The 270,748-nt window shown below is 41.8% G+C and overlaps 6 protein-coding genes across 11 annotated transcripts; 2 read left to right on the top strand and 4 right to left on the bottom strand.

The window, feature by feature from the left end:
- Positions 1-15,836: 15,836 nt before the first annotated feature.
- On the bottom strand, positions 15,837-75,301 carry vps16 (VPS16 core subunit of CORVET and HOPS complexes). The gene is made up of 24 exons (XM_080198466.1): positions 75,161-75,301; positions 70,564-70,649; positions 70,338-70,435; positions 66,067-66,195; positions 64,528-64,672; positions 63,150-63,265; positions 61,685-61,807; positions 58,008-58,063; positions 55,822-55,911; positions 53,781-53,875; positions 50,959-51,035; positions 49,476-49,607; positions 47,433-47,560; positions 45,928-45,963; positions 45,497-45,605; positions 43,651-43,785; positions 33,633-33,741; positions 28,820-28,917; positions 27,527-27,634; positions 24,124-24,201; positions 22,207-22,376; positions 19,404-19,500; positions 19,202-19,305; positions 15,837-17,105 (listed from the first exon to the last, which is right to left on the bottom strand). The coding sequence occupies exons 1-24, from the start codon at positions 75,208-75,210 to the stop codon at positions 16,961-16,963; spliced, it is 2,514 nt and encodes an 837-aa protein (XP_080054592.1). The 5' UTR covers positions 75,211-75,301; the 3' UTR covers positions 15,837-16,960.
- Positions 75,302-88,450: 13,149 nt separating this feature from the next.
- On the bottom strand, positions 88,451-127,488 carry LOC145349861 (cyclin-dependent kinase 2-like). 2 transcript variants are annotated; one of them, XM_080198464.1, is made up of 7 exons: positions 127,195-127,488; positions 117,382-117,459; positions 115,284-115,404; positions 97,134-97,304; positions 96,172-96,273; positions 91,665-91,868; positions 88,451-89,303 (listed from the first exon to the last, which is right to left on the bottom strand). In XM_080198464.1, exons 1-7 carry the CDS (start codon positions 127,470-127,472, stop codon positions 89,199-89,201), a joined length of 1,059 nt encoding a protein of 352 aa, XP_080054590.1. In that variant the 5' UTR covers positions 127,473-127,488; the 3' UTR covers positions 88,451-89,198. The 2 variants fall into 2 exon arrangements, with proteins under 2 accessions (XP_080054590.1, XP_080054591.1); XM_080198465.1 differs by lacking the exon at positions 117,382-117,459.
- A 17-nt stretch (positions 127,489-127,505) lies between these two features.
- On the top strand, positions 127,506-187,238 carry tbccd1 (TBCC domain containing 1). 4 transcript variants are annotated; one of them, XM_080198462.1, is made up of 7 exons: positions 127,506-127,615; positions 170,347-170,684; positions 175,113-175,262; positions 177,915-178,281; positions 181,547-181,733; positions 182,559-183,056; positions 184,905-187,238. In XM_080198462.1, the coding sequence occupies exons 2-7, from the start codon at positions 170,349-170,351 to the stop codon at positions 185,032-185,034; spliced, it is 1,668 nt and encodes a 555-aa protein (XP_080054588.1). In that variant the 5' UTR covers positions 127,506-127,615; positions 170,347-170,348; the 3' UTR covers positions 185,035-187,238. The 4 variants fall into 4 exon arrangements, with proteins under 4 accessions (XP_080054588.1, XP_080054587.1, XP_080054586.1 ...); XM_080198461.1 differs by lacking the exon at positions 127,506-127,615 and adding an exon at positions 139,464-139,543; XM_080198460.1 differs by lacking the exon at positions 127,506-127,615 and adding an exon at positions 154,785-154,900.
- dnajb11 (DnaJ heat shock protein family (Hsp40) member B11) lies at positions 133,598-154,799 on the bottom strand. The gene is made up of 10 exons (XM_080198463.1): positions 154,634-154,799; positions 154,194-154,350; positions 151,111-151,208; positions 149,717-149,849; positions 141,401-141,543; positions 140,870-140,952; positions 139,440-139,497; positions 136,703-136,814; positions 136,295-136,454; positions 133,598-133,895 (listed from the first exon to the last, which is right to left on the bottom strand). The coding sequence occupies exons 1-10, from the start codon at positions 154,696-154,698 to the stop codon at positions 133,831-133,833; spliced, it is 1,074 nt and encodes a 357-aa protein (XP_080054589.1). The 5' UTR covers positions 154,699-154,799; the 3' UTR covers positions 133,598-133,830.
- A 2,193-nt stretch (positions 187,239-189,431) lies between the features above and the next one.
- On the top strand, positions 189,432-198,914 carry LOC145349648 (gamma-crystallin S-like). The gene is made up of 3 exons (XM_080198168.1): positions 189,432-189,440; positions 195,944-196,186; positions 198,543-198,914. The coding sequence occupies exons 1-3, from the start codon at positions 189,432-189,434 to the stop codon at positions 198,813-198,815; spliced, it is 525 nt and encodes a 174-aa protein (XP_080054294.1). The 3' UTR covers positions 198,816-198,914.
- Positions 198,915-203,520: 4,606 nt separating this feature from the next.
- On the bottom strand, positions 203,521-240,720 carry lcmt2 (leucine carboxyl methyltransferase 2). Of its 2 annotated transcripts, none has more exons than XM_080198457.1 (14): positions 240,650-240,720; positions 235,844-235,968; positions 230,223-230,304; positions 229,424-229,613; positions 228,840-229,002; positions 225,549-225,738; positions 223,405-223,512; positions 222,821-222,908; positions 219,513-219,773; positions 218,385-218,609; positions 217,528-217,625; positions 206,699-206,886; positions 205,723-205,858; positions 203,521-205,145 (listed from the first exon to the last, which is right to left on the bottom strand). In XM_080198457.1, the coding sequence occupies exons 1-14, from the start codon at positions 240,698-240,700 to the stop codon at positions 204,987-204,989; spliced, it is 2,064 nt and encodes a 687-aa protein (XP_080054583.1). In that variant the 5' UTR covers positions 240,701-240,720; the 3' UTR covers positions 203,521-204,986. The 2 variants fall into 2 exon arrangements, with proteins under 2 accessions (XP_080054583.1, XP_080054584.1); XM_080198458.1 differs by having other exon boundaries at positions 228,840-228,996.
- Positions 240,721-270,748: the final 30,028 nt, after the last annotated feature.

The following is a 270,748-nucleotide window of genomic DNA, read 5'->3' as shown; positions in this document are numbered from 1 at the left end:
CCAAAAAGAGATGCACAAAAGTCATTTCCCCAACACAGATCTGGTCAGGGTGGATCATCAACTCCAGAGCAGACTTGACCTGATTGGCAATGGCATTGGACAGAATTTTAAAATACAATGGATGCCATTCATAATGGGCTAACCTCCATAGCACCACACTAGTGGCCTCTGCAGTCGCCATCCAGTAAAGTAGTGGTTACTTGTGACAATAGTGCTCTCATGGGCAGCATGGTGGCACAGTGATTAGCACTGTTGCCTCACAGCACCAGGAACCTGGGTTTGATTCCTGGCTTGGGTCACTGTCTGTGTGGAGCTGCACATTCTCTCCATGTGTCTGTGTGGGTTTCCTTCTGGTGCTCTGGTTTCCTCCCACAGTTCAAAGATATGCAGATTAGGTTGATTGGCCATGCTAAATTGACCCCAGTGTCGGGGGATTAGCGGGATAAATATGTGGGGTGATGGGAAAAGGGCCTGGGTAGGATTGTGGTCAATGCAGACAGTGGGCCGAATGGTCTCTTTCTGCAATGTAGAGATTCTATGATTCTACGATTCTTCTGTGACTCATCACAGAAGTATCCTGCTGAGGTCCACCATGTCTGTACTGGCTCTCCAGATGAGCATTGAAATGATTAGTGCCATTCTCCGGCCTTTTCTCCGTAATCCTGCGCATTGTCTTTCTTTAAATTTTATTTTATTGATTTTCACAAAAAGATAGGAACAAAGAAACAAGTACATCTACAAAAATATTTCTCAGTGGATCCTATTACAGCCAGGAATGCAGATGTTGATCACAGGGCTGCCTGAAAATCACCATCCCAGGAGTGATCTTCAAGTCTGCCAGGGCTAGAAGGGAGCAGTCCAGTCACAACACCCCCATCCCAGCGGAGGGGGGTGTGGGGGGGGGGGGGGGGGGGGGCGAGGTCAACCCCTCGCCCACAGTCCAAGCTCACCCAACCCTCAGGACCCTTGAGGAATCTTTCCTCTGCAGCCTGGTACATGTAGAGGGGGCAAATGTCCGTAACCTACCTCTTTGAGCTCCCTTGGGGCTCAAGGTGTCAGGTCATGGTCAGTGCCACGGGGCAGTGCACTGTTGGCACTACCAAGATGCTTGGCCTGAAGGGAGGATGTGGGGGGTCCCAGGGGGACATGGGGCTGTGGGGAGTCCAAGGGAGAAGGGAGGCTGAGTGGGGGAGCGAGGGGACTGAGGGAAAGAGGGGATGGGAGCTGTGGGGGCGGGGGGGGTTCATATCACCCTTATGTCTCGTGGTTGGGGGGGGGGGGGGGGATGCCCCTCTTAGGTGAGTGGATGGCGGTTCCCCTGATAGTGCGGGGCAGCATCTCATTTTTTGTGGGGAGGGGGATCAGCAAATGAGCGGTCCTGGTCTTGAAACTTCAGGGCTGGCTGGCAGTTTACCCGCTACGCACAAATTAGCATGTATCCTTTTGGATCCATACCTGGATTTGCTTGGTGAATACTGGCAGAGTGTCCATGAAGTTCAGAGTCATGATGACTCCATCCATCTTCAGAGGAGAAGACAGGCTGGTGGGTAATGGCAGGCAACACAAGGTATCCACTTTGGCTGTCTCCCTGGATGATGTTTTAAGGTTTATTCATAGGCCCTAATAGCAGTGCGCAGTATTGGATTCAGTATTGGATGGGAGGAATCACCTTGTCCTCCTTGAAGAAGCCCAACAGAGGTTTGTGATCGGTTATATGGTGAAATGCTGACTGTAGATGTACTGGTGGAACCTCTTCCATTGTGAACACCATGGCCAAACCATCTTTGATCTGGGAATACTTCCTGTCTGCAGTTGCCAGGTTTTGTGATGTGTACGCGATTGGACACTCTGTCCCATCCTCCCAGTGAAATAATACACAGGTTACAATGAGTGGTCTCGGAGGTCGTAATGGGCTGGTATATTTGTTGACAGTAATTATTGTTTGACATTTGTAAAAACTCTCTCTTTTGGCATTTGCCACAACTATTTCTGATTTCTGTGGGGTTATGCTACAACTTCAGGACCTTGGTGAGACCGCATTTGGAATATTGTGTGCAGTTCTGGTCACCTCACTATAAGAAGGATGTGGAAGCATTGGAGAGAGTGCAGAGGAGATTTACAGGATGCTGCCTGGTTTGGTGGGTAGGTCATATGAGGAAAGGTTGAGGGAGCTGGGGCTTTTCTCTTTAGAACGGAGGAGAATGAGAGGCGACTTAATAAAGGTTTATAAGATGATAAGGGGGATAGATAGAGTGGACATTCAGAGACTGTTTCCTCGGGTGGACGTGGCTGTTACTAGGGGGCATAACTGTAAGATTCATGGTGGGAGATAGAGGAGGGATGTCCGAGGTAGGTTCTTTACTCAGAGAGTGGTTGGGGTGTGGAATGGACTGCCCGCTGTGATAGTGGAGTCGGACACTTTAGGAACTTTCAAGCAGTTATTGGATTAGCACATGGAGCACACCAGAATGATAAGAAGTGGGATAGCTTGATCTTAGTTTCAGACAAAGCTCGGCACAACATCGAGGGCTGAAGGGCCTGTACTGTTCTATGTTAACTTAGCGTATAAATCTTTGATTCGGGGTATGCAGTATCTGTTGAGTTTAGAGATCTAATTGACTGTTAGTTTATAATCTCCACAAAGGCAAATTGATTTGTTGGGCTTAAGAACAGGGACTACAGGCACAGCCCATTCTGCAAGTTGCACAGGCCTTATATGTAAACTTTCAAGGCACCCGAGTTCAGTTTCCACCTTCTCCAGCATGGAGTAAGGGACGGGTCTTGCTCTGAAATACCTAACTTTAGCATCAGGATCAACAAAGATCTTGGTCTTGCCCCTTTTGTTTTTCCCAGGCCCTCTTAGAAAACTCCAGGGTATCAACTAATAACTTTGTACAGTCCCACCCATGCCTAGACTGATGATTTCCAATCAGTTCAGCCGAATCTGCTGGAGCCGATCTATTCCCATGAGGCTTGGTCTGTGCCCCCCTCGCCTCCCTGTATAACAATGTGTGGGAGATGAGCTGATTGCTGCCTGTAAGTTACTGGGACCATTGTGGTGCCTTTTATTTGTAGGTGGTCAGTCTGGCCTTTGTATCTTCCAATCCTAGGAGTTGGATGTTAGATTGAAGGCACGTCTCTGTTTCTTCTCCGACAACAGAGACCGCAGCTTCCATGTTCACCTTCATCTTCAAGAGATGACCATTCATCAATAATTCTACTACTATTGGAGCCACATCTGTGGTGATGATATGATTTATGTCTCTGGAGAGGGGGATACCTACATGGTATGCTCAGGTACTTGCTTTGGCTTTTTCACTAGGCAGCACACGTTTTGCCTGTTCCTGAAACTTTGCCTTGGCTATGTCCTTTGGTAGTGGTTGCTATAATCCATCTTTCTGAAATACGTTCCCTCATACTGTTGTGGTCATGCTTCACAATATACAGAGCTAATTTTAGGTATTTTGGTTATGCTTCAAGTAGGTAAAGGAAATGTTTGACACAACTTCTGGGGTTTAAGGAAACCGCTATATTCTTAGAGAATTTAGCTTAACATCTTGAGCCTTCTAAAGTATTTATTTTGGGAAGTCTAAGGAGGTCAGAGCCCTGCTGCTGATATTCTATAATGGAACCGTTGCTTTGATTTGCTCCTGCTTGTGATAACACAAAGCAAGTAAGAACATTGGGGAATTTCTGATTGGGTGATGTAGAGAAAACAAATGTGATGTTTCTCCCACCGTTTCTCTTTAATACACTAATATATTGTTATTGGCTCCCACAAAAACTAACTTAAGCACTCAGGTAATAAGTTTCTTAAAAATATGCCCAAGAATTTAAAACATGCAGGTGGGAAATAAATTAAATGATAAGGTAGGTCTGCCGTGATAGCTGCAGTTAAGATGACGACTGGTTCCCCTGCACTTTTAACAACCCAAAACTCTGAGCGAGATTCTAGTCACTGAGCACAACAAATCCCAATGAAGTTTGGCTCTGGAGCTGAAAAATCAGTCAGAAGAGTTGTTGGGTCCTATTTGATCTTCCCTCGACATTTGTTTAGCTGTCGATTCTCATGCCAATGTCCTTAACGACATTGAGACGGCCCTTTCAGAATCTGTACGCTGGAATCCAGGCTGACTGCGGTGAACAAGGAGAGCGTCTCATTGGCGACATAAGGAATAACCTTAGTGGCTGGCGAGGATCCGGGTTGTGCTGCCTGAGAGTGAAGTGGAGGCAGGTTCAACTGAGGCTTTCAAGAGGGAATTGAATCATTATCTGGAAAGGAAAGACTGTGCAGGGCTGTTGCAGGAAGGTATGGAGGTGGCATTAGACGCTTCACTGGAGAGCTAGCACGTACACAACAGACTGAACTCCTGTGCTGTAACAATTCTGTGATTTCTCTGCAAGGCTGCTAAAGTAGGACGAAACTTCAAAAGGTTTAGAACCTGATTATTCAGTTGATTTCACTGTGCAAACCAATCTTGAAATGTTACTGTAATATAGTCTAAGGGTAATTAACGTGAAATTCATGCCTATTTATATTATTGTAGAAGTTCGCAACTGTGGAATAATACATTGGTGAACTTGTGACTTTATTTTCTGTTTGCTGTACAGACCAATAAGGTGGAAGGGTTGAATTGCTTAACCTGAATGGTTAAAGAAGCACACCATCTGTCATATCAGGAGACTTGCAGGAACCTCTCAACTTCTATGTTTTACTGTTATGGATTTTTGTTGCTCGTCTTTCGAAGCAAAGATGACCATATTCATCATCAGAGGTGTTTCTAAGGCACGCAGCGGACTGCTATGGAAGATCTGTGCCCAGAAAGATCTGCTCCAAATAGGATAGGGCACCACAAACAATTCATTTTTGGGTGAGTTGCTGCCTTTGGAATTCCTCTGCTTGTGATTTCTCTCTGCTTCTGATATGCATTTGCTTTTGAATAAAATTGCACCAATTTTTGTTTGGTTGCATTAGGTACTGAGATCCTGAGCAAGCTTCTCCCAGGAATCAAAGTCAATATCAAAATTCTTAAGTGAAGCCTGCAGAGTGTCCTTGTGACGATACTGTGCCTTTAAGAAATGTATTTTAATCATATTTCTCTGCAGAATATTTTAGCAATCCCTAGGATTTTGTCTGCACCGCGTTGTCTGTAGCCTGTGTCCTTAATTGTTACTGAAGCAGTATAATTGACATCATGTTTGTTTTGATCTGAACTAATGCAGTGTTCTGTGGTTTTAATGTTCCCTTGGGATTGCAGAGTCGAGTTTGATTGGGGGTGACTGACAGGGCATGTCTTATGATTGGGGGCAGCTATGCTTCACAGAGAAGTCCAGTTTTAGTTTTGTTTTTTCTGAAACTGCTTGGAGCTGAGAGAAACAGCAGTGTTTCCTCCCTCTCTGGAGTTGGAGTGTTGCTGTCTAAATGTTGTCCAGATGCTGCTTTTGAATTAAGGGAGAGCAGTCGCTCTCTTTACTCCTCTCTGAAATCTGGAGACTGGAAGCTGCCAAAGACTAGGTTTAAAATCCTATGTCTTTGTGTTCAGTAAAAAAAATCTTAGAAATGCACAATGATACTTGACAAGATGCACTCAGTCAAATATCACAGTACTGTGGTGCTATAATGCTCTAACGAATAAAACATGGTGAGCATAATGTGTGAGGTGATGAATCCCCAGTTAGCAAATAAATGTAAATAAATGTTCTGTTACTTGAGAGAATTTGGGTTCAAAGTTTGGCTCAACATAGTGCACCAGATCTATTATCACTGTTAAATATTTGTGTTGAGTTGATCGCATCCCAAAAAATGTTATGTGGGGCTACTTCTGATAATGAAAACTGATATAGTATTTAAATGTCTTCACTTGCACCTTAAGGAGCGTTGAAGTCGCCAGTTTGTGCATTTACTTGAGTTATAATATGAAAAATATCACCACTTGTAAATATCGCTACTTGTATAAAAGCTAACCATAGCTGTGCATCAAGGTAACCACTGCAATCGTTCATGATGCCTTTACAGCATATGATCCTGAAATTGTTGGACTTCCTCTTTGTATATTGGGCAATGATTTGGAGCAAAACCGATGCTTCTTGAATGTGATTGTGCTCATTGTTAATTCTGACCACATTCATGGTAGGATCTTGTAATGGAGGGCAGCAAAATATATCTTGTTCAAGGCCTTTTCATTTTGCTATCAATTTTAAATAAGAGAGCTACCTGTATGAACTGTCTGTAAATTGAATTACCTGGAAAATAATCTTTCGTTGAAAGTGTAGATCGAAAAAGCTCTAGCTCTCAGATACCACATATATTGCAGAAATAAAAGACCAAATATACTCAGTACCTTGGGCAGATTAGACTGGCGAGAGCAGTTCTTGCCCATTGTGCCCACAATCTATCCTGTGTCTAGATCTGTCAGTTATATAGTTAAGTGGGCGGCACGGTAGCACAGCGGGTTAGCACTGCTGCTTCACAGCTCCAGGGTCCTGGGTTCAATTCCTGGCTCGGGTCACTGTCTGTGTGGAGTTGGCATGTTCTCCTTGTGTCTGCATGGGTTTCCTCCGGGTGCTCCGGTTTCCTCCCACAGTCCAAAGATGTGCGGATTAGGTTGATTGGCCGTGCTAAGAAATTGCCCCTTAGTGTCCAGGGATGCGTAGGTTAGAGGGATTAATGGATATAATGTGTAGGGACATGGGGGTAGGGCCTGGGTGGGATTGTGTTCGGTGCAGACTCAATGGGCCGAAGGGCCTCTTTCTGCACTATAGGGTTCTATGATTCTACTTCTCTGAGGTTTTATTTAAAACTACTGGCTTGGATTTCTGCCCACTTCTAAAAAGTTGGCAATCCAGCATCACATGAGCATACTTGTATTTGTGCTCACTAACTCTGAAGATGGGTGAATGTCTGTGGGACATTGTTTTAATTTGGAACAGTTAGCTGTTAAAAGTTATACTGTGCCATGTTGAATTCTTGTAATTGGTAAAAGTTGTGTGTATTCTTTTTGTTATATTCTAACTGTGCTCTTAAATAAATTTTTGTTCAATAAAAGCTTCCTAGTGGGTCACTTGAAACATTCTTGGGGTGAAATATCTTACGCTCACAAATGCCAAAACAAATGTAAAACTTAGGCTTTAGGCTAACTTCAAAAAATACCTTGGAGTTTCTGGCCTGGATCTTAACAATTTCTTTGACTTTCATGAGATTGCACCCCAGACTCAAGCTCTGCATGGAAGAACAAAAATGTCCAGAACAGTTGTGGTTCTGCTGTGGCACTGTGTTTCAGAGAGAACTGGAGCCACAGGAAGGTAAGAATCATTCTGCATCTTAAGGGAAAGCGGAAGAGAAAGATCCTAATGTGGCTTGGCTCCTGCAAGCGTTCAACTAGCTGCCAAAGATAATCCAAGACAGACTAAAACAGGCACTGTTTGTTTTTATTCTTGGGATGTGTGCATCACTGGCAAGATCAGCATTTATTACTTATACCTAATTAGTCTTCACAATGTTGCATCTCTTGTTCTTTGGCAGACAGCTAAGATCGAGAATGATTTGTTTCCACTCCGCAATGAGTTCAATCTCCAAAAACTCGATTATTGGTTTTAATTTTCCAATAGAAAAATTCCACTCTTTGTTCAATACCCTTTTGTATTGTGACAACACAGCTTTAGTGGAAATCAACCTTTTTTCTACATCCATTCATTCACCATAGATTTATTTATCTAAAATCAACTTTCAATAGGGCCGGAGGCTGAATTTAGTTCAGTTTTAGAATTAGTTCAAGTGCAAAAAAAGAGCAGAGCAAAACAATGTTTTAAATTTTATTGAACAATTAAATATTCCTAAAAATAGCATCAAAAAGCAAAAAAAGGGGAAAGTTGAATCACCAATTTAGCAGCAAAATCGCAGCCAATGGCAATGGAATCACCAAGTAGCCAGAATTTCCTTCAGATGTGCTTCACCTGAACAACTGCTCTCCGTTTGACACAGGGAAATTTCCAATAAGTGCCTCCCTTTCCAAATGTGCCTGCACTATTGCTCAGTGCTACATGGATTTCACTCTAGGATGAGATGGGGTTACCACCCAAAAGGGGGATGCCTCCATTCTCAGGTATTTCTGCAGGGAGCTGACCAAAATGAGTAGAATACAGCCGAGCCTCTTGGAATGAAGGGCTCTAGCAGAGGGTCAAAATTGACGGTCCTTTCGAGAGTGGCTCTAAAGGCCATGGTGGCTGAATTACCGGTTGTACTTAATTTTGGGATACTTGATGAAGTACTGCTACTCAACTCCTGCAGTAAATACTGCTCTTAATGGTCTGAAGAATGATGTTGGTGAACTCAAGGCCTTCAAATAAGTGATTGAGGTGCCAGCTGCAGCTTGGTGTCCTGGGTAAACTGCAAAGGCGCGAGAGAACACCAGCAAATTACATCAAGTGTTTGGTACCCTGGACACACTAGCAATCTGAGAAGGGGTATGGTAAGAGGAAGAGAGATTGTGACGAACAGTAATGTCCATATGAAATTGTTAGGATAATTTGATCTAAAATAAAAAGCACATTCAGAAGGAAAAAGACAGGCAGTACTGCTGCTTTGTAATGGGGAAAATGGCAGTGATTCATACAGCCATGATATATATGGATGAGTATGTGACCAATGCATTGGTTTTTTTTATTCTCACAGAAGAGCAAATAAAACACTTAAAAACATATGATGCTTTTGATGACTCAATCAAACTCCCCCGTGTAATTATTAGAAATATATCCTCAACAAGATCAGACAACATATTTGAATGAGTGCCCATTTGCTAAAATATTCTTTGCAGCAACTTACAAGCATTGCCATAGCAACCATAACCAAGTAACTACAATTTCACAGAGAGCCTTATGGAATCATAGATTAGTTATACCACAGGAGGCAGCCAATGTGTCTGTGCCAGCTTTCTGGAAGAGCAGTTCTGCGAGTCCCAACCGCCCCCTACCCCTGCACCCTTTCTCCATAGCTGTGCTTTTTTTTCTCTTTAGGTATTCAATTTTGTTTTGAAAACCATGTTTGTATCTACCTTCAACACATTCCTAAGCACTGCAGTCCAGATCCTAACTCCCCACGTCGCCATTGCTTCTTCGGCCAATCATTTTAAATTGGTCTTCACTGATTCTTGATCCTTCCACCAATAGGAACATGACGTTTCTCCCTATCTGCTCATTCCAGACCCCTCATGATTTAGAATACCTCAATCAAATCTCCTCTCAAACGTTTCTTCACCAAGGGGAAAAATCCCAGCTTCTCCAGTCTAGCCACATAACTGAAGTCCCTCACCCCTGAAACAATCCTCGTAAATCTTTCATGTGCCTCACATCCTTCCTAAAGTGTGATGCCTAGAATTGGACACAATACTCCGCAAGTAGCTAAAGCAACATTATACGTTCATCTTAACTTCCCAGCCTTTGTATTCAATGCTTCTCTTCATAGAATCCAGAACCCTTATGACATTCTAACCACTTTCTCCTGCCCTGCCACCTTCCTTTTCTTGGGGTAGGAAAGTCAGGTTCTCCTTTGCTGCCTTTTAATTAATCCGACCGCAGGTAAAAAGTCATCAAGAAAGAATGCCTATGAATAAAATTGTTTTGAAATTACTACCTAGTCTCTTACAGCCATTGTAGTCAGTTTAATGAAGGAGTTCTGTGCTGTAGAAAATGACTCCTGAAGAGGACAGTTAGTTAGCACCAGAAACCCATTCTAAGGGTATTTAATAATAAATATTATTCATTATAAATAATAAGGACAAAATAAGCAGTATCGAATTAGGGGCCGTACATTTATATGCTGCCTCGATATTTAATTCCCTTGCAGTCAGTGGATCAATCAGATACTGTCCATTTTGTATCACCATCCATGATGAATTTTTAACTTTATATATTTGATTAGGGCCTATAGGGACTGCAGCAGTTCAAGAAGGCAGCTCATCACCACAGTCCCCAGAATAATTAGGAATGGGCTACAAATGCTGGCTTAGCAGTGATGCCCACATCCTGTAAATTAAATTAAAGAAAGGACATGGCAGGGTGACACTGGCTAATAAAAATACAGATCTGGTAAATATTCAACTCTAATTCTACCTCGGAGGATAATCCAGCCCTTAGAATGAGACAAGCCATGTGATTTTCATGGATACAGAGAAACAATTTCTTTTCGTTATACACTCTGTGCAACACCTCGATGGTGAGCATGTTGGCTTGGGAAGATTTGGACCGCTGTTCTTGCCACCAGATCTAGAAGATTTTGCAAAGGCAGTGGTACTTCTCCAGTACATGGAGAACCTACCAAAAGACTAGCTAATAGAAAATACTTAGAACATAGAACACTACAGCATAAACAGGCCCTTCGGCCCACAGTTTGCACCGATCACATCTATACCTACCAAGCCACAGAACTATCTGTAACTCCCAATCCCATTAGATCCCATATACTCATCCAGAAGTCTTTTAAAAGACCCCAGCGAGTTCGCCTCTACCACCACCAACGGCAGCCGATTCCACTCACTCATCACCCTCTGAGTGAAAAACTTACCTCTAACATCTCCTCTGTACTTGCTTCCCAGCACCTTAAACCTGTGTTCTCTCGTAGCGACCATTTCAGCCCTGGGAAATAGCCTCCAAGAATCCACCCTATCTATTCCTGTCAACATTTTATAAACCTCTATCAGGTTGCCTCTCAACCTTCCTCTCTCCAGGGAGAAGAGACCTAGCTCCCTCAACCTATGTTCATAAGGCATGCCTCTTTGAGACACAATATTTGTCTCACCTCAAAACTGGAAAGATGGAGTGATATTTTGCATATTTCTGGTCCTTTTGAAGTTCTTAATTTTTAAAATCAGTATTTTCTATTGTTTTATGCATCCATTTTTTAAAGAAAATGTTGACATCCTTTATAAGCAACAAATGACCTCATTATAGACAAATACTGAACCGACTGAAAAGAAATATTCTCTCCAGTTCTGTCTTCTACCTACAGGGAAATGCTTTTCAATTAAATATTGAAATTGTTATCATGGATTTTCAGAACTTCTCAACAATGTGAACATCCTTGTGTGATTGCGTATCAATGATTCGCGAGGTGCTTTGATATCACAAAAAAAAACCCATTTCTTATTGTTTTTGGAACAGTAAAACAAAATGCAATTTATACAAGGCTTTTAATTACCCCAAAACATAGCAAAACATTTTATAGTTAATGAAGCAGTTTTGAAGTCTTGTCATTGTTGTAGGAAGCTTTATAAACAGTTCAGTATCTTAATTTAACAAAAAGCAAATTGTGTAATTACAAAACTTCCTTGAATGCCAAAATTGTAATGATTTAATTAGCATTAACATCTGCAAACAATGCATGAGCGCTTTAAAATTGATACCATGAGCTTGCTTTATCAGGAAATAGTACACAAACTTCAAGAGGAATCTTTAATGATGTTTATCACGGGCTTTTAAAAGTACAAAAAAAAGACACATATATATGGATTCATCATTTCACTCAAACTGAGTTTAAGATTATCCTTTTCCATTAACCAAATCCATTAAATTCCTGCATCTGATCTCTAAACTGAAGTACAATTGTGTGGATGCTGGATGAGGATTTGGCTGGGCTCAGCTCTGATGTTTTCTGGGCTCGTAAGCCATTGCCACATAAACAGTTGTCACTTGGACAAGAACCAGTGAACAGTTGCTACCCGTGGAATTTTACATTAACAACCAAACCATCAGAGAAGGGAAACAACGGTATGGATAAAGATGGTGAATTGCCTAAAGGATTCTGAAAACTCTGTTTGCAATAGAAACATCCTGTTTGACACCAAGATCAGCCTTTGATCCATATCCTACGAAGATGCCAACTTCCATCTCTTCAAAATCACCTGTCTTTTTCACTTCCAGATCCTTCTCAAACCAATCCTTTTAGACATCCTCCACCTTTCAAAAACCTCTGTTCCATTGCCTGTATTATCTTCTACATCAAGTCCCACATATCCATTACCCTGGTCTTCCTAGCCTCCATTGCTCAAAATTTAAAGTGTCCATCCTCATGTTTAAATCTCTTCATGCCCCCTCAGTCCCCCCATCTCAGCAGTCTTCTCCAGTACCACAACTGTCAGAAATTGGCCTCTTGTAAATCAACCAGTTACTTCATTCCACCATTGAGTTGGAATTCGTAGAAACATAGAAAATGGGAGCAGAGGTAGGCCATTCTGCCTATCAAGCCTGCTTCACCATTCAACACTGTATCAGCATCATACTCCTGCATTCTCCCTCTATCCCTTGGCACCTTTAGTGTCTAGAAATCTATTTCTTGAAATATATATATATTTCTATCTTTAGTTTGATTTTAATCTATCAGATTTCCATGCCATTTGTTTTATTATTCTCTCCATCATTTTGTTTCCTTATTAAGGAAAAAGAGACTATTGAGCACATTAAAAAGGCCTCAGGTGTGACATTGACCTCGCTGCATTCTTGCCAATTTGTATTTCCAGGAATTTGTGGTGCAAAAATAATGCAAGCTGAAGAATGAGGTAATAATTTTAGTCATATTGCTCGCAGAGATATGTGTCATTTCAGTAATTTCTGGGACTGTATGTACTCAAAATGAACAGTTTATAAATCAACATCTTCAACTGCTATTCCAATATTATTTCCAGATTTACTTACAAAGCTGGGTTGATGAACAGTATGCCACTCGAGGAATGATATGATGTGTACATGTAATGTTACAGTTCATTGCATTATGTAATTTACTGCACTAGTTTAGTTTATTAGTGCCACAAATAGGCTTATATTAATACTGTAGTGAAGGTACTATGAAAATCCCCTAGTCTCCGCATTCCGGCGCCTGTTTGGGTACACTGACCAACATGTCTTTCGAACTGAGAGAGGAAATCGGATCACCTGGAGGAAACTCACGCAGATGCGGGGAGAACGTGCAGAGTCCTGACAGTGGCACAAACCAGGAATTGAACCCAGGTCCCTGGCAATGTGAGGCAGCAGTGCTAACCACTGTGCCACTCAATTTATGAATATACATTAAGTCAATGGGCTATATAAGCATTAACATTATACCATATATATAAATGAATGATTAGGCAACAGTTTCAATCCCTACACATCACAGAGGACATCTGTCAATTGAACCCAATGAGAAGCACTTTTATTTCCCCTGAAACTACACCAAACATTTTTGGAAACCCTAGAATCAGGTTTTACAGTTTATGGACAAAAAGAAAGTAGTTCACGTACATCTAATTATTTATCCTATTTCTGAGCTTGTAGCGTAACAACTTCCACTAATACTGCTGTGGGAGTTGCTGAATGAATATAGCATTCACTCAGGAGTTTCAGTGAAAGTTTTACATTCATTCTGTCCTTTGCTGCTACCAGTTTTACAATGTGATGACTGCAGGAAAAAAAAAGGGATCGTGCATAGATGCAAAGGGCATGGCTGAAGTCCCGAATGAGTAATTTGCATCTGTCATTATCAGGGATGGTGCTGCCCTCAACTTCATACGAAACAATTGAGAAGGACTAAGAAGTGATACGGAGGATTAAAAGACTGGCTGTGTATTGAAAATGGATACATTACATGGAACAGATAGGATGCATCCAAGGAGATTTAGGGAATAAGGATAGAAATCCCAGAGGTATTGGCCGTAATCTTTTAGTTCTCAGATGCAAGGCTGCAGTGGTGGGGGTGCCTGGTGTCTGGAGAATAACAAATCTTACACTTTTTTGGAACAAGGTTACAACACCAACTTATATTTGTATAGCATCTTTAACAAAATGAAACATCCCAAGTGTTGGGAGAAATTCAAACAGTCACGTATTTAAGTCACTAAAAATACTAGCAATAAATGAAATGACCTCAGATCAGACTCTCAGTCTAACACAGGAACTGTCTACATGAAAATGATATGAACACAGTAAGAGATTTAAAGTAGTATGAGATTTGAACAAATATTTCTGATTTAAACATATATTGGTGTTTTAAAATGTATTTTTGAAAGTACCTGCACTTTAGCCAAAGGCAGGCTGCTACAAGGGTTGATGGGATGAAACCTTAGCAGACAGAACCACATTCTTTAGAACAATGAAACCACAGAATGTGCATAGTGTTATCAGCAAAAGTTACAAACAGTTTGGTTCCCAAAACCAAACTTTATGAATAGGATATTCACAGTTCTTCTCAGACGTGAGAATCTTACCTGTCTGGTTTAGCCATCGACATGAATGAGAATTGGGGAGAACAGTAACTTTGACCTTTGTAGCTAAGCGTCTGGGGTTGCTAAGCTACAAGGGTAAGAAGCATCTGGATTCTATGGACCAATGAATTCCCATGATGTCAGAGCGTAGAATGCAATTGGCTAAGATATATGACAATTGTTAACAGTGATTGATTTGTATTAGTGATGATTGGTTCATAATTACTGGAGAGGCAGAAGGGGCAAACTTGAAAAATGTATGATTGTTTTGATGGATGTATTGTAACCTCAGAGTGGTATTGGAATGCTCAAGGCCTTTTCTTTTAGTAAGGTATTGGACTGCCCAATGCTCATTCTCCCATCAATCATTGGTCAAATAAAGATACATCTTTAACCGGATGTTGGCTTTGTGAGTCTGTATTAGCTTAGTCTCTGAAAAGAACCCGCAACACCAAGACATTTCAACAAAGCATTATAAAATTAAATTTAACATTCAAACACACAAGAAATATTAGGTCAGATGACTGAAAGCTTTGCTAAAGAGGCCAAAGGAATTCAAAAGAACCACACTATGCAGGTGTGTCTGTTTATTGGCATGCACATACTCAGAGGGCTTGAGGTTCGAGAGGGACTGGAGTTCCTGACTTCCAAAGCTAAGATAGGGTTTCTTAAGGTTTATCAGCAAAGTTGAGGTCCATGAAATGAAAGAGACAATGGCAGCATGGATACAAAATGGGCTGAGTGACAGGGACAAAGAATGGCTGTTTTTCTGACTGAAGGAAGATATACAATGGTGTTGCCTAGGGGTCAGTACTAGGACCACTACTTTTCTTGATTATATTAATGACTAAGACTTGAATGAATAGAACACAATTTCAAAATTTGCAGACGTTACAAAACTTGCAATTATTTGCTCAGGGAGGCAGATAATGCTGGGCTTCAAGGGACATAAGTTGGTGGAGAGGGTGAACGTGTGACATGTGAATTGATGTGATTTGGTGGGAAGTACGGGGAGAGACGAAATAAACTAAAGGATACAATTCAAGGGGTTGCAGAGACCTGTGAGTATATGTGCACACATTATTGAAGGTGTCAGAAGTGTTTGAGAAATGGGTTATAAATATAAACAAAGTGTAAAAGCAAGGAAGTTATGATGAACCTTTTTAATAGATCAACTGGAGTAGCATGCCCAATTCCACATTTTAGGAAGTTTACAAAGGCTTTATAGAGGGTGTGAGAAAAGATTTACCAGAATGTTTCTAGGTACGAAGAACTATTTTTATAAGGATAGACTGGAGAAGCTGGTGTTGTTCTCCTTGGAGAAAGTTGAGAGGAGATTTGATGGATCACATTGAGCCCAGACAAAGAGGAACTATTTGTTTTGATGGGATTATATACTGCATTTGTTGGATAAAAGAACGTAAAGTGAGAGTACATGGGGTTGGGTGAAAATAATGCAGGCTTATTGATTAGCTGTTAGCTCTCCAGAGATTTGATCTAGTTGAAATAGAAGCCCACAAAGCAATGAATGACGTCACAAACTATACATTACTAAACTCTTAAAGTTACAGCGCAGTGCAGATGTAAGATGACAAAAGAACCAAAAGAGACAATAAAAAAACATTTTATTTCAAACAAAGCAAGTGGTTAGAATCTAGAATTTACTGTCTGAGAACCAAGTGGTGTGGCTTTACAAAGGGAACTGAATAAGCACCTGAAGATTTTTTTAAAAATGTAGTTATGGAGAACAGGAAGGGGAGTGGGACTAGCTGAATTGCTCTTGCAGTGGCCCAATGCAAGCTCGACAGTCTGAATTACTTCTGTACAGTAACCAGTTTATGGCAATAATATATCCATTATGCTGCAGTTCAAGATAACAATGTTTTTCAATTGTCAACTTGTGCCAACTCACATTTACCAATAAATATAGTGACGGTGAAACAAAAAAATTTATTCAACTGGTTCCTTCAAAATTATAGCAAAATACAGAAACATTTATATGACAGATGTTTATAACTGCAGTATTCTTCTGTTTCTACAGCTACATATTAACACAAATCGGCATCACTGATAATTAAGCTATTAACTAGTGTTACAATTCTAGGTTATGCTTTACAAGCAAAATATCCTTGGTTCAGAGGCCTCTAATCAATTTGAATAAGCAAAGAAACTATTTCAGGGATGTGTCAAATGTTATCTCCAAATAAAAGCAATGTACAATGCAGAAAATAATAATGCAGAGATGTGTTTTCTCTTTCCAGTTAAGCTTTTCAATTCTGAACTTGCTTCTCCTGATTTTGCAAAAATAAAATTGTAATGATCTTCAGCATAGTTTCAATCTATTACTATATCTTAAATCCACTTGAAGTCATTTGTGTCTTGTTTTAAAGCAGAATAACATACATTTAATCTCACTCATACTTCACTGATCTTTTGGTTAATGGAGTAACTCAGTTTGAAGTAGTTTACATATCTGTGCAGACCCTGAAACTTTAAATGTCAGACTTAAAAGCATTATTTCACCGTACAAGAGAAATCTGAAACATGTACATAATCAGCAATTCCAAGTTGACACAGTTGTTAAACTGAAGTACTTCAACTTTTTTAGGTTGCGTTCACTTGCCATTTTACTGGATAATCCTGTGAGCATTAGGCAATGAACATATCTTCAAACTTTAAAAAAAAACAGACAACAGCTTTTGATCAAATTTCAAACCCATCTTTGAAAAGTATCATTTCTTTAAAATCTGAGCTCTGGCTCGGTTAATTTTTTCTATGATTAACTGATCTGTGGCTGGTGTACACTTTGAAAGAATAGTGTTCAACTCGCTTTCATTCTTGCGTTCTGTTGCAGCTTCCACAGCTTGTTCTAGATCTCTGCATCAAAGAAGTAGAACAAAGGTAAAATAGATTACAACTGCACCGGGAACACAATTCAGATTTTAACACAATCAAACAAAATCCTATCACTTTAAAGGATAAACACAAGTGCTAGAAATCTAAAAAGCATGGCAGACCGATCAGTTATTGCAAGATAGATTAATATTTTCTGTACCTTCAATAGATCTCTGGTCATGTCATCACTTAAAACATATGTTCTGATAAAGTCCATTTTGAAATTTCAGATGGGGAATATGTATGTCTAGATTGTATTAAAAAATGTTCTAGCTATGTGCACTTCCTATCTACAAAGTTTGATTTTTGGCTGTCACATTTTTTGCGTCACTGTTTACCATCAGAAAGTCCAACATCTCCATTTGTGAGTTCTGCCTTTTTAATATATCACTCTGTGACAAAGGCTGAAACAGTCTACAGGTTGTGGTATTAGCTTAGCGACCCAGAAGAGGGGTACAAATCCCACTCTGGCAGATTGGGAAACAAATTCAATGATTTTGGTAATTTGTGGGCCGTTTTCAGATAAAATGACCACAAAAGTTGCTAGGTTGTTTCAAAAATTCAACTGGTTTTCTATTGAACTTCAGGCAAAAGAACCTCTTAGCCTCATTTGGTGTGTACTGCATTATACAATTGACCTTTCATATTCTCCAGGAAAACAGAAATGAGCAATAAGTCACAGCCTAAATCTTCCAGTCAGCAGCAATGCTGCGTGTGTTGCTGCTGCTCACCATGATTGGTCAGACCCAACTCTACTGCTTATTTCTCCCCGGATTTTGCAGTCTCGGCTGACACAAAAATAGGCACGAAGTGTCTAACTCCAGTGAGAGGGGTAGTGTTGGGGAAAGGAGAGGAGACCCTTTTTACAGCAGTAGCTGATTAATGTTAGTAAGTATTTAAAGGTCCAGTGTTTTAATGAATTTGTGTGAATGGCTGAAGTCAGTGGGTGGTGAGTGGGTGGATGATCGAGCGGATTGCCAACTAGGTGGGTCAGTTGGATGGGGGGGGAGCGGTGGGTTGAGTTGAGTGTAGATTGTTAAGTCGGGTTTTTTTTAAAGAAACATTCTTAATGTTTTAATTCATACCTTTAAATTTCTGTTGATCAAAAGGGACAAAGAATTAAAATTTAGCAATATAAATCTCAAAAACATGATCAAATTTATCAACTGAGTTCATTTTTTGTGCCATCTAAAACTTTATTAAATTTTTAATTTGATAACCTTAGCCAATTCTAAAAACTAAACTTGCATTGATATTTTAAGGCACAGCTAAGTAAGATTATAGCTGCTATAAGTTAATACTGATTTCTTCACTGAGCATGTGCAGTGCAGTTAATGTCTTAGTATGCATCAGTATTGTTCAGTTAACTACTGATGGGATATTTTTCGTTAGCAGCTGGCAACACCTACTTAAATATTCAAAATAATTTAGAGAGAAAACGGCAAGTTTCAGAACCTTTAGAATTATTGAGTCTTACAGCATCGAAGGGTGCCATTAACCACATCACTCTTGTGTTGACATTTAAAATAACCAATCCCCTGCAACTTCTCCACAGCCTTTCAAATCTTTTGCTCTCATGTTTATTCATGTTTAATTTATATTAAAATTCTTTATTTTAAAAGTGGACCAAAGGAAAACTGAAATTGCTGATTACATACTTATGGATTTTGCTTTATGTCTATAAACTTCATAAGGTGCATTAAACTGAAAAGTGGGAGAGAAAAATAGCTAGAGACAGTTAGAGAGAGAGACAGTCAGACTGACAGCGATGGAAAGGAATAGAAATAGAAATAAATGGGTTCCAGCTATGCAGAGAAACCTCAGTCTTCGGAAGGAAAGGAAAAGAGGAATTAAAACATACATCTCCAAACAGATAGGAATATCTTTAGTGTACAAACATTACTGATCCTAGGCCCATTAATTTTGGACTATGTACTGAAGCAGCTTGGTGTCAGATCAGAAAGGAACTATTATAAGGTTACGAAGATGACATACAGTTGCAGAAAAGCAGAAGGGATCAGCAAGAGCTCCAATAGCTTTATAAGCCTCTAGATTGCAGTACATTTATTTGTACTTACCCAACCATTATATATCCTTTCACTTTCTGCTCTGGACTGACCTTTGCTACATATTTCTTAGCTTCATACTTGTTATGATGCTTTACGCAGATTTCAACAAAAGGCTATTAAATGAAATAAAAGCAACATTTCAAAGAACAATTTTGGTAACAATTAGTATAAGAAAACACCATGCAGTGTTCAAGATTCACAGAACACATACCATATAGCCTATTGGGGATTTCTTGCTTTTAGAAAATTTTTCAAGTTCTTCCCAGTCTTCTTTCTTTGCCAGTGCATCAATCTTCAGCCACCAAAACCTAAATGTCACAAAAGCAAGCGGTGTTGAAATATCTACAGTCTGAGCATCCAAGATAAAACAATCACTTTTAAGCATGTTGTTCATTTCAGAGCTGCAAGTCTCATGGCATCTCCTCATTGCAAATCACTCTGCCCTTTCCTGTTTAACAGAATCAAAATCCATCATCACCAAGCATTAGAGGCACAAAAATTAATCAGAAATGATTTTCTATCAAAACAGCTAGACCAAAAACCAGCATTACTTAGCCTGTATCCATTCTTAACCCATTTCTGTTTCTATTCCTTTCCATCTCTGTCTGTCTGTCGCTCTCTCTCTCTCTCACGCTATCTCAGTATTATTTCTCAAAACCAGTTAAAAGTACAAACCATTTTCCCTATTTCTGCATTGATTTAAAATATTTGCCACTTTTTATCCTCAAAAGTTTTTTTTGTCTATTGTCTCTCCTGGATTATCAAACATCTGTATCATTCTATTTAACGCTGAATCATCAGGTATGGTTTGCTGAAATTACACTTTAAAATAGAATTATGAAGTGATTTACTACAGCATAATGTAACAAAAGTAAAGGACACAGGTCTGATCCTCATTGAACTATATACTCCAGCGTTTTGGAATGAAAGGGACTGGTTTGAGAATGCACCAGATAGAATTCTGGCTTCTCTTCACAAGGTAAGGGGAAACCATAAAACTGTGTTGGTGTGTGCCTTCCAGGCTACAGTTATCAAGCTGATTTCTGAGAACCACTATTATGTAGATACTTGAGCTTCCCCTGGGGTGCTGAATGTAGCCACCCGCCCATCCTCATTTTAGACATGAGTACGTTATGCCTTGTTGAATAAACTCTAACTGGGTCTTTAAACTAAGTCATAATTATTGATGAATAATTTCTTTGTGCCCAGAAAAATTAATTTTACATTTATTGAATGTCAAATTTGTCCATTACAAGAAACCCCATAGATTTTAAAAATAATAATTAATTAATTTTTGATATTTGCATCTCTCAATTTTTATTTTATTTTCTGTAAAATGATTAAACTGTGAAAGATAATCAGGATCCTTTCTGGTTTGTGGTCTGAAAGAAGTCTTCAATATAATTGGCTGCTTACCCTGATTGTTGTAGGACGCTACAGACCCACCATCATTGATGCTAGAATCAAACTGATGTCAGGAAAGTGAGAGGCAACATGGTTTTGTAAAGGGCAGGTTGTGTCTCAAGAACTTGATCGAGTTTTTTGAGCAAGTGACGAAGATGATTGATGAGGGTAGGGTAATGGATGTTGTCTACATGGACTTCAGTAAGGCCTTTGACAAGGTCCCTCACAGCGCACTGGTGCAGAAGGTGAAATTGCAGGGGATCAGAGGTGAGCTGGCAAGTTGGATATAAAACTGGCTCGGTCAAAGAAGACAGAGGGTAGCAGTGGAAGGGTGCGTTTCTGAATGGTGGGCTGTGACAAGTGGTGTTCCTCAGGGATCAGTGCTGGGACCTTTGCTCTTTGTAATATATGTATATATAAATGATTTGGAGGAAAATGTAACTGGATTGATTAGTAAGTTTGCGGACAACACAAAAGTTGGTGGATTTGCAGATGGCGATGAGGACCATCAGAGGATGCAGCAGGATATAGATCAGTTGGAGACGTGGGCAGAGAGATGGCAGATGGAGTTTAATCCGGACAAATGTAAGGTAATGCATTTTGGAAGATCTAATACAGATGGGAAATATACAGTAAATGGCAAAACCCTTAAGGGTATTGATAGGCAAAGGGATCTGGGTGTACAGGTACACTAATCACTGAAACTGGCAATGCAGGTGGAGAAGGTAGTCAAGAAAGTTTGAGTTTAAAAATTGGCAAGGCATGTTGACGCTTTATAGAACCTTAGTGAGGCCACACTTGGAATATGGTGTTCAGTTCTGGTCACCACACTACCAGAAGGATGTGAAGGCTTTGGAGAGGGTACAGAAAAGATTTACCAGGATGTTGCCTGGTATGGAGGGCATTAGCTATGAGGAGAGGTTGGAGAAATTTGGTCTGTTCTCACTGGAGCAATGGAGATTGAGGGGAGACCTGATAGATACAAGATTATGAGAGGCATGGACAGAGTGGATAGTCAGAAGCTTTTTCCCCAGGATGAAAGAGTCAATTACTAGGGAGCGTAGGCTTAAAGTGCGAGGGGCAAGTTTTAAAAGAGATGTACTGTTGGGGGAGGTATGGAAGCAGCTACGGTAGTGACTTGATAAGTACATGAATGAGATGGGAATAGATGGACATGGTCCCCAGAAGCATAGGGAGTTTTAGTTAAGTCAGGCAGCATGGTTGGTGCAGTCTTGGAGGGCAAAAGGGCCTGTTCCTGTGCTGTAATTTTCTTTGTTCCTTGAAAGGTACAATCCGTGCCACGAAAATCACCAATGGCGAGCACTGTCATTTCACTACAACCACATAATCTGGGTCATTAACTCTGTTTCTCTCTCCACAGATGCTGCAATGACCTATTGAGTAATTCCTGCATTTTCTGTTTATATTTCAGATTTCCAAAATCATGCAGCATTTATTAGTTGACACTTGTTGGTCTGAACTGCTGGCTATACTTCTGGCATGTTTTTACTTAAAATCACCAAAGTGGATTTGACTTAATAGCAACACAAACTGCTACAGAGATCTTAACGAATGATTTGAATGGGAACTCACAAAGGTTTTAATCATACCTTTTGTCAGGAATTTTGAAGTCTTTGTAAAGTTGCTCAGCTTGTTTGTGTTTGCTTTCCAGTAACAACGTAGAAACAGTTTGATGTAAGGGTAAATCTAGATATGTTTTACCAGATTCTTTCTGTAAGCGAATCTGATATCGCATCAGTTTTATTTGTTCTTCTGTGATCTAGAATTTGATAGAGAAAACAGGTTGAATACACAACAGGCTTGCTATTTGTAATTTCTTACAACATGGAGACTTCCTCTGCATATGAATTCTGTAAAATCTTTTGTCTTTCCAATATCCATGCCTCCTTTTCTGAAGGCTTTAACCTCAGCTCGGATACTGGTCTGTGCAAATCTCAGATTTCTCCTCCACGTAGTCATTTTTAGAACAGGAACATAAGCATTCAACTACAGAGCATATCACACACAAGCAGAACACATGCCCACACAGACATGCACTTCTCTAGTGCAGGTGATAGTAAGTTTTTTTCCTTTAATCTCTTAAAATTATGTCACTGTGTAACTCAATCTGTGAAACGTCAAAGAACGTGTGCATAGGAATTGTGCACAACGTACAATAAAGTTTAGGATAGATTATGGAGAACTTCTCCTAACTTTGGGACTTAGATGGCCGTAGGTACAGCCATCAATACTGGGATGTGGATTAATGGGGTTGCATATAAAATCAGAATCAGAAAGATTTCATGGAGAGGATCATACATCTGGAGGAGGTTACAGAGATATGGAGGAACAAAGTCACAAAGTGATTGAGTATGAGAGAAAGAAAGGGAAGATATTTAACCATAAAATCATGAAGTTAATTTCAGTGAATGCTTAGGTTCCATTTCCTAATGATCGTCAGGGTGAAAGTCCTTAGAAAGTTGCTCTATGTCATATTGTGTCAGTACAATAATTCTGAGCATTGAAGCACTGACTTGTCCCATAAGCAACTCCAGACTTAGACTGGATTATCTGGTGCTTTTATTTGTGAGCTAGAGAGGAAAAGAAAGAAAACAAGAACAGGCAAATCATCGCGGCCTTGTGGCTGATTGAAAAATAAATATCCTTCACACCCCTAAAGGGAATTAAAAATGTTATGATTTGTAAAAATTGTGCAAAAAAAGTACAGGGGATCAATAGCACTGTTGGAGTAAAATCAAAATTAAAGGATATAAGATGGTTACCTGGGAAAAGACATTAAGATGTGCTGACTTGGGCACAGACATTGCACAACAAAGAGTTAAAACCTGTTAGTGTCTAAATTACTGCAGGAAATAGATTAGACCTTGAGGCACCTTAGCTTGAGATAAAGCAGAACCAAAACAATGAGTTTCAGTAACGAGACCAGTCATTGATGGGTGGCATAAATGCATAAATGTGTCTGCTCTATGTATAATGATATGCTAACTGCCAATGTCCATACTTGTCTGCTCTATGCTTAACGATGTGCTAACAGCTAATGTCCGTACTTATACATTATTTGAAAATGTATAAAAGATGCTCAACTGCCATTTTAAAGTTGAGAAGGTGACTGCGTGCACTGTGGAGTGCCCAGCACTTCTCCCAAAGCTTTGTCCGATAAACTGCGTGTTGAATCTTTAGATCTGACTCCGAGTGGTGATTTTCCCACAACAGCACAGAATGCAGTGCAGGTTTGGGTTTGAATCCAGTGGTGACTTTTTACAGCAAAGCTTGACAAATTGACAGCATTGAGTGTGATAGCTAAAATGCACAAATAGCACCAAAATGGATATAGAAAACAAAGAACAATAACGAGTCTTTTCTTCATGTAGTTTATAACATTACACAACAGAAAATTTATTAAAATTTTCAGCGGTGCAATTTTTTTTGGAGCTTTTCAAACTACACACCAACAGAGAGAAAAAAAGACTGGGGTACTTATATTTGTTTACCATTTCTATACATACCTTGGCAGCAAATTCATTCTTTGCTTTATTATATTCATCCACAGCACTCTGCAATGCAGCCACTCGCCCTTCAATTGTCTGATAAATACAAAAAGACCATTTAAAAATTGACAAAAAGACTACAATTTAAAAACTGAAAAAAATAACCAATGACAGGAAAGGGGACACGATGACAAGAATTCAAAAACTAGGAAAATCACAAGTAAAAGTAGTAATCTGCTGCAAACCTGACATAGAACGGTTTACCTTTATCACATGGTCAGTAATTTGATGCCGTGACCTGTAAATTTGCACAGAGCTCAGATACCTGTCTGAATGCTGATTTCTGAGCAATAGGATACGCTTTGCTCAAGACTGCTATGCAACAAGTTTCAAATAAGCACACTTTGCCAGCTGTCAGTTGTTATCAATTACACCTCTGGAGAAGCGACAACGGCAATGAATACAAGTAATGGGACAAAATCAAAACTGGAACTCTCTTTTACAGAACTTTAGGTTGATGGGATAAATGCAAAATAAAAAGGATGTGCTCAGCAATCTCTTTGTTCTGCGTCAAAGGAGTCACTGAAATTGACATAAAATTAACCAGCTTCATTTTTATTTTCAGGTTTACTATTCTTTGTGTACTGAAACTAACAACTTCCTTTCATTGTCATTGCCAAACTATTTACTCTCCTGCATCCCCAATTTCAAGCTACATTATGGATTTTGCTCCTCAGATTTCAAAGTTTACATTATAAATTATACATGGGCTACTGATTAAATACATATTGGTCATTGCATTAAACCAATCATTATCGTAAAATAATTCAGCATTGAAATATAGGGATATCGCAATAAGACCCAGGAAAAATCCAGCCCACTTAATTCAAATTATCTTCACATTAAAGATGAAACTTTACTGACATTGTTTGATTCAAGTTATGAATGCTTAACTTTTTAAAAAAGTGTTAACAAAAATAATATCCAGCCTGTCAAACACAATGCTTTGATTCACATCACCAGCTGCTCTTCCAGCAGGTGTTTAGACATGAAACAAAATTCATAAACCTTGCTAGGGCCTTCTCAATGGGAACCTATTAGATTTACATGTAGCTCTCTGTCTCAAACTTTAATCCTGACCTGCCTGAGAAATCCAGAGCACTATAGGTCCTGGTTATGGAGGACAGCAAAGAGCCCTAGCAACATTGAAGTCAATGGAAATCAGGAAGAAAACTCTCCATGGTTTGAGTCATATTTAGCACAAAGGTAGATGGGTGCCAATCATCACGATTGCATTCAGATACCCGAGGCTACAATGCTTACACTGAGACAAGGCTAGTGCGACTTGACATCAAGCCAGCATTTGACCGGGTGTGGCATCAAGAAGTTCTAGCAAAACTGGAGTCAATGGAAATTGGGGACACACACACACACACTCGCCACTGGTTCAAGTCATAGCTAGCCCTGAAAAGATGTAGTTGTTGGAGGTCAATCATCTTGGCCCCAGGACATTACTGCAGGAGTTCCTCAGAGTAGTATCGAAGGCTCAACCATCTTTCAGCTGCTTCTTAAATAACATTCCCTCCAATGTAAAGTCAGAAGTTGGGTGGCAGTTGATGATTGCACAATGTTCAACATCATTTACAATTCCTCAGATAATGGAAGAGTTCATATCTGCATTCAGAAGACCTGGACAATATTCAGATTTGAGCTGATAAGTGGCAAGTAGCAATTATGTCATGCAATTGCCAAGCAGTGACAATCTCCACCCAGAGAATTTAAGCAGCTTCCCTTGATGTTAAATGCCTTTACCTTCACTGAATCTCCCACCATTAATATGCTGGGAGTTACCATTGATCAGAAACTGAACCAGAGCAGTTATACAAATGCTGTGACTACAAAATGGGCCAGAAACTAGGAATTCTGTGGCAATAATTCATATCCTGATTCTCCAAAGCCTGTCCCAATATCTAAAGGCACAAATCAGGAAAGTGATGGAATACCTTCCAATTGCCTGGAGAAATACAGCTTCAACAACACTCAAGAAACTCCACACCATCCAGGATAAAGCAGTCGTTTGATTGAAAACCACCTTAAATATTCACATCCTTTGAAATTGGCACACAGTTGCAACAAATACCAGCTTCGAGATGCAGTGTAGCAACTCGCCAAATCTCCAACAGCACTTTCCAAGCATGCAAGCCATACTAAATAGAAGTACAAAGGGAGCAGACACCAGTTTCAAGTTCCACTTGAGCCTGACTTGGAAATATATCGTCGTTCCTTCACTGTCGCTGGGTCAATAACCTGAACTCACTTCATAGCTTCCTGTCTCTGTACCACATGGACCACTGCAGTTCAAGAAGGTGGCTCAACACCATCTTCTCAAGGGCAATAAGGGGTGAATATTGACCTTTCCAGCAGCACTCAATTCTGAAAGACAGCAAGAGCAACATACGTACTCCCACTAAGTCAATAGCCCAATGAAAGATGTTACTCTTTTTGTGGCAAGTCTTTTACATGATTACTCTCTTCACCTAGCTGTGGTGGTTTACTAGGTATTGGAGCACATGAAGGGGTGCTCACTCCTGAGAAGCTGACTAACCCTGGCATGCAAAAGCCATATTATGCAATCAGCCCTGCCATCTTTCAGCACCCATCAACGAACAGGTTCTTGGATCCACGTTCTGGTGTAAGATTTCCACCATGTCTTTACTGGAGAAAAACATCCCAAAATTCTTCAGGTATGATTAGGCAAAAAAAGTGCACGTTGAATCAACAGAATTCTTTCCCACTATGCCCTAGACAGTGAGTGGCCTAACCATCAGAGCCCTAATGCCTCGACTCAATGCCCATATTTCTGCTTGCTAATGTTTCTAACTTAGCCATTCCTGAGTTCTAATGAAACTGCTTCTCAATAATTACAGTTGTGATCAAAAGAGAGTTAAATAGAAGAACAGGAGAGAGAAAAAAAGAGGAACTGATAGAAATTAATGCAGATATAGACAAGAAGTATTGAAGAGAAAAAGATAAACTGAGGAGTGAAAAGATTTGGGTGGGAGCAGAAAGGACTGTCTACTGTCAATTCAGATTTTACAGTATAAATAGAATTATTCAATAATTTCAGTTAATTAATTTTGAATAAAAAGTGATCTACAAGTCCACACATGAATTTAATGCTGCAGACTATTCATCAATTGCATCGCAAGACACTGACTTGTTAACATTGGACAGACCTGATCTAGTGAATCTGACCTCTAGTTTGACAGTCTTAGCACAACCTTGACAGAACTATCATTCCATGCTGCATAAAAGCAATTAGTGATTGCAATGACTGCCTCTATTGTCATGAAGAAAATAAAATTTCAGAATTTCAAAAAGGTTATAGTGGATCCCAGTGGAAACAGTATTCAACGCTTACCGTTTCATTCGAGTAACTGGAACGCACATAGAAGTTCCCAAGCTCCTGGTGATTATCATCCTGGTTGAAAAGATCTTTGAGTGTCTCCGGTTCCTGGTGCTTACAGAACTGTGGGCAAACATTCATTGGGTCAAAGACAAAAACATCTGTTTCCTTTTGAGTACAAAACATTGAATACTCTTATTACATGAATTAACAAAACACATTGAACAGACAAGACAACATGGGAGTTACAGGACTTTTGTTAAAACCACAATGATGGTAAATGGCCATAAACATTTACAGTTTAAGACAAAAATGTCAAGTCAAAAGCTACACTATCAGTACAACATTTGGTATTTTCCATAAGTCTTCAAAAATGAATAAAAAGCAAAGTTAAGACAAATGAAGTCTGTCTTAAAGATGGAGATGCTTTCCTGACTTGTAACAGCGTGATTTTATTTCAATTCCATTCATCAGCAAATGCCACTCATAAGCACCTTAGAGCGAGTTGTGAAAAAGCAGTTTGTACTGTAATGTACAGCTGGGCTGAGTCCACCTGAACCAGTTTCACATAACACTGTGACAGCAGTCAGAGATTTACCTTCTATCACTCTGGGTTGGATTTGATTAATAGAGCAAAAGATACAGGTAGGATAATAATTATAACTTTTTTATTAAATATTACTTTAGTTGAGGAAATTGTCACAAAAGTTTGAATTCATAAACATGTTTTTGTTTATTTCACTATCCTTGATCTACCATTTTTTCTTTACTTCTCTCTCCCTTATCCCCTGCACTTGTCTTCTGCCCCCACTGTTGCAAGAATCAAATCTTCTGAATTGTAACTAATACAATGTGACCAAATTACATCTTCTAAGTGCCTTTCTTAGCAATACTGAATATCAGTACAATGGGGTATTCATCAAAATGATGTACTTGTAGAAGTGCATAAAGTTGTTTAGTGAAATCTTTCTTTAGCGTTCCCACATTTCACAGAATCTAGATTCCCTACAGTGCAGAAGGAAGCCACTTGCACCAACAACAAACCTATCCAGGCCCTATCTGTAACCCCACATATTTACACTGCTAGTCCCCCTGAAACGGAGGGGCAATTTAGCAGGGCCGATTAACCTAACCCACATATCTTTGGACTGTGGGAGGAAACCAGAACACTTGGAGGAAACTCACACAGACAAGGGATGTGCAAACTCCACACAGACAGTCACCTGAAGCTGGAAGTGAACCTTGGTCTCTAGTGCTGAGGCAGCAGTGCTAACCACTGTGCCACCTGTGAGTGACTATAATCCATACCTGACGATAAAGACTCAGTGCAACTGGTTGATTCTGGAGCGTCATAAAGAAATCTCCTCTGTTCATCTCATTCTTTAGATAGGTCACAACAGTATACACTGAGACAGAGGGAAAAAACGTTAAAACAGGTGAGAAATCAACCTTACATTGCATTGTTTTAAATGCACTAACACTCCTGACAATAGTATTCAACTTAGTTTAGCAGCTAACTCCCACTTTTTAAATTTTCTCATTGGATGTAGGGGTCACTGGTAAGGCCAGCACTTATCACCCAACACTGGAATTTCAGGGGACGGTTAAGAGTCAAGCACATTGTGATGGGTCTAGAGTCACTTGTAGGCCAGACCAGGTAAGACTAACAGAATTCCTTCCCTAAAATAAGAGGGAAGGAGATATGTCACCCTTATTTGGTCTGGCCTACATGTGGCTCCAGATCCACAACAATGTAGCTGACTCTCTCAAATTCCCTAGGGGATGGGCAATTAATGCTGGCCAGCCACTGATGTCCATATCCCATGAACAATTAAAAAATAAACATTAGTGAACTGACTGTTTATGATAATAGTCATCTGAAATCATTGCTGAAACTTTCAATTTCTGATTTTATCAATTGAATTTAAACTCCACTAATCCTACCACAATGGAATTTGAACCCGTATCTCCACAACATTAGCCGGGTCACCGGATTGGTAGTTTAATGACATTAACACTACACCATTATCTCTTCTCTGTATCATGAATCATTTAATTTAGTTGCCTAAAATAGACCTAGTGAAATTAAATAATTCAATTTGCATAAACCTTACAACTAACAGAAGCAGGAATTTGTATTACTACATGTGCATCTAAATCTCGTCCCAACTACTAAAGACATTCAGCGGCATCTTCAGAAACAATATCAAATTTACAGTTGACAATATTTCCTTTTCCCAGAGATCAGAATTTGCTCTATATGCATTTGTGAAAGATTTGCAGCAAGGAAGTGGACTCACCCATCTATTTCAATAAAAACTGAATCTGGGTGCTCTGGAAACACATCAGGGTGAAATGATTCTTGTATCAGTAGCAACTGGGTCTCATCGCACAACTTGAATATTGTACATAAGAACTGACAGACTGATGAATAGTTCACTTTCAGAAGCAATGGCTTTTCAAAAAAAAAGCCAGCTTCCAGTGACATCACAACCTCAAAAGCTCGAGTAGCAAAGGCAATAGTTTAAAATATGCTCCACAAAAGAACACAAAGACAATAAAGATTCAATTTTTTTCCATGGAAAACATACAAGAAACAGCTAACCATTCCGAAACACAATGACAAAGTGTATGCAGCTCCACTAGACTGTGTAAAGTCTCCTCAGCTTGCCCCCTTTGCAAATTAGCAGCCTAAGCTCAGCTCTTCCAGTTTCTTGCAAAGCAAAAATATGAGGAGGAATTCACTGGCAAGGGTGCAAGTTGAAGCATTAATCCCATTCACTGACCTGCCCATTGCAACCTTTCCCTGTAATCCTGCGCTGGCTTAAAGTGGAGGCACCCACTTATAGTGGTTAGTACTTGTACCAAAATATGCTCATTTCAGGATCCTGTCAGCAGCTCTTACCTTCTAAACGGTACTACTAACCTGCTGTCCCAAAGAAATCCACAGAGTCCGTCTTTCAACCAACTCTTGTATACAACCTTGCAGACCATTAGTAATGGCTAACAGAAGCCCAGAAACATTCAACTCTAAGCTGCATATTATGGCGTCTCATAACATTGCAAAACATGCTAAGGTGCTCAACAAGAGAGATATCTATGAGAACTTTTTTGACATTTAGACACAGAAGGAGATATTAGGAGATGGCCAAAAGCTTGGTCCATGAAGTTTAAAGTAGCAACTTAAAGAGGAGAGATCCAGGGAGGAAATTGCAGGGCTCTGAGTCAAAGCAGCTGAAAGCACAATTGCCAATAGTGAATAGTGGAGGGATAAAATAGAGGTTATGCAAAAGATCAGAATTGGAGAAGCTTGGAGATGTCTGAAGCTTTGCATGCTGGAAGATGTTACAGATGTAGGGAAGAGATGATATAACGGACAGATTTGAAAGCAATGATGAGGACTTTGGAATTGAGAGTGTCGAATCAGGAAGCAGCGTAAATCAGCTAGCTACCTACAAAAGAAAAATTGATGAACAAGGTTTGAAGCAAGTTAACATAAGCGCAGAGTTTATGAAGGATGGATGGTGGGAGACTGTCCAGCAGAGCACTGGAATGGTAAGTCTTGCACTAACAGAGGCATGGATGGGGGGGACCAAAGATAATCACATTATGCTCCTCCCCCACCTCCCCAGCTCAAATGACATCTTTCCAAGAACAAATATTACACCCCCCAACAGGAGCTACTCAAGTAACACTAAAATAAATGTTGTCTACAAGACCCAACTGCACACATAAAACTTCAATGGGAGCCATCTTCACAGGACTGTAGCTCAACAAGTTCAAACAAACCAAATCTACCTTCCATACCATTTTTATTTTCAGATCAGAAGACAATACAAAACTCCCTACAATTTATGTTCAATAATTTGCCAATCAGTGCAGAAAATAAAGAAAATATAGAAGTGAACATTCTAAACACTACCTCCAATATAACACGAAAGCGTCAGCTCTGGTTAAGACAACTATGTAGCACTCCTCATCTGGTCCCTCTGAAAAATGAATGCTTAATTACTGCACCAAAAGGGATTCTCTGCTCCACATGTTCTAGATCTGTTCTCACATTCAGCCTTTCTGGAAAACCACCCACAAAGCCAAAAATAGAATACAGACCTGCAGATGTAACCCATACACATTAGATTTTCCCATAAAGAAAGCCCCAACCCCGCCTTCCCCTCCCCATTGTAAAGAAGACTAGTGTACATCATTACTACGCTAAAGCACCTGCCACTGTGAGGCAGCAATAGTCTCCACACAAAGAAGATTTCAGAAATCTGTGGATATAACTTGTTCAGGAAGGGTGATGTACTCCTTCTACATCTATGACTGTGTGGCCAAATTCCCCTCCAACTCGATTTTCAAGTTTGCTGACACCACTGCCGTAGTAGGTTGGATCTCAAACAAGACGAGACACTACAGGAATGAGGTAGAGAATCTGGTGAACTGGTGCGGCAACAATAATCTCTGCCTCAATGTCAATAAAACAATGGAGATTGTCATGGACTTCAGGAAGCGTAGAGAAGAACATGTCCCTGTCTACATCAGCAGGGACGAAGTAGAATGGGTTGAGGGCTTCAAGTTTTTAGGTGTCCAGATCACCAACAACCTGTCCTGGTTCCCCCCATGCCGACACTATTAAGAGAGCCCGCCAACACCTCTACTTTCTCAGAAGACTAAGGAAATTTGACATATCAGCTATGACTCTCACCAACTTTTACAGATACACCACAAAAATCACTCTTTCTGGTTATATCCCAACTTGGTATGGGCTCTTGCTCTGTCCAGGACTGCAAGAAACTACAAAAGGTTGTGAATGTAGTCTAATCCATCACGCAAACCAGCCTCCCATCCATTGACTCTGTCTACATTTCCTGCTGCCCTGGCAAAGCAGCCAGCATAATTAAGGACTCCACACACCCTGGACATTCTCTCTTCTACCTTCTTCCATTGGGAAAAAGATACAAAAAGTCTGAGGTCATGTACCAACTGACTCAAGAACAGCTTCTTCCCTGCTGCCATCAGACTTTTGAATGGACCTACTTTGCATTAAGTTGATTGATCTCTACAACCTAGCTATGACTGTAACACTACATTCTGCATTCTCTTGTTTCCTTCTCTATGAACAGTATGCTTTGTATAGCACACAAGAAACAATGCCTTTCACTGTATACTAATATATGTGAATAATAAATCAAAAATCAAATTAAAATGTTCAGATTTAGTTCAAAAATAGTCAAACAATCTGGAAGCCATTGATAGGAACCCACAATGAAGGTTCCTGTGCAAAGACACAGAATATTCACCAAGAAAGTAAAAGTGGACCCAGAAAATAGTCATTAGCCCAACTCCATGATATTTTCAAGGTCTTTGCCATTTCCTGGGCTAACCAAACTTCACTGAACATTGTTAAATAATCCTGATTAATTCCCTGTAAGACTCACACACTGGAACACAGCATCAAATATGTTCATCATATTCTGACTCCCAACTTTATATATCTCCTAAAGTGTGTAATATAAAGTTAGAGTTAAGTTAAAGTTTATTTATTAGTCACAAGTAGGCTTAGATTCACACTGTAATGAAGTTACTGTGAAAATTCTCTAGTCACCACATCCCGGTGCCTGTTTGGGTACAGCGAAGGAGAATTTACCATAGCAAATCCACCTAACCTGCACGTCTTTGGACTGTGGGAGGAAACCGGAGCAACCCAGAGGAAACCCACACAGACACAGGGAGAATGTACAAACTCCACACAGACAGTGACCCAAGCCAATAATCGAACCTGGGTAATATAGTCTCAGATAAAAACTGACCAACAACCAGGCCTCAATCTCCTCAACCTGTTTGCCAATTAGGCACAACAAACTGCTTTTTTTCTCCCCCAACCTCTAATCCTCAAAATAATATTGTCCATGAATGTTAACCTTCCAATGCTTTTCAAATAACACTTTTTTCACCAGGAGGATTAAAAGCCAATCACTTCCTACACACTGCAAGTTACAAGATTGATTAGGAATGGCCCCAGGGATGAAAAATTCAAGAGGAAAAGTGACCCAATATAATCATTGCTTTCAGCTAAAAGTAGAGGCTGTTACGTTATACCTTTATTGTAATGCTTAGTTACCTAAATCAGTGTCTCCACTCTCTATCGCTTTAAGTAGTGCCAACTGACTCCTTTTCATCTTCAACAGCAAGGGCACCTGCTCACCAGATCTTGGTTCATACTCTAAAAGCTAGAACAAAAGAGAAGTTATATATCCTATCAAAATCAATCTTCTTCAGTGATTCTCTCAGTGCAGCTCGACAACAAATAAATATAAAAGTAACAAAACTGCACTTGGCAAAAATGTAGAAATACATCTATAATTTATCTTACATTGGGCTGAGATACACTGTCAAAATCATGGGAAGCCTAATAGTCCTGACCGTTATTGATGTGTAAATGGCACAGCAACTTTAGGAGAGATGACGTGTGGTTGGTTAGACATGAAAATCAGATGCTGTTGTCCGATCTACTGCACACTGCTCCAGTTAGTTGTTTAAAAAAATTGCTTTTTCTCCCCAAAATATACTTTATTCATAAAATTTATAACGGTACATTACAAAAGACTGACTTGAAAAATTATAGAAAGTGCAATAAAATTCAATTAGTCTCCAAACAGCATGTTCCACTCTATGGTACCTCAATACAATTGTAATACTTTTGACATTTACAATATGTATTCCATATCAGGTGAACAGCTTGAAGGCAAAATGTTTCCAGTTGAAGATTACAAGAGTGTCATTCAGCTTGTCCAAAAATGGCATTTTGCTGCTTGACTCACCTTTCAAATTCATCGAGCAACATGAAGTTCCTATATTTGCATGGTGCATACACCACTTTTCTAGTCAAAGTACCCTTCTTAAAAGATTATGTTTTGATTACTGTCAATCTCTTTGCCACAAAATATTTACTTTTATACCAACTCCTTCAGCTTTTAATTGTATTCAATTTTTTAAAAAAACTTTTCTTTATTTTTAATCCAATCTTTCTGATATTTTACTTTCTTTAAGATTAAGTTCTTTTTAAAATTTATTTATTAGTGTCACAAGCAGCCCTACATTAACACTGCAATGAAGTTGCACACACGCCAGCGCCTGTTCAGGTACAGTGAGGGAGAATTTAGCATGGTCAATGCACCTGACTAGCACATCTTTCAGCCTATGGGAGGAAACCGGAGCACCCGGAAGAAACATGGGGAAGACATGCAAAGTCCACGCAGACAGTCACCTAAGCCGGAAATTTAACCCAGGTCCCTGGCGCTGTGAGGCAGCAGTGCTAACCACTGATCTGACTTGCATTTCCTCACTCTGATTAGACACTACTCAATAACAATTCTTCAATCTGATTGGTTACGAAGGAGTTACACAATTGCTTGCTCTATTCACGAGTCCCAGCTGCTCAATAAAAGCAGACCAGGTCACTTAGACCTACTACTCACAATTTCTCAAGCAAAAGATTGTGAAAATTCAAACCAGCAGTGACAAATCTAACAAATGGTGGATGCTGTTCATTCACCAGCAACAGAAACTCGGGCCCAATAAAAATCTTAATTTTTCCATGCACTTTCTGTTTGTGCCACTTGACTTCCTACTCCCATATGCGCCACATTCTTTGTCAAACCTCCCCTTGCTTTGATTTCCTGCTTTGAGCTTATAATATATTTTTCTGAGATCATACAGATTATGCAATCACAATTGGCCCTGCACCAGCTTTGCGTTGGCTATACCACGTCAGCTGGTAATTCCAGTTTTTGCAAAACTTCATATTTCCTATTTTAAAAGTTAACATTTGTTACTTGCACATTGAAAATCACTTTATATTTAAATATTTTCACTAATTTAATTGACCTGTTCTCAGATCCAGATACAGCTGGTTGGCTAAATGTCCCTCCTCCCCACCTGCTTATTATCGTTATATTTGTCCTCCCAGTCAACAAATTGCAAGTTGCAGTAACTGGCCTGCTTATTCAGTGCTTACCTGGAGCCTCCAGCCATCACCTAAACACAGTCAGTCAGTCACTCAGGACCCAAGTTATTTCTCTACATTGAGCTCTGACACTCACCCACAAGCCACTAGCCACCCTATCCTCTCTCAACTTGCACTGTCCACAATGGGAGGAATTATTGTGTAATCATGGGACTTGTATCATCACTGAGTTTTTGGTACCATCTTGGCTGACATCACAAATAGTTTGATAAGTAGTTTCAGAATCAATAAAATTGCTACCTCTATGAGACATTCTATGAGCCACTTCCTCATCCTCTGCCCACCGTTTAGTGTATGTTTGTTTTATTCCTTCATGTGTTGTGGGTTGCTAGCAAGGTCTGCATTTGTTGCCCATCTCTAATTGCCTTTGAGGTGGTAGGGAGCTGTCTTCTTGAACTGTCTGATGAAGGGGCAGTGCTGTGAAAGCTTGTGCCACCAAATAAACTTATTGGACTTTAACTTGGTGTTGTGAGACTTGTTACTGTTCTTGAACTGTTGCAGTCTGTGTGGTGTAGGTACACCCACAATGTTGCTGCAAAAAGAGCTCCAGGATTTTGATCCTGTGACACTGACGGAACAGTGATATAATTCCAAGTCAGGATGGTGCGTGACATAGAGGGCAACTTGTAGCTGATAGAGTTTCCATGCCTCTGCTTCCCTAGTCCCTCTAAGTTGCGATGGTCACGGGTTGAAAGATGCTGTCAAAGGAGGTTTGGTGAGTTATTGAAGTGCAATTTGTATACAATATACACTGCTGTCATTATGTGGTAGAGAGAATGAATAGTTAAGTTGGTGACAATCAAACGAGCTACTTTGTCCTGGATGGACAAGCTTCTCGAATATTGTTGGAGTTGCACTAATGCAGACAGTAGGCGAGAATTTCATCACACTCTTGACTTGTGCCTTGTAGATGGTGGACAGGCTTTGGGAAACCAAAGGAGAGTTATTTGCCACAGAATTGTTACAATGCAGAAGACAGCCATTCAGTCCACCATGCAAACACCAGCTCTCTGAATGAGCATTATAACTTTGTGCCATCCTCCAGCCTTTCCCCATACCTTATTTCTATTCAAATGTCCTCTTGAATGCCTCAATTGAACCTGCCTCCACTACACTTCCAGGCAGTACATTCCAGACCCTGAACCACTTAATGTGAGAGAAAACCTTTTCTCACATCACGTTTGCTGCTTTTGCAAATCACCTCATGCTTCTCCATATTGAACTTCATCTGTCGCCTATCTGCCCATTCCAACAACTTAACTATGTCCTTTTGAATTCTACATTTTACTCCTCATTTACAATACTTCTACCTTATGTACCATCCACAAATTTTAAAATTGTTCCTTACATATCAAGATCTAGATCGTCAGGAAAAAGGGCCCCATCAAGGATAGCATCAGGGTGGTAGCGAGGGATGATATTGGAGCCAAGGAGCAGAAGGTGGAATCGTTGTGGGTAGAGATTAGGAACAGCAAAGGGAGGAAGATGCTGGTGGGTGTCGTCTATAGGCCCCCCAATAATGATCTGGAGGTGGGGCGGGCTGTTAACGCGCAAATAAGTGCAGCGTGCAGGAATGGGACGGCCGTAGTTATGGGGGATTTCAATCTGCATATTGATTGGTCGACCCATGTTGGACGCGGTGGGCTCGAGGAGGAGTTCTTGGAATGCCGCCGGGATAGTTTCCTGGAACAGTGTGTGTTGGAGCCGACGAGGGAGCGAGCTATCTTGGATCTGGTGCTATGTAATGAGGCAGGTAGAATTAGGGAACTTGCAGTGAAGGATCCTCTTGGGGACAGTGATCATTGTATGGTGGAGTTTCTGGTGCAGATGGAGGAGCAGAAAGTGGGTTCCCGGACACGTGTCCTTTGTTTGAACAGAGGGGAGTACGGTAGGATGAGAGAAGAATTGGCGAATGTGGACTGGGGGAGCGCGTTGGAAGGTAGGTCTGCTGAGGAGCAGTGGAGGATCTTGAAGGAGATCTTTCTTGGTGCTCAGCGGAAATTTATTCCGATGGTCAAAAAGGACCGTAGGAGGAGAGGTAATAAGCCATGGATAACGAAGGAGGTGAAGGAAAGTGTTAAATTAAAAGCGGAGGCGTTTAGAGTAGCTAAGAGTAGTGGGCGAGAAGAGGATTGGGAGAGGTTTAAATGTCAACAAAGATTGACAAAGAAGTTGATAAAGAAGGGTAGGAGAAACTATGAAGCTGGGCTAGCGCTTAATATAAAAAAGGATAGCAAGAGTTTTTATAAATATATAAAAAGGAGGAGGCTGGCTAGGGTGAACGTTGGTCCCTTAGAGGATGAGAAGGGGGACTTAGTGGTAGGGGATGGGGATATGGCGGAGGTCTTGAATAACTTTTTTGTTTCGGTCTTCACGGAGGAGGACGTGAATAATTTGCCGGATGTTAGAGATGGAAAGGTGGGAGGACTGGAGGGTCTTGATGACATTACTGTTACTAGAGAGGTGGTGCTCGACGGACTGGAGGGGCTGATTGTGGACAAGTCCCCAGGACCGGATGGAATGCATCCAAGGGTTCTGAAAGAAATGGCGGAGGTGATAGTGGATGCCTTGGTGGTTATTTTCCAGACGTCGCTGGATTCCGGGGAAGTGCCGGAAGATTGGAAAACGGCTAATGTTACGCCGTTGTTTAAGAAGGGTGCCAGGCAAAAGGCGGGGAATTATAGGCCTGTTAGTTTAACGTCTGTTGTAGGTAAAATGTTAGAATCCGTCATCAAGGAGGAAATATCGAGGCATCTTGAGGGGAACTGCTTGATAGGGCAGACGCAACACGGTTTCATTAAAGGGAAGTCGTGTCTGACAAATTTACTGGAGTTCTATGAGGATGTGTCTAGGGCGGTGGATAGAGGAGAGCCGGTGGATGTGGTCTTTCTGGATTTTCAGAAGGCGTTTGACAAGGTACCTCACAAGAGGTTATTACAGAAGGTCAGGGGGCATGGAGTTGGGGGTAGGGTGTTAGCGTGGATAGAGGACTGGTTGTCAAATAGGAGGCAGAAAGTGGGGGTCAATGGGTGCTATTCGGATTGGCAGATGGTGACTAGTGGAGTGCCCCAGGGGTCGGTGCTGGGGCCTCAGCTTTTTACCATTTATATAGATGATCTGGAGGAGGGAACCAAGTGTAGGGTGTCGAAATTTGCTGATGACACCAAAATTGGTGGAAAGGCAAATTGTGCGGAGGGTGGGGGGAGTCTACAGAAGGATCTAGATAGGCTGGGCGAATGGGCCAGGAAATGGCAAATGGAATTTAATGTTGGCAAGTGCGAGGTGGTCCACTTTGGTAGGAATAATGGTAGGAAGGATTATTACTTACGTGGAGAAAAACTGCAGCAGGCGACGGTGCAGAGGGACCTCGGGGTCCTTGTGCATGAGTCGCAAAAACCCAGCTTGCAGGTGGTCAGGAAGGCGAATGGGATGCTGGCCTTCATCGCGAGGGGGATTGAATATAAAAGTAGGGAGGTCTCGCTGCGGCTATATAGGGCATTGGTGAGGCCGCAGCTGGAGTAGTGTGTGCAGTTTTGGGCACCGTACTTACGCAAGGATATTTTAGCCTTGGAGGGAGTGCAGAGGAGGTCTACTAGGCTGATGCCGGAGTTGAGGGGGTTGAGCTATGAAGAGAGGCTGAATAGATTAGGCTTGTACTCGTTAGAGTTTAGAAGAATGAGGGGAGATCTCATTGAGACGTATAAGATGATGAATGGGATGGATAGGATAGAGGTGGAGAGACTCTTCCCGCTCAGAAAGGATAGTAGGACTAGGGGGCATAGCCTCAAGATAAAGGGGGGGGGCGGTTTAGAACGGAGTTGAGGAGGAACTTCTTCACTCAAAGGGTGGTGAATCTCTGGAATTCTCTGCCCATTGAAGTGGTGGAGGCTGCCTCGCTAAATATTTTTAAGACGCGGGTTGGTGGGTTTTTGATGAGAGGGGGGATTAAGGGTTATGGGGAGAGGGCGGGAAAGTGGAACTGAGCCATGACAGATCAGCCATGATCTTATTGAATGGCGGGGCAGGCTCGAAGGGCTAGTTGGCCTACTCCTGCTCCTATTTCTTATGTTCACCAACTCCTGGGGAATTCCACTACAAGTGTTTCTCCATCCAGCCTTTGATCTCTGTAGCCCCTAGAGCAAAATCTAATTTCTTCTTGAAAGCACACAACATTTTGGCTTCAACTACCTTTTGTAGTAGTGAATTCTACACATTCACCACTCTCTGGGTGAAAAAAATTTCTCCTCAACCCAGTCCCTTTCCTCAAACTGTAATCCCCAGTTCTGGACCCCCCCCCCCACCATCGAGATCCCTTCTCACTCTTCTAAACTCCAACGGATATAATCCAAATCGACTTAGTCTCTCCTCACATGACAGACCTGCCATCCTAGGAATCACCCTGGTCAACCTTTGCTGTACTCCTGAAAGCAAGGACATCCTACCTCAGATAAAGACACCAAAACTACACACATTTCAGGTGTGGCCTCACCAATGCCTAATACAACTGCAGCAAAACATCTCTATTTCTATACTCAAACCCTCTCACTCTGAAGGCCAACATACCATTTTCCTTCGTTACTGCCTGCTATACCTACACGCTTACTTTCAGCAACTGATGCACAAGGACACCAAGTTCTTACTGAGTAGCACCTCTCTCAATTTTCACCCATTCAAATAATAACCTGTCTTCCTATTATTATTACCAAAGTGGACAACCTCACATTTATCCACATCATACTGCATCTGCCATGCATATGCTCACTCACTCAGCCAGTTCAAATCATGCTGAAGCATCTCTGCAGCCTCCTCACAGCTCACCCTCCCACCCAATGTTGTATCATCTGCAAACTTGGAGACAATACTTTTAGTTCCCTCTTCCAAATCATTAATATTACTTATTAATATTAATTATTAATATTAATCATTACTGTGTGCAGTTTTGGGCGCCGCACCTGCGCAAAGATATTTTGGCCTTGGAGGGAGTGCAGAGGAGGTTTACTAGGCTGATACCGGAGTTGAGGGGGTTGAGCTATGAGGAGAGGCTGAATAAACTGGGCTTGTACTCGTTGGAGTTTAGAAGAATGAGGGGAGATCTCATTGAGACGTATAAGATGATGAATGGGATGGATAGGATAGAGGTGGAAAGACTCTTCCTGCTCAAAAAAGACAGTAGGACTAGGGGGCACAGCCTCAAGATAAAGAGGGGGCGGTTTAGAACGGAGTTGAGGAGGATCTTCTTCACTCAAAGGGTGGTGAATCTCTGGAATTCTCTGCCCGTTGAAGTGGTGGAGGCTGCCTCGCTAAATATTTTTAAGACGCGGGTTGATGGGTTTTTGATAGGAGAGGGGATTAAGGGTTATGGGGAGAGGGCGGGAAAGTGGAACTGAGCCACGACAGATCAGCCATGATCTTATTGAATGGCGGGGCAGGCTCGAAGGGCTGGATGGCCTACTCCTGCTCCTATTTCTTATGTTCTTAATATACAATGTGAACAGTTGGGGTCCTAGCACAGATCCCTGTGGTACCCCACTAGTCACTGCCCGCCAATTGGAAAAAGATTCACTTACTCCAATTCTTTGCTTCCTGTCTGCTAACCTGCTTTCTAACCATCTCAAGACACTACCCGCAATCCCACTTGCTTTAACTTTACATAGCAGTCTGTTATGTGAGACCTTATCAAAAGCCTCCTGAAAATCTAAATAGATTACACCCACTGATTCTCCTTGGTCAACTCCTTAGTTACATCCTCAAATAACTTGTATAGATTCATCAAGTATGATTTCCCTTTTGTAAATCCATGCTGACTTTGTCTGATTATACCACTGTTTTCCAAATGCCGAGTTATGAAATCCTTGATAATAGACTCTAGCAACTTCCCCAGTACTGACATTAGGCTCACTGGTCTATAGTTCCTTGTTTTCTCTTTCTGAACAGCAAGTTACATTAGCTACCTCCAATCTGTAGGAACCAGTCTAGAGACCAAAGAAGTTTGGAAAATGACCCCCAATGGATCTCCTGACTCCAGAGCCATTTTCTTAAGTACTTTGGGATGAAGGTTATCAGGCCCTGGAGTTTCATCCATCTTCAATCCCATCAACTTCTCAAAAAACATTTCTCTCCTAATACTGATTTCCTTCAGCTCCTCACTAAAACTTGTTTCCCTCAGAACTGCTGGTATATTATTCATGTCTTTCTCCATAAAGTGGCGATGCCGACGTTGGACTAGATAAGCACAGTAAGAAGTCTCACAACACCAGGTTAAAGTCCAAGAGGTTCATTTGGCAGCACAAGCTTTCAGAGTCTCAAGCTCCTTCATCAGGTGAGTGAGGACTTGTGTTCACAAATGGGGCATATAAAGACGCAAACACGAAGTTTGACTCTGAAAGCTAGTGCTACCAAATAAACCTGTTGGACTTTAACTTGGAGTTGTGAGACTTCTTACTTTCTTCATGAAGACAGAAGCAAAGTACAAATTTAATTCCTCAGCCATTTCTTTGTTCCCCATTATGAATTCTCCTGTTGCTGACTCTTAGGGGCCTACATTTGTCTTTGTCAATCATCTTCTCTTTACATAACTATAGAAATTTTTGCAGTCAGTTTTTATGTTCCTTGTTAGCTTACTTTCATTGTCTATTTTCCCCTTCTTAATCAATCTCTTGGTTCTCCTTTGCTGAATTTCAGGTCTATCGCTTTTTCTTGCCAGTTTGTATGCTTCTTCTTTGAATCTAATACTATCTCCGAGTTCCCTTCTAAGCTATGGTTTGGCCACGGTTCTCTTACCTCTCTAGATCCAAACAGGAATAAACAACATTGATGTTCACCTATTAGTTCCTAAAATGCCTGCCATTGCCTCTCCACTGTCCTTCCTTTCAGTAATGTTTCCCAGTCCATCATAACCAATTCATGTCTCATACCATCATAGTTACCTTTATTGAGATTCAGAATCAACTACTTCACTATCCACCTTAACAAAGAACTCTATCATATTATGGTCATTCATCCCCAAGAATTCGCTCACAACGAGATTGCCACCTATTCCTTTCTCATTGCTTATTACATTCCTTTGCCATTTCCATGATTCAACAGATTGTTTTTACTCCTGTAATTTCAGCTTCAAAAGAAAATACAAAGTTGTACAAGAGAACTAAGGAACACTGGAGTGGGAATAGTCCATTTAGCTCCTCAAATCTGTTCCACCATTCAATGAGATCGTGACTGATGGACAACCAAACATCATACAGACTTTTGTCCCAAATCCTTTAATTCCTGTGGATAACAAAAATCCATAAATTTCAAATTTAGAATTTACAACTAATCTAGTATCAATTGTAATTTGAAAAATAGAGTTCCACATGTTGCATAATCTCACTTTTGACAAAATCTGGCACTAACTTTTCATCATGACCCTCAGGCCTAGACCTCCCAAGCAGCAGAAACAGTTCCTTTCTCTCTATCCACCCCATCTGTTCCCCTTAATATTCTGAATACTTCAATTAAATCACCCCCTTAACCATTTAAATTTCAGGGGATACATTCCTAATTTGTGTAATCTTTTCTCACAATTTAACCTTTGGGGGTCTTGGCATTACTCTAGTAAATATAAACTGTCTTCCTTCCAAGACCAATACATCCTTCTTAAAGTGTGATGTCCAGAACTAAAATTTTGCAGAATTCCTCATTACAAAGTACTATTATAAAATATATTGTGTTCAGCTAATAATGTTATATTCCCTACAACATTGGCGGTGAGAGACCGGGAGGCGGGGAGAGGTGTTGAGAGCCATTCTCAATGTTTTTCAGCCTTCACTACATCACGGTCTGAGAACGGTGGTGAGCAGTCAATTGTGAAAGTAATATTTCCTCTTACTGTTAATTACTACTAATTGCTGTTAATTGACACTTTGCTTTTTATTTCTCTTTACTGTTACCTTTTTAGTGATTTAATAAACCTTCTGAATTCACCATTTAAAGTATTCTTCCTTGCCACATGGTTATGTCTCTTGAAACTGGTGTGATTTATGGTGGGGGTGGGGATGGTTATTGCAAACAAGTGAACCCCATAAATTTGCGTTCAGATAAAATCAAAAATCTTATACAGTATCAGTTTATTTACCTTTATTGCTAGCTCTGTTCTACCACATTCATAAGCCTTGGCAGCAATTTCGGAATAGGAAATGCCGGGAGTGTCCCCAAGCTTGTTGTTGATTGCACGAGCAATACTGTCATCAGGCTCTTCCTTCTGCTGGACCTGTGGGTCACAGGAGATGGTAATCGTTTGGGGAAGAGTGAAGATAATACAGATTCCTGCCAATTATTTGCTCATTGAAAGACAGGGCAAGGAGATTAATAAAATTTTTTACAAATGTTGTATTTTCATGGCTGCGAAATATCTACTAAATAATTAAAACAAATGGTTTTGAACATTAGCACTGTGACAAATTAAAAATACAAACATGAAAATACTGGAAACACTCAGCAGGTCAGCACTTGTAGAGAGATAAAAAGAGTGACCTTTCATAAGAATATCACAGAATCAAACATTGGGTAGAATTTTATCTGTGGCGTGCCATTCCTGATGGAACAGGAAGAGGTAGTGCTTCCACTCTCTTGCTGGTTCCCAGGGGATTACAATTAAAAGTTAAAGTGCCAGCGGCATGCATTGGAGTCAAGTGCAATCACACAGCAGAGAAAACCCGCCATCAGCTCACAATGGAGTTGGTATATGCAGACTATAAAGGAGCCACCTGGACAAATAGGAAGGCCACAACTTTCCTGCCCAATTCCACTGCAATTAGCATAAGGTGCATTCAGAGCACAAAGACAAGTGTTTTTCAAATTTAAATTTCACTTGTAAATATTTCACACTACACTGGCTTCACTTCATTCACATGTGCGTCAAGATTTGTCGGGACTAGCTTAGTCAGAGAGATAAGTGCACTGGCACATCTCATGACTGGCACACCAGTGAGTTAGGGACATTTCTTTATTGTGGAAGAAGTGATGATGTGTTTTTGTGTTCACACTTTATTGGATGTTCATGTTAGTGTCCAAGTGTACGCACCACACGGTGGGATGTGGCTGAACTTGCAGGCTCAGCTGGCTCTTCCCTCTATGCATTGTAAAGGATATAATCTGAGATCTCACTCAGCCAGGATAACTGATATGCTGTAGGTGAACTAAAAGCCCTGTAAGGACACTGCCAACCAACACCACAAGACAGACACACATTTGGACAGTACTGATGCTACCCTTTTAGGCCCCTCATTTTCGTACACAAACACTGTCCCCACCATATCCAGGACACTAGGCCTCTTCCTCTCCTCCAAGCCTCTGACCCCACCTTCTGTCCTCCCTTGAATACCTCGTCTATCCTCCATGCCCTTGGCCCACCCCCTCTCTATTTACTCACCTTGCCCATCCCAAGCCTTCATGCAAGCTGCCATTCTCCTGCTCCCCTCCCCTGGCTCAACTACTGTTTTATGCTAAATCATCTAACTTCAGCCTGAGCAACAGTAGAGATATTTTAAAATGGTGTCAATGATTCAGTGCTGAAATAACCAGTTGTTTTTCACTAATCACTGGAACATATACGGATTTGGGAGCAGAGGAAAAGCAAGTACAATCCTGGCTCTCAGCTGTCAGAAAACTACTGATGCTCAAAGTCCAGGCTCATACAAAGATTCTGCACCCTTTCCTTCTCTGTGAACAGTATGCTTTATCTGTATAACACGCAAGAAACAATACACTGTATCCCAATGTATATGACAATAATAAATCACATCAAATCATACAGTAAAACGACCAGTGCAAAGTCTTAGAGAGCTGCTGTCAACTGCATAATCCCATTTCAAGAATTATATCAGTAGGCAGTAGATATCAATAATTTAAATTAAGTCTAAAGACAAAGCTAGAGTACTGAATACTAATTCTTGAGGGGTGAATAAAGATAAAACATTTACCTTATAGCAGGCCCAGTGAGCCAGAATCCGACTTGCTCCCTGAAATTCTGATATCTTCATGTACTTACAAATCTTTATTGCAAGAGGATAGAGTCTACGCAAAATTAATCTGAGGAAATGAGAACGATAAACAAGACTGAAACTGCTCCCTTGTTAATTACAGAAACATCATGCAATGGAATGAAATGTAGGACTATATCCATTAATTATTGTATGGCAGAATTTTGCTTAGCCTTATCCCTGCCAAAATGTTAGCTAAATCTAATATCCCAATTTAGGAGCCAACGCACCAACAGATTCTAAGAAAGCTGTGATCAAATCAGTCAACCACTATTTCAATACAGTAAAAAAAGCAGTAATACTTTTCATTGTATCTTTTTTAAGCAAATTATTATAAAAGCAATAGGCATACTGAGGACTTCACCAGTTACCTGTCAATGAGAACTTCAATAGTGAGCTGCTTGTATCTTAAATTGTGGGTTAAAGATAAACTTGAAAATAATCAAAATCCTCACTGGTTTTAATACACGAGTCCAACACAAGAGGCCCTGATCCAACATATCAAATACCATAAGCTAAGCACGTATTAAAACTTTACTGATGAGAAACAGAATAGTCAAATGATCATTTATACTGTTCCTTTATAAATTATTACCATTAAAATTTGCTGATAAGACAAACATGTTGTCAGAGCTTTCCAATGTGCACTCAAGGACAAATGCAAGAACGCCAAATTTCAAACCATAAATAACAATTTATGATTGGTTGAGATGTTGCCATGGAGAAAGCAATAAGGAGTTCCCCATGCTTTCAGGCAATTCAGAAAAGGTGCAAGGCTTGAACACGTTCCTTTTATTTGCAAAGAACAGGTCCTAATGTGCGTGTATATGCCACAAACATAAAGGAGCCACCTGATGAGTTCAATGGTATCTTAAATTGGATGTTAGTGTAACTAGTAGTGTAGTAAGTGTTTCCCAATCTAAGCAGATGTTTTGCTTTGGGCTTGGCTGTTAGTGAGATTCCAGCAGTGGTTTCAGTATAATTAATGGAAAAACGTCACTCAATTAAACTCACATAAGTTATCAATATTATCAACATCATTGATGTCTTGCTACATTTGCTAACATGAAGAAAAGACCAGGTAATTTCAAGGCTGAGATCTAATTTGTGAGTTTGGATGACAACTTTGGTCAATCTCTCACTTGGTGATACCAGTTAAACCAATCAACAAGCCTTTCAACTCTTCCTAGCATGCAGATTTTATTTTTAAGGATAGTTCCAGCATCCCTGAGTTCATCAAAACATAATTTTTGTTCAACTGAATGTATACTTCTTATTCATCCTTGCTCGCATTGGGTATGTTAACACTTCCTCCAACAATGATAAGGTTGGTTGCTCTGGAACATTTAGTTCTCCTGGACCACGAATACTGTTGTTGTGATCAACCTACAGAAGGCATGATGTCAGAAGCCCAGACTGGTCAAGTCTTCACTCCCAAAACAAGCTTATCACATGATCTATTAGCTCAGCAGCTAACACACAATATCACCCCCTGAAGGACATAACGATCAAATGATGGTCAAGATTTGGATAAGTGTTAGGTGCTGTGAATGGGAATGGAATCAGTAAGCCACGTTATTACAGTGGCAAGACTTTTTTATAACTGAGGAAGTTTGTATTTTTGACTATACCTATAAAAACTACTGTTCCGTTCTAAATAACCAAAAGGAATTCTAATAAGAAAGATAACTAATGAAGTTTAAGGATAATATGAATTATATTTACTGAAACATACAGCCAGAAATTAATGTATCCAACTAAGTAAATAATTCAAAACAAAAAAATTTTGTTGCAACACATCTCGTTCTAAAATAAAATCATATTACAATATTTATGCAACAAAATCACCCAAGTCAGAGGTCACAGACAAGGATACTGGGGATAACTGAGAGGGATTCCAATGGTATAGTCTCGAATGGCATTCAATACCCGTAGATCTCGGGCCATCTTCACAAATGTATCTGGTGGAAAGTTGCTGATGAAACACTTACCAAAAGAAGCTGCCTATATCCAAAGTAAACAACACCAACGTCAGTAAATGCTGTGCATGTGAATTTCATACATTTAATTCCTCCCCTTTACCTGATTAAGAAATAAATGTGACAGCAAATGATAGCTATCTACAAGTAAAATAATTACAAATGACCACATTAGCATCAGTTGTAAAACAAGATTGACAATGTCACACTACCAGATACCATGCACTGCCAATTACAAGCATTTCAATGCCAGTCATGTCATTATATTTTGTTAATGAAGAGAAACAATCATTTTATTTTCAGGTGGTAATAGGACTGCAAAAACAGGAGGAATGCAGAAACTTTAAAATACCAATATTAAAGAGCAGTAAATAATTATAATCTGTAACATTTAATTGTTGCTATGCAAAATCATTATAGATAGCTGTATAGAAAACAACTAATTCAGGGATATAAGTAGTAAACTGTGCTTTCCATTTGTTAACGCTGCAATGTTTTAAGTCCTATGTACTCTACAGCTCACTTAGCTACAGGCAAATATTAGATAAGTTAGTAATGGATTATATAGGGGCCAGATTTTGACACACAGAAAATTATTCTTGCTGTATAACAGGTTTTTGATGTGATATACAAAGCAACATGATTGGTAAATGACAATTTTCTAATTTTGAGGTAGGTTTCTGGTTAGCAGCTGTTCATTTAATGCAACTGTGATAAAGACTGGATGCTCTGAACTACTGACTATTGGTCTCTCACAGGATCTGCTGAGTGTAATCTCAACAATACAATCCTGCTTCTAAAGTTTCAAAAACATATTGCTCACACAGAGAAGAAACATTTTGCCACCACTCCTTGGATGAGCCTCAATTGAAGCTACTGTTCTGATAACATGATTATACTACCTTCTACAACAGGCCAATTAAACCTCAGAGGGTATTAGTATTTGGAATTCTCTTTCCCAGGGAACAGTGGAGGCTGGGTCATTAAATATATTGAAGGCTGATAAGGAGTTGAGGGTTAAGGGGGACATGAGGGAAAGTGGAGTTAAGGCCATAATCAGATTTACCATAATCGTTCTGAATGGCATTGGAGGCTGAGGGGCCAAAGGGCATACTCCTGCTCCTATTTTTTATTGGGTTAGGGGCAGAATGTGTATAATTGTTGAAGGTAACAGGGCAGGTGAAGAAAGTAGTTAATAAGTCAACTTTATAGAGGGAAAGAGTATAAAAGCAAAGAGATTTTGGTGAATCTTTATAAAACATTGGTTTGTCTTGAACTAGAACATTTTATCCAATTTTGGAAAAATGTGAAGGCGTTAGAAGGACTTAGAAATGATTAACAAGAACGTTGCAGGAATAAAAGACTTAAGCTACATGAATAGATTGGAGAAAAGGTTGAAAGGAGATTTAAGAAGGTGTTCAAAGTCATGAGAGGTCTTTACAGAGTAATTAGGAAGAAACTGTTCCCACTGGAACAGGGTCGAGAACCAGGCAACACCAATTTAAGAGGAAAAGCCAGAGGCAATATGAGGAAAAATCTCTTCACATAGTGAGTGGGCAAAATTTGGAATTCACTATCCAATTGTGATGGTGGCAGAGTCAATTATGGCTTTCAAAAGGAAACTAGGCAATTACATAAACAGAAAAGCTCTACAAGGCTAAGGGGAAAGCACTGGGAGAGAAATGGGACTAGCTGAGCTGTTCTTGCAGCCTCCTGTGGTGCAGCCATTCATTCAAAAATCTTGCATCAAAATTAATCAGAGAATAGCCGTACAAGAGCAGATTATAAATCATAACCTTTGATACAAAACACATGACAGTGATTAAAAATTTATTAGACACACCCTGAGGGCTAAACCAGAATAACATTTTACAAAGGACAAGAACGCCCTCTTGCTTTTACTTAGTGCTGTACCTCACATACAAAATATGGGTTCTTACCCTCAGCAGAGCTTTCTGCATCTCAGGTTCATACTCATTGCCTGCTGCCTCAATGCACTGCTGTACAGCCTCAAACAAGAGGTTTTGCTCCTTTATCTCACGTAAATACTCATCTGCCTTCTGGCTCTCTTTCTAAGAACACAAATTAAGGTTAAATTTAATGTAACAGACATACTGGAGTTGCATACTCTCCAAAATTACTTCACATGTTTTTCAGCAAGAAAGATGTAAATAAAAACACAATTCTTCTTTCCTTCAAAGATTAATCAAACTCCATTAATGCTAAGCTACTTTCCATAGGCCCGAGCTCTCACCATGTCCATGGGTTCAGGCTCTGTGATCAACTCTCAACTTGGAACCTCAGTCATTGCTGATCTTTACTTGGATTTCACATGTCAAACCATCTGGTGCAGCCTCACCTGAACCAAGTAGAGAGGCCACACAAAGTTCTGTGGGCTCAAAATGTTTGGATGTTTCTCAAAGGGTACACTGTTCCCAAGTCAGTTCAGCATCAACCACCTCCTGGGCCTCTGAATAGGAGAAATATGGAAGGAGCTGGGGAAATGGAGTTACAGGAGAAAGCACTCACACTAGGACAGACAGACCTTCCTCTTGTGTTGTATGTTCCATAATACTATGAAAACATTCTATTGAGTCCAGAATGCTTTAGAAATCATAAAATCTTTACAGCACAGAAGGAGGCCATTTGGCCCATTGAGTCTGCAGTGACCACAATCCCACCCAGGCCCTATTCCCATAACCCTGCATATTTACCCTGCTAATCCCCCTGACACTAAGATCAATTTAGCATAGCCAATCAACCTAACCAGCACATCTTTGGACTGTGGGAGAAACTGCAGCACTCGGAGGAAACCCATGCAGACACAGGGAAAATGTGCAAAGTCCACTCAGACAGTGATCCAAGGCTGGAGGCTGGAATTGAACCCAAGTCCCTGGCACTGTGAAACAGCAGTGCTAACCACTGTGTCACCGTGCCGCCCAATGTTGGTGCTGACCTGAGTTTTAAGGTGGCTGCATTGATTTTCTGAGCAACAGCACCCAGGAGATTCATGTCCTATTCTGGCAATAGCGAGAGCTGATAACCCTGCTCAACACATATGCCCACCGAGGGATTTTGAGATTGGGGTCTAGGCAGCTGAAAGCGAGTGGTGGTGAGGACGGATATTGGGTGGAGGTAGGGAAGAATGAGGCCATGAAGGTTTTAAATAAAAGTGAAAGTTTAAAATGTGAAGTGTTGTGGTGATAATGTTCGTTATCAATAACAGGATAATGGATGAGCCAGGCTTGTGTAGCTAGGATAGGGACAGGAGTGTTCTGGATGAGTTGAAGTTGAGAGAAAGTGGAGGATAAACATACATCTGGTGAATATTCACCGTCTCCCTTTAATTCAGATCTATCCAAATAGAATAGTTGTGATTAAAAAGCAATAACAAAATTACAGGAAAGTTGCAGCAAAACATACCTCATATTCTTTATGAGCTTCCAGCAGAAGTGCACCAGGAGCCATTGAGGCAATTTTGAAAATGTCTTGACAAGCAGCTGAAAGCAGCACAGTAAAATGAAACAATGAACAAGAAGCTACGGAATTATATATTTCACTGCCACCAAACCATATTTAAAGATAAGATAGCAATTCTAATTAAGACAGGTACACAATATTGGGATCATTGATCACTGGTTCATCCTAGCTATGACTGTAGCACTACGTTCTGTTCCCTCACCTTTCCTTCCCTATGAACAGTACTCTGTATTGCATGCAAGAAACAATACTTTTCACTGTATACTAATACACGTGAAAATAATAAATCAAATCAAAGTGCAAGATAGAAAATGCTACTCTGATATGATTCAAATAATATTGGGTGGGGTTGGGGGGATGCTCCCAGCCCGCTGAGCTGCTCTAGCACAGAGCTGTATAAAATTATTAAAATGAGGATTAGCGTCTCATGAGCAGACCCGTGACTGAAGTCTCCAGGCCTGCTAGCCTTTCCAACCACCCCCTAACAGGAGTGTTTCATTTCAATAGTTCCCCACTAGTAGGGAGCTGGCAGCCTGACCACTCTGGAGTGAAGGGGGGCCTCAAAGGGGCGGTGGGGCACTAAATTCCACTACTGAGTCTGAACAATTTTTTCCCCACAAAATCCATAGTGCACCACAATCTGTCCAGTCGCCATCAATTCAATCCAACACTAATTAGTAACAGTAATAACACTAATTCATCACTATTCCAGCATCTGGCCAGTGAGAGCCAAGTCTCCCTTGACTCAATATCAGTGCCCGTTCCTCCAGCTCTGCAGCCCAAGTGGGCATCACACTCAACTGACTGGGGCACTGCTTACCAAACGTGGCCATTCAGATATTTCTACCAAGTCATCTTCACTAAGGCTGTTTCGTGGATGGGGAGTAGGTTCCTTACACAGGGAAAAATCAAATGGTACATGAACGTGGACTGTAATTGGCTAAATACTAGTCCCTAACGTAGGGAAGGTCAAATGATGCCCAAGTGTAGGCTGTGATTGGCTAGCAGTCAGTTCTGGTTATCTGCAATGTCAGGTGGTACCCGAACAGAGACTGTGATTGGTTGGTAACCGTTCCTGGCTGCTGTCGTTGACGTGCTCCTAGAAAGCTTGACATGGCCATTAGGAGATTGAGGCCAACTCCAGGGGCTTGGCGATCCTAGAAATTGGACTTGCTGCAAATTAAGGCATGGGCAGCAGAGCTTTGAATAACCTCAAGTTTATGGAAGGTGGAAGTGGGAGCCAGAAGTGCACTGAAAAGGCAAGTTTGCACATATTGAAGGCATGGACGAGAGGCACAATGAAATGCTGAGCATAGACAAGAGACAATTTCCACGTAGAGAAAGAGACATTGCAGTCTTGCCTGGCACTTCCTAACATCAGTTACAGAGCACACTGATAGATTCATTCTAAGAAAAACAAATGTAGTTGATAAACATTAGAAATTAGACATCATTTTAACTGGGTTTAATTTAATGTTTCTGTAGAAGGTAAGGTAAAGTCTATAGGTAGATTTATGCTGGACAAAGGTGTTTGTGGGGATTGGTTAAGTTCCAACTGCATGTTTATTGTGCCTAGAGGGGGTTACGGCGTGAAGAGCAAATAAAAGTATGTCATCGCTTAACCATGGAGGGCACTTTCCAGAGATTAGGGATTTCCTTTGTTCTCACTGAATTTATTGGCAGTTGGGACACAGGACACTGGGAAATGAACACCTCTCAATTCTGTCAGATGAAGTTGGACAGGACAAGAGGGTTGCAAAGATGCAGGCTTCCTAAGGAACAAGTTACAGTCCAGATAACCAGGACATTGGAATAGAAAGAATGTCTAACATAACTGGAGTTAAAAAAGAACAGAGACCAAGATATTTAACAGAAGAATTCAAGAAAGAGTAAACAAAGTATTCTGAGTTAAAGAGACAATTCTAGTAACCAGATTAAAAGTGGGACAGCGGACTGCAGAGGCAAATTAAATGTTTGATGCCATTTTACTTGAGTCTGGGAATCTAAAGTTAAAGAAATTATGAACATTTTGTACAGCAGTCAAAATGAAGAAATCTTGAAGGGTTGCATAAATCCTGGCCTAGATTTGGAGTTAAAAATAGAGGGGAAACTTTGTTTAAAAGAATCATTTGTAAAATCTGGACTGGATTTTGGAACCCAAACCAATGAGGGAAAGTATTATCATGAGAGAAGGTTTTAAAGTGTGTTTTTGTAAACACTCATGTCGCAATCATCTGGAGGATACTAAGGAAAAACCACAGACACTGACTGGGGTTCAGAGCAGAGTGTGTGTATTTGACCACAATCATCATCTGTACTTAAAAAGAACTTTGTGTGTTAATGAGACCATTGTAGCTCAAGATGTGCTTTGTAATTCATGTTAATCCTAAAACCCATGTGCAATTGTGAATCTAAAGGGGGAGTAAACAAGTATTATATTATAATCCTTTTTTTCATGTTTACTAGATGTTTTTTCTTGTTGTTAAACTAATTAACAGCCTTGTGACTCTGTTCTTCCATGCTTTACAAAAAAAAGTAAAGATTTTGGTCTTTGAATCGAGTTCCATTCTGGAATTTTCCTGTTTGGTTATAACATCAACTGGGATCGTAACAGCATGGCGTACCAAGAATAATTCAGAAGTTCACAAGATAGAGATTTGTATTTCATTTTTATTCAAAAGCTACATGTTTACACATATTGCTTGTAAAATTAAATTATAAATATTTAATACCATCATCCTTTATTGAATAAGCACAGCACTTACGTGGGACCTCATGTAGAAATTCATGGCTGGAAGAACTAATGATTCGAACACCATCGACCTCCTGCACTAAATGGACATCTTCATCTTGATAAAATCTGAACTTCAGTTAAAGATTTAAATGTTCACAACATCTGAAGATTATATAATGAACACAAAGGAATAAACAGCCAACCACATGCAATTACCTACTTTTCAGTAAGCCAGCCACAGGTCACTTTACTTGACAGCAAAACAGAGCAAATTCGTACTCATTAAGAACAAAAATAAGAACATGAGAAATAGAAGGAGTAGACCATACAGACCAGTGAGTCTGCTCTGCCATTCAATATGATCATGGCTGATCTTCTGCTTCAACTCCAGTTTCCAACCTGCTCCCCAAACCCCTTGATTCCTCAACATAAGAACATAAGAAATAGGAGCAGGAGTAGGCCATCCAGCCCCTCGAGCCTGCCCCGCCATTCAATAAGATCATGGCTGATCTGTCGCTGCTCAGTTCCACTTTCCCGCCCTCTCCCCATAACCCTTAATCCCCTCTCCTATCAAAAACCCATCAACCCGCAACTTAAAAATATTTAGCGAGGTAGCCTCCACCACTTCAACGGGCAGAGAATTCCAGAGATTCACCACCCTTTGAGTGAAGAAGTTCCTCCTCAACTCCGTTCTAAACCGCCCCCCTTTTATCTTGAGGCTGTGCCCCCTAGTCCTATTGTCTTTTTTGAGCGGGAAGAGTCTTTCCACCTCTATCCTATCCATCCCATTCATCATCTTATACATCTCAATGAGATCTCCTCTCATTCTTCTAAACTCTAACGAGTACAAGCCCAGTTTATTCAGCCTCTCCTCATAGCTCAACCCCCTCAACTCCGGTATCAGCCTAGTAAACCTCCTCTGCACTCCCTCCAAGGCCAAAATATCTTTGCGCAGGTGCGGCGCCCAAAAATGCACACAGTACTCCAGTTGCGGCCTCACCATCTGAACATCTGAACACAAGAAATAGGCCATCTAGCCCTTCGAGCCTGCCCCGCCATTCAATAAGATCATGGCTGATCTGAAATGGATCAGTTCCACTTTCCTGCTTTCTCCCCATAACCCTTAATTCCTTTGCCTATTAGAAAAATATCTACCCATGACTTAAATATATTCAATGAGGTAGCCTCCACCACTTCAACGGGCAGGGAATTCCTCAAGAGACGACAAATCTGTCCACCTCAACCTTGAATAAACTCAATAATAGATATGTAGGATAACCCAGAGAACATTTTTCTATTCCAACCTCCCCACCCCACCCCTCAGTTCATGATTTTGTACCTTTTTAAGTTTATTTATTAGTGTCACAAGTAGGCTTACATTAACACTGCAATAAATTACTGTGAAAATCTCCAAGTCGCCACATTCTAGGGGGGACACAGAGGGAGAATTTAGCATAGCCAATGCACCTAACCAGCACATTTTTCAGACTATGGGAGGAAACCGAAGACACGGGGAGAATGTGCAGACTTCACACAGACAGTGGCCCAAGCTGGGTATCGAACCGGGGTCCCAAGCGCTGTGAGGCAGCAGTGCTAACCACTGTGTCACCATCTCGTTTTCAAGCTCTTGCGATCAAAATAAATCATAAACATTCTGCAATGGCATCTATGTACATTTTGCTTGCTGATTTTTTTTTCCTGTCCTAGCACAACAGTATATTTCTTACATTTTTTGCATGGAGACAGGAATTCACTGTGATCTGAATCAATGTTGTTCCAGAGGTGAAAACCCCTTGCCAGTTGTTCCTTGATTCTTTTTAATCTCCTTCTCTCCCTCAAATCCTAAAAAGATTTCACTCAAAGCCAAGAACTAGCAAAACTCTAGTTTTGAAAGCACATGTGACTTTTGAGAGGCTGGGTTCAAGATAGAGTGGGATGATTATAGCCTGTGTGTTTTTTGGACTCTAGTACTAACCTGATTGTCTTGTTGGTCCTGTATGCCCCTGTGGTCTGGCAGTAGGAGAGGCATTCAGTAACTACAGGAATCAATGGCAGCCATTGCATAAGGATACTTGATTGTCTCCTCTGACTTTCCTGCTATCAAAAGTAGTTTATCCCAAACACCAACTACAGAAGGATTGTTGCTTTTGGGTCTATTACACCTGAATTGGAAACAGAAAAGTTACCAAAGCTAACATTCTTCTACTGTTCTTTTGCATAAACAAACATTGTTAAATGAGAGGTTTGCAGAATGGTTTAATAATCACAGGTTTACTGTAGGCAGCTCACACTGGCTAGAGTAGACAGTTTTACTGATGGGGGTTAATTGCAAAACACTGCATATCACATTATGAGTAAATATATTAATAGGTCAAAATCAATCAAATTAGAACATTTAGGATCCAGGATTTAGACAGAAAAATTAGAGAAAAATTAACCAGCGTGTCTTTCGGACTGTGGGAATCGAATCTGCTAATGGATAGCTTTTCCCAGTCCTGTTTAATTGTATGCTCCCACATCTAATCTGAAGTCATGTCAGAAATGAACAAAAAATGGTCTTCAAAAAGGGTTGTAATGCCTGGGGCAGAAAAGGTTGACTTTCCCCCTGCAATTCCTTTCCCTAAACATGAGAAATAGGAGCAGGAATAGGCATTCAGCCCCAAAGCTGATCCACCACTCAGTAAGATTATGGCTGATCTACTTGTGGCCTGAAGTCCACTTTCCTACTTAGAATCATAGAAACCCTACAGTATAGAAAGAGGCATTTGGCCTATTGAGTCTGCACTGACCACAATCCCACCCAGGCCCTACCCCCATATCCCTACATATTTACCCACTAATCCTTCTAACCTACGCCTCTCAGGACACTAAGGGACAATTTTAGCATGGTCAATCAACCTAACCCGCACATCTTTGGACTGTGGGCAGAAACTGGAGCACTCAGAGGAAACCCACGCAGACACGAGGAGAATGGGCAAACTCCACACAGACAGTGACCCAAGTCGGGAATCGAACCTAGGTGTCTACAGCTGTGAAGCAGCAGTGCTAACCAACGTGCTACCGTGCTGCCTAAAATCCCCAACTCCCTTGTAGGTCAAATATCTGTCACTCTCAGCCTTGAATATGTTAAAGGACCCTGCCTCCACCGCTCTCTGGGGAAGAAAATTCCAAAGATTAGTGATCAAAGAAAAGAAATTCCTCCCCATTTCCATATTAAGTGGGATGTATCTTATTTTCAAACCATATCACCTACTTCTAGACTCCCCCTCTTGGTATTCAACCTGTCAAGTCCCTCAAAAACTCTCTTCACTTTTGACTGATGCTTTTAGATTTTAGATAGCAACTTCTACCTGTTGGGGAACTGAACACTGACCTTCCACATGATAGGTGGGAAATGAACCAATTTATTAAAAAGGAGCTGGTTCAGTGGGTGGTAAGGTGGCACAATGATTAGCATTGCTGCCTCATAGTGCAGGGACCCAAGTTCAATTCTAACCTCGGGTCACAAGAACATAAGAAATAGGAGCAGGAGTAGGCCATCTAACCCTTCTAGCCTGCCCTGCCATTCAATAGGATCATGGCTGATCTGAAGTGGATCAGTTCCACTTTCCCGCCCCCTCCCCAACACCGTGTGGTGTTGCATGGGTTTCCTCCAGTTCTCTCCTACACTCCAAAGATGTGTGGGTTAGGTTGATTGGCCATTCTAAATTCCCTTAATGTCAAGGGGATTTGCAGGGTAAATACGTGGGGTTACGGGAAAAGGACCTGGGTGGGATTGTTGGGCCAAATGGTCTCCTTCTACACTGTAAGGATTCTATGATTCAGTGATAGGAAATTTTCTGTTCGAGTCTTATACCGGCTCAAACTAGGCTGACACTGGTGCAGTACAGGAAGAGCACCAAATCATCGGAGCTGTGGTCCTTTGGAAACAACATTAAACTGAAGTTTTATTTTCAAGGAGGTGGGATGGTACATAACTAGAATTGGAAGGATTCTGGAGATGTGGAGCATTAATTCTCTTCCAACAGACTGTCAGAGATGAGTAGGACATAAGCTTTGTCAGAAGGAAAGTATCTCAGTACAGATGTGCCATTAGGCAGAGGATGTTGAGCAGATTTAACTACTTCTGTACAGCAAGGGGCAGTTCAGGCTGTTAATTACATTATCTAACCCAGAGGATGGAGGCCACAGAACCTGTCCCAAAATATGCAACTAAAACTCAAATTCATTAGATCAATTAATCACATCTATTCCTTACCAGACAAACTGCTTTGGTGGTGTCTGAAGTTTTGTGTCAACCACACACAATGTATCCTAGAAACAAAGCAACAGAAATTTTAAATATTTACTTTTGGTATAGAAAATAAATTGAGTGTTTTTCTTCTTCCATCAATAAAACATAAAAACAGGAGTAAGAGGGCCATTTGGCCTATTGAGCCTGCTCAGCCATTCAATAAGGTTATTACTGATCTGTTTGTGTCGAGTTCCACGTTCCCCATTTACCCCCTGATAACTTCTGACTCTCTTGGCTAACAAGAATCCATCTAATTCCGCCTTAAAAACATCCAGTGACCCTCCTCCACTGCTTTCTGAGGCAAAGGGTTACAAAGTTGCACAACCCTCAACACTATGTTCAAGAACCGTAGGGAGGAAAGATAGTTTGGAGATGCGGCAATAGTTTGAAAAAGCAGAATAGTCAAATAGTTGAAGTAGGGACAAACGGTTCATGTGCATCAATCTTTGAAGGTGGCAGGGCAGATTGAGGGAGCAATTAGAAAAACAGTACAAGATCTTGGGTGAAATATTGAGTAGAAAAGGGGAGAAGTTGTACTTCACTTGTATAAAGTTCTAATTAGACTACCATAACGTATAATATCTTGCTCCAGTCACCTCACTTTAGGAAGGCTATGAGGGTCCTTGTGCAGATGCAAAGAAGATGAACCAGAATAGTTCCAGGGATGGCAGGTTTTAGCTACAACATTAGGTTGAAGAAGCAGGAGTTGTGCTCCTTTCAGTAAAATCGATTGAGGGGAGATTTGATAGAGGTGTGCAAGATTATGACTTGTTTAGATAAGACGGACAAGAAAAGTTTAGCCTCAACAGTACTCTTTGTCTAACCCCTTGCCACTTTACTCCACTTGTCCATTTCCTCGCATTGAAGCATCATATCTCTCAAAAACATGAAATGCATCCTTCCAAAATAGTTTTCCATGTCAGAAATACAGCATATTTTAGATTTGCATTTTAACTGTAAGTGGTATATCAGATTACATAATTGCCATGATATGCTAATTCGATCATGAAGTCACTACTGGCAATTACTACACCCAAGATACATAACAGCACAGAAAGGCCATTTGGCCCACTTAGTCCACCCCAGCTCTCCATCCCATTACCCCACTCTATCCAGATACTCCTGCATATTTACCTTCAAGCGTCCAACCAATCTTTTTTATGAAATCATTCAATATCCATCACTGTTGTTGGCAGCGAGTTCCAGGTTACTGACACTCAGTAGATTTCCTCACAACCCCCTGCATTCCATCAGGCTTGAACAACTAACTAATAGGAGCAACTTTTCCTTGTGCATCTTATTAATTCCTCAGGTCAGGTTTCCAGAAGACTAACACCCACTTTAGTCACACCTTTCCTTTTTAAATACTGGTAGAAAGTCTTACTATCTGTTTTTAAATGTCTAGCTTTGTGGTAATTTATTCCTTTAAGGGCAAGACAGCAGAGTAAGGGTCACATAACCAATCGGTACTCAGTGTGAATCTACGGCTATAATTCAATTTTCCTTCTCTCGCCCTGCAGTATAAATATCTCCACTTTCCATGCCTTTTAGATTTGACAAAGGGTCATCTGGCCTCAAAACGTCAGCTCTTTTCTCCCCTTACAGATGCTGCCAGACCTATTGAGATCTTCCAGTGTTTTCTCTTTTGATTTCAGATTCCAGCATCTGCAGTAATTTGCTTTTATGCAGTGAATCACCTCGTGATGAGAAAGACTTCTTAGGCAAAGAGGCATCTTGGGAATTGGCTACAGTCATGAGGCTGCTGTACCATTCTTAATGATAAATATCTTTTGTTTTTACTAATGGAGTCTCTGAAAGTGCATCTTTACAAGCTTGCTTTCTCTCGTGCTCTAATTTCTTCCTCCTTATTGCTTTTTTTTAAAAAAAAAGTTCTGTCCACTCAGCTGACCCACAACTAAACTTCAGGAATTGTACACTTTTTCTTTCAATTTGATACAATCTTTATCTTCTTTAATATGATAACCCCCATGAGATCCATGGGGAATCAATAATTAATCTCCCTGTGGGGCTCATTGGGTATGAATTCCCCTGGTAACAGGGAATGGCTTGCTCAGTTAGAATTCATCACTTAAGCTTTTTATAAGGCAGACCCAAGACTGGGCCTGCAGAACTAATTGTCCCAGGCAGGAACTAGAGTGTGTATACCATGGTAGTGGTTTTAGTTTATTTACAGAATGCAAAATGCAAATATGTTCCTTTCCAGTCAGGCTTCCTGAGTTATTACACTTGGTTAGCAACAAATGAGGCCTCCCTTCTCCTAGAATCTTTCTTTCCCTCTGGATTGTACATTTGCTGAAATTGTAAAATATCTTCTTAAATGTCTTCTACAGTTCTCAACTCACCAACACTTAGCCTAGTTTACCAGTTCACTTTAGCCAGTTCTGTCTTCATACCCTGACAATTTAAGGGAATGAAAGCCTTTACTTAAGTTAAAACACTTGTGCTACAATTGCCTTTACTTAAGTAAAAACACTAGTGCTAGACCTACTTCTCTCTCCCTCAAACTGAATGCAAAATTCAATCATATTATGATCACTGCTACCTCGGAGCATCTTTACTATGAAGTCATAAATTAATCCTGTTTGTGTGCACATTATCAGATCTGGAAATAGCTTGATCTCTGGCTGGTATTAGAAAGTGCTGCTCTAAGAAACTATTCTGAAAATCCTCAATGAACTCATCTTCCAGATTACCTTTGTTAGTCAGACTGATCCAATCTATATGTAGACCATCACCATACCATTCTCACATTATTTCTTCTTGTACACTTTGTCCTACATTGTATTTATTGTTTGGGGATTTATAGGACTCCCACAAGTGAACTCTTACTGTTACTATTTTTTATCTCTATCCAAAGTGATTCTACATCTTGATCTTTAGAAAGTAGGTCATCCCTCATTGTTGTACTGTCATCTTTAATTAACAGAGCATTCTTGTTTTCAAGGCCCTTCATAGCCTCACCCTCTCTACTGCTGTAACCTCCACCAGCCTTCCAACCGTCTGAGGTAGAACATAGAACATAGAACATTACAGCGCGGAACAGGCCCTTCGGCCCACAATGTTGCGCCGACCAGTCTTATTTTTAAAAAAAAACATTGACCCACTAATCTAAACCACTCCTTTTTCGTCCATAAACCTATCCACCAATCTCTTAAACGCCCCCAAACTAGGCGCATTTACAACTGCAGCAGGCAGGGCATTCCAGTCCCTCACCACCCTCTGGGTAAAGAACCTGCCCCTGACATCCGTCCTATAACTACCCCCCTCTGCATTCCTTCAATTCTGATTCCATATGCATCCTGATTTTAATTGCCCCATCACTAACAGCTTTGTCTTAAGTTGCCTAAGACCTAAACTCTGGGATTTTCACTGTCTCTCTCTTTGATCATATTTTTCATCATCTGTCCTACTTTCTTACATCGCTCAGTGTCCACATTTGTTTGGTGACACTCCTCAGAAGCACATCAAGATGTTTGTACTATTTTGAAAGGTGCTACATAAATGAAAATTGTTGCTGTGAAATAACGCTAGAATTATATAATCAACAAATTGATTAATTAATTTCATCACAATAACTAACAAAAAAACCCCACATTTTTATGTTTAGACTGTTCACTTACCTTCAAGGATGAAGAACCCATCCAAATGTGACCAGTGTCTGTAAATAGAGCAAGCCTTTTATAATTGAATGAAATAGCAATTTGGGTAAAGGCACAGGCTTGCTGTTCAAGGCCAGGGGGAATCTACAAGAGAAAAGATGATGTAAATTAATTAATTTAAAATCCAATCATTATTTTTCTCCTTAATCCCTAAGAGTGCAGAGGCCCCATACCTCTGCTCTTCTTTTTATTATTTGTGATCCAGACAAGTGGTGCAGGTTGGTTTTACTGTTTGATTTTCCAAGACTTTAAAGCACATCTTTCAGCAATAGTGTCACCATTAAGATTGGAAAGTTACTGAATGTCCCTTTGTGGGAGGTTTTGTGTTTTACCAATTCATGGCTAAATACAAGTGTGCTTTGCCACCAGGCCTGCTCAGGAGCATGCGAACATTACATTCTCTAAATTAACACTTGCAATTAGTAGACTGGACCAAAACACTTAAGGATCAGTTTGGATCAATTTAGAAGGATGTTGGAAACAAAATATTTGTCATTATTCCTTCTGTTAATAACCATGTAGTGGGCCTTTGGTAGCATTCTTTCCTCGGCGTCAGAAGGCCATAAGTTCAAGTTCCATTCCAGGTCCTTTAGTGCAAAATCGAGGCTGATGCTTCACAGTGAGCTAGTGCTGCAAATGTTTGAGATATTGCCTTTCAGATAACATATTAAGCTCTCTCAGGTGGACCTAAAAATCCCCATGGTATTATCTGAAGAGCAGGGGAGTTCCCTCAGTGACGTGATCCATATTAACCATATTATTCAATTCTTACATTGATTAATGGGACCTTGCTGTGTGCAAACTAGTTGTCACAGTTCTTGCATTAGTGATTACAGTTCAAAAGTACTTCATTGACTAGAATGTATTTTGGGATGTCCCTGGGTGATGAAAGGTGCTACATAAAATAAAGTCTCTGGAGAAGAAAGGAAATGAATAAACTTACATTATATAATACTCATAGCTTTAGAATATTCCAAAGTTCTCTATTGTTGATTGATTATTTCTAACTATCTTCACTGCTGCTTTGTAAGCTATTTTTCTATTGCAAATGTTTTAAAAAAGTACACTTGACTTACAAATCAGGAATGATATTTACTACAAAGTACTCTCCCAGGTATACATTCATTTTTCTTCTTCTTCATAGCATCCTATATGGAATTGCGATCTGATTCACACCTCAGTTAGTGGCATGCTGAGGTTACCGCGTAGTGGGCGCAATACCATTTGATAACATTCTTACCTCTGTTCAGGTTAACGGCCGTATCAATATCTGTAGCTCATCTGATACCTGGTAATGTGATTCAAGTTCAAATCTCCTATTCGATTGTCTAGGGCATTTGCCTACTACAAATGTGTATTTGCTTCTTGTACGAAATGCACTAACTGGCCAACACATATTATTGCATCAAGCAGATTTCACGTTTACCTTAGTTGTGCAGGAAGTATTATCTAAAATAAATAAATCCTTCCCGTTAGCCAAAATAATTTTGGTTTGTCGGTCTTGTGTTAATACAGCCCAGCATATTGGTCGCTGCTGTAGTCCTGTTAGGGAGGAAAAAAATAAAATCCAGTATCTGTTCATACATATTTACCAAAATTAAATCTCCCTGTAATGTTCTGCTTTCCTTTATACTCTCTGAAGATAATAGTAATAGTGCTAGCCCAGAAGGTATTACAACATATTAGGAACATAAAAAAACTCAAAGCTGGTAAAGATATTAGTTACATCTAGTCTTTCTTGCTTACCCAGCATATCATAATATGTTTCTTTTCAAAGTACTTCAATAATTTTGCCACGAGCTCTTCCCTTGGTAGGCTGTCCCAATAATCAACTCCTTTCTATGTTTCTTTGCAATCTTTCTGAAGCCATACCTATCAGTGTGTTAGGAAAAGATTAATCAGACTGTCCTGAACGCTACTAATTTTTTCTTAATATTGTAGCATGTTGTCACTTGTCTGTTAAACAAGGAAGAATATCAATTTGTAGGTTTTGGACAAAGGCTGACGGTAGAGTAGTGCTCAGTTACTGGATGGAGGGAAATAGAAGAGTAAGCGATTGTGCTCCCTGCACCATTGTATAAGATTATGGTCTCAACTCCACCTCCCCACACTATTCTATTATCCTTTAATTCCCTCGGTATCCAAAAATCTACCAATCTCTGTCTTAAATATATTCAATGACTGATCAACCATAGAACTATATTTAATTACGCAATGCAGAATCATGCAGATGACCACAGAAGAAGGAAGATAAATGTGTAAGAACTGTATTTTTCCAGTAAGTGCTTTAATTTGTAAAGCACAAGGTACGGAGCTCTGAGCTGTAACATGCTGCAGATATTAATAAGAACCCATCATCTAACATCTTCTCAGTTTAAACTCATGCCCTCTCATTTTGCTGTTTCATGCTTCCCAGATTCATCAGAATTGATGCTAGTGCAAAAACGGTTAATCTACGAGTATTGGTTACACACATACTTAGGTAAGATTGCAGATGGATCTAAATAAAATGTTTAAATGTTTGACAAGATAGATGGAAAGTATTTTCTCTGGTAGGGAAGTCTAGAAAAAGGGGAAATAACCTTACAATCAGCTAGCCTGATTCAGGTTCATGTCAGGAGGAACTTCCTACACATACATTACTCTATGACTATGACTTATTAGAGTTCATTCAAATTACAAATGCAGTAGTTACACTGCATCAACAAAATGTCACAGCTTCAATCTAATATAAACCAATTGCCAGGTTGAAGAGGGTTACACTGCAGCAACTTGATTCCACAACTGAATCTTAGAATGTTTACCTGGAACTTCAGGAAATCGCCGCAGTTTGAGGTCATCTATATTTGTGGCAAGTGTGAATCTAAAAGCACCATTTAATATAGCAACTCCTGATCCATAGGCAGAGAGAAACACCTTGGCCTCCACAACTCGATTCTGTAACACCTCCTTCAAAACGAAAGCAATAAATTTACTCCATTACTAAATATTGTCCTTAAAATAAAGTCATTAACAATTATATAAATCTATTTTAATATTTTTACTATAATATAGAATTCTTGCGCACAGTAAAGCCAGCAAGCAGTTGTATTTCACAGTTAATTGATACTAGCACACACGTGACCATTACATTAAAGTCAACTTAACAACCAGCTTCTTTCTGAAGCTGATCATAGAAAATCATAGAACCCTACAGTACAGGAAAAAGGCATTTGGCCCGTTGAGTCTGCACCGACCGCAATCCCACTCAGGCCCTACCCCCATGTCCCTACATATTTACCCACTAATCCTTCCAACCTACGCATCTCAGGACACTAAGAGGCAATTTTAGCATGACCAATCAACCTAACCTGCACATCTTTGCACTGTGGGAGGAAACCGGAGCACCTGAAGGAAACCCACGCAGACACGAGGAGAATGTGCAAACTCCACACAGACAGTGACCCAAGCCGGGAATCGAACCCAGGTCCCTGGAGCTGTGAAGCAGCAGTGCTAACCACTGTGCCGATGTTAGAAGAACAGCACTTACTAAGTTAATTGACAAAGGTAATCTAATAGTAGCAGCATGATGGTACTATAGCTGCACAGAGACAAGCCACACAGTAGAGAAAAATGCTTGAAAATGTTCTGAATGCCATTTCTGTCCAACTTAAAGAATGGAAGTTATTTTCAACTCACTTATGTCAATGTTTTCATGCATTTAAAAACACTGGTTGGAACTTTGACCAAAGATCACTCATCTTAAAAAAAAAGTCTCGTGCTCAAATAAGGGATCTTAGTGTTGCTGAGTGAATAATTTTCCAAAGAATCACCATCAAACCTGCCAGATTGTAAAGGGCACAAGTCACGTGTGGACTAAAGTTTTCCCTACGTTTGACCAAGCTAAGTGTGTGTGTGCGCGCGTGCGTGGGTATATATGAAATTATTGTAGCATTTTAAAAACTTTGAACTGCAGTGACAGAAGTGAATAAATTTGGTACCTATTTGTATACAGAAAAATTCCACAAACAATAAGATGAACAATTATAAATGTTCCTGATGGTTTTGACTGAGGCTTTATCTTGAGAGAATATTCTCCTCTCCTTTAAAAAGAGTATAGTGAGATCTTTTAGATCCATCTAACCACTAGAACAAAAGCTTTTATCTAGGATTTGTATGAAAATGTGTTAACCCTCAGTCTGCCCCCATCCCACCCAATCAACTTCCTTTCTTCGTCTCTTGAAGTTGCTCACCATGAAGTGTGGTTTAATGAGCACCCTCTGCTACATAGATCAATTGGCCAAACTGCAATGTCTTCTGTGGGACAGCCATATTATACAGTATTATGTTTCACATCAACTTACATTCCCCATGCTGAAGTGCCTCTTAAATGTGCCAAAGATGTCATGGATCAGAACAGTTCCGTCATCTTGTATACAGAGCAGATCCTCATTGGTAGTCCACCCAATGTGAACAACGAGACCACTTTTCCACTGCAGGGATGAAAGATACAAGAAGTAGAAGTATTATTAACTTCCAATTTATGGATTAGCTTTAATACAACCACCTCTGGGGGAGATGTTGGCATTGTCATTGAACTAGTAATTCAGCGACCCAGCATAACACTCTAGGGATTGGGATTCGAATCCTGCCACAGTAATGGTGGAATCTGAATTCAACAAAAATCTGGAATTAAAAGTCTAATGACGACCATGAACCCACTGTTGATTATCATTAAAACCCATTTGGTTCACTAATATCCTTTAGGGAAGGGAATCTGTCAATCTTACCTGCTCTGGTCTACTTGTGACTCAATACTCACAGCAAAGTGGGCGGCACAGTGGTTAGCATTGCCACCTCACAGCACCAGGGACACGGGTTCAATTTGTGGCTTGGGTCACTGACTTTGTGGAGGTTGCACATTCTCCCTGTGGGTTTCCTCTGGGTGCTCTGGTTTCCTCCGGGTGCTCTGGTTTCCTCCCACAGTCCAAAGATGAGTGGGTTAGATTGATTGGCCATGCTAAATTGATCCTAGTGTCAGGGGATTAGCAAGTTAATATGTGGGGTTATAGGAATAAGGTCTGGACAGGATTGTCGTTTGTGGCTCAAAGGGCCAAATGGCCTCCTTCTGCACTGTTGGGATTCTATGACCCTATGATACGAAATGGTTGACTGAAATTGCCTAGGCCAAAACCGTCAAAAACAGCCAAAAAGGAATGAAACCAGATGGAGCACTTGGCATTGATCTAGGTACCACAACGAAGAGCTGTCTCACAGGTTAGCCTGACATAGAATCACAGACTCATATCTTAAAGATAATGTCCCAGAATTTACATCACCATCCCTGGGATTTGTCAAGTTTCCACCAGCAGGACAGACCCAGCAGAGGTGGTGGCACAATGGTATGGAGCAGGAGGGAGTTGCCCTGGGAATCCTCAACATCGACTCCGGACCACATGAAGTCTCATGGCATCGAGACAAACATGGATAAGGAAACCACGTACTATCCCTCCTCAGTTGATGAATCAGTACTCCACTGTGTTGAACACCACTTGGAGGAAGCACTGAGGGTGGCAAGGACACTGAATGTGCTCTGGGCAGGAAACTTCAATGTCCATCACCAAGAGTGCCTGAGTATCATCACCACAGACTGAGCTGGCATGGGCCTAAAGGGTGTAGTCTGGGACTGGGTCTGCGGCAAGTGGTGAGTGAAACAACAGCAGAGAAAAACATACTTGACTTCATGCCCACCATCTTGCCTGATGCAGATGTATATGTCTATGATAGAATCAGTAGAAGTGACCACTACACAGTCCTTTTGGAGACAAAGTCTCGTCTTCATGATGAGAATAGCATCCATTGTGTTGTGTGGCACTACCACTGTGCTAAATAGCATAGTCTTCTCACAGATCTATCGACTCAAGACTAGACAGAAAATGAGGCACTATGGCCCATCAGGCGCAGCAGAATTGTGTTCAAGCACAATCTGTAACCTCACGGCCCAGCATGTCTCTCACTCTACCATTACCATCAAGCTAGGAGATCAACCCTGATTCAATGAAGAGCGCAGGAAGGCATGTCAGAAACAACACCAAGAGTGCCTAAAAACGAGGTGTGAATCTGGTGAAGGACTGTGTGCGCCAAACCACAATAAGCAACAAGCGGCAGACAGAGTTAACCAATTCCACAACAAACGAATCTAAGCTCTGCAGACCTGCCACATCCTGTCAGGATTGGCAGTGGATAATTAAACGACTCACTGAAGGAGGAGGCTCCATAAATGTCCCCATCCTCAATGATGGGGGAACTCAGCACATCAACGCAAAAGATAAGACAACAATCTTCAGCCAGAAGTGCCAAGTTGATGATCCATCTCAGCCCTCTCCAGAGGGCCCCAGCTTCAGTGACACCAGTCTTCAGCCAATGTGATTTACTCTAATGATATCAAGAAATGGCTGAAGGCACTGGAGACCGCAAAGTCTACAGGCTCTGATAATAATCTGGCAATAGTACTGATGACCAGTGCTCCAGACTTACCACACCACCACCCCCCTCAGTCAAGCTGTTCCAGTATAGTTACAACACTGGCATCTACCTGGATATTGCTCAGGTATGTCCCGTACATAAAAAGGACAAATCCAACCTAGCTAATTATCACCCCCATAAGTCTACTCCTGCTCATTAATAAAATGATGGAAAGGGTCACCAACAGCACTATCAAGTGGCACTTGCTTAGCAATAATCTACTCATTGACTCTAGTTTGGTTTCTGCCAGGGCCATTTAGCTCCTGACCTCATTACAGCCTTGATTCAGGCATGAACAATATAACTGAATTTGAGATGAGGTGAGGTGACAGCAGTTGCCCTTGACATCAAGGCAGCAATTGTCTAAGTGTGGCATCAAGCAGCCCAAGCAAAACTAGAGCCAATATGAATCAGGAAAATGGATGGGCAATAAATGCTGGGCAGCCAGTGATGCCCATGACCCACGAATGAATAAAAAAACTTTTGACTTGTTGGTGTCACACTTAGCACATAGGAAGGTGGTTGTGGCTGTTGGAGGTCAATCATCTCAGCTCCAGGACATCACTGCAGGAGTTCATCTGGGTAATCTCCTGAGCCCAACCATCTTCAGCTGTTTCATCAATGATTTTCCTTCCATCATAAGCTCAGGAGTGGGGATATGCACTGCTGATTGGTGAATGGTGCTGAACATTGTACACTTAGGTACTGAAGAAGTCCATTTCCAAACGTAGCAAGACTGGAACAATATGAAGACCTGGGCTGACAAGTGGCAAGGAACAGTCATGCCACACAAATACTAAGCAATAACCATCTCCAACAAGAAAGAATCTAATCAACTTACCCTGACATTCAGTGGCATTACCATCGCTGAGTCCCCCACTGTCAACATCCATCAATCAAAAACTGAACTGGACTAGCCATAATAATATTGTGGCTACAAGAGTAGAACAGATGCTGGGAGTCCTCCGACTGCCCAAAGCCTGTCCACCACCTACAAGTCAGGAGTGTCAGAAAAAAATCTGAATACTCTCCCCTTGCCTGGATGAGTACAGCTCCAACAAGCTGATCAAGAAGCAAGGCACCATCCAAGCCAAGCTGGCTGCTTCATCTGGCACCCTATCCCCAAATACTCACTCCTTCCACCACTGATGCACAGTGGCGGCAGTGTGCCCCATCTATATGATGCATCGTTTGAACTCACCAAAACTCCGCAGACAGTGTCTTCTAAACCCATGACTGCTACCATCTAGAAGGACAAGGGCAGCAGGCACATAGGAACCCCAGCATCCAGAAGTTCCCCTCTAAGCCACTCACCATCCTGACTTGAACATCACTGTTCCTTCAAGGGTACTCCTGGAACACTCCCCCTAAGAACACTAAAGTTGTATACACATCATGTGGACTGTAGTATTTCAAGAAGGCAGCTCACTACCAACCTTCTCAAGGGCAGTTAGGGATGGGCAATAAACACTGGCCTAGTCAGTGACACCCACATCTCATGAATGAATTTTTACAAATCCAAAGGAAAATTAAAGCAGGGGTACAGGACCATCTCGGCAAGCAATAAATGTTTTGTCGTACCTGATTCAGTGATGACATTCATTAGCTATTTGTCTTTATAAATACTATTAATTAACCTAGATAAAAGTAGATAAACTTTCCTAATAAGTTGGGTGGGTGTGTGGAGTGGTTGTTGGGGGTGGAGAGAGAAGGTAAATGCTCCTGACCAATTGAGAGATCATCAAGTTTTTCACCACCCTTGCTGTAGGCTGGATTGACCATTAATCTGCTAACAAGATATCGAACAACAACTCCGACTTCAATATGGCATTTTCTCATGTTGCAATTAAATCTTTGAAATCGTCCTATAATATTGTTTTTAAAAGGCTTTTTCAGGATAGATTAGTCACGTGAGTAATTATTGTCATTCTGAAGAAAGGTCCTTGATCTGAAACGTTAACTCTTTCTCTCTCCACAAACCTGAGTATTCCTTACATTTTGTGATTTTATTTCAGATTTCCAGTATCCACAGTATTGTATTAACATTATTCCTTAACCAGATTGTATTTCAAGTTGGGACAACAAGAAATAACAGAAAGGTGAAGCTTACTGGGAAGGAAACTATTCGATTTCCGGATGAGGAGTAGATTTCCATGACAGGTCGTAAGCTTGGAGATTTTTCCTTGCGTGATCCATTGATCATCAAAGCTGCAACAGATTAATGACCATTTCACATTACCACCAGTCACAGCTAGCTTTGCTTCCAGCAAGATAGTGCTTCCAAAAGTAGAGAAGTGACAAAAACAATAGATTAAATAAGCGACAGAATTTCTTACCAATTGGGCCAGCGTATGGTGCAACTGCGATTAAACAGTTACCGATGTCTTCTTTTATCATCCACTCAGAGTACAGGTCAAATTTCCTTTACAGAAAAAGAAGTACAATTACTAAAACAGAAACCTTAAGTTTCAAGCATTTAAATACCAGTGGCATGATGATGCCAACCTGTTAATTTCCTCAATCTGTATGGGTATTGTACTTATGGTAGCTATTCACTAACTGATCGTCCCCTGGAGTTCTTTTGCTACTTATAAGGATCCTCCAAACTCTGCAGGTCAGAAAAGATTTGGTGTTTGCAGTTAGACAGCTCCAAGCGAAATACCACAATATACATTAATGATTTGGAAGGAAGAACTGAAAGCTAATTTTGCAGGTGATACCAAGATATGTAGATGGACAGGTAGAATTGAAGCAGCAGGGGACCTGCAGAAGGACGTGGACAGGTTAGGAGTGCAAGCAAAGAAGTGGCAGATGAGATACAGTGGGAAAAGTGTGAGGTTAAGCACTTGGAAGGAAGAATGGAGGCATAGACTATTTTCTAAATGGGGAAATGGTTAGGAAATCAGAAACACAAAGGGACTTGGGCATCCTTGTTCAAGAATCTCTTAAGATTAACATGCAGGTTCAGTTGGCAGTTAGGAAGGCAAATGCAATGTTAACATTCATGTTGAGAGGGCTAGAATACAAGAGCAGGGATGTACTTCTGAAGCTGTACAAGACTCTGGTCACACCCCATTTGGAGCATTGTGAGCAGTTTTGGGCCCTGTATATAAGGAAGGACGTGCTGGCCTTGGAAAGGGTCCAGAGAAGGTTCACAAGAATGATCCCTGAAATGAAGAGCTTGTCATATGAGGGCTCTGGATCTGTCCTCATTGGAGTTTAGAAGGATGAGAGGGGATCTTATTGAAACTTACAGGATACAGTGAGGCCTGGATAGAGGGGATGTGGAGAGGAAGTTTCCACTGGTTAAAAAAAATTAGATCCAGAGGGTACAACCTCAGGCTAAAGGGACAATCCTTTAAAACAGAGATGAAGAGGAATTTTTTCAGCCAGAGAGTGGTGAATCTGTGGAACTCTTTGCCACAGAAGGCTCTAGAGACCGGGTCATTGAGTGTCTTTAAGACAGAGATAAATAGGTTCTTGATTAATAAGGGGATCAGGGGTTATGTGGAAAAGACAGGAGAATGAAGATGAGAAAAATATCAGCCATGATTGAATGGCACAGCAGATTCGATGGGCTGAGTGGCCTAATTCTGCCCCTATGTCTTATGGCCAAGAACAGAACATAGACATGAATACCACATTTATGGACCTGACCAAGACCATTCACACGTAAGCAACGAGGACCTTTGGAAAGTAATAGAGAAATTCTGCTGCACTGAGACATTCACCACAATAGTTTGACTGTTCAGCAGAGGCATTTTTGTGCACGTCTAGATGATGTTACCCATTCCCAGTACTAGTGGAGTTAAACAGGGTTGCGTGCTTGAGCCAACATTCTTCAACATGCGTTTCTACACTATACCTTCCATGATCGTGATCCTGGCATTGCACTTAGACACTGCATGGGCAGGAAGCTGATCGATCCAAGATGATTTCAAGCAAAGACCAAGGTCACCAAGGAGATACTTCGCTATTTTCTGTTTGTCGATAAATGTTCACAAGCTGCTGGTTCAGAGTTGGACACGCAGTGTATCTTGGAATTGTTCTCCAACGTATGCAAAAACCTGTCTGACGAGCAGCCTGGAGGAAGCTGAAGTAACAGACCAGAAAAACCCTATATCAAGTCCATGACCAGAATCTGAATCTAAAATCTTGCCCCTACTACCTTCCGCAGGAGTTCACCTCCATTATTCTGACGGCAGTTTACATCCCACCCCATGCGGACGTGAAGATTGCACTGGATGAAATATACACCACAACAAATAGCCTTGAGATGAACATCCTGAGCTCTTGTTCATTGTGACTGGGGATTTCAATCAGGTCAAGCTCAATTGCGTACTCCTGTTCCATCAGAGGCCCAAACATCCCAGATCATGCTACACAATTATCAAGCATGCCTACTGTTCAATCGCCCGACCATACTTTGGCAAATCAGACCACAAGGCTGTGCTCCTGCTCCCAGCTTACAAGCAAAAACCAAAGCAGGAGTATCTGTCAAAGAAAGTCGTGCAACGTTCATCTGAGGAATCAGATCATCTCCTATGGGATTGCTTAGAGTCAGTGGACTGGTCAGTACTTAAAAACTCTGTGACCAGCCTGAACGAGTACGTCACTACAATAACTGACTTCATTAGTAAATGTATAGAAGATTGTGTTCCAAAGAAGCAAATTCTCGTGTTTCCCCAACTGGAAAACATGGATAAATAGGAATATCCACTGCTTGCTGAAGTCTAGGTTTGATGCATTCAAGGCAGATGATCATGACCTATAGAAGAAAGCCAGATATGATCCAAAGAGATCCATCAAAGATGCTAAAAGACAGTACTGGACCAAATAGAGTCCCAGACTAGCCACACGGACATCCGCCAACTATGGCGAGGTCTGCAAGACATAACAGGCTACAAGATGAAGCCACATAAAATCGCCCGCTCCAACACACCCCTCCCTGATGAGCTCAATGCATTCTACGCCCGTTTTGAGCAAGAGGTCAGCGAGAGCAGCCCTCGGATGAACCTGTATCTGAGTTCAGCATTGCAGATGTCAAAGCAGCCTTCTCAAAGGTCAACCCACAGAAAGTGATTGGCCCAGATGGGATACCCAGACAAGTACACAGATCCTGGGCGGATCAGCTGGTGGGGGGACTTGCAGATATCCTCAACGTCTCTTTACAACAATCCGAGGTCCCTATCTGTTTCAAGAAGATGACCATCATCCTAGTACTAAAGGAAAGCCAAGCAGCATGCCTCAATGACTATCGTCCGATGGCTCTAACATCAATCATCATGAGATGCTTCAAAAGGTTAGTCATGGCACGAATATTGATGATGAGAAAGATGACATTGATGATAAGCAAGAGTTGCCAAAGCAACAGTAGCCTTTGTCACTGGCTTCAAACGTCAAACCGGGAACAAAGAGGAGCAAGTCTGTTCTCCAAACTTAAAGTCTACAGAGCAATAATCTTGCCCACTCTGTTCCACATACATGAGACTTGGATTCTGTATTACTTCAACCACTTTCACTTGGGCTGTTTTTGAAAATTTCTGAATATCAGATACTGAGTTGTTCACTTGAACAGGCATGCCAGGCATCCACACCATACTGAGACAGTCACAACTGTATTGGGCTGGTCACATAGCCAGAATACCTAACACTTGCTTACTAAAGCAAATCTCCTAATAAAGAGTTTGAGTCTGGGATGCAATCTCACGATGGTCATAGGAAACACTATAAGGGCACTCTTGATCCTTTACTCAAGTTTTAATAGTGATTTCAATTTCTGAGAGAAACTTGGCCAAGATTGCTGGCCTAGGATAACCAAATAGAAAGACAGCACAGCCTCCTTCGAAAGCAAGTTCATATCAGAAACAGAGAGAAAATACAAGGAGGGGAAAACCAGAGCCAGCAACTCATCCAAAACTCAAGTGTCTATAGCATCCTATTTGCAGTATCTCAAGTGCAAATTGGCCTTGGCATTCATCTATGTACCAACTAAACCCCACCAAACTCATAATGAAGAACGTGGCTAACTTCACTCTGGGCTGAGGTGCTGAAGCAGCCCATACCCAACCCCCAGCTCATGGGGTACAGTAGTGCCCTGGTTTTATGGAGGTGGGGGGGATGGGCTAGCAGGACTCTGAACTCAGGGGACAAGCAGCTGGGGGGAGGGTGGAGTGGGACCCCAGAGGGTGGGGGGGGAGCTGCATAGGTGAGGGGCAAAGCAGGGTCCCACGGGCACAGGATCCAGGGGGGGATAAAGCAGGGTCTCAGGGAGAAGGGTAAAGTGGGGCCTGGGCAGGGGTAGAGTGGGGTCCCTGAGGAGACCTAAAACAGGCTACCAGAAAGGGGGGCGAGGGGGGAGGGGTTGAAGCGTTGGCCAGGCAAGGAGCCATTGCAGGGCCCCAAGGGTGAAGCTGTTGCCTGCTGTAGAGGAGGTGAAGGGGGGGGTGAGTGAAAAAGGAGGGGGGGGTGAGTGAAAAAGGAGGGGGGGGTGAGTGAAAAAGGAGGGGGGGGTGAGTGAAAAAGGAGGGGGGGGTGAGTGAAAAAGGAGGGGGGGGTGAGTGAAAAAGGAGAGGGGGGGGTGAGTGAAAAAGGAGAGGGGGGGGTGAGTGAAAAAGGAGAGGGGGGGGTGAGTGAAAAAGGAGGGGGGGGGTGGTTGAGAAAGGTTGAACGTGGGGATTGAAGGGGGTGAAAGGGGAGGTGGGGGGGGTAATGGGCGGGGGGGAGGGGGGGGAAGCCGCGGGGGGGGGGGGGGAGGTGAAGCGCGGGGAGGGGGTCCTGGGTGAAGGGGCCGGCCTGGATTGCGGCCTCCGCCTTCAGTCACGGAATTGATCCCAGGCCTGAGGCGGGCGCTGTAACCCGGAGCCCGGGGCTCTGTGTGTGTGTGTGTGTACCCGGGGCCGGGGCCTTCCTCCCGCGCACACCGGCACTGACCTGTAAAACACCTCCCCCAGGGGGTTCCAGTTGGCCGTCACGAACGCCATGAGTGCGGCCCCGGCCTCAGCCGCGGCTCCGGCGGCGGCTCCCGGACAAGAGCGGAGAGCGCCTGCTCCGACCGCCTGACTGGGCAAGGCTGCTCACACACACAGACAGACAGACACTGCCCCAGCCTGGAGTACAGGCTGTTAATGTTCAAAACAAAACATTAAATCATTTCACCCGCTTCAATTTCCCCACAATAATTTATATTTATATAACATTTTGGGGACATCGAAAGCTTAAACACACATATAGCTTTTTTCCCTTCCCCAAGGGAAAGGGGAACTGAAAACTAGAGGGCACAGGTTTAAGTTGAAAGATTTTAAAGGGACCCAAGGCACAAACTTCTTCACACAGAGGGTGGAGTGTGTATGGAATAAGAAAGTGGTTGTTTATGTGTTTGTGTCACAAGTAAGTTTACATTAACACTGCAATGAAGTTACTGTGAAAATCCCCTCGTCGCCAGTTTGGGTACGCTGAGGGAGAATTCGGCATGGCCAATGTACCTAACCAGCACGTCTTTCAGACTGAGAGGAAACCCAAAGCACCGAAGGAAACCCGTGCTGACATGGGGAGACTCCGCACAGACAATGACCCAAGCCTGGAATTGAACCCAGGTCCCTGGCGCTGTGAGGCAGCAATGCTTGCCACCGTGCTATCCGGTTGAAGCCAGTACAATAGCAACATTTAAAAAAACATTTGGATAATTTCATGGATGGGAAAGAGTTTGAAAGATATGGAACTAGCTGGGAGGGCACTATGCTTGAAATAGACCGGTTGGGTGGAAGGTCCTGTTTCCGTGCTGTATTACTCCGTGACCTTTGATTTGGAAAATATATCCAAGGCACCTCATGGAAAGGGATGCCAAGCCAAAGGAAATATTAAGAGGAGATGATTATATCTTGGCTAGTGGTTTATTCCAACAACAGTTTATAAGAGGGAAGTGGAGAGATGAAGTTATTTGAGAAGGGAGTTCCGGAGGGTAAGGACAACACAGGTGTGGTGACCCATGGTGGAGTAAAGAGAGTGGGGGAATGAACAAGAGGCTAGAATTGGAGGAATAGAGAATTATCAGAAAGTTGTAAGGCTGGGAAGTTGCAAATGTAGCAGTGGATGAGTCTATGTAAGGATCTCACTGCATTTTTATTTAGAGATTCTTTATTTAACAGAGTTAATTATCTTGCAGTAAATGATCTTTTACAGAAGAGGGATCATTGCATGCTTGAATTTCAAGTTCAGTTTGAGGGCAATACATTGAGTCGTCCACCTGTATTCTGGTGTCAAACCAAGATAATTACATAGGCATGAGAGTGGATTTGCCCTAGTGGACTGAGCAAAACAACTAAAAGGTTAATGAACAGTGGCAAATATTTAAGGAGATATTCAATTCATCCCAATTATGTCCCAGAGAGTAAGAAAGATTGTAGGCAGAAGAAAATGTATTTGTGGCTAAGCAAAGAGATAAAGGCAACCCATATTGCAAAGGTCAGTGACAGGCTAGAGGATTGGGAAACTTTTAAAGACCAACAACGGTTACTAAAAAAAGTAATAAAGCAAAGGTAAATTATGAAAGAAACCTAGAGCAAAAATTAAAAATGGATAGCAAAAGATTCTATAAGTATGTAAAAAGGAAGAGAGTAGCTGGAGTCAACATTGGTCCCTTTAGAAAATGAGACCAGGGAGTAAATAATGGGGAACACTGAAATGATAGCGACACTAAACCAATATTTCGCTTTGGTTTTCATGGGCAACACCAGAACCATCCTAATAGAATAGGTAATGCAGAAGTTGTTAAAAAGGAAGAACCTAAAACAATTAACATCACTAGGGGAAAAAAAACAAGTCAACTATTGGGATTGAAGGTAAACAAGTCCCCAGGGCCTGATGACCTACATCTTAGGGTCTTAAAGGAAATGGCAGCAGAGATAGTGGAGACATTGGTTATAATATTCCAAAATTCCTTGGATTCTGGAAAGATTCCAGTTGATTGGAAAATGGCTAATGTAACATCACTCAAAAAGGGAAAAATGTAGAAAGTTGGCAACTGTCGACCAGTTAGTTTAACACCTGTAATTAGAAAATTGTTGAAATCCATTATTAACGAAGTAGTAACAGGATATTTGGAATTTGAAAATGCAATCCACCAGAGTCAGCATGGTTTTATGAAGGGCAGGTCATGTTTGACAAATTTGCTAGAGTTCTTTGAAGGTATAACAAGCAAAGTGGACAATAGAGGTCCTGTAGATGTAACGGATCTGGACTTTCAGAAGGCATTTGGTAAGGTGAATACATGAGATAAGATTCCATGATTTTGGGGATAATATTTTAGCTTGAACAGAGAATTAACTAACCAACAAAAAGCAAAGAGTGGAAATAAATGAGTCTTTTTCTGGTTGGGAAGCTGTAACTAGTGGCGTGCCACAGGGTTTGGTCCTTGGATCCCAACTATTTATAATCTATATTAATGACTTGGATAGAATGTACTAAAGCCAAATTTGAAGATGACACTAACACTGGTGAGAAAGCAAGTTGCAATGAGGAAATAAATTTACAAATGGACATCAATACGTTGGGTGAATGGGCTAAAATTTGGCAGGTGGAATTTAATGCGGGTAAGTGTGAAGTTATCCAATTTGGTCAGAGGAGTAAAAAGGCAACATTATCTAAGTTGTAGAGGATCTTCAAAATGCTTTGATGCCAAGGGATCTAGGTGACCTCATGCATGAATCACAGAAAATTAGTATGCAGGTACAGCAGGTAATAAGGAAGACAAGTGGAATTTTGACGTTCATTGCTAATGGAATACAATACAAAAGTAGGAAGGGGCTGTTGCAACTCTATAGGGCATTGATGAGGCTGCATCTGGAGCACTGTACACACTTTTGGTCCTCTTACTTGAAGGATGTAAATGTATTAACAGCAGTTCAGAGAAAGTTCACTAGATTGATTCCCAAGATGAAACATTAAAAAAAATGCAGGAGTAGGCCACTCGGCCCTTCGAGCCTGCACCACCACTCAACTCATCATGGTTGATCATGCACTTTCAGTATCTCCCGCTTTCTCTCCGTACCCTTGATTCCTTTAGCCACGAGGGCCACATCCTACTCCCTCTTGAACGTATCTAACAAACTGACCCCAACAGCTTTCTGTGGGAGAGAATTCCACAGTTTCACAGCTCTCTGGGTGAAGAAGTTCTTCCTCATCTCAGTCCTGAATAGCGTGCCCCTTATTCTTAAACTGTGACCCCTAGTTCTGGACTTCCCAACTTCAAGAACATTCTTCTCACATCTAAGTATGTCCAGTCTCATCAGGACTTCATATGTTTCTATGAGATCCCCTTTGATTCTTCTAAATTCCAGTGAGTACGAGCCCAATCGATCCAGTTTCTCATCATATGTCAGTTCTGCCATTCCAGAAATCAGTTTGGTGAATCTTTGCTGGATTCTTTCAATGGCAAGAATGTCCTTCCTCTGACTAGGAGACCAAAACTGCACACAATACTCAAGGTGTGCCCTCACCAAGGCCCTGTATAACTGCAGCAAGACATCCTTTGTCCTGTATTCAAATCCTCTTGTTATGAAGGCCAGCATGCCATTAGCTTTCCTCACCACCTGTTGTATTCTGCCATTATGTTCTACCATAACACCCAGATCACGTTTTACTTCCCCTTTCCTAAACTGCCATCATTCTGACAATAATCTTCCTTCCTGTTTTTGCCACTAAAGTGGTTAATCTCACATTTATCCACATCATATTGCATTTGGCAAGTATTTCCCCACTCAGCCAGCCTGTCCAAGTCACCCTGCAGCCTCTTAGCATCCTCCGCACAGCACCACACTGCCACCCAGCTTAGTGTTGTCTGCAAATTTGGAGACACTGCATTCAATTCCTTTGTCCAAATCATTAATGTATATTACGAATAGTTGGGATTTCAGCACTGAATCTTTCAGTATCCCACTAGTCACTGCCTGCCACTCTGAAAAGGACCCATTTATTCCCACTCTCTGCTTCCTGTTTTCCAACTCGTTCTCTATCCACATCAATACATTACCCCCAATACCATGAGCTTTAATTTTGCTCACTAATTTCTTGTGTGGGACCTTGTCAGAAGCCTTTTGAAAGTCCAGATATATAAATAACGTCCATTAGTTCACCCTTGTCCACTTTACTGGTCACATCCTAAAAAAATTCCAAAAGATATGTCAAGCATAATTCCCCTTTAGTAAATCCATGCTGACTTGGACCGATCCTGTCACTGCTCAGTTATTACATCCTTAATAATTGACTCCAGCATTTTCTCCACTACTGATGTCAGGCTAACCGGTCTATAATTCCTGGTTTTCTCTCCCTCATTTTTTAAAAAATGGGGTTAGATTAGCTACCCTCCAATACACTGGAACTCTTCAAGAGTCTATAGAATGCTGGAAAATTATCACCACTTCTAGAGCCACTTCCTTGAGTACTCTGGAATGCAGAGCATGAAGGACTTGTCTTACGAAGAGAGATTGAGCAGTTTAGGCATATACTCGTTGGAGGAATATTAGATGCTTAAGGGTAGACATTGAGCGAATGTTTCCCCTTGTTTATCATTCTAGAACAGGAGGCCATAGTTTTAAGCTGAGGGATTACTTCACTTAAACGATTGTGATTCTATGGAATTCTCTATGCAGAGTGTAATGAACACTGCAATACTAAACAAATTTAAGGAGATAGATAGCGGGGTGAAGGGTTATGGTGAGCAGGCAGGAAGACAGTGTATGCAGTAATTCATCAGTATTTACTATTGAGAAAAGCATGGATGTTAGGGAACTTGGGGAAATAAATAATGATTCTTGAGGTGTGTACATATTACAGAGAAGGAAGTGCTGGAAGTCTTAAAGCACATCAAGATAAATAAATCCCAGGACCTGATGAAATGTATCCCAGGACATTATGGGAGACTAAGGAGGAAATTGCGGGTCCCCTAGATATTTGAATCATCGATAGTCACAGGTGAGGTGCCTGAAGATTGGAGAGTGACAAATGTTGTGCCTTTGTTTAAAAAGGGCTACAGGGAAAAGCCTGGGAACTATAGGCTAGTGAGCCTCACATCTGTGGTGGGTAAGTTGTTGGAAGGTATTTTGAGAGACAGGATGTACAGGCATTTAGAGACGCAAGGACTGATTAGGGACAGTCAGCATGGCTTTGTGAGTGGAAAATCATGTCTCTCAAATTTGATTGAATTTTTTGAAAGGGTAATCAAGAAGGTAGATGAGGGCAGTGCAGTTGATGTTGTCTACATGGACTTTAGCAAGGCCTTTAACAAGGTACCACATGGTAGGTTGTTGCATAAGGTTAAATCTCACAGGATTTTGGAGATACAAAAGTTTCCAAAGGGGCAATTTTTTCACACAGAGGGTGGTGAGTGTCTGGAACAATCTGCCAGTGGTAGTAGTAGAGGCGGGTACTATTTTGTCTTTTAAAAAGCATTTAGATAGTTACATGGATAAGATGGGTATAGAGGGATTGGGCCAAATCCAGGCAATTGGAATTAGCTTGGGTGTTTAAAAAAAAAGGTGGCATGGACAAGTTGGGCCGAAGGGCCTGTTTGCATGCTGTAAACCCTATGACTTTATGAGGCCGAGGTGAGATTGGCTGTGATCATATTGAATAGCGAAGGAAGCTTGAGAGGCTGAATTGCCTACTCCTGCTCGTATATTTTTAATATTCCCCTTTTGTCCTCTCCATGCATGCTTCAAGAGCAGATTTTTTAGTAAGCTGATTTGCAGATCCAGCACTGTGCATAAAAGGCTCCAGACCATGCTTTGGGGAATAGGCGTACTTGAAAAGGAAGAGGCTGGCTAGGGTGAACGTTGGTCCCTTAGCGGATGAGAAAGGGGACCTAGTGGTAGGGGATGGGGATATGGCTAAGGTCTTGAATAACTTTTTTGTTTCTGTCTTCACGGAGGAGGACGTGAATAATTTGCCGGGTGTTAGCGATGGAAAGGTGGTAGGACTGGAGGGTCTTAATGACATTACTGTTACTAGAGAGGTGGTGCGCGACAGACTGGAGGGGCTGATTGTGGACAAGTCCCCAGGACCGGATGGAATGCATCCGAGGGTTCTGAAAGAAATGGCGGAGGTGATAGTGGATGCCTTGGTGGTTATTTTCCAGACGTCGCTGGATTCCGGGGAAGTGCCGGAGGATTGGAAAACGGCTAATGTTACGCCGTTGTTTAAGAAGGGTGCCAGGCAAAAGGCGGGGAATTACAGGCCGGTTAGTTTAACGTCTGTGGTAGGTAAAATGTTAGAATCCGTCATTAAGGAGGAAATTGCGAGGCATCTTGAAGGGAATTGCTTGATAGGGCAGACGCAACACGGTTTCATTAAAGGGAAGTCGTGTCTGACAAATTTACTGGAGTTCTATGAGGATGTGTCTAGGGCGGTGGATAGAGGAGAGCCGGTGGATGTGGTCTTTCTGGATTTTCAGAAGGCGTTTGATAAGGTACCTCACAAGAGGTTACTGCAGAAGGTCAGAGGACATGGAGTTGGGGGTAGGGTGTTAGCGTGGATAGAGGATTGGTTGTCAAATAGGAGGCAGAGAGTGGGGGTCAATGGGTGCTATTCGGATTGGCGGTTGGTGACTAGTGGGGTGCCCCAGGGGTCGGTGCTGGGGCCTCAGCTATTTACCATTTATATAGATGATCTGGAGGAGGGAACCGAGTGTAGGGTGTCGAAATTTGCTGATGACACCAAGATTGGGGGAAAGGCAAATTGTGTGGAGGGTGTGGAGAGTCTGCAGAAGGATCTAGATAGGCTGGGCGAATGGGCCAGGAAATGGCAAATGGAATTTAATGTTGGCAAGTGTGAGGTGGTCCACTTTGGTAGGAAGAATGGTAGGAAGGACTATTACTTACGTGGCGAAAAACTGCAGCAGGCGACGGTGCAGAGGGACCTCGGGGTCCTTGTGCATGAGTCGCAAAAACCCAGCCTGCAGGTGCAGCAGGTGGTCAGGAAGGCGAATGGGATGCTGGCCTTCATAGCGAGGGGGATTGAATATAAAAGTAGGGAGGTCTTGCTGCAGCTGTATAGGGCATTGGTGAGGCCGCAGCTGGAGTACTGTGTGCAGTTTTGGGCGCCGCACCTGCGCAAGGATATTTTGGCCTTGGAGGGAGTGCAGAGGAGGTTTACTAGGCTGATACCGGAGTTGAGGGGGTTGAGCTATGAGGAGAGGCTGAATAAACTAGGCTTGTACTCGTTAGAGTTTAGAAGAATGAGGGGAGATCTCATTGAGACGTATAAGATGATGAATGGGATGGATAGGATAGAGGTGGAAAGACTCTTCCCGCTCAAAAAAGACAGTAGGACTAGGGGGCACAGCCTCAAGATAAAGGGGGGGCGGTTCAGAACGGAGTTGAGGAGGAACTTCTTCACTCAAAGGGTGGTGAATCTCTGGAATTCTCTGCCCGTTGAAGTGGTGGAGGCTGCCTCGCTAAATATTTTTAAGAAGCGGGTTGATGGGTTTTTGATAAGAGAGGGGATTAAGGGTTATGGGGAGAGGGCGGGAAAGTGGAACTGAGCCACGACAGATCAGCCATGATCTTATTGAATGGCGGGGCAGGCTCGAAGGGCCAGATGGCCTACTCCTGCTCCTATTTCTTATGTTCTTATGTTAATTGAGTACTTTTTACCTATTTTCACAGTTGGGAGAACATCAATGGCACAAATAAAAAGAAATCAAGGTGAAGAACTCAGCTGAATAATAAGTTAAAATAATATAATAGTTCAGACAAAGGATCACCGGGATTCGAAACATCAGTTCTTTTCTCTCAGACCAACTGAGATGTTCCTGCATTTTCACTTTTGGTTAATTGTTCTGATATTGGACAGATCTTTAGGACTTGATGATTTCCACCCAGGGTATTAACTCAATTAGATAAGGAAATTGCAGATGCATTCATCACATTCTTCCAAACCTGTCTAGTTTCAGGATTTATGCCTCTGAATTGTAAAATTGCTTAAAGCATCGGCGGTTATATATCAGCATAATGGACAAGAAACAAAGAGTAGAGCTAAAAGGAATATTTTCAAGTTGGCAAGCTGAGATTATTGAGTAGTAAAAAGTCTGACAACACCAGGTTTAAGTCCAACCGATTTATTTGACAGTAAATTCACTAGCTTTCGAGGTTACCCCCCTTCGTCAGGTGAATGGAGAGTTCTGGCCTCAGACAGAGCGTATAAAGCACAGACAGTTTACAGATTACTGATTAGAATGCGAATCTTTACACCTAACCTGCTGTTCAAGTCTCAAAGTGGCTGACAATGTGAGTGGAAGGAGCACTGATCACAGGTTAAAGAGATGTGTATTGTCTCCAGACAGCACAGTGAGTGGGGTTTTGCAAACCCAGGCAAGTCACGGGGGTTACAGAAAGTGTGACATGAACCCAAGATCCCTGTGGAGACCATCCTCATGCGTGCGGAACTTGGCTATCAGTCTCTGCTCAGCGACTCTGCGCTGTCGTGTGTCGTGAAGGCCGCCTTGAAGAATGCTTACCCGAAGGTCAGAGGCTGAATGCCCGTGACCACTGAAGTGTTCGCCAACAGGAAGGGAACAGTCTTGCCTGGTGATTGTCGAGCGATGTTCATTCATCCGTTGTTGTAGCGTCTGCATGGTCTCCCCAATGTACCATGCTTCGGGACATCCTTTCTTGCAACGTATCAGGTAGACAATGTTGGCCGAGTTGCAAGAGTATTTACCATGTAGCTGGTGGATGGTGTTCTCACGTGTGATGATGGTATCCATGTCGATGATCCGGCATGTCTTGCAGAGGTTGCTGTGGCAGGGTTGTGTGGTATTGTGGTCACTGTTCTCCTGAAGGCTGGGTAGTATGCTGCGAACAATGGTCTGTTTGAGGTTGCATGGTTGTCTGAAGGCAAGACGTGGGGGTGTGGGGATGGCCCTGGCGAGATGTTCGTCACTTCTTGCCTTCAGACAACCACGCAACCTCAAACAGACCATTGTTCGCAGCATACTACCCAGCCTTCAGGAGAACAGTGACCACAATACCACACAACCCTGCCACAGCAACCTCTGCAAGACATGCCGGATCATCGACATGGATACCATCATCACACGTGAGAACACCATCCACCAGCTACATGGTAAATACTCTTGCAACTCGGCCAACATTGTCTACCTGATACGTTGCAAGAAAGGATGTCCCGAAGCATGGTACATTGGGGAGACCATGCAGACGCTACAACAACGGATGAATGAACATCGCTCGACAATCACCAGGCAAGACTGTTCCCTTCCTGTTGGCGAACACTTCAGTGGTCACGGGCATTCAGCCTCTGACCTTCGGGTAAGCGTTCTCCAAGCAGCCTTCACGACACACGACAGCGCAGAGTCGCTGAGCAGAGACTGATAGCCAAGTTCCACAGGCATGAGGATGGTCTCCACAGGGATCTTGGGTTCATGTCGCACTATCTGTAACCCCTGTGACTTGCCTGGGTTTGTAAAACCTCACTTACTGTACTGTCTAGAGACAATACACATCTCTTTAACCTGTGATCAGTGCTCCTTCCACTCACATTGTTAGCCACTTTGAGACTTGAACAGCAGGTTAGGTGTAAAGATTCGCATTCTAATCAGTAATCTGTAAACTGTCTGTGCTTTATATGCTCTGTCTGAGGCCAGAACTCTCCATTCACCTGACGAAGGGGGTAACCTCGAAAGCTAGTGAGTTTACTATCAAACAAATCGGTTGGACTTAAACCTGGTGTTGTCAGACTTTTTACTGTGTTTACCCCAGTCCAATGCCGGCATATCCACATCATTATTGAGTTGCACAAGGATCATACGGATACATGATTTAGGTGCGGGATTTGGTCATTTAGCCCTAGAGCCTGCTCTGCTATTCAATAATACAGTTGATCTGACTGTTGCCCCAACTTCACATTCCACCCATCTGGATAACCTTTGGCTTTCTTCTCAGTCAAGAATCTATCTCTACCTTAAAAATATTCAATCATCCTGTCCCGCCTCCAGAAAGAGTTCCAAAGATTCACGAGAGAAAACAATTCTTCTAATCTCCATCTTAAATTGAAGACTCCTTATTTTTAAACTTCATCCCCTAAATCTAGTCCCTCCTACAAATGGCAACATCTTTTCAGCATTTACTCTGTCAAGCCTCCACAGGATCATATTGCTTTCAATATATTGAACCTTTCCTCATAAGATAATCCCTGCTATCTCAGTTATCAGTTGAGTGAACCTTCCCTGAACTGCTTCTAAAACAATTATATCCTTTCTTAAATAAGTTGACCAAAATTGTATCCTGTTCTCCAAATGTGATCTCACCAACACCTTGTGTATGTCGCAAAATATCCTTACTTTTATATTCCATTCTCCTTGCAAGAAATGAGAACATTTCATTTCCCTTCCTAATCACTGGTTGTACCTGCATACTAACTTTTCGTGATTCAAGACCCAGATCCCTCTGTACCTCAGAGTTCTGTAATCTCTGTCCATTTAAAAACATGCTGATTCTCTTTCTTTTGTGATAAAGTGGATACTTTAACATTTTCCCACATTATAGTTCATCTGCCAAATTGTTGCCCAGTGACTTAACTGATCTATGTCCCTTCATCCAGAAAACTGATAAATTATAATTAGTTGGGACTTCAGAATTGATCTCTGTCACTCTACTTGTCACATCTTGCCAACCCGCAAATTATCCATTTATTCCCTGTCAGCTAACCAATCCTCTATCCATGCTAATGCTATTCTCCCCGCCACCCCCCAGACAATTAATTCTTATTTTTTCCACAATGGATGTTACTTCCTCATAGAATGGCAATAAATTAGTCAAAATTGATTCCCCTTTCACAAAACTATGTCAACTCTGTCTGACTGCATTAAGATTTTCTAGTGCCCGCTATAACTTCCTTGATAATAGATTTAAGCAATTTTCCTACGACATTTTGATTTCTAATTTGAGTTATTATTGTCATGTATTAATATAGTGAGAAGTATTGCTCTGGCACACTATACAGACAAAATAGACTGTTCACAGAGAAGGAAACGAGAGTGCAGAATGTAGTGTTACAGTCATAGCTAGGGTGTAAAGAAAGATCAACTTAATGCAAGGTAAATCCATTCAAAAGTGTGACAGCAGCAGAGAAGAAGCTGTCCTTGAGTTGTTTGGTACGTGACCTCAGACTTTTGTACCTCTTTCCTGAAGGAAAATGGGATAGAATAGAAACTATAGACATATTATGGCACAGATGGAATGGAGGCAATATACTCTCATGGATTGAGAATTGGTTCATGAACAATAGACAAAGCAGGAATAAACAGGTCATTTAAGAATTGGTAGGCTGTGACTTCTGGGATACCACAAGGTTCAGTGCCTGGGACTCAGCTGTTCATCTGTATCAACAATTTGGATGTTGGGAGATAGGGGCAATGTAATGGCTGGGATTCTTCTCACGCCCTGAGCTGCTTGAGCAGCTTGGCAGGCCGGGGGCACCAGAGAGGGGTCTTTAGCGAGGTATGCCAGTCATGAGTCTCCCAAACTCTTTTTTTCAGCACAATCAGCTCTGCGCCAAACTGATTATCTTATGGAAATAACAATTTCACAGTCAATTTCATGGCGGTCTGAAAGGCTGACAATGGGGCGGAGTGGGGTGTTCTGCCGAAGGCCAGCAGTCAGGAGACCAGCAATGAGTGGGGCCAATGTTCTCGCGGCAATCTCTGCACTGATCAATCAGTCATGCACAATGGCCTGCTCAACACTATGCTGCCAGCCCCTCAGGCGGGAATAGACACGACCCTTACTTATCAGAGTACTCACGTTGAGTGACAGTGATCCGTTCTGGTAAGTACGCCCAAAACATGGATGGAAAATGCTCCCATTTTCCTGCCCATTGGACACTTAGTTTTTTTTTGGGAGAATCCCAGCCAATATTTCCAAGTTTGCCTATGACACAAAACTAATTGGAGGCTTCGTGAATAGGCAGGAAAATGGCAGATAGATTATAATTATAATGTGAAGTTAGTCACTTTGGTATGAAAAATAGAAATGCAGAGTATTTCTTAGATGGTTAGAGAATGGGAATGTTGATGTCTAAAGAAACCTGGATGTTGTTGTTCATGAATCACTGAAAGCTAATAGGCAGGTGCAGCAAGCAATTAGAAAGGCAAATGGTATGTTGCCTTTATTGCAAGAGATTTTGAGTTCGAGTAAATTGTATAAAACATTGGTGAAATTGCACCCAGAGTATTGTATACAGCTTTGATGTGCTTACCTAGAGGATGGATACACTTGTCTCTGATCTTCGAGTAAGCATTCTCCAAGGCAGCCTTTCCAACACATGACAATGCAGAATCGCTGTGCAGAAACTGATAGCCAAGTTCCACACACATGAGAACGGCCTCAACCAGGATCTTGGGTTCATGTCACACTATCTGTAACCCCCATGACTTGCCTGGGCTTGCAAAATCTCACAAACTGTCCCAGCTGGAAACAATACATATCTCTTTGACCTGTGCTTAACCCTCTCTGCACTCACATTGTCTGTATCTTTAAGACTTGATTACCTCTAAAGACTCACATTCCAACCATTATTTGTAAATTGAGTTTGCGTCTTTATATGCCCTGTTTGTGAACTCAACTCCCACTTACCTGATGAAGGAGCAGCACTCCGAAAGCTAGTGGCTTTTGCTACCAAATAAACCTGTTGAACTTCAATCTGGTATTGTGAAACCTCTTACTTTGAAATAATGGACAGAGAACAGGAGCAAGAATCCGAATGGATATCTCCTTTCCCTGGTCTTAGAATCTATAGGGTCAAGTGGAATATCCCCACTACAATACTCCCTGCAAGTTCCACTCCAGGCCATTCGCTATCCTGACTTGGAGATATATCGTTGTTCCTTCACTGTCACTGGGTTAAAATCCTGGAACTCCCTCCTTAACAGCACTGTTAGGTATACTGCTATCGCTCAAAATAGCAGCTCATCACCACCTTCTCAAGGACAATTAGGGGTGGGCAATAAATGCTGGCCCAGCCAGTGGTGCCCATGTCCCACAAATAAAATTTTACATTTTATTTATTTAAATAATTTAACGTAACATAGAATTCAGATGAAACCCTGCATTTTCCTAATCTGTGGCTCCATATGCAATTAGGTGATGCATTTATTCACTGAACTATTCATTTATCCAAGACAACTTCAACACCACTAGGGAATATTGTCTATTTTCTTAAATTGGAATTGGACTATGAAAGGTGGAGTGAAACATTAGCAACCTATGTGTTTAATTAAATACAGTACTTTTATTTTGTTGTTTGATGTTGAAATCAGTGTTAAGTAAGTTTTTAATTAAGTAAGAGAAATATGCTATCAAATTTCCCCCACCCACCTTTGGTTGTTTCCCCAGGAAAGCCTGGGAAGCTCATGAAAGAACTGGGAAAGCTTGTCCATTGACAACAAAATCAGTTTGAATGTCAGTGAGATTAAGATCAGGTCTTTCAATTTAAGGTTCAGCAGTCTACCTCCATATCAAGCTACCATGAAATACATGTAATGGGGGAACAAAAAACACAAAATTAAAATTACTACAAACTGTAAAATCTCAATAAGGTAATTTGTGAAAAACACTTCTTTATAATTCCTGTATTCCATACTGATTTAAATCTGTTGTAAAGTATCAATTACTCCCTTATGATATTTCAACATTTGTACAAAAAAAGGAATTTCAAATATAAAAACAGATTCAAGTTTTGTAGAATTTGTAATAATCTACAACAGAATTTGAAGTATTGTGCCTAATATATATCTTTACATATCATCACCTTCAGAGTTAAAATACTCTATAAATACAATTTTCCAACTTCTGATAAACAGCTGTATAGCTTGGAAAATAACTCATTAAAATGGAAATGAAAAAAAAAACAAGAAAACTGAGATGCTTCCTTCATCATCCAAATGAATTCCATCAAATATTTACAGCTGTAAATGTGGTAGTTGAATAGTGACATCACGGAAAAATCGATGACTTATTGCAACTTTTGCAGAAATCCGCTTGTTGGGATCATACTGGAGCATTTGCTATGAATAAAAAGGAAAGGTTTTAAAATTTTACCTCCCAGGTTGGTCACTAAAGGTGACAGAAATACTGCCAGTGTTTGAATAATAATTAAGAAATTATTAACCAATGTATAACAAGTCTGCATAGAGCTCGCTGATACCCAAGAATATAATATGCAACTCGAGTTTATGTTAAGCAATGACAAAAATAACTTATTACATCTAGAATTCCCAGAGCAAAGTCAGCCTGTTGTTAATTAAATCTGAACTCATTAATGAATTATCTGAAAAACCGCAGGAAGAACTGCTGGCAAGCAACCTGACAATAGGAAATAAAAAAAACCAAAATGCTTTTCAACTGAATCTAACCAGGCTGATATTCAGATTGTGGTTTTAACAATCAAGAAAGACTCTTCTGAATTTGCTAAAATATGTGCTTTTTATCTAGTTATATGGTCAGAATAAACTGGATACTGGAAATATTTCACTGTTGAAGTTTATCTATATTCAAAAGCCATTCGAAGAATTACACTGTGCTTGAAGCAGTAAGAAGAAAAACCATACAGCTTTCTCCAAGGGCATTTTGTCTCTCTCACAAATATACAAGAACTTTATTCTTTGGTTTCCAAATTGAGTAATGCTGATTGCAATTCTTGCAGATTGCAGCTCTTTCCAATAACCAGTGGAGTATATTTATATGGATAGGTATATATATTTTGCATTTTAATGTACAGACCTCAGAACAAATTTTCATAGAATGGTAGAGGTTGGAACAGAGACTGTAATGTCTCCCAAGAAAAAATTGGGTTGCGGAGGCATGACTAGTTCCCAATGTGGTTCTGACAGACTGCAATTTTGTAAACAATAAGCAGCAAGTCATCTGAAAATGGTGGGTTTGTCATTTGACAAATTCACCAATTATCAGCTTATTGAGGGGCAGTTTGCAATTTTTGAGTGGAGTGAGGGAAACACAAATGAACATCAGCCTGCCCATGATGAGGAAGTGGCTTCACAATGCGAAGGCTCATGGATGTGGGTGTTAGTCAGAACACTGCAGAAGATCAAGATCATTTCTTTTGTAGTCAATGGGGCAGGTTTTAACTGTGATTCAATGGACAGCCAATTCACTATCACCAATTTACGCTATCACACAAAGTCAAAATCAGCCCTGCTCATAAAACTTAGGATCTCATCTGCCTTTTTGTATATCTTTATAAAATAGACATCCCACTTTTAAAGATTAGCATATCTGAATCTCTTTGTGGCTCTGCTCTTTTACTCAGCTCTTATAAGTGAAATCTTTCTGTAATTTACAGCACTGAATGACATGAAGTAGCAGTGTTGTAATTCAATGCCCCTGGAGACTGGAGCCTTAATTCAGCATGTCAGACCATCTGGTCAAACTACCACAAAAAAATTACTGTGATTACACGGTAGTAGCTGATCTAGCACATGAGACAACCCCATTTTCCAGTCCCAAAATCATGTTTTTACACATACTTGGTGTGTAACTCATTCTCTCCTTTCTCAGCTATGACATGCTACACTTGCATTAATAGCCAGCCTCAATTTTTCATCCCACAAATGGATGTTTTATTTAACGGTAACTTAGAACGGGGTGAAAGGTATCAGAGGTAATAAGGATTATGTTGTGAAGATGTAGTGGAATTTATGGCACGCCCATACAGAGCAGACTCCACGTGGTGAATGACAAAGATGACAACCGCACATATCCATGCCAACTGTTCCTTGTTATACTCAGCGTACAAGTTGACCCCCATTTGTGGAAGGATCTTCAGACGTTAGATGCTGACATCTACGCTATGTTTGCAGCATTGTAATAGGGTACTGATACAAACAAATCCCTTAAATTTTGGCATGCTACTTTACAAATATATATGCTGTATGATTTACTCCGTAATAAAGGATTTTTTGTTCTATGGGCTATTCCCAGGAATACACATTGAAACAAATATTAAGTGCTGTTGGAGAACCATTAGTTCAGTGAAAGACACACTTCTGTCTGCCCAAAATTTGCTGGGCTTCCAGTGCAAGGAGCTGGCCACACAACAGTGCGTTAAAGACTGGCACACTCCAACATCTAGGATGCACTAAAGCTTGGGGCAGCTATCACAATGGTTTGATTGGGAAAGGCCAGTTCATGGCCCTCTTGCCATTGAACACCAAGGATAGAACCTATGGACTGTACAACTGACAAGGAATGTATATTGGAAATATAACCTGTAATCTTAAGTGTAGTGAGGCACCTCAGAGCGCCAGATACTGCACTGAAAATAACCATACTGTCTTGAACTTTATGTAATGCTAAAAGTACATTTTTGAAATTAAAAAAAAAGTGATTCATTGGTATATATTACCAACCATCAGTAGGTCTTTGCCATCTATGTCCAGATTGGGTAGTATCTTATTGAAATCCTGTCTGAGCCACCGAGGGAAGTTTGCTTTATAGTCAGGTAGCTGCCTAACTCCAGGCCACACAGACTCATTTGGTGTACCAAGTGTGCGAAAAATCCTGAAAAGCTGATCAATCTCAGAGTCTCCAGGAAACAAAGGTTTTCTTGTGACCTTTAATTGAAGAAAGAATTCGCATAAATTATACAGTTGACTGTTTGTTGGGCATAGATTTATTAAATTATATTGCATCTTTTCCCCTCCATTTACTCTTTCTGTTGAAATTGATAAATTATGTTGGTGTACAGTTTCAAGGGTTCCAACAGCACCAAATTGCTTCATCCAAATGATTGTCCTACACATGCAAGATTGCACAGATATCAACAGGCTATTTGACCACAAACCACTATAGCTGAGTCTAGATTGTCTTTAGTTAATATCCATCAGCAATTTTAATAGCTGCCATCAGAATGTTTTCAAGTAGAGGAAACCTTGCTTTTTCCACTCCATTCAAGCTCCCTAAACTCCATCCTTCATAGTTATTCTTTGAATGTGGACATTGCTGGCTAGGCCAGCATTTATTGCCCATTCTTAATTGCTTTTGAGAAGTGGTGGTGACCTGCCTTTTTCAACTGCTGCAGTCCAAGTGGTGTAGCTATGCTCACAGTGCTGTTAGGATGGGAGTTCCAGGATTTTGATCCAGCAAAAGCGAAGGAATGGTAACATATTTCCAGGTTAGGATGGTGAGTACTTCTAGGGGGTGATGTTCCCAGGCATCTGCTGTCTTTGTCCTTCTAGATAGTAGTAATTGTGGATTTGGAAGGTGCTGTCTGAGGAGTTTTGATGAGTTTCTGCAGTGCATCTTGTAGATGGTACACACTGCTGCACAGACCAGCTGGTGGGGGTATTTGGAAACATCTTCAACCTCTCTTTACACCAATCTGAGGTCCCTATCTGCTTCAAGAAGACAACCGACCATCATCCCGGTACCAAAGGAAAACCAGGCAGTGTGCCTTAATGATTATCGTCTGGTGGCTCGGACATCCATTATTATGAAGTGCTTTGAAAGGATAGTCATGGCACAAATCAATTCTGGCCTCCCAGATTGCCTGGATCCACTACAATTCGCCTATCACTGCAACAGATCCATAGTAGATGCGATCTCTCTGGCCCTACACTCACCCCGGAACACCTAGATAACAAAGACACTTATGTCAGACTCCTTTTTATTGACTACAGCTCAGCCTTCAACACCATTATTCCTACAAAACTCATTTCTAAACTCTGTGGCCTGGGGCTTGACTCCTCCCTCTGCGACTGGTTCCTGAACTTCCTAACCTACAGACTGCAATCAGTAACGGTAGGCAAGAACACCTTCTTCATGATCATCTCCAACACTGATGCCCCACAAGGCTGCATCCTCAGCCCCTTAATATACTCCTTATGCAACTAAGACCAAATTCCCCTCCAACTCGATTTTCAAGTTTGCTGATGACACCACCATAGTGGGTCGGATTTCAAACAATGATGAGACAGAGTACAGCAAAGAGATAGAGAGTCTGGCGAACTGGAGTGACAATAATAATCTCTCCCTCAATGTCAACAAAAAAAGATAGTCATCGACTTCAGGAAATGTAGTGGAGGATATGTCCCCGTCTACGAGAATGAAGACAAGTAGAAATGGTCGCGAGTTTAAAGTTTCCAAGTGTCCAGATCACCAACAACCTGTCCTGATCCCTCCATGCCAATGCTATAGCTAAAAACGCCTCTGCTTTCTCAGGAGGCTAAGGAAATTTGGCATATCCTCTACAACTCTCACTTTTACAAATATATCATAGAAAGCATTCGTTTGGGATATATCACGGCTTGGTATGGCTCCTGCTCAGTCCAAGACCGCAAAAACTACAAAGAGTCATGAACAAAGCCCAGTCCATCACTCAAACCAGCCTCCCATCCATTCACTCTGTCTACACTTCTTGGAAAAGCAGCTAGCATAATCAAGGACCCCACACACCACAGACATACTCTCTTCCACCTATAAAAGTCTGAGGACACGTACGAACCAACTCAAAAATAGCTTCTTCCCTTCTGCCATCAGACTTTTGAATGGAACTATCTCGCATTAAGTTGATCTTTCTCTACACCCTTGTTATGACTGTGACACTACATTTTGCACTCTCTCCTTTCCTTGTCGATGTACCGTGTGCTTTGTCTGCAAGAAACAATACTTTTCACTGTTTCCCATGCATGTGACAATAATAAATCAAATCAAACCAAACACTGGAGAAGGTAGACTTGGGAAGCACTGGGGTAAACTTTGGGATCTGGAAACACTGGGGGCTGTTCTAGAATCACAGTATATTTGGAATGTGGTCCACAAGTTCCGAAGTGGCAAGAAATCATCTTAAGATGGATGGAGTGGGGAGTTTGAAAAAAAATGGTTTTGGTATCTGGCGGCAGGGAAAGATGGGTGAATTACAGAATTCTTACAGTGCAGAAGGCCATTCAGTCCATTGTACTTGCATCTGTCCTCTGAATGAGGGATACACTAAGTGCCATACTTCCCACACATTACTCCTTTTCAGATAACAGTTAAGTTCACTTCCGAATGCTTCGACTGAAGGCTGTAATAGGCTTGTAGGACAGAGATCCAAAGACGTGCTGATTAAGTTGATTGGCCATGCTAAGTTGCCCTTTAGTGTCAGGGGATTAGCAGGAAAATGCATGGAGCTGCGGGTACATGGCCTACATGAGATTGTTGTTGGTGCAGGCTCAATGGGCCAAATGGCCTCCTTCTGCACCCTAAGGATTCTATGAGGTGTCTGACATTAGTAAATTTAAAATATGGTACAATTAGTCAGATCAATGTATACAATTTGCAATAAATAGAAATTTCAATAACAAATAAATTGCCTTAAAGTATCCAAACACTTGCCATTAGTATCCTAACTTCAATATAAAAAATCTAGGCCTCACACTTAACCATACCTGTTGGCTGTGGGCACTGCATCAGGGGAAATGGCATCAGTAGAAATTTGTTAATCACGCTAAAGTTGCCCAAAAGAATAAAGCCCCAGTGTTTTTAAGGTATTCTTGAAAAAAATTACTCTTAAGTTTTCATGGAAAGAAAGATCACTCACGTTGATGCTCAAATTGTATATGATATTTCACAAATTGCATACTCATAATGCCTAAATTGCACACACAGAGATTTTGAGGGGTGATAATAGCTGTTTACTGCAGAACACCCCAATCAGATATTCAACATTTTAGTTCCTCCTCCTTTAGGTACCATGCCCAAAAAGGACAATCCATGGACTTCTATCGGATTGATCCATGATTATGCTTGGCAAATACTACAGTGATTTGCCATCACCTTCCGCAATACGGTTGACCAGTTACCTCTCCTGACCAGGCAACAATGAAAGTGGAAAGTTAACATATTGATAGAGGAACTTCCCATCATAAATGTTTATGTGTGGCTTATCCCTTTGGACATATGGACTGGATTTTCAAATCTCCATGGAGGTGTAACCAGAGTTGGCCTTGGGCAGAAAAATCACCATGGGAGAGTAGCGTGTCAATTTGCTGGGATCCTCACGCCTCTGCATCATTTTCAAGGAGGCCAGGTTGGAGATGCAACGCCAGATGGGTTGTTTAATTAAGCAACCAAGGAGCTATTAAGGCCTGTGTCAACAGGAATTTTCCAGTGGATGGGTGGGCCTCCCAAGCAGCCAAAGCATGCCCAATGAAGGGAAGTGGCTTCCCATCAGGAGAATAAGCGGCCAGTGTTCCATAATAATTCAAATCATCCCCCCATTGCTGTCAACGCAGAAATGACCATGACTGTTGCTGCAGCCTCTTCATAGTGGCAGTCTGGCAACCGGCCATTTTTATTTTCAAAACTGCTGAGAGTATGCTCCCATTTTGAGGCACCCTCTGCCCCTTACCTACAATAGCACACTTCCACGGTCTCTGTATTGGAGGGCCTCCTATTGGCACTCAAGTGTCAGGAGTTTGCCCAACGGCTTTAACTGGACAGCAAGTATGCCCCTTGGTTATTAACTGGCCATTCCTTTGAAAATCATGTCAGACGATTTCTGACAGTCAGGGCCTTCATTTGAACCTGATGTCAGAGTCTCAACTCCAAAACAAAATCTTTCCATTAACATGGCAGCCCAGAGATACTTTGGGAGGGATTTTCCAGTGACCCACAATAGCATATTTTCCCCTGACAGAGGTGGCTCACCATTGGCTGCCGGCAGGATCTTTCAGACCCTCTATGTTTACAGCATTTTGCGTGACTCATCTGTCCCATTGCCAGGGGGACTAGAAGATTCTGTTGGTCAGAAAATCTCACCCTTTGCCTTTTTTATGTTCAACTTAGAAAGAAAAGAACAATATTCTGAGCCTGCTAGGAAGGCATAAATTTAGAAAATACATTTTTACAAATTAATTGTATTTCTGAGATAAATACCATTTCTGCAAAGATGCATCCTATGCTCCAAACATCCACCGCTGTTGAGTAAAATTTACATCCTAATAAAATTTCTGGTGCTCTGTACCACAAGGTTACAACCTAAAAATATGAAAAAAAGAAAATCAAAGAATAATAAACAATTAGAAAGTCTAATTCCCCAAAATAATTTCAACCAAACATGTTAAAAATATACTTGACTGATCAGCATCTATTATAAAATAAGATGTGAGTCATTAATTATAAAATTTAAATATTTATTGCCACTGTGATCTGAATTAAGTTCAACAGTTGTTAATAAAAGGAGTACAGGCAGTCCTCAGATTTATGACACACTGTAAGATGAAACATTGCAAGTCAGAACTGAATTTCCCATAGGAATGAAGGTATAAATGGAGGATTGGTTGCTGAACCAAGGTTGGAAATCACTTATGGGGCACCTGCTAATGTAAAATGCTTTCAACTCTTGCCCTGACAGAACAGTTGCTGAGGCAATTGTTCTTGTCTGCACCTCTCAGCACAAGTTCTTTGGTTTGTGTGGAAGATATAATGAAGCTACTTGATCACTGTCAATTGCCCATTTACCCTTGAACTTCTGCGAGTCTGAATGCATATTAAATACAACACAAGTATATAAATACAATAAGAGGATTTCAGTTATCCTTGCTGTAAGTTCCAGTATACTTCTGATATTCATTTTTGTCAAAGTATTCAGATGCATCTTCCATGAGCTCTTCCTATTCATCCTTTGTTTCTTGATCCTGAACAATTTCCTTTTTCTGGGATTTATAACTTTTTTTGTAAAACCAGGCAGTATTTTGATTTTAGAAAGTTCACATTAACTAGTTGAGTAACTCTCTTAAAACATAAGGGGTTAAATCCACAAAATATACAGTGGGAGTAAATTTAATACACAAGTCTTAACTTTATGAAACATTTCCAAAACCATGGATCTTAATTACCTCATGAGTATAAGTACGCACAGGAACTCCAAAAGCCCTTGCCAGTCCAAAATCTGCCAATTTGATTGCACCAGCATCATTAATAAGCAAGTTTTGTGGTTTTAGATCTCGATGAAGGACTCTATGAGAGTGACAGAATGCAACACCTTGCAGCAGCTGGAACAGGTAACTCTGTCAAAAGAAGTGTTTCGTTTTGTGAATATTCAACATTCAGAAATAAACTATTTAAAAACCCTAACAGGCAAATCTCCATATTGGTATCACCCAATCCCTCTTATTGCTTACAAATCCAAGGAAATGTTACTGTATTGGGACATAATTGGGATGACAGGGCTGTTCCAAAGACTCTGGGATAAATATAAAATATGCCTACAGAAGACTGCTCAGTGCAGACCTAAATGCCTTTTTTATCTGATGCCTTTCTTAATCAGATAAATTAGGCAGCTTTCTCCTCCAGACAGGAAATGTGAAATTCCATTCAGTGTAGTCATTTTGATTCAGGTATTCTTCATTTTTTCTGTGTCAATCATAAAGAACAGCATCCACACTTTCTATAAACTAAAATGTAACATACATAATGCATTCTAGGAGGACAGAATGCCAAGGATGAACATTAAGCCTGACTGCTGTGATTAAGATCACTGAAAGTTAGTACAGGGACATTGGTTTCTGCAGCTGACAGACAAATTGAATAGAAGAAAAACAACAAAGCGCTCGAAAACACTTTATTCTAAAATAATAAAGTAATACGTTTTAAAATTCTAAGATAAAGGAGTACACATATCTGTAAGAATGTTTATGCAAGGTCCTAGCAACTAATAATAGGTTGGCAAACCTTTTAATATTCTCTAGAAGTTTCAAAATTTTTGCCCCTTCTTGTAGCACTACTTTAAATTGTTCTATTCTGTAAATTTGACAAAGCAAATCTCCTATTAACGGTGTTATCTCTAGAACCATACAACTTCATCTGAAATGTGAATATTTATGCAAATAAAAGCTGTGCTACCCCAATGAGCATATGTAAAGATGAAAATCAGCCTGTTATTTCATTGTCTCTAGACATTGTCTTTAGATCTTTGAACCTTGAGCCATTTTCTAAAAAAGAATGCACAGCTTCTATTTAAACAAACAGCTTATTTTAAACTAAGACCAAAGTGAAGAAAAAAACAAACTGTATCACTCAAAATTAGAATTTATGGGATCGTAGGAAATATATTAACATGGAATGATGATTGTTTAAAGAAGAGAAAACAAAGAGTGGGAATAAAAATGAATTTTTCAGGTTGGCAGGCTTTTAATAGCTGGCAGTACAAGATCAGTACTTGGACTTGATCTATTTACAATCTATATTAATGACTTAGATATAGGGACTGAGTGTAACATGTGCAAATTTTCTGACAATTCAAAATTAGATGGAAAGTAATCAGTTAATCCCCTCCTGCCTGAACTCTGTTTTGTGATGGGCCGGACTGGAAAATTTGAATAGAAGCCAAAAATTGCATTTCTGCCCATAGGAAAACAGCTTGGAATTTTCCCTTCGCCACTTTCAGGGCGGACTGATGGCGGGTCAGGTTTCTTGTTGATCACAGTGGGAACTCAATTTGCATGCATTGCTATGTCATAAATGGCTCAATAAAGGTACTACTTGCCAGAATCATGAGTCACTCCTAATCTAGCACCACATCAGCAGAAAATCAGACTGGTCTGAAACACATCTGGAAATAAATGGTGTGCAACCATCAACCTTCACTTCACTGCTGAGTTTGAGGTTTGTGCAACACTCAAAGCCTACCAACAACAGCTGCACTTCTTCAGGTTCTCACTATCAATGAGATGCATACTGGTGAGGGTGTAGAATTGCTCTGCTCACTGATTTCCTCTGGAAGAATGTTTTCTGTGGGGCTCAGGCAAGCAGAGGGGAGACTGAAGGTGGGGAAACTGGAGCCTGACGTGGAAGAGCAGGATGTAGACACAGAAGTGACTGGATGTGATTCAAAATATATGAATGGGCACGAATGCATACACCAGAGTATTGGCGGGTGGGGGTGTTGTGTCAGTGTGTCACAAGGGGAATAAGTTGCACAGAGACACAAGGTGGGGCGGTGGTGGTCTGGTGGGGGTGGGTGCGACACACAGGAAAGCTCATTGAAATAAAGTAATAGTTGCTGGTCTGGTGCCAGGAGGTTAAGTTAAGAGAGTGAAGGCAGTTCGGAGGCTTAGAGGACCTCATAATCAGGGTGAGAGATTGAGAGATTAAAGATTAAAGTCTGTCTTCAGGCTTAGTGCACTTCATCAAGGCAAAGAATTAAAAGCAATCCCAGGGCTTAGTGGACCTCATAGTCAGTGTGTGAGATTAAATACAGTCTTGGGGATGGGGATGAGAGGACGGGGACCATTAGTCAAAGTTCTCAAAATAGAATCGCAGCACCACCATTTTGCAATCATAAAATTGTGTCACGGTTGGAAACTAAAACTGGAAAAGAATCTGCATGGGAAAGGTCTGAGTAAGTATAGCAGGAGTCCTGGGCTACACTAAGGGGCATATTTCAGGGGCCCCCCTCAAACTGCTTGGATGCTAAAAATTAAGATGGAGTCAGAGCTTCTGATAGCCCCCATGAGGCACATTGGGAATCACTAATTGATCTCTCTGTGGGGCTCATTGAGTGTGAGCACTCACGGTAAGATAATGGTTTTCCCAGCGAGAACTCATTCCCTAAGGACTGGGCCTGAAGAAGTGCAATCCCAGGCAGGGACAAATGAGTATACACCACTGTTGTGGCTTTACTTTATGCTCTGTAAATGAATTATGTACCTTTCCAGTTGGGTTTCCTGAGGTATTACATAACTGAAGGAAAAGAGGAAGGTTTCCTTGTGAAGATGCATTTGTAGTCATTGCCTTTTGTTATGTTTTAACAAGGGACAGCAGGAGTCATTGGCTTCACAATACAATTACTCCATTTGAGCTTTAATTGACAGGTATATGAGAATAGAAAATGCAAGCAAACATGAAGGAAGCTGCTGCATATCTGCGAGATCATCACTGAAAGTCTCTACTGCATTTTATCCAATTGGCCTGGATGACAGGCCAAAGGGCATTCGTTCGTTGCAGAGGCGCATGTTGAGATGGATCACAGATTGCAAGAGTGCCTTTGAAAAGGTGCCACATTTCATGAATGTGTCCAAACCTCTCCTAAGCTCTGTGAGATTGAGGTGTCAAATATCAGGGTTGGCAGTGTGGTCACCTTGTTATATGTGCACATCGGCTACAAGGCTATTTCAGCAAAAAAGCTAGTAGTGCAGACAGAACTATAGCGCATGAAAATGGCTTTGATTGTACGTTTGGAGGTCTAGTACATTTGCCCATTTAGATTATTCAATCCTTCTCCCTGGCGATTAATCAATGAAGCTTGTGGTATTGCTGCCTTCTTGATGGCAGTGGGCAGCACGGTGGTGCAGTGATTAGCTCTGCTGCCTCAGCACAAGGGATCCGGGTTCGATTCCCAGCTTGAGTCACTGTCTGTGTGGAGTTTGCACGTTCTACGTGGGTTTCCTCCAGGTGCTCCGGCTTCTTCCCACAATCTGAAAATATGCTGGTTAGGTGAATTGGCTATGCTAAATTCTCCCTCTGTGTACCCGAACAAGCATCGGAGGAGAAGAAAGACTCAACATCACCTAGCCCAGCTTCGACAGGAGGCTTGAGGTTCAGGGGAGCCCTTGTAACAACCAGAGATTGAGGAGGTTAGGCCCAACCCATAGATGCAACCAAGGGTCTACCAAAGTAGACTCTCTTATCTGGAGATGAGTGACAGGCAATTCCACACCCATCTGAAGAAGTAGATCACATCTGCCACATTCTGTGGGTGGATCTAACGTCCTATGGACTGGGAGAACATCTCCTGCCAGTAGCACTGAAGATCACCACCGAACTCAATCTTTTTGCTGGAAAGGGTTCCATTTCATCAGCGTTCAACTAGTGTGTGATCACCAGAAGCTCATCATGCACACTTGTTAGGTGCCCTGGGAGTTTCCATGACTCATACACTTTTCGTCACTACCAGGTGCCTCACACACTTGAAAGGCCTCAGTTAATCTAGGGGTGGCCATGTCTGTGAACTGAAAAGCCTTTGCACAGGCAGCATGGTGGCACAGTGGTTAGCAGTGCTGCCCCACAGCACCAGCGTTCAATTCTGGCCTCAGGTGACTGTGTGGAGTTTGCATTCTCCCCGTGTCTTCGTGGATTTTCCCAGATGCTCTGGTTTCCTCCTGCGGTCCAAAGATGTGGTTAGGTGGATTGGCCATGCTAGATTGCTCTTTAGTGTTAGGGGGATTAGCGGAGTAGTGGGGCTGTGGGGATGGAGCCTGGATGGGATTGTTGTCGGTGCAAGCTTGATGGGCCGAATGGCCTCTGTCTTCACTATAGGGATTCTATTTTTCTCACCAGTGACATTGAGAGCAATTTCAGCATTCAGCCTTGTGCGTTCAGCCCTCATGAGTCACTAGGCCCTTTTCACTGGGAAGGTTAGCAGCAAACATCACTGCACTCAGGGAATTGACAGTCACCACAACAGCGCAGGTGCTGCACTGAAAGACTTGATCCAGTGGTGGTCTTTATAGGTGGAGAGAGTATCATATCTGCTGGTCTTGTGCTTTGGCACTACCAATTAAGTGGAGATGCTGGCGTTGGACTGGGGTAAACACTGCTCCTTGGAGCAGCACTCTGAAAACTAGTGGCGTTTGCTACCGAATAAACCTGTTGGATTTTAACCTAGTGTTGTGACACTTCTTACTACCAATGAAGGCAGCCTTCTCATTTGGCGAGACAGCTACCTCTCCTAAGCTAGTGAGGACACCTAACTCCAAGCTGTCTTGTAAGGAGCACAGTTGCTATCACATTTTGCAGATGCTTCAGTAAGGAACCTGACACAACTTCCTGATATAACACAAGGGTAGGTTAATGATCATGAGTTAGTTATACATCAAATGTGAGTTTCACAAAGGGAAGTGAACTCTTAATGTGAGAATGGATCACTCAGAATAAGAGGGCACACAGATGCAGATGCATGTGCATGATGCTTTCAAACACCAACACCATTCTCATGAACAGCAAATGTATTTACTAAGGTGCAAGATATAGACAGTGATTGAACAATTGTGACCCAGAAGTGATTTCAATGCTTAATTTTTCTAACCCTGTCACTGCGCCTAGGTCATCCTGACACCCACAGCAGAGGTCAAAGCAGTCTGCTGACTGGTTGTCTTTGATTGGCATGCATCCTCTAGAGGGTTGAGTACTGCAGGTCTTGCAGCGTCCAACTGCGGGGCAGATGCACGTGTTTCACCATAAGAACTCTTCAAATGTGGACAATAAAAATAGAAAAAAACTTACTCCCAACTTATAAAATCAAAGAAAGGGTTTAAATAAAGAAACATCACTATTCCAAACTTGGGGCCATTCCAAGCTACCCACTATTCCAAGCAGTTTTTATATATAATGAGTGAGCTGACGATTACATCACTCTGTAATTGGTTCCATGGTTTAGTGGGTCAGCTGACCCTTAAAGCTTGTTACCATTGGTCACATTACATCCAATGAAAGTTGTCACCAGTTGCATTCAAACAGATTCCCTTTTTTTTTCAAAACAATTTAATGCAACCATCCTCCAATGTTCTTAATAACTTTCCAGTACCTGCACCCCTTTTTGTAAAACAGTCGGATACCTGTGGATTTGCACCAACCTAGTTAAGTTTAGAAAGTTCCTTGTTTTCCAGCATTTGTTTAATGCTGGCCAAATCAATTCTTAAGTTGTGTTTTTGTTGAGTGAACATTGTCCCATAAAGACCGCATGTCCATGTAACACTCAATTGGTTCTTTTTTATCTGATGTGCCCATAAAAAATAATTCTGTTAATGTGCCAGACAAATATATCCTCATATTCAACACCTCTACTAAAACTAGGGTTTCAGCTGCCAATTTACTTGTGATTATCTTTTTTATTTTCTTTGCTTCCCAGACCAAGGGGCAACATTTTCCTTCCTCATCTACCAGGAATATTATGAATCCAGCACCACTTGAATGTCCATCTGGTAGATCGGCATGTGAAGCATCACTGAGCACAACCAACTTCATATCTTCCAGTTCTGCTAGTGCTGCGAATTTAATTACACGCTCCTCTAATTTTAACTTCTTTAATGTTTTATTAGCCTACAAGATCTCTCTGACTGTGGCGCACTTCAACATATTACTGAGCTCTAGGACATTATAGCTTCAATCCAGTCTTGTCCGTGTGCGCAGCCAATTTAGCTGTCCTATCATACTCAACAACTCTGTTTCTTTTTTCGTTTGCCCGTTGCTCTTTTTTCATTGACTTTTCTCTGATGATGGGAATGGGATCAATGCTGTTTAGATATCCCTGTTGACTCATCGTTACACCAGATGTACTTTGTCGGATATCAAGACCAAGATATCAAAAGGCACCAGCTGCTCGACTCCCTACTTTAAATTCTGTTTTCAGCTTCTCAGTTATCCTTTTTGCAAATTCTTCTGTGCCATCCCATAGGAAATCATCCACATGCATCACAAAAATTCCAGCAAATTTTCCTTTAGCCTTCCAGTAAAATATTGCTAGATCTGCTTTTAACTGGACACAGCCAGTCTTCGTTACAGGTCACACAGAAAAATACCAAACCCTTGATACATCACTTAACCCATATACACATTTGTTCAATTTCCACAAATGTCCCTGTGTATTACTTGCTTCTTTGGGTGACCTCAAAAAAACTTTTCTTTGAAGTGTTTTGCCCTGCAGAAATGCTGCTTTAATATCAATTGATTTACATATCCAATTATTAGATGCTAGAATAGTGAAAAAAAATTTCAGTGTCACTTCACCTGCTGTGTGGGTGAATCGACCTTAATGTCTCTCTCATCCAAATAATCCTCATACTCGTGGGCTACTAATCTGGCTTTAGCTTTATAAGTCTCATCTTGCAAAACTTTCTCTGTGCAAACCCACCTATGGGACAAAGCAGGTGCCTTTCATCTGGTACCTCGGTATCATAGAAATTCTACAGTACAGAAAGAGGCCATTTGGCCCATCGAGTCTGTACCAACCAGAATCCCATCCAGGCCCTACCCCCATATCCACTCACTAATCTATGCATCTCAGGACACTAAGGGCAATTTTTAGCATGGCCAATCAACCTAACCGCACATCTTTGGACTGTGGGAGGAGACCGGAGCATCCAAAGGAAACCCTCGCAGACATTAGGAGAATGTGCAAACTCACACAGACAGTGACCCAAGCCGGGAATCGAACCCAGGTCCCTGGAGCTGTGAAGCAGCACTGCTAACCGCTGTGCTACCGTGCCTCCCCATGGTACACCCCAAACTTTTTCCAACTGTCCAGTTCTCTTTGTTTGGCCTCTCGTCCTTCCGTAAGCTCCATTTTGTTAGCAGTTATCAATACTCCCTTATCATGGGGACTTCTACTCCTATTCCTATCACTGGTTTGATTCCTAGCCTTCCTCATTAAACTCCGGCCTCTGCAGCCATGTCTGTTTCTGTTAGGGCTGCTGCTGTCAGATTGCTGTTCTCTGTTGACACACCTTCGGTCACAAATGCATGACTTTTTCCTGGGTTCATAAATGCTTACTGTCTCATCCTCAGGACTTCGGTTTTGCTTTTTTTGTTTCCATCTGTCCACCCCATTTTCCCAATCTATGGCTTTGGCTTCTTGTCCTCACTCTTGGATGTTGAGCCAGTGTTTGTACTTTCCTGAGGCCTTTCCTGCTTTCCCGATTATAGCGGCATCCCTCCACTTGCTTGATCTTTTGGGTATGCATGATACCACTGTGCCTACTTGGGTAGCTGGACCTTTGAAGTAGCAGCTTCATCCCCTGCTTCAATGGTACTTTGTTGATCATCAGATTTCATCTCATCTATTGTTGACTCATCCTCATAATAATTCAGGGTATGTATATGTGAGGTACAAGGTGCCTCCTGCCCTTCTGCATCTTGTTCAGATGTTGCAATTCATACCCAAGTTCCACTACTCTTGAAAAGTGGGCTCACACTATCTGGTTGCACCATAACTACATAGCCATCTGTTCCTATAATTTTCCTGGGCCCTTTCCACTCTTTTTTGCCCTCTCTTTTATAGTAGACCCTATCCTCTTTCTCAAAGTATACCCCAATGGTCTTATGTGGTGTCTTAGGTCCTTGTATCCATTCTGAAATCTCAGCCTTAATGAAGGCCCTTCTCCCTGCATGCATACATTTAAGTGTGCAGAAATCATGGAGCTAATGCTTGTCCCTTTTAGCACCGGGGGGCATCTGTTTATACTGACGGCAACTTTGGATTCATCCCTTATACCAACTGGCATTTTTAACCCCCACCATTTGTTACAAACCTTTTGTGCGCACTGCCCACGCTAATGCAACCTGCAATTTATAGCCCGTTTGATCCATCAAAATTTTATGCAATGTGTCATCTATAACAGCGTGATTCCCTTCACAGAGGCTATTGCTGAATGGGCTCTCTGCTGCAGTATGCATTATTACAATATTTAAATTTTTGCACACATCTTGAAACTCATCATTTGCATGTTCACCCCCATTATCTGTCAAAAATTTAGATGGTGCCCCAATCCTGTTCCAGTCCAGTGGGTCATAAGTTTTACCTTCGCTGTGAATCAGCGTAAATTTGCTGTAAATCAGAATATGTGTAAATCACATATTCTGTGTCACATGTGGTTTCAAAGACATGATTTCTTCTTTTCAGGCAGTTCATAATGTAGTGGCATGGGGAATTGCATTGGAGACAACAATTCACAATCCCTCTAGCATTTCTTCAATTTAAATGTTTTTTTTAATATCAGTTTCCCATGTACGCTAAACCGGGTGGCCATGTCCACAAAGTTCAATAGATACTCGACTTTGTCCTTGTCTTATATCTTTAGATCCATCTCCACTACATCACTGAAATCTCATGGTAGACTCATGACTGGACATGGGGGTGTGCAAACTTCACACCGGGCTGATATTTGTTCTATGAGATCATTCTCTCCTTTGTCCAGCACACTTGCATCCTGCAGCAGTATTCTCAGTCTCTGTGATGCTGAATGACCAAACTACTTATGGAGTTTCAGAATAATTTTATTTATGTCCATTATGCTGTTGTACATTAGCGACACTAATGAGTTATAAGAACATAAGAACATAAGAAATAGGAGCAGGAGTAGGCCATCTGGCCCCTCGAGCCTGCCCCGCCATTCAATAAGATCATGGCTGATCTGTCGTGGCTCAGTTCCACTTTCCCGCTCTCTCCCCATAACCCTCAATCCCCTCTCTTATCAAAAACCCATCAACCCGCTTCTTAAAAATATTTAGCGAGGCAGCCTCCACCACTTCAACGGGCAGAGAATTCCAGAGATTCACCACCCTCTGAGTGAAGAAGTTCCTCCTCAACTCCGTTCTGAACCGCCCCCCCTTTATCTTGAGGCTGTGCCCCCTAGTCCTACTGTCTTTTTTGAGCGGGAAGAGTCTTTCCACCTCTATCCTATCCATCCCATTCATCATCTTATACGTCTCAATGAGATCTCCCCTCATTCTTCTAAACTCTAACGAGTACAAGCCCAGTTTATTCAGCCTCTCCTCATAGCTCAACCCCCTCAACTCCGGTATCAGCCTAGTAAACCTCCTCTGCACTCCCTCCAGGGCCAAAATATCCTTGCGCAGGTGCGGCGCCCAAAACTGCACACAGTACTCCAGCTGCGGCCTCACCAATGCCCTATACAGCTGCAGCAAGACCTCCCTACTTTTATATTCAATCCCCCTCGCTATGAAGGCCTTGAATCGCTATGAATCCTTTGGGCTGATAATTTCAGTTCATTTAAAGGAAGACAATAATGGCCAGATCTTACAAAACATAGGTCCACAGTTTTCCCAAAGACGATAGCTTTATCCTGTTTCAAATCGATGGTCACCTGAGCTTTCTTCATCATAGACCTGCTTAACACCAAGATATGTTATATCACTGGAAAGCACATCTGTACTTATAAACTGATTCCTGAAATCCTACAGGGAAGTATCACCCTTTTGGAGGACATTAAAGTGCTGTCATCTCCAAATCAAAAGCAGGTGGAACTATCATGCTCTTTTACTTAATTTCGGTCTTTATGATCAAGGGGCCCCTAAATAACAATTTAGCCAATCTTGGCCACAGTCAGTGGATATACATTCACTATCTAAAACAGCACAGCTGAAAGAGTCTATTTTCAGGACACTCATTATGGGATTCAACTTTTCAGCCACCAAAACAATGCCTTCCTGGTCCTTATCCTTGTCACTATCGGTTTCCCCATATTCTGTATCACACGTGGTTTCAAAGACATGATTTCTTCTTTTCGGGCAGTTTATAATGTAGTGGCACGGGGAATTCCATTGGAAACAATGATTCACAATCCCTCTAGCATTCCTTTGATTTAAATTTTTTTATCAGTTTCCCATGTACATCTTCTTTCCCCATTTTCAAATTGGTTGTAACTGTTTTCAACACTAGGTCTGTTATTAACGTAACTGCCTCTGTTTAAAGGCCTTCGTGTATCATTTGATCTGGCACCCAGTTGAGTCACGATTGACTCCTCAGTTCTGGGCGCTATGGCATTCCGGTCTGCATTGAACAAGGTGGCGGGGAAGGATTATTTCCCAAAAAACTTTTTTAGTGATGCTGCCATTTGATCAAAGAGGGGTTCTGTTCCTCCTAATTGTATTCCAGTCATTACTAAAAGAGTATCCATTTCTGACAGACAAGCACAGTTCAACAACTTGAAGGGCGATACTGCACCCGGAATCTCCAAATTAAATTTCATTAGCCTGTTACAGTCCCTATCAAAATCCATGATATACTTTTCCATGGACTGGGTATCTTGTCTCCTAATCCTTTCAAACATTACCCATCCTTCATAATTCTCTAAGAACACTCTTTTTTGTATCATAGCAGGAGCTGTAGCCCTTCTTCTTTACTTATTTATTTAAGGCATCTGCCATCCAATCGGAAAATATTTTGCTTGTTATCTTGCTCTCAATTGGAAATGACAAAGCTAATGCCATACTTTGCTTTTTTTTCAGTATTGTGGTGACAAGAGTCCACATTTTCACTTCTGTCTTCCACTGCCAATATGGTTCGGCATCTGAAAAGACAGGGAAACAATCCAATCTCACGAGTTTACTTTTACCTTCTGCCATGGTTGTAGCACTTTTTCAAAAACAAACACCAAGTTACGATGTTTTATCAAGTTTTTCGCTGCTACCAATGTTTCATCAGAAGTAGCTCTTCAAATGCAGGCAATAAAAATAGAACAAAACTTACTCCAACTTATAAATCAAAGAAAGTGTTTAACAAAGAAACATCATTACTCCAAACTTAGTGCCACACCCTGGGCCACTCCAAGCTCCCCACAATTCCAAACAGGTTCTTATTTATAGTGAGTCAGCTATTACATCATTGTGTAATTGATTCTATGGTTGACTGGGTCAGCTGACCCTTATAACTTGTTACCATTGGTCACATTACATCCGATATAAAGTTGTCACTGGTTGCATTCTAACAGCACCCTTCTCAGTCTGTACACCCAGAGTTGATGGGGTCACAGGCAGAAGGGACTGGGATTGCCTGGACTCTCTCACCTGGCTGGATAGTCCTGTGGCGTGGATGGTCCTGGGATCTCCAGCTGCTTGTTCTCCTTCCTGTGAGTTCCTGAGGACCCACTACCTGACTTCCTGAGGAGAATGGACACCTGGAGAAATGTCAAGGCCTAGTCATTGATAGATCCCACTGATGCTTATAGTGAAGCAGTGCAGGTCCAAATAAATCTAGTGGGATCTGCTAGACCAAGGTGTCCAAGGCGGTCGCCACCCTTCCCATGGAGAACGTAGGAATTAGGATCAGAAGTAGGCAAAATCAGTCCTTTGAGCCTGCTCTGCCATTCATAATCTGATCTCTCCCTGGTCTCAAATCTGCCTCCATACATGTTCTATCCATATTCCAATAACCCTTTTTCAAATCAGAAATATATCTATCTCCTTGAAACCACTTAATGATTCGGACTCCACTTTTTTAATCTGAGTGAATGTATTTTGGTATATTTGGTTTTTCCCCTGGGTTTCAGAATAGAGTTTTGATTAGGTTGACAGATAGAGTCACGTGCTTCAGGAAAGGAGCTAAGCTTACAGGGAAAAGCAAGCAGTTACTGCCAGATTCTGAATGAGCAGGCTGCTATTTGGAACACGCTAGGAGAAATAGCTCTTCCTCTGTCTCTCTCTCTCCAGATGTGTTCTGGAAGCTCAAGGACTGACAGCCCAAGTTCAAACACATAAACCTGTGTGTTGTTAACTGATTTTGGAGTTTAGGTCTACAAGCAGAATATTGCATGAATGGAACTAATAGAGATAAATTAGCAGTTAAGAATTGAATTTTAGCATGTTTAAGTATTCAATTGGTATTAATTAAGCTAATTGATTCATTATAGTTAAAACTGTATTGTCAAATAAAATTTATTTTGATAAAAGCTTTCTAGTATGTCAACAGAATTACATCTGGAGTGAAGTACCTTATTCTCACACTAATGCCAAAATACAAAACTGTTGCGGTCTAGTCGAGCTTCATAACATATCTTGGGGCTTCTGATCAGTACCTTAATACAAACTGTACTGAATTTGTTCATTTCAGGCTTTAATGATGGTCCAGGGACAGGGATGGCAACCAAACTGCCCCAAGGAGGTTTGTCATTCATTTAAATTAAGCTTTATGCCTTAGATTTTATTTATCTTTTAGGCTTAATGCTAGCAGGTCAGATTTCCCACATCTCATGAAACATGGCAACTGAAGAGAGTTAAGAATAGCTGCATGCAAAAAGCAATTGTTTTCCAGCACTACTTGTGCACCTGGGCCATGGCCGACTGGGAGCTCATTAAGTCCCAGACATTGATAACTGCGAGTTATTCAGTTTGGAGGCTGACTGAATGGTATTGGAAAAGGAGAGCTGAAATGGAAAGCTAAGCTGGTGAAAAGACGCCAGTAAATCCTGCACATTTTGAGCCTACTGTCTTCCTCTGCAGCAAATACATCAGACTCTGCCATGCCAGAATAAGGTTCCTGAGCCATATATGATATTTAGTTGGCCAATACAGTGAAAACGATCATCTCATGAGGCAGAAGGCTACTAAGAATCTTTGCCACTGATTACAGATCTCTCACACCACTCTAAACTCTCTGAACCACCATGTACCTGCCACACCAACTCACAAACTCTATCCTGAGCAGCTGGAAACCTATTTGCTCCTAGGCTGTGGCCACTTCTGATATATTTCCTGCCCAGTACAGAGACAAACCTGTCAATAAGACTGGCTTCCAGACGGTAAACCATAAAAGAAAACAAATCCAGTGAAATTAAAGCTCCAAAACTACTCCTCCGCTAATTGAAAATCCAGCTCCAGTAAACAGCAGAGCCACAGAGTCTGGGCTCATATGTGAATGGCCATTTGGGAAATGGAAGGCTGACAATTATCAGCAAGCAAAAAGTCAGAACCATGTAGAAAATAGTTGGGGTGAGAAGTTATAGTACCAGGCAAAACACTGAAAACTGTTCAATCAACACAAACATTTGTCAGGATATTTCAACACAAAAAATAACCTGTCACTTCCTGATGTAATATGCACTCAACTCACTGCACAATATGGGCACAATTTAATCGCCCTGGAACATAGGAAATAAGAGCATTGTTGGCCAGTTGGATGTTTGTGCCTACTCCACCACGCAATATCATGTTGATCTGACTGTGGCTTAACTCCATTTTCTTGCTGACACCCCATAACCTTTACTTCCCTGTAGATCAAAAAACTATTTAACTCAGCCTTGAATATACTCAATGATCCAATCTTTGCTCTTTGAGGTAGATAACTCCAAAGATTAACAACTCCGAGAGAGGAAATTGCTCCTCGTGATAACCCCTAAGAGATCCAAGGGGAATTCACTGACTGATCTCCCTGTGGACTCATTGAGTGTGAGTACCATTAGTAACAGGCAATGACTTGCTCAACTAGAACTCATTACCAAAGTGTTTTATATGGCAGACCCAGGACTGGGCTTGCAGAACTACTTGCTCCAGGTAGGGTCTACTGTGTATATACCATAGCAGTGGTTTTACTTTTCTTTTTTTGTAAATAAACGATGTTCCTTTCCAGCCGGGCTTCCTGAGAAATTACTCTTCATCTCCATCTTAAATGGGAGGCGCATTAGGATCTGAAACAGATTGCACAAGTCATGAAATTTCCTGGCTCGCCACATCCACCTTGGTGAACAATTGCCCTGAAAGACCAGATTTTTCCAAATGTGGCAGATGCAGCATGGAGTCAGGTCTATCACTCCTGAATGCAGATTGGAGGTGGCCATAGCTGCAGGTAATCCAAGCTCTTCAAAGCGTCTGCATTAGTTCTCTGGAACTTTGTGGCCATGTTAAGTGTTAGGCCTCTAGCCCTCAATTTCACATCCCACCAGTTCTCTATCTGCTCCTCATGTACCATCCACCCAAGTCATGGCACCCTATGATTCCTTATAGTCTCCATGCCAACTCATTCCCTTTCATTCTTCACCTTTGCCCTTACCATTTCTATGTCAACTCCAGCAGGGGTAGAACTCAGGCACCATGTTGAGTCTAAATAAAATAAAGGTCTAAATATTCATAACAGCCTTTATATCAGAGTTAAAGAAAAATTGTGTCACCCAGAGGGTGAGGCACAGTGGTTAGCACTGCTGCCTCACAGCGCCAGGAACCCAGATTCAATTTCCAGCTTGTCGTTGTAGAATCTGCACATTCGCTGTGTCTGAATGGGCTTCCTCTGGGTGCTGTGGTTTCCTCCCACAGTTCGAAAGACATGCCGGTTAGCCATCTTTCCAGCTGGCTATAAGATGGCCATGCTAAATTCTCCCTTTGTGTGCCTGAACAGACATTGGAGTGTGATGACTAGGGGATTTTTACTGTAACTTCATTGCAGTGTTAATGTAAGACTACTTGTGGCAAATAAATAAACTTTAACTTTATCACATGTAACCCCGCTGATCAGTCTAAAAAGTCCTGTGAGTACTTAATTCCTTATAAAAACAAAAGACTTGTTTTCAAATTCCCACATTAAATAAAGTTAAAGTGCCAGACAAAACATTGAAAACTGTTTAATGAATATAAATATTTGTAATATAGAACCATGAAGCTTACAATCAAGCTGTGAACTTACAACCCATCTGTGGAGCATTGGAAAGCAGCCAATTATTAATAATGATTGCCCTTAGAGTCAAAAATAATCTTTGAGGGTCTTTGCACACATGGTGTCTCCATCTCAATTTGAAGGTACAATGACGGAAATTAGAGGGCCACCTTTGGCTGCAAACTCAAGAAATCTTTAGGGCGTGATCATACCTTTTCGCCCTGCAGTCCAATGGGCGGGGTGAGCCAGTACGATTACGAGAGCCAAAAATATCAGGCTTGCGCCTGACTTCTAGCCTCTCATGGACACGCACACATGTGCGCGTACACACACACACACACACACACACACACACACACACACACACACACACACACACGCTGCAAAAGCGAACTGGGGAGTGGGGGGTGAGGGGTGACATCCTGTACTGTAGAATTCAGCAATCATTTTCCCACATTATACACCATCTGCCAGGCCTACTCAACCAATCTACAATCTTTTGCAGACTTTGGCTGGAGTTTTGCCAACATCATAACTGGAACTGTGCGCCATTTTCATTTCCTGCCTCTTTTTGCCATATCCTACATATCCCACATTATTGTAATTAGAATTCTAATTAGAATCCAGCAGTATACATGCAAAACATATTCAATTTGGCAGTGGGAGAAGCTTTTCATTGGTGGCACCTGCAGTCAGGTAATAATACTGCACTTAAAGGCAGTCTCTTCAAGAACCTCCTGGCCAAATGGGGAGGCTTTGCTTCCCCGCTACAACTTTCCCCCCCAACTGTATTGCCATTAACATAAAACTTGAGAGCACAAAAGGCGGTATGGGTGATTTGCAAAATTAAATTTCACTTTATTTGTTGGTTTAACTCTATTTATGTGTGCATCATCATTATTTGTTGAGCTTAGTTGAGTCAGAAAGCCAAATGTACTGGCATGACTCATGGTTTTTATGCATTGATGGTAATAGAGGATTTAGAGACATTCTCTTGATTGTGAAACAGTGTTGTGTTTTTTGTTTTTGTGTTGTCTTTATTGAATGTTCATGGTAGTGCTGTATTCACCGTTCTGTGGGATGTGGCTGGACTTGCACACTCATCCGGCCTCTGGCCCTCCCTTCTACACATCGTCCAAAAGCAATCTCAGATGGGGGAAGGGAGGGTGGTAATTAAAATGTTGTAAGTGAATTCAAAGACCTGTAAGGACACACACTGAGATGGGCAGACATTTGGGCAGTACTAAGATCCCTCATTATATTTTACCTTGACTGACCGTGACCATCATTCCTCCCACCACACCCACAACACCAAACTTTTCCCACTCCACTATTTCATTCCTCTGCCTTCACCTTCTGTCTCCCCTAGATCCCTCTTACACTTCCCCATGTCCAGACTCTAATCTAGAATCCCCCTCACCACTAACTCACTCTTGCTGATCCCAAGCTCTATGCAATAATCCATTCTCCTGCTTCCCTCCTTTGTGCCATAGAGTTAAACAAGGAAGGTCACTGAGCTTATGTACAACAACACAAAGCCAACAGGTGCACGTAAACGATCATGAACTAGGTGCTACACAAATCTTGTGCGTGCTGACTTTATCGTGAACACAGAATGTAATTTTTTTAAATTACGCTAATAAGAAATCATGGCATACCTATGTAATGCTTGACATGCCTTTGATTTTATTTCTGCATATCAGCTCACCATCAGAAAATCCAAATTTCGCAAAGCACCTAATTAAAATCCCCTGCATGTATTTTGCTCTTCTGTGGTCCATAAAAAATACCCCCCCTCCCCCCACTTTGAGTCCTCCTCACAAACTTTATTTTCCTACCCTTCATCAGTAAATTTGGCTACAATAAGGTCAGTCCTTTTACCCCATCATTAATAGATTGTGAATAGCTGCAGTCCCACTCCTCATGCCTGAAGTCTTTACATGATGTCCACGGTACAGGTCAGGGCTGTGCTGGAATACTCACCACTTACCTGGATCCGATGCAACTACAATAGAACTCAAGAAATTCAACACCATCCAAGTTATCTATTTCCCCACACATTCATTCCCTCCATCACTCACACACCATGTCCGCAATGTGTACTATATGGACGCTGCAACTCACCAAGGCTTCTTCAACCAAACCTTCCAAACCCAAAATCCCTACCATCCTGAAAACCAAGACATCAGGTGCATTGGAACACCACTACCTGAAACTTTCTCTCCATGTCACCATTCTGACTTAGAAATATATTGCCATCCTTTCACATCACTGGGTCAAAATCCTGGCATTTCCTAACAACTCTATGGGTACCTTCACACAAAGATTCCAGTAGTTCAAGAACATGGCTCACAATCACCTTCTCAAGAGTAACTCAGGACAGTCTTGCCAGCAATGCCCGCCTCATGTGAATAAATGAAACAAAAGTTTTGAAGTGCAATGCCATAGAATGTATTAAGTCCCCCCATTTCAGATACCAGAATATTTTATTACAGCAGTGTCAATAGTGAGGCATAATCATGTAAGGGAAAAAAAAAATCAAAAGGTGACTCATCTATGTTTGCAAGTCTATTCATGGTTCCCTTAATGTACAAATTGGCAAAAGCTTGAGAACAGGTCAACTGCATATCTTCTCAGAATGAAAATTATTCCAGACTTCAATTAATGAGGAGGTGGAGGTGGTGGGGAGAATATGAGGGATGGGCAATAAATGTTGGCTAGCCAGCGATGCCCATGTTCCACGAATGAATAAAAAAAAAGACAATCCAAAATGGGTGGAAATTAATACAATTGGCATTTAGGTGATCAAAATCTACATGACTGTGCTTGATTGTGTAACTTACAGAAAACATAATCCTACAAGTGAATTGTAAGTTAAATTTGTAATTACCTTAACTAATTGCAAAGGGAGTCCAGTAGATGGAGCAGAGTCCATGTATTTCTTCAGATCTTGATTCAGAAATTCAAAAACCAGATACAATTTCTTTTCACTGTGGATAACATCTAACAGTCTAAGGCAAGAGTACACATATTACTCGTGGCTGCTTATTACAATACTATGCTTTAGTAGATTCATCACAATAGTTTTGTTACTGTGAAAAGGGAATGATAAAAGTAGGAATCTATTATGTTTTCAGACCCCTATCAAAAATTTTAAACAATAGCAAGATGTAAAACTGCAGCACTAATCAGATTACACTGTACAAAAGTGAGCTGCTCTGGAATCCTGGTATGTCTAATTTATTTTATTGCAGATAACAATTTAGAAACATATACAAACTCCAAAAAAACAGACCTCCCCCCATCTTCCCTCTGGTATCCTCCTTCCTTTCCTGAAGCCACTAGCTCAGCTTGCTGTACAGCTCCAAATGTTGATAGCCTTCTAGTTAGTAACCCATTAAGTACAAGCCTAGATAGTGAACATCAGCAAAGCATATCAACATAATCATCCGAGCCAAGCCCAATCCTATTCTAAATTCATACCCATAAAAACAATGAACCAGCTAGAATTTGTGTGATGACCAAAAGCTGGAGCTGTGGTTTAATTCTTCCTGCAAACTAGTCTTGCAGTCATGTGCTCTATGTGCAATATGTGCTCTAATCTGCTCATCAGTACCTTTGAAATTTAAGATCTTAATTGAAGTGGTGATGTGCAGATCTCATGACTGCAAAACCAAACAGTTGCTCCACCAGTTGGTAAGTTTCTCCACAGTCAGGTTTTGCAGATACCTAGAACCAGAACTACTTCTAATAAAATGGAAGTGCTTGTGAATGATGAATATAAGAGAAATATTCAGGATTCAAGTGAACAATAAGTATTCTCATACGTGTCCTGCATGCCTGGCAAGTAAATGGGTTTTACTTTAGACTTCTTCAGTAGGTTTGGGACCCAAATAGGAGGAGAAGAAAATTTAGTGCAAGAAGGAATTGTTAGCAAATAATGTTATGAGTATAAGACAATACTTTAGTTTTATATGGAGTTAGTTAACTGGACAGCTGGTTCATAATGCAGACTGATGCTAAAACCACAGGTTCAATTCCTGTACTGGCTGAGGTTATTGATGAAGGGCCTTCTCCACAACATTGCCCCATGCCTGAGGTGTAGTGATCCTCAGGTTAAATTGGCACCAGTCATCTCTTCTCTTCAAAAGAGAGAGCAGCTTATGATCATTTGGGACTATGGGATTGTGACAATATAATGCAACTAATCTTTAACACAATGCAAACGAGAAAAAACATATCTGAGCTTTAAAGAAACAAAAAGCAAGCTCAAAGAAGCAGTAACATAGTAAAAGCAAGAAAATAAAGAGAACACTAAGTTTGAGATGGAGAGAGTTTGAAGATAGCAGAAGAAATGTGTAACTGGCACAAACTTTTGTACTTCTGCTAGAATGGTGCCTTTTAGAATGGCCTTAATGTCCTGTGTTTGAGAGAAACTTAAAAACGTCTTCAGGGAAAAAATAAATGTGACACAAAAGAGATCATCAAACCTCATGGAGATAACATTGCCTCGAACAAATATTTGCAAATGGTACAACATTTCTAATTTTTCTTATATTGGTGACCCCTGCAAATATTTTTATTGTTAACCACAGAACAAGTATTTATGTCATATTATCTGGAAGTTTCACTTTCAAACCCTACCAACAATAATTTATTGCTCCTCATATGTGTGTTATCAATAAATTTTGATTGGATGCAGTAATCTGGTAGGGATGCCAAACATCTGCTGCCTACAACTTCTGGTGCTTTCCAAACAGCAGCAGTTTGTTAATAAAGGATGGTTAAACAACTAGGCAATATCCAGAAATTATCAACAATTATTACTTAAGCTGTCGAATATACAACAAGTATTTAACAAACACTAAATGAAACAGCTTACAATTAATTTTTTTCTATTTATACATGTCTATTCTGAGCTATTCAGATTTCCTTGTTCCACACAGCATTGCCTAACCAGACCAAAATACAAAATTAACTTTTCTTACTTCACAATATTTGGATGATTTAATTCTTTTAACAAAGATATTTCACGTATAGCAGTACTTGGCACTCCTTCCATTTCACTATAAGATACAAAAAATACAAGTTTAAAAATCTGAGCACATCATTGACATTATTTTCAAATCCTGGTTTGTGGTTGCCACCTTCAAACAATTTCTCATTTGGTTTCCCATTTATTTCAAAGAGGATTTGGATGAGCACCAGAGGAAAATAAACTTGCAAGGCTACAGGGCTGTAACAAGTCAATGGGACTGACTTAAAACCATTTGAGGAGGAAGAGTGTGCCATTTAGTTTATATTGTTCCTTCTCATTCTTCCTCTGAAAATGCATCATCACACTTCTCTGAAATACATTTCACCTGCTACAAAGACTGGCCACAGAAATGACCGGGTGTGTCCTTCTTAAGTCTTCTCACTATTTTCAAATTGTGTGTCATTTGCAAACTTTGAAATTATGTCCAAGTCATTAATATTAAAAAGAGTAGTCGTTCTAATACCAATCCCTGAAGAACACAATATATATCCCTCCACAATCTGAAAAATAACCATCCACCACCACTTTCTGTCCCAGAACCAATTTTGTATCAATGCTGTCACTGGCAGTTTATGTTCATCTCATGAACTTTAATTTTACCAAAAAGTCTATTATGGGGCATTTTCAAATACACATACACATCAACTGCACTACGTTTATCAATCCTCTAATTTCATCAAAGAACAATAATAGTTCTTTGTGACACAGTGATTAGCTGGTGCTGCCTCACAGCACCAGCGACCCGGGTTCAATTCTGGCCTCGGGTCACTGTCTGTATGGAGTTTGCACTTTCTTCCTGTATCTGCGTGGTTTTCCTTCAGGTACTCTGGTTTCCTCCCACAGTCCAAAGATGTTCAGGTTAGGTTGATTGGCCATACTAAATTGACCCTAGTGTCAGGGGGATTAGCAGGGTAAATGTGTGGAGTTATGGGCATAGGACCTGGGTGGGATTGTGGTTGGTACAAACTCGATGAACCAAATGGTCTCCTTCTGTACTGTAAGGATTGTAAAGTATATAATGCTTTTAACAAAGCCATCTAGGTTACCATTTATTGACTCACAATGTTCCAAGTAAAAATTAAATCTGTCCCAGATTGTACTCTCTAGAGCTTTCCCCAAAACTAAAATTTGGCTCACTGGCCCATAGTTACTAGATTTATCAGGTATGAAATATTTTCAAACCTCTAGTCTGCTAGCACTATACTAATATCGAAGGAGGATTAAAAGATTGTGACCAGAGTTTGATCTATTTCTACTCTTGCCTCTCTTAACATCCTAGGATGTTACAACATTGAGCATTACCAATTTTCTAAGTACTCCCTTTCTATCTATTTTCCTTTTATCCAATTTATAAACTAGGCTTGTACTCGTTAGAGTTTAGAAAAATGAGGGGAGATCTCATTGAGACATATAAGATGATGAATGGGATGGATAGGATAGAGGTGGAGAGACTCTTCCCGCTCAGAAAGGACAGTAGGACTAGGGGGCACAGCCTCAAGATAAAGGGGGGGGGTGGTTTAGAACGGAGTTGAGGAAGAACTTCTTCACTCAAAGGGTGGTGAATCTCTGGAATTCTCTGCCCGTTGAAGTGGTGGAGGCTACCTCGCTAAATATTTTTAAGACGCGGGTTGATGGGTTTTTGATAAGAGCGGGGATTAAGGGTTATGGGGAGAGGGTGGGAATGTGGAACTGAGCCATGACAGATCAGCCATGATCTTATTGAATGGCGGGGCAGGCTCGAAGGGCCAGATGGCCTACTCCTGCTCCTATTTCTTATGTTCTTATTTACCCCACTCTTTTCCTTCATTACTGAGACGTTCACAACATCTATCTGCCAACAGATGCAGAGTAGTCAATCAGAGGGGGATAAAAAGAGTGACAATTTTGGTTAGAGAAGCAACTGCATCTGTGAAGAATGATATGTTAAAAGGATTATCAATTGAGGCCATATGAATTGAGTTGAGGAACAAAAAAGGGACGTTCATGCTATTGAGAATGTACTATAGACCCTTAACCAGTCAGAGGGAGACAGAAGAGCATATATATAGGCAAATCTCTGAGAAGTACAAAAATAGTAGGGCAGTGATAGTAATATTATCTGGTCTAGTTTAGTGTGGAAGAAATAGAGGGAACAGAATTCTTGGTGTGCATTCAGGAGAACCTTTTGGCCAACATGTAGCAAGTCCAACAAGAGAGGGTGCAGTTCTAGACTCAGCTTTAGGAAATAGGGTGGGCGGATGAAAGGACTGGCGACGAGAGAACAGTTTGATGGTTCTCAGAATACCAGTGCCAACAGGAGCCCTGTGGCTCCCTTAACCAACCTTGTTTTTGCTGATGTCTGCCTGCGTGTTCAGCTTCTTACTTCCAGATGATCATGATTCAGTAAGTTTTAAACAGTTGTAGAAAAAGATAAGGGTAAAACAGGAGTTAAGAGTTCTAAATGGGGGTGAGGCTAATTTTACTAAGCTAAGGAGTGCTTCAGCAAAAGTGAACTGGAAACTGACACTTGAGGGTAAATTGGTGTCAGAGCAGTGGGAGGCACTCAAAGAGGAGATAAAGGGGTCCAAGTAAACATATTCGCACAATAAAATGGTGGGACAGCCAAATCTAGAGCCCCCAGGGGGTTAAGAAGTTTACAAGGTAAGATAAGGCAAAAAAGGAAAGCTTACATGAGTCACTGAGTACGCCATACCTCGAAAACCAAGAGAAGTTCAGAAAGAAGAGGGTTGAAAATCAAAAAGGAAAGTAGGAAAGCAAAGACAAAGCATGGAAGAATATTGATTAGCAAATCAAGGAAAACACAAGGACGTTTTATCAATACATTAGAGTAGAGGATAACTAAGAGAAGGTCATGTCTGACTAATCTGATTAAATTTTCTGAGAAAGTCACAAGAAGAATTGATGAGGGTTGTGCAGTTGAAGTGGTAACATGGATTTTAGAAAGCCAAGGTTCCACATTGCAGATTAGTTAAAAAAGCAGCCCATGGGATCCAGGGAAACGTATGAAATTTGATATAAAATTGGTTCAGTGGTAGGAAACAAAGGGTCATTGTTATTGGATGTTTCCAGTGCAGCACAGGGATCAGTACTAGATTGTTTGCTTTTTGTGATATATATTAATGACTTGGACATTAAAGTAGGAGAATTATCAAGAAATTGTCAGATGACACAAAAACTGGCTGTGTGGTAGATAGCAAGGAGGATTTCTGTACACTGCAGGAAGGTAACAATGACAGGTCAGGCGGGCAAAAAAAAATGTGAAATTCAACCCAGAGGCATATGAGGTGATGCATTTGGAGAGATCAAATAAGGCAAAGGATTACACAATAAATAAGAGGATACTGAGAGTTGCAGAGAAAGTGAGGGATCTTGGAATAAATGTCCACAAATCCCTCACTGTAGCAGAACTAGATGATAAGGTGGTTAAGGTGGCATATGAAATCCTTTTGATTTACCAAGGCATAGAATACATGAGCATGAAGGTTATGTTGGAACTATATAACACATTAGTTGGGCCAAAACGTATGTACTGTTTGCTGTTAAGGTTGCCTTGTTACAGATAGGATGGAATTACATTAGAGAGGGTACAGAGAAAATTTATGAGAATGTTGCCAGGACTGTAAAATTGCAACAATGAGGAAAGATTGAATAGGCTAGGGTTGTTCTCCTTGGAACAGAGGAGGTTGAGGGGAAATTTGATAGAGATCGATGAAACCATGAAGGGCCTGGATAAAGTGGATGGGAAGGCTTATTTACTTTAGCAGAGGAACTGGTGACTGGGGGCATACATTTAAAATCATTGGTAGAAAGATTAGAGCCGAGAGAGGAAAATCTTTTTTCAACCAGAGGGTTATGGGGGTCTGGAACTCATTGCCTGAAAAGATAATAAGGCAGAAACCCTCAAATTTAAAAGATGTCTGGATAGGCACATCAAGTGCCATATCCCACAGGGCTGTAGACAAAATGCTGAAAAGTGGGATTAGGCTAGGTTGTCCAATTTTGGCCATCGCAGACATAATGGTCTCTTTCTATGTTGTAAACTTTCTATGATATCTGAGCTATAACTTCTGCTTCTACAGTTTTCTTTTTGGTCCATAACTGATCTCACTGCTCACTGACCAACCTTTTATTCCTTTAATATTCCTTTAATGTTACATCCATGTCAGATTTGCATGTTCCTATGATCTAGCATGCCACTGCACACAGTCAGGAGCAAGTGCAGTTTGCAGTCGAAGCTGAGTTACAAAACAGGATAATTGGATCTTTAATACACATATAAGCACCCATTCCATCTTTATTTCTACATAATAATTTTACTTGATATTATTTACATAGTTAAATAAAAATTCTTATAGAAATTGGTGAGCAAAGTCGGTTGCAAAGTTTTTTATGCAGCACAGATTGTGGTGCTAGGAGTGATTTGCACATTTAATTGATGTTCATTTCAAAGCCCACGCGAAGCCCCAGTGCGACTGATGGATCTGCAACTTAAAAATGCTCAAAGATAATTAATTAAGACAATGCTGCCAGCACAATTTTTCAGTATGTTTGGAACTTGCCAGGGTCACCAAGGGAAAAGCAAAGGGAGATTGATGGGGCTGTGAAATTCAACTGGAGAGTCTTCAAATTTTGAACCAGGAAAACTGTTTACCTAAGTGAAAGATTTTTGATCACAGCACTATTTCTGAAAATATCTTAACTGTTTTGGAGATGAAGCTAAGGTATCAATAGCATTACATAGAAGTAATAAGAAATGGAAAAAAACTTGGTAGCTTTGAAAATGACAGAAGTGTTTAAAAGTATGCTAATTGTATAAAATTAATTTCAATTACAGATTTTATTTCAAGGCTCTACTGATCTTACACAACTGATATTTTAAGAAAAGTTATAATTATGCAAAGCTTAAAATTGAGCCAAATAATCTTTTGATAAAAGTGAAATTTTGTTAATGGCACATTGATGTATTTCTAATGAAAGTAGAGTGGATGCATGCTGCATAAGTGAACATGTACTATATCAAGTTAACTTCAGATGTAATGACAGCAGCCGAAGACAAAGGTTGAGGACAGCATGGGCTTAGTTGTGATGGCCCCCGTGACTAGTTGACTCACATTTTCTAAGCTTACATGTAAGGAATAATCATTGAGATCAAAAATTAGAGGATTGCTGGTGTTTTGAAGAAATGCTCTACATGAGTCAATGCTAGAGGAGTTTTCGTAATAGCAGAAACACACCATGTTATAGTTTATTTCTATTTTGTAAGCATTGTTTTCCAGTAGCTCTTCTTTGATTTTTAAAATTTACATCTTGCTTTAGCAGTTCCCATGTTGCTTGTAAATGGTAAATTGCATAGGCTGCATGTGTAATGTACTTAAAGTTGTGTTAGGTTTCATTACAAACATGTGACTTATTACAGGAATCAGCAATCTTTTCTGGACAGTTAAATGATTTGTGCTTTGAAACAAATTTTTTTTAAATGTTTGGGATAAGGGGCATGTGAGGTGGTACAGGGGAGGTTGTTCAGTGAGTTTTCTGTCACGAAGCAATATGAAAAATATAACTGAAAACTCCATGAGTATATAAAATATTAACAGTTTTACAAAGTACTTTAAAACATAGATTTTTATATTTGTATGCTGATCTATATGATGATTTATGTGATAATATATGTTGATCTATGATACTTGAACTTTAATAGTTATGTAGTAATACCATGCTGCTTTATTGCTGTTTTAGCTGAAGTGTGGAGTCATATTAATTTTCAAGCTTTTTTTATATATTCATTCATGGGATGTGAGCATCACTGGTAAGGCCAGCCAGCATTGAATTGTCCAACCCTAATTGCTCTGGAGATGGTGGTAATGAATTCAAATGGGATAGTGTTGGAAAATAGTTTCTGAACAGCTGCAGTAGTCATTTGCGTCACTTCACTTACTTAATCAAGTGCAGTTCTGTTGTATTAATATGGACTTTATCCTGTTATACATGCACAAACTGCCTGAATGCTGAAATGCTGGGGTCACTTTGATGATTTGATACAAATGCACTGGTCCAGTCTTGATAGTGATAGAAAGTAAATAAAGGGAAAACTAATGTGCCTACTCACTTGAAGCAAAATAATTTCATCTATTTGAAGTAGCCTAGAAGCATTTCCATTCACTACAGATCATATAGTACTATAATTGCATCAATCTTTGTCACAAAATAATTCAGATCTTTTAGTCTTCAATTCTGCTGAAGCCCTCAGTATTGTACTGTTGGCCAGTGAAAGATCTAAAGGGGTCGCACCTGTTTATTTATCCCTTAATTAATATTTGGAACTGTAGTACCAAACTGAACAAATTTTGATTTTGCCATACTTTGATTGTGAATTATGCGGTCCACGCTTACTATTAGATTATTAATGATGTGGAGTCAGTTGTGAAGTATCTTTTAAATGAAACACCATTGTGTTCTAACATGTACATTTACAGTCTTGAAAATTATGTTGAGATGGCTACCCAGTAACACAAGCTGTTTATACTGTTGTGTTTTAAGTTATAACTTATGTACGCATAGGTATTGGAGGATAGATTTTACTGGAGGATCGCCTGTCCTCAATCTAAATTTGCACTAATCTGTTATACAATACCCCCACCTAAGTCCAATTTTCAAGTCATCGCCTTCAATGCTTGAAGTCCAAATCGCCTGTCCACATGTTTGTTGTCCAATTCCCACCTTCCCAATTTCTTATGTCCACCTTCCAATTCCCTCACGCTTCCCAACAATGTCCAACTCACCTGCAGTGCAATCCCAGCTGCCTGCCGGCTTAACTGACAGCCAGCCATTCAATCTAACTGGTAGCAGCTGGGAAACCGTTAAAAAAAATTAAATTTGATCCTCTGTTAAATTCTACAGGAAACCAGACTTCAAAGACACTAAATCTCGAATCCTGCCTCAGCTATCAATGCCGGTGTTTACTCTGCAGCTGCTAGCAATCAATTCCACAGTAAAATGAATGCAGGATATGCTTCAGGGAACTGTCAAATGGGCATTGCTTAAATTACTTAGGGAGAAGTACTGAGATTAGTTATTTCTTACTTTCCCCAGTCCTTAGAACCCTCCAGTTCCCATGATTGGCTAGTGCCAAGGACGCAGACAACAGACAGGTCTAGCCTGGTATGAAGCTGACTAATGGCTTCCTAGGGTCCATTCTGGCCTCGGTTACTGGCAGATACCTCAACCTCTTTCATTTTCTGCTTCTCTTCAGCCTCCTGGAAGATGTCGCTACAAATTGTTCAGTGCAGTTGAAAAGTGTCATGCATGGTGGTTGCAAGGACTGGCCAGAATAACACTTCTGGCTCATCTAATCACACTCTTAGACTCTGAAGGATCAGGAGAGCTAGTATCTGTGATTGGAGGCTCTGGAAGAGAAGCATGGGAGAGTCGGGGGAGGGGGGCAGATTCTCTTGGCCTGATCATGAAGGGCGATCGTCTGGAGAATCAGAAGTCGGCAGAAAAGCAAATTTTGCGCTGGTGCCAAACTCGCTGTGACCCTCCCAGGCCATGCAGCTGGCCCCAATCGGATTCCCACCAATAACAGTTTTTTAAAAATCTGACAGTTGCTGAGATCGGGACCTTCAGGCAGTTTGTGGTTGATCTGCTTTAAAAAAAGGAATGCAAATAAATGGGAATTGCTGCTTCTGACCTTCTGGAACCTTTGTGCTTTTCCAGTGGACTTGCTGCCCAAAGATTGGAATCACCATTCCCTACTTTCAACAACAATCAAAACCAACAGCTCTAATTTCTTTTTAAAGCCAGTCTTCCATGTCATAAAAGTTGAACATACATCAAATGTAAGAATTAGGAGCAAGAGTAGGCCATTTGCCTCCCCCTGAATCCGTACATTGTTCAATTTCACATTTTCCCACATTATACTCCATCTGGGGCTGCTTTTGCTCAGTTGGCTGGACAGCTGGTTCATGATGCAGAACAACGTCAACAGTATGGGTTCAATTCCTGTACTAGCTGAGGTTACTTATGAAGGTCCACCTTCTCAAACTTGCCCCTCGCCTGAGGTGTGATGATCGTCAGGTTAAATCACCACCAGTTAGCTCTTCCCCCTTAAAGGGAAGAGAACCTAACGTCACCTGGGACTATGGCGATTTTACTCCATCTGCCAAATATTTGCCCATTCATTACAATCTATCTCCTATGCACCCCCCTTTGCATATTCCTTACGTCCGCTTCACAACTTACTTTCCCACCTATCTTTGCATCACCAGCAAATTTAGCAACCATGCATTGTTCCTTTATTCAAGTCATTTATAGAAAATTGTAAAATGTTGAGGACCAAGCACTGATTCTTGCGGCACACCAACTACTACATCTTGCCAACCAGAAAATTACCCATTTGTGCCTACTTCCTGCTTCCTTTTAGTTAGTAAAAAGTCTGACAACACCAGGTTTAAGTCCAACCGATTTATTTGATAGTAAATCGGTTGGACTTAAACCTGGTGTTGTCAGACGTTTTACTGTGTTTACCCCAGTCCAACGCAGGCATATCCACATCATGACTCCTTTTAGTTCGCCAATCTTTTACCTATGCCAATATTACCCCCTACATCATGAGCTTTTCTAAGATGGACCAACTCAGATTTACCCACACTTTATTCCATCTGCCAATTGTGTGCCCACTCACTTAATCTATCTTTGCAGACTCATATCTTCTTCCAAGCTTAATCTCCTACCTATCTTTGTGTCATCAGTAAATTTAGCAACTGTACATTCAGTCCCTTCATCCACATCATTGATATAGATTCTAAATAGTTGAGGCCCCAATACTGATGATTGTGGTCACTCCACTTCTTACATCTCAGGACATGAAAATGACACATTTATACTTGCTCTCTAATTCTGATTAGGTAACCAATTTTCTCTAACTATCCTAATACATGATGCCCTACACCATGAACTCTTTATTTTGTGTAGTAACATTTGATGTGATACCTTGTCAAATGCCTTCTGAAAATCCAAATATACCACATCCACAGGTTCTCCTTTATCCATGTTCCTTGCTATTACCTCAAAAACTGTCAGAAATTAGTCAAACATGATTTCCCTTTCAACAAGACTATGTTGACTGTCCAATTGCACTGGGGTCAGAAGGAAAGATGCCAGTTCCCAAACCATTAGTATCAGAAATCATTCATATACTTTTCTCAGTGCCATGCTCCCTGGTAAAACAAATCCAAACATATACATAAAAAAATGAGCATTAATGTATGTGTATATAAGTTCAAGTGCAACATTTCAAAAGCTAAATAATAAAGTACGAATAGTCACACAGTGAAATAGGACAAAGGGGGATTTGTGCCAGCAGAAAATACTACACTTCAAGAAGTTATTTTATTACTTTTCATTTTGGTCATGAGATTAAAATTTATTTGTTACTATCACAGGTGAACTTACATTAACACTGCAATGAAGTTACTGTGAAAATCCCCTGGTCGCCACACTCTAGCACCTGTTCAGGTGTGCTGAAGGAGAATTCAGCATGGCCAATGCATCTAAACCAGCACGTCTTTTGGACCGTGAGAGGAAACCCACACACAGAGAACTTGCAAGTCCACACAGACAGTGACCCAAGCTGGGAATTGAACCCAGGTCCCTGGTGCTGTGGGACGGCAGTGCTAACCACTGTGTCACTTTTCCGGCAGAAAATACTAGACGCCGCATGAAGTTATTTTCTTGGTTTGCGTTTTGGACATGAATATTAACTCACGCGTCCAGCCTGATTTTTTTCAGGGCCACCATTTCGCCTGTGATTTTATTCATTGCTTTGTAGACCACTCCATAGGTGCCCTCACCGATCTTCTCCACTTTCTGGAAGTTGTCCATGACTGCAGTACTGAGGGCACTGCAGCTCGAGCCCCCGTTGTTGTTGTTGTTGACACTGTCACCCGCGGCCAGTGCCCGCCCTCCTCGCGCCCTAATTCTAACTGTCACCCCGCGCGCCGCCACCACTTTCCCGCCTGTTGACTGCACCAACCCGACTGCCATTGGCTCCGCGCGGGGGGGGGGGGGGGGACGTTAAGGCGGTGACGCCATGACGCTGCCCGGCAGAGGGGCTGCAGGGGACAGGCCGTGCGGGCAGCTCCAACCGTCAGTCAAGCTCCACCGCCATCACACACCAGTCGGATAAGGTACTGCAAGGGGAGGGCATAAACAACCATTGGGATCGGTGAGCTTTTACAGTCCGACTAAAACAAAATCCCAATTCACGCGTCTAGTGCATTATCCCAGCTGAGTGCGTGTTATTTACACGGAAACTTACAACCACGCAAATCATCAGCACAGCGCCGGCCACTTTTATTCAGGATGCAGAGATGCCGGCCTTTATTCAGCTCAGGACTTCTGATTGAAACTGATTGTATTGTAGCACAGTGGTTAGCAGTGCTGGCTCACAGTGCCAGTGGCCCAGGTTCGATTCCCCGCTTGTTCTGTCCCATGTTTGGTATGCCATACCAAATTCTCCCCAGTACAACTGAACAGGCACCAGCGTGTGGCAAAGAGGGGATTTTCATTAACTTCATTGTGGTGTTAATGTAATATGACACTAAGTATTTTTTTAAAAAACACACAGGACATTTTCTTTAAACAGATCATGACGATAAGTAAAAGCAATCATAGGTTGCCAGCCCTTCAGATTGTTCTGAAATCTCCAGAAATTAAAGCTTAGTCTGGATAGTACCTGGAGCAACAGAGAGACAATCATATTGGCATTGAAAGCCTTACTTCTTTTCAAAAAAAAGTATAAATACTGAAAGAATGGGAGTAGCAGGCAACGAGAAATCAATGTGATTGAGACTCCAGAAATATATTCAACTAGACTAGCTGGATTTTTCACCCATTATAAATTGGTTCTTAAAACAGAGACTGGTACATTATACAGCTGCTTTTCACACTTTTAGATTTAGATTGGTGTAGTGAAAGTTCACAAAACTGCATGTTTTTACTACAAACTTCAGCAAACAAAAAGGTGCTATTTCAGTGCAGTACTGGGGAGAACTGCACTAGGTGGTGCTGTCTTTCAAATGACCTTTTAATCTTGCTCCAACAATTTATATTTATCCGGTGAATTAACGTGATAAAAAAAAAGTGCCCAGTGAGCTTCCTGGAACATAGTAAAACAAACCATGCCACCAAGGTGATTGATGACCAACTGCTTGATTCATCTCTTCAATCTTAAGAAGTATCTTAAAGATGGAAAATGAAGCAAAGGTATAGGGAGAATATTCAAAAATTTAGGGCCTATATAATCAGGGAAGATCAAGAGACCAAGTTTAGATGAGCATATATATCGTGGAGGGCTGTGGGGCTGGAGATTATAGAGATAGGAAGGGGTGAGAAATTTGAAAACAAGGATGATTATTTTAAAGCTGATCAGATCAGGTGGAGATGAGGTCAATAAGCACAGGGGTCCATAAGTGAACAGGACTTGGTGCAAGTTAAGACATTGACATCAGAATGTTAGATGACCTCCAAGTTGAGAGTGCAGAATGCAGGAGGCCAGCCAGCAGTGTGTTGGAATTGTCATGTCATAGAGGTAACATTGAAACCCTCTTTCATACCAACAACAGACAAGCTGAGATAGGAACACACTCAAGTGATGTAATGCAGCAGAAATAGATGATGGTCTTAATAATTCTGAAAATATAGCACCAAGGTCAGAATAGTCTAATTTCACCTCAAGACAGTTGGCAGGGAGAGGGATGAAACTGATAGCTTAGGAATAGAATTTGAAGCAGGGACCAAAAGCAATGGCTTCAGTCTTTCCACTATTGGAGGGAATTTCTGTTTATCCCAATACTGAATGTGGGATAAAGTTTTACATCAATTGGACGTAAAAGATCCTTTGGTACAAGCAAGGATATTTTTTATCCAGGCCAATATTTATTCTTTAACATGATTAAAACCAGATTATTCAGTTATCATCTCATTGCTGCTTGTGGTGAATTTGATATGTATGAATTGGCTGATGTTTCCTACATTACAACAGTAACCATATTTGAAAGTATTCATTAATTGCAAAGCATTTTAGAATGTCCTATGGGCATGAAAGGTACAACTTAGTTGCACACCTTTTTCTAATTTGCAACAGCATCTAAATACAAAACTAAAACTGACAGGGTCTATAACAGAAAATTTGTCTAAACCAGAGACTCAGCAATCACACATTGGCAAATTCTACCAGTTTAAAGATATTCTTAATTTTTAAAAATTATCCTCCATTTTTGGGACATAGTAACTGCAAGATTAGAATTTAGGAGGGAGGAATAAGCATCTGGAATTAAGACTACAAAATCATGTTGAGAGTGTTGTGATGAATTTGTATTCTAAGATACAATTTTCAGTAATCAATTTCAGATATAAACAATTAAAAACAGCAGGCAATAACATGAATCTCACCCCTGAGGATAGAGTAATGTAGTCACAGTTTCAGCAGTTGCTTAATACAATTTGAAGTTGGCAGTTGTCAGCTATGAAATGCACTTTAACTGGCAGGATGCATACTTTCACACCTAGAGTTTTGTTTGAGTGCTAAATTTTAAAGTTGAGTGCCCATTTTTCTCCCTAATAATCCTGCTCGAGTTAAGTGTCTGTAGTCTGGTTAGTGGCAGAATCAGTCAAAATGAAATTAACTGTAGAATTTGTTCAAGCTTCTCTAAAAACAAAAGTGGTCTGACTATATAATGCCTACATTTGGAAATTCCCAGTGCCATTGCAGGACAGATTGCAGAACAAAATATTCAAACTCCTTAAACAGTTACAATGATGCATATGTTCTAATTGTTTTTATAATTATTTTGCTTATTGATACTAAATCTTTTAGTGAAATATAATTACCTCGCTATACAATTCAGGTGATATTCAAATCGGTCTCATTCTTTCGCAGTCCAATTTCATTCCACCCTGCAAGACAGGCATCAACAGGAAGCCAAAACTTCACTATCTATACTTCAAGTTTAGTAATGGCCTGAACTGATTTTGCTGCACTTTAGAGTGAGACTCCTTTCGCCTTGGAATCTGACTCCTTATTCTGGTATCAGATTAAAGCACAACCATTTATATAATAGATTCAAAAGGACAGTAGATACATCCTTCCAGAAAAAGCACCAGATGGCCAGTTTACACAGAAGTTAAGTCAGGACTTTAACTTATTTAATCCAGACATATTAACCTGATAACAATTAGATTTGTGCATACTTCAGGCAACCTTTTTTTTTGCATATACAGTTTTGTGCCCGACACATGGAAGCCTTCTTTCTTCATGAGTGACATTTACATTCACTTTCCTTTCCCATCTCCAAAGTTTAACTTTCTCCACCAAATCATAAGTTACGTGGTACAGCTTAGATTTGTCCCTTCGTAAAATTTGGATTGACTGACAACAAAGATGATCTGTGAATCAAGCATCCTACTTGGACTGAAAACAAAAAAAAAATCTGACCTTCAGTTTTAATATAACAAATACATCTGTTTCAAAAAAGTCACCAACATTCAGATTATACAAACAAACATCTATTTAGTAAAATTAAATCGTAATTTTTCTCATTTAGTAGCTGAGCTATACTAGAATAGACATAATGATCAGTGTTTGCAATTCCAATAGTGTCCAACTAAATCATCTGCTTATGCATCCAAGATGTGAACAAATTTAAATGAGAAAAATCCAAAATTTGTCAGACAAATGTATAGCTCTTTTCATACATTAAAAGAACTGCATTTGTATAGTGTATGCAGGCTATTGATTGAACGTACCAAGACTAAATATAGGATAACCTTACAGCAACCTGGACTTGATAGAATATTGCTAAAATATCTGTGGATCAATCATTCTATACATCTGTATTTGGACAAAAACTATATTTTGCAAAATTTTCTATGCAAATTTACTGATTTTAATTGTGAAAATATGTTGGCTTCCCAAAGATGCCTAAACAGAGCACTATTTTTTATTTAACTATATATTTACAAAAAACAAAAAAGGTTTTATTTTAAAGAATGTCTACTCTCCACACCAAACTTTTTTAAAATAAAGTTTTGTTGCATTTTGTTCGGTACTATGAATTAGTGAAAAACAATTTATCAAACCTTGAACAGTAGAAGTTGAAGAAAACAATGAACTGAATTTGGAAATCACAAATACAAGTTTTGAAAAAAAAACATTCAACAGCAACATACAGCATTCCCCGATCCATTAGCAGACCAATATGTCACAACCTTAGATGCTAAAACAATTGCTCGCTTGTATGTTTCAATTAAATGAATAGAAACCATTTTGTTTGGGTTTAATAATAATAAATGGAGCATTACATGTAAATACAGTTGAACTGCATTTATCCTTTCATGCTGTGCATCCGACTCATTATTTTGTTATAATCAAACTAAAGTCTGACTGAAGGATCTTTCTACTCCAACTATAGCATTGAAGTGTGCAATCAGTATACTATGTTTGTCATTTTCTCATCAAAAAACGTAGAAAAATCCCATTACAATAAATGTAGAGATCTTAGTCAATGTTTTCCTAATAGCTGAACTTTGCTCAAATCCATCTTATTTCACTTTTTTGACTGCATTTTTGAACAATTTAACTTCAGAAACAAAGTATGCCATTCTCCAGTTGAAACAATGCATACAAAAAAAATGATATGCAAAGTCCCTGTTGCCTAGGACAAGACATTTCTTCCCCAGTCAGCAAGTTTTAGTTGCTGAATTGCATCTTACAACCTGTTTCCATTTGACAATTTTATTCATGCACTATACACTGTACAGTAAATGAATAACTTTGTAGTATAACATTCAAACTATTCCCTCAAAAGCTAGTTTCAGAAAATTTCAAAGGCAATTTACGCCTGTTAATGACAATAGATTAAACCCAAAAATATATCTGAGCAAAATAATGTTGCATTCTTCATATTCCATCAGATATTACAGAAAGCAAATTATGCTGTAACCTCTGGAGCAATATTTGGCCCCCACATCTTAAAAACAAAACAGAAGTCTAATTGAAAGTACTTCTGAACAATTTCAATAAAGCTGTGACATTATCCTGAAATCTATATATTTGTTTCCTATAACATTCAAAATTGAACAGCCATAACACCTAACATTTCCCTTAAAACTAAGAGAAATTTATAGTTTGTCTTCTGTTTGGAACATAAATGCTGGAAGACATCTATCCATCTTAAATGCCAACACTTGTTATGTTTTGGCCAGAATCAAGCATTTTTTTTGAAGAAAAAGGGTAGAAAATAGAAAAAGGGGGTAGAATTTTTAAAAATCCTTTTGTGCTGCTTGGAAGCAAACAGTAAGAAGTCTCACAACACCAGGTTAAAGACCAACAGGTTTATTTCTTAGCACAAGCCTCAAGCTTTTGGACCACTGCTTCATCGGGTGAGTGGGAGTTGTGTTCACAAACAGGGCATATAAAGGCACAAATTCAATTTACAAGATAATGGTTGGAATGTGAGTCTGTACAGGTAATCAAGTCTTAAAAGGTACAGACAACGTGAGTGGAGAGAGGGCTAAGCACAGGTTATAGTGATGTGTATTGTCTCCAGCCAGGACAGTTATGAGATTTTGCAAGCCCAGGCAAGTTGTGGGGGTTACAGATAGTGTGACATGAGCCCAAAATCCCAGTTGAGGCTGTCCTCATGTGTGCGGAACTTCGCTTGCAGTCTCTGCTCAGGTGATTCTGCGTTGTGTGTTGTGAAGGCTGCCTTAGAGAACACTTACCCTGATTACTCTGATGTTCAGTTAAGCATTCTCCAAGGCAGCCTTCATGACACACGACAATGCAGAATCGCTAAGCAGAGACTGATAGCCAAGTTCTGCACACGTGGACTGCCTCTACCAGGATCTTGGGTTCATGTCATGCTATCTGTAACCCCCACAACTTACCTGGCCTTACAAAATCTCATAACTGTCCTGCTGGAGACAATATACATCTCTTTAACCTGTACTTAACCCTTTATCCACTCACATTGTCTGCACCTTTCAGACTTGATTACCTGTAAAGACTCACATCCCAACCATTATTTTGTAAATTGAGTTTGTGTCTTTCCCCTGTTTGTGAACAGAACTCCCACTCACATGAAGGAATGGCGCTCTGAAAGCTTGTGCTACCAAATAAACCTGTTGGACTTTAACCTGGTGTTGTGAGACTTCTTACTGTGTTTACCCCAGTCCAACACCAGCATCTCCACATCATGGAAGCAAACATACAGATTTCAGTTTTTAAGAAGGTTAACAATTCCCTACCCACCCCAGAACATACATTCAACATTAGAAACCTCAGATAATAAATAGTTAAATTTTCAGTATCACTTGAAAGTCTGTGTCATTTGCGATTACGTCAATATCCCTGAAGTCCATTGTAGACTTTCTTCACTGGTCCTTGTTTAAGCAGTTGTTTTATACCTACATGGGGGAAAAAAAGTTTTTTGTGTTCATAACATAAAATGATTTAAGCAAAGAATTTTCCAGAACTACAGTACACCTCAATGCCGGAGAACAAATAACGCAGCTCTCACATTGACAGAAAAATCAACAAAAGCTGTCAGTCTTCATCTACAAGTAAAAAAAATCTAAAATCCTATGTTTAAAAGGGATAAAAGTTTCATTTTAATGAATTAAAAATTGAGTATATTAAACAAGGCAACCAGTACAGCTGAATTACACAACTGAAGACCTGTTTCATTAACACTCATCATAGAACCCCTACAATGCAGAAGAGGCCAATTAAGTCTGTACCGACTCTGACAGAGCATCTTACCCTCACCCTATCCTTGTAACCCTACACATTTTCCATGGCTAATTCATCTAACCTCTTTGGACACTAAGAGGCAATTTAGCATGGCCAATCCACCTAACCTTTGGACTGTGGGAGGAAACTGGAGCACCCGGAGGAAATCTGCGCAGACAAGGGGAGAATGTGTAAACTCCACACAATCACCCAAGACCAGATTGATCCTAGGTCCCTGACTCAAAACTTAAATTAGAACAGGCAATTGCAAAGACTGTCAGGCACAAGTTTTTTTTTAGAAACAATACGTAGTTGTAGATGAACCTCATTCCAGCGCAAGCAGGTTGGGCTATCTCTTCTGTAAAGGATCTTTTTAGGGTCAGCTGATGTCAAAGAATCAGAATCAGATTTTAAGTTATTACAATGGAGTTTGGGTGGGGTGATAAAATTAAAGCAATAACAATTGATAACTATGATTATCAAAAACTTTAATTATTGTTTTGGAATGTAAAAAGAGTTTAAAAAGAGTTTCATGGGATGTGGGCATCACTGGCTAGGCCAGCACTTATTGCCACTCGAATTAATCTTGAGCCACCTTCTTGAACTGTGTAGTCCATGTGGTGTAGGTACAATTACAGTACTATTAGGGAGTTCCAGGATTTTTGACCCAGTAACAGTTCCAAGTGTGAACGGGAACTTGCATGTGATGGCATTCCTATGCATCTGCTGTCCTTTTCCTTCCAGGTGGTAGAGAATACAGTTTGGAATGTGCTGTCTAAAGATCCTCGGTGAATTGCTGCAGTGCATCTTGTACATGGTATACACTACTGTCACTGTGTTGTTGGTGGGCAGAGTGGCAACCAAGCAGGCTGCTTTGTCCTGGATAGTGTTGCATTGTGTTGTTAGAGGTGCACTCATCTAGGCAAATGGAGAGTATTCCATCAGACAGCTGACATTGTAGATGGTGAACAGGCTTTGGGGAGTCAAGAAGCGAGTTGCTCTGACCTGCTCTTGTAACCACAGTATTTATATAGCTATTCCAGTTCAGGTTTTGTTCAACTGAAACGACTAGGATGTTGAGTGATGGTAATTCCATTGAACGTCATGGGAAGCCTATTAGATTCTCTCTTTTTGGAGATAGTCATTGCCTAACAGTTGTGTGGAGTGACTGTTACTCGCCAATTATCAGCCCAACCCCCTTTTAAAAAATTCATTCTAGGGTTGTGGACATCACTGACTGGGCTAGCATTTATTGCTCTTCCCTGACTGCCCTCCATTTCAAAAGGACATTCAAGAGTAAACCACATTCCTGAGGATCTGAATCATGTGTGCCAGACCAGGCAAGGACATTAGTGAACTAGATAGATTTTTATGATAACGGTTTCATGATCGTCATTAGATTTATAATTCCAGATTTTTATTGAATTCAAATTTCACCATCTACATTTGGGTCTCTGGGTTATTAGTGCAGTGACAATACCACTACACCACCAACTCCCCTGAATGTTATCCAGGTCTTGACGCATTTTGTCATGGACTGCTTCAGTATCTGAGGATGTGCAAATGATGCTAAACACTGCAATCTGTGAACTTCCCTACTGCCCTGAACTCTTGCAGTGATGTTCTAGGACTGAGAAAATTGATCTCCAACAGCCACAACCATCTTCCTTTGTGCTTGGAGAAGGTTTCCCCTGATTCTTAATTACCAAGATGGTAGATAGCAAACTAGATGGATGATGGCCTTTCAAGCCCCATGTTCATCTATAAATGATTCTCTGGTGGCTTTGCACCAGCAATCAATAACACTGGGGACAGGTGAAAAAGGCCACAATGTTAGAGAGAAAGGGGAGGGAATGAAGAATATCATTTGACCAAAATGACACAGTAGAAAGGCCTGACTTTTTTGGGTATTTCCTTCCCTTTCCCATTTGGTGACAAGTAATACTTATTTCCATGCAAATATTGGACTAAGAGTAAAAAGGAATGTCATATCACAGATGTACTCAGAATCTATGGTAAAATCTGATACTGTTTGACAACATAAAAGGACACTATTTAACAGATTAATACTTGCCTTCCTTCTGATCACCAGTAAGTTGTTCCTTGGGGAATTCTACATCAAATGTTATTATTAGGGAACCTCTAATATTGTTGTTGTCAAAGTTTGGCAGACCCTCGCCTTTCTTCCATACTTTTGCACCTGGTTTTGTAATCTTGTCTCTCATTACGTGAACCTGAGAAAAATAATTTTCAAAAGAAATAAACATCAAACTTCCAAATGTAGGTTTACAACATGTGTAAATTTACAACTTCACAGAAATTAGCACTGTGAACACTATTATACAAATAACAAAAATAGATACAACAATGTGCTAGAATAGTCTGCAAATTTTATATTTATCATAAATCAGTAAGCACAGTGTTCCCCCAATTGTCTCAATAAGGACAATAAATAAAGCCATAAATGAATTAATACTTTTACCTTGTGACCATCCAAATGCGAAATAACCATCTCAAAACCTATCAGTGCTTCCACTAATGAAATTGTGACATTAGTATAGAGGTCATCACCCCGCCTCTCAAATATTGGGTGTCTAAAACAAAAGAACAGTTAATGAGGACAAAACTAATTTGCAATTATGTTAAATTATCTTAAAACAATGACAACATTTTTACAAGCACGTTTTGCTCTGGCAAGCAGCACATCTGCTATTTCTTTGAGATGTTACAAGCATTAAAAAAAAAAGGACGAGAGAAAGTCAATTCCTGATGGCTTTTGCGGAGTTAGATAAACGTATGCTGTCAAGGGCAACAGCTGGAGACTTGCACTCAGCTACTAGTTTACAGAAATATTCCTCAACAATTACACTCTTGTCCATTGTGTTATACGGCTCTTTATCAAGTATTTGATATTGGGGTTCCAGTGACAGTAGCTATATTGCTGGACTATTTATGTAGAGCCAGAGCTGATCTGGAAAAACGTCCAATTTGGTTCATTAATATCCTTTTAAGGAAATCTGCCATCCTTGCCTGATCTATGACTGCAGCAAATGTGCTTGACTCTTAACTGCCCTCCAGAATGACCAAGCAAGCCACAAACTCTGAAATGACCGAGCAAACCACTGCCAAAAAACAAATTTAAATGAACTACCCTCAATGAAGTAGGCATCTGATTCAACACAATAAATGCAGACTTGGAGCAATCAACCCAACAAAGCCTTCCCCTAACATCTGGGAACTTGTGTCAAAAGTGGAAGGGGTATTCCAATGATTGTTGCTTGACCAATCAATACCCACAAACTCTTGCACATACTCAGAATCATAGCTTTCAGTTAATGTTCCAAACTTCTCCTTGCCATCTCTGGGTATGATCTAACCCACCAGCAGGAGAGACTCAGAGGTGGCAACAGAATTGTATATGGTCAGGACAAAGTGCCTCTCAGCATCCTTAAGGATATTGTCAAATCAAAGTCACCTCCTGCTGATTAGCACCTACTGAATCCACAGCTTATGAATCTGACTTGGAAGAAGCTCTGAAGATAGCAAAGATACCAGAATATAATCTGACTGGAAGATTTCAATGTCCACCACCACAAATGGCCCAATACACCACTATACACAAGCTCCGAAGAATATAATCGCCAGACTGGGCCTGTGGTTGACATAACAAAGCCAACACGAGTGGGGGGGGGGGGAACCCTATATGACCTCTTCCTCACAGAGACGCATTAATCCATGACAGTATTGGCAAGTATGTCATGGGGTGCCATCATGTCATGTGGCAGCATCACCATACTAAATGCAATAGATCTAGTTCAAAACTGAGTATCCAGGTGGTGTTGAGGACCACCAGCATACTGCATACTCTTCTCTACTATTACAATCAAGCAACGGGCCTACCTAAAAATGACTAGGGCCAATCTCCAAGACGACAAATACTAAAATAGTGCAAGTTATAAACAGAGCATATTGATGACAAACATGAGATCAGATGTTTTGTCCTGTCACATCTAAATGCTGGATAATTAAACAACTAATGGGAGGAACAGTCTTCATGAACATTCTGATCTTCAAATGATGACAGAGGCCAGTATGCGTGTGCAGGGCTAAAAGCTTTGCAACTATCTTCAGCTACAAGTGCCAAGCAGATGATCAACGTCTGTCTCCTTGATTTGCACAGCATTGAAAATCTTGTCTTTCATCCATTTTCATTGAGGGTTGGCCATACCAGGAACAATCTTTCTCCATTGCCTATCTCAGACAGGATGTTCTGGTATTATCCATCCTTTCCATCTTATGTTTTCCCTTTATGCACATTTTCCAGGTGTTTTGCCTTGCATTACCTATACCCCTGTGAGTCTAATTATCGAAGCAATTGAAGGGGTCAACAGTTTTATTCACGGCACTTGTTTACCGATGCTCAGTTTGGGTTTTGTCAGGACCACTCAGTTCCACAGTTCATTACAGCCTTTCTAATGCCTTTTTCATATGCCATTGGTCATTCCCTTCTCACTCTCCCAACCTGCTGTTGTTTTCCCCTGTTTTAAGTTTAAGTGTTACTGATTTAATGGTGCTACATAAATTAAAGGTGTTGTCACAACAGGCCTATTTAAAGCATTGCAATAGTGGTTTAAAGAGGCAGATAACATGAAAAGCAGCTCAATCTTAAAAGCTAAACAACATGAGAGCACTTCATGTGCAATGCAATGAAGATGAACACTTTTGTTTTTAAAAAATAAAATAATATGTGCTCACTTCTTTCTATCAAGAATCCAAAGTAAGGATATTACATTAGCAATGTGCAAGTGATTACTTCAGAGCAAGTTAATACTAGATACAAAGTTGAACTATCAACTTACTCACTATGAAGCTACAGTGCTATAACAGCCAATTGTTGGACATATATCAATATATACGTATAACATTTAGTGTAAATACTTGTTGTACAGTTCATTATAATGGCTAATTAATTCAGGAGAAAAGTTTATGTACAATGTGATTTTGATGGTTCATCTAGAGACGCAGTGAGACTTGCATCATTCAACCAAGTCTTTTTGAATCTTATACTGAAAGTTGGAAGCCTTGGGTGGTAAGTCTACCACTGGAGTTTCTTGACTGTTTTTGTATGAAAAGGAAAATTACTGCCTTTGATGAAAAAAAGGAAAATGGCCCCTTGGTCATTAGTCTTCTGGAGAGAAGTAAATCAAATAATTTCTTACTTTAAAACCTTTATTCTGAATTTCAGATCCCCAGGTTCTCCATCTATGTGAGGTTCACCTGTAAGAAAACAGAATATACAACTTCACCTCCACATATTAAAAAGGTACCAGTTTTATAAATACAAAACCCACTTACTGAAACCATTTTGCAAACAGTTCTGGCAACATTTTACAAAACCGAGAAAGGAGCTGGTTAGGTGCATTGACCCAAACAAGCGCCAAAGTGTGGTGACTAGGGGAATTTCACAGTAACTTCATTACTTGTGACTAATAAATAAACTTTTACAGTAAAAAAGAGGTGACCTAAAAAGTATAACTGAAAGAAGATAGTTTTTTAAAAAGGCAGTTTGAAAGCAGAGAAAAATAGCATGGTGAAGGAACACGGTGAAGTACCACAGTGAGTGGTATTCGGACACCTTAAGGCTCTGCTGCTGGTGATGAAGTGACATCCAGGCAAGATCAACACAGAGCTATGACTAGAAGATTGACAGCTACTGGAGCAGGAACAGAAGTAAGCTGGAGTACTTTGGTTTATTCAGTATATTGAAAAAGCTGAGGGGATCAGCATAGGCATAACAACTAACATGAGGGATTTGATGTAGATCTGGTTAGAAGTTGGCAGAGCTTTGAATGAGCTGGAACTCAACCAATTATATCATTAGAGAGTTTTTGATATATGGATAAAGATTTCCTTGACAGAGAAGATAAAAGTGTAAGTGGACAAATTTTTACAAATGGGAGCAAGCAATTTGTGAAAGACAGGATATGGGATTCAAAATTCAGGTCACCCAGGTTACAAGCTGTTGGGTTTTTATCTTGGCGAGCAACTGAAGAGAACGGAATGTTTGTTTAAGTCAAGTGACTGCAGTCTCCCAAATATTAGGTTGGAGGAGATCTAGCTCATATCATTGGTCCAGATTAATGGAGGAGAGAGAAGCATGTGGAAACTGAAACTAAAAGAGAAAATGCTGGAAAATCTCAGCAGGTCTGACGGCATCTGTAAGGAGAGAAAGAGTTGATGTTTGAGTTCAGGTGGCTCTTTGTGAAAACTGAGCTCATTATCTAACTAACGTTCCTTGGGGCTGTACGTATATATATTGAAAAGTTAGGGAAGAGGATGCAACCAATGGATACTCTGGAGATTATTAGAAAGTAGAAAGAAAAATGATTTCCCATTGAATCAACTTTCCAGACAGTCTGAACTCCAAGATGAAGTGACAAAAAAAAAATGAACAGAAGTCCATGAATAGTCTGAGATATTCATTAGTTATTACATTCTTTAGTTTCAAACAGAAGAAATCCACTTTTCAGCATAAAATCTCTTACAATCCCATGATGCCAAAATTATGATAACCAAGGAGCTCCCACATAGTCCAATATTCAGTACATTGACTTGAATAGGACCAAGACTTAGAATCCCATAACCATACCTTCTCCAATGAAAGGATATTCCATTCCATCCCTAACACCAGGTTCTATCTCCACTTCAAGTGTCCTCTCCTCATTTACAAGCCTAAGATTTAAATTAAAAAGGAATGCTTTTCAATAAAACAGAACTTTACTAGATTAATATCTGTACTTCAATATTTCCCACAAAGAAATGTTGAAAGTTGATATATAATTTGGAACAGATTACATTCTGTTCAAAATAACTCCTACTTCATAATGTTTTATTGGTTAAAAAGTATATTTTTAAAATAACTGCTATACCAAACATTGCAGAATTCAATTTAACACTATTTTGATAATTTTTTTTACAAAATTCGTCATATGACTAGACTCCTAGAATGCAAGATGGGTAAGTATTAAACAATTGTATGACTCTGTGAGCAATGGGCCCAACTGTTGTTGAAGGATGCATCTTGTACAGCTTCCAAAAAAGTATTTTGTTCAAACAAAATAGCCGGAATTCTCCCAACCTTAAACAATATAAAGCTGAAATTGTTAAAACTAATACTCACTTAACATTGGGACATTCATCACAAACCATCTCCTGGGTCATCTGGAACCTTCCAGGTCCTAATTGTGTTGTTCTCATTTCCTGTCTGCAGTTGCATTTCCTCTTTCCTGGAGCTTGCTTTGCCACTGGCTTATTTCTTACAACCTGTAAAGTTCACAACTTCTCTTTAGTCACATTCATAATTAGTCCTTGAAATACAAGGAGATTGCCAAATAGTTTAATAAGCATTGCAAATTACTAGATTTCTCCCCCTCTACGAAATACATATCATTGTGCTTTAGTGAAGTCAACTGCTCCTTCTATTGTTGATCCAACAGATACATAAACCATGTGATTCAGCACCATGTCAGACAGACCAGAAAGGTTACAATTTTCTAGCAAGTAAGCTGCACTCAGCCCAGGTAGTGATGGTGGGTGTAGATGTACAACTGTCCTTGAGGTCTCATGCTTTTTATTTTGGAGAGTGAGAGCAGGGGAGTGGAAAAAAAACAGGTTAGGTTTTCAAGACCAATTACCATCTAGTACACCTGCTAGGTTATGAACAAAACATTCAATAATATAATCTAAACAAACACATTTTTAAAAAAAACACTTTAAATGAAATACTGGAGAGTGCCAGTTGAATTATTCCCCAGCAGTCCTGCTTTGATCAAATTGGACCACGAGGGTGGCAGACAAAAATGGTAAAATGGAAACCTTTAAAAGCTTACATAGCAGATTTTAATTACAGTTCCTCATATACATGAGGATATTTAATTTGAGCTGAAATCCACAAGCTTTCAATAATAATATCTAGAACACACTCCAGTTAGATACCTTGCATGTTTCCAAAGTACATTTTGAAACATGTCTGCCAAATTATAGAAATTATACAAAGTAAAGGGTTGAACAGAAAACGTAGTATACAATAATTTTTGTCAAAAACATTGATGCTCAAAGTATCATTCTTTCCTAAAGGAGCTAAAGTACATAGCTATAACAGATTAATGATGAAAGTGTAATTTTATAAGCTAACAACAAATCATAAGTGCAGCAACAAAGAACTGTTCCCACTCAACTATGTCATCCATAGCAATATTTTTAGAAATACACTTGGTGATGTTTTGCACTTTTAATTAATGCATCATTGATGTAGGAAATAAAAAAACTGGAAATACTGAGCATCTCTGGCAGCTTCTGTGGAGGGAGAAAAACAGTTAATGTTTCAGGTCATGACTTTTCATCGGAAAGGAAAGCCCATGTTTGTTGGGCAGTGGTGGACGCAAAACAATATTCATGCTTTTCTAACCAGAAACAAGTCATCCTTTTGTGAGGAACAAACATGTGTACTGCCACTAGCACTCTCAATGTCAATGAAGCAAGAGAGGGGAATCCATCATAATTCGCAGCACTCAATTTCAAGGAACTGAAAAAAAAATCAAGAATGAAGATCCAAAACATTTTAGTACACAATTTGAACACAGAATTTCATAATACCCTCCTAACCCTGTCTTTTAACCATCATAACAAAGAGGAAGCAACACTGACAAAGTACTCAATGGACTCATTTCCACAAAAAGCACAATGTTTCTTCAGCTAATTAGATGTGTCAAATTAGGCGATCAATTTAAATTGAATGATCTGTTGTTGAGAAAGGAGGATAAAAACAGACAAGTTGTGTGCCATCTGGAGTTTTTGATAAGCAGTGCAATTTAAATAGGATAATGGTTTATTAAGTTGTATTAAACATTCTCATTCTAAGTTTGATTTGTTAACTGCAATTGCCAATTGAATAATAGGTAGCAGCATAGATATGAAGTTAGCTAAATGGCAAGAAACTGGTGAATGGTTGGTTTTCAGACTGGAGGAAAGTAATTGTGCAGTTCCCCAGAGGTCTGTCCCAAGGACCACTCTTTCTCTTGATATATATTCATGATATAAATTTTGGTGTACAGGGGCACTATTTCAAAATCTGCAAATAGCACAAAACTTTGAAGTGCTCGAGTACAGACTTCAAGATTGCTCCAATAGTTTGGTAGAATGGGCCTGGTTCCCACTACTGCAGAACAGTAGTGATTCTTGCTGGCTAGTGGGGAAGACACAGTAAAAAGTCTGACAACACCAGTTGGACTAAAACCTGGTGTTGTCAGACTTTTTACTGTGTTTACGCCAGTCCAACGCTGGCATACCCACACAGTGGGGAAGAATCATAGAAGGTAGGAGCAAGGGGAGGCCATTTGGCCCTTCAAGGCAGTTCTGCATTCAATATAATGATGGCTGATCATCCAACTCAATAGCATGATCCCAGCTTTCCCCTCCCATATCCTTTGATCCACTTCACTTCAAGTGTTTTATGTAAATGCTTCTCAAAAACAGGCTGCTACTGAAGCACATCCAGTGGCAGGTAATGGTGATGGAGAGAAGTTTTTATACTCAGATCCGCATTGGTAAGGAAATTGGCATTGCTGAGGAAGCAATGGATCAGGCTTTTAGAAGAGGAGGATTTGTAGTCAGGAAACTCGCACCAAACATCACATCAGGATCTGACAGAGTCGTCCAACATGGAAGGAAAAAGCATCGTTCACAGTGGGGAGAAACCATATAGAGTGTGAGTGGGTGAGAGCCTTCAGCCAAACACCTAACCTGTTGAGACATAAGTGTAGTCACACCAGGGAAAATCTGGAAGTAGGAGGACCGTGAGAAGGACTTCAGTTATCATCTGAACTGGAAACTCATCGACACAGTCACACTGGGGAAAGGCTGCTCATCTGTTCTGCGTGCAGGAAAGGATTGTAAGTCAAACAACCTGACTTCACACAGAGGCAATTCACTTCTTTTGTCTGTGGGAAATGATTCATTCAGTCATCGTAACTCACGACACCAGCAAGTCTGACGAGAGACCGTTTAAATGCCCTGACTGTGGGAAGTGTTATAAGAGTTCCTGGGAACTGACATCCCATCAATATGTTGACACTGAAGAGAGACATGTTAAATGCTTGGACTCCTTTAAAAATACCAGTGAACTGATGCTTCATCAACACGTTCACACTGATGAGACGCTGTTCAGATGTTTTCACTGGGGGGCTGTGTTCAGGCCATCGTTTTAATTCTGCACACCAGCACTTTCACACTTGAGAGAGGATGTTCACCTGCTCAGTGTGGAAAAGAATACACTGACACCAGCGAGTGCACACAGAGGAGAGACTGTTCATCTACTCAAGTGTGGGAAGAGATTCACTTAAACATCCCACCTAGTGAATGAAACGCCAGCGAGTTCACAAGTAACTACAGTGCCTAGATTTCACTGTTAGTCATATCCAGAAAGCAACAGTGCTCACTTTTTCTGATGTTATGGAGGTACACCTCAGGCATAGGTGTTAACCTTCTGGCTAAAATTGAAATAAGTTAGCATTATGTTGAATAAAAAAAACTTTGTGGTAGTGAATTCCATATGCTGACCACTCTGGGTGAAAAAAATTTCTAATCTCTATCCTAAACCATCTACTCTCTATCCTCAGACTATGATGCTTGATTATGGACACCCCCACCATTGGGAACATTCTTCTTGCATTTACTCTGTCTAGTCCTATTAGGATGTTATAGGTTTCTATGAAATCCCCCTCATTCTTCTGAATTCCAGCAAATACAATCCTAACTGACTCAATCTCATACGTCAGCCTTGCCATCCCAGGAATCAGTCTGGTAAACCTCTGCGCTCCCTATTAAGCAAGAACATCCTTTCCCAGATAAGGAGATGAAAATTGTACACAATATTCCAGGTGTGGCTTCACCAATGCCCTATATAATTGCATCAAGACATTCCTGCTCCTGTATTCAAATCTTCTCACTATGAAGGCAAACACACCATTTGTCTTTTTTTTACTGCCTGCTGCATCTGCATGCTTATGAGTGGTGCATGAAGTCACCCAGGCCTCTTTGCACATTCCCCTCTCAATTTGTGGCCGCTCAGGTAGTAATCTGCCTTCCCGATTTTGCTAACAAAGTGGATAACCTTACATTTATCCAAATTATATTGCATTTGCCCACTCACTCAATTTGTCCAAATCATACTGAAGGCTCTCTGCATCCACCTCACAGCTCACCCTCTCACCCAGCTTTGTGTCATCCACAAATTTGGGGATATTGCATTTACTTCCCTCATCTAAGGAAGCCATGCAGAAGCAGGTAAGTGCTATTATTTGCCTCAATTTTATATAAATAGGCTTTGTGCCCTTTCTGGGTATGAAGCCGTTCTCACAGGCAAGACAGGGTGGACGTATATTAGCTTTTTAGCAATCTTGCCAGTTCGCCAGACTGATCGACCAGTGCAGAGAGCCAGTAAGATCATGCCCTTTGCGTCTAATTCTGAGCATCACACTTTATGAAGAGTGTGAAGGCTTTAGAGATGTTACAGAAAAGATTTACAAGAATGATTCCATGGAGGAGAGACTTCATTTACAAGGATAGATCGGGGAAGCAGGGTTGTTCTCTTTAGAGAAGATTGAGAGGTTTGGAAGGTGTTCAAAATCATGGATACATCGAAACATAGGGAGAAACTTCCTATTGGGGGAAGAAAAAAAAATACTTGCTTTTATGTGGTACTTTTGACAGCTGCCACCAGCAAAGTACATTTTAAACATAGTCACTGTTATTGTGTAGGAAACGTGACAGCTAATTTGTGTCCAGCAAATTCCCACAAACTGCTACATGGCAATAACCAAATAATCTGTTTTTGAACAAAGGATAAATACTGTCCAGGACACCAGCAATAACTTCCCTGCTGCTCTTCTTCTACATCCACCACAGCAAGCAGACGGAGTTTTAATTTAATCTCTCATCTGAAAGATGGCACCTCAGTGCAGCATTCCCTCGGTACTTCACTGGAGTGATAGCCTTGATTTTTATGCTCAGGAGTGCAACTTGAACCTATAATAAACTGAGCCACAGCTGACCCTCTGAACTGAAGGGTTGAGAATCAGAGGAAGGTGATTGACAAAAGAACCAGTAGGCACCTGGAGGAAAAGTTGTTATATGCAGCAAGTACTTAGGATCTGGAATACATTGCCTGAAAGAAGTGGAGGCAGATTCAAAAGGGAAGTCAATAATTATCTAAAAATAAAGAGAAAATATTGCAGACCTACAGGGAAAAGTCAGGAATGGGACTACCTGAGTCAGCACAGACACCAGGCTGAATGGCCCCTTCTATGCTGTGGCCATTCTCACATACTGTCAGTGATACTTCAGATTATTGTCGATTTTGCACAATATACACTACTTAGAGTCATCCTTTCTTTATTTATGGATAATAAAGATGCCAACTAATTCCTAATTCAGCTGCCTGTGCACACGTTACCTAAGAGTACAATGTTGATAAAGTCTTTGGTAACATTGAACAAGCTAAGCAGCTCCCAAGCTTTGTGTTGTATTATTTCCTAACTCTTTTTTTTATAAAATTGCATTTTATTTCTACTAATTTTTGTTTTAGTACTCCTTAAAATCATTATGTTTTAAAATTCTGTGTACTAATTTATGCAACTTTACATAGACAAGAGCAATTGGAATTAAAAATTAGCTTGTAAGCTCCGTCTTTTTTTTATGCTTTGGCAGAGCTAACAATATAGCCGCTTTTTAATAAAAAAATTTTGCAGGCCTAATTACTTTCTTGAAGTTTCTGCATTCAGAAGTTTTAATAAATGATACTCTTATGAAGTTTTAAAAATGGAAAGTTAGTTAGTTGCAAGGCAAGTTTGTAAATTCACTATTTTCAATTTAGCACAGTGAAGTCACCTTAAAAGGGGCACTGTTAATTTTTTAAGTTTAATACTGATGACAAAAAAGCTTGTTCTCACACAGAAGTATTGCCATCACTACTCAGTCCAGTTTGAGTTCAGAGATAAGCTTTCAATCCTGTTTTGGTCTCAATATTTTGATACTGATTCCATGGTGTGGCAGGATTAACTTACCTCCACACAAATAAGCATTGTATCAGAAACTCATTAGCATCTCCTTGCACATTACTAAACTGTATCACAAACATAATTTTAAGAAAATAGTCATACTTTGTTGGCTGACTCTACATTCGTGAACCATTAGAATGTGTATTTCTGCTTCTTTATTATATTTACAAATAAATCTGCCAATTATAAACATAAATACAATGGTTTGACAACATGATATTTTCCAAATGTCAGAATAGAATGAAGTATGGGTTGGCATCTCATGAGATCTGGTATCATTTTAAACGTATAACTGTGGCAAAAAATCCCATTCATAACCAAAAGCTTTTGGCTTTTAGTGGAAGCAGTCTTTCCAGAGTTGACATAATTACAGAATTGTTACCATGCAGGAAGCCATTCAACCCATCATACCTGCACTGGCTCTCAAATGAGCAATTCACTTAATACCATTTTCCATCTTCTCCCTGCAACACATTCCTTTTCATTTGACAGCCAAATTACTTTGAATGTTTCAATTGAACCCAGCTCCACCACACTCAGACGGTGCATTACTGTCCTTAACCACCTGCTCTGTGAACATGTTGTCATGGCTTTTGCTTCTTTGGCCAATTACTTTAAAATCTGTACCCTCTCATGCTTGATCCTTTCATGATTACGAGAAGATTCCCTTTGTCTGCTCTGCCCGTATCCCTCATGACTTTGAGAGCCTCTATCAAATCTTCTCTCGTTTGCTTTTCTCCAAAGAAAATAGTCCCAATTTATCTTCATAAATGACATTCCTCATCTCTGGCACTATTCTTGTGAATCATTTTTGCAACGTCTCCAATGCCTGCACATCTAGTCTGTGGCACCAGACCTTGGGTGCCAGTAGAGGACAAACTAGTGTTCTATACAAGTTCAACATAATCTCCTTGATCTTGTAGTCTATGTCTCTATTTATAAATATTCATTTAATATCTCATCCATGCTCTCTGCTTCCAGCTGTAAATCCCCTATTCATTACCAAATTGTCCAACTTATTTACAACCAATTTACTATTGATCTGCCTATAGAGGACTTCGGAATTCCCTTTTATATTGGCAACCAATTGCTTTTCATGCTTTCTTTTAAGATTTTCACTTCCTAAATATGTTTAGCTTGGTTCTCAATTGTATTTTCTATTTGACCTGTCATAAGCACACTTTTTCTTCTCTATCTTAATTTCTATCTTTGGATTTGTTTTTTTCTTTCCAGGAAATGCATCTTGATTATGCCCGAATGCTTCCTTCTTTGAAGGTAGCAAATTGTTCAGTTCTTATTTTTTCTGTCAACCTTTGACTTTAATTTATTCATTCAGTTCAAATCTGTTCTTACCCCATTGAAATTGGCTTTTTCCCCCAATTTATTGTTCTTACTCTGGATTGTTCTTTGTCCTTTTACATTGCAAGCTAGACCTCATGATACAGTTCTCTCTGTCTATGAAATGTTGGACCACATCATTCTCAAAAACTAGGTACAGCAATGCCTTATTTCCTAGTAGACTGGAAAAATGTTAATATTCTCCTTAATCAACCTTGTCACTCCTTCCCCTTTTCTTCCTTTCCTAATTTTCTTGAACATCTTGCATCCAGAGAAATTTAAAACCCAGTCCTGCCACTCTTTTGGTTAAGTCTCTGTTATAGGTGAACGGTAGTTCCACATGACAATCTGCGCAAGTAACTTGCCAATCTTATTTGCCACACCTTGCATTCAGTACAAGCACATCTACCCTAATTTAGACTTTATTACTGTTGAAATTGTTGGAAAATGAAATCTTAACAGTTTTTTGGGTAAAAGTTATTGCATAAGTTGCACAGCACTTACAAGTTTTTGGAACCTGGAAGTGCAATTTTTACACCAGTGTGAAAGCTTGATTTAAAACAGAGTTTGGCTTTTCAGACCACAACAAGAGACTATTGCACAACCGCACATCTAGCATTAAACAGAGATGCCTCAAATTTCACAACTATGAAATATGCTAAATTTACAAACTGTCATTTAAGGTAATATTTTGATGATTCAATTACATTGGTTTTGTATCATCAGTATTAGTGAATCATCCAATTCCATTGTCATAATGCTTATTGTTTTATATAAACTGGTACTTGGAGACAAAAGATAGTTGATCTTAATTCTATATTTTTTTTAAAAACCCATTATTTATAGATTTCCTCTTCTAAACTAAAAGTAAAGTTTATGCACCATCAGTAGTGACCCAATATATGTTGATAAATGGATTAGAACAGCATGTTTAGAGGTAAATCAACAAAAAAAACTTATTGAAATATTCAGATATGTAGAGAATATTTACACAAATTCATTTATTTCAAAATACCATATTTTTCTTTTGTTTTGATACTTACTTCTACAAAATTTCCTGAATACACTTCTTCAAGTGTAACTTCAAGGTCCACTACAATATCACTTCCTCGAGGAATATTCCGGTCTTGATGTCGTGGACCTCCTCCAAACATAAAACCAAAGTCTCCGAAGAAACTACATAAAAAGTGATGAATTAATAAGATCTAAGTAGTGTTAAGAAAACAAGTCTCAGTAATCGTCCAGTTAATAATTCAAATTCATTTTCACATTTACAAACATTACAGTTTCCCCAGATAACTCAGATAAAAATATCATTTCTGATCCATAAAAATCCAAGTTCAGTTCCTTGACCTTGCTAAACTAACTGATCTCAGCTGTGGTAGTCGGGACACTGCAAACTGCTGCAGTGCTGCTAGTTTAAGACAGAACATAGAACATTACAGCGCAGAACAGGCCCTTCGGCCCACGATGTTGCGCCGACCAGTTACAAAAACAATGACCCACTAGCCTATACCAATCCCTTTTCGTCCATAAACCTATCCATAGATCTCTTAAACGCCCCCAAACTAGGCGCATTTACAACTGCAGCAGGCAGGGCATTCCAATCCCTCACCACCCGCTGGGTAAAGAACCTACCCCTGACATCCGTCCTGTAGCTACCACCCCTTAATTTAAAGCCATGCCCCCCCGTGCTAGCTTTCTCCATCCGAGGAAAAAGGCTATCACTATCCACCCTATCTAAACCTCTAATCATCTTATATGTTTCAATAAGATCCCCTCTTAGCCGCCTTCTTTCCAACGAAAACAACCCTAAATCCCTCAGTCTCTCCTCATAGGACCTCCCCACCATACCAGGCAACATCCTAGTAAACCTCCTCTGCACCCTCTCCAAAGCCTCCACATCCTTCTTGTAATGTGGGGACCAGAACTGCACACAGTACTCCAAGTGCGGCCGCACCAGAGTAGTGTACAGTTGCAACATGACGCTGCGACTCCTAAATTCAATCCCCCTGCCAATAAACGCCAAGACACCGTACGCCTTCTTAACAACCTTATCTACTTGATTCCCAACTTTCAGGGATCTATGTACACATACACCTAGATCCCTCTGTTCATCCACACTATTCAAAGTCCTCCCGTTAGCCCTATACTCGACACATCTGTTGCTCCTACCAAAGTGTGAAGGGAAAAAATTACAACAGCTCCCATTGGCTACACAATGACCATTAGTTTGAGGATTAGCCTTGTGCTTTGTATCAGTGTATAAACTATGACATTTTAAAACATTTCTATAGCAGGTGAAAATAAATTCAATATCACTTTGGAATCCAGAAAATATCACATTTATCAGAGTAGAGTGGAGAACTGGTCACAAACATAGCACTAATGTATTTTAAACCCTGACGCTAAGAATGCAAATAATAGCTCTACTTACTGCGAAAATATATCATCGTGGGAACTTTGACGACCTTCCTTTAAACCCTCTTCACCATACATATCATACTGCTTTCTCTTCTCTTCATCAGACAAAACCTATCAGTGATCAGTAAATTAATTGTTTACTTTTGTGCAGCTTGGGTGAATAAGTCTCAAGTAAATAACATACTGGACTGGCAAGTCTTCACCAGAGTTCTAAATTGAAGTTGGTCCCTTCAAGTTAATACTCCAGGTTTCGATTTGCTCTTGCATACTAAATATAGGTATTAGGTATTCTAGATGGCCATCTTCCAAACTCGACTACCTCTGTTCCAGGCATTAATTAGTAAAGGCTCAGAGACGGTTGGTAGCACTGTATGTGCATGCATATGAGAGTTTTTGCTTGAATTTTCACCTCAAAATGGTACTATTTTTAATATTCTCCTACTTATGTGAACACACAAATTAAACTATAGAGACATTTGAAAATGATCATTTTTTAAAAAAATACTGGCATGGGTTCAATAAAATGTTGTTCTCTGTTTCGGCACAACGTGATCCATTTTGTAGATGTTCTGATTAAAGGTACAATGTATTCAGAAATGTGTTTTACTAGAGCCAGGTTCCTTCACATACTGTATCTAAGGGAGCCTTGAGGGATGATTCATTACATTATGTACGTACAAACATTAAAGACAGTTTCTCTGTGATGAGGTGGCTTTTAGGGGAGGGTGGCCCTCTTGGGGAGGCAATGGCTTAGCGGTATTATTGCTAGACTATTAATCCAGAAACTCAGTTAATGTTCTGGGGACCCAGGTTTGAATCCCACCATGGCAGATGGTGCAATCTGAATTCAATATCTCAAATTAAGAATCTACTGATGACCACAAAACCATTGTCAATTGTCGGAAAAACCCATCTGGTTCACTCAGGTCCTTTAGAGAAGGACATTACCCATTACATGCAACTCCAGAGTCACAGCAATGTGCTTAACTCTCAAATGTCCTCTGAAATGGCCTAGCAAGCCAGTCAGTTTAAGGACAACTAGGGATGGGCAACAAATGCTGGCCCTGTCAGTGAATCCACATCCTATGAAAGAATTTTTTAAAAGCCCCAATGAGTTGTCTTAGCTCAACAGACTGCAGGGAGCTTTATGAGATAGCGAAAAGAAAAGAGGCTGAAAATACACAGTATTTAAGGACTGTATTTGTGGGGAAACAAATCAATTAATTAACTTGCTTTGAATTTTTTGATGAGATAACAGGAAGCACTGATAAGGGCAATGTGCATACAGACTTCCAAAAGGCATTTGACAAAGAGTTACACAACAGACTTGTGATCAAAATTAGAGCGCATGGAATAAAAGAGACAGTATCAATATGGATACAAAATTAACCAAGTGACAAGAATCATAGTATGGGTGAACAGTTCTTTTTCAGAATGGAGGAAGGTTCATAATGAAGTTTCCAGCGGTTGGTATTAAGAGTCCTGCACATCCTAACATATTACTTTCATTGGTCTGGGTGTACTCGCCACAATTTCAAAATATGCAGTAGTGTGATCCATGAGAAGGATAGCATAGAACGTTAAAAGGATACAAACAGGTTTGTGGAATGGCAGATGAAACTTAATGCAGAGAAGTATTGTGTGATTCATTTTGATAAAAAACCACGCACAGAGCTATTATAAAGTAAATTCTAAAGGGAATGCAGGAGCAGAGGGACTTGGGTTTATATCTGCTTATATTATTGAAGGTGACAGAACATATTGAGAATGGAAAGAATATGGCATTTTGGGTTTTATCAATAGAGCCAAAAAACAAGAATGTTTTGTTAAACTTCTGTAAAACATTGGTTTGGCCTCAACTGAAGCACTGTGTCCACTTCTGGGCGTCACACTTTTGAAACGAGGTGAATACATCAGAAAGGGTGCACGAAGATTCACAATGATTCCAGGCATAAGGACTTCAGTTGCATATAAAGGTTGGAGAAGGTGGGACTGTTCTCCTCAGAGAAGAGGAGATTGAGGGTAGATAAGGAGAAACTTTTCCCATTGATAGGACAAAAACACGAGGTAGGGGTGGTGGTGCATAGATCTGAAGTAATTGGTGAAAAAAGCAATGGCAGCATGAGGAAAAACTTTTAGTTAGTCTTAGGCTCGCCAGATCCTATGGTATAGGCCGGGTTAAGTAAGGCTTTCGAAAGGGAATTAGATCGTCTGAAAAGGAACACTTGCAGGCTACAGGGAAATGGCATTAGGTGAAAAGCTTCTTCAGAGGGCCATCAAACATGATGATGTGACCATGATCCAAGAAGGGTGAGATACTGTTCATCAAGCTTAATTTAAAGCAGAATAGAAGGCCAAAGACATATCAAACTGGGAATGAGAAATGAAATGGGAGCTCAGGGCTGCACTGCAAACAAAGCATAGATCCTTCAGCAAAGCAGTTATTTAAGCAGTGTTTAGTTTCCCTGACACGGAAAAGACAATAACCAACAAACACAGAACTTAGTTGTATGAAAAAAATTGTGACATTGAGGTCATGGACGGTTACAATATAAATGCAAGTTCCTTCTTTTGTAATTCAGAGGAAATTCATATAAATCGTTGTTTCATCAGACATATATTGCATCCCCCAAGCTTCCTAGTGTTCTTAACTGGTGAATTACATACCTTTAGCCAATTAAACACCAGCAAACACTAAATTATTACAAACACTGCAAATGTACTACCAAAAATACTTATAAAAGAGACACATTCTAGAAAATGTATTAGAAAACAAAATACAGTTTAATAATTACATTGTTTTAGCAATTTCCGTTTAAACATTAAACCAAAAAGGTATCAGGGCTCAAAATAGAATTAAAACAATATGAAAGTTGAGAATCTTACAGCAGCTGTTCCAGCAGTCTGTTAAATTAAATTATAGTGAGTGACCTCTCACCTCCGCATCAGTAGCCAATGAGCTGAAGCCACACAGTCTCCCTGATTTGTCATCATTACAACTCAGAACTAAAAAAAGTGACTAGGAGCCTTCACATAGAAAGGCCGAATGTAGTTACAGTAACCCCACACAGTGACAGTACCCGCCCTGCTCTGTACCTCATAAGCAGCCCCCAAATCCTGGAACTTATCCTGCGCTGCTGGATCGTCCGGGTTTCTGTCAGGGTGCAGCTGCAGCGCCAGTTTGCGATAAGCCTTCTTGATATCCTTCACCGAAGCGCTTTTAGAAACCCCCAAGATCTTGTAGAAATCCCGCCTGTTCCCCCACACACACAAAAAAAAATACAAGATTTTAATACAATACCCACAATTTAATTAACACTTTATATCACAAGACCTTCATATACCGGAATGGAGCACTGCACGGGTCAGGATAATCTGCAATATTACAGCTGAATTAAGTTCCCAGCCGGTGGTTACACTAGAGTCAGTCTAACGCTCAATAACCGCGATATTCATTCACGTTATGGGCTGTTGTTGGGGAAAGCAGCAAGAATCTGAGCTGGAGATGTTACCGCCTCTCCTCGGGGGCCACTCACCCTGTCAGCACCTCCCCGCTCAGGCACAGCAGCACAATACAGACCGAACGCACGCCCGCCGCCATGCTGCCCACTTTGCTCCTTCCTTTTTGTTTTTCCGCTGCTCAAGTTACTCGCTGCTGAGCGGCAACCACCGGCAGAGGCACGTCAACAGCATCAGCGCTTCCTCATGCCTGACGCTTCCACAAGGGGAGGAGCCCAGGCCTCTCAATCTGGCTGCTGGGCTTCTTATTCCTTCCTAGATGCAAGATAATGGATTCATGCAAGGTAAAGGTAGGCGCGAACTCTCATTTATGTTTTCTCTTATAAAATGTTTTGATTTTTATTCCATGCTGTTACATATTGAATCACGAAAAAGATCACTGAATTATAAAATGGATGCAGACTTTGCAAAAAGATGAAATACAATTGCATTGGAAAAGGGAATTCTGCTTAACTTCACACCTTGCTAGCCGATTTATTATTAGTTTAGGAAATAATGAGGGCTTTTTCCCTGAAAGTATAACATTTTGTGAGGGATAATTAAATATTTGAAGGAGAATAAGATACTAACTAGGGGAAGGGAGTAGGGATAGTGACATTCGCTTTTTGATTACACTCCTCAGGCAAATTCATGAGATTGAAGATGACTTGCTTCCACTCTTGTTCCTTTGCTTCTGAGATGGTCAATGTGTGATATACAGATTCAGCCCTGTCTGGGGCAGGTAGTGCTTGAAGGGCCGCATAGATGTCTGGATAGACATCTCAAAGGTAGTTAGGGATGGGCATTAAATGCTGGCCTAGCCAGTAATAGCCACATCCCATGAATGAATTTTTAAAAAGTAGGTTATTTGGAGGTTTATGTGCTCTCCCCAACCCATTGACTTTGCCCCTGCACGTTCTCAAAGAAGTCTCTCGATCTGTTCAATGCCTTCCTGAATGCTTTCCATTTTGGACAGTAACAAGCTAGAATCGCCCATGAATCGACAATTATATTTGACCTTTGACACTGTGAGGATGTCTTTTAAAATGCTTTGGCTGACCTCCTGGTGCAACTGTGTTCCGAGTAGAGCAGGATTTTCAGAAGTCTGCTGTCAGGCAATCAAATGATATGTCCTATCCATTGGATCTGATTTTGAACAATTAACACCTCAATGATGGGCAAGTTTGTTTAGGGGCAAAGAAATGCTGGACAAAATGGTCACCTTATGTACTATACACATTTATGTTTATTTAAAGGAGATCTAATCCACTATTTGAGATTTGCTATTGTCACATATTTACCGTACTTTATAACAATCTCCCTAAGCTCTGCCTTTGCAGCTCTCCTCCACCTTCAAAAGCATCTATCTTTGGTCATTGCCCCAGTTTTCTTCTTACTATAACTTATGTATCTTGGGAGAATTTACTACTTTAAAAGGTCTAATACAAGTATAGGTTGTTGTAGCTTCACAAATAGATTTTGTTTTATTGTAAACACATTCAAATACAATGTTAGATTTATAAATAAGATAATGTGAACTCTAATGTTGATCCACAGTCATCCTTGCCCATAGGTTTATGATTTTTTTTTCCTTTTTTTCTCTATAGGCTTGTGAGTAGAATCAATTCAGAGGCACGAGACATGATCTTGCTGTTTGTGGGAGCTTCTTTATGCAAAATGGCTGTTACATTCCACACATTATGACAGTAGCTACATTTCAGAGGGAACTTCTTTGGGATGTTCAGAGGTCATGAAACGTGCTATAGAAACAGTTGTCCTACTAATACTTAAGTGTTATTACAGGAATAATTTTGTTTAAATTGTGAGTATTGATGATTTTACCACATTGGAATCATTTGTTGAGGAGTGAGAGATGATCTTACTGAAACGTACAAGAACCTGAGGACTTGATGACATAGAACATTCATGGAGTGTTTCTGGGATAGTTTTTTAGAATAGCATTTTTTTAGAATTCTGGAGCCAACCAGAGAACATGCTTGCTAAATCTGATATTGTGCAATGAGATGGAATTAATTAATGAGCTCAAAGTGAAAGTGCTCCTAGGTAGCAGCAACTTTAATATGATTGAATTTTATATTGATTTTGAGGGAGAGAAGAGTGGGTCTGAGACTACGCTTTTAAACTTGAATAAGGGCACTAATCAGGGCATGCATGCAGAACAGGCTGATTAGATGAACAGAAAGATCAATAGAGATTCAGTGGCAAACATTTAAGGGGATATTTCAGCTTACACAGAATTGATACGTTCCAACTAGTAAGAAAAATCCAAGGGATGAACACATCATATGTGGTTAACGGGAAAGGTTGAAGATAGTGTTAAATTTAAAGAAAACACATAGAACTGTGCAAAGATAGGAAGGGTGGCATAGTAGTTAGCACTGCTGCTTCTCAGCGCCAGGAACCCAGGTTTGATTCCCAGCTTGGATCACTATCTGTGTGGAGTCTGCATGTTCTCCCTGTGTCTGTGTGGGTTTTCTCTGGGTACTTCAGTTTCCACCCACAGTCCAAAGATGTGCGGGTTAGGTGCATTGTCTATGCTACGTTCTCCCTCAGTGTACCTGAACAGGCTGTAGAGTTGGCAACTGGGGGATTTTTACAGTAACTTCATTGCGGTCTTAATGTAAGCCTACTTGTGACAGCAATAACTAACCTTCATAACTTTAAAAGGTCAGAAGATTGGACAAAACATAAGGAACGAAAAGATGACTAAAAGATTAATTAGGGAAAAACTGGAGCATGAGAGAAAGCTAGCCAGAAATATAAAAACAGATAGTAAGAGTTTCTATAAGTGCCTCAAGAAGAGTTAACAAAAGTGAGCTTTGGTGCTATAGAATGTATGTCTGAAGAATTGATAATGGAAAACAAAGACATGGGAGATGAATTGTATTTTGCACTATTTTTCATTTTGCATTAGTCCTCACTATAGAGTATACAAGTGACATCCCAGAATCAGGGATGTGGAAAAATAAGAAATTGTCCTTTTGGCAGGAAGAATAAGAGAGAAGCATATTATCTAAATGTTTAGAGATTGCCGAGCTTTGAGGGATCTGGGTGTCTTAGTGGCTGAATTGTAAAATGCTAGTATGCAGTAATTAGGAAAGCTAATAGAATGTTATCATTTATTGTGAGAATAATTGAATACAAAAGTAGAGAGGTTATGCTTTAGATATACAGAGCACTAGTGAGACCACATCTAGATTATCGTGTACTGTATTGGTCACCTTACTTAAGGAAGGATATAAATGCACTGGAAACAGTTCAGAGAAGGCTTACTGAGAATAACATGTGGAATGGGTGTGTAGTCTTATGAGGAAAGGTTGGACAGGCCAGGCTTGCATCCACTGGAGTTTAGAAGAATAAAAGGCGACTTGATTGAAATATATAAGATCCTGAGGGGTCTTGACAGGGTGGATGTGGAGAGGGTGCTTTCTCTTGTGGGATAATCTAGAACTAGGGCCAAGGTTTCAAAAGCCCATTTAAAATAGAGATGAGATGAAATTCTTTTTCTGAGGGTTATGAATCTTTGGAAATCTCTTGCTAAATAGGCAGTGGAAGCAGAATATTGAATATTTTTAAAGTAGAGGTGGAAAGTAAGGTGGTAGGGGAGGTGAGATACAGATTTAAGACCGTGGCTGCTCTGATAGTAACGTTAGTAAATAAATGGTGGAGCAGGCTTGGGGGGCTCAAATAGTCTACTCCGGTTCCTTGTTCATGTGTACTGAGATATCAGGAATATGTTTCTACTTGTAGGGGAGATTAGCTCGGGGACGTAATTTCTATTGGTTTCCTATCCTTAAACTATCAAGTAAGACTACCAAAACTTGGTGAGTTGGGAACTTCACAATTGTCAGAGAGAGGAGACAGAGATTGAGAGGAGAGCAGATTAAGGTGAAATCAAATCTTGACCCCAAAAAAAATTTTTAAAAAATCCAAATAGTGAACTTGTCAGGTGTTGGCAAAATTATGTGGCCTGAGTTTATTTATGGCAATGTGCGTGCTTTGACGAGTGCAGGTATAGAATGTCTGTGTTGAGCTGTCAGTTTATAGCTGCTCATGCAAGTGGCTGTGAGGGATAATGCTACCTTTATGTTGCCAGATGTGGGCTGAAACCCTTCCTGCCACTGCCTTTGCTGGTTCTTTTTGTTAGTGTAGCTGCACAAATCGAAGGGCGGCAGAGGAGCTGGCTGGTTGATGGGAGGGAGAGCAACTGCCTGGTTTGGGGGGGGGTCAAACCTCGGACATCCTTCAGGACTGACTGGGAGGGGAGAGAGCAACCCCCTGGCCTGGGAGCCTATCTTGACTGGTAAGTATTCAGGCAGCGAGTGAAGCAGTAAGGAGCACACCAGTTGATGATTTGACTCTTGGAGGTAGTGGCATGTTGCACAGGGAAGAGTTTTGTTACTGGTGGCAATACAAGTACTGGCCCAGGGAGCAAATTGTGTGGCTGTGGATGGAACATGTCTTTTTATGTTTGTGTTCTATTTTGTCTTTTTTTAAGCAACTTCCCTTGTTGCTTCTAAACTGCAAACTTCTAAGTGTTCATTTTTTTTTCTCCCTAGATCTTCACTGTTGAAAGCAATTTGTTTCTAATTCAACTCATTTTTACCACACAAAACAGTTGGGCCCCTATCTTTCTCACATTTTCCTTCTTCCTACAATCTTGGGGTCTTTTAAGAGTGAAGTCACTAGCCCTTATTTGTGAGGTCCTCATTGTTTTCGGCTTGGAGTTCTGAAATATTAACCTTGGGGTTCTCTGTTTAAAAAGTGCCAAGCGTAAATGTCTTCAACAAAAAAATCAATGCAACCAGTAGCCACATAGGCCACCTTAAAAAAAATGGATCAACACTGACTACAGAAATTTAGCAAGTTAGTATAATCCAATTAGAGTAAATGTCTGCACCCAAGTTTTCTAATCTAAAACTTGGTACATATCAGAAAGTAACAGTTTTTTAAAAAGCCTACTTGTCAGAATGAGACCAGGGAGGCACAGGGCTGATTGGTGCATTGCAATTTCAGTGTTTTCGGTCACATTAATGGCTTTTAAAATCAAAATCCATTAATGCTGATGTGCACAGAATACAGTCTCATTACAGCAGTCAGATTCCTATGTCACAGAGATGCAAAGCACAATAATCATAAGAAAACTAGTGAATGATTTTTCATTTTCCTTTTTGAAGTGATTATTGGTGATTATTTTATGTAGCACACATTACCTTCAATTCCCTTGTACCTGCATATGGAGCTTATATCACTTAAATAGATTTGATTCAACAAATTCATGGAAAAAATTTTTCTTCACTAAGAGAATGCAGATGTTTAAGTGAATAAACAAATCTTCTAGATACCACCAAGCTTTTTTGATGTGTATGATTTGATTTGATTTATTATTGTCACAGGTATTGGTATACAGTGAAAAATATTGTTTCTTGTATGCTATACAGACAAAGCATACCATACATAGAGAAGAGGAGAGGGTGCAGAATGTAGTATCACAGAATCCTACAATGCAGAAGGAGGCTATTTGGCACATTGAGTCTGCACCGACCACAATCCCAACCAGGCCCTATCCCCATAACCCCATTGGCAGTCTCCCTGACACGAAGGGGCAATTTAGCATGGCCAATCCACCTAACCTGCACATCTTTGGACTGAGAGAGGAAACTGGAGCATCTGGTGGAAACTCACAGAGACACGGGGAGAATGTGCAAACTCCACACAGAAACTGACCCAAACTAGGAATCGAACCCGGGTCCCTGGTGCTGTGAGGCAGCAGTATTAACCACTGTGCCCTTGTGCCATGTTAGTTATAGCTAGGGTATAGAGAAAGATCAACTTAATACAAAGTATGTCCATTCAAAAATCTGATGGCAGTTGGGAAAAGGCTGTTCTTGAGTCTGTTGGCTTGTGACTTCAGACTTTTGAATCTTTTTCCTGACAGAAGACGGTGGAAGAGAGTATACCTGGGGTCCATGATTACGCTGGCTGTTTGTCCAAGGCAGTGGGAAGTGTAGACAGAGTCAATAGGTGGGAGGCTAATTTGCGTGATGGACTGGACTTCATTCATAACCCTTTGTAGTTTCTTACAATCTTGATCTGGAATGGCAGGAGCCATACCAAGCTGTGATGTAACCAAAAAGAATGCTTTCTATGGTGCATCTGTAAAAGTTGGTGAGAGCTGTAGCAGACATGCCAAATTTCCTTAGCTCCTGAAAATGTAGAGGCATTGGTGGGCTCTATTAACTATAGTGGTGTGGTGGAGGGACCAGAACAGGTTGTTGGTGATCTGGACACTTAAAAACTTGAAGCTCTCGACCATTCCCATTTCATCTCCGTTGATGGAGATGGGGATGTCCTCCACTACGTTTCCTGAAGCTGATGACTATCTCCTTCATTTTGCTGACGTTGAGGGACAGGTTATTGTCATCACACCAGTTTATCAGATTCTCTACCTCTTTTTCTGTTATCTCTTTGAAAACATTGAGATTACAGAACACACATAGTTAAAAATGGAACTACCAGACAAATACTCCATATTAATCCAGTTTATAAAATATGCTGTGAAGTAAATTATTTTATGAGGTGTTTTTGCAGACTATCCATTGTTAAAACTAAAAGAATAGACATTGGTTTGTTGTAGACAGGTGGTGAAAATTAGAATTACAGGTACAGTAAATCCTTGCTTGAACTTATAGTTGTGTTTCTTAAAAATGCAACTTTGTGAAACTTTAAACAAATTGGGTTTTCCCATCAAAATCAATGTAAAAGTTATGTTAGGTTCCCTAGAAAAGACATTTATACCTTGTAACTTGAAATACAGGGGGTGATTCTCCCATTGCGACCTGCTACTGTTCTGTCAGGTCGGGAGATGCCATGTGTCGGCCATTTCGTGAATCCCTGCCAGCTTTTACGACCTGCTCGCATCTCCCAACTGGAGAAAAATGGCACCACCGGGAACTCACAGAAGACCGATGAGCCACTGATTTGCATGACTTTACATATTTTAACATACCATTATCGAAATCCACACAGCAATCTCTGCCCATGTTTGCATCTCCCACCTCTTTGGCATGGTGTAACTTTGGCACGAATCAGAGTAGGCATTCAAAAGTCTCAATCTGGCATGGCATGCGGAGTTAAGTGCTGCTAGTGGAGTACAGGGATTGTTGCAGGCAGGCCCTAGAAATGTCTGGTGGCCGCCTTCCTGCTGCCTTCGGGTGTTTGCAGCCGGACCTGACGCAAGGCCCAGGGCGGCTGGACCCGATGCGAGATCCGGAGCGGCCGGACCTAATATCTAGGATGGTGGGGGGGTACTTCTGTTTCATCACAGCTCTCTGGGTGAGGTTCCATCAGGGAGTCCTCTCTCACCCCTGTGCCCTGGACAGCGCTGAAAGCACGCTGTGATAAGCCTTGAATGCTGCCCTTCCCCCTTCCCAGCACTTTGCAGTGGCAGAGTGTGCTGGTGCTCCAGGGTGGCTGGGAGAGGAGTATACCGTGTGCTGATTGAAGTTAGTAAGCACACAACAGCGCAGAGTTGCTGAGCAGAGACTAATGGCCAAGTTCCGCACACATGAGGATGGCCTCAACTGGGATCTTGGGTTCATGTCACACTATCTGTAACCACCATGACTTGCCTGGGCTTGCAAAACCTCACTAACTGTCCTGTCTGGAGACAATACACATCTCTTTATCCTGTGTTTAACACTCTCTCCGCTCACATTGTCTGCACCTTTGAGACTTGATTATTTGTAAAGACTCGCATTCCAACCATTATTTTGTAAATTGAGCTTGTGTCTTTATATGCCCTGTTTGTGAATAGAACTCCCACTCGCCTGATGAAGGAGCAGCACTCTGAAAGCTAGTGGCTTTTGCTAAGAAATAAACCTGTTATACTCTAACCTGGTGTTGTGAGACTTCTTACTGTGTTTACCCCAGTCCAACACCAGCATCTCCACATCCAGACTGAAGCTAACCAGGTGAAGCAGCTGCTGCTCCAGACTCAGACATGGTTCAGACATGGACTGTATGGAATCTGCTATCACTGGGTACTGATTTGCAGTCTGTCTCTGCCCTGTGGCATGGATCAACAACACATGTCTGTAACGGATGCTGCAGTTGCACGCATAGCAATGGTTCAAGGGTGCACATTGCCCACGGCTGCATTCCAACCTGCATAATCTGTGCCAGCATTTGTCATGAAGGGAATTTCACACAATCCTAATCGGGCCATGCATGGCATTATGGAATGTGTGGTGTTGCCAGCTCCCACAAGTGGCAGTCCTGGCCCAAGTGGAACTGGGTCTATGCAGCCAATGGAAATAATCCATTATTCTATTTGCATAGAATAATCCCCCTATGCAGATGGATCTCAGTTTGCTCGATCTGGAGCTGGCCATTTTGGTGGCACAGTAAAAAGTCTGACAGCACCAGGTTTAAGTCCAACCGATTTGTTTGGTAGTACACTTACTAGCTTTCGGGTTAGCCCCTTCGTCAGGTGAATGGAGAGTTCTGGCCTCAGACAGAGCATATAAAGCGCAGTTTACAGATTACTGATTAGAATGCGAATCTTTACACCTAACCTGCTGTTCAAGTCCTGAAGTGGCCGACAATGTGTGTGGAAGGAGCACTGATCACAGGTTAAAGAGATGTGTATTGTCTCCAGACAGTACAGTAAGTGAGGTTTTGCAAACCCAGGCAAGTCACGGGGGTTACAGATAGTGCGACATGAACCCAAGATCCTTGTTGAGACCGTCCTCGTGTGCGGAACTTGGCTATCAGTCTCTGCTCAGCGACTCCCCACTGTCATGTGTCGTGAAGGCCGCCTTGGAGAATGCTTACCCGAAGGTCAGAGTCTGGATGCCCGTGACCACTGAAGTGTTCGCCAACAGGAAGGGAACAGTCTTGCCTGGTGATTGTCGAGCGATGTTCATTCATCCGTTGTTGTAGCGTCTGCGTGGTCTCCCCAATGTACCATGCTTCGGGACATCCTTTCTTGCAACGTATCAGGTAGACAACGTTGGCCGAGTTGCAAGAGTATTTACCGTGTACCTGGTGGATGGTATTCTCACGTATGATGATGTCATCCATGTCGATGATCCGGCATGTCTTGCAGAGGTTGCTGTGGCAGGGTTGTATGGTATTGTGGTCACTGTTCTCCTGAAGGCTGGGTAGTTTGCTGTGAACAATGGTCTGTTTGAGGTTGAGTAGTTGTCTGAAAGCAAGAAGTGGGGGTGTGGGGATGGCCCTGGAGACGTGGGGAGACCATGCAGACGCTACAACAACGGATGAATGAACATCGCTTGACAATCATCAGGCAAGACTGTTCCCTTCCTGTTGGCGAACACTTCAGTGGTCACGGGCATCCAGCCTCTGACCTTCGGGTAAGCATTCTCCAAGGCAGCCTTCACGACACACGACAGCGCAGAGTCGCTGAGCAGAGACTGATAGCCAAGTTCCGCACACATGAGGACGGTCTCAATAAGGATCTTGGGTTCATGTCGCACTATCTGTAACCCCCGTGACTTGCCTGGGTTTGCAAAACCTCACTTACTGTACTGTCTGGAGACAATACACATCTCTTTAAACTGTGATCAGTGCTCCTTCCACTCACATTGTCAGCCACTTTAAGACTTGAACAGCAGGTTAGGTGTAAAGATTCTCATTCTAATCAGTAATCTGTAAACTGTCTGTGCTTTATATGCTCTGACTGAGGCCAGAACTCTCCATTCACCTGACGAAGGGGCTAACCCGAAAGCTAGCAAGTGTACTATCAAATAAATCGGTTGGACTTAAACCTGGTGCTGTCAGACTTTTTACTGTGTTTACCCCAGTCCAACGCCAGCACATCCACATCATGTTGGTGGCAGCAGGGAGATAGGAGGAGGATGACGAGGCAGCGACTCGGGATGTGGCAGGCGTGGAGAGACCACCACAGGAGCAGCCACCACCAGACTCTCAGGAAGGAGGGCAGGGGGCTGCCGCTGAGGGCCAGGAGGTGGGTGAGCAGGCTCGTGAGAGGGTGCACAGAAGGTGGAGAGTGCTGAGGGCAAGGAGGTCCAGGCCCCGCAATTCCTTCGAGGCCTTCTCCATGGAGATGTGCTATCACCAGCTGCACTTATCCATGACCATGGTGCAACACATTTGTGAGGTGCTCTCACTCCTGGCACCTGAGATGTGAACAAAGAACAAAAGAACAAAGAACAAAATCAGCCCGGGAAACAGGCCCTTCGGCCCAACGAGCCCGCGCCGCCATCTCAACACCACCAGTCCCCCTCTCCCCCCACGACCCCTGTCTAATGTTTTATGGCCATCCAGATTGAGGGAAACTGATTTACGGACAATTTATTCCTGCCAATCAGCCTAACAGCACATCTTTGGGGTGTGGGAGGAAACTGGAGCACCCGGAGAAAACCCACGCAAGCACGGGGAGAATGTGCAAACTCCCACAGACACCGGCCCAAATCCATGTGTCTGCACAGCAATCAGTGATAATCACTGAGCTGTCGTCTTGCCCAGTATCTTGTCCAGTTTAGGCACACACTAATGACATGAAGCACTAGGCCAATCCTGAACAACCAAGAGCAGCCCCAGTATGACCCATCGCATGTATGCCCCTCGTTGGACACGAGGTGGACCGACTTAAAACCTGTGAATGAAAAGAGAAAAACATTATTATCATACCATACCCATTTACATTACCAGGGACGCCCCAATGCTAATGACCCTTATTTAAAACAATCTCCTATATCCACCCATCTCCAACCCACTCATGTGCCTGTCTAAGTTACTCTTAAATGACTCTAGCGTGTTTGCCTCCACCACCTTACTTGGCAGAGCATTCCATACCCCCACTACCCTCTGTGTGAAAAACCTCCCTCTAATATCTGTGCTGTACCTCTCCCCCCTCACCTTAAGTCCATGGCCCCTTGTCCTACGTGTCTCTATCGTAGGAAATAGCTTACCTCTGTTTACTCTATCTATACCCTTCATAATCTTATATACCTCTATTAGATCCCCCCTCAGTCGGCATCTTTCAAGGGAAAAGAGCCCCAATTTCTTCAATCTTGCCTCATACCCTAGTCCTTCCATACCAGGCAACGTCCTGGTAAACCTCCTCTGCACTCTCTCCAGAGTCTCCACGTCCTTCCGGTAGTAAGGCGACCAGAACTGGACGCAGTACTCCAAATGCGGCCTAACCAACGTTCTATACAACTGCAACATTAGACTCCAGCTCTTATATTCTATACCCCTGCCTATAAAGGCTAACATACCATAGGCTTTCTTCACCACCCTCTCCACTTGCACTGCCACCTTCAAAGACTTGTGCACTTGCACCCCCAGGTCTCGCTGCGATTCTATACTCCTTACGGGCTTACCCTTTACCATATAAGTCCCCCCTACATTATTCCGACCAAAATGCATCATCTCACATTTATCTGGATTAAACTCCATTTGCCATGTATCTGCCCAATCAACCAGCCTATCAATATCCCGCTGTATTGCCAGACACTGCTCCTCACTGCCCGCCAATCCAGCCATCTTGGTGTCATCAGCAAATTTGCTGATCACACCACCTACTCCCTCTTCCAAATCATTTATATACACTACAAAGAGAAGAGGTCCCAGTACCGAGCCCTGCGGCACCCCACTAGTAGGGGCGCCTACCTGCTCCCTATGGACGTGAAGGTGACAGCTGCTCTGAATTTCTATGCCTCCAGATCATTCCAGGCACCCAGTGGCGACTTAGCTGGGATCTTCTAGGCCTCTGTGCACAGATTGTGTCATGATGTGGAGATGCTGGCATTGGACTGGGGTAAAAACAGAAAGAAGTCGCACAACAGCAGCTTAAAGTCCAACAGGTTTATTTGTAGAAAATGCCGCAAGCTTTCGGAACATGCTATTCCTTCATCAGGTGAGTGGGAGTATGATATTTGCTACAGATAAACCTGTTGGACTTTAAGCTGGTGTTGTGAGACTTCTTCGCAGATGTGTGTGACAGGTCACAGATGCCCTGTATGCCCAGGCAGGCAGTTCATTAATTTCAATGTGGGCCATGCATTCATCGCTGGGATCCCGAATGTGCAGGGTGCAGTGGATGGGACAGACATCGCCTTGTGGGCCCCCATCCAGGGCCGCAGCAATTTGTGAACTGGAAGGGATTCTGCTCCCTCGACGTCCAAATTGTCTGCAACCATCAAATGAAGATCGTGCAGATCGATGCACGCCACCCAGGGAGTGTCCATTGGCAGCTTTGTGTTCCGGCAGTCGGATGTCCCTGGACTCTTTGAAGACCAGACCAGGCTCTCGGATGGCTTCTGGGTGAAAAAGCTTACCTGCTAAGATCGTGGAGGCCTGAGACTGAGACGGAGACTTGCTACAACAAGGCCCATGCAGGCACCCAGTTTGTCGTTGAACACTGCATCAGCCTGCTGAAGATGCGTTCCGCTGCTTGGACAGCTCTGGGGGGTGCCTCCAGTATGACTCTGTGCATGCTTCACACGTCATTACTGTTTGCTGCGCTCTTCACATTGCCATGCAGCAGGGAGACCAGCTGGCACAGGAGGAGGAGCAATGAGAGGGCAAGGTGGACATCCCCCCATTATGAAGAGCTGGAGGAAAGAGGGCAGGTGGCGATGGCAGGTATCCGGCAGGGAAGGGCAGTGAAGGATGCCTTGGTTGCAGCCCGCTTCGCCTAGCTGGTGATGGGAAGTGAGGGGGGTGCAACCAACACACATCCACCACACCCCAGGAGCAAGTGTAACCACTATTTCTCTTCCAAACCGACCTGGACCTTCAAACCACCACATCATCCTTCCCCTGCTCCTGTCATCCCACCATCCTTTCCCCCAGAAACATCTGACCCTATGAATGTGCCTGGGCTGGCAATGGTTGCGAGTCTTGGTTGAAGGCTGGAGGATGATGACAACTTGCTGTTGTCCTGGTGCAATTCAGATCTGACTCCTACCTGTACACCAAATACATGCTGCCACCCTGGCCCACATAGCTGTAAGGGTTGGGGAGACACATTTTTTGGCCGGTGCTGGATGTTAGGGAAGATAGGGCAGGCACTCTGAAACACGTAACTGAGTCTGCAAGGCTCAACAGACAGCACATCTATGTTTGAGAGTTGGGAACACTGTACTGTGGAGCTGGGTGGGGAGGGAGGGACGGGGGGTGGGGGAGGCGAGGGAATCAGAGACACATTAGTCACAGCATGATGTGCGATTAAGTTTATTATGTTCTTAACATAAATAATTACCAAATCCTGATTAATGCTGACCTTCACCCTCTAGTGAACTACAACTTTCGAACTTTGTGCTGTCTACTGCTTCATCGGAGATGGATGTGTCCAGCTGTGATGCACGCCCTGTTGCCTGTGATGCCCTTGGCGGATGTCCCCTGGGTGGCCAGGACCTGAAGAGCCTCGGCTGACTTGCGGATGGCACTATTTCAATGCCACGCTGTTCATGTCGCTGGTCCTGAGATGCCCCAGTGTGAGGAAGGGAGGCATCAGAAGGTCTTGGGGTGTCCGGGGTCTCCTGGGTGGAAGACTGCGACATGGGCTCAAGCCTTTCACCTTGGGGTGCTCAGAGGCCCTGGGGGCACTCTATGGGATGCCAGGGTAGCTGGACTGAGCTCCAGAAGTTCTGTCAGTCCTGGAGACCTAGATGTATCTGCCCCATGATGTGTGATCCCTCAGCCCTGGCGCACTGAAACTGGGCCAAGCTCCTGAGCCCCTCTGCTACAGCATTCTGTGAGCAAACCAGACTTTGGAGCCCCTCATCAGTAGCTCTCTGATCCTGGACTAGGTTGTTGAGACTCACAACCACAGCCTGCTGTGCCTCCAGAATGGTAGCGAGAGTCTCAGCCATGGCCAGCAGTGTCTCCCATGTGTCCCCGACACCCATGGCCATCGAACGCTGTGCCTCCTGAATACCGAAAATACACTTGTCTGTGGTCCATAGTGTCTCCAGGATGGCCTGGATACTGTCACTCATGAGCACAGACCCCTGAGCCAGACTTTCCACTGCGATCACCACCCTTGCTGTGATGACCTGGGTCTCATGTTGTGTCGGCACCATCTCCTGCCAGCACTCTGTCTGACTCTCCTAAACAGCCTTGCAGTTGCAGCATGGTTGCTGACAGCCCTTCCACGACTCGCCAGGTTTCCACCAGCCTTGGGAGGAACAAACCCAGAGGCCCAGCAGCTGGCTTGAGAACAGTGGAATCCTGGCCTCCAGCAGACCTCCGTGTGCCTGAGCCCTCGGATGTGCCTGCCTCCAACCGATGCGCGTTAGCAGCTGTGATGTGCTCACCCCCCCCCCAGTTGTGACTCAGAAGTCTCAACACTAAAGATACCCATTATGGTGATCGTCTCTGTGTTAGTGGGTTGTGTGGCACATGGCGGTGCCACTTTAGCTGCCCTCGGAGGATTCCTCAGTGCCTCCCTCCGAGGTGTCATCCAGGGGTCCGTGGGTAGTTTGCTCCTGAGCAGCGGGGTTGGTGGCAGCATCCAAAAAGTTGGGTTTCTATGGGTCCAGAGCTGGAAAAAATAACAAACATAAGGGGGAGGGAGGCATGCAGCATCGCACTTACATAGAGGAGGACCAAGATTGAGGATGCACTTCTGCTCACTTGCATGCCAGACGTCCACCTGGCTGTCGGTGACCATTCGGGATGGCCCACCACCCCCCTGCCAGCTCCATGACACGCTCCTCCATGCTGGTCAGCTGTCGCAGGTCAGGCACACCACAACCAGTCTGTGTCGTTTCTCATGCATTGTGGACGTTCTTGTCCTGTGAGAACATAAGGTGGGTAACAAGCATTAACATATTGCAGTGTATGGTGCGCAGTGCGTCCCTGCGCCTCAGGCGTTGTGCTGACAGTTTCGGGGAAAGCAGTCAGCACCTGAAGGGTGCTCGTTGAGGGTGAGGGGAAGGGGTTAGATTCTGTTCCTGGGGGAAGGGTCACTTGTTGCATGGCCCTGAGGAATCTGAGCAGGGTTGGTGATCCATGCCAGGCATGTGCAGGCTTATACCCAAGGCTCCCATTCAAGAGAGGGAATGATCACAAGCTGAGATTGTGCATGTCAGCAGGGCAGCAGTGAGGGTAGTATGTTCAACGGATGGAGCGATTGGGTACCGACATTATCCAGATCCATGGGGGCATGAGGTGAGGGCAACCATGTCTCTGTGTGGGAGGAGATAGGGGGCGGGGCCCAGCGATGAGGCCAGCGATGTCTGTGGGAGTTGGATGGCAGTGATCTGGATATTGGAAGGTCTTTTCAGCGATCTCCCAGTGATGTGCACATGCGCAGGTTCCTGCTCATCCCACTGATTTCAGGCTCTATGGTGCAAATAGGCTCCCCCCCTCCCCCCCAGGTTTTTAATGATATTTACGATTGTGATCTCTGCAGTACACAGATTGGGGAGATTCGAGCGTGAAGTGTAACTGAGAAAACAGTCATGACAGCACTTTTGGGAGAATCGTCCCCACAGTCACAGTGATTAAAGTCAAGAGGATTGTATAGTTCCAAAACAAATCATTCGCGGGCAGAAGTTAAACCTAAAAAAAAATGTAAAGTCCTTTGATTCTATGTTATGACTAAGCTAAATTGCTAACTCCCACAATTACTTTCATAAATGAAGCAATGTTTAAGATGTAAATCACTTTTAGGTTTTATTGTTGCCATAAAACCAAACTTATGAAGTAAAATATATTTCCTTTTCAACAGTAATGGAGCAGCCAAGTGTCCGTCTTTGGGTAAAATATGAAACCTTCATTGTTGGGGTCTTACAGATCCCACCTCCTTCAAAATTTAGTATGCACTACCTTCGAAAGATGGCAACGTACGTTCGAACAAAGGGAGGAGATGGTGGTTACCCCAGACTTTCTTGGCCCATGTGGAGACACATTGCTTGTGGGAAGTTGCAACTGGCTGAATATTTGGCATGGCTGTATTTCGAAACGTTTGACAGTCTTCTTGAGAGAACAGCAGAGGAGAGGTTGGAGTGGGCTGAGGCAGTATCTCACTGCAGGTCAGAAGAGGAAATTGATAAACTGAAAAACAAGGTAGGGGCAATGTTTTTGCTGAATTCATTATTTTCTGTGCAGTGGAGAAATTACAGTTTTACATTTTAAATTTGACATAGAACCTCCCTGTAAGCTACAGCTGATTATTGCTTGATGAACCTTGAATAGTTTTGTAAGTAACACTCATCATGAGCATGGACTAAACTAACAGTGTGCTGACAGACTACGTGGATAACATCTCTACACATTCCTAAATTGTGTACATGTTTTATTTTTAAAAATATTTTGAATGATTTCAAAGCTATATTATGGCATTTATAGATCTAATGTGAGATGTCGGTGTTGGACTGGGGTAAGCACAAGAAGTCTCACAACACCAGGTTAAAGTCCAACAGGTTTATTTGGTAGCAAACGCTACTAGCTTTCGGAGCACTGCTCCTTTGTCAGGTGATTGCGAGTTCTGTTCACAAACATGGCATATAAAGAAACAAACTCAATTTACAGAATAATGATTGGAATGCGAGTCTTTACAGTTAATCAAGTCTTAAAGGTACAGACTACGTGAGTGGAGAGATTGTTAAACACAGGTCAGGGAGATGTGTATTGTCTCCAGACAGGATAGTTAGTCAGATTTTGCAAGTCCAGGCAAGTTGTGGAGGTTGCAGATAGTGTGACATGAACCCAAGATCCCAGCTGAGGCCATCCTTATATGTACAGAACATGGCTATCAATCTCTGCTCAGCTACTCTATGCTGTTGTGTGTCCTGAAGGCTGCCTTGGAGAACGCTTACCCGAAGATCAGAAGCCAAATGCCCATGATCGCTGAAGTTTTCCCCAACAGGAGGAAAATAGTCTTGCCTGCTGATTGTTGAGCAGCGTTCATTCATCTGTTGTCATAGCGTCTGCATGGCCTCCCCTGTGTATCATGCCTCGGGACATCCTTTCCTGCAGTGTATCAGGTAGACAACATTGGCAAGAGTATGTACCGTGTAACTGGTGGATGGTATTCTCACGTGAGATGATGGCATCTGTGTCGATGATCCGGCATGTCTTGCAGAGGTTGCTGTGGCAGGATTGTGTGGTGTTGTGGTCACTGTTCTCCTGAAGGCTAGGTAGTTTGCTGCGGACAATTTTCTGATTGAGGTTGTTTGACGGCAAGAAGTGAAGGTGTGGGGATGGCCTTGGCGAGATGCTCGTCTTCAATGACATGTTGAAGGCTCCGGAGAAGTAGCTTCTTTGCTCTGGGGAAGTACTGAATGACGAAGGGTATTCTGTCCACCGTGTCCTGTGTTTGTTATCTGAGGAGGTCAGTGCGGTTTTTAGCTGTGGAGAATCGGAACTGTCGATTGATGAGTTGAGCGCCATATCCTGTTCTTATGAGGGCATCTTTTAGCGCCTGGACGTGCCTGTTGCGATCCTCCTCATCTGAGCAGATCCTGTATATGCAGAGGGCTTCTCCATAGGGGATGGCTTCTTTAACATGTTTAGGGTGGAAGCTGGAGAAGTGGAGCATTGTGAGGTTATCTGTGAGCTTGCGGTACAGTGAAGTGCTAAAGTGACCATCCTTAATGGAAATGCATGTGTCCAAAAAAGCAACCGATTCTGGAGAGTAGTCCATGGTGAGTCTGACGGTGGGATGGAATTTGTTGATGTCATTGTATAGTTGTTTCAGTGATTGTTCACCATGAGTCCAAAAAGAAGAAAATGTCATCTAGTGTATAGTATCGGTTGAAGGTCCTGTGTGGTGAAGAAGTCTTGTTCAAACCTGTGCATGAAGATGTTGGCATATTGAAGTGCGAATTTGGTCCCCATGGTTGTTCCTTGTGTCTGAATGAAGAACTGGTTGTTGAAGGTGAAAACATTGTGGTCCAGGATGAAGCGGATGAGTTGTAAAATTGCATCTGGAAACTGGCAGTTGTTCGTATTGAGTACCGAGGCAGTTGCAGCAATGCCATTGAAGTGGGGCATCTGGCTTAGAGTGCCAAGACATCCATTGTGATGAGGACTGCTCCTGGTTCAACTGCTCCATGTGTGCTGAGTTTCTGTAGGAAGTCTGTAGCGTCACAACAAAAGCTGGGGGTTCTTTGTACAATGGGTTTCAAGATGCCCTCAACGTAGCCAGAGAGGTTCTCGCACAAGGTCCCATTGCCCAATATGGTGGGACAGCCGGGTGTGTTTACCTTGTGTATCTTTGGGAGGCAGTAGAGATCCGCAATGTGGGGAGTACGTGGGATGAAGGGTTATGGGGAGAGGACGGGAATGTGGAACTGAGCCACGACAGATCAGCCATGATCTTATTGAATGGCGGGGCAGGCTCGAAGGGCTAGATGGCCTACTCCTGCTCCTATTTCTTATGTTCTTATGTTCTTATGAGAGCAAAGAGGGTGCTCTGAAGGTTCGGATCAAAGGTCTTGATCAGAGTGTTGAGTTAATGGGTGTGTTCTTTGGTTGGATCTGCAGGTAACTGTCTGTAGTGTTCCCCATTGTACAGTTGTTGGTACATTTCTTTGCAGTAGTCCATTCTGTTCAGCATGACGATGGTCCCTCCCTTGTCTGATGGTTGTCTGTTGGACTTTAACCTGGTGTTGTGAAACTTCTTACTATGATTTATAGATCTAAACATTCCTTTTGTGATTTCCAATATATCAGGTATCCATTATTCAATACATAGATTATGTATGGCTCAGTGGTTTGCAGTTGCCTCACAGCGCCAGGATCACGGGTTCAATTCCCGGCTTGGGTCACTGTCTGTGTGAAGTCTGCGCATATGTGTGTGGGTTTCCTCTGGCTGCTCCAGTTTCTTCCCACAGTCTGAAAGATGTGCCAGTTAGGTGCATTGGCCACACTAAGTTCTCACTCAGTGTACCTGAACAGGTGCCGGAGTGTGGCGAGTAGGGGATTTTCACAGTAACTTCATTGCAGTGTTAAAAGCTTACTTGTGACAATAATAAATAAACTTCAATAATTGACGTTAGATTTTTGAAACAAATAATAAAAAAAAATTGCTATGGGATGGGAGTGACCAAGTAAGTACCTTTAATGTCAGAGTTTTAACTACTACCTGTAACAGGTAATAATTCAGTTGGAATTCCAGCCACCAGCATTGCTCAGATTAAGTTTCCCTTGTCCAGGCTTGGCCAGAAGATGGAACAGAGAGTCATAGGGTATGTTTGTCCCACATCAAGGTTGCTGTGCATTTGAGGAGCAAAAACTGTAATGCTGGACATATTTTTACTGTTGTGTGCTGCTACCTTAGCTCGAGAGCGATAATGGTAGGATGGGACAGTGAAGGGCGAGTTCAAAAAAGTTTTGCTCTGAGCATAACAAAAAAAAATGGATTTTAAAATTGTTCAGTTAACTCAATGTAAATTTCAAATATCTTTCATCATGAGTCGTATAATGCAGACAAGTTTGTAAAATATAATTTTCCTTAGTTTCTTAGTTTTTTAATTGTCTTTTATCTGAATGCTTGAATGAAAGCTTGTAGTTTCTAGTAATAGAAGATCTGCTGTAATAATTCTTGCAGCATTGGCCCGGTAAAAGCTGTAATTTACAATAAATCTATTGTACTGATTTACTGTATTCCTTGCTAACCACTGTGTAGCTCCTTCATCTTTCCATGCTAACCCAGTTCTCTGCTCAACACAGATTAAGGCGGGCATTGTGAAAGCTTCCTGGTCCACGTAGGATTGCTGTTGATCATGAAATTCATTTATTTACCAAAGTTGAAAGATTTCTTTAATTACAGATTGTACCTCCAAGTAATGAATTTGTAGTGGTTGTAACAATGAATTATACTGTGGTATGTTTCACATCTTGTCGGTTACAAACTTATGATTGTGTACAAAAAAAAATCACATTTCAGAGAATTTGCATTACAAAAAAGCAAAGGTTAATAATAGTGTTCAATTTGAAGATTTTCTAATTTTAGCCCTCTTGGCAGCTTCTTCATTGAGAAATGAACTGGTATCATTGGGTAGATATTTTGGGCAGGAGGATACATGGAGGTATTATATCCTGCCAATATAGAAATCTGGGAAATCAGTGATATCCATATCTCTAGGTAGGAGGAAATTAAGGAGAGGTCAAGGATATGTCTTCTGAGGTTATCCAGATTTATAATCTGATTGAATTGAAGGTTACATGAAGATGAGATGTAAGCACTCAAAAGTTTATCTGTTCTCCTGTAACAGATGAGCAATTTACAACAGATCTTTATATGATATTAGCTTTAAATAGAAAAATTATGAAATCAGTATCATTCTCTTAATGAGACCTCTGTGTTAACTGCATTGGAATAATGAATAGTACTTTAATAGGTTTTATAAAAGGCCGTAAAGTTTTCAGAAAGATTGTTTTGCATTTTATATGTTCTCTATTTGCAAGATACTTTATGGAAGGTGTATATGTTATGTGAATTAAACAATAAAACACTAATCTAAGTTGAGCCCAATTTTTCCCTCCCAGCTGTCAGTAGATACGCTGCAGTTCCTACTGTTTCTGTATGTTCAGCAGTTGAACAAAGTTTCTCTCCGGACATCCTTGATTGGAGAAGAATGGCCAAGTCCCAGGTCACAATCACCTGACCTGGATGGGAAATCTAATTCTCAGAACAAGGTAGGTTTTTGTAATACCAGTAAAATACTGCATATGCAAATGAAGAGATGGTGCACAAAAAAGGAAATTATTTTGTATAATTGTGATACTTTGTGAGTTCAACAAAAAGCTGTTCAACGCTCACTATAAACTTCGATCAATTGAACTCTATGTTCTAATTACAGTAATGAGCAGAAAATCTACCTACATGTGTTAATGTGTAATTCTGCATTTCCCAAAGTCAAAACTGACTTATAAATAATTGTAATGGAGTTTTAGGAATTGTATACCAAAAGGTTCATAATTCTAAACAGAAATATTATTATTCATTCTCTGCATGCAATTCACAAATGGAGTATGCAAGTTTACTGCTGATCTCTTCCATCAGTATGGGATACATTTTCAGTCCAAATAAGTATTTGCAGTTTATTGTTGACTTTTAATTATAACTTCTCACAAAGTTAACATTTACCTGCACTGTAAAAAACTACACTTTTGATTACATCAGTTTACTGTTTATTCAGGTACAACATGAATTTTAGTCAACCATAATATGCAGGTTTAAGATGTATTATAGTTTATCATTAACTCAGTTCCTGAGTGGTTTTGTGTTTTAAACTCTTTTTTTATTGTTCGCACATCAAAGAGCGGAAAAGGCCATTTAATCCATATTGGCTTGCCTCCATTCTCTTCCTGTAGCTGACATTCCTCACAAAGAAGCCCCTCAATTGTCCAGACGTAGGTCACAGACCTATTAATTGTCAAAATGATCTACAATGGCCTTCCTGATGCTGATATTGCCTCTTTTTCCCTACCTTCATCTTTGCCTCCTAAAATTACTGTAAAGAATCTGCCGTAACTACCTCTAGAGCCCTGTTCCATTGGGTCAATCATTCTAGAAAAAGAAAAGCTTCCAGAAACCTAATTATTTTCCCCTGGTTCCTCCATTTATTTGAGTAGCCCCTTTCTACTCCATTCCATCAACTACCCTCTTTTATATCACTGTTACCTTTAAGCATCTTAAATAACTAGATCAGATTGTCTTAATCTCCCCATTTCTCCAGTGAATACGTACCTACTGCATCAAGTCTTTGTTCATAGCTCAGTGCTCTCAAGCTATGGATTGTCCTTGCTGCATTGCTATAGAGCCAGTGGGCTGAATAACCTTTCTGTAGGCTGTAAGTAGATAGGGGGCGGAATTCTCTAACTTGAACAGATGGCTGACAGGAATCCCAATGCCCTGCTAAATTGTGGCGTTAGCCAAAAATACCGCCTATAGTGGGCGGCAGTCCAATTATTATGAAAACCTACTAATTGTATTGCTTGATGGCCCATTCACTCCCCTCCCAACCCCATCTCTTCTGAGGGAAATTTACCGGTGGGCTTTGATGCTGGTAATAAACAGATGTGTTAGACCCCAAGGGTCTGGGGAGCAGCACCAACCCCTCAGCAAAGGGGCAACCCCCCCCCCCCCCCCCCCCCCACCGAAACCACACCTTCCAGGTGTGATCCAAGTGCCCCATTCAGACCATGCGCCTTGGCACTGCCCCCAGCACACTGGCATAGGCACCCTGGCCTGGTGCCTTGGGCCCCAGGCAGGGAGATGGTCAAGGAGATAGGTCCAGTGGTCAGATGCCCTTCTGCCACTGCTAGGCAGCAGACGGAAGATACCCCAACGGTCCTGGGGGTTGGGTGGGTTCAACCATATCAGTGCCAAATTAGTTGAATATATTTTAACAAATCATGAATGTTGCGAAGTTAGGTAGAGTAATTGTAGATTGGGAAGTAGGAAGATAAAATTTGGTGTTTGCAAAATTGTACATGGAGAGCCTAAACTGAAACATTAGTTTTGAAAGGCTAAGCAGCAGTTTTTACCAAGACAACAGGCTTTTGAATTCAGCCAATCAATTTGAATCAGGTACTTAAATACCAAAAACCTATTAAATTTAAATCTGATGGTTTTGACAGTCTAGGATTATTGTGGAAAATATTGATATGTCATCACGGGTATAAAAGAAGGGGACAGTGGGACAAAGAGGGTAGGGAAACACATCTGTCAGAGCTAATGACTCTCAAAATCGCTGGTTCTCATAGCTTCATCTATGCATTAGAGAAAGCACCATCTAGATAGCAAAGAAGAAAAGAAGCTCTAGACAGGAGAATCAACAGAGAAGGTCCAGAATATTCCAGAAGAGACAAAACCTGGTTGTAATTTAGAGAGTGACTCAATTCTATTTTGTTATTGCGTGGGAATTGTATTTATTTAAACAGCATACCAGTAGAATCTTGTTTATTCAGGAATAGTTAATAGTTAGAAGAGGTTTATTTGGTTTGTTAAGTTTCATTTATTTGTTAGATAAATAAACATGTTGATTTTAGAGGGTCAGGGATTTATTTTGATTTAACCACTAGAAGTTGCTGAAGTGCAGGCCGCAGCACTTCACACATTTTTGTTTTTACAGATTATAGGGTGAGGTACTCTTTGGATGCTTTGGTGTTAGTTCTGAGAGAGGGGGATCCACCTCCACTTTATAACATGAATATTTCCCAAACTGCAACTCATGATCATTTTCAATTGTTTGTTCATATCTCAGTGTTTTTAAAAACAATCTAATACTGAAATGATTCATAATAAATTACTGAAAATTGTTACTTTGTCTTTATATAATGCAGAATATGGATGACCATAACCATCTGGTATTTGTTCTGAACCACTTGTTAGAGTTGTTAGAGCTTCTACTGGACCCTGAGCAACTCACTGCTTCAGCCCACACAACCCATGACAGTATGATATCTGTAGAAGCAGTTAAAGCATTGAACTTTCTCATTGAAGGAAGCGTTGGCCAGAATGAAGTTATTTACCCCGTGCACGAACTGGCTCTCTGGCAACCAATTCTAGCCGCATCTGGCTACTCCAGGCTTTCCAAGATGTTCTCTTTCCATAAACTACAGGCTTGGTTGAGAAGTGTGCTGGGACCAAATCCTTTTGGCACTGCAGTCTGCTTCCAAAAGGGGAAGAAACTGGCATGGGCACAGCAAGGTAATTCAACTGGACTAGATCTTGAAAGTATAAGTTATAATTGGAGTTTGCCAGAAACTATGTAAAATAACTTTTTTGGCTGGGAATCAGATAGTAAGTGTAGGTTCTGCTCTTCACTTCAGCCAATTTTCACTGGCCCATAAAAACAGCTGCCGAGTTCAATAATGACCATGAAACTCTTTGGCTACATATTTCTGAAAACTCTCCCATATTATGTCAAGGCTGTCAATATTTTCTGTTCCTTTAACTCTTTCCACCCCTCTCCTTTACCACTACAAACTATCATATTTAGAGAGTGAAAGCAGGAAATCAACTCTGCAGTATTTGCTGGTGATGATAACTAGTTACAAGGAAGTGTATGAAAGCTGTCCAACAGTGACTTGTCTGTTTTTGTTACTTTTGGCTTAAAGGATGCACTTTCTGGCCTCTGGTAAGTAGTCCTCTTCAACAGCTTTGTTGAAATTGAAAATATCTTTAAGGGTGATAATTAGCTCCATTGTCCACTGTGTAAACACTACACTACGTTTCTGACTATTTTATATTGGAGATGTACAATCGGGAAACAAAAGAATTATCACAAAGGCTGTCTTACCCGACAAGTGACCAGAGTGTGGTGACTAGGGGATTTTCACAGTAACTTCATTGCAGTGTTAATGTAAGCATTCTTGTGACTCTTATAAATAAACTTAAAGTAAAGAGCATTTTAATGCTATGTTCCTTAACATGCTCCAAGTACTTTAGTTTATGGTGGTATATTTTGTGTTGACCAAATTTACTCAATAATAATACATTTTGTAACTTTAAAAAATAATGATTTCTAATGTTATCTTTTTGAATTGTTGTAGAATTTGACATTATGGGCTCAATTTTAACAATGTCATTCTAAGTCAGTGGACTTTGACTCAGTTATGTGTCACTGAATTTTGGGAACATATTTTAGCAATATAAAAAGCTGCCAAAGTGTACATCACTAAAATTTATTTGAGTGGCAGGCAGGCTTGAAGATAGAACAATATTTCAGTCATTGAAAAATGTTTTTTGGAATTGTATGTTGCATGTTTGGCATGGTAGTATACATGATGAATTGCTATAGTTTTTTAAGTGTGATGAAGGGCTTCCCCACTGAGTAAATATATTGTTTTATAATATAATGATCCATACAAACCAGAAAGGTGCAGATTCAAATCCTAATCAAAGAAAGCTGCTCACAAAGATCTAGCATCAGTTCTAGAAGATCTCTGGCATTAATATCATCAAGTATGCTTTAGATTGAAGAAATTCAACAGACAGCATAGCAGAAGTTAAAAATATGGATTATCCTTTACTTTGAATCATTTTACAGGGAGAAAAATAAAGGTTGAGACATACGCAGGAGATTAAGGCAGAAGCTAAAATATCAAACTGTATTTTTTATTATTTTAAAAATCTACAGAATCTTATTATCATACTGGACAAATTTGGCATTCCACAAATATAAAATTAGTTTTTCAGGCTCCAAGAAGTCGAAGGGAACGAATTAGAACTTTGTAAGCAATGAAAACCCAGCCATTCCTCGTTCAACAAGGTATAGCATAGGGTTTTTACAGTCTCATTGATGGCTTAAAGAGTGGAAGTTCACGTCATCTTAGTTGAAAGGGCATGTGTTTGGTTGAGTACAAGATTTTATTTTATTGGATTCCATGGTGAAAGAGCTGCCAGAATTCAGTGGCTTAACTCAGACATGATGACTTGAACAAAATATAGAAGATTTGTTGACACATATGGAACTTGACCAGGTCAACAGCCAATGACACAAAAATGAGAGAAATGCTTAGATGTGTAAAGCCTTATATTTTGATTCAGTCAAGCATACAGTTTTAAAAATTAAATATAAAAGCCTTCTAAAAAAATATCCTACTTTGATTTAAGATCTACAAGCATTACAAAACATCACTCAGGAGTTCTTCAGGACAGTGCCTCAGGCTTAATCTGTCTTCCACTGTTTCATCAAGGACCTTCTCTCCATCATAAATATGCTTATGTTTATGTCATGCCTTTTCCACCCATGTGACCAAGCAAAACACTTCACACTCAGTAAAGTACTTTGAAATGTGTCATTGTTGTAATGTGGGAAACACAGCTGCTAATTTATGCACAGCAAAACCTCCACTAATAGCAATGTAAAATAACCAGATAGCCAGTTTTTGTGGATTGAAGGGGAAAAATATATTGGCTAGGACAAAAGGAATAAGTCCCCTGCTCTTCAGAATAGTGCTGTGGGTTCTTTTATGTCCATCTAAGAGGGCCTCAGTTAGCTCTCTATAAAGACGGCAGCCTTTATATAGCATTTCATCCACAAAGTCTCATCCTAGATTTTGTGCGTAACCCTCTATCATCAGAAGTCAGGATCATAGAATCCCTACAGTGCAGAATAAGGCTGTTTGGCCCATTGAGTCTGCACTGATCCCAATCTCTCCCAGGCCATACCCCATAATCCCACTTATTTACCCTGCTAACACCCGAATACTAAGGGGCAATTTACTATAGCCAATCAACCTAAACCGCACATCTTTGACTGTGGGAGGAAACTGGAGCACCTGGAGTAAACGCACGCAGACACAGGGAGAATATGTAAACTCCACAAAGACCTTCATCAAGACAGGGAATGGAACCTGGGCCTCTGGTGCTGTGAGACAGTACCACCGTGCCGCCCTGTTTACTGATGGCAAAATCTTCAGTTTCATTTGCAATTCCTCAGTAATGTATTGCCACATACAGCAAAACTTGGGACAATATCCAGACTTGGGCTGTCGTCGCTAGGAATTTCCATGCCACTAAAGTGTCAGATGATGCCATATCCAATAGTAAGATAGAAACTGATCACCTTCCCTTACTATTCATTGTCATTCTATAGACGCAACCTTCTTCATCACTGTTTTCCTGTTACACTGCTAGTAATTAAATTGATCTAGCACCCATATAGTATTGACATTGCTATAATAAATAATAGAATCTTTAATGAATAGTTCACTTATCAAATTAATTAGAGTAACTATTATTATAACAAGTGATTTCTGAAACAAGTTTAAATGAGTAACTTTCTATTTTACAATTTACCTAATTTACATAAGATTGAGTTATCAATTAGATTTATAATTTAGATTGTGCTGTTGAATATATGATTCTCTGGCATTAAGTGGGGCTGCTCTAGACAGGCACAGATTTTTGACATGCAAACATTTAGCAGTCCATGCAATATTACTGAGCTACTTTATCTGCTTCTAAGTTGAAGGTACTACAAAACGGGCAAAGATTGCATGCAATATTTATTCAGCACCCAAAGGCCACAAGGTGGTAGTAATGACACAAGTGTACAAGCAAACCCTGGCTAAAAGCTCAGATCAACTGGTTGGAGCTCATGTTAAAATTCATCGCTGCAATGACTGCTATATATATCTCTTATCTCCTTTAAGGTAAGATTTATGGTAATGCAACAAAAAGGTTGAAGAATTTACATTGGTTTTAAACTGATAAAGTAAATTTGGCTCATTAAACAGTTCTATTGGTAGTGTCAATATTTTTATTTCTGTGTGGAACTAGTTTTTATTTAGATTTTTGGGTAAGGTTTAAATGATCTAGGTTATGCAGAGAACACTAGAATTATGTCACCACTTCACTAGGAAACTTTATATTATTTTTGTGTTATCAGGAGGTGTTAATTTAACTAGAATATCTATACACTCAACAACAATTGTATTGACTGTTAATGCATTAACATATTCTAAAGTGATTCACTGGAGCAGTGTAAAACAAATTATGGACCCAGCATGTTGAGGCAGATGACCAAAAACATGCTCAAACAGGTTTTAAGGAATGTCTTAAATCAGGAAAATACGGTAGGGAGGGAATTCCAGAGCTTAGGCCTAAGCAACTAAAGGCATGGCCACCAACACTGGAGCAATTAAAATTAGGGATGGTCAACAGGCCAAAATTTGATGAGCACATATATCCCAGATAATTGTGAGGCTGGAGGACATTAGAGAAAGGAGGCACAAAATGGAGTCCAAGCATTTCTTCCCAGGAATGCATAAAGTCTACTTGGAGTGCTCAAGGCCGCAGCACTGGAAAGATCTTTGGAGTGAACTACTTTCTCAGTCCCAGTTGAGAAAGTGATGCATTACAACAGCAATTTGAATCTTTAGAAGGGAGAAGAATAACTTTTATTTGGAGTAAAGTAAATGCATATGAAGATTTGCCTTTTTTGTATTCTTTATACGCATATTGTTTTCTCATTGCAGGTCTGTCAGTATCGAGAAGTGCAGAAATACAACCTTTGTTCTTGGTCCTGTTCAAACAACCATCCACGTCCATAGCTGTGATGACGTGAAAGTAATAGCTATCTGCCGCAGACTTTCAGTCTCATCATCATCTTCATGTACTTTCCACTGTCTCACATCTACCAATCCTCTAATCATGTCTGGGAACATGAGCTTAACATTTGCTCCATACCATACTTACTATCCAATGTTGGAGGATCACATGGCTAAGACAGGGATAGCCACAATTCCCAATTACTGGAATAAACCATTGTACATTGGTGTGGACAATAATGAAATGCCTGTCTATCAGCTGCTGTCCCCCAAAGAATTTTATCTATTTGTGATTCCATTTGAAATAGAGGGTGACACTATGGAGATCCCTGGAGGACTACCACCAGCATATGAAAAAGCTGTAAGACAGAGAGAGCAGAAAATACAGAATTGGCAGAAGACTATTAAAGAAGCAGGACTTAGCAAGTTAGTAATTATGCACTGAAAATACTGGTTTGAGATATTTGTCTCTTCCATCTCCTTTCGTGAGCAGAGAAACTATTGATGGGAGTGATTTTATTTGTGGCAGTAGCACTCGTATTTGTTGCCTCAGCAACTGTTTTTCACATATGAACCTAAGGTTCGTCAGGAATCTCCATCTATGGGGTCACTGGAACTAACCCATATTCTATCTAGATATTCGCACTGACAGCCAAAAAATTGATTCTCACTGATTTTGTTTTTTGCTTCTCCCTCACCAGCCTAGGGACATGAGGCTGTTTTACTGTCACCTCGGTTGAGATCAGCTATCTTGCTACAAATTGATATTGATATGGAACCTTCAAATCAGCTCGGTAGAAAATATTTTATTTATTCATGTCGCCCTATGGTAGAGTCAATCCAGCACACTGAAACCTGTCTCAGGTTCACTCTTATAATAAAAGCAAAATACTGTATGCTGGAAATGTAAAATAAGAACAAAAAGTGCTGGAAAAACTCAGCAGGGCTGACAGCATCTGTGGAGAGAGAAACAGAGTTAACTTGGACTTGAAACTCTGTTTTTCTCTCCACAGACGCTGCTGAGTTTCCCAGCACTTTTTGTTTTTATTTCAGGTTCATCCTTGACCTGGACCAAGTTAGATGATTTCAGTTGGGAAGCATTCTGCTGTTAGCCTCAGCGTCTTGAGCTATGAAAGAAAACATTCCTATATCTGTTATCCAGTGAGAATGGTGCACAATCGGGTCCTGTAGTTGGTCTTGTGTTTAAAATACCACTTGCAATCCTTTATGGAGTAGAGGAGTAAAGACACACATTCACTAGTCGTCGTTTTTGGTATAACTCCTGTTGTATTACATTTAAACCATATAGTATTACCAGTAGAGTTCAGTTCTATGCTAGAATATATACTAGTTATAAACATTCCTTTTAATTTCGGTTTTCAACTTATAGTAACAGTGTAATTATCAATTCTTCAGTATCAACATTACGCAAACTGTTATGATAGTTTTCTCAATATTAGCAGCACCTGTAATCGAATTAAGTCACTACACAACTTTTACAGTATGTATTGGATCCTCTGGGATAATTGTAGAATTGTCACTGAGATTCAGAGAACCACTATTGCTCTAGTTTTTGTCACTGTCATTGGCACTGTCTGAGCTTTTTAGTTAGTAGGCAAGAAGCTAATTATTCTCAGGTAACCATTCTTTTTTTTATTCTTCTAGTTGAAGCGTTAAATGGTTTTATTCTTTGTATCCTTATTCCAAAGAAGCACAATCATAGGCATATAACTGCACAATAAAAATCATAATGGGAGAGCTCTGAAGCATTTGGGCTTTGACTGCAGGTAGTAGAGCTTTGCATACCTCCTGCACTGCACCATTATGATAATAAAGAACTATTGCGTTTGCAGTAGGTTAAGTATACAGTACGTTAATTGTGTAGTGTTTTAAGGATAAGGAAAATTCAAGAGCATGAACAAACTACATTCTGACTAGAAAGCTGGCTTGAATTTCTGTTCTAGATAATCTAAAATTTTGTACTTGATTGAAAAAAAATGAATTTTCCACTACCAATTTCTTTATATTTTCCTCCCAAAGAAAGTTTGCTATAAAGTACCGAGCCCCTGAAGAGATTGTAATACAGTGGCAAAATCTTTATTTTGATTTGTGTATGAAAATAGAAATTCGCAGGGTGGGTGAATGTTGACTGAGTGATGGGCTTTACTTGTTGATCAGTTGTTGAATCTGGGGAAACAGAACAGATGCCTTGTCTTGGTGGAAAGTTTAGAATGTTTTAACAGCTTTGCTAATATTTTTACTGCTCTCTTCCAGAGAACAACGCAAGCTGTTTCAAAACCTGGTGGAGCAGGAGTTCTGTGAATGGCTGAATCAAACTGGACATCGTCAGCAGCTGGACAGTCTTATTCCAGCTCCTACTTCCTCAAAACAAACTACATGTTGATAGTTCACAAGTTCTATGTTCAGATTTATTCCCATGACTATAACTGAATCAAATTTGGGCTCTTCCTTCATTGCACCACTTTCAAATATACATTTTTTTTGAGAGCCTGCATCGTTCAATTGTGATTGGCCTCTAATGAATTATGTATTTCATAAAAATGTAATACAACAAATTTTTTGTTCATGTTTCACACATTAGTGCCATTACCACATTTTAAATAGCATTGTATTGGACCTTGCAGTTTGGTTCACTAATGTCATTCTTACAATTATGGTGCTATTGAAAGATTTATTTTTAGCACCAATATAATGGCAGTTTATATAGATTTTTTAAAAATTTATGCAGTATAGTTTCATGCTTAGCCCTAATTAAAATTCACTTTGAACACAAGGGGCTTGACCCCTAACTGTAGACTTAGCTTTAAATACCAGGGAGATAAAAGAAAAGAATGCTTAATATTGAATATTATGAATATTTTATTAGCTTCATTGAAATGTGCCTCCTTCTCCATCTGCCCCCACCCCGCTCACTTCTCTCAGTAGTTTCAAAAACTTTAACAGTGTTTCTCTCCCCATTCAGATCTTTATCGAAAATTTAGAGAACTGTTTAATAATGTGTATTTCCTTAACCTCAGAGCTTTAGTTTTTATTCCATTATATTCAATTCTGCCTTGAGTTTATTTTTGTACAAGCTAAAATAATTTAAGGTTTCCCCAGCACTTGGGTGGTTCTTCCTACGTTATCTTGTTTTCTCCTGATGTCCTTCTTCTAATCTCAGGTACGTGAATGATATCTTGGCTTTTAACAAGTCATGTGAGCTAGTAATTGGCCCTCCCAAAAGTGTCCGAGAATATTTTCTTCTCTGCTTATTGACAGGCAAAATATTTTCCCAAAACAGATTTTGCCCCACACTTAAACATTTTAGTTTGTTTTTTTTTCCCTTTTTCCCCATTCATCATTTTTCTTCCCTACTCCCCTTCAGGCCAGTGTTTGTTCCATTTGCAGCAGCATACTTCTACATTACCCATGTGCCTATTATGTGCATGAACCTCAACAATAAAGAGTATGACAAGCCAGTGTGTTCTGGAGAGCGTTGGTGCTGAGCTGAACTGAACTCTGGCCTCTATTTGACATTTACATATACATTTCCAACATTGTTGCTGGATAGCAGTCAGAAGCAGGAATTATGGATGCTTTATTCCAAAGGATGCAGAAACCCATTGTGATGCTAAAATTAAACCTGTGTCCTTCCAAGTTTTAGCAGTTCAACTGTTCACTCCTTAAAATTGCTGATCCAACATGGAATACCTTGGAAAATCAAACTTATTCAATGTTTATCTTGAATCCAAAGTTACATACTGTTTATATAAGAGTCTCGAACTGCAGTTGTTGGGTCAGTTGCATTTATTGTAACTTTATCACTTTTAGGGAAACTTTGTAATTGTCTATGATCAAAAGTGTTCTGTAATGTATGGAATAATATGAAAAATAACAAATACCCTCTTGTACTTATTGAATTTACCCTTTCTACTATTTCAACAAAGTCTAAAATGTTAAATCCTAACCATGCTGTGTCCTGGTTTGTTGTTGTCTAGTGCACCACATTAAATGCAGCTATGGGTTAAGAAAACTGATGGCAAGTGCAAAATTTGTTGGTAATTTTGTGGTTCATTTTATTTGTGTTTAATTTAAGGGGAAAACTTCTTAATTTATCTGTAGGGCAATACTTGATTAATTACAATAGTCTTCTTAAAACTACCTTTTTTGAGTAATATCGTTCAATTCAGAAGATGGTCTTGGTCAGCTGCAGGGGCCCCAGCAGTAGTCCATGGCTTTTCACCACAGGAAGATGTCTGCCTTCCGTATGCTAGCCACCAGTGAGATTTTGAAAGAGCAACTTTTATAATTTTCTTACCAATGAGCCAACTCATTATTACCACTAATGAATTTAGCTTCATAGTGCAAATAATTGATTGTCATCTGTTGAGATTGTGTAGGGAATCATGGACTTTATTGAAGTTTACAGTATAATTTAGTGCTGTGCATATTTCTGAACTGTTAGATTCTGTACTTTACTCTAAATCCCAGATTCACATCCCGAGGTGAGTTGTTGATGCCAGCCATGTTGCTTTCCCAGATGCTTTCTGATAGAGACAATAGAAAGCTGATTCTTTCCACTAGCCATAGGCATATACATGTGAAACGTGGAGCTAAACTCATTTTGCAGTCTTAGTCAACCAAGATGCATGGTAGAAGGAATTTGAGATAAAAGGATGTCTGTAAGCATAATGAGATATAATTGTGTAACTTGCGTACAGAGGCTGGAATGAGAAAATGGTATTCAGCCAATTAGCTTCTCTATTTAGAAACTAATCCCCTCTTGCACCCCATCCTCAGTTTATCATAGAATCATGGAACCCTACAGTGCAGAAAGAGGCCCTTTGGCCCATTGACTCTGCACCAAACACAATCCTACCCAGACCCAACCCCCATATCCCTACATATTATACCCACTAATCTCTCTAACCTATGCATCCCTGGATACTAAGGGCAATTTCTTAGCATAGCCAATCAACCTAACTCACACATCTTTGGACTGTGGGAGGAAACCCACACAGGACAGGAGGAGAACATGCAAACTCCACACAGACAGTGACCCGAGCCGAAAATTGAACTCAGGACTGTGGAGCTGTGAAGCAGGAGTGCTAACCACTGTGCTACTGTGCCGCCTTTTTTACTTCAAAGAAATGCACGTTTTTTTTTAAAATATCAAGCAGGACTATGGATTGTACATACTATAACTTGTATAATGCTATGGATTGTCTAAGTTGATTGTTTTAGCAATAGGCAGAAGAATTTTTAATAGACACATTGTCTTATATGCTTACGATCTTCCTTGTGGACAGATGAATAGAGAGAGGTATTAACATTGAGGTTCAGCATAGGCCTCAGAAATGTATACTCAAAACATTGAAAAGGTGGAAGTAGGAGTCCCCTGCTGCCTGATGTTACCCAATGATTCTCAAGGGGTGAACTGCAGATGAAGTGGCAGAGGAAGTAGTTTGGATCCTAAATGGAGAGGATTGGCTAAATACTATTTGGCATTCCAGCCTTTGTGAACACTTTAGACAATTTCATTATCGTGTTTACAGAAACCATTTTATCTTAAATTCCGTCTGCAGTGTATCTCTGAGAACGGGTATCAAGCAACCCAAGAATAGCTTCTTCCTCGCTGCCAGACCTTTGGATGGAACTACCTTATATTAAGTTGATCTTTCTCTACGCCATATGACTGTAACACTATATTCTGCAGCCTCTCCTCTGTGAACGGTATGCTTTGCCTGTACAGCGCGCAAGAAACAATACTTTTCACTGTATACTAATAATTAATCAAATCAAAACCGTTGGCCATCATTGTAAACACATTTGGTTCCAGTAACAATGTTAACCAGCAAATCGGTGCTTCACACGATTTAAGGAGTCTCGTGTTTTGGGCGGCTCGGTTTAATATCTAATATATTCCATTTTTTAAACAAACAGAAGGCAGAAGAAGTATTGGCGTCATATTTATCAACTGAGTACTCGGTCTGGAATGGCTTGCGATTGAAAAGTAAAATTCGTAAAACTTTCACAGGAACCCTTTTGATTATCAACTGTTGCACAATAAACCGTCATTCATTTCCCACCTGTCCTTCACTACTTTTTCTCTGAAGATGTTGACTTTCTAACACACAATTTCACAGCCATGGGATACTCGTATGGTTCTTATGGTGCCTAAGCATGATCCTGTCCTCATTCTTCTGCAGCCCCTCTTTAGGTGACAACCGTCATAGTTGTTTAACAGGAAATTGCAGCGTTAGAATAGATTGTCTAGCTGGTGTCGCGATGAAATCTGAAATAAACAATATATCAAGTTTATCCGCTCTTAGCTGTACCAAGGATAAGAATTTCTTCCCTAAGCCCGGTCCAACTCTTGTTGCAGCTGAGATGAAGAAACTCAGCAATTGAACTGAGTTTCAGAGGTGACATTTTTACCGATGAGTTGCCAGGACATCTGGCCAGAGCTTTATTTCTGTTCAGCAACTTGATTGAAACAAATTACTCCAATTATTCTCCTCTTTGATTGTCTGCATGATTTTATTGAATTAATTCAGCAAAGCTGGTAAGTTTATCCACAACAATAGTCCAACCGACATAACAACCAGTTAAGAGGAATTCACGCTCTAGTTATTTTATTATCCCATCAGTTTTTCTAGAAAACTTGCTGGATTTGAAACGACTGACTCGATATTTTGATCTAATTTCCATGACAAAAGAGCTGTATCCTGTAAATCCTACTGTGTATAAAAGCCGTGACCACGTTTCTCATAACACAACTGTTAGCCGAAGACGTCAAAGATGGGGAAAGTAAGTATGAGTGAAATATATCTTTGCCTAAAGTTTTTTGTTTCCATTGTCTAACAAGAAATTTGTACAATGTTTAGTCGCATTGTCTTTTGATGTCTCAATGGTATCTGAAACTGGCTTTAATAATGTCAGTCTCTAGCTGCGCTACAATCACAGACCACTTTCTTGTCCCGTGATAATGTGCTGACGCTGAAAGCAGTGTTGGAAAACATGCCAGCAAGCTTATTTAAGATGTTCCCCTTGGCAAGAAATTGAACGGCTATCATATCTTTAGCAATGGGATTCAGGTAAGAAGGTTGTCCAGCTGTACCGATGGCCTGAAAATAAAAGTAGTAAAAAGTCTGACAACACCAGGTTTCAGTCCAACCGATTTATTTGATAGTAAACGCACAAGCTTTCGGGTTAGTCCCGTTTACTATCAAATAAATCGGTTGGACTAAAACCTGGTGTTGTCAGACTTTTTACTGTGTTTACCCCAGTCCAACGCCGGCACATCCACATCCTGAAAATAAAAGGACAGTTCAAGTTTCATTCCTGAATTCTCTAACAAACTGGTGCAGGAGTGGCAGTACTAAGTCTAGCAGCAAACTGGACAGGGCAGGATCAGGTTCGATGGCATAGTCAAATAAACCTGCTGAAATTTCACGTGAAGAATGGTAAATCGGATTGGCAACGTCCACTCTGACCGTAGGTCCCAAATACTACTGTAAGGATTGAGACTGGTGATTGAGATTACATACTTATTCGAGCCTTTTGTCGCATTGTCTCTGATTTACAATGTGGAAATGCCGGCGTTGAACTGGGGTGGACGCAGTAAGAATACTCTGATTTTTATAAATTAGCAGACAGGTGTCATATTCCTCTGATAACAAGCCAAGATAGTCACAAATATCGAAACCAGGTGTCCCAGAAAACGTTTAATTTTGAAACTTGATATGGGGCTTTTGTTTCATGTACTCACGAGTCTGAATCAAGTTTGCAAACTTTGAAATCTCCAATTTGTTCCTCTACAGTGTAGTTAGGCATGAGTGAACGCCTGCAAGGGAACTGCAGAAATAATGAAAATCGGAGAAAGGGGAGAGCCCCTCTGTCCCCATAGAAACTTACAAATCTATATGATAGTTGTTAGAATTCTGTCTTTTGAATGACATCTCTGCCCTGGCAGATGGATATTAAGAAGTCCCAGGACACTATTTTTGAGCAACAGTGGAATTCTACCCACTGTCCTGGTCAAGAATTATCACTCAGCCGTAATCACTAAAAAAGATAATCTAATTTGCTGTTTGTTTATTAGTGTCACAAGTTGGCTTATATTAACACTGTGATGAAGTTACTGTGAAAATCCCCTAGTCACCACACTCTGGTACCTGTTCGGGTACACGGAGGGGGAATTTAGCATAGCCAATGCACCCTAACCAGCACATCTTTCAGGCTGTGGGAAGAAACCGGAGCACCAGGAGGAAATCCATGCAGATACAGGGAGAATGTGCAGAGACTGCACAGACAGTGACCCAAGTGTGGAATCGAACCTGGGTCCCTGGCGCTGTGGGACAACAGTGCTAACCACTGTGCCACTCTGAGAGCTTGCACACACTTCTTTGCTATGTTCCTTTTCCAAAAGTACTTAATTTGGCTGTAAATTACTTCTGAATACTCTGAGAATACATGCAAATCTTCCTTTTACTCTAGAACAAAGTGGCCTACATGCGTATATCCTTTTGCAGGTGGCTGAGCAAGTTGATAAAGATGTTCCCTCAATCTGGATGGCCATAAAACACTAGACAAGGGTCATGGGTGGAGAGGGGGACTGGTGGTTGAGATGGCGGTGCAGGCTCGTTGGGCTGAAGGGCCTGTTTCCCGGGCTGTTTTTGTTCTTTGTTCTTTAAAAAGGCACAGGGAATCCTTTGGGGCTTTATAAATAGAGGTATAGACTGGAAAAGCATGGTAGTGATGGCAACCCTTTAAAAATCACAGGATAGATCTCGGTGAAAACGTTGTGTCTCATTTTGGGCATCACCCTTCAGAAAGGATGTCAGGATTTGGAATTGAGATCTTACCTAAATAATGCGAGGAATGAGAGAGTTCAGTTATGTGGAGAATTGGAATATCTGGAATACGTGGAGTACTTGGAATTATTCTTACAATTTGTGTGAAAAAAATCTAATTGGAAGGGCAAACGAGGATTGTGTGGTTCATGCTGTGTATATGGAATTTCAGATGACCATTGATAAAGTACCACATAATAGACTTGTTTTCAATATTGAAGCCCATGGGATTAATGGGGCAGTGGCTGAATGGATTCAATCTGCCTGAAGGAAAGGAAGCAGACAGTAGTCTCAGTGAATTGATGTTTTTATATGCAGTTATATCCTCCACTTGGTATTGGAACGCTGCACTTTTTTTTGTTATACATTTTAATGGCTTGGCCTTGACTATCCAGGGCATAATTTTAAAAATTGCGGATAGCACCTAACTCCAGACTGCAGTAAACGAACACGGTGATTAGCACTGCTGCTTCACAGTGCCAGGGACCCAGGTTCTGGCATCGGGTCACTGTCTGTGTGGAATTTGCATATTCTCCCCGTGTCAGTGTGAGTTTCCTCCGGGTGCTCCGGTTTCCTCCCACACACCAAAGATGTATGGGTTAGGTTGATTGGCCATGCTAAATTGTCCCTCAGTGTCAGGGACACTAGAAGGGTAAATATATAGGGTTACAGGGATAGGACCTCAATGGGATTGATGGCAGTGCAGGCTCAATGGGCCAAATGGTCTCCTTCTACACCGTAGATTCTGTGAGGAGATAAGTAACAGAATTCAAAAAAGACATAGACTGATGACATGGGTAAACACAAGACAGATGCAAAGTCTTGTTCACCGATGCACAGTTTGGGTTCAGCCAGGGCCACTCAGTGACTGATCCCATTGCAGCCTTGGTCCAGATGAGGGGAGAGTGATTACCCTTGGCATCAAGAAAGCATGTGATATCAAGAAGCCCAGGTAAAACTGAAGTCAATAGGATTCAGGGGGTAAACACTCCACTGGTTGGAATTGTAACCAGCACAAAGGAAGATGGTTGTGGTTGTTGGAAGTTAATTAAGATTCCCAGGACATTGCTAAGGTGTTCTCAGATAGTGTTCTGGGCCAAACAATATTCAGCTGCTTTGTCAATGACTTTTCCTCCATCAAACGGTCAGAAGTGCTGCTGCTGTTCAGTTAGCTGTTGATGGCGCACTATTCAGTACCATTCTGACAACACCAATACTGAAACAATCCATGTATGTGTGCAGAAAAATCTATACAACATTCGTGTTTGGGTTGATAAGTGGCAAGTGACAGTAATGTTGCACAAGTGCCAGGCATTGACGTTTGGTTGCCTTGACATTCAATGGCATTACAATCACTGTATTCCCCACTATCAATATTATGGAGGTTACCATTGACCAGAAACTAAATGGCACCAGCCACATAAATACTATGGTTATAAGAACAGGTCAGAGTTTGAGAATTCTACAAGAAGTAACCCAAAGCCAGTCCTCCACCTACAAGGCGTAAGTCAGGAGTGTGATGGAATATTCTTCACTTGCCTGCAACTCCAACAAGACACAAGAAGCTCAACGCCATCCACGACAAAGTAGCCCACTTAATTAACACTTTAAACTTTCACTCCGTCCATCGCTAATGCACAATGGTAGCAGTGGGTACCATCTACAAAATACACTGCAGCAACTCACCAAGGCTCCTTAAACAGCACCTTCTAAACCCATGACTTTTACCACCTAGAAGGATGAGGGCAGCAGATGGTTGGGAACATCACATGCAAGTTCGCCACTAAATCACATATCATCCTTTCTTAGCACTATATCACTGTTTCAACACTGTCACTGGGTCAAAACTCTGGAACTCCATTCTTAATGCTGTGGATGTACCTACTCTGTATGAACTGCAATGGTTTAAAATGGCAGCTCACCACTACCTTCTCATGAGCGATTAAGAATTGGCAATAAATGCTGCTTTAGCAAGCGATGCCCACATCCCATAAATGATGAACAAATAAAAAAAATGAAGAAAATTGATTCATTTTGGCAGTAAAAATGCGATGAGACATTATAAAACAAATTAGCAGAATTTTAAAGGATATGCAGAAATTGGACCTGGTGTGTGAGTACAGGCTTTGAAGGTGACAGAACAAGTTGGGAAGGCTGTTAGAAAAGCACATGGGATCCATGGTTTTATAAATAGAGGCATAGAGTAAAGAAATTAGTTCGAACCTTTTTAATGAGATATTAGTTCAACTCTAACAGCAGAACTGTTGCCAAGTCTAGAATTTACACCTTAAGAAGGATGGCAAGACCATGGTTCCAAGGATTATCATAGACCTCAGTTATGTTCTTCAAAATGTATAGAAGGTTGGGAGAAGATTTGATGGAAGTGTTCCAAAGTCTTGAAGGGTTATGAAAGAGTAACTAAGGAGGCACAGTGGTTAGCACAGCTGCCTCACAGTGCCAGGGACCTGGGTTTGATTTCTGTCTGCGTGTGGAGTTTACATGTTCTCCCTGTGCCTGCATGGGTTTCCTCCAGTTGTCTCCCATAGTTCGAAAGATGTGCTGGTTAGGTGCATTGGCCATGCTAAATTTTCCCTCAGTGTACCCCAACAGGCATTGGAGTGTAGCGACTAAGAGATTTTCACAGTAACTTCATTGCAGTGTTAACTTGTGACACTAATAAATAAACTTTAAACTTTCCAGTAACAGAAAATCCAGAGGACACAGATTTAAAAATTGGCAAAAGAATAAGGTATCATGAGGAAAAATATTTTTACACTGCCAGTTGTCATGATCCGAAATGCACTTTGAGAGAGAGTGGTGAAAGCAGGTTCCTGATAATTTTCAAAGCAGAATTGGATTAGTACCTGAAAAGGGAGGCAGAAAGAGCTGGTATGAGAATAGAGCAGGGGAGTGCTACTAATCACAGGTATCATTCCATGATTCTATGATCTGGAATGCTGTATCTGAAAGGGTGATGGAAGCTGATTCAATAGTAAATTTTAAAATGGAATTGGATCTATATTTAGGATTAGAGAGATGGCAGGAGTCTGAGGTGAAACATAGCAGGATGGATTACTGGCCTCCTGTGTTGCATGGTTCTACAATCTAAGAACTTTGTAGTACTGGAAGATCAACAAATCGTTTTGATCATGGAAAATCATGTTGCAGCTGTATAAGACTTTTTGATCAGGTTACATTTGGAGTATTGTCTACGATTCTGGTCGCCACACTACCGGAAGGATGTTGATGCACTGGAAAGGGTGCAGAAGAGATTTACCAGGATGTTGCCTGGTTTGGTGGATAAGGATATGAAGAAAGTTTGAACAAACTTGGACTGTTTTTCGCAGGAGCATTGAAGGATGGGGGGGTGGGGTGCGGGCTGATAGAGGTTTACAAGATAATGACATGTTTGGATAGAGTGGATAGTCAGTGTCTTTTTCCAGGGCTGAAGGGTCAGTTACTCAGGGGCATATGTTGAGAATGAGGGAGAAAGTTTAGAAGGGATATGTTTTTCACACACAGTGATGATTGCCTGGAATGTCCTACTGGAGGAATTGGTAGAAGCAGGTTCTGTAACAACGTTCCAGAAGCATCTGGATAGATACGTGGATAGGCAGGGAATAGAGGGATATGGACCATATAGAGGCAACATTAGATTAGCGAGGCACAGACTTGGTGGGCCAAAGGGCCAGTTCCTGTGCTGTACTGTTCTTTGTTCTTTAAATGCACTGAGATATGAAGCACTTTAGTAGCATTGTCTCTGCTTCATTGTTGTAAATCATCTCTTTTGTTTTATATACACCTGAGAATAAAAATGAATATAGCAGATCTCAAAATCTATGCTTGTAAGAGATTTTAGGATGGAAATATTTAGGATTGTATTCACAGGCGTTTAAAAGAGTGAGAGGGACATTTCTCATAGAAATGTATAAAATTCTAACAGGGTTAGACAGGGTAGATTCAGAAAGAATGGTCCTGATGGTGGGGCAGTCCAGGATTGGGATCATAGTTTGGGGGTGAGGGATAAACGTTTTAGAACTGAGGTGAGGAGAAATTTCTTCATCCAGAGTGTGGTGAATGTGTGGAATTCACTCCCACAGAAAGTAGTTGAGGCCAAAAGGTTGTGTGATTTCAAGAAGTTAGATATAGCTCTTGGGGCTAAAGGGATAAGGGGGATCAGAGTATGGAATTTGATGATCAACATGAATGGCAGAGCATTCTCGAAGGGTCAAATGGTCTGCTCCTGCTTCTAGTTTCTAAATATTATTTAGCAAACATATTCAATAATATGATAATATTTTGGCTGTCACATATTGGTCAAAATGAAAAAGGACTGACCGGTTTTCTTTTTCGAGTAACGGTTGCTAAACATGGAAATGGGCGAGCAAGGTAATTATCTGAAAGTTTCAAAGTATGTCGAATAACACAAGTTTAATTTTTCCTTTTATTCAATTGTAGATCACTTTCTTTGAAGAGAAAAATTTTCTGGGCCGTCGCTTTGAATGTGACAGTGATTGCTCAGATTTTAGCTCCTCTCTAAGCCGTTGTAACTCGATCAAAGTTGAGAATGGGGCTTGGGCAGTGTACGAGCAACCGAACTTTACAGGATTCTTGTATATTCTCACCAAGAGGGAATACCCCGACTACAAGAGTTGGATGGGATTCAATGATCGTATTGCTTCATGCCACAAGATCCAACTAGTAGGTTTATTTTCTTTTTTTTGCGGACAACTTCGAAACATTTGAAATAATGCTTATGGCAGATATATTTGTATTAAACTCATATTTTATTGACTGCACATAATTGGTAAACACTTACAAATTGAGCATTAGAATACTGTGATATTTGTCTCTTCCTCTGTTATAAGACAAGTTTAGAATTAAATATCACTAATACCAAACAGTTATTAATATTTGTATACTTAGGAAGAATTTCTTCTTTCAAGGAGTGGCAAGTCTTTGGAATTCTTTACCCCAGGAAGCAGTAAAGGCTGAACTCCTGAACATTTTTAAGACTGAGATCGATAGGTTTTGAGTCATTAGGAGAATTAAGGGTTACGGAGAGAAGGCAGGAAAATGGACATAGCGAATGTTAGATCATCCGCGATCACCATTATTAAATGGTGAAGCAGGCTCGAAGGGCTGAATGGCCTACTCCTGTTACTATTTCTTATAGTCTAGCTGGCACATTTGCTTACAAATAGACAAGATAAAATATCAATTTAGCAACTTAAACACTATAGCGGATTGTTTATTAAAGATAAGTTTAGAGGCGCAATGACACATTATCTCATTTAAAATATTTCCTTATTTTGAGAGCTGATTAAAGCATTAGGAAAATTAGTTTGGTTTAGTCTAGTTTGGACTTCTGCGACTCTGAAGGAAACATTATAATTAGTAGATGAGCAAAGCATTGTGAATGTTGAAGATTTGCAATAAAAACAGAAAATGCTTAAAATACTCAGCTATCTTGGAAGCATCAAACGAGAGAGTTTAGATTTCAGGTCTGTGACCTATCATCATCATCAACCAGTTCATAATGTTATAGTTCAAATTAAAAACTCCAAAGTATTTTATGAAGCCTATCTGAATCATAAGTTTTGCATTTGGCTAGAATATGAACAATATGTTCAATTTCAGGTGTGATTCAATAGACTCACTAGGGAGTATCTATCAAACAAAGTTTATTTAAGAATATAGTTAACATGTATAGGAAGAAAATTGGCAATAACTTTTAACAATTACAAATTAAAAAAACACAACAACCACAATAATATCCAACCTTTAATGAATATATATAAACTGTCCCAATCAAACCAACCTCCATAAATAACCATTTAAACAGGACATAGACTAAGGCTCATGTAATACTGGGGTTGAGGCCATTAGTTGAATTCTATAGTCAAATGTCCTTGAGACTCATAACAGTTTGAAGACGATCCAGCTTCCCAAAACATCATGGAGACGCTGGTCCAGCCCTGCAAAAACAGCAGGTTTTCACCCTTCAGGAAAACAAGATCTTGTTTTCAGCTAACCACAGAATTTTTGAAACAATGGGGAGAGGGAAAACGCTTTTTAGCTTTCTGTCCCTTCTAGAACTAAAACCTCAAACCTGCAGCTCCAAACTGAAATCCCTAAAATCTTGACTTGTCCATTTTTTTTCTCTACCCAACATCAATATCACCAAAGGCTGTGAGCATGAATTTAAAAAAATTCTTACAGGTACACTAACGTCCCTATAGATAATTGTTTTGGAAATGCAGACCTGCTTTCCCAACAGCATTGCTAGTCCAGGTGGTAACTTGAGAGATAAAATGGACCAATAAGAATCTGGGTACAATTCCAGCTGGGATTGAGTTCATTGATCTGAGTTAGCCAGGGCAACTGTGGAGGCACTACTGTTCACCTCGGTGTTCCTGAATGCTTAAAGATGATGTCAACAGAATTTCTGCTCTTAATTCCTATAAAATACCTCCTGCTGGAAATTGTTGTGCTATAATTGTCTCTTATGTTTAAACTGCCAGTTGATATGACATGATGATAGTTGACATACAGGAACATCCTAGCAGGACAGTGGTTAGCAAGGGCCCATGTTCAGTTCTGGCCTTGGGTGATTGTCTGTGTGTGGAGTTTGCATGTTCACTTTTGTCTATGTGGATTTTCTCTGGGTGCTCCAGTTTACTCCCACAGTACAAAGATTTGTGGGTTAGGTTGATTGGCCATGCTAAATTACCCCTTAGTGACAAGGGGATTAGCAGGGTAAAAATGTTGGTTTATGGGCATAAGATCTGGGTGGGGTTGTTTTTGATGCAGGCTCGATGGGCCAAATGGCCTATTTCAGTACTGTCGTGGTTCTATAACCTACACTTAAGATTAATGACATCTAAGCAGCTATCGAACAGAAAATCACTACTTTTTGAAGAGAGAAAGGGAGCAAATTGTTAGAACAAGAACAAACAAAAATTGAAGAGATTTTTTCAATGAGTGAATGAAATATAGATTTTTTTTAATGAGTGAATGAATGCCATTGTCTTCATGATACTTTTTTGTTTTACAGACGGGCCCAGGGAATTACAAGCTCAGAATCTGCAACAAAGGTGATTATGAAACGCAAACAATAGAATATACAGATGATTGTCCATCTGTCTTTGAACAATTCCACATTCAAAATATTGATTCCTGTACTGTCCTGGATGGTGCATGGGTTTTCTTCGAACTTCCGAATTATCGTGGAAGACAGTACCTCCTTGAGAAAGGTGTATACCAGAAAGCTGCAGATTGGGGAGCAACCACCTCAACAGTGCAGTCCTTCCATCGTATCATTGCATAACTTAGCAAGCAGTGAACTTATGCAGGCTTCAGTTTATTGATTTGAATCTAAAGAATATTTAAATAGCATTCATAAGCTACATTACATGTGTTTAGCTTAGAGGGAAATTTGCTGAATATTTAAGGGGTCAAGTTTTTGCTTTGGGCGCAATTGGAAAATGCTTCCCAAAATGTCCTTTTCCATTGCACTGGCTGGGTTACACTTCAAATTTCTACAAACATTTATTTGCATGATCACAAACATGAAATCTTCCATGAACAAGTGTAATAGAAGATTTGTTTTAATTTAAATACATCGAGGAAGTATGTATTTCTAGTAATCCAGTGTAGTTTCTATAGAATATAGAACACTACAGCACAAACAGGCCCTTTGGCCCACACGTTGCACCGATCATATCCTTACCTACTAGGCCATAGAACTATCGGTAACGCCCAATCCCATTAAATCCCATATACTCATCAAGAAAACTAACCTGATCACTACCTTCTCAGGTCTATTAGAGATAGGTAACAAATAATGGCATTGCCAGCAATGCTCACATCCGAGGAATGAAGAAAATGGTTTTTAAAAGTTCTCTACCTGTGGGCAAACTGATTTAACAATCACTTAAAATGACTTTTTAAAAACTATACCAAACTATTTAAGTATATTTAAAATTGAAAATATTCTACAACATGCCTGCTGTGTGCCTAAGAAAATGAGTGCAAAGTGAAGAGCCTCTCCAAACCAGCACATGGGGTTATGCCCAGTTTTAAGGAATGGTCTGATTCTGACAAATCGAATCTTGAACCAGCATAAAAGATTTGCAGTAAACGTGAGCGTAACTGCTGTTGGGTGCCACAAGTGTTTAAAAATTCTGTGATTGTGCTGATATAACCTAATGGAAAATCTACCAGTAAGTGTTCATTCCTTGGAGCACAACCGTGTAAACCAACATACTAATTTATGCTGAATCTAAAAAATGCATGCCATAGTAAATAACTACCTAACCAAGCAGCACAAGGACCACGCAGTCACTATTTGCAGTAGTAATGATAATAGGGTTTATTTAAAATTAAAAGAAATTATGGAACTATGGTATTGACTCAAATTAAAGAACGTTTTCTCTGAATTAAATTGTACCTTTTTTTGTTGAGAATGAAATAAATTGTTACCAGGTAATCTGATTTTAATCATCCTTAAAAGCTTCAAAAAAACATTTTTATCTGCCAATGAAATTCATTATCTGGAATACTGTAACTTCTAACAAGAACCTGAAATTCAGAATTAACGATTTCTTCTGGAATAAAAGTATGCAAAAGCTTTGTCTTTTTGATTTGTTCGGTATTGCTACAGAATCTTACTAAATTTTTCTGTCTCCGGTAGTCATAAGGGCTAACTTTGAGATATTTAACCTTGCCAAGCTGCATAAAATTTTGTTCTCGCTTCATTTAATCTTTATTTTAAGCAATCAGTACCATGAATAAAAAGGCTGCAAAGTTTTAGATTTTCTCTTCTGCATGTTTTGAATGAAATTTAGCCTGACCCACACATCCCTAACATTTTGGAAGTACAAAGTGACAAGGTCACAGTCGTTGAGGAGGGCTTACCACTGCATTTTGTTAAAATCCTAAAATCTCTACAGTGCAGAAGGAGGCCATTTGGCCCAGCCAAATGGCACTGACAACAATCCCACCCAGGCCCAATCCCTGTAACCCCCTGTATTTACCCTACTAATCTTTCTGGCACCAAAGAGCAATTTAGCATAGCTAATCAACCTAACCCACGCACATCTTTGATTTATTATTGTCACATGTATTAGCATACAGTGAAAAGTATTGTTTCTTGCGCACTGTACAGCCAAAGCATAGAGAAGGAAACGAGAGAGTGCAGAATGTAGTGTTAGTCATAGCTAGGGTGTAGAGAATGATCCACTTAAGGCAAGGAGGACTAGTCAAAAGTCTGACAGCAGCAGGAAGGAAGCTGTTCTTGAGTCTGTTGGTACACAATCTCAGACTTTCTCGCTTCCACCTTCTCCCGTCAGGAAAAAGATAATGTCCAGGTGCATGGGATCCTTAATTATGCTGGCTGCTTTGCAAAGGCAGCAGGAGGTTTAGACAGAGTCAGTGGATGAGAAGCTGGTTTGCATGATGGATTGGGCTACATTCACAACCTTTTGTAGCTCCTTATAATCTTGGACAGAGCAGGAACCATACCAAGTTATGACACAACCAGAAAGAATGCTTTCTATGGTGCATCTGTAAAAGTTTGACAGAGGGGAAACAGGACCATCGGGAGAAAACCCATGCAGTTACAGGAAAAAGTGTAAACTCCACTCCAAGGCCGGAATTGAACAGAGTGTCCCTGGCACTGTGTGGCAGCAGTGCTAACCACTGTGCTACCATACGGCCCACAGTGGGACAGTTGTTAACTTTGTAAGAGTTTCATTGATCTCTTGCTCTACTTAGAAGTGATACTTCTAACACTTTGCTGCTCAAACAACCAGCTCTGGATAATTTGCAGATAACCTCCATTTGTGGAAACTGTGTTTTCTCCTATGGAAGACCCATTATTCCCAGGTTCAGTCAAATGGGACTACGGTTATTACAAGGTTTCTGTGGAAAAGATCTAGGAATGAGAAATCCTTCTTTCATTCATCTGCGCCTCTTCAAATATCATTACATCCTTGAATTGCATTATCCCTACAGAACTCTTGAGATGCTCTGGAAACCTTTACCAGGGACACACAGACTCTTCCTCACTTGCTATTTAAATTAGATTTTCCACACTTATAATCCAAGACACATAAAAACAGCCGAAGTATGAAATCTGGAGTCATCGGGTGAAAACACATATCAGGCATGTTAAGAACAACCCTCAAAAAATACATTCCTACTGATTGGAACTTTGAAAAAATAATCTCTAATGAATTGATTGAGCAGTGTTGGAGGAGTAATGGAACTGCTCAAGTTCTCTGTCACACCAGTGTGGACTCAAGGAAATAAATCATGCCTATGTTAATAAATCTATGATTCTAAATGCCAATAGTTTCTTTTACTAAACTCGTTATTGTGATTGTTGGGAACCAGGTGGGTTTCCTGAACAAAAATATTCTCATCTTTTGAAAAAAGGTGGTGACATGACTTAACAAAACAAATTTCAGATGCTTCTGAAGAAATCTCAGCATTGGGTGTCACGGTGACAGTGATTAGCACTGCTGCCTCACAGCACCACTGACCTAGGTTCCATTCCAGCCACGGGTGACTGACTGTGTGAGTTTCCTCCAGGTGCTCCGGTTTCCTCCCACATTCCAGAGATGTGCGGGTTGTTAGGCTATGTTCAATTGTCCATTAATGTCAGGGGGATTAGCAAGGTAAACACGCAGGCTGATGGGGATAGGTTCTTGGTTGGATTGCTGTTGATGCAGGCTCGATGGGCTAAATGGCCTCTTCCTGCACTGTAAGGACTCTAATTTCCATTGACACCCACGAGAGAAATTCAAATATGCGCTGCAGTAAGTGTGACTGGTCTGATCTTTCAAAGATGACATACTTTATTAAAGGAGGAGGTTCTACTGGTTTAACATGTCAACAAACTGTCTGGCAAACAGGATCACCTGCTACAATGCAGTTTTCGAGAGGCCTTTTCAAGTCAACTGTTTCTTCTGGGGTAGGGAAGAGCATTCCATAAATCTTATGAAATATAACTATCCGAATTTATCTTTGAAAATGTAAGTTCACTAGCAAGATGATATGTAATCAGAAAATGTAATTATCGGTCAGACATCCACGAAAGTGGCCAGGATTATGAATTGAATACCTTGTTGTGATGCGAGACTGCCTTAAATATATATATCACACCTAGATATTTCCAAATTGGCCAATGTTTTAAAATAAATTACAAATCAACAATAATGGGTAGAAGTGTTATGGTAGAGCACAACTTAATTTTCATAAGAAAATAATTCAATTTCATAAGATGCATTTTCCAGAAATTAGAATCAGTAATTTTATTTATAAACGTTATAGGCATTTGGCTTGAGGAGCACCATAATTCAATAATCATTTATTACATTCTTTCACACTTATCCACAAGCTCCCTGCCTGTGTCAGGGACCAAGCCTTGAGACTTCACTTCAGCATAGAAAAGTATAAAACAAATATTTTTCAAATTACTGTATTTGTAGACAAAGTAACCACCTTACTTTAAGGTATAGGATAGAAAGATAAAGTGCATACAGTGTAATTGTTTTCCAAAGATATATTTTCACTTTTGTGAAGAATGGCAAACTATCAGTAATCTTAATTCAGCTGTATGGTCTCCAAGAGTAAACTATTCTCTTAGATAACACTGATCTCTTTAACTTCTAAAAGTTTTCCATGCATCAAGGGAGTAAGGTCTCGGATGCACTACCCGAGTGTGTGGTGGACCCAAGTTTAATCAACTTGCAGTCAAAAGGGAATTAAAAAATTTAAAAAACAGCATTATAAGAACATAAGAAATAGGAGCAGGAGTAGGCCATCTAGCCCTTCGAGCCTGCCCCGCCATTCAATAAGATCATGGCTGATCTGTCGTGGCTCAGTTCCACATTCCCGCCCTCTCCCCATAACCCTTAATCCCCTCTCTTATCAAAAACCCATCAACCCACGTCTTAAAAATATTTAGCGAGGCAGCCTCCACCACTTCAACGGGCAGAGAATTCCAGAGATTATGGGAAGAATTATGGGAAGAAGGCAGGGGGATGGCACAAGGTAAATTGCTTCCTTAAAGAGCTGGTGCAGACATGATGGGCTGAATGGCCGCCTTGTACGTTGTAACAATTCTGTGGAAGGGAGAGTTATCTTGATTCTCCAACTGTGCAGTGAGCTGCAGAGGGAATTGCATTTACTAAATATCTAGGCTCAGTCTGTCAGCATGTTCCTGTGTGAATTGAATTCATTCATCTTTACACAAACAAATGGTTCCATTTTGTTAAAGAGCATTTCTTCTTAGAATGCAGAAATAACTGCAAATTGGCAGAAAATTTTTGCATCACTTCCAAATACAATTATTTCTATTCTAGCTCATGTGAGTATGCTCCACCATTTAATAAAATCATGGCTGACCTGATTGTGGCCCTGTATCCGCATTCCCTCCTACCCCAATATCCTTTGACTTCCTATTTAGTCAAGAGTTTACCTACTTTGCCTTAAAAATATTCAACAACCCTGCGTCCACAGAGAATTCTCTGCAAGAGAATTCCAAGGATTCTCAACCCTCAAGAGAAATAAATTCTCCTCATCTCCATCTTAAATTGGCAACACCTTCTGTGTTCCCTGTTCTAGCCTCCCTCACATGGGGGAACATCCTTTCAGCATCCATTCTGTCAAGTCTCCGTAGGACCTTACGTTTTAATTAAAATCACCTCTTATTCCTCTAAACGCCAATGGATACAGGCCAAGCCAATCCAATCTTTCTTTATAAGATAGCCTCTCTCCTATCCCAGAGATCAGTCAAGCGAACCTCCTCTGAACTGCTTCTAATGCAATTATATCCTTTCTTAAATAAGGAGACCAAGACTGTACAAAATATTCCAGATGTGGTCTCACCAATATCCTGTGCAAGTGCAGTAAAATATCCCTATTTTTGTATTCTATTCCCCTTGCAATAAACAACAACATCCACTTGCATTCCTAATCACATGCTGGATCTGCTCCTCTTGATTTTTTTAATCAAAGTTGGCAGACAAATGTTATCTTTCAATTACCTGAAAACTGATTCAATCATGGATTCATTTATTCTTTTATAAACCTTATGGAGACAGGGTGAGTGTTCAGATCACAGATTCTGGTGGCAATTTTGAAATGATGGGGACATTTGTTTCCTAATACTAATTCAACTCCAAATTTTATTTTCATTGTGCTTATCCAAAAATAAGTTTAAAATTAAAATGTTCATCGGTCCCAGAAAATGGAAAAACACGTCAAAACAACGCTAGAAGTGCAACAACAATGAACATTTGGCTGATAATGATTGATGACGTCTGCCAAGGTCACCGACACTGAAGTTCACAATATTTCGCACGAAGTTTTCAACAAATTCAACAGAACGGTTACTGAGTTCATGACCTTAAAAAGTTTCCAAGAGAGGTAATATTTCACTGTCGGAGCTTCTGACTGCACATTGGAGTGCTTTTAGCCCGAGTGTACAGTTTCACCTGATCTCAGGTAGCTTCAATAGGACTGGGTGATGATTGAGGTGAGTTCCAAATGAGAAGCAGTTCCCTCCTCCTCCTATAATCAGCACTTGGTGCTCCTTCAACAGCAACACACTACTGTGATTGTGCAACATTAGTGGCCACTTCACAAGATTCTGCAAGTAAAGAGTAAATAATTAACAGTGCACCTCACTCTCCCATAAGTTTTGCAATTGATGTAGTTTCTCTCCACATGACTCAAAGATCTGTGGTCACCATTCAGAACAGAAAATCCAGTATCAAGATTTGTCTGTCAAACTGAGCCGATCCAGCTCTTTTCAGTCTCACACTCGGATCTACCTACACCCACCCCTCCACCCACAAGGATTTGAGCCTACCACTTCTTTCTTGTGCTCTCCCATCAGCTTTCAACCCCTGGCCTCTCCTCCCATCCAAATTCCCTGACCTACTCCCCCACATCTATACAGACACACACACACTTCCTTTTCACTTTAGGGCTTTCAATCATATTGGATAAGTCAACACTGAAATTTTAAATGCACCCCTGTCATTGTACCGTGCAACTACATAAAACCATCTCATTAAATGTTTTAATAAATGAATAGGTCTGAATTTTTGTTTACTTAGCTTTCATTCCTTTGCTTAAATAAGGAAGAATGCTGAAGAAATCAATTTGAGAACCAAATGCAACACATCTTTTGCTTTCATATTGTTTGAACAGTTAATACTTACTGTGTCTAGGTAGTAGTGAAAGCTTTGTCCTGTTTTAAGGTCAATAAGAGTTAATTCAGGGGTTGAATCAGAATGGATTGTCACTCCTCCCAGTAAAATAAGTTCATCGCCAATAATATGGGCTGTGTGGGCATATCTGTAAAGTAATTGCAAATGATCAAATATTGCTTGGAATACATTTTAATCCTCAGGCTATGGTCCCTGCCACCAGTCCATGGCTGACATGTCCTTCTTTAGACAGGCAGAGTCCAGCAGTTTCTTCTCGGCTAACTCCCCATTTGTCTATGCAGGATACAGATTGATGGCATATTAAAGAAGCCTGGGAGTTAAAGTAGCCCAACTTACCCTCCCACCAAACGCATCGAGTTAAAACCAGGGTTCCTGTACACATTCCCAGTCTACAGTACATTATTTACTGGGAAGGTTTATGGTACAAGATGCTTATTTTTTGCCAGATATAATTATGAATAATAATGACTGCTCCTCAAAAGTGTAAAAATTCTCAATTTCACAGTCGAGGCAATTTTACTGACAACAGATGACTACAATGACAACAGAATTCTATTTATTTTCACTCTGATGAGCATAAAAATTAGTTTAAATAAAATTGAAAGAGATATTAAGATTAAATGTAAAACAATCATAATTTGAGTGTACGTAACAAGAATGAAGTAAACCTAGACTTACACGTCAGAAATCTCCCCAGGTATTACACAGCCAATAGAGTACAACCAGCATTGTAATATTATTCTCGACTAACCAATTGTCAAAAATTTAAAACCTTGACAGTGAGTAGACAAAGAAACCATTGTACTTTTCCGTGTCGCGTAAGAATATCACTTGATAGGTGACTCACAGAATTGTAGTGTTAATGCTTTGTTGTATCAATGGAGGATAGAATTGGATACAGGCAAAACAAGAGAGGAAAATAGCTATCAATTCTGGTTTGTGCTATTAAAGGGATTTATATGTGTACCGTGGAATGAAAGAAGAAACCGTTTCTATTCTGTCCCAAGTAAATCCAGTTGAGGTTGGCCTAAGATGGAAAATGGATGCCAAAGGGATCTGAGTTGCTCCTAATCCTCCAGCAATCAGTGCACCACCTTTCCATGAACAGGCACTGTGGGAATGACGAACTTCTGGAGTGGGCCCATTAACTGGAATCTGCAAAGGGGAAATAAAAACACATACATCATGCAATTAAGTTCAGAGTTATAAATCTGATTTTAGGATCTCGAACAGTAACATTTTCTCAGTGAATTTTTAAATTCTAAACGAGAATGCTTGTGGAACATTTAGCATACAGCCTATCAGGATGTTTCATTACCTGCTCTTTCAGGATGCCATATACTCTATCCATAAGAGATATTCGGTTAACTGGCATGTTGTGTTATACACCATTTTAATGACATTGTATGTTAACTACTTTCCAATCCTTGAACCCAGTTCCCATTTCTAATCATCCATTAAAGAAACTATCAGATATGTGACTAATTTAATGGGCCATTTCACAAGCACTTTTGTATAAAGCCCATCAGAAAGGATACAGTGCCTGCTTCACTTTTACTCCCCCCAGCACAATTAACTGCCTCATTTTCCATTTGTATTTTTAAAAAAATTTCATTAACGGGATGTAGGTGTTGCACGCTAGGCTGGCATATATTGCCCAAGTCTAATTGCCCTCAAGAACAATAGCATAGAACTATAGAATCCCTACAGAGCAGAAGGCGGCCATTTGGCCCACTGAGTCTGCACCGACCCTCCAAAGTAATATCTTACCCAGGCCCACACCTTGCCCTGTCCCTGTAACCCCACGTATTTACCATGGCAAACCCATCCAACCTACACATCCTTACACTGTGGGAGGAAACCTGAGTACCCAGCGGAAACCCACGCAGACACAGGGAGAACATGCAGTCTCCACAGTCACCCAAAGCCGGAATCAAACTCTGACACACCGAAGCAGCAATTCTGACCACTGTGCCTTGTGGTACTGCCTTCTTGAACCACTGCAGTCCATGTGATGTAGATACACTCACATTGCTGATGGGGGAGGAGCTCCAGGATTCTGACCCAGCAATAGTGAACATAGAACGTTACAACGCAGAACAGGCCCTTCGGCCCACGATGTTGCGCCGACCAATTAAAAAAGCAATGACCCTCTAACCTAAACCAATTCCTTTCCATCCATAAACCTATCCACGGATCTCTTAAACGCCCCCAAACTAGGCGCATCTACAACTGCAGCAGGCAGGGCATTCCAATCCCTCACCACCCTCTGGGTAAAGAACCTACCTCTGACATCTGTCCTATATCTACCACCCCTTAATTTAAAGCTATGCCCCCTCGTGCTAGCTTTCTCCATCCGAGGAAAAAGGCTATCACTGTCCACCCTATCTAAACCTCTAATCATCTTATACGTTTCAATAAGGTCCCCTCGCAGCCGCCTTCTTTCTAACGAAAACAACCCCAAATCCCTCAGTCTCTCCTCATAGGACCTTCCCTCCATACCAGGCAACATCCTGGTAAACCTCCTCTGCACCCTCTCCAATGCCTCCACATCCTTCCTATAATGTGGGGACCAGAACTGCACACAATACTCCAAGTGCGGACGCACCAGACTTTTGTACAGTTGCAACATGACGTTGCGGCTCCTAAATTCAATCCCCCTACCAATAAACGCCAAGACACCATATGCCTTCCTAACTACCTTATCTACTTGATTCCCAACTTTCAGGGATCTATGTACACATACACCTAGTTCCCTCTGTTCGTCAACACTATTCAGAGTCCTACCGTTAGCCCTATACTCTACACATCTGTTATTCCTGCCAAAGTGGATTACCTCACACTTTTCCGCATTAAACTCCATCCGCCACCTCTCGGCCCAGCTCTGCAACTTGTCCAAGTCTCTCTGTAAACCTTGACACCCCTCTTCACTATCTACCACTCCTCCGACTTTGGTGTCATCAGCAAATTTACTGATCCACCCATCTATACCCTCATCCAGATCATTTATAAGGAATGGCAATATCATTCCATGTCAGGACAGTGAGTGACTTGGAGGAGAACATCCAGTTGGTGGTGTTCCCATGTGTCTGCTGTCCTTGCCCTTTAAGATGGCAGTGATCATGGGTTTGGAAGTGTTAGGGTTGTGGATCAGAACATTAGGATAAGAACATAAGAAAAATAGGAGCAGGAGTAGGCCATCTAGCCCTTCGAGCCTGCCCCACCATTCAATAAGATCATGGCTGATCTGTCGTGGCTCAGTTCCACATTCCCGCCCTCTCCCCATAACCCTTAATCCCCTCTCTTATCAAAAACCCATCAACCCGCGTCTTAAAAATATTTAGCGAGGCAGCCTCCACCACTTCAACGGGCAGAGAATTCCAGAGATTCACCACCCTTTGAGTGAAGAAGTTCCTCCTCAACTCCGTTCTAAACCACCACCCCTTTATCTTGAGGCTGTGCCCCCTAGTCCTACTATCCTTTCTGAGCGGGAAGAGTCTCTCCACCTCTATCCTATCCATCCCATTCATCATCTTATACGTCTCAATGAGATCTCCCCTCATTCTTCTAAACTCTAACGAGTACAAGCCTAATTTATTCAGCCTCTCCTCATAGCTCAACCCCCTCAACTCCGGCATCAGCCTAGTAAACCTCCTCTGCACTCCCTCCAAGGCCAAAATATCCTTGCGTAAGTACGGCAACCAAAACTGCACACAGTACTCCAGCTGCGGCCTCACCAATGCCCTATACAGCCGCGGCAAGACCTCCCTACTTTTATATTCAATCCCCCTGGCTATGAAGGCCAGCATCCCATTCGCCTTCCTGACCACCTGCTGCACCTGCAAGCTGGGTTTTTGTGACTCATGCACAAGGACCCCGAGGTCCCTCTGCACCGTCGCCTGCTGCAGTTTTTCGCCACTTAAGTAATAATCCTTCCTACCACTATTCCTACCAAAGTGGACCACCTCGCACTTGCCAACATTAAATTCCATTTGCCATTTCCTGGCCCATTCGCCCAGCCTATCTAGATCCTTCTGTAGACTCTCCACACCCTCCGCACAGTTTGCCGTTCCACCAATCTTGGTGTCATCAGCAAATTTCGACACCCTACACTCGGTTCCCTCCTCCAGATCATCTATATAAATGGTAAATAGCTGAGGCCCCAGCACCGACCCCTGGGGCACTCCACTAGTCACCAACCGCCAATCCGAATAGCACCCATTGACCCCCACTCTCTGCCTCCTATTTGACAGCCAATCCTCTATCCATGCTAACACCCTACCCCCAACTCCATGTCCCCTGACCTTCTGCAATAACCTCTTGTGAAATACCTTGTCAAACGCCTTCTGAAAATCAAGAAAGACCACATCCACCGGCTCTCCTCTATCCACCTCCCTAGACACACCCTCGTAGAACTCCAGTAAATTTGTCAGACACGACTTCCCTTTAACGAAACTGTGCTGCGTCTGCTCTATCAAGCAATTCCTCTCAAGATGCCTCGCTATTTCCTCCTTGATGACGGATTCTAACATTTTACCTACAACAGACGTTAAGCTAACCGGCCTATAATTCCCTGCCTTTTGCCTGGCACCCTTCTTAAACAACGGCGTAACATTAGCCGTTTTCCAATCTTCCGGCACTTCCCCGGAATCCAGCGACGTCTGGAAAATAACCACCAAGGCATCCACTATCACCTCCGCCATTTCTTTCAGAACCCTCGGATGCATTCCATCCGGTCCTGGCGACTTGTCCGCAATCAGCCCCTCCAGTCTGTCCAGCACCACCTCTCTAGTAACAGTAATGTCATTAAGACCCTCCAGTCCTACCACCTTGCCATCTCTAACACCCGGCAAATTATTCACGTCCTCCTCCGTGAAGACAGAAACAAAAAAGTTATTCAAGACCTCAGCCATATCCCCATCCCCTACCACTAAGTCCCCCTTCTCATCCTCTAAGGGACCAACGTTCACCCTAGCCAGCCTCTTCCTTTTTATATATTAATAAAAACTCTTGCTATCCTTTTTTATATTAAGCGCTAGCCCAGCTTCATAGTTTCTCCTACCCTTCTTTATCAACTTCTTTGTCAATCTTTGTTGACATTTAAACCTCTCCCAATCCTCTTCTCGCCCACTACTCTTAGCTACTCTAAACGCCTCTGCTTTTAATTTAACACTTTCCTTCACCTTCTTTGTTATCCACGGCTTATTACCTCTCCTCCTACTGTCCTTTTAGACCATCGGAATAAATGCCAGATTGGACCTCAAAAAAGTTTTCCATTTTGGCATAAATATGAGAAAAGGATACTTCTTTCCAGGAACGATAAAATAGGAGTCTCATAACAAAACAAATTGTTTTTGTAACACAGTTTAATTATAACTCTAACAAATAAAGCAGCTTAATTATTAACAGTTGGACAATATGAAAAATGAAAAGGAACCAACTTTAATTTCTAATTTATCACCTGTTCGGTTCCAAATAAGCAATATTCCTCTTACAGACTTAAATGCCACTTTAAATACAGTTAGCAACTATAAATATATTGCTATAATGAAAGTAGGCAGTCTTGAAGCTCTCAGAGAGAATTCCAGAAGCCTGTAAAATCCTTCTAGCTTCAACCAGGCTTCAGTTGCAAACTAAACTGCTTGGTGCTAAAAACTCTTTTTCCTCTGTTACAGACTCAGGTTTGCACACAAACCACATCATCGCATGATCCTGTCAATCATTCTAAGAAATCCCAGGGAACATTAGTAAACAGAAATCTATTAACTCTCCTAACACAACTACTTGCAAAGTTGAAACGAGTGACTATCCTGCTCTCCCAGCATCTGAATTGCATTCCTTCCAGATATACTGATTGCCTTTAGCATGAAGCTAAATTTTAAAGATTCCCCTTAAACATTAAGAATACATATATATCTATGTCAATTGCACTATCAGCAGAGTGTGCTGCCCAAGGAGGTTTGGTAAGTTGCTGCAGTGCATCTTGTAGATGGTGCACACTGCTACCACTGTTCATTGATGGTGGAGGGAGTGAATGTCAGTGGATGAGGTGCCAATCAAGCGGGCTACTGGACAGTGTCAAGCTTCTTGAGTGTTGCTGGAGCTGCATTCATCCAGATAAGTGTTCCATCACACTCCTGACTTATGTCTTGTAGGCTTTGGAGAGTCAGGAGGTGAGTTACTCTCCACAGGATTCCTAGCCTTTGACCGCCTCTTGTAGCCACAGTATTTAAGTGGCTTGTTCAGTACAGATTCTTTTACTATTTCCTCCACTCAGCCTCAAATTTGATTTCTGTGCTAAAAAACCAGTCTCCTCCATGAACACCGAAGAATGGGGTCATTTGACATTATGTTGTCACCTTTGGGATTTGTCATGGACAAAAACATTTCTGTTTTACATACTTCACACAAATCTATTCATGGAAATGTTTGACTTAAAAAATGTTTCCCACAAACTAACCTCACCGACTGCTTTAGCTTTCTTGAGGAGTTTCTTCATCTTTGCTACCTTCTTAAATGTCTTATTTAAGTACAAAAGGAAAAGGACCTATTTTTTCTTAAATACTGTTTGTATCTTTTTTACCGGTCCTGATGGAAGGTTAGGTCCTGTGAAAAAGTAAGTTATCTTCTTTTTTCCTAAGAAGCTTGGGGTCATGTTGCATTTATAAATTTTTAATTCTAAACCTGGTCTTTGTTTTTGCATTTTGATCCCTCTAATAGTGCTCGCCAATCCGGGTCCTTTAGCTCATCTCTCAGCAACTTAAAATGTGCCTTTCTAAAGTTGCCTGTTCTGAGTATGCCCAATATACCATCATAAGCTTATTCTCTATCACCTGTTCTCAGACTCTGACCCCATGGTAGCACAGTGGTTAGCACTGCTGCCTCACAGCACCAGGGACCCAGGTTCAAATCCCGGCTTGGGTCACTGTCTGTGCAGAGTCTGCACATTCTCCCCATGTTGGAGTGAGTTTCCCGAGTGCTCTGGTTTCCTCCCACAATCCAAAAGACGTACAGGTTAGGTGTGTTGGCCATGCTGAATTCTCCCTCAGTGTACCCAAACAGGTGCCGGAGTGTGGTGACAAGGGTCACTAATAAATAAGCTTTAAACATCACTTCATCGTACTTAATACCAGGTCCAAAAGTACCTTTGGTCACGGAAGTTCCACGTAAGCATCTATCATTCTGTCTTCACATGGCAAATTTATTGCAACTCATCCGTATCCATGGGGTTTCCACCTTTCCAATCCTCAGAATAGATAAACCCATTTCTGCTACAATCAAGTTCTCCTTCACATAAAAGGCTGCACATTCCACTGTTCTTCCCTATCACTGCAAAGTAATCTGTATTCCCATAAATATACCTAACCCACTACTGAACCAGGTGCTGTGATGCTCATGAATTCAATCTCCCTCTCCAGCAAAGATCTCAAAAATTTCACAATTTATTCATAGGACTTCCAGTATTTACATCTAGCGTTTCTGAAGCATCCACTGCCTCTCATCCTTAGTCTGATGTGTTTATTTTCTCTTTTTTTTTGGTGCTGTTATATCCTTACTGACATTAAAGTCATAGGGAACATAAAAGCTTAAGATTTACTAGGATGACCATGAGGATGTGAAACTACAATCATAAGAAGGGACTTGAATCTCCTAAAAGTGGCTAATGAGATAATTGATGCATTAGCTTTAACTTACCAACATTCTCTAGATTCGGGAAGGTTGCATTAAATTGGAAAACAGTGAATGTAAATTCCTTTATTCAAAAAAGGAGGCAGAAAACAGGAAACTACAGGCTCATTAGTTTATCATCTGTCACAGGGGAAATGATAGAAGCTATTATTAAAGATGATACAGCAGGGCACTAAGAAAATCTCAAGGCAATCGGGGGAGTCAATATGGTTTTGCAAAAGGGAAATCATGTTTAATAAACTTATTGTAGTTCTTTGAAGTAATATGATGTGATGAAGGGTGAATGACCAATATTTAGATTTCCAGAAGACATTTGATAAGGTGCCACAATCAAAGGTTATTGCAAAAAAGTAAAAGTTCATAGTGGATAGGAGATTGCTAGCTAAAAGAAAACAGAAAGGCACAAATGGGTAATTTTCTGGCTGTAAAGATGTAACGAGTGATGCGTCACAAGGATCAGCGCTTGGGACTCAACTGTTTACAATTTATATAAATGACTCGGATGAAGGAACCAAAGGAATATTTGCTAAATTTGCTGCTGACACACAGATAGGTAGGAAAGTAAGTTGTGAAGAGGACAGGAGGCTACAAGGGGACATAGAGAGGTTAAGTAGGTTAAGCGAGCAGGCAAAGATCTGGCAAATGGAGTTAAATGTGGGAAGATGTGAAATTGTCCATTCTGGCAGGAGGAATTTAAAAAAAAGCAGCATATTTTCTAAATGGTGATTGCAGAGCTCTGAGATATAGAGGGATCTGTAGAGAGTGACCTAGTGCGTGAGTCAGAAACATTTATCATGTGGATACAGGAAATAATTAGGAAAATTAATAGAATTATTGGAAAGGAAATTGAATACAAAGATAGGGAGTTTATGCTTTAGTTATATTGAGCATCGTTAAAACCACATCTGCAGTACTGTGTCTAATATTGGTGTCCTTGTTACAGTATTGGTCTCCTTATTTAAAAAAAGGCTGTAAATGTACTGGAAGCAGTTTGAAGAAAGTTTATTAGACTAATACCTGGAATGGGCAGGTTGCCTTATGAGGAAAGTTGAACAGGCTAGGCTGATATCTGCTGGAGTTTGGAACAGTAAAGGCAACTTGATTGAAATATAAAAGATGTGGAAATTGAAAGGATGTTTTCTGTTTTGGGAGATTCCGGTTTAAAAATAACAGGTCGTCTATTTAATCACAGAATTATTACAGTGCAAGAAGTCATTTAGCCCATCGTGTCTGTGTTTGCTCTCCAAATGAGCATCATAACTTATTGCCATTCACCTGCCTTTCCTCTGTATCCCTGCACACTATTTCTATTCAAGTCATCATCTAATGCTCTCTTGAATCCCTCGATTGAACCTGTCTCCATCACATTCCAGGCAGTGCATTCCAGATCCAACCATTTGCTGCGTGAAAAAGATTTTTCTCACATTACATTTGCTTCTTTGAACATAAGAACATAAGAAATAGGAGCAGGAGTAGGCCATCTAGCCCTTCGAGCCTGCCCCGCCATTCAATAAGATCATGGCTGATCTGTCGTGGCTCAGTTCCACATTCCCGCCCTCTCCCCATAACCCTTAATCCCCTCTCTTATCAAGAACCCATCAACCAGCTTCTTAAAGATATTTAACGAGGCAGCCTCCACCACTTCAACGGGCAGAGAATTCCAGAGATTCACCACCCTTTGAGTGAAGAAGTTCCTCCTCAACTCCGTTCTAAACCGCCTCCCCTTTATCTTGAGGCTGTACCCCCTAGTCCTGTCTTTTTTGAGCGGGAAGAGTCTCTCCACCTCTATCCTATCCATCCCATTCGTCATCTTATACGTCTCAATGAGATCTCCCCTCATTCTTCTAAACTCTAACGAGTACAAGCCTAGTTTATTCAGCCTCTCCTCATAGCTCAACCCACCCTCTCCTTCTTGATCCTTTTATGAGTGGGAATAGTTTCTCTCCATCTACTCTATCTAGACCCCTCATAATTTTGAACATCTCTATTAAATCTCTTCTTGACCCTCTCTCCAAGGTCAACAGTCTCAACCCATCCAATCTATCCTCATAACCGAAGCTTCTCATCATTGGAACCATTCTTGTAAACTCCTTCTGCACTCTCTCCAATGCCTTCATATCCTTCCTATATGGTGTGAACTGCCCAGAACTGTGCACAATATTCCAGCTGACGTCTAATTAATGTCTTGTATTAATTCAGTATAATCTCCTTGCTCTTGTACTCTATGCCCTATTAATAAAGCCCAGAATACCAAATGCTTTAATTAACTCCTCTTCACCTGTCTTGCCACCTTCAATGATTTATGCAGGCATCTCTGCTCCTGCACCTCTTTAAGAATTTGACCCTTTATTTTATATTGTCTCTCCTTGTTCTTCCTACCAGAATGCATTATCTCATACTTCTTTGCATTGCACTTCATCTGCCATCTATCTGCCCACTCCACTAATTTGTCTATGTTCTTTTAAATTTTACACTGTTCTCTTCAGTTTCCAATACTTCTAAGTTTTGTGTCAGCCGCAAACTTTGAAATTATCTCTCCACACCAAGATCTAGATCATTAATATAGCAGAAGCAAGGATTCTAATACTGACCCCTCTGGAACATCACTACAAACCATCCTCCAGTCTGAAAAATATCCATTGGTCACTACGCTCTGCTTCCTATTATGCAACCAATTTTGTATCCGTGTTACTACTGTGCCTCTTATTCCATGATCCATAGCTTTTCTCACAAGCTTTGTGGCACTGTATTAAATATCTTTTGAAACTCCATGTACACCACATCAATAGCATTAACCTCATCGACCTTTTCCAGCACCTCTTCAAAAAATTCCTGCAAATTAATTAAACATGATTTCCCATTTAGAAATCCATGCTAGTTTTTCCTAACCAACCCATTTTCCCATGTGACTATTAATTCTAGCCTGAATTATTATTTCTAGAAGCTTGCCCACACTGAGGTTAAACTGACCGGCCTGTAACTGCTGGGGTTATCCTTAGAACATTTTCTGAACAAGGGTGGAACCTTTGTAGTTCTCCAGTCCACTGGCATCTCCCTTGAGTCTAGGGAAGATTACGCCCAGCAGTTCCGCAATTTCTATTCTTATTTCCTTCAATATCCTGGAATACACCTCATCCAGTCCCTGTCCCGACAACTTTCAGTACAGAGGGTCTAGTCAACACTTTCTCATCGATTCTGAACTCTTCTAGGGACAGAGTTCCCTCTGCTGTCACCATGTCCAGGATTATATCTATCTCCTTGGTAAAAAGTAGATGTAAAGTATTCATTAATATCTCAACCTTGCCCCCAGCATCCATATGTAAATTCCATTTTAGATCCCTAATCAGCTCTACTCCTTTCACCAATTGTTTGCTATTTATATGCCTTTAGAAGACTTTGGGACTCCTCTTTATATTGGCTTCTTATTATCCTTCTTCGTTTCTCTAATGTGCTTTTTCACCATTTCATCTGAATCTTCTGTATTCCTCCTGGTTTAAGACAGTGTTGAAGAGAAATTCTCTCAGAAAGTTGAAAGTCTTTCTTTAAGAGGTAGCAGAAACAGCATTTGAATATTTTTAAGGCAGAAGGCGATAGATTCTTAATAAGCAAAGGGATGAAAGCTTATCGGGTTAGGTGGGAATGTGCAGTTAAGTCACAATTAAGTCAGCCATGATCTTGTTGAAAGGTGGGGCAAATTCGAGGGGCAGAGCGGCCCACTCCTGCTCCTAATTCATATATTGAGATGCTGGGATAATTCCCACTGGAGCACAGAAGGTGGAGAGAAGCCTTAAGAAAGGTTTTTAAAATTCCAAAGCACTTTGATAGAATGAAAAGGGAAGGCCTTTATCTGGTTGAGGAGTCAGTGATGACCATCATCTGCTTTGAAATCAATATCAGAGCGACAAATTAGGAGAGATTTATTTACACAGACGACTAGCGGATGGAATGCTTTATTACAGGGAGTAGTTGATGCACAGACCACCATCATTTAAGAGAACACCAGAAAATATATCTGAAATAGATGGAAATTCCCTCCTGAAAGAGGGGACAGTGAAACACCTAGATAGGTACAGCAGGCCAAGGATGGTGTAAACAATAATCACTTACATCTGTCCAGTTGTAGTCTTCCAGGTTAAGGAAATGCCAGTCATTTAGTGCCAACTCTCTGGGACAGCGACCACCATAGACAAACAGGTACCTCTGACCTTAAAGTAAATAATGATCTCCAATTAGTCATAAAACATGGCATGTTTGCACCTGGTTCCTGTTACATTCTTTCCAAAATGCCATCAGAAATGAAAGATAAATGCAGAATCCAGGGGGCATCTGGTACTACCAGTAGTGAACTAATCAACCCTCAACCACAAATGACACAAACTAAATTATCTCAACTGGAGGTGACTTAATTTATGGTGGGTTGTGTAAGAGAATGTTTTGGTCCTTATTTTGGACTGCGGTGGAGGGAGAGGGATTAGGATGAGGATAACTTGTAGAACAGAAATACAATCATTAACAGAATAGACAACAATAATTGACTGAATGCTTCTTTTTTCCCAATTAGAAAACAACAGGAGACTGAATTGCAAATATCTGTATCAGTTCATAGCATTTGCTGACAAAACTGAACACTGATTTTTTTTAATGCTGCAGTGTTTCTGAGAGTCTGCTTTTGCTGCTCTGTAACTCCCATTAGACTTGCAGCTCCACCACAGAATCTGGAGCAAGGATGAATTTCAACCTCGACGTTATGCCCATACAGATACATGCCAAATGACAAAATATGAAGTTGCAATTAAATTTCCAGTCAAAGCCAGCAATTTATTTCCATTTGTGTTTCCCCATTAGTTAGTTGGGATTTATTGAGCTAGAAATTGGAATTACGAAACCAGAACTGACATTAAATCCTTTAATACAAGTTTGTCTCAGTGGAAACTTTTATATCACATAATGTTTTTCTGGTCTACCTTTGTAAATCACTTCTGTTGCTGTGTGTCGCCAGCGTGGTGATGGTGCATTGCCACAGCATTCTATCTCCTTTACTGACAAGTTGATGCTGGAGCTGGCACCATCACTCATGTCACAGTTCAAACAAAGAAGACTTGTCAGTGCCTTCAGTGGAGATGTGCGGCCACCAAAGATTATGCAGTGACTGTCACAAAGAGCAGTCATGCTGTGAAACATTCGTTCAGCTACAACATAAACAAAATATACAGGCTTAATACACATCCAAGTACAACAGATTACAATCCCATGAATATTTTATAAACTGTTCCAGAGCAGCCTCTCTACGTGCACGCACAAAGTCTTAGCAGATTTGAATACAAACCACTTAATTTACATACAGATTCTAAACATGTTTCTGCATTAATAATTTTTATATCTTCTGATCTATGTCAATAGTATTCCTTGCCGAAAACTATTCTTCCCAGGGTGCAATGAAATACTTGGGATTAGGCTGTTATTATATTCCAACAGTATCATCAAAATATCAACAGCAGGGGCATCACAGCTACGCCCAATGAAGTTCTCAAGACACACATGACTCGCACACCATTCCTTAACATCTCTGTCTGTCATAAAATGGTCTATGACTAAAAGGATGGTATAGGCAGCTTGCACCCACTCTTTGCCTTGTGGTAAAGGCTTTCAGAAATTGGTGTTTTCCTAATGTTTAAATTGAGTCCCCCATCCTGGAGACAGAAAGGAAAATATATTAATCTACGTCAGCCTGGCTACTTTATCATTTTTCTTAAATGGCAAATGACCAGTCTGATAACATGCTGCTGTTGACCACATGATGATAGTTCTGAGCAGCGAAGCTGTACCCAAAACATTAATGACCACTTTCAGAAGAAAAGAGGAACAAATGGACAAAATATAGATTGACAACGCTTCTTACTGCTTCACTGACATGATATCAAATAACCTTCAATATTTACCAGAGTGCAGGAGGGGGGAAGGCGGCAGATATTATTGCTTCAAGCAACTTAAGCTTTCAGTGTGACAATACAGAGTGTGCTACATTATCCAAGACAGTCGAAATTCAAAAGTTAGTTACATTTCCCAGGTATTGAATTTTTTTTTAAACTTACTCAATAAATGGATTGATCCCTGATCTTTAACAGAGCTGCATTTCCAAACTGGTCCATTTTTAATCATCAGTGATATGTCCCTGAGGCGTCCATGCCGGCCACCTCTGCTGCCAAATCCTCCACTGATAAGAACAATATTTGGGGCAATAAATGAAGAACGATGGCCAAACCTCCTCAGAAGAGAATTCTCTGTTTCTGTCTCACATACAGACACAGCAATCCGCAGCGGATCAAGAGTATCTAATTTACTTAAACGGAACCCTGTAGAGAGAAAGTATAAATTCAGATTTAAATAGACGCTTGGTGATACAGAGCATGAGAATAGCTAGAAAAAGAAACATGCTGTCAAAGCTTTTCACCTTACACTCATCAGGTCAGAAATGAAGGAGTACCAAACCTCAAAGGGAACAAGAATTTACACTGCATGTGAAGAGGCTGCTGGCTGGTTAGCAAGTAGAGCCCGATTGGTTGAGGAGTGAATCAGGGAATGGCTGTCCCCAATCTTTTGTTTAGTTGAAAAAGCACAATGTGTGGAAATGATCTTGACTTAGTGTGAAAACTGAAGGAAAAATTATTTTGCTGAGCGTTTGCTTAGAATTGATAAATAGTTAGAACAGAAAGATAGCCAAGTATATAAATTGAAATGAAGACCAGACAACCTTGACCTGGCAACAATCGAGGCCAAGAATGCAAGGGGAAGAAAAACTGATTGGATGGATAATACTGAGACATGGACTGAGAGAATTTTGAAGAAAGCCAGTGAAGAAACAAGACAATGTCAACAGCCCCACTAAGGTTACTGAAATCGAACATATCTATGTTCTGAAACAAACACAATATTACCCATAAATGTGGATTTTTCTCTGAAGAGTTTGGGACTAAGGATAGATTGGGAATTGATGTTACTGACGTGCTACTTCTGTGATTTTTATTTCTTGCAATATCAACATCTGATCTATTAATTTGTTGCACTTTCGGTTGTGGCAGACTTGCAACTTGGAGCACTGGGTTCCTACTGATGCTGGTAGTGATCAGGTATCATTGCTATGAGAGATTAAGCTTAAAGCCACACATTTATTCTCGAGAGAGAGAGAGAAGGAGACAGTGTTAATCTTCCTTGCAGCAAGCTGTCTGAACATGGAGCAAGTAAGGAATGTACAGAGAAGCTGTACGTCAGAAAAGCCAATGAGGTCCAGTTCAGTATTAAAGATACAAAAAGAGCTTCATAAATTTAAAGAAAGATATGCTCTCAGAATTCAGTCAATGGAAAGGCAAAGCCAATGTAAATAAGTATCCAATCCCGTAGGATAGACACAGAGGATGGATACAGTATTTAGGAGGTACCAAAGACACTAGTGAAAACGGAACCATTATTTGTGGAGATAGAAAAATGTTTGACTAAAACAAACCAAGTAGGCAGTCCACAATAAATAAACTAGAGCCACCACAACAGAGCAGAACAAACTATATCAGATAATCTACCAAGTAAGCCATACAGAACTGGAATCTATGAATAATAAAGACATCCACCAAACCTAGTAACAGGGGAGAAAGAGTAATGCAAAAGAGATACAACAACAATTTTAATTTCAATGATTTATATGAAGTGTGCTTGCACACTTGTTGGGCTTTATTATGGTTGATACAAATGTCGTTGTTGCTGATAAAATGCTCTTAAGCAAACATTTCTATTATTTTGAGGAAAAATGCTTATCACTCATATCCAGAATCAAAATCAGCAAGTTATCTGCCTGCTCATTATGACACAGCAACTCTTGCATGCTTCACAGGTACACAGTATGTCCTCACTTTCAGTCATACCCCACTTGAAGTCACTTCACTTTAACATAATTTACACTTTAGGTCCCCTTTATCAATCTGCGTCATCACTGTCGATATTATTTGCACGGAGTGGGAAAGGAGAGGAGCGAGGGGAAGGGAGCCGGAGCCAGAGCCGGGGGGGGGAGCCTGGGGGAGGAGGGGGGAAGAGAGGGGAGAGAGCCGGGGGGAGGAGGGAAGGGGGACAAGTGGGAGGGGAGGGGAGGGGGATAGAGAAAGAGAAAGTGGGAGGGGGGAAGGGAGAGAGACAGAGGGGGAAATGAGTGAGACAGTCACATCTGTATACACACACAGGGTAACGAGAGACAGATGGACATAGTGAGAAAGGAAAACAAGCAAAAAGTTGAGCTGAGTTTTAGAAGTACTGCGAGTGAGTTACAAAAGCTGTGCTACTCAGCGCTTGTTTCGGTGAGTTAATGTTACCTAAAACCCTACAATACAGAAAGAGGCTATCCGATCATCGAGTCTGCATTGACTCTCTGAAGAGAATCCCATCCAGGTCCTCCCCTCCGCCTTATCCCTGTAACTATGGGCACTTACTATGTCCAATCTACTTGATCTGCACTTCTCTCGACTGTGGAAGGAAGCTGGAGCACTTGGTGGGAACTCACATAGACGAGGGAAGACGGTGCAGACTCCACACAGATAGTCACCCAAGGATGGAATTGAAACTGGGCTCCAGATGCTATGAAGGGTCTAGGTGTTCTTGTGCATTAATCTCAGAAAACTAGTATGGAGGTATAGTAGATAATATGGAAGGCAAATGGAATCTTTGCATTTACCGCTAAAAGAATGCTATATACAAGGAGTGAAGTGCTGCATTAGTGTGACCACACTTAGAATATTGTGTATAATTCTGGTCCTCTTACTTGAGGAGAGATATAGTTGCATTGGAGGCAGTTCAGAGGAGGTTCACTAGATTGATTCCATATTGAGCAGTTTAGACCTACGCTTCCTGGAGTTTAGAAGAATGAGAGGTGATCCAACTGAGGTGTACAAGATGATAAGGGGGATTGACAAAGTAGATATGCAGAGCGTTTTTCCTCTTGCAGGGCAATCTAGAACAATAGGTCATAATTTTAGGATAAGGGATTTAAAATAGAGATGAGGAGAAATTACATTTCTCAAAGGGCTGAGTGTCTGTGGAATTCACTATCCTAGAACCAGGCGGATGCTGGGATATTGAGTAAATTTAAGAGGCGAACAGATTTTAAATCAGTAATAGGTTTGAAAGGTTACGGTGAATGGGAGGAAAGTGGAGTTGAGGCCAATATGAGATCTGGCATGACTGTATTAAATGGTGGAGAAGACTGGAGAGGCTAAATTGCCTACTCTGGCTCTCACTGCTTATGTTTCTGTTTCAGAGTTCTGGTGAATCGAAAAATAAATGACCAACAGACATTTTAAAAAAAAATCATTAGATTCTCAAATTCCAGTTGCTTAGTCCAGTTTACTTTTTCTGTTCTTACCTGGGGGAGGACCGAGCAACAGACACTTTCTCAGGTCTCCTTTTGACGCACTCAGAATTAAATAGTGAGAACACTTTAGATGCCATTCCTTGATAAAAATGAGTAAGTGGTGGGGGTGGGTTGAGGGGGTAGAAATAAGAAACATTCCTCAAATTAATTTATGTATTTGAAAAGTTGCAAACAGAGAAAATATCATGAAATGAGGAAACATTTGCTTCGATTATTAATAGTTGTTACTCTGTAAAGTAATTTGCACCCTTAACAATAGCAAATCCATCTACTTACACATGCTAATCGATAAGTATCTGTATTTGATTTGAAGCTCGGGCAGATGAATGGTGTAGGTTTACTGTCATCTGCTAATTTTTCCCTTAATAGATGAAAATAGTACTTCCTATGAACACTTGTTTTAAGTCAGGAAGAAATGTTGCTTTCAAATTTGGTTTATGCATTAATATTCTTAATAATCTCAAATTCATGTTGGAATATTTTCAGCAGAAATTATGAAACAATTGATATATATTGAAAACTGAAAGACTGTTCCACTCAAACGATTATGTTTAATTGTAACGTGTTGCAATTACCTCACACTCATCAAATGGCTCCAACATTTCAATCCTTTGTTTCTCTTGTTCCGGAATAAATCCAACATAAAACTCATTCATGTCAATACAATGACATTCCTCCCAGCCCTAAGAGTAAGGAATTACAAATAAATATTGCTACACAGACAATAACCTGTTCCTATATATTTGCTCATTTATCCTGCTCTATCATTTGCTTTAAGATTTGTACAATGGTTGAAACACTTCTCCCTCCCACTTTTACAGCCTCCATTTGAAGAAACCTCTGAGATTTGTAGCTCATTGCATGGAGGAATCTATCACACCATACACCCACGATAGTTCAACTGGGAAAGTATTATGATGTATTCTCCTGCTGCTTCAACGAATGAGTGTTTAGCAAACAAGGGGGAAAAAAACAGGTTCAAAATCTAGGTTGATGCTCTTTTATGGTTAGGACAAATCTCAATTTTAAAACCAACTGCAAATACAGAATATGAAGTATTTGGTGGGATGGATGGAGACATTGGCTCTACTTGTCGGGAAGGCACCGGATGCAAAAGTCTTCTCCTTTTGAGTCTTTCAAGATTCTTTTGTCCGAGTGTATTGAAATCTAGTGTGCAAGCTCTGAGGTTAGCTTTGTATCTAAGTTTGGGGTGTCCTGTGTTGCAGGTTCCTGCGCTCAGCTGGTTGTACAGCACCGTCTTTGGGATGCAGGAATTCTCTATGCAATCTGCATATCCAACCCAATGAAGCATTATGGCAAAGATTTAAAGGCATTTGGTGTAATTACAGATCACAGTAGCAAAATAAACTTTTACAATCATATAATACAGCACAGAAGGTTATCTGTTCCACTGTGCCTGTGCAGGCTCTTCGATAGAAGTATTTAATCAGCCCCACCCCATCCCCTACTCTTTCTCCACAGCTCATCACAGAATTCCTCACTAAACATCAGAGTGACTATTTGGTGATTCAATTTTGATTTTGCATTTTAACAACTTTTACCCACTTAAAAAACTTATAACATACATTTCAATAAAATGTTAATAACATGGTTCTGCAGCAAATTATGTGGTTTCCTTCATATAGCTGGTTGCTTAACATAAATAAAGGACAAATATAAGAACATAAGAAATAGGAGCAGGAGTAGGCCATCTAGCCCTTCGAGCCTGCCCCGCCATTCAATAAGATCATGGCTGATCTGTCGTGGCTCAGTTCCACATTCCTGCCCTCTCCCCATAACCCTTAATCCCCTCGCTTATCAAAAACCCATCAACCCGCGTCTTAAAAATATTTAGCGAGGCAGCCTCCACCACTTCAACGGGCAGAGAATTCCAGAGATTCACCACCCTTTGAGTGAAGAAGTTCCTCCTCAACTCCGTTCTAAACCGCCCCCCCTTTATCTTGAGGCTGTGCCCCCAAGTCCTACTGTCCTTTCTGAGCGGGAAGAGTCTCTCCACCTCTATCCTATCCATCCCATTCATCATCTTATATGTCTCAATGAGATCTCCCCTCATTCTTCTAAACTCTAACGAGTACAAGCCTAGTTTATTCAGCCTCTTCTCATAACTCAACCCCCTCAACTCCGGCATCAGCCTAGTAAACCTCCTCTGCACTCCCTCCAAGGCCAAAATATCCTTGCGTAAGTGCGGCGACCAAAACTGCACACAGTACTCCAGTTGTGGCCTCACCAGTGCCCTATACAGCTGCAGCAAGACCTCCCTACTTTTATATTCAATCCCCCTCACTATGAAGGCCAGCATCCCATTCGCCTTCCTGACCACCTGCTGCACCTGCAGGCTGGGTTTTTGCGACTCATGCACAAGGACCCCAAGGTCCCTCTGCACCGTTGCCTGCTGCAGTTTTTCGCCAAGTAATAGTCCTTCCTACCATTATTCCTACCAAAGTGGACCACCTCGCACTTGCCAACATTAAATTCCATTTGCCGGTTCCTGGCCCATTCGCCCAGCCTATTTAGAACAAATACACACCACTGTATCCTCTCCTTCTCGTAGAAGTGCTGCTGTTGGTGGAAAAAAAACTTATTTGAGCTGGTGTGGAGTGAATGAAAGAATTGAAAAGATTTACACTGTAACAGGTTTGCTGTGTGGAGAATAATCACATAATTGTGATAGATGGAAAGGCTGAGATATTTGACTGACCTCATTTAAAAATCGCCTCCTTTGAGTTTCCTTTTCAGGAAACTGAATGATTGCATGCAGAGTAGAGTTTAACTGAGTGAAATGTCGTTGCATGACCTGGCCAAAGGGGTCATCTGGACGTATCTGTTCATAGAGCACAAACACTGCTGACGAAAATCGGTCCGCTGCCCAATGGATCACTGCTGAAGAACTAGACAAAAATTTTACTTTATCACAAATCTTAGATTCGTTATTTAAAATATAATCTCACGGTTACTTCAAAAGTAATCTAATAAGGATTTCCATTCCCTTTACAATTAACTGGCTCCTCTAGGAGTTAGGATTTTAAATGATTAGGAATACAGCACTGAGGGATAGTCAGGGACCAGCCCAAAAACCATTGTCAACAACACCCAACAGACTGTTACTAGAGTTATCCAGTCACTATTGACAATGGGAACAGTAATTTTCTGTCCTTCAAAGAATATATGGGATGGAATTCTCCCATCTGGAACTAAATCCCTTGGCAGAGATGGGAATGTTTCCTGCCACAGAGGACAATGGGAATTCCTGTGCTATCTTCCAATCTTCCCTCGTTAATTAAGCAGCTAGTGATTTCCTGGTGATTCATGTGGTGGTGAGAGATGGATGGCATGTGCCCCGCTGTCATATCCGGCACCATATTTAAAAGGCACCCAGACATATCAACTAACTGACAAGGCCCATCGAGATTGAAGGGGCAGGGACCTTGTTAGCCTAAGTTCAGTGACTTCATCCATGGGCGTACTCCTTGACTAGATGGAGGCCATGAAGGATATCCTATATCCAGCTGACAGGGAGAAGAGGCCGAGCAGGGAGACCAACCCTGCATTGAAACCAATCACCACTACAGTTAGTGCCCAGCACTGGTTAGTCATCCAAGGCTGGATGAGAACGAACAACTTCTTCTGCTCTGCCAGAGGAAGTGAGCCTTAGCTGCTCAGATTTACCACAATGTCACAGGCATGGGCTTCAGTAGCAACGTCAAAGCTCCAGTTCAGTCCATCCACTCTGCAGGTGGACTGACCATTTATGGCTCCTTCACCTTCCCCGCAAAGCTCATGCTGTCTGGAATGGGAAGGCAGGGCAGGGTACAGTGATGGAAGAAACAGGCCAGGCAAAGAGGGCACCAGCATGCTCTGCAAACAGCATTCCTCTCTGAGCCTTTATTCTTATGTGCATGGGCTCACCGCTCTGAAGGGGTGTTGGCCCATAACTACTCTGTACAACATGCAGTGCATTAATGAACTCTACTCAATCCAGCCAGTTATCTGCAAGACTGGAAATATAGAATGAAATGCAAAAGTGATATGTGCGAATGGATGCTCAATACAATTCCTCAACCTCACCTTCTCTGTTTCCTTTCAGCAGGACAAGTTAAGTCATAACTGGTGAGAGAGGGAGAAGGATGGAAGGAATTGGCCATAACTCAAGGAAGTGACTGAGTTCGAGGAAAGGGCAGTCTAGCTGGCAGTGGTGAAGCAGGACCAGGTCACTGGGGATGGGGAGCATGGATATGTGGCTCCAAGCAGTCAGAATACAAGCATGTAATAGAAACCTCAGGCTCAAGGTTGTCTTCATGTTAGAAGCTGTTCACGTAGTCACTTGCCCTCTTCTCACTTACAGCTGCCACCAGGAAGACGGCAAGACCTGAGCCAGAAGAACTGTCCGGCACACACTTGCACCCTCTATCAGTCCAGAGGCATAGACATTGGTGGGTATTAGATCGAGTGTAGGAAGAGTCTGTCAATCTGGTGGTCACTGCAACGGACACGTGTTTGCAGCATGAGGAGGCAGGGTCAGCCAAGCTCACCAGTACTCAGAGGAGTGTTACAGAAGAGTCAACTATGAGGTCAGAATCTGATGACAGGCCTCTGGAATCGACCTTTCAACTGATGTTGCAGAGTCAGATTGAAGGTGTGGACCATTGTTGAAGTTGCTGAGAACTCCTAAATGCTGCTTTGAGGAGAAGATCCGCACGGTTGAAGCTCCACTCTGCATGTGGTGGTCCAAGATTTGGTCACTGGAGGACTCAATCATCTCTTCTGATCTCCAGGATCTGCCCCATGCTGTCTTAAAGCATGTCTTATCTTTACATGCCACACTGGTCCAGATTGGCTTGATTTCTGGCTAGCGTTTCAGGCGATCAGGCGTGTAGTGGGGCGTGATTCCAGTCAGGCCTTCATCTGCATCCCACTAGCAGGCTACAAATTGGTTTCACACCAGCCTTGGGAAGGTATTGAGGCCCGCCATGGCAGACAATAATTGAAGGTCCTGTCATCATTTCACACCAGCATGAAACAGGTTTTTGGATCTCTTCTGCAATTCCCCACCCACTATTAAACCTGCCGATAGACATAGGAGTCTGCCCATTATCTTTACTATACACCATCTATGATGGTTAAGGATCCATCAGAGTTGCTGGCAGTGTATACTAGCTTGAAATTTCCTTCCATCACTCAATTTAAGCATTAAATACCTACAGGGTGTTAAATACAATACATTTAAAAGATTATACCCTTGTGACTTGCGGATACGACATAATTTTCAAACGTTACAGAATGGTCCCTTCTCCCTAGCACCCAAGTCATCACCTTTAGTTGAGTGAGTGGAAGTGGCAGCTTCAAAAGAACAAAAAACAACACAGCACGGGAAACAGGCCCTTCGGCCCAACAAGCCCGCACCGCCATTTTAACATTGTGAGTTCCCTCTTCCACCCATGACCTTTGTCTATACTTATGGCACTCCACACTGGAAACCAGATTGAGGGGAGACTAATTTATGGACGATTTGTTACACCCTGACAGCCTGTGACTACCTGGTGCAGCATCAAAGCTGTTCCTTGATTACTCACTGGTAATCACAAACTAGAAGAAATTCTTATTTGTGATTACCAATTCTAATAATGCTGCATGCAAACTAACTAGTCCCACACCAAGCTTCCTCAACTCACTTCAAATTACCTGGAATGAATTAACTTAAGCCTTCACTAAGCAGAAACATCAATTATGGCTCAAATTTGAACTTTGACAACCTCCTAGCTAACAACCCAGCTGAAAAACTTAAATTTTGCAACTCTGAAGCAGCCAATTCCTTCTCTTAATTTGGAATTTGTGGTGGATTGCTCTCTATTTAGATGTACTGGACCATCAATATGGACTTTGGCACAGCTCCGGAAGAACAAATACCCTTGCTGCTTGTCCCTTTGAAAAGAGCTGCTCACCCACCAGATTAATTAAAAATCAGCCAATCCTGCAAATCAATTGTCCTTACCTTTCACATCTCATGTATGTCAGTACAACCTCTGATAATATCAGGGTCGGACAAGCAGGGTTTAGGCCAGCCTCCATCAGTAGCTTATCTAACTCCACTATTTCAGTCAGGTCGATGCCAAGCAATTTGTAATCCATACCACTGAGAAAGAGACGACCTGCAACTCCAATTATAACATATGATAGCTTTAGAAAGACTGCCAAACCAGAATGAGATTTTTTTTAAATGTAAGAAACACTTTCTGTAATGCTTTGTAATTTATATTAGGTTTTTTTCAAGGTTAATAGTTGTTTGTTGTACAGATAAGTTGGTAGTCATTATAGAACGTATAAAAGGCCAACAAAAACACATTAATGGTACACATCGATATCCATATTTTTGATATAATTTCCAATATATGTTTAAACATTTTGCGCAACCTTAAACTTGACAATATAAAATTATGAGACAAACACCCTGCATGCAAATAATAATCCTATTTAGCAAGAATGCCTGATATCATTCACCCATTGTATCACTGTCAAAAGCTTTGCCAAAGTCAGCAAGCATTTTCAATGAAGCATGTACTTGAAAAACAATCCTACCCATCTGAGCTGGTCTAATTTCATCAATGCAGCCTATGAGCTTCACAAATTCCTGCTTGTTTTTAATCAGAGTGGCTTTGCGTTGAACAACATCTGGAAAATCCACCTCGTATACAATCACATTTTTCAGCTCCCCGTTTGCCTTTAGCCGAAAGTACAAGGAATCAAACCCAGCTCCCAGTGAAAGGATCTGTAGAAATGGGAATGCATACAAAGCTACAGTGTTGAGTTTTAGTGGACTATTCTCATTTGCTGTCAGAACATAAATATTTAGAACAAGTATGACCCTGACCTATGCATATAATTGCTCACAATTTAGTTGCACATTTGTAAATCTAAACAGAATAAATCTGCTCAAGTTATGCCCTGACAATAGATTATGAAAATATTTAGAATGTTGTTTCTTGAAACTGAGTTGAGATTGTAGGAAAATTGACAGGTGATACGCCGTGTGCACAGGCAGACTTTCTATTCTAAGCTGAAGTACCAAAACGGAAACTTGTTCTTGATTCCTGCAAACACAATTCCCAATCTTGACTGGCTGGTCTGATTTAGTTAGTGAACATTCTTCACAGGAAAACAGGGGAGATTCCACCCAATTAGCATCATGTACATCGTGAGGACAGCTGTATAACAGCATTAGCAAAGGAAAACATCAACGTTCACATGCTTAGTCACAGAAATGTGGGACTGAAGGGCAGAGGGAGCATCATGAAGGTAGGACGCTAAATAGGCTTAATAATTATTTTCATGTGAACACATTAGTAGCAGAATTAGGCAAAACCCCCATCATGCTCACCTGTCTCTGAGAGTAACTTGCTGTCTGTTGCAAGAAGCAACTCAGGCAATAATCCACTGCCTTTGCCCTCACATAGTAGCCACTTCAGAGGGAAAAGAATAAAATTAGAATCCTAGTGATTTTAGTGCAAATCTCACACTATTCCAAGATACAACATCTCTGTTAAAGTACAATTTAGCAGTTAAACAGTTCATCCTCATCAATTTCAAGGCTTTGGATGGATTCTTTAGCTTACATTCAAGCTCAAATTCCCCAAACTAGTAAAATACATGACCATAATTTATTGACCAAAGTGCATAAAACATTTCTCACTTTGGTTCACAACTCAAAAATCTGCACAAAAGTTGCAATAGATCCCATGGTTATTAAAAACAATGTACCGAATAAATTCACAGCGTTCAAGCCATTTTTGTGCTGTTACTCAGTTAATCTTGATGCTAAGATTGGTATTTATTACCCGGCTCTGTTATTCTGATAAGAATGGCAAAAGCTTAGCTTATTATGGATCTATGATTCTGTCACCAACTTACATGATCTGGATTATTTATTGATATACAGAATGGTCACAGTACAGAAAGAGGCCCATTGGCCCCGTGTCATGCGGGATCTCTGCAAAAGAAATTCCAGCTAGTCTCACTTGCCCAACAATACTGCAAATTTTCTCTCTTCATTGCTCACCTTATTCATTTTTGAAAGCCAGGATTGAATCTGCCTCCAGCACCATTTCAGGTAGTATATTCCAAAACATAACCACTTGTTATGTAAAACTGATCCTTTTATGGTCATCCAACATCAGTGTCCTTAACCTTTCCACAGGAACAGTTACTCTCTACGTACTTTGTTGTGAACCTTCTTGATTTTGAATACAGAACCACTACAGCACTGAAGGAGGCCACTCAGCCCATCATTCCAGATCCTATTCGCTCATTGTGTTGACAAGTTTCCCCTCATCTTACCATTGCTTCTTTGGCCAATTATCTTAAATCTGTGCTCTCTCTCTTGAACCTTTCACTAGTGGGAACAGTACTTCCCTATCTACTCTTCAGAGTCTTCATTGTTTTAAACATCACCAACAAACCTTCTCCCTGCCTTCCCTGCTCCAGGGAAAACAGTGCCAACCTCTTCAATCCATCTTCATAACTGAAATTCCTCATCCCAAGGAGAAATATTGGAGAAAATCTGATTTTGAGGGACGGAGACTAGAACTTGGAAAATAAAACGGCAGCAATATTGCCAAACAATGGTGTTGAACATAAGAACATAAGAAATAGGAGCAGGAATAGGCCATCCAGCCCTTCGAGCCTGCCCCGCCATTCAATAAGATCATGGCTGATCTGTCGCTGCTCAGTTCCACTTTCCCGCCCTCTCCCCATAACCCTTAATCCCCTCTCCTATCAAAAACCCATCAACCCGCGTCTTAAAAATATTTAGCGAGGCAGCCTCCACCACTTCAACGGGCAGAGAATTCCAGAGATTCACCACCCTTTGAGTGAAGAAGTTCCTCCTCAACTCCGTTCTAAACCTTTTATCTTGAGGCTGTGCCCCCTAGTCCTATTGTCTTTTTTGAGCGGGAAGAGTCTTTCCACCTCTATCCTATCCATCCCATTCATCATCTTATACGTCTCAATGAGATCTCAATGAGATCTCCTCTCATTCTTCTAAACTCTAACGAGTACAAGCCCAGTTTATTCAGCCTCTCCTCATAGCTCAACCCCCTCAACTCCGGTATCAGCCTAGTAAACCTCCTCTGCACTCCCTCCAAGGCCAAAATATCTTTGCGCAGGTGCGGCGCCCAAAACTGCACACAGTACTCCAGTTGCGGCCTCACCAATGCCCTATACAGCTGCAGCAAGACCTCCCTACTTTTATATTCAATCCCCTTTGCTATGAAGGCCAGCATCCCATTCGCCTTCCTGACCACCTGCTGCACCTGCAAGCTGGGTTTTTACGACTCATGCACAAGGACCCCGAGGTCCCTCTGCACCGTCGCCTGCTGCAGTTTTTCGCCCCGTAAGTAATAGTCCTTCCTACCATTCTTCCTACCAAAGTGGAACAATAAGAAGCATTCAAAAATATGTTCAGCAGAGAGCAGGAAAAATATATTCTGCCAAACAAACTAAACATCAGTGAGACTCCATGAAGGAATAAAGATACAAGGAAGCAATTGAGGGTTAGGAAAGAGGCACACATTAAGTACATACAGTATACTGAGGAGTGCATGAATAACAAGAATATAAAGAAACAGGGCAGAAGTAAAAAGAAAATTAGAAAGGCAAAGAGAAACTATTAAATTATCAAAGACCATAAAACAAAGTATTAAAACATTTTACAGATGCACCAAAAAGAGAGTAGGGCCATTAAGGGAACGGCAAGATAATTCCAGAAGTAATGATTGCGAGATGGCAAAAATGTTGAATAATTGTTTTCTTATTTGCCTGGGAGGTAAGCAAGTTAAACATGACATCAAATTGTGTATTTAAAACAGGGATAGATAGTTTCTTGATTGGCAAGGGGAAAAGGCAAGAGAATGGGGTTGAGAAACATCAGCCATGATCGAATGGTGGAGCAGACCCGCTAGACTGAATGGCCTAATTCTGCTTCTATATCTTCTATATAGTCTTGAAGATATGAGAAATAACTAAATATATTTACAATTAAAAACTGGGATGTACTATATAAACTAATCAAATTCAACTATAATAAAGCCTCCAATCCAGCTAGTTTGCATCCAGGTATTTTAAAAGATTTTAGGGAGGAAAGAGCAGAGACATTACTGCTCACATTTAATAATTTATTAAGAAAGGTGTAGTGCCAGAGGACTGGCAGATAACTAACATAATTCCTACATTAAATCCTAGGAAATTATGGACCACCAAGCTAATTGTCAAAGGTAAGAAAAGTAATGGAATCCTTACTAAAGGAGAGAATGGGAGAACATCCAGAAATTAGAAATACAAGAATGAAGTCAGCATAGGAAAGCTGAGAGGGCACTCATGTGGAATCATAGAATTTGTACAGTGCAGGAGGTCATTTGGCCCTTGTTTGCATGGAGTCTGCATATTCTCCCCATGGCTGTATGAGTTTCCTCTGGATGCTCCTGTTTCCTCCCACAGTCCAAAGATGTGCAGGTTAGATGGACTGGCCATGTTAAATTGACCCAAGATACATAGTTTAGGGGGGATTAGCAGGGTAAACAATTGGGGTTATGTGGTGAGCCTGGTAAGAGTAAGTGCAGACTTGATGGACTGAATGGCCTCTTCCTGCACTGTAGGGATTCTATGATTCTGCATCTACTCTCTGAAAGAGCACCTTACCCAGAAGCACCATAACCCTGTGCATTTACCATGGCTAATCTACCTAAGCTACATACCTTGGGACACTAAGGGGAATTTAGCATGGCTATTCTACATCTTTGGACTGTGGGAGCAAACTGGAGCACCCGGAGGAAACCTACAGACATGGGGAGAACATGCAAATTTCACACAGAGTTAACCAAGGTTCAAATTGAACCTGGATCCCTGACACTGTGAGGCAGCAGTGCTAACCACTGTGGAGCATGGGCTGATTGTGCTGAATGGCCTATTTCTGTGCCATACATCCTATGTAATCTTAGTATGTAAGCACTCTCCCCTCTGCCCTTTATACTATCATCCCAGTCTATTTAAGGTAATTAAAACAGTGAAATGTTAGAAACAGTAGAATTCAAAGAGACTCAGGAGTCCATGTACACTAAATCACTAATGGTTAGGTACAACTAATCAAAAAGACTAATGAAGTGGCAACCTTTGATACCGGGGGTTATAATGAAAAGGATAGTGTTGCCACAGCCAAACAATGTCGTGATTGGACAACATCTGGTGTACTGTGCACAATCCTGGCCACTGTACTTTGGGAAGGATATACTGAAATCTTCAAAAGATTGCAGTTCAGATTTATCAAAATGTTACCACAGTTCCAAGGTTTAGATCATCAGAAGAGATTACATAAATTAAGCTTGCATTCTCAAGAATATAGTAGGTTCTGGGGTGATTTGATTCAGGATTTTGGGTCACTGTCTGTGTGGAGTCTGTATGTTCTCCTCACGTCTGCATGGGTTTCCTCCGGGTGCTCTGCTTTCCTCCCACAATCCGAAAGACATGCTGGCCACGTTAAATTCTCCCTCAGTGTACCCAAACAGGTGCTGGAGTTCAGGAGCTAGCGGATTTTCACAGTAACTTCCTTGCAGTGTTAATGTAAGCCTACTTGTGACAATAATTAATAAACTTTAAAGCTTCAGCTTTCAAAATAACTGTTAATGTAAGCCTAGTTATGACACTAAAATAAACTTTACATTTTAATTTTTTCATGAAATTTCCTTTACAGATTCTTCAAAGAAACTGAAGGATGTGTTGGAGGAGTTTCATGGGGATGGGGTGCTATCCAAATATAACCCAGAACAGGTAACAAAAACTTCCATTCCTGTTAAAGATTTTACGTAGAACCCATGCAGCTCTTTGCAGCACAGGTGGCACAGCGCCAGGGATCTAGGTTCAATTCCAGCCGCGGATCATTGTCTGTGTGGGGTTTGCACTTTCTCCCCATGACTGAGTGTGTTTCCTCTGGGTGCTCTGCTTTCCTCTCACACTCCAAAGATGTGCAGGTTAGGTTGACTGGCCATGCGAAATTTACCCTAGTGTCAGGGGGATTATGGGTAAATGTGTAGAATTATGGGAATAGGGCCTGGGTGGGATTGTGGTTGGTGCAGACTCAATGGGCCGAATGGCCACCTTCTGCACTGTAAGGTTCTGCAGTTCTAAGTGGAGAAATTTAGGGCAAGGGAAGGAGGACTGTGCTGTGCAATGCAATTACACTATCAACTTTTAACAACTGACTCATTTGAGTTGTTTGCCATCTGATTTATTTGAAATCTTTCAAATATTTTACTGGATCAGATTTGTTAAGAAAAACACAATGATGCCTAGGAATGCTATACATTATATCTTTGTTCATTCCTTTTACCAATATTGTTTAAAAAAGACAAAAGTGGAAATGTTTATCTTTACAAAAGTAAAAATGATAGCTGATCGCATTATTATTAGATTCATAAAATATCAGGCGAGCTCTGTAAGAAACAATAAAAGGGGAAAATTCAGCCAGAGTTTTCACTCCACTGATTCTTGCTGCACCAAAATCCTGGAACTCCCTTCCAAACAGCATTGTGGGCGTGCATAAGCTTCATCACGATGGGTGTAAGGTGACAACAATGAAACAACATAATTCCAAAGCCCTTTAACATGCAAAACGCATAAAATGAACAAAGAATTTTCACAACACCACCAAATAATTGGAGTGGTTAATGATGCTGCCTCATAGCGCCAGGGGCCTGGGTTTGATTCCCAGCTTAGGTCACTGTTTGTGTGGAGTCTGCACATTCTCCCCATATCTGCATGGGTTTCCTCCAGATGCTCCAGTTTCCCCTCTCAGTCCAAAAGATGTGCTGGTTAGGTGCTTTGGCCATGCTAAATTCTCCCTCATTGTAACTGAACAAGCACTGGAATGTGGCGACCAGGGGATTTTCACAGTAGCTTCATTGCAGTGTTAATGTATGCCTACTTGTGACACTAATAAATTTAAAATCATACCGATTTATAAGTGGAGCTCTTCTGGTGGTTTTATTTACAAATCCTTTCAGGAAGTCATCACTGAAGTAGCCTAGAGTGACCATTGAACATTTGCTAACGATACTGCTGTCATTTGTACCCTGGACCTGTAAACAGATTCAATAAAAAAATGAAGGTGTGAATGGGCAACATTTTAGTACTGCATAGGATAACAATATTTAAAACAGGGCATCTTTCACCTAACTTCAAGTTCCTTTTGCTTTTGTTTTTGCTTTAGTTATTAAATTTGAAAGATAGTCTCTAGTAAGGGAATTTCTACTTTTAGACAGAGAAAACTGAAGCATGGTTTGAAAAGGGTTCTAGGAGGCACCACTTACCATTGTTAGTTCGACAATGTTAACAATGACAACTTGACTAAGAGGAAGTAACTAACTTGCATCAGATGTAAAACAGGCCATTGGGAAAGAACAGACAACAAGGCATTGAAACCAACAAGAGTCACGATTTAGAGGGGAATCCTTTGGTATAGTGAAGCCTACCTCAATCACTTTCAGATAATTGTTCACTTCTACATAGTTTGAACTCCTTTATGTAGTATTAAAGTTCAATTTAATTTTAAATACATCTCGGTTCAGTGCCTATAATAACAGCAAGTAGGCGGACTGCATTTGTGAATGTTCTTGCTAAAATATTTGTCAAAGATATACATCAGCATTTGACTCCTTTGCAGCTTTTCAAACTTCTTGATAATCTTTTAATTGGGCACACTTTCTTACAGCAATCTGCAAGTCATTCCATTTTCAATGGTTCTAGAACCATTACATTTCTATCTTCCACATGCTTATGTATACCTCTGATCCAATGGAATATAATGGAAGATTGGATGTGATGAAGAGTTTTCTATGGGCAGTAGTGGGATGAAATAAAAATGCTGAAGAAATACTCATCAGATATTAATACCAATACAGTATTCATATATATACTGATTGATTTTGATAAACATTATTGGAATTTTATTTGATGTTACGTGACTTCAATGTGAATGTGTAATTGCACTACACATTTTTACATAACTAACACTAATAAGTATTGTAATAGAATCTTTTAAGTGCAGAAGGCCAGCAAATACAAGGTTTTAAAATTAGATCTATATTTAGTCCATACCAACCTACGTTGGCTCATTGTAATCTAATGCACGATCAGAGACTTGAGCACATAAGTTAGGCTGATACTTTACTGCAGTGCTGAGAGACTGCTGCACTATCAGAAGTACTGTCAATTGACAAGTTAAACCAAGATGTCTGTAGGGATAAAAGACACCATGGCATGATACAACAAGTATAAAGATCTCCCAGCATCCTGGCCAAGATTCACCCTTCAGCCAGCATAGATCACGTGATCGGTTATCTCACTGTTTTTTTTACTGGACAGTAATTGCTGTATTTTTCTACATTACAATGACTACACTTCAATAGTACTCCAATAGCTGAAGTGCTTTGGGTTTTCCTGAGGTCATGAATGACAGTACACCAGTTTGTTCATATCTTCATACATACTTTTTCCCTCTTGGGGCTAGTGGGGAACTGTTGGAAGGATTACAGGCTGATTATCAAACCACTAAACTGCATTGTGAATGCTCCTACCACAGTCAACAAGTCTCGGAGTAGGACTAGAATCCAGAACTTCAATAAAAGTAAAATCATCCAAAGTTACTCCCAAGGCTCACTTCTTTACATCTTGTGCCAAAGCAAAATATCGCAGATGTTAAATATCCGAAATAAAAACAGAAAATGTTGGGAATATTCAGCAAGTCCAGCAACATCTCTGGAGAGAGCAATGAGAGTCAGTGGCTGGCATTTTACCACCCTGCCCACCACAGCAATCAGAGCTGGTGAAGGGCGGACCATGGAAAGGTTTGTTGGCCTTGGGTAGGATTTTCCGGTTTCAGGACGAATGAGGCCGTAAAATCCCACTCAATGTTTCTTGATGAATAGCTATGACCTGAAAGAATAATCTATTTTTCTTTCCAAAGATGCTGCCTAACCTGAGTATTCTCAGCATTTTCTGTTCATATTACATTTCATGCTTTCAGTTTTAGCCTCCAATGCATCCACTTCAATGTTTGCTAGTATCTTTGGCCATGCCCTCTGGCCTGAACTCTCTCCCTTACCCTTAAAAGCAGATTATTCAACTGCACTTCTCCTTTTATAAAAAAATTATATTCCTGCCTGCCAAGGACATTTCAAGACCCTTTTGGCACTCCTAAGTCCCTGTTTTAAGCTCTTTCCTGCTATCTTTCTATTCCTCAAGAGCCTTATCCATTTTCAATTTCCTGAAATTTATGTATGCCTCCTTTTTCTTTTTCACTAAACTCACAATCTCTTGTCATCCAGGTTTCCCGAATCTTGCCATCTTTATCCTTCATTTTTTACAGGGACATACTTGTCCTGAATTGTCAACAACAGGATTTTAAAAGACTTCCATATATCGGATGTGGATTTACCCTCAAACAGCTGCCCCCAGTTCTACATTCCCTAGGTTCTGCCTAATACTGTCATAATTAGCCTTCCCTCACTTTAGTACTTCACTCTGGGACTACTACTTTTCTACAAATATCTTGAAACTTAGAATTGTGATCACTGTTCCCAAAATGATCCCCCACTGAGACATCAACCACCTGTCTGTACTTGTTTCCCAAAATCAGGTCTAAGATAGTCCAACTCGGGAAGGGGCTATCTACATATTGCCTCAAGAAGCAACACACTAAACGAACTCTGCCCCGTCCAAGCCCCTGGCACTAAAGGAATCCTGATCTACGTTGGAGAAGTTAAAATCGCCCAACAAACAATCTTCCCATAATCTGCTGACATATCAGTTCCTCCACTTCATGCTGGTTGTTAGTAGTACAACTCCAATAGTTTGATTGCACCACTCCTGTTCGTGAATTCTACCCATCTGGCCTCACTGCATGATCCCACTAAGATTATGACAGGCTTGGACAGAGTGGAGAGTCAGAGTCTTTTCCCCAGGGTTGAAGGGTCAATTACTCGGGGCATAGGTTGAAAATGAGAGGGGGAAAGTTTAAGAGGGATGTAAGGGGCAGGTTTTTCACACAGAGGGCGCTGAATGCCTGGAATGTGCTGCCGGAGGAGATAGTGGAAGCAGATTCTATATCAATAGGCACCTAGATAGACACATGAATAGGCAGGAAACAGAGGGATAGGGACCATATAGAGGCAAGAAGAGGCATGTGTGTCAGCACTGACTTGGTGGGCCAAAGGGCCTGTTCCTGTGCTGTAGTATTCTTGTTCCATTTCATTCGTGGAATGTGGACATCACCAGCTAGGCAGCATTTATTGCCCATTTCAAATTGCCCTCGGGAAGCTGTGGTGGTGCTCAGCCACCATCTTGAGCTGCTGCAGTATATGTGTTATAGGTACATCCACAGTGCTGCTTCCAACACTAGGGTTCCCAACACTGCCTGGCATCCATTTTGGATACCTTCCACCTTAGAGTCTCTCTCAGTGTACCACCTTCCAGCCCCTCTCTAAGTGAGCCACCTTGTGATTTGATGTATTGTCACACGTATTAGCAGACAGTGAAAATTATTGTTTCTTGCACGCAACAGCCAAAACATACCATTCATAGAGAAGGAAACGAGAAAGTGCAGAATGTAGTGTTACAATAATAGCTAGAGTATAGAAAAAAATCAACTTATTGCAAGGTAAGTCCATTCAAAAGTCTGACAGCAGTAGGGAAGAAACTGTTCCTGAGTAGGTTGGTACATGACCTCAGACTTTTGTATCATTTTCCCAAAGGAAGATGGTGAAAGAGAAAATGTCTGGGGTGCATGGGGTCCTTAATTATGCTGGCTGCTTTGCCAAGGCAGTGGAAAGTGTAGACAGAGTCACTGGATGGAAGGCTGGTTTGTGTGATGGATTGGGATACATTCACGACCTTTTGTAGTTCTTTGTGGTCTTGGGCTCCTTGCTAAGTGTACCACCTTCCAGCACCCCACCCCCTACGTGTACCACCTTCCAGCACCCCACCCTGTGTACCACCTTCCAGCTCCCCCCACCCTGTGTACCACCTTCCAGCTCCCCCCACCCTGTGTACCACCTTCCAGCTCCCCCCACCCTGTGTACCATCTTCCAGCTCCCCCCACCCTGTGTACCACCTTCCAGCTCCCCCCACCCTGTGTACCACCTTCCAGCTCCCCCCACCCTGTGTACCACCTTCCAGCTCCCCCCACCCTGTGTACCATCTTCCAGCCCCCCCACTCTGTGTACCATCTTCCAGCCCCCCCACTCTCTGTGTACCATCTTCCAGCCCCCCCACTCTCTGTGTACCATCTTCCAGCCCCCCCACTCTCTGTGTACCATCTTCCAGCCCCCCCACTCTCTGTGTACCATCTTCCAGCCCCCCCTCTCTCTGTGTACCATCTTCCAGCCCCCCCTCTGTGTACCATCTTCCAGCCCCCCCTCTGTGTACCATCTTCCAGCACCCCCTCTCTGTGTACCATCTTCCAGCCCCCCCTCTCTCTGTGTACCATCTTCCAGCCCCCCCTCTCTCTGTGTACCATCTTCCAGCCCCCCCTCTCTGTGTACCATCTTCCAGCCCCCCCCTCTCTGTGTACCACCATCCAGCCCCCCCCCTCCCCGTGTACAATGCTGCTAAGAGGCTCAATGTGCTCGGGACATAAATAAATGCAATGGCGGCCACATTGGGGCCATTCACAAAGCAGGTCCGCTTTGGTGTGAGCTGACCACCTCCCTCCCTCTCCGCTCCCGCCACTCGAAGCCCTGACCCTGAGGGACCATCACTCACAGCCACATCCTTCCCTCTCTTTCTGCTGCTGACAACACTCCCTCCACTCATGGCGCCGGCCGGCTCCGCGCGTGCGCACTACCGGACTGGCCGGCTGGAATGTCTGCGCACGCACATACGCAGTACCGTACTGGCGTCGGGTGTCGGTGCACGCGCATGCGCACCACCGGACTGGCCGGCTGCAACGTGTACGCATACGCACTAGCGGACTGGCGTCGGGAGTGTCTGCGCACGCGCACCGCCGGGACCGGTCGGCTGCAATGTCTGCGCACGCGCATACGCCCTACTGGACTGGCGTCCGGAATACCTGAGAACGCGCGTGCGCACTGCCGAACTGGCCGGTCGGGAATGTCTGTGCATGCGCACCGCCGGACTGGCCGGCCGGAATGCCTGCGCACGCGCGTGCTGCCGCGGCTCCTCCCATGTTCAGGTTGCAGCAGCGCTCAGTGAACAGCAGGAGGCAGTCACTGTGTGGATACTGATAGGGAACTCCTGGAACTCATTCTACTGAATCAGTTGAAAATCTTTCAAAGTGGGTAATAATATTGTTATAAAAAGACTAGAGGATATCTGCACATCAGCTGGCGTATATTTTGATGGTGGGCAAATTGTTACTCGAAAGCATTCTGAGGGACAGGCTTTTTGAAAGTTTATTTGTTAGTGTCACAAACAAGCTTATATTAACACTGCAATGAAGTTACTGTGAAAATCCCCTAGTGGCTACACTCCGATGCCTGTTCAGGTACACTGAGGGAGAATTTAGCATGGCCAATGTACCTAACCAGCACGTCTTTCAGACTATGTGAGGAAACCAGCACACCAGAGGAAACCCATGCAGACATGGAGAGAATGTGCAGACTCTACACAGACAGTGACCCAAGGCCAGGAATCAAACCCGGTCCCTGGCACTGTGAGGCAGCAGTGCTAACCATGTTGCTGACCATGCAAATCATTATTTGGAAAAGCATGGATTAATCAAGGGCAATCAGCATGGATTTGTTAAGGGGAAGTTGTTTCTGAATAACTGGATCAATTTTGTTTTGAGAAGGTAACGAGGTAGAAGCACATCTTATATTTTCTGCATGGATTTTAGCAAGGCTTTTGACAAGGTCCTACATGGCAGATTGGCCAGAAAATTAAAAGCCCATGGAATCCAAGGGAAAGTGCCAAGATGGATCCAAAATGGCGCAAAGGGGACTAATGGATGGATGCTTTTGTAAAGAGAAGGCTGTTTCCAGTGAGATGCCACAGGGCTTTGGACTTAAATATAGGGGGCATAATCAAAATGTTTGCAGATGATATGAAAATTGGCCATGAGGAAGAAAGCTGTAGATTGCAAGCAGCTTTCAGTGGACTGTTTACAGCAAAAAAATAACACATGGAATTTGATCTGGAGATGTGTGAACTGAAGGAGAGGAAGAGGAAGGCAAGGGAATATACAGTAACTGGTTGGATTCTAAGATGCGTAAAGGAACAGGCAGACTTTGTTTGTTCACAGTTTGCTGAATGCAGCAGGACAAGGAGGTATACACTTTCTCGTATTGGCTAAGGCCTAGAGTAATTGCAGAGCAAGGAAGCTATGCAAGAACTGTATAAAACACTATTTGGATCTCAACTAGAGTAAAGAGAACGGTTCTGGTCACTGATTTAAAATTTGTGATTGCACATGGGAGATTTATGAGGATGTTGCCAGGAATGGAGAATTGTGAGAATAGACTGGATTGGCTGGGGTTTTGTTTTTGGGACAGAGGACGTTTAGGGGAGATTTAATTAAAATGATGAGAGGCCAAGACTGAGTGGATAGAAATGACCTTAGCGGAAAGGTTAATAACCAGGAGCATAGATTTAAAATAATTGATAGAACAGTTGAAGGGGAGTGGAGGAGTAAATCTCTGCCCCTCCCCTTTCCCCCCACTCTCAGAAGGTTGCAAGAGTCTGGAACTCACTGCCTGAAAGGGTGAAATGGGCAGCAACCTCATTGCATTTAAAAAAACATTTGGGTCTGCACTTGAGGTGCTGCAACCTATAGAACATAGATCAAGAGCTGAAGAGATTAGACAGGATAGCTTTATTTGGCCAATGGCCTCCGTTGGGCCCTAAATCCATTTTTGTTTCCATGTGTAGGAAATAACGATTAATGAATATATCTTTGTGGAAAAAAAAGATAATTTTTATACCCCTGAGAAAGAAAGCCACAAATAACACTGCGGCAAAGTTTAAACTTCAGTGAAAGATTTGCTATCGTGAGGGGCCTTTGATGTCCACCCACTTGTTTCCAATATACTGGAGAATGTTCATAGACTCAACTCCCCAACAAGTGTATCTACCTCAAGAGCTGGTGTCTAAACTAATCCTAGTACCGTACTGAAAGGGGAGATACAAGATCAATTGGGAGTGACTATCCATGTAATTCGCTTTAAATCCATTTGGAAAAGTGGCCTCTGATCCCAACATAATAAGAACATAAGAACATAAGAAATAGGAGCAGGAGTAGGCCATCTAGCCCTTCGAGCCTGCCCCGCCATTCAATAAGATCATGGCTGATCTGTTGTGGCTCAGTTCCACTTTCCCGCCCTCTCCCCATAACCCTTAATCCCCTCTCTTATCAAGAACCCATCAACCCGCTTCTTAAAAATATTTAGCGAGGCAGCCTCCACCACTTCAACGGGCAGAGAATTCCAGAGATTCACCACCCTTTGAACCATAATCATAGAACCCTACAGTGCAGAAAGAGGCCCTTCGAGTCTGCACCGACCACAATCCCACCCAAGCCTTACCCCATATCCCCACACGTTTACCCACTAATCCTTCTAACCTTTGCATCCCAGGACACTAAGGGGCAATTTTTTAGCGTGGCCAATCAACCTAACTCACACATCTTTGGACTGTGGGAGGGAACCCATGCAGACACAAGGAGAATGTGCAAACTCCACACAGACAGTGACCCAAGCTGGGAGTTGAACCCAGATCCCCGGAGCTGTGAAGCAGCAGTGCTAACCACTGTGCTACCGTGCCACCCACACTTTGATTTACACTGATAACTTTGATTTACACTGTGTCTTGAATGTAGAAATTTCCGTACAGCACTTTGTAACAAGAAGCAAACAGTACAAGACTAGGAGAGGAGAAAGCTTGGTGCAAAGATAGGTTTGAGGACAGCCCAAAAATTGGGAAGAAATTAACAAGGCAAAAAACTTCAGGCAGAAATTTATGGCCAAGGGGACTGAAAGATTTGCCGTTAACAGTATATGGGAGAGAGGGCAGAATGTACAAGGGGCCAGCATTGGGAGGCCAGAAGAGCACCAACTGAGATGTAGAACTGGAAAAGGTTGAAGATGTGTGGGGGTGGGGATGGCGGGGAAGAGGAATTATAACACTCAGGGTGACCTGTACATCATGGAACGCTACTCCCAAACCGGACACCTGATCCAGGGAAAAGAGTTGTGTCAGCATTTGATCTGAGCAATGACGACATTGGGAAAGAATTCAACGTTCCTTTCTATGAAAGTCAAGCTGCCTCATTCAAAATACTTCAGACTCACCCTGGACAGTGCTGTCTCCTATCCCGCACCTGTCAAAAATGAAATACCAGGGTAAACCTGGTCCTGAAACCTGCACAGGAACATCACGGGGGCAAATCACAGAAAGATCACTCCACACAGAATTCATCCAGCAGAATGCTGCTCATGGCCCTGTAGCCACCACATAAAAATCATGGACACCCAGCTAAATATCACCAAGAGCACAGTGCCTGGCATACTGATGCCCTCTCCCACTGAATGGCACTCAATGCTGTCCCACATTGCCTGCCATTCATTGCAACACCATCATGCTCAATAAAATGAAACAACAGCACCGACTTTTCCATTCATGAAGACTTGAAAAGCCACCTGGGTGGCATGGTGGCACAGTGGTTAGCGCTGTTGCCTCACAGCACCAGGAACCCGGGTTCAATTCCAGCCTTGGGTGCCTGTGTGGAGTTTGCACATTCTCCTCGTGTCTGCATGGGTTTCCTCTGGGTGCTCTGGTTTTTGTAAGAACATAAGAAATAGGAGCAGGAGTAGGCCATCTAGCCCTTCGAGCCTGCCCTGCCATTCAATAAGATCATGGCTGATCTGAAGTGGATCAGTTCCGCTTTCTCCCCGTAACCCTTAATTCCCCTGTCTATCAGAAACCTATCTACCCGTGACTTAAATATATTTAGTGAGGCAGCCTCCACCACTTCAACGGGCAGAGAATTCCAGAGATTCACCACCCTTTGAGTGAAGAAGTTCCTCCTCAACTCCAATCTAAACTGCACCCCACCTCCCCCCCTTATTTTGAGGCTGTGCCCTCTAGTCCTGCTGTCCTTTCTAAGCAGGAAGAATCTCTCTACCTGTCCAAAGATGTGCAGGTTAGGTGGATCGGCCATGTTAAATTTCCTGTTAGTGTCCCAAAATGTGTAGGCTCGGGGGATTAGTGCAGTAAATACTTGGGGTTACAGGGAACAGGTCAGGATGGGATTGCCCCTTAATGTCAGGGGGGATTACGTGACTTTATAGGGTTGGGCCTGGATAGGATTGTTGTCAATGCAGACCTCATGGGCCTCCTTCTGCACTGTAGGGATTCTATGAAAACACTTACCATTCTGGAGAACAATTGCAGTTTCACGCAGCTGGTATTACTCACTATCCAGATGGATGGGCACGTAGGACACAACCTGTCCACAAAGATCTGTCGTGGGAGACACCTCACCTCTTCACTCAAACTCTCAGGAAGCCACTGAATTGCTAGCCTAACCAGACTTTTTTTTAATTTGATTTATTATTGTCACATGTATTAATATAAAATGAAAAGTATTGTTTCTTGCACGCTACACAGACAAAGCATACCATTCATAGAGAAGGAAAGAAGAATGTAGTGTTACAGTCATAGCTAGGGTGTAAAGAAAGATCAACTTAATGCGAGGGTAAGTCCATTCAAAAGTCTGGCAGGGAGGAAGCTGTTCTTGAGTCGGTTGGTACGTGACCTCAGACTTTAGTATCCTTTTCCCGAAGGAAGGAGGCAGAAGAGAGAATTTCTGGGGTGTGTGGTGTCCTTAATTATACTGGCTGCTTTGCCAAGGCAGTGGGAAGTGTAGACAGAGTCAGTGGATGGGAAGCTGGTTTGTGTAATGGATTGGGCTACATTCACCACCTTTTGTAGTTTCTTGCAGTCTTGGATAGAGCCCAGACCAAGCTGTGATACAACCAGAAGGAATGCTTTCTATGGGGCATCTGTAAAAGTTGGTGAGAGTCGTAGCGGACATGCCAAATTTCCTTAGTCTTCTGAGAAAGTTGGTGGGCTTTCTTAACTATAATGTCTGTATGGGGGGGATCCCACTTTATATTTACATAAAGCGGTATCTGGCAACTGATGCTTTAGTATGTTTATCTCTTCATCCTCCCACTCTCCCAGATGAAGCAGACAAGGAAAAACATGCCCAATTAGCTGATGATGCAAGGACCAGGGGACACATTTAAAAATTTGGGCAAGAGATATGGAGCATGTGGTAATGACCTGGAACTCACTGCCCACAGGGTGACAGAAGGATGTGATTGCATTAGGTGGGGTACAGAGGGGATTCGTCATGATGTTGCCTGGGACGGAGTATTCGAGCTGTAAGGCGAGACTGAAAAGGCATGGGGTTTTCTTTAGAGCAGGTAAGACTCGGGGGGGGGGGTACATAGAATCATAGAAACCCTAAGTACAGAAGGAGGCAAAGTTTTAGGGTGAGGGACAGACGATGCAGAGGGGATTTGAGAAAAAAAAATAACTCATGGTGTGGTGAGGACCTGGAATGCACTGCCTAGGAAGGTCAGAACTCTTACAACATTTACAAAATATTTGGACGAACACTTGAAATATCAGAATCTTCAAGGATACGGGACAAGCGCTGGAAAACGGGATTAGCGCAGCTTTAGTGATAGTTATTGTTGGTGCAGATTGGATGGGCCAAAGGAACTTTCCTGCACTGTACGACTCTGTGAAGAAACCAGCTGCTAAATGTTGGGGAGAGTGAGAGATAATTCAAATGGAGTGAAGGAAAAAATAACATTTCATACAAAGACACCTGAATATGACTCCAAAATATTGAGAAACATCCTGAAACCCAATGCCAAAAGAAGTAATTTAAGAGATACAGTTGTCTTGGAGCAATGCTCCTTTACTGGGGGATATTATCCAGTTGTAGGCTTTTTTTTAAAATTGCCAGCAATTTGTGTAGTCTCCACCTGAAAGGAACTGCTCTAGAGATTGTACCACAACAGAATTTCATATTCACTGTGAGGGTGAGATGGGTCTAAACAACCACAACCACTAAGGAAAAGATAGAGAAAACTCTCATAACTAAACACCATCAAGTTCCGTAAACCTGATGGTCTGCATCCTAGGATCTTAAAAGAAGTGGCTGCAGAGATGATGGATATGTTTGTTATGATGTTCTACAATTCGTTAAGATTCTGGAAAGCTCCCGGTGTAACACCTCATTCAAGAAAGACAGGGCACAGAAAGGACTCTTAAATCGCAGGTGGAGGATGTGGTCAAGAAGGCGTACGGTGTACTAGTCTTCATTAATCAAGGGATTGAGTTTAGGAGTCGGGAGGTTTAAGAGCAAATTCCTGAATTCTTGAGCATACTCTGAGTCGACCCTTTTTATGGATTAAAAACACTCTCTCGCACCTTGCATATTTTCTAAAAAAAACTCTCGTTTATTTTCCTTTTCCCTTCTCGGGGATGACACTGATTCCCTCACTGGGGTGCCGCAGAATGGAACTGGTTCCCTTTGCCTGAGTCACGTCCCCGTTATTTATACTGTCTCTTATCAGAGAATTGTCGGATTGCAGTGAATCTCACATCTAAACCTGCTTCCTGAGCTCAACTGCATCAAAATAAATCACACAATAATTACAGTGAGTCGAGTCATTCATAATCCAGAGTAAGAACATCAAGCACAGGAATTTTCCCTAGCCGTTCACCCAGGGAATTGCAGAGGGCAGGGGTAGGGGGGGCAGGGTTGCAAAGGTCCTTTGGCCTCGGACAGGATTTTCCCGTTTTGGGGTGAGCGCAGCTAAAAAATCCTGCCCAAGATGTTTACATTCATTGAGCTTTTGACAAAGGCAAACCAGTCATGCAGACAGAATTAATTTAAATCAAGTACAGGTAAAAGCCTGTCTTTTGCTTTCAATGATGCTGATATAATTGGAAAAGGTGCATTTCGGAACCAAGGGCATTGTACTATAATAATAAGCGCGTACAAAATGTAAGATATTCAACTTCAACGGTGGTTAGTACAGCTGCCTCACAGCGCCAGGGATCCGGGTTCAGTCCCCAGCTTTGTGTAACTGTCTGTGTGGAGTTTGCACATTCTCCCCATGTCTGCATGGGTTTCCTCTCGGTGCTCCAGTTTCCTCTCACAGTCCAAAGATGTGGCCATGCTAAATTGCCTCTCCGTGGTGGGGGACTAGAAGGACAAATACCTGGGGTTAGGGGGATGGGCCTGGGTGGGATTGTTGTTGGTGCAAATTCGATGGGCCAAATGGCCTCCTTCTGCACTGTAGGGATTCGATGAATTATTGAGGTTGAAACACTTAAGCTTTTAAAACACAAACTTCTCTTCACAGCACTGGGTAGTATAAGAGCAGGAGGTTTATGTAATATCAAACGAGTACAAAGTATGCATCAAAGCTTGTTTACAACAAAGGGTAAATATGAAATGTTGTGAGAAGGTATTGAGTCTCTCATCTCTATTGGCAATCGGTTCAACAACTGCTTGGTCATTAAACATCAAGCAGTGCTCGAAGAAAATGGACCAGAAAGGAGATGGCATGGTCCCGTGGGCTGAATTTGAATCTGCAGGAGTAGGGGTGGGAAAAGCTTATTGGGAGGTTGGCTGCAAGTCACCAAGTTCCACACTTCACTGAAAGGCATCCGGCTGCATGTGTGTAATCCCCTCGGAAGAGGCGAGCTGCCAATTTCCACGTGCTAGTTGCTCAGTTAGAGACATCCTAACACACTCTTTTCACTTTAACATCAGATCCACACAAGTATGGTGAACTCCGAGGAGGGATAACGATAAACTCCAAAGGACATCCTTGGTGCTGGAATGGACACGTGCGGCAAATTTAGCTTAATGCAGCAAAGTGCAAAATGGTAAATTTTGGTAAAAGAATGAACAAAATAAGGGCACAATTCTAAACCGGGGCGGGGGGTGGGGGGGGGAACCTAGGGCGATGTGTAGTTTCAGACCAGCTTGGGGAAGCAGTTAAAAAGGTACATGGGAGCCTAGCTTTGTAAATGGAGCCCGTGGAATACAAAAGCAAAGAAATTATGACGAACTTTTATACAATACTGCTTACAATTCTTGTCACCCTGCTAGAGGAAGGATGCTATTAAACTGGAAAGGGAACAAAAAATATTTACAAGGATGTTACTGGGACTGGAATGTTTGCATTATAAGGATAAGCTGGGACTAGTTAATTAGTCTCTGCGCCCACTTCTCTGTAAGAAGTCTCACAACGCCAGGTTATAGTCCAACAAATTTATTTAGTTGCAAAAGCCGTTAGCTTTCGGAGCGCTCGCTTCTCCTTAGATCCTCTCCACTTGGAACGAGCAGTTTGTGGTGAGAGAGTCTAAGGAGCAGCGAGCGCTCCGAAAGCTAGTGGCTTTTGCTACCAAATAAACCTGTTGGACTTTAACCTGGTGTTGTGAGACTTCTTACTGTGTTTACCCCCAGTCCAACGCCGGCATCTCCACATCCTCACTTCTCCGGGCAGGAGTCTTTCCCTGTTGAATGGGTCCTTCACCCACTGCCCTCCCACCTGCTTTTGATCTTTTCATTGCAAATTGTTGGTGTGATGTTGGCTGTGTCAATTTCTCTGCCCCTCTCAGCCACTCCAACCCTGTCTCCCTCTGGAAACCTGCTGACGAGGTTATTTGGCGTACTGGACTACACTTCACAGAGGCCGAGCGCCAACTCGCAGACACTTCCTCCTACCTCCCCTTGCACCATAAACCCACCAGCGAACGTCAAACCATTGGTTCCAGGATCGTCACTGACCCCATCACTTCTGAAGATCTTCCCTTCACCATCTCCAACTCATAGTCCCCCCAATCTCACACAGCTCACTTTTACCTCCATCTCAAAACCAACAAACAGCACTGCCGTGATAGACCCGTGGTATCTGCCCCATGGAACTCATCTCTTCTTATCTTGACTCCATCCTCTCTTTCCTTGCCCAGTCTATTCCCACCTACATTTGTGATTCCTCTGATGCCCTACGTCATATCAACAATTTCCAGTTTCCTGTTCCTAATCACCTCCATTTCACTATGCGCGTCCAATCCCTCTATGCTTCCATTCCCCACCAGGAGTATCAGAGAGCCCATCAACTCTCTGGAGCCCTGAACAATCCCCATCTACCACCACGCCCCTCCACTTGACTGCGTTTATTCTGTCTTTAAATAATCTCGCCTTCAACTTGTCTCACTTCCTGCAAATTGAAGGTGTGGCTGTGGGTACCCACATGGGTCCACGTTATGCCTATCTTTTTGTGGGTTATGTGGAACATTCCTCATTCCAGTCCTACTCAGGCCGACTCCTCCATCACATCAGTGGCTAACTTGGTGCTGCTTCACACTCTCGTCCGGATCTGGAACATTTATCACGATCAATTTTGCTTCCAATTTCCACCCACTCTCATCTTCACATGATCCATCTCCACCATTACTGCCAACTCCAGCATGATGCTACTATGACACACATCGTCCGTTACCCCCCTTTCCCTCCTCCCAATCCCCATCAGCATTCCGCACCCTCCGTGATATTCTGGTCCACTCCTCCTTCAAACCCATCCCTTTCCTATGGCACCTTACAATCGCAGAAGGTGCAACCCCTGACCTTTACTTCCTCCTTCCTCATTCAAGACACTCCTTCCAGGTTAAGCAGCCTTTCACTTGCACTTCCTTCAATCGGGTCTGTTGTATTAGTTACTCCCAATGTGATCTCCGTTACACTGGGGACACTAAATGCAGACTGGGTGAACACTTTGTGGAACACCTTCCCTCAGTCCGTACGCATGACCCCAACCTTCCTTCTGCTTGCCATTTTAACTCAGCACTTAGCTCACTCCAAGCCTCCACCCCCACAACAGGCCATCTGTCTTTCATTCCTAAGGTTGCATCATTTTGTTGCAACCTCTCCCATCTACAGTTTAATATCCAACACTTTAGTTCTGATGAAGAGACAAACAATCTTGAAAAGTTAACTCTGTTTTCTCCCTCCCAACAGATGCTGCCAGACCTGCTGAGTTTTTCCAGCATTCTCTGTTCCGGTTTCAGATTCCAGCATCTGCAGTATTTTAATTCTTTTCGTTAATTAAATAACCGACTGAAACAGATTTCCAGAGGCTAATTTCGCTTGAGTATAAAAGTAGACATTCTTAAAATGCAGCTTGGTCTGTGCAGGTGTACGCTTGGACTGCAATTGAATGTAAAAGTTGGAGTTTGGTGAATGAGGGGTTTGGTGAGGAAGGAGACAAGTGATCCTTTCTTTTTTTTACCTTTCCTCAGAAATCTTCATATAACAGCCTGTAGTTTCCTGCTTTCTGTCTCCTATTCTATAATAAATGGTTACGTAGGCTATTTTCCAATTGCTAATGTTCTGGGACTTTTCTAGAATGTAAGGAATGTTAAAAAGTTACAACCTAAGCACATCTATCTCAGTAGCCACCTCTTTTAAGACATCAGGCCATCTGGTCCTGGGGACCTGTTATCTTTTAGGTTTAATAGTTTTCCCAGCACCTTTTCCTGAGTGATGGTGATTGTTTTAAGTTGTTTCCTCCTGGTGACCTCCTAATTACATAAGAACATAAGAACATAAGAAATAGGAGCAGGAGTAGGCCATCTAGCCCTTCGAGCCTGCCCCACCATTCAATAAGATCATGGCTGATCTGTCGTGGCTCAGTTCCACATTCCCGCCCTCTCCCCATAACCCTTAATCCCCTCGCTTATCAAAAACCCATCAACCCGCGTCTTAAAAATATTTAGCGAGGTAGCCTCCACCATTTTCCAAATCTTCTACAGTGAAGAAAGACACAAAACATCTGTTCATTGCCTCTTCCATTTCCTTCTTTTCCATGATCAATTCTCCAGTCTTAGGGTGGGATTTTCCAGTCCTGCCCCCGCAGCGTATTTCCCAGTGGTGGAGCTTCATTGGCTGGTGGTCTACAGGGTTTTGCGTACCCCGCACCTTCTGCTACTGGGGAATGCTCTGCAGTGTCAGAAATGCATTGGGGGGGAACTACCTCAACGTGGTGCCATCTTTCCCATTGTCCTAACTCTCCTTCTCCTCGCCTTCTAACCCCCCCATCTCCATTGAGCTGAAAAAAAACTGTCTCCAATGTGTCCCCTACCCAAACTAGTCTAGCTGACAAGAGATAATGCACTCCCTGGCAGTTTAACAGTGATGTTAATTCCCTTGAGCTCAATACTGACTTCCTTTTCTGACTTCTGTCACAGTTGCTAAGAAACCCATTTCTAAAATCCAAACATTTTTAAAAAGCCAAACACAGCTGTGGCTGGAAATCTGAAATAAAAACAGAAAATGCTGAGAATACTCAGCGTGTCAGACAGCATCTGTGGAGAGTGGAACAGAATTAATGGGTTGAATTTTCAAATGGCCACATGTTTGGAACGTGGTGTGGGCACAAACTGTTCGCTGAGGTTGTCTCAGAACTCTAGGTCTTTGGGAGAGTTTGTAATTTTCAAAGTGCTGGCAGGGGGGAATGAGTGGCTAACCCACTTGCTGCTAATTAACAGCTCCTTTTGGAGCTTGGTAACAGGTCAGGAGGGTCCGCACTGCAATTATTGAAGCTTATCTCAATGTACTGAAATGGGGAGGCAGTGGCGCAGTGGTATTTTCACTGGACTGGTAATCCAGAGATTCAGGGCAAGATCTAGGGACCAGGGTTCAAACCAAACCATGATGAAATTTGAATTCAATAAAAAAAAAATCTGGAATTAAAAGTCTCCTGATGAAATGATTGTCGTAAAAACCTATCTAGTTCACTACTGTCCTTTGAGGAAGGAAATTTGCCGTCCTTACCCGCTCTGGCCTACATGCGACTCCATAGCAATGTGGTTGACCCTTAATGCCCTCTGAAATGGAGGGAAATTAGGGATGGGCATAAATGCTGTAAGAAGTCTCACAACATCAGGTTAAAGTCCAACAGGTTTATTTGGTAGCAAAAGCCACTAGCTTTCAGAGCGCTGCTCCAGAGAGCTTCGGAGAGCTTACCTGATGAAGGAGCAGTGCTCCGAAAGCTAGTGGCTTTTGCTACCAAATAAACCTGTTGGACTCTAACCTGGCGTTGTGAGACTTCTTACTGTGTTTATCTCAATCCAGCGCCGGCATCTCCACATCAATAAATGCAGGCCAAGCCACATCCTGTAAAAACGAATTTAAAAAGAAGCTGTCAAGCTTGCCGTAGGGGCAAAGGTGAGTTCCCCTTGTGAAAGTTGTCGGCTCCTCAGCAATCTGTGCTGGAACATGCACATTACCTTAGCTTGGCCCGGTTGACCTCATTCCCTATTTATCCTCCATAGCCTTCCGATGCTCTACTCAACAAGGGAGCGGCGGGCCTCAAGGTGGCCGCCTCCTGCCTCTGCCGCTGGCACCATGCTGTCATGAGGAAGCACGCTGTAGGTGAGGAATGGAGGAGACCAAGGGTAGACTCTTGGAGACATCAGAAGCAACGGAGCGAGGTGGAAACAGAGGCAATTACTCAAACTCTGACTGGAAAGATAACATTTTGGATCTCTGCGTAGAAGGAGTTTGGAGAAATATTGGCAATTTGAAGAAAGCAACATTGCAATCCTTCTTGAATAAGAAAAGCTATAAAACAAGGAGAAATACCTGGAACTTCAGACCATTTGAAAAGAGGCATTTTCAAAGTGAAACTTTGCAGAGGTTTTAGGAGAGATACAAGGGTGGAGTTTGCTCAGAAATTAAAAAGGGCCAGAAAACAGGAGGTTTTCTTGCCTGTTTTTCCAGCGAGGTTGGTGATGGTAATTTACGGCAATACAGAGGCCGTCATCTGAATCTTGCAAGTAGGGGTGGGATTGGGGGGGTGGGGGGGGGGGGGGGTGGGCGGGATGAGGGGGAGGGGGTGGGGGGGAGGGGGCATGGAGACCCAGCTTGCTGGGAAGCTGGCTACAGAGCACTCTCCCAATATACTGTGCACACATTATATTGGGAGATCTGTCACTCCCCTCCACCCCCTCCCCATGGACATGCCCCCCCACTCCCCCTCCCCCCCCCATCACTGCCCATTACCTCCTCCGCCCTCATCACTGCCCACCCCCGATCACCACCCCGGCCAATCACCGTCACCCCTCCGATCTGCCCACCACCCCCCAATCACCACCCTCCTCAATCAGCCCCCAGCCCCTGATGCAGATTGCCCCCCTTCCCTCCCCTCTTACAGACCCCCCCCCCCACCACTTTCCCTCATCATCTCCAACCCACCAGACTCCGCCCATTCTGGCCCCATCCCTCCACCCCCACCCCCTGTCAGGCCCCACCTCCACCAGGGCATACCCCCTTGGCAGTGCCAGGGTGCCAGGATGGCAGTGCCCAACTAGCACTGCCCAATGGGCACTGCCCAAACCTGTTCCCGACCCCCCAGGGGAATTCAATGGCCTTGGGTCCCACTGGTGGGCCATCGCAACTGGTCCCTGTTGGTGGAAACCACCGATGATCCTTGCTGGTAAAGATCTCCACTGGCGAGGTGGGCAAGGTAAGTGGATTATTGGGTCCTGGGATCATTAATGGGTGGCACAGTGGCAAAGTGGTTAGCACTACTGCCTCAGAGCGCCAGGGACGCGGGTTCAATTCTCAGCTTGGGTCACCGTCTAGATGAAGTTTGCACATTCTCCCCATGACCTCCAGGTGCACCAGTTTCTTCCTATAATCTAAAGATGTGCGGGTGAGGTGGATTGGCCATGCTAAATTGCCCCTTAGTATCAGGAGGTTGGATGCATGGGATTGTGGGGATGGGGCCTGGGTGGGATTGTGGTCAGTGCAGACTCGATGGGCCGAATGGCCTTCTTCTTCTGCACTGCAGAATTCTATGATTCAATGCATAGCGTGTCGTTAATATTTAAATCAGCCTCATGTCCTAACTGGCAGTGAGGCTGATTTCGGCGACGGAACAGGGCCGGCGATATCTAAAGAGGCGAGGAATCGGGCACGGGGCCAATTTTTCACCCCTTGCTGACATTTCCCATCCTGCTGTTCAACCGTTGCAGCAGGGTGGAAAAACCCTGCCCACGGAGTCAATGATATAATCAGTGATCACAATGAAATCAGCAACCTTGGATTATAATGGCAATAATACAGAAAATGATCTCCACAATATCGCACTACACTCACAACTGGTTCAACATGTCCTTATCTGTCTTGTGAAGCAGGCTATTTCTGGCTTTTGTAGAATTCAGGCTGCAGGAGGACAGTGATGACATTCCTTTAATTCTAATAATTCTTTGAGGAAAGTATAGTATTATAAGCTTACTTTTCTTTGTGAAGAAATGCCAATATAGCCTTTGGAATATTTAATTGTGTGAACACCCTGCTGGGTTCCTTGCTATAAAGGAACAGAACCAGAATTGTAGTGCAGTATTGTAAGCAACAGGCCTGTTAATTGCTATTGTCGCTGACAATTAAATCATACCCTGCTACCTGGTCTTTAATATCTAACCGTAAGATGCGTACTTGTCAGCTACGCCAGTGGAAAATAGGTTTCAATCTAAGAGGCCAGTTCACCATGTTTGAGAAATACTAAGACACAGTTACAGAAAGTTGTGCCGTCAATAGGTGAAGTATGAATATTTAAAGAAAGTTGCCGAAGAAACGGACTGAATGCAAACACCGTAAAACGTGGGTGATTAATTCAGCCTCTCTGATGTGCTTCCTGCATCAGTTTGCTGTGTAATGCTGCATTGATGTGGAGGTGCCGGTATCGGACTGGGGTAAAGACAGTAAGAAGTCTCACAACACCAGTGACCCCACTCACCTGACGAAGGGGCAAAGCCCCGAAAGCGAGTGGCGTTTGCTACCAAATAAACTTTAACCTGGTGTTGTGAGACTTCTTACAATGCTGCATTGGCCGCTGAAAAAGCAGTAAAAATGCCCGGGGCTGTGTTCGGATAATGGATGAATCACACAAGAAAAATCACGTGGAACGCACTAATCCCTGTACCCGAATTCCGGATGTGCAATCCCATTGTGTGATGCATTGCTCCGGAATGCTCAATCATAAACTCTACATCGATATTCCCTTTGCATTTCCAGGCATGCGTTGGGAAATCAATTGGCAGATACCCCATATTCCAACACGGGAAGTTGCAAAGATAATCGAGGAAGGACATTCACCTTGACCATAACTGGGGGTTCCGTTCTTATGGGTCTTGGGGGCAAATGACATGTCTGTGTATGTAGCTCCCTACTGACTGAAGACCTTGAGAGAGGTTTGCCAGGGTTATTGTGAGGAAAGTGTACAAGGCTGAAAATATGAACAGTATCACAGCGGTGAGTGAAATCGAATAACTTCTTCCATCGCTTCCAGTTTGCAATATTGCAGTTCAGCTGTGGCTCAGTGGCAGCATTTCACTTCTGAGTCCGGAGGTTATGGATTGAGTCCAAAGATTTGAGCACAAGAATCTAGGTTGACATTCCAGTGCTGAGGGAATTCTGCATTATTGGAGGTGTTATCTTTCGGATATAATGCTAAACTGAAGCTCCATTTATGCTGTCAGGTGAAACTATACAATCCCAAGGCAATTTTCTTAAAGAAAAGTAGAGAATCATAGAATCCTTACAGGGCAGAAGGAGACCAGTCAGCCCATTGCATCTGTACCACTCTCTGACACAGCATCCCACCCAGAACCCCATGTATTTGCCCCACTAATTCCCCTAAGCAACACATCTTTGAACACTAAGGGACAATTTAGCATGGCTAATACATCAAACCTGCCAGTGGGAGGAAAACGGAGCACCCGGAGGAAACCCATGCAGACACCAGGAGAATGTGCAAACTCCGCACACTTATCCAAGTCCAGAGTTAAACCCAGGTCCCTGGTAATGTGAGGCAGCAGTGCTAACCACTGCATTACCCTGTCACCCTAGGAGTGATATTTAACCCTCAGTCAGAAAAGTAGACTAGCTGGCTATTATCGCATCTTTTTTGCGAGAGCGTACAGTGCAGAAGGGGGCCATTCGACCCATCGAGTCTGCACTGATCCCACCTAGGCCCTATTCTCACAGCCCCATGTATTTACCCTGGTTAGTCCCCTTACACTGTGGGGCATGGCCAATCCACCTAACCCGCACATCTTTAGACTGTGGGATGAAACCAGAGCACCCTGAGGAAACCCACGCAGACATGGGGAGAACGTGCAGACTCCACGTGGACAATCACCCAAGTCGGGAATCAAACCCAGATCCCCGGCGCTGTGAAGCAGCAACGCTAACCACTGTGCCACTGCGTCACAGCTTCCTGTGAACTAATTGACTGCTGCAGTCCCTAGGACAGTGATTATATTTCAGAAGTATTTGGTTGGGTGTAAAGTCCTTTGGAATATTCTGAGGTCACGAGCAGTACCACACACATATATATACATACACAATTCTTCCTATTTTGCATTAGGGATATTGTAAAACCAACCACAACTGTTCATATCAAACTGAGCTGCAAACCAGCACACATCTTCCGCTTGTATTTACATGTACCGCTGTTTCCTTAATCCCCTCGTGAGTTTGAGTTTGATTTTGGCCTGGGTTCTGACTCCTGGCGCAAACATAAACCAAGAGGCCCGAGGAGCGATGGGAATTGGTGGTCAGATCTTATCAGCATCTTCCGCATGAGACGCTGGAACGGATTGCACCTCCACAGGCGTCTCCAGTCACTCAAACAAAGATAGCGATGACAGCAATGGTCTTCATTCCCAGGAAGGAGGGTTTGGAGAAGGTTATTGTGGGAGCTAGAGGGGATTGGATCGCGACATCAACAGAATCCTGCTCCTGCTGGCTCCACAGAAATATTTAATTTATTAAAAAAGTCTACCTTTCATTGGTGGCTGTGGGATCAGATGCTGAACTGGGCAAGCCAGACAGCTGCCCGACTCACACACAACTTGATGAAGTGCTTCATCAGGTTCTAGATCATGACTGTTTTCTCAGTTACACTTCACGCTCGAATCTCCCCAATCTGTGCACTGCAGAGATCACAATCATGAATATCATTAAAAATCCCGGGGATGTGGCCTACTTGTGCCAAAGAGCCTGAAATCAGTGGGACGAGCAGGAACCTGCGCATGTGCACATCACCGGGAGATCCATCATCCAGATCACTGCCATCCAACTCCCACAGACATCGCTGGGCCCCGCCCCCTATCTCCTCCCACACAGAGACATGGTTGCCCTCACCTCATGCCCCCATGGATCTGGATAATGTCGGTACCCAATCGCTCCATCCGTTGAACATACTACCCTCACTGCTGCCCTGCTGACATGCACAATCTCAGCTTGTGATCATTCCCTCTCTTGAATGGGAGCCTTGGGTATTGCATCCCCCCTGGGCACAGAAGCTAATCGATTAAGAGCCCTGAGTATTACACCCACCGTGGACACTGCAGCCTATTCATTGGCAGCCAATCAGCACCCCGAGGGATGAATGACACGCAACTGAATCTCTCTGAAACATTTGTTACCAACGGGCTCTTGACTGACCACACTCACTGCCCCCACACTCCCCTGACTGACCACACTCACTGCACCCACACTCCCCTGACTGACCACACTCACTGCCCCCACACTCCCCTGACTGACCACACTCACTGTCCCCACACCCCCCTGACTGACCACACTCACTGTCCCCACACTCCCCTGACTGACCACACTCACTGCCCCCACACTCCCCTGACTGACCACACTCACTGTCCCCACACTCCCCTGACTGACCACACTCACTGCCCCCACACTCCCCTGACTGACCACACTCACTGTCCCCACACTCCCCTGACTGACCACACTCACTGCCCCCACACTCCCCTGACTGACCACACTCACTGCCCCCACACTCCCCTGACTGACCACACTCACTGTCCCCACACTCCCCTGACTGACCACACTCACTGCCCCCACACTCCCCTGACTGACCACACTCACTGCCCCCGCACTCCCCTGACTGACCACACTCACTGCCCCCACACTCCCCTGACTGACCACACTCACCGTCCCCACACTCCCCTGACTGACCACACTCACTGCCCCCACACTCCCCTGACTGACCACACTCACTGCCCCCACACTCCCCTGACTGACCACACTCACCGTCCCCACACTCCCCTGACTGACCACACTCACTGTCCCCACACTCCCCTGACTGACCACACTCACTGCCCCCACACTCCCCTGACTGACCACACTCACTGCCCCCCCCACTCCCCTGACTGACCACACTCACTGCACCCACACTCCCCTGACTGACCACACTCACTGCACCCACACTCCCCTGACTGACCACACTCACTGACCCCACACTCCCCTGACAGACCACACTCACTGCCCCCACACTCCCCTGACTGACCACACTCACTGCCCCCACACTCCCCTGACTGACCACACTCACCGTCCCCACACTCCCCTGACTGACCACACTCACTGCACCCACACTCCCCTGACTGACCACACTCACTGCCCCCACACTCCCCTGACTGACCACATTCACTGCCCCCACACTCCCCTGACTGACCACACTCACTGCCCCCACACTCCCCTGACTGACCACACTCACTGCCCCCACACTCCCCCTGACTGACCACACTCACTGCCCCCACACTCCCCTGACTGGTCACTCACTCACGCTGCTCACAGAACGTTGTACATTTTTTGTGGCATTGCCCTGCCCCAGCACGGTGTCAGGCCCCTGGCATTCACCGCTTCTGCCACCTCCTCCCACAATGCCATGGCACATGCACCTCTGGCCGGGGAAGAGACGATGACCCCTCTCCATAGCATCTAGCAGATGCTCCTGGTCTGCCTCCAAAAATCTGGGAGCCAGTTTCTGCGCAGACATCTTTGAAGTGACTGGCTGTGTGTCCGTTCCTGCAGCTTATATACAGCTCTGGCTTATTAGGGGAGTGTGGGGGCAGTGAGTGTGGTCAGTCAGGGGAGTGTGGGGGCAGTGAGTGTGGCCAGTCAGGGGAGTGTGGGGTCAGTGAGTGTGGTCAGTCAGGGGAGTGTGGGGGCAGTGAGTGTGGTCAGTCAGGGGAGTGTGGGGGCAGTGAATGTGGTCAGTCAGGGGAGTGTGGGGGCAGTGAGTGTGGTCAGTCAGGGGAGTGTGGGGGCAGTGAGTGTGGTCAGTCAGGGGAGTGTGGGGGCAGTGAATGTGGTCAGTCAGGGGAGTGTGGGGGCAGTGAGTGTGGCCAGTCAGGGGAGTGGGGGGGCAGTGAGTGTGGTCAGTCAGGGGAGTGTGGGGGCAGTGAGTGTGGTCAGTCAGGGGAGTGTGGGGGCAGTGAGTGTGGTCAGTCAGGGGAGTGTGGGTGCAGTGAGTGTGGTCAGTCAGGGGAGTGTGGGGGCAGTGAGTGTGGTCAGTCAGGGGAGTGTGGGTGCAGTGAGTGTGGTCAGTCAGGGGAGTGTGGGGGCAGTGAGTGTGGTCAGTCAGGGGAGTGTGGGTGCAGTGAGTGTGGTCAGTCAGGGGAGTGTGGGGGCAGTGAGTGTGGTCAGTCAGGGGAGTGTGGGTGCAGTGAGTGTGGTCAGTCAGGGGAGTGTGGGGTCAGTGAGTGTGGTCAGTCAGGGGAGTGTGGGTGCAGTGAGTGTGGTCAGTCAGGGGAGTGTGGGGGCAGTGAGTGTGGTCAGTCAGGGGAGTGTGGGTGCAGTGAGTGTGGTCAGTCAGGGGAGTGTGGGGGCAGTGAGTGTGGTCAGTCAGGGGAGTGTGGGGGCAGTGAGTGTGGTCAGTCAGGGGAGTGTGGGGGCAGTGAGTGTGGTCAGTCAGGGGAGTGTGGGGACAGTGAGTGTGGTCAGTCAGGGGAGTGTGGGGTCAGTGAGTGTGGTCAGTCAGGGGAGTGTGGGGACAGTGAGTGTGGCCAGTCAGGGGAGTGTGGGGGGGCAGTGAGTGTGGTCAGTCAGGGGAGTGTGGGGGCAGTGAGCGTGGTCAGTCAGGGGAGTGTGGGGACAGTGAGTGTGGTCAGTCAGGGGAGTGTGGGGGCAGTGAGTGTGGTCAGTCAGGGGAGTGTGGGGGCAGTGAGTGTGGTCAGTCAGGGGAGTGCGGGGGCAGTGAGTGTGGCCAGTCAGGGGAGTGTGGGGGCAGTGAGTGTGGTCAGTCAGGGGAGTGTGGGGGCAGTGAGTGTGGTCAGTCAGGGGAGTGCGGGGGCAGTGAGTGTGGCCAGTCAGGGGAGTGTGGGTGCAGTGAGTGTGGTCAGTCAGGGGAGTGTGGGGGCAGTGAGTGTGGTCAGTCAGGGGAGTGTGGGGGCAGTGAGTGTGGTCAGTCAGGGGAGTGTGGGGGCAGTGAGTGTGGTCAGTCAGGGGAGTGTGGGGACAGTGAGTGTGGTCAGTCAGGGGAGTGTGGGGGCAGTGAGTGTGGTCAGTCAGGGGAGTGTGGGGACAGTGAGTGTGGTCAGTCAGGGGAGTGTGGGGGGGCAGTGAGTGTGGTCAGTCAGGGGAGTGTGGGGGGCAGTGAGTGTGGTCAGTCAGGGGAGTGTGGGGACAGTGAGTGTGGTCAGTCAGGGGAGTGTGGGGTCAGTGAGTGTGGTCAGTCAGGGGTGTGTGGGTGCAGTGAGTGTGGTCAGTCAGGGGAGTGTGGGGGCAGTGAGTGTGGTCAGTCAGGGGAGTGTGGGGGCAGTGAGTGTGGTCAGTCAGGGGAGTGCGGGGGCAGTGAGTGTGGTCAGTCAGGGGAGTGCGGGGGCAGTGAGTGTGGGCAGTCAGGGGAGTGTGGGGGCAGTGAGTGTGGGCAGTCAGGGGAGTGTGGGTGCAGTGAGTGTGGTCAGTCAGGGGAGTGTGGGTGCAGTGAGTGTGGTCAGTCAGGGGAGTGTGGGGGCAGTGAGTGTGGTCAGTCAGGGGAGTGTAGGTGCAGTGAGTTTATCCAGTCAGGCGAGTGTGGGGAGATTGCCGTGTGGATCCCGATAATGGCATGTGAAGGTATGTCGACTCATGCAAACCAGTGGTCCGCCCAGTTTTCTGCGGGTTTCCAGCGGCACCATTTTTCTCCGGTTGGGGAGATGTGAGCGGATCATGAAAGCTCATGGGGAACGGCCGACACGCAGCATCTCCCAGACTGATCTGCCAGAAAAGTTGTGGGTCTCGGTGGGAGAATTGCCCCCAATCTTCCCCGATAGCGGGAGAGTTCAGAACGAGGGGTCATCATTTGAGGATAAGGGATAACCCTTTTATGACTGAGGTGAGGAGGAATTCCTTCACCCAGGGTGAATGTGTGGAATTCACTACCAGAGGAAGTAGTTGAGGATGTTGTGTGATTTCAAGACAAAATTGGATATAGCCCTTGGGGTTGATGGGAATGAAAGGATACTGGGGGAAGGTGGGATCAGGATACTGAATCTGATGATCAGCCATGACCATAATGGATGGCAGAACAGACTTGAAGAACCGAATGACCTATTCTTGCTTCTAGTTTCTATATTTCTAAAAGAACTGGCACAATGCATACTAATTTATACTCTTTGTACTGTACCAAATCACGTTTTTTTTTAATTCTCAACTCCTTTTCCTGCTGATGTGTTGTAAATTACTCAGTCACAGTTCACTGGCAATTCTAGACACTACATAAACATGCAATTTTATGGCAATCTTTTATTCAAACGAAATACTTTGCCTCCATTTCAGAAACAGTAACCGTCGACATGTCTATTTGCACTTTGCTTGCATGAGATCCATGGAGAAAGTACTAAGAGCATCTTGATGAACGAAAAAATGAAAATTAATTAAAAAGCCTCTACTTCTTTTAAGAGCTTCTGGGGCTTATCTTAAGCCAACTGCAAATTGAATGAAAGGAGCGCTTATTTAACATAAAGCCAGCCAAAGCAGATGTGAAATGTATTGTCATTAAGTCAGGTCCAAGGATGGTTAGAAAGTAACACTCAAAGTGAAAGGGGCACAGCCAAAAACATTCAGATTTTACACGGCATGGAGAGAAATTTTCAGATGGGGTTTTTGGTCCCACCACAGAATAGGTTGGGGGTAAGGAAGGGGGCTGTGACTACAGCCCCGCCGCTCCTGGTCGTTACTCTGCCAGGGCTCACTGGGGGCGGGGGGGGGGGGACAGAACTTGGGGGAACGCCTTGATCAGGAAAAGGGAGGCACCCCCCCCCCCCCCCCACTTCCTGTCCAAGGTCTGGGAAGGCTAACCTAGTGTCCACTTAAGGGACTCAACTGGGGGAGAGTGGGTAGGCCCCTCTACGCCTTGCTTAAAATAGTTGGCAGGTTAGATGTGGGTGGGTAAGCGGTGGGAAGGATACCTGCCGAATCTTTGCTTTCAAACTTGCCAGCAGGGGACCATAAAATCCTGCCCCATTTTGCAGCTCCCGATCACATGTTCCCTTACTGTAGCAAATACATTGACCTGTGGTCAGCGGAGAAGGAACGGCACTCACCATTGACCTCACTGACAGGCGGTCATGACATTGTCTGCAGGATTTTGGGTGGCGATTTGCTCTAATTTGGTCTCAGTCCCTGTGGGCAGCTATTACAGGGTAATTTATGGCATTTGTGTTTCGGGTGAGGAACTGTAAAGGGCCCTTTAATCAGTGGGGCACTGAAGAATTCTCACTGAGACATGAGGCAAAATTCTCACACAATCGACCCACTCTGCAGTCAGGAAGAGGGTCAGGAAGTGAATAGTGATCGGGGCCGATTTAGCTGTAGCATTTTAAACTCCAGAATGGCATTAGCATTCTGCTTCCGGGTTTCCTGACCAATCGCAGAGTGTGGATGTGATGGCAACCCGCATCTGTCAACCAAAGGATCTCCTACTGAAAGGGATCCTGTCAGGGGTCAGAATGGTTCTGGGGTTCCAGCAAACGGAAGCATATGTGTAACATTGCGGGAGGGGGGTTAACCCACTGCAGACTAAATGCCAACTACCCCCTTCCCATTTTTGGTTCTCTGATGCCTCTCCGGAGGTCCCGTTGCAGACAGTGTGGATGCCAGAAGCGGAGCCTGTGGGTGTGAGGAACAGGTCAGCCCCACAAACCATCCAGACATGGTGAATGAAATGAGTGGCAGTGCAGTGGGGTAGCTCCCGGCTTGGGTACAGTGCTGTAAGAGGTTTGAGGGCCTCACTGGGATCCAAAAGCTGAGTGGCCTCCCGCAATGATTTACCAACTCCCACATTCTGAAGTGCCCGGTCTTCTCCTTCACAGCATTCTTCAGACAAACACACCTTCCGGCCGCCTTTCTCCTTGAGGCACCTCCTCAGGTCCCTGTCTGAACAACCAACGTTGACGCTTATCCTCGCTTTTGTTCCATCTCACACCCATCTCTCACAGTCACCCGCACAACCTTTCCGTCCTCTCCATACATTCCGTCTCTCGTACCCACAGGCGTGAGCAAAACTTCCCGGGAGAGGAAGGGTTGCCCTGCGGTAATTGCCAGCTGGAAAGCTGCACAGCAAGAGCCCGTGGGGATCGGCAGGTGATAGAGTGCAAGGTTATTGGAGATGGAGATGTCTCTTGTACCCCAGTGACAGAATTAGAAAATATTTTGCCACTTGGCACTTCACAATCAGGAATGTTGATTTTTTTTGTCACCACCGACTGAAATATGAGCATGACCATAATGGTGGCTTTGAACCCTTCTCCCAGGTCACTTCTAATCACGCCTTTTATCTCTTGCCAGTCCTTCGGGTTTGACTCGGGAGCTGGAGTGCAGGAGGCTGCGGAGTTCATGGAGGAAGTAGCATCACACGACTCCCTCTCCACCACCTCAGATACTCTTGCCTCAGTCTGGTCCTCAAGGGAGTTAGCTCCGTTGTCACATGGTGGGGGTGGGGTGGGGGGGGGTGCACAAGTGAGCAAGAGCAGGTTTTGGGAGATAGGTACAGGATGGCGAGATCCCGCCGGAGGGTGCAGGACACTCCAGGTTCTGCTCACGCTGAGCCTTGGGGGTCATCCATGAGGAGGACTATTCTGGACAAAAAATGTACAAAGTGGTGCCAGCATTGGAGGAGTCCCTACCATGAGTGTCATGATGTTTCAGCCTTTGAGCTGACATCCATGGAGAGATTGGCCACCCGCGTGGAACATCAGCCACGGCAGGCAATCAATGAATGTTGTCCCTGACCAATGGTCTGCACACCATTATAAATAAATATAATCACATCACAGCAATCGATGGAAAGGGTGCTGACAAAATGAACCAGGTTCCTCTCCCTTCCACGCTACTTTCTTCAGAGTCATGTTGCAAATGAAAGTACGGCAATCTGTATATTGTGCAAGAATTCACATCAGAACTATTATTGATCCGTACAACATTCATTGTTTGAATTATTGTCATTCAAGGAAGCACTTGAGCAGAAAGATCAGTGAGGAGAGAGGGGAAAGGAATAATCATGGAATCATTGGATCCCTACGATGCGTAAGGAGGCCATTCGGCCCATCAAGTATGCGCCAACTCTCTGAAAGAGCATCCCTGTAACCCCACACGTTTACCTTGCGAGTTCCCCCAACCTACACACCTTGGGATTCTAAGGAGCAATTTAGCATGACTAAACCACTGAATCGACACATCATGGACTGTGGGAGGAAACTTACGCAGATGTGGGAGGAAACCGTGAAGGCCGCCTTGGCGAATGCTTTACCCAAAGGTCAGAGACTGAATGCTCGTGACTGCTGAAGTGTTCCCCAACAGGAAGAGAAGACTCCTGTCTAGTGATTGTCGAGCGGTGTTCATTCATCCATTGTCGTAGCGTCTGCATGGTCTCCCCAATGTACCATGCCTCGGGACATCCTTTCCTGTAGTGTAGACAACATTGGCTGAGTTGCAAGAGTATGTACTGTGCACCTACTGGATGGTGCTCTCATGTGAGATGATGGCATCTGTATTGATGATCTGGCATGTCTTGCAGAGGTTGCTGTGGCAGGATTGTGTGGTGTTGTGGTCACTGTTCTCCTGTAGTTTGCTGCGGACAGTGGGCTGTTTGAGGTTGTGCGGTTGTTTGAAGGCAAGAAGTGGTGGTGTGGGGATGGCCTTGGTGAGATGTTCGTCTTCATCAATGACGTGTTGAAGGCTCTGGAGGAGATGTCGTAGCTTCTCCGCTCTGGGGAAGTACCGGATGACGAAGGGTACTCTGTCCGCCGTGTCCCGTGTTGTCTTCTGAGGAGGTCGGTGTGGTTTTTCACTGCAGCGTGCAATAGGAGAAGTCAGAGAAGAACTTCCTAACACCTCAGTTAAGATGCAGAAAGGGTTGCCACATTAGCCATCAGCCCCAAAGACCAACACTCACTCCGTCACCTTGTCGGGTAAATAAATTACTGCCACATGTCGTATGTTTTTCCAGTTTATGCATTATAGTTAAACTGTTGCTTCTTAATGAACTGCTTTAAAAACACTTATGAGATCGACTTTTTTTTTAGGTAATTTGTGACTCTCAAACTCAGATTTTTTTAACAGTGTCTATTTTGTTGCCTTTTTCGAACATTTACTTGTGATAATTTTTCCTTCAATTCAAGCTGCTTAGGTTTTAACCACAGCAACAAACCATTTGATGCAAGTGATCTAATATAGTGTTTACGCAGCACACACGCCTCCACCCACCCAACTTCATCTGCCCTGATCACTAAAACCATCCTTTCCTTTCTCTCCCATACACTTGAAATTACTTTTCTTTAAAAAAATACTCTTGATCAATTTGTGCTGGTTTTCTAGGTTGGGAAGTATATTGGTTGAAAGTGAAGGATGTACTTGCGAACTGATTGTGGTCTGGGATCTAACGACATTGTGTTCTTCTCATTCTGGCCACATGGTGAAGCCCTCAGACCATATCAACTTGGGGGGTAATGTGTAACCTGTTCTCAGGCTTACTCACCTCATTGGAATGGTTTGATTTTTCTTTTGGATCTCATATTGAACTTGCTAGACCATCAATCATTGTGGGCCAGGAAGACTAAACACACCTTAGGAAGAGTCTAATGCGTGCACTTTATAATTTCCCCACCAGATTGGTGGATGAGGGGAAGGCGTTTTGATTGCCTAATAATATAAGCAGGCACAAGACTACGAGAAAGCTACCTCGGAGAACTTCCACTTTCTCACCTCCCAAATCTGAGCCGGACAATTGTTAGATCTAGCCTATTATAAGCCAATGTTCCAGCTGTAATATTAACGCAGTAACTATAATGTCAGCCTGACACACTTTCCCACGTAGCAAGATCAAGTTTGCAGATTGTGGCGAATACAATTGCTGTGAACTGTACAAACTGCTTCCACTGAACTGGGTAAAAAGTCTGACAACACCAGGTTTTAGTCCAACCTATTTATTTGATAATATACTCGCAAGTATATCGCGAGTATATTATCAAATAAATAGGTTGGACTAAAACCTGGTGTTGTCAGACTTTTTACTGTGTTTACGCCAGTCCAACGCCGGCATACCCACATCATGTCCACTGAACTGGGCCAGAACCAAATTTATCAAGCAGCAGCCGCTCACATTTTCAGTATAAACGGAGCAGAGGTTACTCCAGCCTTCTCTGAACTCATTCAGAAATTCAGAATTCAGAAAAAACCCTTTTTCTCTGCTTTTATTAAATTACTTTTCCACATGCTTCGCTGAGCTTTTCCCCTCGCTTTCTTTATTGTTTATTTCTCTTTTGAATGTTTGTGGGGTGTTGCCCCTTTTTAAGTGGATGGGTCAGGTGACCCGGAGGATAAAGTGACCTGCCCGGGACCCATCCCTACAGACATTTGAGGGCTGGAGTGTGAGGAGAACAGTTTTTCAATAAATCCTATTGTTCCTGTGGCTTACCTTTGGTGTAACTTCTCTGGAGTTACTTCCCTGGTAGTCTTAGACTTAACTATCCTAACCTGCTTTCTAATTTTACTCAATGTGATAGCTACTCAGTCTCTCTTTCTCTCTACAAAATATTTTGTTGCAAAAGTTCCCCAGGGTAGTACCCTAGACCCAACCACCTTCACTCACTTCATTAGTGGTCTTCACTCCATCATGGTTACGATGGGTATCGTTACATGGGTATGATGGGTACAGAGGGATATGGGCCAAATGCGGGCAATTGGGATTAGTTTAGGGGTCTTTGAAAAAAAGGGCAGCTTGGACAAGTTGGGCTGAAGGGCCTGTAAACCTCTAAGACTCTATAAGGTCAGAAATGGGAATGTTCACTGACGATTACACAACGTGCAGAACCATTCTTAACCCCTCGGGTAATGAAGCCGTCCTTGCCCCCATGCAGTCAGACCTGGAAAACATTCAGGCATTGGGTGATAAATGCAGTAACAGTTGCAGTAAGTAGCAGACAATGTCATCTCCAACACAAGCGAATCTCATCACCTCTGATTGACATTTTAATGGTATTACGATTGCAAATCTGTCATTGTCAATATAAGGGGGGGGGAGGGGGTCGCCACACTAGAAACTTTACTAGACTAGCCGCATAAATAGTGTGCCCACAAGAGTTTTTTTGTAGAAACCCTGCAGTGCAGAAGGAGGCCATTTGGCCCATCAAGTTTGCACCAATAACAATCCCACCCAGGCCCTATCCCTGTAACCCCACATATTTACCCCACTAATACCTCTGACCTATGCACCCTGGGACACTAAGGGACAATTTAGCATGGCCCATGCACCTAACCCTTACATTTCTGGACTGTGGGAGAAAACCGGAGCACACGGAGGAAACCCACACAGAAACAGGAAAGAATGTGCAAATTCCACACAGTGAGCCAAGCCGGGAATCGAACCTGGGTCTCTGGAACTGTGAGGCAGCAATGCTAACCACTGTGCCACCGTGCCGCCCATTGTTCAGAAGCTGGGCGTTTCGCGATGCATAACTACCTTCTGACTCTGCAAAGTCTTCACTATCAAAATGACCCAAGTCAATAGTGTGATGGAATATTCTCCAATTGCCTGGATGAACGCAGCTCCGACAGTACTCAAGAAGCTCAGTGCCATCAATGACAAAGAACCATGCTTAATTGACACCCAACCTCCATCTTAAGCATTCTCTCCCTCTACCAGCAATGTACCCCAGTTATGGTATACACCATCTACAAGATGCCCTGCAGTATCTTGACAAGGATTCTTTGACGCACCTTCCAAACCCATGACCTCCATATCTAAAAGGACAAGGGCACCAAACATGTGAGAACACCAACACGTATCTTGTAAGTTTTCCTCCACATACCATCCTGAATTGGAACTAAATCACCATTCCTTTATCATCACTATATCAAAATCCTGGAACACTCTCCCTAAGAGCACTGTGGGTGTGCCTGCACCACATGGACTGCAGCACATCCCCAAACCAACACTCCTGGGTTGAAGGTGGGTAAAATGTATCCTATTGTATCAAGGTAGTCTTCTTCAACGCATCTGGGCGGCACGGTAGCATAATGATTAGTACTGCTGCTTCACAGCTCCAGGGACCTGGGTTCGATTCCTGGCTCGGGTCACTGTCTGTGTGGAGTTTGCACATTCTCCCCGTGTCTGCGTGGGTTTCCTCCGGGTGCTCCGGTTACTGTCCAAAGATGTGTGGGTTAGGTTGATTGGCCATGCTAAAAATTGCCCCTTTGTGTCCTGAGATGTGTAGGTTAGAGGGATTAATGGATAAACATGTAGGGATATGGGGGTAGGGCCTGGGTGGGATTGTGGTCAGTGCAGACTCGATGGGCCAAATGGCCTCTTTCTGAACTATAGGGTTCTATGGTTTATATACTCCAGAATGTTTTTCCACTAATTTTCTTCCTCCTTTCCCTCTCTGAAGACATTGTTGGGTTGCTGAGGATTACAATGCTAAGAGGGTCTTGCAGCACCTCACCCATTCTGAATATGTAAACCTGAATTGTGAATAAGCTGTTTAACTATGGAAGGGAATGGGGATCACGGCGGAATCTCATTCAACTTCCACATATATGCACTTCCAGCGGAAGCTGCTATTTCGTGATCAGAAGAGGTAACTTTAGCTGGGGTCACCGAGTCCAGTTTGACATCCTTGCTGTATTTCCCAGCTGAGAGCAACTGACTGACTCCAAATTGAACCTGAGCTGTCCCTGATTTGTACAGTTCAGCTACTCACTGCCTTAATAACCTTTTGATATCAGAAGATCATGGACGGCTTTAGTTTCATCAGCATTTGTACATTCTCCATTCCACACCTTCACCAGCATCACAGGAAATTGTGTTATAGGTTGTCAATGGTGCAACATGGGTGGCACGGTAGCACAGTGGTTAGCACTGCTGCTTCACTGCTCCAGGGTCCTGCGTTCGATTCCCGTCTTGGGTCACTGTCTGTGTGGAGTTTGCACATACTCCTCGTGTCTGCGTGGGTTTCCTCCGGATACTCCGATTTCCTTCCCACAGTCCAAAGATGTGCGGGTTAGGTTGATTGGCCGTGCTAAGAAATTGTCCAGGGATGCATAGGTGAGAGGGATTAGTGGGCATAATATGTAGGGATGTGGGGGTCCTGTTATGTATGAGACAGGGTATCCCAGAGAGAGATCAATCACATCTGCCCTTTTACCCCCCGCCCCTTCTCAAGGGTAACTAGCGATGGGAAATGAATGCCCACCAGCCAACAACGCTCATGTCCCAGGTTTTAATAAAAAAAGGTGTAGAGGCAATTTACTTGTACCACTTTCGGTTTACATTGTAAGAAGTTTGATAACACCAGGTTAAGTCCAAGAGGTTTATTTGGAATCAGAAACTTTCAGAGTGCTGTTCCTTCATCAGGTGAGTGAGGAAGGAGTAGCACTCTGAAAGCTCGTGATTCCAAATAAACCTGTTGGACTTTAGCCTGATGTTGTGAGACTTCTTACTGTGCCCACCCCAGTCCAACGCCGGC

The sequence above is a fragment of the Carcharhinus amblyrhynchos genome, chromosome 11, assembly GCF_965287045.1.
Source record: "Carcharhinus amblyrhynchos chromosome 11, sCarAmb.v2.hapA, whole genome shotgun sequence".
Classification (NCBI taxonomy): Eukaryota; Metazoa; Chordata; class Chondrichthyes; order Carcharhiniformes; family Carcharhinidae; genus Carcharhinus; species Carcharhinus amblyrhynchos.
This window is presented reverse-complemented; position numbering and strand designations above follow the sequence as displayed.

Coding starts and splice junctions, on each gene's coding strand:
- vps16 (XM_080198466.1), bottom strand. CDS start 75,210: ATGGCGTTCGTGACGGCCAACTGGAACCCCCTGGGGGAGGTGTTTTAC. Junction 51,036..53,780: donor ATTTCTACATGAGGTCCCAC/GTAAGTGCTGTG, acceptor TGCTGCTTTCAG/CTGCTTGTCAAGACATTTTC. Junction 24,202..27,526: donor CCAGTTACTCGAATGAAACG/GTAAGCGTTGAA, acceptor TGTATTTATCAG/ACAATTGAAGGGCGAGTGGC.
- LOC145349861 (XM_080198464.1), bottom strand. CDS start 127,472: ATGGCAGTCGGGTTGGTGCAGTCAACAGGCGGGAAAGTGGTGGCGGCG. Junction 115,405..117,381: donor AATCATCCAAATATTGTGAA/GTAAGAAAAGTT, acceptor CTCTTGCCTTAG/ACTGTTAGATGTTATCCACA. Junction 89,304..91,664: donor ATGGCAAAGACCTACTGATG/GTTGGTAATATA, acceptor TTTTATTCATAG/CAAATGCTCCAGTATGATCC.
- dnajb11 (XM_080198463.1), bottom strand. CDS start 154,698: ATGGCGGCGGGCGTGCGTTCGGTCTGTATTGTGCTGCTGTGCCTGAGC. Junction 139,498..140,869: donor ATATCCTTTCATTGGAGAAG/GTATGGTTATGG, acceptor GTTTTCTTACAG/GTGAACCTCACATAGATGGA. Junction 136,455..136,702: donor CGCATTTGGATGGTCACAAG/GTAAAAGTATTA, acceptor TATTTTTCTCAG/GTTCACGTAATGAGAGACAA.
- tbccd1 (XM_080198459.1), top strand. CDS start 154,876: ATGCAAGATAATGGATTCATGCAAGGTAAAG. Junction 170,685..175,112: donor TTGATAAACTGAAAAACAAG/GTAGGGGCAATG, acceptor TTTCCCTCCCAG/CTGTCAGTAGATACGCTGCA. Junction 175,263..177,914: donor AATCTAATTCTCAGAACAAG/GTAGGTTTTTGT, acceptor TATATAATGCAG/AATATGGATGACCATAACCA.
- LOC145349648 (XM_080198168.1), top strand. Junction 196,187..198,542: donor CATGCCACAAGATCCAACTA/GTAGGTTTATTT, acceptor TTTGTTTTACAG/ACGGGCCCAGGGAATTACAA.
- lcmt2 (XM_080198457.1), bottom strand. CDS start 240,700: ATGAGTGGAGGGAGTGTTGTCAGCAGCAGAAAGAGAGGGAAGGATGTG. Junction 230,305..235,843: donor AGAGCTCCACTTATAAATCG/GTATGATTTTAA, acceptor TTCCCTCTGAAG/TGGCTACTATGTGAGGGCAA. Junction 206,887..217,527: donor AAGACTACAACTGGACAGAT/GTAAGTGATTAT, acceptor TCCCCTTTGCAG/ATTCCAGTTAATGGGCCCAC.